The sequence below is a fragment of the Haliotis rubra genome, unplaced genomic scaffold, assembly GCF_003918875.1.
Source record: "Haliotis rubra isolate DU_JTF1 unplaced genomic scaffold, ASM391887v1 Scf855, whole genome shotgun sequence".
In the NCBI taxonomy this organism is placed as follows: Eukaryota; Metazoa; Mollusca; class Gastropoda; order Lepetellida; family Haliotidae; genus Haliotis; species Haliotis rubra.
The window spans coordinates 2,151-267,498 of NW_025767585.1; the positions used below are offsets into that span (position 1 = coordinate 2,151).

The 265,348-nt window shown below is 41.4% G+C and overlaps 8 protein-coding genes and 2 long non-coding RNA genes across 11 annotated transcripts; 4 read left to right on the plus strand and 6 right to left on the minus strand.

Annotated features, from left to right (window-relative positions):
- The first annotated feature begins 15,390 nt into the window (after positions 1–15,390).
- Positions 15,391–23,217, plus strand: LOC124262776 (putative polypeptide N-acetylgalactosaminyltransferase 9). The gene is made up of 10 exons (XM_046697317.1): positions 15,391–15,700; positions 17,089–17,242; positions 17,575–17,738; positions 18,759–18,923; positions 19,084–19,294; positions 19,405–19,522; positions 21,755–21,937; positions 22,466–22,594; positions 22,886–22,981; positions 23,158–23,217. Exons 1-10 carry the CDS (start codon positions 15,391–15,393, stop codon positions 23,215–23,217), a joined length of 1,590 nt encoding a protein of 529 aa, XP_046553273.1.
- A 1,283-nt stretch (positions 23,218–24,500) lies between these two features.
- LOC124262780 lies at positions 24,501–34,491 on the minus strand. Its single transcript, XM_046697321.1, has 7 exons — positions 34,339–34,491; positions 29,634–29,774; positions 29,358–29,458; positions 29,071–29,179; positions 27,740–27,905; positions 27,378–27,575; positions 24,501–25,571 (listed from the first exon to the last, which is right to left on the minus strand). The coding sequence occupies exons 1-7, from the start codon at positions 34,351–34,353 to the stop codon at positions 25,321–25,323; spliced, it is 981 nt and encodes a 326-aa protein (XP_046553277.1). The 5' UTR covers positions 34,354–34,491; the 3' UTR covers positions 24,501–25,320.
- Positions 26,650–27,236, minus strand: LOC124262782. The gene is made up of 3 exons (XR_006894696.1): positions 27,106–27,236; positions 26,861–26,913; positions 26,650–26,715 (listed from the first exon to the last, which is right to left on the minus strand). It is a non-coding gene; the product is annotated as an uncharacterized LOC124262782 (long non-coding RNA).
- A 38-nt stretch (positions 34,492–34,529) lies between the features above and the next one.
- On the plus strand, positions 34,530–93,323 carry LOC124262778 (integrator complex subunit 4-like). 2 transcript variants are annotated; one of them, XM_046697319.1, is made up of 19 exons: positions 34,530–34,876; positions 35,422–35,734; positions 38,845–38,954; positions 48,072–48,245; positions 49,931–50,070; positions 50,281–50,404; positions 50,661–50,732; positions 50,932–51,106; positions 67,761–67,966; positions 70,913–71,055; positions 72,010–72,125; positions 73,431–73,564; positions 73,759–73,913; positions 74,771–74,864; positions 83,788–83,859; positions 90,747–90,934; positions 92,172–92,472; positions 92,582–92,702; positions 93,099–93,323. In XM_046697319.1, the coding sequence occupies exons 1-19, from the start codon at positions 34,823–34,825 to the stop codon at positions 93,230–93,232; spliced, it is 2,826 nt and encodes a 941-aa protein (XP_046553275.1). In that variant the 5' UTR covers positions 34,530–34,822; the 3' UTR covers positions 93,233–93,323. The 2 variants fall into 2 exon arrangements, with proteins under 2 accessions (XP_046553275.1, XP_046553276.1); XM_046697320.1 differs by having other exon boundaries at positions 34,543–34,647.
- Positions 62,899–63,615, minus strand: LOC124262781. The gene is made up of 2 exons (XR_006894695.1): positions 63,320–63,615; positions 62,899–63,004 (listed from the first exon to the last, which is right to left on the minus strand). It is a non-coding gene; the product is annotated as an uncharacterized LOC124262781 (long non-coding RNA).
- Positions 93,324–102,650: 9,327 nt separating the features above from the next.
- On the plus strand, positions 102,651–118,403 carry LOC124262783. Its single transcript, XM_046697323.1, has 3 exons — positions 102,651–102,932; positions 115,745–115,836; positions 117,266–118,403. Exons 2-3 carry the CDS (start codon positions 115,770–115,772, stop codon positions 117,652–117,654), a joined length of 456 nt encoding a protein of 151 aa, XP_046553279.1. The 5' UTR covers positions 102,651–102,932; positions 115,745–115,769; the 3' UTR covers positions 117,655–118,403.
- A 48,432-nt stretch (positions 118,404–166,835) lies between these two features.
- Positions 166,836–190,204, minus strand: LOC124262789. The gene is made up of 11 exons (XM_046697333.1): positions 189,739–190,204; positions 187,415–188,129; positions 177,585–177,819; positions 177,095–177,183; positions 175,769–175,854; positions 174,028–174,111; positions 172,673–172,824; positions 172,193–172,276; positions 171,757–171,901; positions 167,526–167,614; positions 166,836–167,163 (listed from the first exon to the last, which is right to left on the minus strand). The coding sequence occupies exons 1-11, from the start codon at positions 189,769–189,771 to the stop codon at positions 166,962–166,964; spliced, it is 1,914 nt and encodes a 637-aa protein (XP_046553289.1). The 5' UTR covers positions 189,772–190,204; the 3' UTR covers positions 166,836–166,961.
- Positions 190,205–195,284: 5,080 nt separating this feature from the next.
- Positions 195,285–206,247, plus strand: LOC124262784 (agmatinase, mitochondrial-like). Its single transcript, XM_046697324.1, has 7 exons — positions 195,285–195,449; positions 196,978–197,119; positions 199,181–199,365; positions 202,548–202,748; positions 203,308–203,452; positions 204,493–204,587; positions 206,010–206,247. Exons 1-7 carry the CDS (start codon positions 195,285–195,287, stop codon positions 206,106–206,108), a joined length of 1,032 nt encoding a protein of 343 aa, XP_046553280.1. The 3' UTR covers positions 206,109–206,247.
- Positions 206,248–223,684: 17,437 nt separating this feature from the next.
- LOC124262785 (monocarboxylate transporter 12-like) lies at positions 223,685–244,015 on the minus strand. The gene is made up of 8 exons (XM_046697325.1): positions 243,868–244,015; positions 243,040–243,177; positions 230,937–231,031; positions 227,525–227,720; positions 227,251–227,394; positions 225,462–226,274; positions 225,097–225,147; positions 223,685–224,385 (listed from the first exon to the last, which is right to left on the minus strand). The coding sequence occupies exons 1-8, from the start codon at positions 244,013–244,015 to the stop codon at positions 224,321–224,323; spliced, it is 1,650 nt and encodes a 549-aa protein (XP_046553281.1). The 3' UTR covers positions 223,685–224,320.
- Positions 244,016–244,792: 777 nt separating this feature from the next.
- LOC124262787 (monocarboxylate transporter 9-like) lies at positions 244,793–255,741 on the minus strand. The gene is made up of 6 exons (XM_046697332.1): positions 255,695–255,741; positions 255,228–255,487; positions 254,875–255,018; positions 247,723–248,520; positions 245,634–245,684; positions 244,793–245,073 (listed from the first exon to the last, which is right to left on the minus strand). Exons 2-6 carry the CDS (start codon positions 255,430–255,432, stop codon positions 244,838–244,840), a joined length of 1,434 nt encoding a protein of 477 aa, XP_046553288.1. The 5' UTR covers positions 255,433–255,487; positions 255,695–255,741; the 3' UTR covers positions 244,793–244,837.
- Positions 255,742–265,348: the final 9,607 nt, after the last annotated feature.

The following is a 265,348-nucleotide window of genomic DNA, read 5'->3' on the forward strand; positions in this document are numbered from 1 at the left end:
CTCTCCATAATGCTGGCTCAACTCCGTACAGAGCTCTCCATAATGCTTGTTCAACTCCGTACAGAGCTCTCCATAATGCTTGTTCAACACCGTACAGAGCTCTCCATAATGCTTGTTCAACTCCGTACAGAGCTCTCCATAATGCTGGCTCAACTCCGTACAGAGCTCTCCATAATGCTTGTTCAACTCCGTACAGAGCTCTCCATAATGCTTGTTCAACTTACCGTACAGAGCTCTCCATAATGCTTGTTCAACTCCGTACAGAGCTCTCCATAATGCTGGCTCAACTCCGTACAGAGCTCTCCATAATGCTGGCTCAACTCCGTACAGAGCTCTCCATAATGCTGGCTCAACTCCGTACAGAGCTCTCCATAATGCTGGCTCAACTCCGTACAGAGCTCTCCATAATGCTTGTTCAACTCCGTACAGAGCTCTCCATAATGCTTGTTCAGCTCCGTACAGAGCTCTCCATAATGCTGGCTCAACTCCCGTACAGAGCTCTCCATAATGCTTGTTCAACTCCGTACAGAGCTCTCCATAATGCTTGTTCAACACCGTACAGAGCTCTCCATAATGCTTGTTCAACTCCGTACAGAGCTCTCCATAATGCTGGCTCAACTCCGTACAGAGCTCTCCATAATGCTTGGCTCAACTCCGTACAGAGCTCTCCATAATGCTTGGCTCAACTCCGTACAGAGCTCTCCATAATGCTGGCTCAACTCCGTACAGAGCTCTCCATAATGCTTGTTCAACTCGTACAGAGCTCTCCATAATGCTTGTTCAACTCCGTACCAGAGCTCTCCATAATGCTTGTTCAACTCCGTACAGAGCTCTCCATAATGCTTGTTCAACTCCCGTACAGAGCTCTCCATAATGCTTGTTCAACTCCGTACAGAGCTCTCCCATAATGCTTGCTTCAACACCGTACAGAGCTCTCCATAATGCTTGTTCAACTCCGTACAGAGCTCTCCATAATGCTTGTTCAGCTCCGCACAGAGCTCTCCATAATGCTTGTTCAACTCCGTACAGAGCTCTCCATAATGCTTGTTCAACTCCGTACAGAGCTCTCCATAATGCTTGTTCAACTCCGTACAGAGCTCTCCATAATGCTTGTTTCAACTCCGTACAGAGCTCTCCATAATGCTTGTTCAACTCCGTACAGAGCTCTCCATAATGCTTGTTCAACTCCGTACAGAGCTCTCCATAATGCTTGTTCAACTCCGTACAGAGCTCTCCATAATGCTTGTTCAACTCCGTACAGAGCTCTCCATAATGCTTGTTCAACTCCGTACAGAGCTCTCCATAATGCTTGTTCAACTCCGTACAGAGCTCTCCATAATGCTTGTTCAACTCCGTACAGAGCTCTCCATAATGCTGGCTCAACTCCGTACAGAGCTCTCCATAATGCTGGCTCAACACCGTACAGAGCTCTCCATAATGCTGGTTCAACTCCGTACAGAGCTCTCCATAATGCTTGTTCAACTCCGTACAGAGCTCTCCATAATGCTTGTTCAACTCCGTACAGAGCTCTCCATAATGCTTGTTCAACTCCGTACAGAGCTCTCCATAATGCTTGTTCAACTCCGTACAGAGCTGGTTCAACTCCATAATGCTTGTTCAACTCCGTACAGAGCTCTCCATAATGCTTGTTCAACTCCGTACAGAGCTCTCCATAATGCTTGTTCAACTCCGTACAGAGCTCTCCATAATGCTTGTTCAACTCCGTACAGAGCTCTCCATAATGCTTGTTCAACTCCGTACAGAGCTCTCCATAATGCTTGTTCAACTCCGTACAGAGCTCTCCATAATGCTTGTTCAACTCCGTACAGAGCTCTCCATAATGCTTGTTCAACTCCGTACAGAGCTCTCCATAATGCTTGTTCAACTCCGTACAGAGCTCTCCATAATGCTTGTTCAACTCCGTACAGAGCTCTCCATAATGCTTGTTCAACCTTCAACTCCGTACAGAGCTCTCCATAATGCTGGTTCAACTCCGTACAGAGCTCTCCATAATGCTTGCTTGTCTCCAATGCTTCGTACAGAGCTCTCCATAATGCTTGTTCAACTCCGTACAGAGCTCTCCATAATGCTTGTTCAACTCCGTACAGAGCTCTCCATAATGCTTGTTCAACTCCGTACAGAGCTCTCCATAATGCTTGTTCAACTCCGTACAGAGCTCTCCATAATGCTTGTTCAACTCCGTACAGAGCTCTCCATAATGCTTGTTCAACTCCGTACAGAGCTCTCCATAATGCTTGTTCAACTCCGTACAGAGCTCTCCATAATGCTTGTTCAACTCCGTACAGAGCTCTCCATAATGCTTGTTCAACTCCGTACAGAGCTCTCCATAATGCTTGTTCAACTCCGTACAGAGCTCTCCATAATGCTTGTTCAACACCGTACAGAGCTCTCCATAATGCTTGTTCAACTCCGTACAGAGCTCTCCATAATGCTTGCTCAACTCCGTACAGAGCTCTCCGCCAATGCTTGTTCATAACTCCGTACAGAGCTCTCCATAATGCTTGTTCAACTCCGTACAGAGCTCTCCATAATGCTTGTTCAACTCCGTACAGAGCTCTCCATAATGCTTGTTCAACTCCGTACTGAGAGCTCTCCATAATGCTTGTTCAACTCCGTACAGAGCTCTCCATAATGCTTGTTCAACTCCGTACAGAGCTCTCCATAATGCTTGTTCAACTCCGTACAGAGCTCTCCATAATGCTGGCTCAACTCCGTACAGACTCTCCATAATGCTTGTTCAACTCCGTACAGAGCTCTCCATAATGCTTGTTCAACTCCGTACAGAGCTTCCGCCAATGTTCTAACCTCCGTACAGCTCTCCATAATGCTGGCTCAACTCCGTACAGAGCTCCATAATGCTGGTTCAACTCCGTACAGAGCTCTCCATAATGCTTGTTCAACTCCGTACAGAGCTCTCCATAATGCTGGTTCAACTCCGTACAGAGCTCTCCATAATGCTTGTTCAACTCCGTACAGAGCTCTCCATAATGCTGGCTCAACTCCGTACAGAGCTCTCCATAATGCTGGTTCAACTCCGTACAGAGCTCTCCATAATGCTTGTTCAACACCGTACAGAGCTCTCCATAATGCTTGTTCAACTCCGTACAGAGCTCTCCATAATGCTTGTTCAACTCCGTACAGAGCTCTCCATAATGCTTGTTCAACTCCGTACAGAGCTCTCCATAAGCCTGCAGGTTGGCTCCATACAGAGCTCTCCATGTTCAACTCCGTACAGAGCTCTCCATAATGCTTGTTCAACTCCGTACAGAGCTCTCCATAATGCTGGTTCAACTCCGTACAGAGCTCTCCATAATGCTTGTTCAACTCCGTACAGAGCTCTCCATAATGCTTGTTCAACTCCGTACAGAGCTCTCCATAATGCTTGTTCAACTCCGTACAGAGCTCTCCATAATGCTTGTTCAACTCCGTACAGAGCTCTCCATAATGCTTGTTCAACTCCGTACAGAGCTCTCCATAATGCTGGCTCAACTCCGTACAGAGCTCTCCATAATGGCTCAACTCCGTCCAGAGCTCTCAACTAATGCTGGCTCAACTACAGAGAGCTCTCCATAATGCTTGTTCAACTCCGTACAGAGCTCTCCATAATGCTTGTTCAACTCCGTACAGAGCTCTCCATAATGCTTGTTCAACTCCGTACAGAGCTCTCCATAATAATGCTTCGTACAGAGCTCTCCAACTTGTTCAACTCCGTACAGAGCTCTCCATAATGCTTGTTCAACTTCGTACAGAGCTCTCCATAATGCTCAACTGTTCAACTCCGTACAGAGCTCTCCATAATGCTTGTTCAACTCAAGTGCCGTACAGAGCTCTCCATAATGCTTGTTCAACTCCGTACAGAGCTCTCCATAATGCTTGTTCAACTCCGTACAGAGCTCTCCATAATGCTTGTTCAACTCCGTACAGAGCTCTCCATAATGCTTGTTCAACTCCGTACAGAGCTCTCCATAATGCTTGTTCAACTCCGTACAGAGCTCTCCATAATGCTTGTTCAACTCCGTACAGAGCTCTCCATAATGCTTGTTCAACTCCGTACAGAGCTCTCCATAATGCTTGTTCAACTCCGTACAGAGCTCTCCATAATGCTTGTTCAACTCCGTACAGAGCTCTCCATAATGCTTGTTCAACTCCGTACAGAGCTCTCCATAATGCTTGTTCAACTCCGTACAGAGCTCTCCGCCAATGCTTGTTCAACTCCGTACAGAGCTCTCCATAATGCTTGTTCAACTCCGTACAGAGCTCTCCATAATGCTTGTTCAACTCCGTACAGAGCTCTCCATAATGCTTGTTCAACTCCGTACAGAGCTCTCCATAATGCTTGTTCAACTCCGTACAGAGCTCTCCATAATGCTTGTTCAACTCCGTACAGAGCTCTCCATAATGCTTGTTCAACTCCGTACAGAGCTCTCCATAATGCTTGTTCAACTCCGTACAGAGCTCTCCATAATGCTTGTTCAACTCCGTACAGAGCTCTCCATAATGCTTGTTCAACTCCGTACAGAGCTCTCCATAATGCTTGTTCAACTCCGTACAGAGCTCTCCATAATGCTTGTTCAACTCCGTACAGAGCTCTCCATAATGCTTTGTTCAACTCCGTACAGAGCTCTCCATAATGCTTGTTCAACTCCGTACAGAGCTCTCCATAATGCTTGTTCAACTCCGTACAGAGCTCTCCATAATGCTTGTTCAACTCCGTACAGAGCTCTCCATAATGCTTGTTCAACTCCGTACAGAGCTCTCCATAATGCTTGTTCAACTCCGTACAGAGCTCTCCATAATGCTTGTTCAACTCCGTACAGAGCTCTCCATAATGCTTGTTCAACTCCGTACAGAGCTCTCCATAATGCTTGTTCAACTCCGTACAGAGCTCTCCATAATGCTTGTTCAACTCCGTACAGAGCTCTCCATAATGCTTGTTCAACTCCGTACAGAGCTCTCCATAATGCTTGCTCAACTCCGTACAGAGCTCTCCATAATGCTTGTTCAACTCCGTACAGAGCTCTCCATAATGCTTGTTCAACTCCGTACAGAGCTCTCCATAATGCTTGTTCAACTTCCGTACAGAGCTCTCCATAATGCTTGTTCAACTCCGTACAGAGCTCTCCATAATGCTTGTTCAAGCTCTTCGTACAGAGCTCTCCATAATGCTTGTTCAACTCCGTACAGAGCTCTCCATAATGCTTGTTCAACTCCCGTACAGAGCTCTCCATAATGCTTGTTCAACTTCGTACAGAGCTCTCCATAATGCTTGTTCAACTCCGTACAGAGCTCTCCATAATGCTTGTTCAACTTCGTACAGAGCTCTCCATAATGCTTGTTCAACTTCGTACAGAGCTCTCCATAATGCTTGTTCAACACCGTACAGAGCTCTCCATAATGCTTGTTCAACACCGTACAGAGCTCTCCATAATGCTTGTTCAACTCCGTACAGAGCTCGCCATAATGCTTGTTCAACTCCGTACAGAGCTCGCCATAATGCTTGTTCAACTCCGTACAGAGCTCGCCATAATGCTTGTTCAACTCCGTACAGAGCTCTCCATAATGCTTGTTCAACTTCGCACATATACTAATTGCACAGAGATAGTGCTGATATGACAGACACAGCATATCTACTCAACATAAGTATGTTGTGTGTAGACCTGACTTGCATATCTACTCAACATAAGTATGTGGTGTGTAGACCTGACTTGCATATCTACTCAACATGAGTATGTATTGTGTAGACTTGACTTGCATATCTACTCAACATGAGTATGTGTGTAGAGCTGACTTGCATATCTACTCAACATAAGTATGTTGTGTGTAGACCTGACTTGCATATCTACTCAACATGAGTGTGTATTGTGTAGACCTGACTTGCATATCTACTCAACATGAGTATGTATTGTGTAAACCTGACTTGCATATCTACTCAACATGGATTATTGTGTATTGTGTAGACCTGACTTGCATATCTACTCAACATGAGTGTGTGGTGTGTAGACCTGACTTGCATATCTACTCAACATGAGTATATGGTGTGTAGACCTGACTTGCACATCTACTCAACATGAGTATATATTGTGTAGACCTGACATGCATATCTACTCAACATGAGTATGTGGTGTGTAGACCTGACTTGCACATCTACTCAACATGAGTATATATTGTGTAGACCTGACTTGCATATCTACTCAACATGAGTATGTGGTGTGTAGACCTGACTTGCACATCTACTCAACATGAGTATATATTGTGTAGACCTGACATGCATATCTACTCAACATGAGTATATATTGTGTAGACCTGACTTGCATATCTACTCAACATGAGTATGTATTGTGTAGACCTGACTTGCACATCTACTCAACATGAGTATATATTGTGTAGACCTGACTTGCATATCTACTCAACATGAGTATGTGGTGTGTAGACCTGACTTGCACATCTACTCAACATGAGTATATATTGTGTAGACCTGACTTGCATATCTACTCAACATGAGTATGTATTGTGTAGACCTGACTTGCATATCTACTCAACATGAGTATATATTGTGTAGACCTGACTTGCATATCTACTCAACATGAGTATATATTGTGTAGACCTGACTTGCATCTACTCAACATGAGTCAGACCTGACTTGCACATCTACTCAACATGAGTATTGTGTAGACCTGACTTGCATATCTACTCAACAACATGAGTATGTGGTGTGTAGACCTGACTTGCATATCTACTCAACATGAGTATGTATGTGTAGACCTGACTTGCATATCTACTCAACATGAGTATATATTGTGTAGACCTGACTTGCATATCTACTCAACATGATATATGTGTGTGTGTGACTCAACATGAGACTGTGCACATATCTACTCAACATGTATGTGTGTGGTGTAGACCTGACTTGCACATCTACTCAACATGAGTATGTGGTGTGTAGACCTGACTTGCATATCTACTCAACATGAGTATATATTGTGTAGACCTGACTTGCATATCTACTCAACATAAGTATGTGGTGTGTAGACCTGACTTGCACATCTACTCAACATGAGTATGTATTGTGTAGACCTGACTTGCATATCTACTCAACATGAGTATGTGGTGTGTAGACCTGACTTGCATATCTACTCAACATGAGTATGTGGTGTGTAGACCTGACTTGCATATCTACTCAACATAAGTATGTGGTGTGTAGACCTGACTTGCATATCTACTCAACATGAGTGTGTGGTGTGTAGACCTGACTTGCACATCTACTCAACATGAGTATGTATTGTGTAGACCTGACTTGCATATCTACTCAACATAAGTATGTGGTGTGTAGACCTGACATGCATATCTACTCAACATAAGTATGTGGTGTGTAGACCTGACTTGCATATCTACTCAACATGAGTATGTGGTGTGTAGACCTGACTTGCATCTACTCAACATAAGTATGTATGTGTGTGTAGACCTGACTTGCATATCTACTCAACATGAGTATATGTGTGTGTAGACCTGACTTGCACATCTACTCAACATGAGTATGTATTGTGTAGACCTGACATGCACATCTACTCAACATAAGTATGTATTGTGTAGACCTGACTTGCATATCTACTCAACATGAGTATATATTGTGTAGACCTGACTTGCATATCTACTCAACATGAGTATATATTGTGTAGACCTGACATGCATATCTACTCAACATGAGTATGTGGTGTGTAGACCTGACTTGCATATCTACTCAACATGAGTATGTATGTGTGTAGACCTGACTTGCACATCTACTCAACATGAGTATATATTGTGTAGACCTGACTTGCATATCTACTCAACATGAGTATATATTGTGTAGACCTGACATGCACATCTACTCAACATGGGTATGTATTGTGTAGACCTGACTTGCATATCTACTCAACATGAGTATATATTGTGTAGACCTGACTTGCATATCTACTCAACATGAGTATATATTGTGTAGACCCTGACTTGCATATCTACTCAACATGAGTATGTGGTGTGTAGACCTGACATGCATATCTACTCAACAAGAGTATATATTGTGTAGACCTGACTTGCATATCTACTCAACATGAGTATATATTTGTGTAGACCTGACTTGCATATCTACTCAACATGGGTATATATTGTGTAGACCTGACTTGCAAATCTACTCAACATGAGTATGTATTGTGTAGACCTGACTTGCATATCTACTCAACATGAGTATATATTGTGTAGACCTGACTTGCATATCTACTCAACATGAGTATATATTGTGTAGACCTGACTTGCATATCTACTCAACATAAGTATGTTTTGTGTAGACCTGACTTGCCTATCTACTAAGCATAAGCGTGTATTGTGTAGACCTGACTTGCATATCTACTCAACATGAGTATATATTGTGTAGACCTGACTTGCATATTCAGCGCTTCTTGAAGGTAAGGCATTTTGAGTTAACTTGCACAATTTGTATAACATATATGACATATATTATCTGTTGACGCCATAAGCATATCTTATCATCATTTTGCACTTGCATATTTCAAAGTTGAAAAAACCCTTAAATATGCAGTACGTAAAAATGTTTAATACAACAGACAAAAGGTATATAATTGACAATTGTATTGTTAAATTACCTTATTAAATCAGTACAAATTACAGAAAAATTAATGACAATCACAGTGCGAAAAAGACTGAAAGTACAAATTCAATGGTAGTACAATCACAATGACAGTATAAAATAGATAGAATTAGTAATAATATTATAATAGTGCATATTTATAACGCTCACATATCCACACTCGTAAGCATGCTCCTGGCACTACATCAAAATACATACATAATATATAGAAAACTACAATGAATAGGTACATGATGCATAAACAGTTAAGGCTATTGATGATACTATTGAGCAAAGAGGTAAGTTTTGAGATTTGATTAAAAAAAAATCCAGAGTGTTTGAGGTCAAAGAGTACAGGGGAAGAGTAGGAGAACGTTCTGTAGCCAAAGGTTTTAAGTCTGTAGTTAGACTGTGAGAATGTTTTGCTGCAGTGAGCGAAGTTCGTGGGCTGGACTGTAGGGGTTGGTCAGGTCTGCATTGTAAGATGGAGTCTGGCCATGAAGGGACTTGTATGTGAGGCACAGCGTCTTGAATTAAATCCTGGCTCTCACGGGTAATCAGTGGAGCTGCTTTAGAACTGGGGTAATGTGGCGGCTGACGATGCGGGCGGTTGTATTCTGGACTTTTTGTAGTCTGTCAAGTAGGGTGTCAGGCAGGCCAATATAGAGACTGTTGCAGTAATCTAGTCTGCTGAGAATGAGAGCACGGACAAGGGAATGAGCAGATTCTGTGGTGATAAGAGGATGGATACTGCCAATCACTCTATGATGAGAGTAGCATGTTCTGCACAGGTTATTTATCTTGGCTTCCATGGACAGGCTGGTGTCTAGGAGTATTCCCAGACCCTTCACTCAGTGTGATGTTGTAATTTCTGAGTTTGAAACAGAAATAGATTCATCAGCTGACTTTCTGAGCTGCTGTTTAGTTCCAACTAAGAGAGCCTCTGTTTTATCATCATTACATTTTAGTCTATTTACAGTCATCCATGACTTCAGAACACCTGTACAGTCTGAGAGTTTGACTAGCGCTTGACCAGAACCGGATGAAAAGAGGTGTAACTTTGTGTATCATCTGCATAAGAATGATGTAGACTGTGTTTGGAAATGATGTTAGGTATACTGCCAGTGTAGAGGACAAACAGCACAGGACCAAGTACAGACCCATGAGACACTCCATGCTCAAGTGTAATGTTACTTGATCCGGCATCGCCTATCAGTATGAACTCTATTCTGTTTTGGAGGTACGAGGAGATCCAACGTAAGGCTGAGTCCTTCATACCATAGTGATATTGAAGTCTCATCAGGAGGAGACCATGGTCTATGGAGTCGAAAGCAGAGGTGAGGTCAAGTAACAGCAAAGCTGCTACATTACCTTCGGCAGTTAAGTCAGTGGCAAAGCTACTGACCTAGCAGCAATACTTGTCAAGCTACCAAAACAAGCTAAAGCTGAGTAACGTAACCAGGGTGTAAATAATTATCTCCACAGATTGCTGTGCGTGCGTGCGCGCGCGTGTGTGTATGCTATGCAGTGAATTGTGGATAATAGAAAGGCTAAAGCAATAAACATATAAGCAGGCAGCAACAGGCCGAGAAACACTGTGCGAGCACCTGTAACTGACGAGTAGATACAGTTAAATTGTCAGTTATAATGCGCAGGTGATAACCAAAATATAATGTGTGTTTTTAACCAACTTTAATCTGAAACATTGTCATGTCTGTCATTCTAGATGGCACATCCACACTCTACACTTTTCAAGAAAGAAGCGCATATGTAACTTGAGAATGTTAGACTCGTGCAGTTGCGGCAACAACCAAACAAATATACATCTACTATTTCCTTCCAAAACGTCCTCATTGTGTGACTGTAAACAGCTTCAGAGACAAAACGCGGCAAACGTTGTGTTTAATTTTGTCATTCTTTTCTGCCTGGAAAATAGGAAATCATCATACCACGACTGAGTGCCGCCAATCGAAACATCGCCATAGGCCGCCTTGAAGCTGGAGAGTCGCAGTCTGCAGTTGCCCGATATTTCAACGTTCATCAGAGCACCATATCTCCCCTTTGGGATCGTTTCCTGCAGACCAATTCCGCCCAAGATCGCCCGAGAAGCGACCGTGCAAGAGTTACCACCCAAGCCCAGGAACGCTACATCCGGGTTGCTCACTTGAAGTCTTGACACAGCCGTGGAGACTGCAACGTTTGAAATTAATTTCCGACCAAACTGTCAGGAATCGATTTCGTGAAGTGGGGATTCGACCAAAAGGCCAGTTGTCGCCCCTGTTTTGAGAGGCTTCCATCGGCGCAATCGCTTGCGGTGGTGTCGTAGAGTCCGGAACTGGAACGTAAGAAACTGGAGGCGAGTCTGGTACAGTAATGAATCACGATTTCTTCTTCACCAGCAAGATGAAAGTCAGCATGTTTACCGTCGAAGAAACGAACGTTTGGCCCCTAACTGCATTCGACAGGTCGACGGATTCGGTGGATCCAGTGGCATGCTGTGGGGTGAGATATTCAGCACACAAAGATCTGATTTAGTGGTAATTCTGGGGAATTTGACAGCAAATGGGTACATCAACTACTGAAGTCCTTGCACCTCACATGCTTCCGATTATGGACCGACAGAGAGTTGTTCCAGCATGACAACGCTACTTCACATACATCACGCGTCACGATCCGCTGCCTTGCCAATTCTAACGTCAACGTCTTGCCATGGACTTCCCGATCAGCAGATCTAAACTTGATAGAACACCTATGGGAAGACCTCGATCGACGTTTACGTTAATGTCAAAACAAGTGACCATCGCATTGCAGGAAGAGTGGGAAAGAATTCCACAAGAGCGGCTCTGTCGACTTATCCAGTCTGTGCCGAGACGGTTCCGAGCAGTAATTGCTGCCAGTGGTGGCCATACAAAGTACTGACTTTGACGCCATCTTGTTGACTCAAGTAAACAGAAACACAACAACAAAGGCTGCTGTTGTGTTGGCGACCTATTTGTCTCTAGACGTGCCATAACATGAAATAATTGCTCTTAAACTAACGCAATAAATTCTTCTAAAATGGCTTATGCGTTCTTTTTTTAAACGAACACGAAATATTTTTTTAACAATGAGTCTGATAATTGTGGTGATGGCGAGAAGAGAAAACAGCCATCGATGTATCAAATCATTTTGAAATGTTTCAACCACTTTGTATGTGCCACAAATCCCTGTTAGGTCAAAACACGATATGCGTATGATGATTAGAGAGGTATGTCAGGCCAACACACAAAATGTTCATGATGATTAGACAGGTATGTCAGGCCAACACACAAAATGTTCATGATGATTAGACAGGTATGTCAGGCCAACACACAAAATGTTCATGATGATTAGACAGGTATGTCAGGCCAACACACAAAATGTTCATGATGATTAGACAGGTATGTCAGGCCAACACACAAAATGTTCATGATGATTAGACAGGTATGTCAGGCCAACACACAAAATGTTCATGATGATTAGACAGGCATGTCAGGCCAACACACAAAATGTTCATGATGATTAGACAGGCATGTCAGGCCAACCCACAAAATGTTCATGATGATTAGATAGGCATGTCAGGCCAACACACAAAATGTTCATGATGATTAGACAGGTATGTCAGGCCAACACACAAAATGCTCATGATGATTAGACAGGTATGTCAGGCCAACACACAAAATGTTCATGATGATAAGACAGGCATGTCAGGCCAACACACAAAATGTTCATGATGATTAGACAGGCATGTCAGGCCAACACACAAAATGTTCATGATGATAAGACAGGTATGTCAGGCCAACACACAAAATGTTCATGATGATTAGATAGGCATGCCAGGCCAACACACAAAATGTTCATGATGATTAGACAGGTATGTCAGGCCAACACACAAAATGTTCATGATGATTAGACAGGTATGTCAGGCCAACACACAAAATGCTCATGATGATCAGACAGGTATGTCAGGCCAACACACAAAATGTTCATGATGATTAGACAGGTATGTCAGGCCAACACACAAAATGTTCATGATGATTAGACAGGTACGTCAGGCCAACACACTATATAGACACATTATGATTAGATACGCAGGTTTAACTCACAATGTGTGTATGATGTACATTGTCTGTGTATGTCCAAATATGCATGTAAAGTGTCTATGCACAAGAAGTTCATCTGCGTTTCATTTTTCGAGCCCTTCTGGTCCAGCTGTTTGAATTTACTGGAGTTATGCCGACAACACATTAACCAGTGCTCGAATAATGTCTCTTCACGATTCGTACCCGATTCCTCGCTCTAGTAGAGAATAATCTAATCAAGATACGACGTTGATTGCGAGACATGGAGCGCTGTGATTGTATGGTGTAATAATGTCGTAACACGTGTAGACTGACGAAGGTCGACATTACAGTATGTACAACACAGGAGCCTGCCGCAGTAACTCCTTGGTGGACAGGTGTTGTGGGTCATCTAGGCTGCTGTCGACCCGTGAAGATCCGGGGTAGAATAGGTCTTCAGCAACCCTTGCTTGCCACAAAAGGCGACTATGCTTGTCGTAAGAGGCGACTAACGGGATCGGGTGGTCAGGCTCGCTGACTTGGTTGACACATGTCACCGGTTCCCAATTGTGCAGATCGATGTTCATGCTGTTGATCACTAGATTGTCTGGTCCAGACTCGATTATTTACAGACCGCGGCCATATAGCTGGAATATTGCTGAGCGCGGCGTAAAACTAAACTCACTCACTCACTCACTCTAGGCTGCAGTCACAAGTTGACAGTTCCCGGTCCACACACAGAACACACAGATTGGAGATGGTCTATGTTTTACTACTGCTTGCAAACACAGTCTCTCTCTGTTACGTCATTTTATCAGATTTGATACCAAATGGAATATGCAATTGAATAGATATGACGACAATAAAGATATAACGGGCACGTGTGTCGACATGTTCTGTGTGTCAGTAGGAACATAAACTGCTACCACACGCACAAACACCTCAGTTAAATGTTCTCATCAAACAAGCAAACACACTCTGCAGACCATGATATTACGTACACGTTATGACCACCACTGTCTTACCTGTGTGAGTGGACATTACACCGGGGCCAGCTGACCATAGACGGCCTACTCTAGGTTGGGCAGCAGTGGTCAACAGTGTGGTAAGGTAGTGTGGTAAGGTAGTGTGGTCAGGTAGTGTGGTGTGGTAGTGTGGTAAGTTAGTTTGGTGTGGTAGTGTGGTAAGGTAGTGTGATAAGGTAGTGTGGTCAGGTAGTATGGTGTGGTAGTGTGGTGTGGTAGTGTAGTAAGGTAGTGTGGTAAGGTAGTGTGATAAAGTAGTGTGGTAAGGTAGTGTGGTAAGGCAGTGTGGTAAGGCAGTGTGGTAAGGCAGTGTGGTAAGAAAGTGTGGTAAGGTAGTGTGGTGTGGTAGTGTAGTAAGGTAGTGTGGTAAGGTAGTGTGGTGTAGTAGTGTGGTAAGGTAGTGTGGTGTGGTAGTGTGGTAAGGTAGTGTGGTATGGTAGTGTGGTGTGGTAGTGTGGTAAGGTAGTGTGGTGTGGTAGTGTGGTAAGGTAGTGTGGTAGTGTGGTGTGGTGTGGTAGTGTAGTAAGGTAGTGTAATAAAGTAGTGTGGTAAGGTAGTGTGGTAAGGTAGTGTGCAAGTAGGGCGTAAGACGAGTGATGTGGACTATGAAGTCCCATTTTTCTCATTTATCAAACTGCTTTCATGAGTAACGGAAAAACGTTCCCTATGATCACATTGCCTAACTGCCATATGTCATAAACGAAACTGTTTAGTTTTAAGGTTTTCTTCGGGTCCAGATTTAACCATAGTCTCTGCGTGTACTTCAAAGTATATTCTGAACATGTAGTTGATCAAATATTTAATGCCATGTTAACCACATTAGATATCTAATGTGGCCCAATTCACAACTCTGAATGGTATAGTCTGTGCGTGTACTTCAAAGTTTATTTTTAACATGTAGTTGATAATATTTCATGCCATGTTAACCACAACAGATCTCTAAAGTGGCCCAAACGCTGTTGCTCTGTACTTTTAATTGTTCCTTACCGTAGCTGTTGTAGGATGCTAGGATAACCATTTCATTATTTACGTGTTCGCTTGCAGTTCAGTTTCAATTGCATATTGGGGTTGTAGATGAACTAGCTGCTCAACTAGAATGTAATGGCAGAATTGTACATAATTGTGTTTTAAGTGATTCTTTGAACTGCAAGTGATTCTTTGAACTGCGCTACCTGTATTTTAGATGTAACATAACTATATACGTTCCTGAGAAGACCAGGCTGTGGAGGTGTTTATGTTTAACATGCTTCAGAACATGAACACGAGGCGTCATTTCCGATTTTCAGTGGTGTGTTTACATGATTGTAAGCGTCATTCTTCCAGTAGAATCTGTGTCACCAGTTTCTCGAGACGCTTTCCGCTGACGTTACACGCTTTTCTCTCACGGATTTCCTGAGATATATGGTAAGATGCAAGAAACACATTGTAGAATGTCGACAACCATTTCGGGGTGATATTTTTATAACCAAACGAAGTGGAAGTGAAGTCATACTTCCAATATAATACATGGTACATGTATTTGTTAATATGTTGTATATTTCATCACAGATCAGCGCAACGGGTGGATCGTGTCATTAAGGAATACTCGGTCATCTGCGTCTTCCGTCCCAGTTGGCGTGCTTGCTGAACCGGCTGTTGCATGATGAAGATAAGGAAATGTGACAAGATGTTGCTGCAGTTCCTCCGACCACGTCGACTGATGCGACTGCTGATGTTCCTGTGTGGTCTGTTTGTCGGGATCATCTTCTTGACAGCGTACCCTGTCCAAAGGCACTACAAACGTCCAATTCAAGGGTCTGGCCTGAGGATGGGGGACAGTGTGAGATCGTCACAAAAAGGCGTGTTTGACCAAAACATTGGCGGCCTACAAGAATCCTTAAAGAACATTGGAAACTGGTCTAATGACGTCACGTATCCTCCATTTATGGCTGAAAGCCCACCTCATGGACGAGGTATGGTTATATTAGTCCGTTGATAGATATGACAGGTATGATTCCTTAAAATGCAAATCAGTCTTTCAAGTTCGGAAATAACAGCCGAAAAGATATCTTTACTGACGTTTACTTGACATGAAAACACCCACGAATGTATGTTGTCATGTTGAGTTAAAGATTCAATAAAAAGATTTGTAAACGAATCTTTTCACTTTGAACAAACCTATTCTCGTGTATATCGCATGTGTCGACTACGAAAACCAACCTTGTGTATACACATGGAAAATAGTATTGCATCACCCCATATTTTCATAGTAGCAATATGTTACCATTAACCATTGCAAAGGAACTTATTCAAACATCAATGAACTTACTATCTGGATATACTGATCCAAGGAACAATTTTATGCCAAATCAGTAAAAAAAGAAAACTAGTATATTCAGAAGCTTATTAGAAGCAAAGATGGCAAAAATTTAAGCATTTTGTAATGCCGATAGCTACGGTTGTATAGATATAACAAGTGCGGCCATTTGCGAGATTCTGGCAGATAATCCTCAAGAAATCACATAGGTATCAATAACCGAACCCAATATAATTACTTGGTCTAACTTTAGCCAACTGCTATAACATCCCCAACCTCCTCCTCATTAATTGCATCAGACGTTGGATTTGACATTGAGGCGTTGAGATCCATTCTTAATTAAGCGCTAGTTCCAATACATCACGAGTTTGTACTGGAGGATGTCTCTGGCGTTGGGTAACAAACATGCTCTATATGGTTGAAATCTGGACTCATCTCTCACCAAGATAGAGCTCCTACCGTCTTTTGGCATAAGAAATCACCAACGGCAGAGCACGATGTGGCCAGGCATTGTCATCCATGAAGACTGGCCTTGTGTTCAGAGGACGGTCATCGAAATGTGCTAGATCAACCCTATCTCATCATGACAGTTTTCAGCCATGTGAGAGACAGTGTTTCTGCAGCGCCAAACACATGCTCGACTATCAGTCGTGAACAAAACAAATCGACTTTCGTCCGACTAGCGGACCCTTCCCCATGACCTGAAATTCCAGGTAGTCGTGCTGCTCTGTGCTCTGGGCATAACAACGGACGTCTGGTGGGCGATTTCGAAGCGTTCTGTTGGACAAATGACGATATAGGAGCCCCTCTGTCTTCAAAACACCACTTGACATGAACCGATAAAGTCTTATGATTCCTCTCTACGAGTTGTCATTCGTGGTCGAAAGTATTGTGTCAAATTAAACATACAAACAGTCATACTATAATATGAATATAAATGGCTCTATGGTGGTTAAAATCATAGGTGTTGCTACACTTTATTCCATGTGTATACTGTCCGTTCCCGTCATGTTTTACTTATTGATATGCAAACCGATTTTCCAGGTGAGTATGGGAGCCCAGTGACCGTCTTCCCAAACCACCATTCAACTGAGACAAAGCAGACGTTTGATGAAGGCTTCAAGAAACATAGCTCTACCCAGAATGTTGGTGAAATCGTTTCCGTGACCCGCCGACTTCCGGATCCAGGCCCTCCAGAGTAAGTGTGGCAGGGTGTGTTCCCAGGAACCCAGGGACCAGAGAGTAAGTGTGGCAGGTTGTGTTCCCAGGAACCCAGGGACCAGAGAGTAAGTGTGGCAGGGTGTGTTCCCAGGAACCCAGGGACCAGAGAGTAAGTGTGGCAGGTTGTGTTCCCAGAAATCCAGGGACCAGAGAGGTGTGCGCGCCATGATATCAATAGTTGAAGAGAATTTATTTAAGAATTCACTTAGAGGTGTTGCTGTGGTTGGTTACCAAATGAACTGCCACGGACTCAATAGTGATACAGAAATTTAATGCAAAGACCTGCATTATTGTTAGCGTATGTTCCAGGTGTCAGTTACTGAGCCATCAGAGCAGGCACAAGGCGAGTGTCATCTTGTGTTTCCACAACGAGGCGTGGTCTACCCTGCTGCGCTCCGTGCACAGTATCATCAACCGTTCACCGCCACACCTCCTCCAGGAGATTATTCTCGTTGACGACGCCTCGAACCTAGGTACGTGTGACAATCACTGCAACTCAACTTAGGTATGTGTATCCTCGTCTACCATCACTAATAACAAGGCATGTGGAAATCATGGTGCCCCTGCCACTCACACCTGGATACGTGAAACCTCACCCTACACTACCAGTCACACCAGGTACGTGAAACATCATCCTACACTACCACTTACGCTTTGGTACGTGAAACCTCACCCTACACTACCATTCACACCTGGATACGTGAAACATCATCCTACACTACCAGTCACACCAGGTACGTGAAACATCATCCTACACTACCACTTACGCTTTGGTACGTGAAACCTCACCCTACACTACCATTCACACCTGGATACGTGAAACATCATCCCACACTACCATTCACACCTGGGTACGTCTGAAAACATTACATGAAACAGAAAACACTAAACGCAAACAGACTACCATTTCACTTTCTTCAAGATCAGCTTCAACCAATCTGTTGTCTGTTTGTAAAGATATGCAGAGCTGTCCTTCATCTGTATTTGTATGTGTGTTATTTGCTTCAAGAACTGAATCTGATAACTCCGATAATGTGTGGTGCTTGTGCTTTCTACTTATATGAGATGAGAATGTTTATTTATGTACAAGTTTGGTATTGCATGATCTAAATGGACAAACAATGGGATCCCTTCTGTCTAAATGCTGACGCAAATGTTTCAAGAGCTCCTCGATACGAGAGAATGTACTGTCACAAAAGCTTTGCCTACATACAAGATGCACATTCACATGTGACTGGCCATTTACTGACCTTGACTGACTCGTGTTTGTGTTGCGCCCATGATCACGCAGTACGTGTGCTCGAAACGCACTGTACGTGTGAAATTGTCTTACACAAAGCTCCTGACAACATGGAGTACGTGAAACAAACCTCAACCTACACTATTACTCACATTCGAGTACTTGAAAATTCGTCCTATGATGACTTTAAAACTATGATGACTTTGAGCAACTGATACAGACAGATTCTTATTGATCGTGTATCTTTGTCCAGAATATCTTGGTGCAGCCCTGGAGAAGTACATGTCAGCGCTGGGCATAGTGAAGATACTTCGGACAGGTCAGCGGGAGGGGCTGATAAGAGCAAGGTTGTTGGGCTACAAACACGCCACCGCCTCCGTTCTGGTCTTCCTCGACTCACACATTGAGTGTTTCCCAGGTAGGCATCGTGGTTGTACTTACACATGACCACATCATACATGGAAATTGTCCTTTGGTTTCTTCCATGGTTTGATCTGTCTCTGTATTTGAAAAGATGGGGAAGATACCGACCGGCAAGATACTATGACAATGCTGTATGGTAGAGTATATGTTGCTAGGTTGGCTTGAACCCCTGTTGGATCGGATTGCTGAGGACCCTTCTGCCGTCCCCTATCCAACAATTGAGTCTATCAAGTCCGACACATTGTCAGTCAAGCCCCGTGCTCCTCTCAGCGTTGGGACATTCTCCTGGTCAAATCTCATCTTCAGGTGGATTGGGATTCATGAACTCCGTACCAAACCGTCCCGTTCTCCGACAGCACCCATCAAGTAGGTGGACATCGCCACTGTTGGCAACGTCGCTAACATGGTGTCATGTGTCTTCATTACAGATGAGTCAGATGGTTCAAACCAAACCGTGTGTCCGTGTGTATTTTCAGATCTGCCACAATGCCTGGTGGGTTGTTTGCGATATCCCGGGACTATTTTACTCTACTGGGGGCCTACGACCCAGGACTGGACTACTGGGGCGGAGAGAACATCGAGCTGTCCTTCAAGGTTTGTCTGAAAGGGGAGCCACCGGTTATGTCTAACAGTTGTAGTAACGCTGACCTGAACACATATAGGTGTTTCGTTAAAGCCACAGGGTCCAACTCCAACATTAACCTGACACTTTATGTTACGCCTCCATAATGCTGTAACAGCGATCTCACACGAGAACACACAAACAGACAGATGGCAACTACTGGGTGGTAGATATGTAGGTGTTGCATGCTTGGTTTCAACCTTTAGAAGTTAACTTTGTGACATTATTTCTGTCCCTTGGCATCTGTGGATGTGTAACGGAAATACTAATAACTGTGTATATAGAGCTGGGTTAATTTGTTTTCGAAGATGCCTAGCGGTTAGAACAATCGAAAAAAAAATACATTATCAGACAATAAAGGTATAGTTTTTTGATGACGTAACAATTGAATGACGTTATACCGTCACTGCGCCATTCTAGTGTGCCCCCTCGTAATCGAACCATTTTACATTACGTCACAATGTAAGCGACGTCACGATGCATGTCAGTTGTCATCGCCTCGTACGGCCTCCTACAGTAAACTACTCCGTTGCATCCCGTTTCTTGGTTTGCTGTTGCTTCACGCAGCTAACATCACTGGTGGAAACATTACGTTTATGTTTTACGACGGTTAAAATGTGTCAATTCGACTCACAAGTTTTCAGCGACACGGTTACGTTCGCAATGTTTACATTCCCACAATGCAATCGTGGAATGTCGCTTGACTACTCAGCTTCATCTGGATGTACTGATCTAAACTTACGTTGGTAGTAGAAATGCGACGTTCATATTGCCCCATATGGTTTACATTAATGACAGATGTAATTAAAATAATTCAGAGAAGATATTTAATCCGAACGTAAACCGTCATCAAACTGTTATCATTTGTTTTTTTCTGGTAACGTTCGTCTTAACGTAGGGGGCAGCCACATCAATAGAACAGCGCACCAGTTAGCCCTGTGCGAGGATTCTTAATTTAGGTCGCCGACACCGTCATTTGTTTTCTGCCTTAAATTAATTGTAATTATCCTTAGAAAGTATTAAATTTAGCATCTTAGAAAAGATGTAAAGTTCGCTCTACCCCAATGTGTTTTGTAATAAAGTATAGTTTTGCCCTGAACTATTATAACATCAAAGCACTCGGACTACCGTCCTCGTGCTTTAATTATAATAGTTCAGGGCAAAACTATATTTATGACAAAACACATTGGGGTAGAGCGAACTTTATTTCTTAAACATTATATGTTACTAACCTTCGCTGGATGCTGCTTGCATTACGTCACCAATGTTCTCATCTCTGTCTGTGGAGCAGGTGTGGATGTATAACGGAAATACTAATAACTGTGTATATAGAGCTGGGGTAATTTGTTACATTATATGTTACTAACCTTCGCTGGATGCTGCTTGCATTACGTCACCAATGTTCTCATCTCTGTCTGTGGAGCAGGTGTGGATGTATAACGGAAATACTAATAACTGTGTATATAGAGCTGGGGTAATGTGTTACATTATATGTTACTAACCTTCGCTGGATGCTGCTTGCATTACGTCACCAATGTTCTCAATCGAGCTTGCGGGTTGGCCCTTCGCGGGGCCTTCTTCCGCGTCGTTTGGTAAGCAACGGCCAACTCAGAACTGGCACGGACCAGGGAATCCGACTGTCTAATTAAAAACACACACACACACACACACACACACACACACATACATACATACATGTATATAGAGCTGGGGTAATTTGTTACATTATATGTTACTAACCTTCGCTGGATGCTGCTTGCATTACGTCACCAATGTTCTCATCTCTGTCTGTGGAGCAGGTGTGGATGTGTAACGGAAATACTAATAACTGTGTATATAGAGCTTGGTTAATTTGTTACATTATATGTTACTAACCATCGCTGAATGCTGCTTGCATTACGTCACCAATGTTCTTATCTCTGTCTGTGGAGCAGGTGTGGATGTGTAACGGAAATACTAATAACTGTGTATATAGAGCTGGGGTAATTTGTTACATTATATGTTACTAACCTTCGCTGGATGCTGCTTGCATTACGTCACCAATGTTCTCATCTCTGTCTGTGGAGCAGGTGTGGATGTATAACGGAAATACTAATAACTGTGTATATAGAGCTGGGGTAATTTGTTACATTATATGTTACTAACCTTCGCTGAATGCTGCTTGCATTACGTCACCAATGTTCTCATCTCTGTCTGTGGAGCAGGTGTGGATGTGTAACGGCAGCGTGGAGCTGGTGCCCTGCTCACATGTAGGTCACATCTTCCACCACAACAACCGCATCCACTGGCCCATCCCTGGCACTGTGAGGAGGAACGCTGCACGAGTGGCCGAGGTGTGGATGGATGACTACAAGAAGTTCTTCTACGAGACTACTGGATCTGACAAGGTTAGTGACAGAAAGAAACATTGGATTCTGAGATAGGTACAAATAACGAGGTCAGGAGCAGGTAGAAATAACGAGAAAAGTTGGCGACAGAAATACTGAGGTCAGTGACAGGTATAAATACTGAGAATATTGGTGACATTTACAATACTGAGATGTTTGTTGAATGGTAGAAATTATGAGGTTATCAGCAGGCAGTAATGCTGAGGTCAGTAACAGACAGAAATACTGAGAATATTGGAGTTAGTTTGAAACAGTGATAATAGTGAAAACAGCAGTGTATATTCAGTGTTCCTGGTTCACAACATCACTATTACACCATTGAGGTCCTGTTCCAGGTGGTTTTCTAAGACGGTTATATACCCCATCTGTTACATGTGCAGACAAGACACATACACCCCGTCCCAAGGGCCTACAGACGTGTAGGATTCAAAGTAGGATTCATCAGTACCACGTAGGCTGCAAATATCTGTCGAGTAGAACCTGTCCAAGGTACTCGGGGTTTTCTTGTATGTAATCATTCGTCCCCAGGTTGTTGTTGGAGATATCTCGGAAAGACAAGAACTACGTCGGAGTCTACACTGCCACGACTTTGAATGGTACTTGAAGAACGTGCTCCCGGAGCTACTAGTGCCCACAGACTGTCTGACTGTAGGAGAGGTATGGCACCTGTATGTTCACAGTCAGTGTAAGTCTCAGTCCATTCTGTAGACCGAGGGACTACACAGGGGTTGGTAAATCTTGACGATGTAGTGGTAGGAGGCGCTCGCTTTCTGATGATCCAAGCGAACAAACGAAGAAACGTTGGAAGTTACTTTGCATCATAACTGTTTCATCAACGAACGTATTTACATCAAGCACCATGACAAACTCTGTACGTTCATGCTACTGTGATTGGTGTTCAGCTTTCTGTTAGAAGTCCTGTTATCGCAGGTTTATTTATATTTCTAGATTCGGAACGCTGCCTACAATAACTGTTTAGACTCGATGGGGCGACAGTCCCATGTGCCGAGCATGTACACGTGCGGAGGAAAGGGATACAACCAGGTAGGGTCACGTCGTCATATGTGCTAACATATCGTTAGTGACAACATATACCCTGATGCCAGTTTTTGGCGTTACAAGCCTCTGTATATGACGGTCCATTTCATTCCTTTGTGCTTGTGTTGGTCTTATCTTGGTGTACATTAAATAAGACTGAATAACCACATGTTTCTCCACAGTGTTGTATAATCCGTGAGGAGAACTGGCAGAATGTGTTCCCCGCACTCCACTTCTTGTAGAAATGGGTGACTAGCTTGTTAACCGTTGGGATTCCGGTTTTACATTGGTCCCTAGAAACCAAGAGATGGCAAAACAGGTCTGTCCAACGATCTCGTTGAAGGCGTGTTAACGAAATTGACCGCTGGTCTAAGCATAAACCATCTGTACAAAATTAACAATACACACACCTTAAACTTGCTGAAATAACCGTCTCTGCCAATTACATCTTTCTCAACCTACAGTTTTGGTGCATGCGTGACAATGGCCAGATCTGGAACTACCACCAACACCTGTACGTCAAGGACGGGAATGTCTCCCTGAACCTGCGGCACGGAACAAGCTGGACATACACTCAGGTAGACATTTGACACACCCATTGGCTCAGATGTAACTAGCACAACATGGGAATTGTGGAAAATACACTTGTCTATTAACCATACAACAGCTTCTAATTGCCATAGATTGAAACACTATAATCTTTTCACCACACACGGCACTTATTTCTTCTTCGACTTATTTCCACAGGATGGGTACTTACACGAAAAATACGATGGACTGTGTCTACAGGCAGGCAAGAAGACTCTCGCCGTACAACCCTGTTCTGGGGACAGGTCTCAGGTGTGGACACTCACGCCACGCCCTTCTTGACAGACGACAACTTGACCATTTCTCACTCATCCCTAGAGAATCATCGTTGTACTTCTCAACTGTAAATATTGAACCAGTGTTGTGACAGGCTGTTGACATACAGTGCATGTGGGACTTGCATTTAGGTTAGAGCTAATTAGTGCATGTCCGGCTCAAAAGTGATACAACGTGTTCACTGCCATCTGTGTCTTGGTGCATGATTGCTGGTAGGTTATGAGTCTTGGTAGAACAAGTCGGGGTTAAAATATTTATTATATTAAAATCAGCAATTCTTGGTAGTATGGCAGATGACATGACTAGGGAGTACAAATTCTGTACCCTGCATCCCATGTCCGTCTGCTCACACTACAAAGCAGACGAACAATTCCTTACCTCCCACAGGAGGCAATAAAGGGACAGATATATAGTATAGTGACAGATAAGATAGAGTTGGTGTACCACACAACATCGACAACAATGGCAGATTGGCTTGGATGACATGGGTGAGATGTTCATTCTCCAGTAGAGATGTCACGGACCAGTCTCAGTACCTTCACCACACACACTGCTGGTGCCACTGCCCCGGTATACAACTATGTGATATACCCTTCTCAAGGTCTTCTAAATGCATGTGTTTCTGTCTGTCACTTACCAGTTAAAGATTAAATGACAAATATGGGTTAAGATCAATTTATTCATTTTCAAAGTATGTACAACAAATAATATAGGTTTCATCCCAGAACATCAACAAAGGGAATGGAGCAAGTGTGTCATGGATATGCAGATCAGCAGAGAGGCCAGATGACCAGCCAGGTTGTGTCCAGCAAGCCACCTTACTACCGCCACTGGTGTAATTCTATGGCACAAGTTGTAGGCTGAGATCCCTTTGGGGCCAATGAGTTCTCTGTGTACATATACTGTAACTTGCCGCCATTACATACACACTGGTCATTGTAGTACATAAGGGACTCAGGTAAATATAGATGACGTCATAAGTTGTTTGTTTTCATACTCATGATATTTTGAAATGAAAAACAGAATAAACATTCATTAGCAACATGAAGGTATTTACCTTATTATCTCTCACCATCAAATACCTGCATGAAAAACGCCAAAACCTTTCACCATACATTATCCGTTACTGCTACATGATATCATTTGAGGGGCATTGTCTACCAACCCTCTCATCTTTATTACAGGTTTTATCATCAATAAACTGCATCAGTCACACTCATCTGTGTCTTGTGTTTCACATCTTCAACCATATATTCTTAACCAATGTACCCAAAGTCAAGGCAATCATGGCAGAGCAAAGCAGATCTGTTGCATAATGTCCAGGAAATGTCATCCTGTTTCTTATAATCTCTGCCTTGTATTCATCCAAAGGGCAACAGTGTCTTGAAACATTCACTGGAGCCTTGACCAATGTCTTCCTTCAAGGAGTTTCCCTTGGACACTGCTCCACCTCTTCAATCCCTCTGTTCTGTTTGTGTGTGTCAGTAGCTGGGAGCATTGTGACTGCTGTAGTTGTAGCCTGCTGCAGGCTGCTGGTACTGCCCATACTGGGCTGGGTACTGACTACCACTGCTGGGATACCGTTTCCGTGATGACAACTGGGACTGGCTGCCACTCATCTTCCTGTGCTGCTGCTGCTGTTGCTGCTGCAGAATGGGCAGTCCTCCCTCCTTAGCCAGTTTCTGAACAGCTGAGAAGTGACATTTTGTCACTAACTGGAGATCTTCAAATACTGCAAAGAAATCCACAACTATAAATTGGATCTAAGTGACAATGAGATTGAAATAGAAATCAATATTACCTCAGTGACATTGTTTTTCTTGTCATCACTTACTACAACATTTCCAAAATGCTACACTAAAAAGAAGTGACAAGGGTGGGGTGGGGTGGGAATATTATTATTTAATTAATATTAGAAATGTGATAGGTGTCATATATTCTGTTTTAATCAAGACAACATATGATTGAAATTCACTATTAATTTATGGAAACACATTTGCAGTGTTGTGTTCTTATTTAGATTTTGTTAAATGTTATGAGAAATGTTGATTTTGTTATTATTGTAATCCTGTGGACATTTTTACAATTAAATGCTTAGAAAATATTCACCTTTAGCAGCACAGGGTTTGTCATCAGCTGTGTGTATAATAAACACTTTCTCCTACCTTTAGCAGCATAGGGTTTGTCATCAGCTGTGTGTATCAACACTTTCTCCTCCCTCTAGCAGCATAGGGTTTATCATCAGCTGTGTGTATAATAAACACTTTCTCCTACCTTTAGCAGCACAGGGTTTGTCATCAGCTGTGTGTATAATAAACACTTTCTCCTACCTTTAGCAGCATAGGGTTTGTCATCAGCTGTGTGTATCAACACTTTCTCCTCCCTCTAGCAGCATAGGGTTTATCATCAGCTGTGTGTATAATAAACACTTTCTCCTACCTTTAGCAGCACAGGGTTTTGTCATCAGCAGCATGTGTGTGTCATAATAAACACTTTTCTCCTACCTTTAGCAGCATAGGGTTTGTCATCAGCTGTGTGTATCAACACTTTCTCCTCCCTCTAGCAGCATAGGGTTTATCATCAGCTGTGTGTATAATAAACACTTTCTCCTACCTTTAGCAGCACAGGGTTTGTCATCAGCTGTGTGTATAATAAACACTTTCTCCTACCTTTAGCAGCATAGGGTTTGTCATCAGCTGTGTGTATCAACACTTTCTCCTCCCTCTAGCAGCATAGGGTTTATCATCAGCTGTGTGTATCAACACTTTCTCCTCCCTCTAGCAGCATAGGGTTTATCATCAGCTGTGTGTATCAACACTTTCTCCTACCTTTAGCAGCACAGGGTTTGTCATCAGCCTATCAACACTTTCTCCTACCTTTAGCAGCACAGGGATTGTCATCAGCCTATCAACACTTGCTCCTACCTTTAGCAGCACAGGGTTTGTCATCAGTCTATCAACACTTTCTTCCTACCTTTAGCAGCACAGGTTTTGTCATCAGTCTATCAACACTTTCTTCTACCTTTAGCAGCACAGGTTTTGTCATCAGCTGTGTGTATCAACACTTTCTCCTACCTTTAGCAATACAGGGTTTGTCATCAGCCTATCAACACTTTCTCCTACCTTTAGCAATACAGGGTTTGTCATCAGCCTATCAACACTTTCTCCTACCTTTAGCAGCACAGGGTTTGTCATCAGCCTATCAACACATTCTCCTACCTTTAGCAGCACAGGGTTTGACATCAGCCTATCAACACTTTCTCCTACCTTTAGCAGCATAGAGTTTATCATCAGCTGTGTGCATCAACACTTTCTCCTACCTTTTGCAGCATAGGGTTTGTCACCAGCTGTGTTTATCAACACTTTCTCCTACCTTTAGCAGCATAGGGTTTGTCACCAGCTGTGTTTATCAACACTTTCTACCCACCTTTAGCAGCATAGCAGCATAGTTTATCATCAGCTGTGTGCATCAACACTTTCTCCTACCTTTAGCAGCATAGGGTTTGTCACCAGCTGTGTTTATCAACACTTTCTCCTACCTTTAGCAGCATAGGGTTTATCATCAGCTGTGTGTATCAACACTTTCTGCAGGAAGGACACCATGGCAGCAGTTGACAACACCTGCTCTGAGAGTGGCAGAGTTGAGAAGAATGGAATGTCCACAGCAAATGGGTTACGGGGAGCTGGATACGTGCTTAACTTGACCAGCTCTGCGATGATGTCCCATATAAACACATCTGTAACAGTAAGGAGGTGGGCTACCAAAAAATACCAAAAAAACATTGCTATAACTGTCTCAGGACATTTTCAGCAGCAGAAAATGCATACATGCCTCTTCTGAAAAAAAATGTGTGTTAGATGATGGCAGGAGTGGATCTACATGTCATATAAACATACTCACCATTATCCTTCCACTTGTACGTGGACTTGAGTCGGAGAGGGTTGTCTTTTTCCTGTGTGTCTCCTCCGGTCAGCCTCACTAGGCGTTCATGGTTGGAGCGCACCCACACGTAGGGACAAAGGTAGCGAGTGTAGCCAGCAATCAGGAAAACAGTGGACGACTCATCCTGCCAGGGGAATAACAACATTCTGGTCACTCAAACAGACATCCTGCCAGTGGAATAACAACATCCTGGTCACTCAAACAGACATTCTGCCAAGGGAATAACAACATCCTGGTCACTCAAACAGGCATTCTGCCAGGGGAATAACAACATCCTGGTCACTCAACGACATCCTGCCAGGGGAATAACAACATCCTGGTCACTCAAACAGACATTCTGCCAGGGGAATAACAACATATTGGTCACTCAAACAGACATTCTGCCAGGGGAATAACAACATATTGGTCTCTCAAACAGACATTCTGCCGTGACATTTTCTGTCAGCAGAACAAAATCTGGTGAGATATTACTTTCTTCATGAAAAAGCAATGACAGGCATTTCAAATATCACTTTAATTAAAAAAATAATTTTAATTCCAAAATCATATAATACCATGACTCAGGCTGGATATTCTTTAAGCAAGTGTGGCAACATATTTTGGCAAGATAACCTCAATTAACACAGTGATTAGTGTACTGCAGTATTCAGTGAGATCTACAGGGTGGGCAGCTGATGCTGCAAAGACTGCAATGTCATGTCCACCATGACACAGTGCTTGAATGCCCTGCTTGTGAAATAGTTTATTACAGATCGAAGTAGTGGACAGTCTATAGTGTGTGCCAGACAGATACTTCTATCTGTGCTGTATCCGTGAAGATCTGGGTTAGAATTGATCTTCTGTAACCCATGCTTGTCGTAAGAGGCGACTAACAGGATCGGGTGGTCAGGCTCACTGACTTGGTTGACACATGTCATTGTATCCCAAATGTGTAGATCGATGCTCATTATGTTGATCATTGGAGTGTCTTGTACAGACTGGATTATTTACAGACCGCCTTTCTATGTAAAACACAATCACCCACTGTGGAACTCTCATTTTCTTTCACACACTAGAGTCTGGACCCACTCTAGAAATTGCCATGAGACCCCGGGAAAGCTTCTATTTCATCATTTTGTTATCCAGCATTAGTTCTTTACGACTGTGAATGGTGACAGAAACTTCGCATATCACTCAACAGCATCTGCTGCATCTACAAATACCCACAGGCCAATTTCCTAGAAAGTGGATGGAAGATGTGAATTACATGCCTGGCAATAATTGTCAAATTATTCAACAGTTCCACATACCATAGCCTGTGTCTCATCATCACTTGGGGAGGCTGGGGGCAAGCCAACACCCTTTTCCCCAAGGCCACTCAGAGACATCTGTGTCCTCTGAGACAGCATCAGTGACCTCCTGAAGTAAACACACAATATATAAAGATAGATATGTCAGGTCAACACAAAATATGCACATTTTGATTAGACAAGCAATCTAATCAAATTATCATGTTGACTTTCGTGGTTGTCAACAACTGTAACAAAACCTTTGAGATCTACTCAGATACATTTTGGTCTGAATGCTAAAATCTTACTTGTCATAGGGTAGGTTGTTGGAGGTAAAGCTGGCGCCTGCTGCAAACTCTGTGTTGTGCAGGGGAGTGCCCGGTTCACTGCTGTAGCTGTTGTTGGGGGTCTGCAACAAGTGTAACATGCATACAACATATGCAATATCTGGGATTTGGACAATTGAACCTTTGAAACTCGTAAACTCACTCACACCATTTGATACCCTTTATCATGCAGTAATATGCTTCAAGTAGTTAGTTAACAGGTATGGAGTATGAAGCACCAAAGAAGGTGACTGCAACCTGTGGCTCATTGACGATGCTGATGACCATCTCCTCACGCCCTCTCATGTATGAAGCGAAGTACTTGAAGCCCTTCACTGTGCCCAGCTTCAGCATCTCCCCCAGAAACACCTGCAGTCTCTTTTTCAAGTGTGGATCTTCCTGCAAATGCAAGTACATACTTATGTATACCGTAGGTATATAGTTCCAGCGGAGGAACTTAAAAATGAGGATAAATTCTCTGTCACAATAACACCTCCCTCGCATAGCTAACTGAACTCACTCACGAGCCTACCTTAGATTCCTGCTGGCAACGCTGGCAAGGCGTGTGTGAAGCTACAACTTTAGTTTACAGTCTAATAGTTTACAATTAGCATGATTAGTGAATGAGTTAAATTCTCCATTTCAAGTTGCGCTAGCTCTTTGCAAGCTTAGCCTTAGGTTCCACCTCTTTTGCATTGGTGCAAAGGGTGCCAGTCAAATCGCCCCAGCTACAAAACGCCCCAGCCAATTTGGTCAAAATGCCCCAGAGTTTTGGTCAAATCGCCCCAGGTTTGGTCAAATAGCCCCAGGGGGTTAGTCAAAATGCCCCAATGTATTTAAATTGGTTAAATATATGCCACAGGGGCTTGTAACGCTATAAACTGCCTTTCCTTTTATATAGTGATAAGACCCTGTTAGTGACACTACATACCTTGATGGCAGTTTTTAGCGTTACAAGCCCCTGTGATATATGCCACAAATGCATAGTTTTTGTCAACTTCCATATTATATGCTATATATAATATTATATAGTGATATTTCTAATAAAAAATTTATTAGTAAACTGATAAGAGCAAAAGTAATATTCATGTATAGACAACACTATAATACCAATTATTTGGTAAAGAATTACAAGAGTAAAATGAAAGGTTTGTATAATATGTTTATTGGCTGTAAATAGTTTTTGGTCAACAAATGTAATCATAACAAGTATGGTATAATATTTATGATTTAAACATATTTATTTCCAAAGAAAGGAACCGGATTGGTAAACAAGCATAAGCTTATATGAATACCGCTCCGAGATACAATGGAAGGAAGGATAAACACATCATGATGAATGTACAATGTGAATGATATATAAATATTGCAAAAACGAGAAATAACGCCCATCATTGTTAAACAGTATATGTCATATAAACAAATTATTTTGGATCAAATCTGCCTGTTAAATTTATAAAAGAGTGCACTGAAATTACAAGTTCTTTGTTTACTATTGAGGAGCAGCTTTGGTTTCCAAACAAAATTGATTTTAGGTCAAATCCATTGGTATAAAAATACATAATTTGACGTATATCGTTGTAAAGAGAACATGAAAAGAACTAGTGAGCAGAGTCTTCATAGTTATGGCCACAAGAGCAAGATGATGTTGGAAATATAAATCTTTCATATTTGTGCGCATTATTGTCACTACATTCAAGTCAGAGACAAGAATGTATGATTTGACAAAATCTGCTACTGAAATTTAAGTCAAAATGACTGTAGATATTAGAATTGTTTAAACTTACATTTTAGAATCTCGATAGGTGATGGTCAGTTGATAGTCAATTAGTGAATATGTTTTAATAGCCTGAAATGCTCATACATTTGAGCCTCAACATTTCCTTCAACTAAACATAGCACTAAATGTCAATCAGTGTACATGTCCACACTTTTTGACAAGATTAATTAACAAAAGCTCTAGATTGTTTTGATAAGCATTATACCATACTTGTTGAAAAAACCTACGCATTTATGGCCTCACCTTTTGACAAGATTAATTAACAAAAGCTCTAGATTGTTTTGATAAGTATTATACCATACTTGCTGACAAAAACTATGCATTTATGGCCCATAAACATTCTATACAAACATTTCATTTTATTCTTGTAATTTTTTACAAAAGCATTAATAACATGCAAATAATTGGTATTACAGTGTTGTCTATACATGAATATTACTTTTGCTCTTATAAGTTTACTAATAGAAAATGCATCAGAAATATTACTATATAGAGCGGTGTCGGGTATTACCGAACAGCTAACACCACATCCCGCCTAATTCATACCGTGTTTCATCACATGTAACAATAAATAATATACACAAGGAACCTCTCAATGTGTATCATATTCATGTTTGAAGACGAGTTAATCCCGTCCAGTAAACCTGTTTCTGGCAAATATTTGACACGATCTAATTTTCAGATTTGGCACTCTTGTCGGCTCTGCCGAACACTCTCGTCGGGCATTTCCAAACAATGAGTCGGGCTTTTCCAAACACTCATGTGGGGCTATTCCGATCAACGGCGCCGGCTGACGACCTCTATGACATGTGTTTATGCTGAAAAGTGCGGTCATTTCGTACATATTATATACTCTGATCTCCAGCCCTTTAATGAAATTTGTATAATTTAGCCCGTTCCAATAAAGAGCTGGAATATTGTTGAGTGCGGCGTTGAAAATCAAACCACCTAACCAATATTTGAAACGTGCAGATAGGTCGTGCGTGAGTTTTTTCACTCGACGTTATGGATAAAAGGAATTCATGTAGAAGATTAATTACAATTTCAGGAACTGTTTGTTCCGAATAAGTAATAAACGTCACTATACTGAAATTTTACAAAGAATGAAAAATAACAAGACGACCATAACACATATATTAGAGCATACATGTCGTTCCTACCAAGGTCAGATATGTTATTGTTTGATATATTATCTCAACATCCAGATAATCATGATAACATTCTCCGGTAACCATGCAGGTAAAACAAGTCACATATGTACCATTCAAATACTGCCATGATCATGCATCATATGAAATAATGTTTACGCAATTTAGGCATATCAGGATGCGTCAAAAACACTTCATGTTTTATCTTGTTTGTCTTAAATTTACTTGTAAATCATATAGCTGCCAGGAATCAAACAGGTATTCCTGAACAGTGTCTGTACATTCGCATTACAAATGTGTTCCGGTGTGTTTCTATATATCAGGTTTTTCAAATATAGATCACTTATCTTTATTTAATAATCTTTATTTTTATTGATTTGATATATGTCTGGTCGCTTTTTTATTGAACCATTAATTCAGTAAATGTATATGATGGAGAAAACTGAACTGTTTGTGTGCAAAGAGACTTGATCATATCATGGCATTAATTCCCACAGTGTGCGTGACACTTACTATTATTTCATGTCTGAATACAAAATATGGGGCAAACGAAAGATGAGAATGCAGAAAAAAATTACTGGAAGCCTTACTTTAAATACATGATTAATGTGTATGTTATTTTGAGGTGAGGTGAGGTGAAATTGAGTTATACGTCGTGCTTGAGAAGATTTCACTCATATGACGACGTGCATGCGTGTGTATATGTTATTTTGATGATATGTGGACGTATTTTATGGAGGATAGAATTAACTGGCCACGAAAAGTAATGGAATTACATATTTCGACAGGGACAAGGGTGAAAATAATTAAACAATGCTGACGTTTAAGCAACTTGAAAGTCTTAAACACAGTTTGATGTTAGATGTTACTTGAATTATGGGTCGATCATAATTACTGGAACCAATAGAAATGAAAGCAGACGACGTGCAAGGTGCCCGTAGTCAATAATGGAGCATAGTCTAAAGGAAACCACTCTCAACTAAGTCGTGAAATTAGCTGCCCTTAACATTCCTATAGGTCACGGTCAAATATTTCAAATGTTTATCGACATGCCTCAACAAACATGTTCCTGGTGTAAAAGTAAGTTGTTCCCCGGACTAATGTTTGGAGTTGTCTCATTTTTTATTATTTGGCTTGCGAGAACGCAATAGCTTAGGCAATAAAACCCATTCCTTGATGAAACAATCATCGTGTTTTTCAGCAAGGCACGTTTCAAAAGTTAATGTTTACTTATTTACACAGGACAAGTTAAATTCTAACACCTATGAATAGTTTTATTATCAACAAATACACGATGCCATAGGCATACTGAAAATTGCTGAGGCCAATGACGTTTGTTGGGTAAAGGGCGACAGGGTTACACAGTTAAGGGGAAGTGTTGACCGAACGGTACAGTCCGTATATGACTAACAAAGCCTTACATTATAGTTTGGAATTGCGTAATATACTGAAATAGACATGGTGTTATATCTAGAATGGGGTATCCCAGTTTTAACCAAGACTTGTTGGCTTAGCCATCTCATCGCCGATATGCGCACCACGTTGAGGATGTAATGTCCGTTGCTTGTCTTTTTGTCAATTTTCTTCTCTGCGTCTTTTGAAGTATATTTAAGCAGCAGACGATCGTTCTTCCGGGAGAGGATTTTCCCTTTCATAGCATGCGTATAAAAGTTGCTGTCGCGATCGGCAACTTGAGAAAACAATGCGAAAATGGATTTTTGTTCGGTAATAGCCGCTTGTTCCGTAATACCCGACACCGCTCTATATGTGGTTAATATTATACGAAGTATATAATATGGAAGTTGACAAAAACTATGCATTTATGGCATATATTTAATCAATTTAAATACATTGGGGCATTTTGACTAACCCCCTGGGGCAATTTGACCAAACCCGGGGCGATTTGACCAAAAATCCGGGGCATTTTGACCAAATTGGCTGGGGCGATTTGGCTGGCACCCGGTGCAATGGCATTTGATAAAAGGCAAGCCCGCACAAATAGCGCAAAGGAACTTAATGCAATCACTACATTTACCGATGTCGCCTTCATCTTTAAGCCGTGTCAAATGGTCAATGGGACGGTACGACTACTTGACACAACAAAAACAGTCGTGCTGGCTGTCCTTTCAGGAAGTATACAAGAGTTATCTTCTCTTGGTATTAGTTCCTCTAAACGAGCCGACTGCATTCATTGCGCTTTCTGTGTTTAAATTGTGTAGAGTCGGAGCCAAGTTCAAAACATGTCGGTCTTTCGCGGAGTTGTTGAAGCAAAAATAAGATAATTTCTCGAATGAATTATATCTTGTCAGTTTATGATACATATTCATTTGAAACACACAACAAGGTGGTCGTCATCTGCCCACTGACCATGCAGCCATATCGTGCGCACAATCAGACACGACTTAATGCCTAACCAGTCAAGCCATAAGTTTGTGTTTGTCAAATCGGTTCCGGCTAGCTTATTACAAGATCCCTCATATGTTGTGTATGCTTGATTGAGACTTTTCTGTCTCTTGAAAATGGCTGCCCTCTTAAAGAAGAGAGCACTTGCGGAGTACAGTCAAGTGATTCAGGTACATAGACGACAGACTTGCTGACAGGAACAATTTACAAACAACATCACTTCTGTACCATCGAGTTTTAAATTGCAACTATGCATAAATTGAACAGTTTCACCAAAGGTTTTTCATTTTCATTTCATAGTCTTTTATGTCAATGCATGTTCTTATGATGAACCAAATAACAGCAATACAGACCACTTGTCCAGTTGTGAGTGGGAGAAGCTTAGTGGACCATTGTGTTGGTGTTCCATAAATGTAGCATCACCCTGATTGTGTTTATTAGTTGGTCAGTGCCATGCCATGGTCTTTGGTTTCACATATAAGTGGTAAACCTCAGAAACCAGTATAAGTTTGGGTTTTCCTCTCTCTTTTAGTTTACACACTGATCATGCTGATATAACTAGACAATTGTTGAAAGTAGCATTTAAACCAACTCATTCACTCTTTCATTGTCTGTTTATGTGGACCATGGTTAACAATAGACTTTGAAAGTTGAAGATGTCATTGGAGCAGCAAAAGCTTATATATGTCTTTAACCTAAATCTGTTGGTATCCAGGAAGAGCCAAAGCCTGTGAAGAAGCTCCGCCTCCAGCACAAGCCTCCTGCAACAGAACTTCATCTTGATCTGCAGAACACAAGCAGCTCCCATGATGCCCTGCAGGTGCTCCTTGACTTCCAGGCAGGCCTTGTGTCTGTGTCTGGTGAAGCTGCTATGGATGTAGTTGGGGAGCTGATGGAACACTACCATCGTGAGAAGGAGGCCGTTGTGAGGAGCAAGATAGCACAGGTGTTAGGGCATCTGTGTCGACTGCCTGGCTTCTCTCCAGACAACGTCATTGACCATCTCCTGTCCATACTCAGCACAGAAAGTAAGCCCTCATAGCCAGTTTATAGGTATCTAGTTACATTCCACAACCTGAAATAGGGGTGGTGGGGTAGCCTTGTGGTTAAAGCGTTCGCTCATCATGCCAAATGCCCGGGTTCGATTCCCCACATGGGTACAATGTGTGAAGCCCATTTCTGGTGTCCCCTACCGTAATATTGCTGGAATATTGCTAAAAGCGGCATAAAACCAACTCACTCACTCAGTCATCCTGAAATGTAGACTTACAGCATGTACAGACAATGTTTTTACAGTTTTGGCAATGAATTGCATATGTGTTTTCTTATAAGGTTAAAAGTTATTGTTTTTGGCCTTACAAAGTAGTGACTTTTCTAGATGCAAATGCCATGAGGACACATTCATGATTTTATAAAAAAAATCTTGGACATTTAACCTGCATGCATGTCCCATATTATTATCCTGATTACATGGAAAACAATGTAATGGTCAGTTTTCAAGAATTTGAAATACTGTGTTACCCAGTGAATGATACTGTTATGATAGAAACCTACTTTTCATTATATTCACATGTACCAACAGGGCTACAGATAAGGGGCGTACAGGCGTAATATACGCCTCAAAATCAATTAAGTACGACACAATATAAGATTTCAAGCGTATCATGTACGCACATAAATACCTTTGTACGTCTAACATTTAATTTACGTGCGTATCGTGCAAATGGAAATCTATTTCGGATAAATACTTGTTAAGTTTCTTTTGCGAAACACAATTTGACACATAAGGAAACCCCGACAGTAGGAATCCCTTGCGTTGCCATGCAACGATATGCATCACTATTTTTCGATTGGCTAAAAACTACACTGTTCCTATTTATATCCAGTCGGACCTGACTTTTCGCGCATCTCACAGTCGCTCTGTTATTTCTCATGGTCTTCAAATACAAATACATGGTTGGAAATAGTGATCAATGAATCGTCCAGACAAACCACATCAACTCGCTCACACAAAAACATGTCAGTACTCCTTCAAAATTCTCAGTACACCTCCACTTGCAATATGATGTGTAAGTACACTCGCACCCCCAAAAGTTATCTGGAGCCCTGACCAAGCTTCACTCAATATATACTACTCAAAACAAGTTAAGGGTCATGCGATATCTTCATGTAATGTTACTGATGAGGTTGGTTGCATTACATATGAATGAAAATTTTACAATCCGTGTATGGTACGTCATTGAAAACCATTGCAGAACCTGGATAAAGGCTGCAGATAACCGTGGAGCCAGTAGTCATCATGTGGTAGGGTGTTAGAAAATGAACAATTTGAAACATCGAGTACTTCACAAAAACGCCACCACTGTGCATGTTGAAGATGATGTTTCATCATGAACAGCATTTGCACATGATGTTCGTGGAATTAGTGCTGTGCATGCTTATTTTCCGTATAAAACTTGCAATTGTCACATTGCTATTGTCACTTGAAATTCAACAATGGCAAGAGGTCAACTGAGCATGACAGACAGAGGAAGAGCTCTCGCGTGGCTTCAAGATGGTGAAACTCAACGCAGTGTGGCTCGGAGGCTAAATGTGAGTCAGAGTGTCATTGGAAGGTTATGGCAACGGTTTTGTGCGACTGGAACGCTGAATAATCGACCACGTTCTGGCAGGTCTCCATCAACAACTCCTAGAGAAGACCGATACCTGACAAATATGGCCGTCCGACAACGCAGAGTAACTGCCAGACAACTCCGTGACCAACTGAGAGCTGTCACAGGTACCCTAGTATCTGATGAGACTGTCAGGAACCGACTGAGGAGGAACAATCTTCGGGCACGGCGACCAGCAGTACAACCATCACTCCATCAGTGACACAGGGCGGCATGACGTGACTGGTGTAGACGCCTTGTCCATTGGCAACATGCTCAGTGGGCGTCAGTTTTTCTCTCTAACGAGTCTAGGTATACTCTACAGTTCAATATGATGGTAGAACTTGTGTGTATCGGCGTCCAGAAGAGAGGTTTGCTGACGTCAACATCAACTAACGTTTGCCATTTGGTGGCGGGGGTATCATGGTTTGGGGTGCATTTTCCTTTCATCAAAGGACACCTCTGGCTCTCTATGTCATTAATGGTAGCCTGACAGGAAATCGCTATCTACGGGAGATTATAAGGCCCCTTGTTTTGCCATGTTTACAACGTATCGGTGTTGGATCCATATTCCGAGATGACAATGCCCGACCACACCGTGGCCGTGTCGTGACTGACTTACTTAGACAGAACAATGTTCAGCACATGGAATGCCCGGCATATTCAGAGGATTTAGCCCCTATTGAACATGCTTGGCACGAGTTAGGACATCGGCGTCGTAACAACCACGCCCCTTCAAACAACTGTGCAGAACTGGCCCAGTATCTCATTCCAGAATGGCAGGCAATACCCCAAGCCTTCTTGCAACGTCTGGTGAACAGTATGAGACAGAGGTGTACTGCTTGTCTCACTGCTCGAGGTGGTTACATCCGTTATTAGTCCAATGTTGGTGTTTGAATTTTCACTTCTGACAGTATGTCACTTTGGCCTTATTGATCAGCAATTACTGACATTCCTGCTGTTTTTGTCTCCCTTTATGGTTATCATGAAATGTTGGCTCGAGTTGTTATATGATCGCTACATTTTACTGTTATTTATATTTGTAGTTATGGCCATTAAAAGTTTTGACCCTGAACTTGTTTTGAGTAGTATACTTATATAAGCCATGTTGGACTTTATGTGTCAACAAGAAGAAGAAAAACACATTTGATCCATCTTCCAGCTTGATTAACATTTGTACTTTAGAGAGTTTGCACCTTTCTTCATCATTGAGATCTATATTTTCAACCTTATTTCCCTGTCCATGGTCAGGCAGTAACGCGAATAAATGATCCCCTCTCAGGTAGTCATTTGTACGTGTAACGGGGGAACCGCCTTGCATACACATTACGTCCTCTACTGCTTTTACTCTACATGTTTGTTTTCTATTAGGATTTATGCGTGTATCTGGGAGTAATAATCATACTATATCTCATACAGAAAGGAATGCATATCTTCTATATTTTTGTACTCTAAATCCTCCTATCTTTTACTCTGTCTTGTTCCAGAATCACACAAAGTATTGCGTGAGATCATCCAAGCTCTCTCATCAATCGGGAGACAGCTCCCCAGCAGCCTTGCTGGCTACAAAGTACAGATACTGCAGGCTGCCAAATCTGTAAGTTCAGTTTACACATTTCATATCTTCAACAACATGGATACGCTTTTGAAAGGTGGGGGAGATGGGGAGGTATCCATGAATAGAAAATGTTTAAACTTATCTTATCTCACGGCTTGCACCTCTCTCTCTTCCTTCGACACTGAGTGGAATGACTGTAAACCTTTTCCCCTGGCCTCTCTTGTTCACTCTTCCATTTATCTCGTGCCGTTCTCGTTAATGGACAACTTGCCACAATCCATGTGAGGCATGCATCACGCTCCTCAGCTACCCAGGTGACTACTGCTCACACATCTTTCTCTTTCTCGTCGCGTCCCTGGCTGGTCGTACTTGTAAATGTTGAATACTTCCCTTTTCCTGATTGTTTTTCCTCCACTATGGGGAAATTGGAAGATAAGCGTAAACGCAAGTTTTGTGCTTAGTTCAAGAAGAGATTTTCGAGTTTTGATCCGTGTGTTGACTGTGTGGGGTTATGTGAGGCTAATAATTGATGCAACAAGTGTTCCCTAAGATTTCAAGGCATACCAGCGAGTATATTCACGTCGTTTAGCTGACCAGGCTAGGAATGCTTCGTTAGAATGTAGTCCATCTGCTGCCAAGAAAATTCGCATTCAGCGACCATCTCTAACTCTGAAGCGATTACTATCGCCTCCCTGGGAGTGGAGGATTTCTTGGCCGCTTTATCTGAAGACTTGAGGAATTTGCTTGGCATGCATTCATATCCTCCGGAGTCTCTGTCCTCTAGGGTGGTGATGATTGATCGACCAAACTTTCCTGAAACTGTTGCCGACCCAACGGATCTGCGGATGACACTTTCTGCTTCTCTCTCGCCTACTGTTGCATTACCAACAGGGTAGGAAGGAACAGCGCAGGCGCTCACTGTTGAGCACTTGTTCCCCGCAACGAGTAGCATAAAGTCGGTTGTTATTCCTGCCACACCGAGTACTTCTTGTCGTTCAAAAGCATTCCTCACACAGTGTTTCACATTCAAGTTCATCTGACAATGCGGAACGGCCACACTCCAATCGATCTCATTCGTCTCAGAAGAATGGGAAGAAGAAACGTCGCCATGCCAACCCGTCTGATTGTGTTGACTCAAGTCATGCTTCACCGAATGGCTCAGTGTCTCATCGTCAAAGTGATTCGGCACAATGAGCCGGTTCACCGCAGTATGATCGCCGTATGGACTCACCTCAGGTTGCTGTCTCTCCCACGTCTGAGTCCTGTCAACTCACTAATTCACGGCAGCGATCTAGGTCACCTCCGCCACGAGTTCGTTAGGCCGAACTGGTTCGCCGACTCCTCGACGAACTAGTTTGTAGCCGATCTAGATCACCGCATCAACAACGAACTAGTTCATCTCGCCGAACTGATTCAACTCGCAAACGCTGATCCAGTTCAATAAACCGAACTGATTCACCTTTTGTGTACGGTTTCAACGCATCACTCTGTCAGCCAAACCGGTTCATCAGACCGAGCGAGTTCACCTCAGCGCCAGCGATCTGCTTCAACCAGGAGTGATTCACCCATACGTCATCCTGCTAGTTCATCAGGGCGTTTTGGTTTTGGTTGGTATTGCAGTACCTCGTTCTGATTCTCCTGGTTATCGTCATCGTTCCAGTTCTTCTGGTTGAGGCATTTCACCACATCCGATTGGCTCAACTTTGCGAACTGTTGTATCGCGAAATACCTCTTCAGTTCACACTGATTCACATTTCCGAACTAGTTCTTTTGATGCTCCTGGGACTCGGATCCCCTCAGGAATTCTACATCAGACTGGATTGTCTGGTCGAACTGTTTCTTATCCATCCACTACTGCGCCAAACCGCTCAGAGCGTTATGGGACTCCGTCGCCTCACCATGATAATTATCCTCCCCGCTCTTGCTCACCTCATACATTGGGTACTAGGGAGTGTATTGACTCTAGTACGTTGACTGGTTCTCGACCTTCAGTTCATCTTCACTCACCACCTGCGTCACCCACGAGACGTCGTTACAGTTCGTTAGATAGACGTTCCCCTTCTCACCGTCCGTCTGTTTCTGATTCATCGGTTGCTGCTCCAACTCAGATTTTACCGGAATCTTGGTCTCCATCCAAGGACACTGGATCTGTGCCAGACTTAGATATGATGCTAAAAGCTGTTACGGCAGCGTATCAACAGTATCATCATCCTCGTGCTGCCAGTCGTCATCCACTCCTGCCGGGTCTCGTTCGACTGATCATATAGTGCACCTTCCCGAAGATCCTTCCCCAGTTCATTCCGAGATGTCCACACAGTGTTGATTTGGTGGATGCTTCGCATGTGCTGGCTTGGATTACGGAATAAATTCAACTACAACTTAGTAGTAATTCCGACGGCCTTCTTGAGACATACACTCTTAAGGGTTGGGATCTCGCATCTATGATGCTTTCCCCTCGGCCGTGCATCCTTCAGATGGCTGATACCTTGGACCGTGCTTTTAAGACTTTGAAACGAACGAGGGACGGCCTCTCTACGCCTAGGTTTAATCCGTCGGCTTCGCATGTTCATGGGCTCACCTCCTTTGTTACGTCTCCAACAGTTGATGAGGATGTTTCCACCGAATTATCCCACATGGATACCGCCATTCGCCAGACTTTACCCTCCATTAGTTGTATTCTTTCGGTGGTTGATGCTGTGGCTGCTTCAGTAGAACATTCCTTCACTGACCAGGATGCCTACATTCGTGGAGCCATGTCGCTCATATTGGAACAGTTTCAAACTGTACTTGACCAACTCTCCCATTTTTTTAATACACTCTTGCAGTACGATGTCCTGGGACAAGAGGTTTAAAACGGAACTGTTTAACCCATTCAACACCGCAGGCTGAATAATCGGCCACAACGTTATGAGTCCCCAGACACCGGAGGCCGATTAATCGGCCAGGCAGTAGTCACGTCAAAATGAGACATAATTTTTGGAACCTACCTGACTTATGATTCATATATTAAATCTGTCACATTTCACAATGTCTGAAAACACTTATTAAATTTCAATTGAAATTTCAAATTTCGGCAGAATTAAAATTATAAACAATTTTTCGCAATGTTTTTGAAAACAACGATTCTCGGACACATGCTTCGGCAGCGGGTCCACAATAACATTGACAAAGAGCAAAGTAACGATGTTTTGAGGAAATCATTAAATAAATTGCTGACTGAGTTTAGTTTTACGCCGCTTTTAGCAATATTCCAGCAATATCACGGCGGTTAAATAAATTGAATTATCTAATGAATAAAATCAACAATAGCATTCATAAAAGTTGTCAAACGTACATATAAAATTACTATTTCCATCTTTTTGTGAGATCATGTAATATAAGTCAAGTCACTAACACGTGACATCTGACCGCCTCCGTGGTGTAGTGGTTAGAGCGTCCTCCCGGAGAGCGGAAGGTCGCTGGTTCGACCCCGAACGCGTCATACCAAAAGACGTTAAAATATGGTACTTGTTGGTCCCTGTCTGGCGTTCGGCATTAATGGGTACAACAAGGACTGGTCGGCTCGGAGTCAGTATAATGTGTCTGAGTGGGGTATTCATGCTTCACTGCGGCATGGTATCTCAGTGGGCTAGCACTATAAAACCAGCTTCAATCTGGGCTAGTACAAGCAGCCGCACATACACATACACACGCATGCACGTCGTCATATGAGAGAAATATTCTCAAGTACGACGTTAAACCCAATTTCACCTCACCTCACATGTGACATCTCGGCTTTCGCCGCCTCAATCTTCACGCTCGGACACGATGTTTAATGCAAAAATATATGCATGAAGCATTTTTGTCATAGGTCATAACCTAGCACGATACGTCCAATACGTTCCATAATTTACGTATAGGTAGCGATTTCTTGCTTAATATGTTCAGAATAGCATTATTTTACCAAAAACTTTCGTTTAATTTTAAAAGTTTTCGTTTACGAGGATGGTATCCATTGCCGTAATATGATTGGCTGCCTTAGGTCACGTGTCTAATTTTGACCAATCACGAGCCTTATAGCAGACTGTGGCAAAAAAGCGTCATTAGAAACCAATCTTTATCCCATAAAATCGCTTCTTACAACTGTGAAAATACTCTCGGCAAGGGTAACAGTGATATTGTTGATGTTCAGAGTTTTCTAACGATACCTGTCATCGAACGATTCGCCTCGCATGTTATTCATACGAAGCTTCGAAAACAGACGTATTTTCCGTTGTTGTGTCATGTTACCGTAATATTATGTAATAGGCGACCATACATATTATTTAAGAAATCTTTTTATAATAATTTTCTGATTACGTAAAAATGAAAATATAAGAGAAAAAGGCACGGGCATGTTACGACATGTCACAAATGGAAAAAAATCGCAATAGTTTTTGCTTCTTTCTTGGTTTATCTGGACATGTTAAATGTAAGCTTGCATTTTCATTAAAAATAAATGTATTTAAGTTGTAGTTGTATTATTTTAATAATATGATAAAAATCTTTTTTATATTTATCAACAGTAGGATTAGATCTTTTAAATGGTGTATGAGATGTAGTAGCAATAACGTTTACCAGATATATTTTCCTTCATAAACATAGGCTTCATCTATGACCTTAGAGTCTCTGGGAACTCAGTGTCATAGCAGTAAATGCCTCTGGTTGACTGGTGTTGAAACAGTTAAGCAACCTTGGTCTACTGATTCCCTTTTTGGCGGAGCTATTGGGGCCATGAAAGCAAAAGTGGCTCAGGAGGCCCACTTTCAAGTGTCGGTGGACCTTCTTCAACTGCAGAAGATTCAGTTGCAAGATTCCTTGAAGCAGCGCCGTGCTCCCCGTTTCCTACCCTCCAATCCTAATTTGAGGGAGTGTTTTCGTGGAGCCCACACCGCCAAAGGTAGAGCAAAGAAAACCTCACGAGGAGGACTTTCCCATCGTCCCACCAAACCGGACATTGGTTCTGGAGCAATCAGCACAAGTAAGCAGTGACTGGCCGAAATCTACACACAATTGGGAACTCCCGCCGTACCGATCTACGACTCCCCGGAGACTCCGCCTATTTGCCCCCAGTTGGTCGATTCTAGGCGACCCGTTTGTCACATCATTAGTAACTTCAGGTTATCAGCTACCGATCGTAGGCAACCTACCTCTGATGATTCGTCCCATTCAGCGGAATTACCCTCCAGTTCAACTGCAGACCTTAAGGTCAACCATCAACACGCTGTTGGGAAAACAAGCTATTGAAGCACTGGGTCCGTCACCGAGGAACCCCGGTTTCTACTCACCAATTTTCTTAGCTCCGAAGAAGAACTCGAAGAAACTCAGACTGATATTCAACATGAAACTGTTCAACCATCAGTTTCTAGACCGTCGGCCCCACTTCAGGATGGTGTCTGTCAATCTTCTATGCACCGTTCTGAAGAAAGGAGATTATCTAATCAGCCTGGATCTTCTAGAACCTTATCTCCACGTCCCCATATATCCAGAGCACCGGAAGTTTACCAATGGGAGGTGCTTCCATTTGGAATTTCCACGGCCCCATGGCTTTTTACCCGTCTCACCAAACCCATTACGAATTTCTTGCATCGTCAAGGGATAAGTTTCGAGAGTTACATTGGCGATTGCATCCAGTCTTATCAGGATCCAGTCATTCTTCTTCAACACCTACAGTTCACCAGCAACCTGCTGCGCCAGTTAGGGTGGCTGTTGAATCTAGAGAAGTCGGAGTTAACACCGACCGAGAGTCTTCAATTCATAGGGGCGGTGTTCGACACCCGTCATGGGATGCCCTTTGTTCCTCAGGACAGGTGGCTTGTGTTCCACTAGCTCTGTCCCAGACAAGGACACTTCGCCAGTGGCAGGAACTCTTAGGTCTTCTCACGTCAGTGCAAGCCCTGACTTACAAAGGCCAACTACAGCTCCGACCATTACAACGGTTTCTCCGACCATATCTACAAGTCGACAATCCCAAGGCAATGATTTGACTTCCAGAACCATTGCGACCAGTCCTGCAGTGGTGGCTCAACGAACAGAACATCTGCACCGGAGTTTCTATGACGCCCTTCGCACCGACACATCATCTGTTTGTGGACGCATCCCTCAGGGGCTGGGGAGCTCACTTTATCGACCATCAAGCGGCAGGGCTGTGGTCATCAGTTGGAATTTAAGGCCCGTGATACACGCAGTCGAACATTGGGCACTGGAGCTACGGTTATCCAGTCTGCTCATTCAGTCGGACAACTCGACAGTAGTGTGGTATATCAATCACCTTGGGTCGACAGGATCGGCGAATCTTCTCCAATGGGCAATGAGGTTTTTTCACCTCATAGACACTCTCAACATCATCGCTCGAGCAAGACACATTCCAGGAGCAAAGAATGTGATCGCCAATGCCCTGTCCCGCTCCAACCGGCTGTCGCCGACCGAGTGGAAATTACATCCCCAGGTCTTTCAGATTATGATCTACCCACTATCACGGCCCCTAGTAGACCTCTTCGCCACACGATTCAACAAGCAGCTCCCAAGGTTCGTGTCTCCGATTCCGGTGAGAATATTCACCCTTGTCACGTAGACTTGTTGACGCCTGGCAACTGATCCATTGTCACCAGCAGAGAGACCATGTTCCCCCCGTCTTACAAGATAAGTCAGCGCATGAGTGATTTAGACTCAGTTTTGGTAATAGTCCTTACCTTCACATATGGGTTGTTCAAGATAACCAAACAACGAGGCGTGCTAGTTTATCTAAATCCACGAAATCCGTAAGATTTACTTCTTTTACGGACGTAAGAGAAGGTGGTCCCCCAATGATCATCAGAGAGATTGACGCAGATCAAGCCGCAAAATGAATTCCCAAGGGGTATATGATTGAACGCTGATGTGATCAGAACAGTCACAGTGAATCCCTTAGGTGACTAACCCACCACCTATTCCGTCAGATTCTTTAGGCTATATAGCATGAGTCAGGATAAGGAAAAATATGTAATCATTATGATAAAATTGATATTTTATACTTATCCTGACTCATGATTTGAAGCCCTCCCAACCATCCCCTCTCAACCACTATAGGCTTCCTGTGAAGAATTAGTGAGGGCCAAATTCAGAGAGAGTGATGAGAGCATGACTTGAGTCACATGGGTACGCTGTGGCGGGAAAAGGGAGGCAACTCAAGGGTGATGCTTTTTCGCTGCCGTTCACTGTTTAGGTACCTGTTTGAAATCACAGCTTAAAATGAGAAGTGTTTTTACACTTGCTGAAATTGGTCGGGCTAAAGGCCTTTTGGAATCTGGTCAAACTCAGCGGCAGGTTGCTGTCTGCTTTAATGTGAGTCAGAGTGCTATTGGTAGACTGTGGCAGAGATTTCAAGCCAATGAGACCAGGGTCCGTGGTATATGCACATCCACCAGGTCGCCTCAGAGTCACAACAGTCCGAGATGATAGGCACATGATTAACACTGTGTTACATGACAAATTTCTTAATGTAGCAGATCTTCTGACAGAACACTTCAATGTAAACAATGTTTGGATATCCAGGAGCACTGTTCGTCATGGCCACTGGAATCAACGTCAATGGTCTAGTGTGCTCTTCACAGATGAAAGCAGATTCAATTTGTCCTTCTATGATGGTCGGCAGAGGATTTATCATCACAATGGAGAGTGAATCACAGATGCAACTGTGTCCACCCATAAAAGCCGATTTGGCAGGGGGTCGGTCATGGTGTGGGCAGGGATAACTCCTACTGGACGCAGAGCTCCAGATAAGATTTAGCTCATGTGGGTACTGTACCCACTGTATTTTTTTGGAGTGGGTATTATGAATTTTGAGTGGGTATTTCATTTTCTGTTACCCACCGCTTTCAAATATGTGCGTATTTCACATATTTCACGTATTTCAGTCATTTTACTCACCTAAATATTATGTCATTGCGTAAGTTTACTAAGCAGGTATGTTCTGCCTTATGTCATACCTAATCAAAACCAACTTAAATATAATGGAAATGATTTCATAAATAATCACTCATCCTATACTGACAGTACAACACTAGTCCTATACTAACAGTACAACTTGATAGCAATCGATGTCTTTTTTCATTACGCAAGCGGTTTTTATAAATATATTCCGTACGCATTCGTTTTAAACTTTTTGCGTATCTAACATTTTAAATGCGTAATTAGTACGCAACAATTATTTCTCAATGCGTAATTGGAAATTTTCTATGTGTATTTTACCCGGATACGCAGCTTATCTGGGCCTCTGTGGACGTACTCCACTGCACGTGTGGTTGACGGTAATCTTACCGGACAGCATTATCGGGACGAGATTCTGGCAGTGCCATTCCTGCTAGCTATGCATGGCTTTTATGGTCAACCCTCTCTACTGCAAGACGACAATGCTAGGCCTCATAGGACCAGAATTGTCATGGAATTCCTTAGGCTGCAGGGTGTAGAGCGGATGGAGTGGCCAGCATGCTTGCCAGGCCTCAACCAAATTGAGCATGCCTGGGATGAACTCGCTCAACACGTGTACACACGTCACCCAGCACCAGTGGACCTCCCAGGACTTCGCAGAGCTCTACTAAAGGAATTTTTTGCGATTTCCGCAAGCTTTCTTTATGAACTTGATACTGAGCATGAGAACAAGGTGCACCTGTGTCTTGGACGCGTTAGGAGGGTACACACGATATTGAATGACCGAGCGCTTCATGTTTGTCATTTTAATTTGGGGGGTTGGTCTATACAGCTGATGTTTGCTAGTTCTGTTTGAACTTTTTACTGTATGTCACGATGTGTCACTTTTGTCAACACATTAAACATTATGATGACACTCTTTATAGTCCATTATTTCTGATAAACTTTTCTTTACATGTGCTATATATCATTTGACCCATTATTGATAATGCCTAGTATATAAAAAGGGATAACTGCATTATTTCATTTTAGTTTTTCACTGACACCACTTGCTTCAAAATATTGGCTTGATATATTTCTTCTGTACACATTGTACATTGTGTTTTAATGTATTCAGCAGTTGTCAGCTTATTACCTGGAAGGGTATTTACATAAGCAAGTATTGCTTCATTACCAATCTGAATTTCTTCATAGACAGAAATATGTTTAAACGATACTTGTGTCCTACAGCACCTGTGTGACTCGGCCCATAGTGTGAGGAGCAGCTGTCTCGATACTATTGGAGTCTTGTGGTCAGCTGATTCAAAGGGTGACGGTGAAAACCAGACAGACATGCAGAAACTCATAACAAAATACTTCAGTGATCAGGACCCTCGTGTGAGAACAAGTGCTTTCCAAGCAATGGTATGTAACCTAAACAACCTTACCATTACTGATTAGTGAATCAAGTGTTCTCTTGCCTTTTACAAAGTTTACACCGGCATCATGTTTCCGTATCAATCACCTTGAGCCATATCATACAACTATGACTGGCAATTTATACTGTGTCTTTGTGATTTCAAAATATACAGTCAGCTCTCGTTAATCCGACACTTGTGGTTGCAGAGAAATATGTCGGATTAACGAAAATATCGGATTAATGAAAATGTCGATTAATGTATTTGTGTGAAAATATCAATGTTTACTAAATGTCATGATCGTCATACTGTTGCATGCATATCAGAAATGGTAGATATAGTTATCTTCATCGTATGTAAAAATATTCACAGAAATACAAAATACTAACAATACATACTTGTTTTCATTTATTAACATTCATAGATGGCATAACATACATATACAATCACATAAGCGAACAGTTTCATATCTATTTCATGACCACATTGGCACAAAACTCACGTTTGTTTTTACCGCATATCAGCTGCCATTATGACCCGGATGTTACAGTTTCCATACAACTAATTCCATAATAACATGTGGACGTCTAATGTACACTCAGGCGTGTATCATAACATATATAATTTATAACTTGAAAAAATCTTTGATGGTCATTAAAATCAAACACATCTAAGTGGTGTGTCAGAAATGTTTGCAAAGTGTTCAACGATGTTTTGGCCTCAGATAGCTTGAAGCATTGGAATCAGTCATAGAGACGCTCAACCACTAAGCAGACTGCTTCAGGATGTCAGATCACGGTTGATCGTCAATCTTCACATCAAACTTCTGCTCAGCAAAAGTGATGACTTCTTGTTGTGTTGTCTGGGGTTTGTCTTTCTTCAAAAGGAGATTTCTTTCTTGATCAATGGCGTAACTTCTACAAGGGGTCGCTTAGCAGGTGGTGTACTCGTGACCAATATCTTGTGATGAAAACTCATGTCGGTTGTATCATAAACATTTTATACAGCTCGCTCCACTGTTGTTTCTTGATTAAATCGTCTCAATTAATTATCCTGTGTTCCTAATTAACAAGTTTGATGTTCACTGACGTCGCTGTCAAGCAGCCAGTAAGGCACACGCTAATTATCACTCACGTGTGATTGTTTGTATACGGTCGGATCATCCGACCGGCTGTGTTGATTGTCGGATTAACGAATGTTTTTACACTGTATTTACAATAATCAGCTGCTAGATTGGTGTGTCGGAGTCGGAATGCGAGAATGTCTGATTAACGAGAGTAATTATCACTGTTTTAAATGGTTCCCTAATTTTTTGTCGGATTAACGCAAACACCGCATTATTTGCTCCAGTGTCCTATGTGAGTTTAGAGTATTGCGCAGGAGGGTACCCTCACAGACAGACACACTGCTCCAGTGTCCTATGTGAGTTTAGAGTATTGCGCAGGAGGGTACCCTCACAGACAGACACACTGCTCCAGTGTCCTATGTGAGTTTAGAGTATTGCGCAGGAGGGTACCCTCACAGACAGACACACTGCTCCAGTGTCCTATGTGAGTTTAGAGTATTGCGCAGGAGGGTACCCTCACAGACAGAAACACTGCTCCATGACTGCACAGTTCACAATGAGTCAGTCATGTGAAGACCGTGTGAGGTCATGTCCTCTGTTATTGCAGATGTCATGTGTTTTTGCAGGTGGGTTTCCACCAGCGTGGTCTACAACTTGACCTCAGCATTCACCAGCATGCATGCCAGGCATTCACAGATGACTATGAGGATGTGCCGAGGGCGGCAGTGAAAGTGGTGTGGGTTCTATGTCATCTATACCCGGAAAGGTGAGCACAGTCACTAAATTCGTGTTTGCTGTCTTGTCGTGTTTGTTTTTGGGTGAAAAGTAGTCGATTTTCAATAAATAAGAGGGTATTAAATCTTGACACTCCTTCTCTCCGTATATGTGTCCGAGTCTGATGCCAGTCTCAGTGTTTATGTCTGATACAGGTATCTGGTTTTCAGTCCAGTGCTACTGTGTATTTCCTGTGTTGCAGCCTGGTGCCTGTGTGTGAATCATCAGCAGAGGAGCTGCGCCTTGTTGATGATGGCTTTGCTAAGATCTGTAACATGATTAACGACATCTCAGTGAAGGTTCTGGTGGAGGCTGCCTCTCTACTGGTGAGATGTTACTTACTACAGTTGATACAACATAGGATGGTACAGCTGTGGAGGAATCTTGTGGATGTATAGCAAAACTGATCATTTATTCTTCAACGATCTTGGAACTGTGTACCAGGTCCAGTGCCATTTTGTTGAGTCAGTCCTGTGTGGGCCTCAGAAGTATTTTAATTGTTGAATGTGTTTTTCCATGTATGTTTTCTGACCTGACTCTGTCACTGTCATACACATTTTCCCATGTGTTTGTATTTTTAAGGGCTCCCTACATCAAGTCAGCCCTCGATTCCTGGAACAAACCCTGGACAAAAAACTGATGTCCAACATGAGAGTAAGTAAAGGGATTAGATCCTGGAAAATAAGCACATACTTTACTGCTTTGGCTCAGTAAGTTAGCTAGCATTATGACCGGGCATTATTTTAGAATTTTAATGAATGGTTATTGTCCAATAAGTCCTTGATTTTATCTATTCAAAAACCAGTATTTTGTGAGTGTAGATTCATAGTAGAATGCCATTTGTTGCTCTTAGAGAAAGCACAGTGCCCATGAACGTGCCAAAGAGCATTTCCAGTCTGGTGAATGGTCAACTGGCCAGAAGTGGGCTGACGATGCACCCAAGGAACAAATAGATCCAGAAAATATCAACCTCATGAACATCGGAGCATGTGGAGCGTTCATACATGGACTTGAAGATGAGTTTTATGGTAAGTTTTCTAAGTGTGCAAGCAGAGACCATATAATAGAGGGACGGCCCTCCCCAACAGTTTATCACTAACCATCAGCGCTACGGCCTGGCATGTAACTGATACACATCGACACCCTGTTGCTAACTTCCCTCTACCGGTACACATGCGCAACAGATGCGCAGACATTCGCAAATGAGCACTCTGGTAACCACGTAAACAATATTGCGTAATATCCGGGCCGAGAGTTAATTCCCTTAGTGGGATTTTACCGGCTGCATTTGACAGTTAAACATTACTTGGACGGCTCCAATAAACTGATTACAATAATCTTACTTTTTTATCTTATCTCTCATTTGCACATGTCAACTGACAACATCGAAGAACATGTATCATTTCGCGAAATGCATGTCGTCATAAGCCTGGAATATTTGTTTCAACATTTGGCATGGCCATGGATGACTTAATTCATTCACTGGGATGATTCCGACTTGGACCTCGATACTTACTTGGAGAATTTACAGACTACGACAGGACAGAGAATATAAACCAAAAATACAAAAATCAAACTAACCCAGTCAGGTAAAGGCAGTTTTAACATTACAGTTGCCAATATCCCCGATGCTCGCTAAACGTATCATCACATGGCTAATCTCAAGATTTACTTGCAAGTATTCGTTGGCACAAAACGAGGGTGTGGTCAAGCAGTCGATGAAAGTAAAAATTCCCGCGAATTTATAAAGAATGTGCAGATTTGCAAGCGTTGGCCAATCAGAGGACTTGCTTCGACCACACCCCTGTTGTGTGCGGACATGTCATCCATTTGTGTCAAGCTCGTTTAGTTGAGAGTCAAAATCGGTTTTCAATCGACTTGCAGAAATAACAATAAAGGATTGGTAGGTGTCATGAGTGTTGCTCGATAGGCCAATTATCCATGATTATGTTTACATAAAGTTTTAATCGATTGCATGCAATGGTAGCGTAGCGATCGGCAACGCAAGTCGAGTAGGGTGCACCCTAGAAGTGTCCGGCCTTGTGATTATGTATTGTACTGTGAAGCATTTCGAGTCGGGGTGTCATCTCAAAAACAATATTTTTAAAATCATGAATCCTCGGAAAGACACGAGGGCCTGTGACTGGCTGCATGGTGTTTCACTAAATGACGCTATTATAGTCTCTGATTCTAATTTTATATTAATTCGCATAATTTTATATTATAAAGTTTATAGTCCCAACGAAACACGATTTCACATTATCCAAGAGCGTTAATGTTTTTATAATGCCAGTTTGGGGCTAGCAGTGATTATGCTTTGACTGACTGACTGACTGAGTTTGGTTTTACGCCGCTTTTAGCAATATTCCAGCAACATCATGGCGGGGGACACCAGAAATGGGCTTCACACATTGTACCCATGTGGGGATTCGAACCCGGGTCTTCGGCGTGACGAGCTAACGCTTTAACCATTAGGCCACCCCACCGCCCCTTGATTATGCTTTGAGCCGTATGGAGACATTTGTTGTTTTTTTCAAAGGGAAGCCACTAAATACTGAAGTCACTTTCCTCCGATCCCATGAAATATACGTGTTAAATGGGCTGTACTACATTACCCTATCAATTAAAAAATTTCAGCAAAGTGTCAACTTTAACTTGGCAGGAAAATGCAACCAATAACATTAAAACACAACATCACACGTTCTTATATGTACAATGCATTTATTGTAGAATAGGACCATAGATCAATATGTACAATCATGTATTACTAAATTCAACCATTTAGATATTCTTTCATTAAAAACACAGTAAATGTGAATTTCAACTGTTGCAAATAAACTCTAAACTGAATTTGAAATTAAAATTATGCAATAGTTGGTTGCCAATGCTCTTTCAAACAAGGTATATCTACTTAATCAAGATGGGAATATTGTACTTAATAGTAGGCTCTTTGAGTAGCCCTTCCGATGAGTGCCGATGAAAACTTTCTTTTTCCTGGGCATCTACAAAACAAATGATAATTTTGTGATATAAATATAATGTTGAATAATGAGTTCATTTTTCATTTTTGTTGTTGCATAAGACAGGCTGTTGGTACTGTCTAAGCCCAGGCAAATCATAATCAAACTTCATTAGGAAGAATAATGATAACAGAAAAATATATTAATTGTAGTCGTGATAAAATATGGGAAGATGGTAACTTATAAACTTCTTGCAACACAACCTGCATAGTTATGTTGTCCATTTAGGACTGATTGTGAATGTAAAACATAAAATCATACAAATCTGTACACAATCTTAATATAACTTCATTAACAGATATTTTAGATATCCATGAAGTGAACTGTACATTGGATTTTAATTTCCATAATTTCTACTCATGTACTTTATTACATGTTAAATTATTAGGCAGATATTGTTGAAATAGCTCCTTCACTTATGCCTGCACCAACAGGAATCAAGTCTGCAAATCTGTCTTCATAATTGCCGACGCAAACATGGTATGTAGACAGTTTTGATAAAAGTTTCTTCATATCTCTTAGAGTGGAGAAAAATGCAGGTAAACCAATCCAGAATTCATGATTTGGTCCAAAGTCACATCGATGTGCATATATTGCTGCTGTAAAGGATGGCTTGATGACTACTGAAAGCTGGACTGAGCCTACGTCAGTCATAAAACTGCACAATAGTAATGTTTTCACGCTTGTTTCTTGCAATTGTAAAATTGCCTAGCTCATCTACATGCTGAAACAGTTCCTTTTTTAATGTTAAATATTGCTGGTATCGCAGGATGCCATCAACAAATTCATCTACATTGTTGTCCGGATGATATTGGTGAATTGTGTCCAAAATAACAAAGAATTCATCAGCCGAACAACCATCAGAATCTGTGGCTTCTTCCAGGCATGGGGTATCTGTGGGTTCATCGGTGAGGTCAATGAAGAATGACTTCCATGCTTTGTCCCACAGTGCATCTCTTGAACTGAAAATGGAGATACACAATATTAATATTAAAAAAAAAAAATTGAAGTGTTCTAAATAGTTGTTAAAATTATGCAATAGTTGGTTGCCAATGCTCTTTCAAACAAGGTCTAGTTACTTACTCAAGATGGGAATATTGTACTTAATAATTTACACTATACCTTTGTTTTTACATAAGAAAAGAAACAATATTAATATTTGATTATACAATTGCTTTGATATTTTAAACTTATTTCTGCAGGTACCAGATATACAAATACCAATAAAATAAATAAATACCAATAACTACAAAATATCAACACAAAATTACTCATTTTCTTTCAAAGACATCATTTGTGAATTTCTTACTTCCATTATTACTTACCTGCAATCGTCAAGAACAGTTGATTGAACTGATGAATAAGAATGTCAGAGAGAGAGGAAAAACTGACACCTTGTTGTCTCGAACCCCTCTTTGAGTAGCCCTTCCGGCAACTGCTGATGAAAACTTTCTTATTTTTCCTTATCCTGACTCATGCTTATTGCTTGTCTTCTTCTTCTTGCGAACATAGTGGAACACATGTATCTCCCAATTGAAGTTCCCTTCAATTAAAAAATCACTAATTAGTACTCACCACGAGTTACCTCCCTTCCACAAGCGCGGGAACGAGGGCGCCACCTGAACCCATGTGCCTCACTCTCTCCTTCTTCGCCCAGTGAGCTGGACGTGAGAGCGCCTGTGTCTCCCAACACACTATATCCTTTATTTATATTTAGTTTAGTACCTCTTATATTCAGTTATAGAGGTGTAACTATTATCCTTATTCAACTTGCATTGATTATTAGTCGTGTTTCTGCTGTTTTATTCACGGTTCGCCGTGTTTGTTCAGCAGTTTACGTTAATGAGAATCTGCACAGGTTGTAAACTACGTTATTCCGCTACCGATCCACATTTAAAATGCCCTAGTTGCATTACTCCATGTTCTATTGTTTCTCGTTGTAAATTATGTATTAATTTACCAATTTCTGCCTTTGATAAATATTTATGTTCCGTTTTGAGACGGAAGGCAGATAAATCTCGCAAACATGGCTAATAGATCCGAAGCTATTATACCCTGTCAACTGTTGACTGACGACCCGCCACCGGCTGGTGGCATGCCGGAGTTTCCCTCGGGGGATAAGCGTGGGACGCAGTCCGCTATGTCCAAGAAGCGACCTGCATCTCAAGACATTCCGTCTTCTTAGTCTAAGACTAGGAAAGCGTCCACATCATCTCAACGTACGCTTCGAACCCCCAGGTCCACAGCTTCGTCAAAAGGGAAATCTACGAAAACTACAAATAATTTTGACTCCGATATTCTACCTGTCTCAGAATTATGTTTATATGATGATGACATTCCGATTATCATTCCAGATGTACGTCATAAGAAACGTCCAGTATCTGCTACCGTCACTACAGCGCAGATAAACACGCAACCAGAGATGCCTACGCTGACGCCTGAGTTTACGATTGAGGGTCCCGTCACTTTCACAGAGAGGCCACCCTCAACGCCAGCGCAGACTGTCCCAGACGACCTGGTTAACCAAATCATGAGACTGATGGAGGACCGTTACGGTTTACAGAGGCCCCAGAGCCCAACACTTAATAAGTCATACAGGGCCCCAGAGCCCGCCTTGGCTTCGCGTAGGGCCCCAGAGCCCACAAACGCGCCTCCGCGAAGGGCAACCCAGCCCGTAGCGATCACTTCGCAAAGGAAGTCCCAGGCCGCCTCCGCGAAGGAGCTAGAGCCTATCCAGTTGCGAGGGACATCGCGGAGAAGGAGCGCTTCGCCGAGCCCACACCCTGTAGAACACAGAGGTCGTTCGCGAAGCAAGCGCTCATATGTCGATTCGGACACTGACTCGATACATTCGCGAAGGTCGCGAAGGCTAAGTGGCTCCATATCTACCTCGCCCAGAAGATTTAGAAGAGCTTCGCGAAGTCCCCAGCGTTCGCCGAGGATGTCTCCTCCAAGGTCTCCTTACACTAGCCACTCGTCAGTCCGTTCACCACAGTCCTCTCATAGATCTTCCTACAGATCTAGGACTCCGACATGTGACCCTACATCAGAGGAAGAAGGTATCATTTTCTCAGATGCTGAGATCAGATACTGGATGGTGAATGAGTTACAACTTGCTTCCCCATCGAAGAACGAGAATTCAACTCAGACTTACCTGATGAAGGATGATGATGTAGACAATATCACCTTACCTCCTATTGATCCGATTGCAGCGGTACCAGCTAATTTGGATACAGCCTGTTCCAAATCTTCAAAAGTCCAATCTACACATTTTCGGTCTTCAATGCCAAGAAATTTGCTGGACACAATATGGACCCCTTTTTTCAAGGCCCAGGATATTGATGACAACTTTAAATTAATCAGCGATGCCAAGTCCAGAAGTTACAAAGTAGACGATCGCAAATTCGCTCAACTAGATACCATCGCCAGGATGATGTTCTTTGGATTGAATAGATCTAGAACGATTAATGAAACTCTCATCACCAAGTTCAAGAATTCTACAGAGGAGGAAGATAGAATGATCTACTCAGCTCTACTCATGCAGAAAAGAGACCACCAATTTCTTACAGAGCACCTATCAGCGCTTACTGAAACTACTACCATGGCTCGTCGGCAAGGCTTACTAGCCTCCTGCTCTTGGGATAAGCAATTTACAGAATCTCTATACACAGCTCCATGGTCATCGCCATTACTGTTTGGTGGCAACATAGACAAGGTCTCCAAAGAAGTATCTAAAGACTCAAGAGAGGTTCTTATGATCAGATCCATGGATACCTTAGCGAACGTCATTAAACAGTCAACACAGAGATACTCAGGCAAGTCTAAGTTTTCGGGGCTACAGAAAGCACGGGACAAGAAATTAGCTGCAGCTAAAGATCCCAAGGATTCTTTTAAATTAAGCCCATACAACAAATTTAGGGGAGGATCAGCTAGAGGCAGATCATCCAGAGGTGCCCGTGGATTTAGACGATGAAATTCAGGTTCGGAACGACTGGAGTCTTCCACCCCCAGCCGTTCCAGTACAACCGTCTCAAGTGGGTGGACGCCTTCAGCTACACTGGGAAAACTGGGGAATACTACAAGATCCATATGTATCCAACATCCTACAGCACGGATATCTAATACAACTCAAGGCCAAACCTCCGTTAACAGTCAACCCCCCAGGGTTCAACGTTCAACCGGCACAACTACCTATGTTAAGAGAAACAGTACTTACTCTACTAAACAAACAGGCCTTAGAAGTTTTGGATCAACGAAACATCGTACCAGGTTTCTACTCCCCAGTTTTCCTAGTGCCGAAGAAAAATTCCAAGGAGAAGTTTCGTCTCATATACAACATGAGCATCTTCAACAGAGAATATCTATGCAAACCTCCAACGTTTCGCATGATACACTTACCGCAACTTCGGCATTTAATTCATCCCAAAGATTACATGGCCAGCATAGATTTGCAAGATGCATATCTACACATTCCGATTCATCCCAACTCAAGGAAATATCTAAGATTTATCCTAGACGGGAAACATTACCAATGGAAGGTTCTTCCCTTCGGAATCACATCGGCCCCTTGGGTATTCACAAGAGTGACCAAGCCTATTGTCTCATACCTACATCGTCAAGGTCTTCGCAGCGCTTTTTACCTAGACGACGGTATACAAGTGGATCCAGATCCACAGCTTCTCAGACTACAGCTGAAATTTATCATCAAGCTACTAACACAATTAGGATGGTTAGTAAATCTACTCAAGTCGGACCTAGAACCAACGCAAGATCTGCAATTTCTAGGTATACGATTTCTAACAGCTCAGAATCGTATTGTAGTCCCGGAGGACAGATGGATCAAGATCCAACAACTTATTCCTCAAGCCCTACTCTCTCCGTTACCACTACGACAGTGGCAGAGCCTATTGGGACTACTCACATCAGCTCAAGACTTGACAGTCAGAGGCAGGCTTCAATTACGTCCGTTACAAGTCCTCATCAATGCTCATCTCGAGGACCCTCTACTATTCAGTCTACCAGATTATGTCAAACCACATCTACTCTGGTGGACCAAGAGATTGAATGTTTGTGCAGGCGTCGCCTTAGTAGAGCCAGAATCGAACTCACATCTCTACGTAGACGTGTCACTACAAGGTTGGGGAGCCCACCTTGCTGGCAGGACAGCGTCAGGCCTATGGAGCAATCAAGACAGCAAATGTCACTTAAATCTGCTAGAGATGCAAGCAGTCATAAACGCCATAAGTCACTGGAGCAACATACTACTGAACGCTCAGTTGATGGTTCACACAGACAATTCAACAGTGGCGTTTTATGTGAATAAACAAGGTTCAACAAGGTCAGAGAACCTACTGACTCGATGTTTCAGACTGTTCGATTTAATCGACAATCTAAACATACACGTCAGAGCTTGCCACATTCCAGGAGCAAAGAATGTATTAGCAGACGCTCTCTCTCGGCCACACCAACCGTCGCCGACAGAATGGATGCTCCACACAGAGATATTCAATCAAATAATCATGGAAATAGGATCTCCACTGATAGACCTATTCGCCACTCGATTCAACAAGCAACTGACAACATTCGTGTCGCCAGTGCCAGACCCACTAGCATGGGCAACGGACGCTCTAAGCATATCGTGGGAGAGACTCAACGCGTACGCTTTCCCGCCTCCAGCGTTGATCCCACAAGTCTTACAGAAAATCAGTCAAACGCAGAGCCTCCATCTGATTTTAGTCGCGCCCTACTGGCCAGCAAGAACTTGGTTTCCAGATCTCATTCAAGTAATGGGAAAACCAATTCTTCAGCTCCCACAACGCGCCAATCTATTGATACATCCGCACACAAAACAAGTGCACGAAACACCAGAAGCATTCCAACTTCGCATTATGGATTGTATCAAGGCATGTCTGAATAAGAGAGGTTATTCTGCCAGAGCGGCTAAAGCGGTCACGCTTGCACTACGTAACTCAACTCGTAACTTGTACGATGACAAATGGCACAGTTTTGTCAATTAAGCTGCTAAGAAAGGATTTACAGCCAGATATGCTACACATCCTCAAGTGGCAGATTTCTTATGTTATCTACGGCAAACTAAGAATCTAAAAGGCTCAATCTTGTCCACTTATCTTGCAGCCATAAGTTCTGTCATAACTATGCGAACGGGCGTCAAGTTAACAAAAACACCAGAGTTACTCGCTTTGTTACGAGCGTTCCGATTGGAGGATCAGAAACGGAAGTTTCACGCTCCAGCCTGGGATCTAAATATAGTGCTCCAACACCTCACTAGTGAGGCTTATGAACCATTGCTATCTACATCGTTTGAATCACTGACCCACAAAACCTTATTCCTGTTAGCACTAGCTACGGCTGCCAGGATGTCAGAGATTCACGCTTTGGATTACGAGAGAATACGCTTTGATGATATTCATAACATCGCTCATCTGGGACTTCGCTGGGATTTTATAGCGAAAAGGTATAGCCAGGTCAACCAGACAGATTATTCCACGTCCCAGCTCTCTCATCCATACTTGGACCGCATGATACGATGGATCTATCACTATGCCCAGTGAGGGCACTGAAAATATATCTCCAGCGATCCAAACAGAGCAGAGGGAAATTCAAGAGATTATTTATCCCTATATCTACAGCCACGCAGACGGAAGTCTCATGTACTACGATCTCTATCTGGATCAGAACTGTCATACTACGTGCCTACAAGGCTGCAGGACTCGACCCTCCAAGAGCTTCTAATCCTCACGAAATTAGAGCGCTAGCCTCAACTCTCGCTCTACATGGGAATTGCTCGTTGAATACCATAATGGAGGGATGTTTCTGGAGATCCGATATGGTGTTTGCCAACCACTATCTGAGAGATATCACCACCGAGGACGTCTCAGGTATCCACCATTTCGGCCCCATGGTCCTCGCTCAACAGTTGACAGTTCCACGGAGAAGATAAGTCTATCTTACAGATTTTATACTTATCTGATAACAGTACTAATAGCTACATGCTATCTATATATTTTGCTTAAGTTTAATTTATTATCTTAAGCTCAGTACTATGGTTTTTATATCATACTATATATAAGCTTACAACTCCTAGGAGTTTTGCTACTATATATATGTGTTCAGCTTAAGTTTCATCAATCCTTAAGCTCAGTCATATGGTCATATGCATAAATGTATTAGCTAACAAACTCTAAGGAGTTGGTTGCTATTATACAGCTTAAGTTATAATTATATCTTAAGCACAATACTATACTATTATAGCTTAAATATATGCATATCTTAAGCTTAATACTTTGGTTAATTTATAAAAGTATCCACTATAAACTCACAGAAGTTTATATTATCACATTAATAGCTTCAGCTTACATTAATGTTGTATATACTTTTATCATATTCTATAAATTGTAATAACCTTTATATGGCAGCTGATAAGTTAAACAGCAGGAATTCATCAGTTCAGTGCCTTTATGAAGTTCCCATAGGGTTATTACAATCATCACAGTTCAAATCACTAATTATTAAAATCCAAAGTATATATATTCCCACCTCCTTTTCCGCCGGATTCTACAGCAATAAGCATGAGTCAGGATAAGGAAAAATATGAAATTTTTAGAGTAAAATTAATATTTTATACTTATCCTGACTCATGAGGTAAGCCCTCCCGTCCTCCCCACTTAACACTTTGGATTTCTTCGGAAAAATAAAGTGTCGGGCTCGAAACAAAAGGAGAGAGTGAGGCACATGGGTTCAGGTGGCGTCCTCGTTCCCGCGCTTGTGGAAGGGAGGTAACTCGTGGTGAGTACTAATTAGTGATTTTTTAATTGAAGGGAACTTCAATTGGGAGATACACGTGTTCCACTATGTTCGCAAGAAGAAGAAGACAAGCAATAAGCATGAGTCAGGATAAGTATAAAATATTAATTTTACTCTAAAAATTTCATTTTCCTGGGCATCTGCCAAACAAATGATAATTTATTATATAAATAGTGTAATGATATAAATAAAATGTTGATTCATTGTTGCATAAAGTCAGGCTGCTGGTACTATATAATAATATAATAATATATAGCAATATAACTCATAACTTCAGTAGGAAGAATAATGATAACAGAATAATATATGAATTGTTACATGATAAATAAGGACCTTTTCCACAAATATAATCATCAAAATGAACAATAATGGAAATATGTACTTTTTTTTCAAACGATTAGGTGAATGAGACTTTTGTAGAATGATTTAAATATATATTCGCGTTATATTAACGAACAAAATGAATGTTATGTCATCTGCTACATGATAATTGAAATGTTCAGTATACGACGCAAATATGGGTTTACGCCAAAAATCATAAAAAATAAAATACCGATCGTAGACATATAAAAAGTGTACCAGGCAAAAGAGGAAATCGCCGTGAATGTTCACATGTTTATTTCAAACATGCTAGTAATAAGCTGTTCTTGTGAAAGCGTGCGAAAATCAAGTGTTATGGAGTAAATATTTCGGAAAACATCATATTTTTCGTCGCATTGCAAGAGCCAAAATAAGCAATGCAAGACCGCCACAGACTTATAAATGCCCCTATACCAATCTTTATCTTATTTTCTTTCATTACACCCCGGTAACTAAGGATTTGTATTGAGAATTAGTATCCGTTATTGAAAATCAAAATCGGGACTTTCGACGATTTTACACCTCCGCCATTGTTCTCACAGAACGACAAGCACACATGACAGTATTCATCAAATACAAAGACAAATATATGCTTTAGCACCCCTAATACACCTCTAATGCACTGTTGCAAATGTAAGTATATACATGAAAAAAATCAAATCTTACCTTTGCAATGAAAATACGCGAAATCGATGACTGAAGTTAACACACATTTTGCCAGCTTCCGGATAGGCTGCGCAGTACAAGCCGTAGCGCTGATGGTTTTGCGCACTGGCTAGAGGGCCGTCCCTCTATTATATGGTCTCTGGTGCAAGGAATGAATACTATGAAGATTTGTGGCAACATTTAGCCGAAGAAGAGTACTTTGTTCATTTGTGACATGTTGCTATGAGAACTTCCAGCTTGCTGGTTAATGTCATCTGGTTAGGTTTGTTGTGGTACCTGGTGTAGGACACTTGATGTTGAAACATGCTTGTGTCATTTCATAGGAAGGATTATACTGATGCATGTGAAAACTTGAAAACAACAATACTGGCCTTGTCACCATGATGGTAGGATTTTTAACAGTGTTTTATCACATATGCCGTAATTCTTTACTTGCTGCAATATAGAAGTAGAAAATGTATAATGTTTCCTTATCCTGACTCATGCTTATTTGCTTTCTCATCCTCTCTTCCGAACGGTCAAGTGGACACTTGAATCCCTTCAATTCCCTTGAAGCGAACGTGCAATCACTCACCCTGAATTACCTCCCTTTTCCCGCCAAAACTGGCACGTGACCTGCCATGCCTTGCTCCTCACTCTCTCCTCTATCGCCCAATTGGACGGTTGGGTGGTCACTTCAGGGTCCCTTCACGGCTTATAACTTCAAATATTTTGGATATATAGCACAAATTCTGCCGTGATTGTGTTTCTAAATATGTTGTTTATCATATTTTTAACGAAATTTGTACATTGGATGTCAAATTAATTCACAATTTCACTTCGTTCCAGGTGACTGTTTGTTCACATGTTTTCAATGTAAACAACAGTCCATCACGTCTCAACGCTTGATTTACACCCTGGTTGTTCTTCTTAGCTAGTTTACAGGTTGAATATGACTTGATGTTTGATTATTGTGTATAATCATGTGTATATATTGAATTTATGACTTCATATATCTGTTGAATTGTGAAATATCTGACTTATAAAAATTTTCACATGTGATTGAAAAATTTGAGCCTAAAGTTATAGAACCTGTTGTCAGATTCAACCAGCCTTCGTGAGAAGGTGATACAGTCTTGAGTGCTGTGAGTTGCTGCGACTATGTCTTGAGAGCTGTGCTGATCTACGATGTCATCCCAGTTGAAGTCTGCGACGTCACCTGTAGGGGAGAAGTCTAAGTAAAAGGAAGTCCCCACAGGCAGAGACGGCGCAACATAAGAAACACCAGATGGCCTCTTCAGGGAAGCAGTCCACATCATCCAGGCATTCATCTAGATCTTCCCACTCAACAAGATTCTTCAAGGTCATCGTTGCATAACCCTATGCAACGACCTTCAACAGATGTTGGGGCGCCTGGTGATGAAGTAGATGGTTCCAGTCCTTTGGGACCTCCAGTGTTGCAGCCTGAGGTCTTCCTTGCAGCGTCGCAGAGAGTATCCAGTGCTGAGAACTTGTCAGCGCAGATTAGAAGTATGATGTCGCCTATGTTATCATCGCAGTCTTTCCCTGGCAGTGATGCTGTGAGATCGTCAAAGATGTTACATCTTCCTGTTGGCAGTCTACCGCAGCAGTTGCAGCAGAAGCAGACGTCAGCTGAGAACCCTTTGGCGTTTGAAAACGCAACGTCATCAGCGGTCGACAGACGAGTCAGTTGCAGTCATCCCGCAGCAGCGTCCCATTACGAATGCAGAGGTCCTCAACGTCCTCACATGCTATTAACCCGTCTTACGACGGAATTGGGTACGAACCCCCTACGGGTCACTGTTTGGTATGCCTCTCTTTGAGCCGCATGTCACATGACCAGGTTAGTGTAATAGTGAGCCAACACATGTTCGGCTACGCTTTTCGCTATTCAGGGGATTTTTGTAAGCTAACAGTTTTTTCCCTCTTCCCGGAGACTTCAGTAATTGGGAGTCTGTGTTAATCAGTACTTTGGGTGATTGTGGTTTACACTTACCCTCCTCACGCCGAGAGCGTTTGGTTGGGGTGTTTTATCCTGCTTTTCACTCGTACCATGCATGGCGTTTTTCTCAGAACGTTTTTAGCGAGGCTAATAATTTGTCTGGGTTTTATTGAGGTCCCGGCAAGCCCTCTTCCAAACAGGAGGGGTGCATTCGAGCATTAGTTTACAGTACTTATTAGCTTGACTCCTGGGTTATTGGCTTTCAAGCATTTTTTACGCTTTCCCTACCCTTATACCTCTCGCCACACTTTGCTGGTTTGGGCTATATTAGAGTTGGGAGTTGTTTTGGCATGTCCCCATACATTCCTTTCCATTGTAATGGTTGGGGTGGGGTTTAATGTCATAATTCATTTGAGCCAATTGACGTATAAGCTTGGGCTCTCTATTTCCCGCCCTAGCCACGGCCCCGCCTGATTGACATCAGCGGTCAGGTGGCTTGGTAAGTGTGTTTTTTCTATTTCCGTATCAGTTGTAGATTTCACTCCACCACGAGTTTAGTTGTTGCCAGACAGAATGCCACTCCTGTCATAAATATCTTTGGGAGTCTGTCTTATGCTTATATGTACCCCAAGGAGGACTTCTTCTGAAAAAGAATTATACAAACCTGTAGAGGTTATGAATTCTTTGAAGAAAGTCCTCCTTGGGGTACATTTAAGCATTAAAATGTCCATTTTAAATCATTAAATAAATTTCCTCGGCCCTGTGGTTATTTACACGAATAACCAAACCGATTGTCACTTATCTCCATCAGAAGGGGCTACACAGTGCCTTCTACCTCCTCCTACCTTCTGCATCCAGGCACATCAAGATGCAGATCAATTCAGACTACAGCTGCAGTTTACGATCAACCTGCTGACACAGTTGGGCTGGCTGGTGAATCATTAGAAGTCGGAGCTGGAGCCGACCCAAGATCTACAGTTCCTGGGCATCAGATTCCTGACATTAGAGAACCGCATCCTGGTACCAGACGACCGATGGCAGAGCATCCAGTCGTGCATATCAGACGCCCTCAACTCTCCACTAGACTTAAGAACGTGGCAGCGACTCTTGGGTCTACTGACGTCAGCGCAGGGTCTCACACGTAGAGGAAGATTGCAACTTCGACCGCTACAGAGGTTCCTGATAGCTCCTCTAGACAATGTCTAAAGCAGTACCTGCTTTGGTGGACAGTAAGATCGAATATTTGTGGCGGAACCTATTTGAGAGAGCCATATTACGATCTTCATCTCTACGTGGATGCGTCCCTCCAAGGCTGGGGGGCACATCTCAACGACGAGGTTGCAGCAGGGCAGTGGTCACAAACAGAGAAGAGTCTGTACATCAACCAGCTAGAACTGAAAGCAGTAGTAGAAGCAGTTCTATATTGGGCGGCGCAGTTAGAAGATCAGGTCCTGATGATACACACGGACAACTCCGCGGTGGCCTTTTACATAAATCTGCAAGGGTCCATGAGATCAGCGCGCCGTTGCTTCAACTGACGTTCCAGCTGTTCAACATCGCAGACAAAATCAAAAGGAGGAGGTGAGGGCTTGCCACATCCCAGGGGCAAAGAACGTCCTAGCCGACGCCCTATCCAGACCAGTACGGCCATCTTCCCACAGAGTGGAAGTTACATCCAGGAGCGTTCCAGTGGGTGACAACTCAACTAGGCCGTCCCCTCATCGACCTGTTTGCAACCCGTTTCAACCAGACATTCGTCTCGCCAGTGCCAGACCCACTGGCATGGGCTGTCGACACCTTAGCCATATCCTTGTATCCTTGCTTACGCCTTCCCTCCACCGATCCAGCTACCTCAAGTATTACGCAAGGTCAACCAGATGAGGGTGCTACAACTGATTTTGGTAGCGCCTTATTGGCCAGCGAGACTATGGTTCCCAGACCTCATAGATCTATACGGCTAACCAGTTCTATGATTACCAGATTTGCCGAACCTACTCGTCCATCCTCACACCAAGCAGTGTCACGGCAACCCAAAAGCGTTCCAGTTACACGTATGGAGCAGATTACGTACTGCTTGAAGAATCGAGGTTACTCCACTAGAGCAGCCAAGGCTGTGACCTTGGCTCTACGAAGATCTACACGTAACCTGTATGATGACAAGTGGAGAAGTTTTGACCAGTATGCTGTTCAACAGGGGTTCACGGCCAGAAAGGCGACACATCCACAAGTAGGAGACTACTTGTGTCATCTGAGGTTCAGTAGACATCTGAAGGGCTCTACGCTGTCTACATACCTTGCGGCAATCAGCTCGGTCATCACCATGAAGACAGGGGTGAAGTTGACCAAGGTGCCTGAACTAGTGGCCCTGCTGAGATCTTTCAAGTTGGAAAGTGTTGCAGCACTTCATCAGTGATGTATACAAATGGCTAACGCAGAAGACATTTGAGTTATTAACTCAAAAGACGATATTTCGCCTTGGCTACTGCTGCTCGGATGTCAGAAATACACGCCCTTGACTTCAGCCGTTCGAGATTCGACATGGGAAGAAGGGAAGCAGTCCATCTAGGCCTTAGATAGCCTTTATAGCCAAGAACCAGCTACCAGGACAACCAGATCATCAGTTCTACGTTCCGGCATTATCAACAATCCTGGGTCCAGAAGTCACTCAAGATTTGTCTTTATGCCCGGTCAGAGCGCTGAGAATCTACTTGCAGAAATCTGCCACGAGAAGAAGGAAGTTCAAGCGTCTATTCATCCCGCTATCAACCGCTACGACTGTAGGAGTATCCCGTACAACAATCTCCTTCTGGATCAGAGCAGTGATCCTAAGAGCCTATAAAGCAGCAGGGTTAGAGCCTCCAAGAGCATCAAACCCACATGAAGTTAGAGCTTTGGCCTCGACACTCGCCCTACATGGAAACTGCTCTATATCATCTGTAATGGAAGGCTGCTTTTGGAAGTCAGACACTGTCTTCGCTAATCACTACCTGAGAGACATCTCCACAGAAGACGTATCAGGGATACACCAGTTCGGCCCTCTAGTCATAGCGCAACAACTCACTATACCGGCCAGATGTTGAAGAAACTCACCCTTGTCACGCAGATTCGTTGACGCCAGGCAACTGTCCATTGCCACCGGCTGAGAGTCCATGTTCCCCTGACTTTCGAGATAAGTCAGCGCCTGAGTGCTACATAGACTCAGTTATAGTAATGTTCTTGCCTTAACAGATGGGTCGCGATTCCAGTTTCGGTAAAATTCTTACCGTAACATATTGGGTCGTTGCAGATATCTAAACAACCAGGTTTCTAGTATACTAAATCCACAAAACTTAAGAAGTTTACTTCTAATACGAATGTATAAGAAGGTGGTCCCCCGACAAGCATCAAGCAATATTGAAGTTAGCCACAGAAGAAGAAAATTCCCAGGGGGTATATATATCAAGCGAACGCTGACGTGAATACAATCATACAGGGAATCCCGTTAGGTGGTTGACCCACCACCGATTCCGTCGGATTCAGTAAGCAAATAATTTTATACATATCCTGACTCATGAGATGAAGCCCTCCCAACCGTCCCCTCTCACCACATGGGTTTCCCTGTAAACCTGCGTAGGGCTTATATCGGAGAGAGTGAGGAGCAAGGCATGGCAGGTCACGTGCCAGTTTTGGCGGGAAAAGGGAGGTAATTCAGGGTGAGTGATTGTATGTTCGCTCTAAGGGAATTGAAGGGATTCAAGTTTCTACTTGACTGTTCAAAAGAGAGGATGAGAAAGCAAATAAGCAGGAGTCAGGATAAGTATAAAATATTAATTTTATCATAAAAATTTCATTATCACGACGTGGAAATAGTTTCAACCATATGTGTTGTAGAGGTGCGTAATGCAGCTCTAGACTCGCTGTGTGAACTGGCAGCTCAGTCCAGAGTGTTTGCCAACCTATCGCAGGATAGCATCATCGACATGTTCAACGATGAGATCGAGAGTGTGCGTCTGAATGCCATTAACAGTTTGAGGAAAATCTCACACCACATTGTGCTCCGACAAGACCAGTTGGAGATCATCCTTGGTGTATTGCAGGTAGGTTCAAAGAGCTGTCATGTGGTTTGGTTCACAGATCTGTGATGTAGTTGAGTTCATAGATCTATCATGTAGGTGGGTTCACAGATCTGTCATGTGGGTGGGTTCCTAAATCTGTCATGTAGGTGGGTTCACAGATGTGTCAAGTAGGTAGGTTCACACATTTGCATGTAGTTTGATTCACACATATGTCATGTAGTTAAGTTCACAGATCTGTCATGTAGGTGGGTTCACAGATTTGTCATGTAGGTGGGTTCACAGATCTGTCATGGAGGTGGGTTCACAGATCTGTCATGTAGGTGGGTTCACACATATGTCATGTAGTTAGTTCACATATCTGTCATGTAGGTGGGTTCACACATGTGTAATGTAGGTAGGTTCACAGATCTGTCAAGTAGGTAGGTTCACAGATCTATCATGTAGGTGGGTTCACAGATCTCTCATGTAGTTTAGTTCGTAGATCTGTCATGTAGGTAGGTTCACAGATCTGTCATGTAGGTGGGTTCACAGATCTGTCATGTAGGTGGGTTCACAGATCTATCATGTAGGTGGGTTCACAGATCTGTCATGAAGGTGGGTTCACAGATCTATCATGTAGGTGTTCACAGAGGTGGGTTCTGAATCTGTCATGTAGGTGGGTTCACAGATCTATCATGTAGGTGGGTTCACAGATCTGTCATGTAGGTGGGTTCACACATATGTCATGTAAGTGGGTTCACAGATCTGTCATGTAGGTGGTTCACAGATCTATCATGTAGGTGGGTTCACACATGTGTAATGTAGGTGGGTTCACAGATCTATCATGTAGGTAGGTTCACAGATGTGTCATGTAGTTTAGTTCACAGATCTGTCATGTAGGTGGGTTCACAGATGTATCATGTAGGTGGGTTCACACGTGTAATGTAGGTGGGTTCACAGATCTATCATGTAGGTGGGTTCACAGATCTGTCATGTAAGTGGGTTCACACATATGTCGTGTAGATAGTTCACATATCTGTCATGTAGGTAGGTTCACAGATGTGTCATGTAGTTTAGTTCACAGATCTGTCATGTAGGTAGGTTCACAGATCTATCATGTAGGTGGGTTCACAGATCTGTCATGTTGGTGGGTTCAAGGATCTATCATGTAGGTAGGTTCACAGATCTGTCATGTAGGTGGGTTCACAGATCTGCCATGTTGGTTGGTTCACAGATCTATCATGTAGGTGGGTTCACAGATGTGTCATGTAGGTAGGTTCACAGATCTATCATGTAGGTACCGTATATGACCGACTATAAGTCGGATCTCACTGTAAGTCGGGCCCCTTTCTCAACCCTCTAAATTCTTGCCAAAACCATGTAACTCAAATATAAGTCGACCCCTTTCCCCGTATGTATTGGTATTGGGTAGATCAACGTCGTGACTTTTCAACACTGTAACATGACAAACGTAAACACATGTTTATCTTTTGTAAAAGGCATGTTCAAGCATGTTCAATACCTGAAACTTGTATATTTTGAGAGCTTATTTCTGATTCGCTAATGATAAAATGAAAAGCCAATCAACAGAAGCCTTACAAAACCAAGAAAGGTTGCGTTTGTGTGAAATGTTTTTCAACTTTGTTTAAAAAGTCAGCGTATGTGTAAAGACTAACTATCATTGAAAACACATAATATAAATGTTACTAGATTCAAATATGTTTGATGCGGAAATTATGATGTGTAAATATTTGTGTAAATGTGCTTCAAAATGATATTCCTGTATCAAAAACTGTTCAGTTGGGAACACGCATTGTGTGGGATGCATTGAGCGAACGCTACTGTACAACCGAGACTGATCAAATGACACAGATATTTGACTTCGATGTAATTTCTTGATTAATATCATCTGTAGTATTTATTAAATTATTAACAGTATTTTTGAAAACCATCACACAAAACTGCCACAGAATACAAAGTTTACTTTACGTGAAACTTTCTTTCAAGTCGTGTCACGTGGCCCAAATTTATCGATCGATAACAAAGTAAGTTAATAGTTGTGATCAAAATATCTGATTAAATTTAATTTAACGTTTATATTATGAAATATATTTTACAAAAGACAAACAACAAAATTTTATATTTTATGTTTTATTTGTCCCATGATGTCATTTACCTTTGGAAACGTTGTCAGTATGTATATGCATCCTGCTTCCTGCTTCCTGCTGGGTTCACAGATGTGTCATGTAGGTGGGTTCACAGATGTGTCATGTAGGTGGGTTCACAGATGTGTCATGTAGGTGGGTTCACAGATGTGTCATGTAGGTGGGTTCACACATATGTCATGTAGTTTAGTACACAGATCTGTCATGTATGTGGGTTCACCATTCTATCATGTAGGTGGGTTCACAGATCTGTCATGTAGGTGGGTACACAGATCTGTCATGTAGGTGGGTTCACTGATCTGTCATATAGGTAGGTTCACACATATGTCATGTAGTTTGGTTTACACATATGTCATGTAGGTTGGTTTGCACATGTCATGTAGTTTGGTTTACACATATGTCATGTAGGTTGGTTTACACATATGTCATGTAGGTTGGTTTACACATGTCATGTAGTTTGGTTTATACATATGTCATGTAGGTTGGTTTACACATGTCATGTAGTTTGGTTTACACATATGTCATGTAGTTGAGTTCACAGATCTGTCATGTAGTGTGGTTCACAGATCTGTCATGTAGGTGGGTTCACAGATGTGTCATGTAGGTGGGTTCCCAGATGTGTCATGTAGTTTAGTTCCCAGATCTATCATGTAGATGGGTTCACAGGTCTGTCGTGTAGGTCGGTTCACAGATTCAGGTGGTCAAGTTTGGTAGCATGGTTGGTGCATGTCATCGTATCCAATTTGCATGGAATATTGCTGAGTGCTGCATAAACAAACAAACGAACTTAACTGGTAAGTGCTACTGAACTTTCTATTCTCAGGATTTTTCTGGAGCAACTCGTACAGACCTGCGAGATATGCTGTGTGACATGCGTCTGTCTAACAAAGAGTGTCTGAATGACACGGTGCTGGCTCTGTTAGACAACCTTCGCAGATACCCGCAGGACAGGACCTCAGTCTGGAAGTAAGTACAACAAACCAAATCATATTGTTCATGTAGTACACTAAACCTTTGTACTGTACTGACATTGTACACTGAAGTAATGTGCTGTAGAAGTTGTACACTGAAGCATTGTGCTGTACAGATAGTACACTAAACCAATGTGCTGTACAGATAGTACACTGACCCAATGTGCTGTACAGATAGTACACTGAACCAATGTGCTGTACAGATAGTACACTGAACCAATGTGCTGTACAGATAGTACACTGACCCAATGTGCTGTACAGATAGTACACTGAACCAATGTGCTGTACAGGTAGTACACTGAACCAATGTGCTGTACACATTGTATACTGAACCAATGTGCTGTACACATTGTATACTGAACCAATGTGCTGTACAGATAGTACACTGAACCAATGTGCTGTACAGATAGTACACTGAACCAATGTGCTGTACACATTGTATACTGAACCAATGTGCTGTACAGATAGTACACTGAACCAATGTGCTGTACACATTGTATACTGAACCAATGTGCTGTACAGATAGTACACTGAACCAATGTGCTGTACAGATAGTACACTGAACTAATGTGCTGTACACATAGTACACTGAACCAATGTCCTGTACAGATAGTACACTGAACCAATGTGCTGTACAGATAGTACACTGAACCAATGTGCTGTACAGATAGTACACTGAACCAATGTGCTGTACAGATAGTACACGGAACCAATGTGCTGTACAGATAGTACACTGAACCAATGTGCTGTACAGATAGTACACGGAACCAATGTGCTGTACAGATAGTACACTGAACCAATGTGCTGTACAGATAGTACACGGAACCAATGTGCTGTACAGATAGTACACTGACCCAATGTGCTGTACACATTGTGCAATGAATTGTATGTTGAGTAATACTTCATCCTTCTGGAGAATTGCGGTATATGTGTCTTGGGTATGTTACAGGTGCTCCATGTTTCTGGGGAAAAACCACCCCCAGCTGTGCCTGACCCAGGCTCGGGAACTGCTGTGTATTCACCCCTACTTCAACACCCCGGTTCCTGACATGGATGACCCAGCTTGTATCCTTCATCTGACATGTCAGCTTTCTTAACACAATGAATACTCCATATGTGATACATGTACAAGTGTACCCAGATTTGCATTTCACTAGCTTAAAAATATGAAAAGGTGCCTCTCAGGAAATGGAATTTGGAAAAATAGTTCATGCCATTTTTTTCTGGTGTGTCAAATATAGTATGTAACAGCTAGATGTGGACAGTCAACCTGAGAAATTGTTGCTCGACATACATGTGGTCCGTGAATAAAATGCTGATAAATTAGTTTCCTTTAACCCAATTAAAATCAGCTTGGTAACTCTTCAACCAGGAATACCAAGACTTTGTACTGAATCTAACGCCTTTGCATATTATTGTTTGGTCGGCATTCTAGTAGTTGGAGAGTCAATAATGAAGCATACAACTTTATACTGCATAGAACGTTTCGGTGTAGATTCTTACACCGTTTTCAAGCAAATAGCTGAAAGCTTCAATACGGTGTAAGAATCTACATCAAAGCGCTGCTGTTTGCAATAAACAAGAAATTGTTATCTGTAAAGTTGTATGCTTTATTCATTGAATCTTTGTGTTATCCAATATATACTATCAGGATACACGGAAATATTACATATATTGCTTTGCAGCCATTTCTTTTGCTGTCAATCTTATTTGATACAATAAAAATTAAAGGGTACTGTGGAATAATTTTCTGCCACATTGTTTTATGTATGGTGCACACTTCTTCCACATATATACTGAAAGGCAAAAGAAACGTATTATTGGAAATGACATTTAAGTATCAATGGAGTATTTGAACCTTTTTTTTTTTTTAAATATACACTGGTGTTCAAGTTTGAGAAGAACATGAATAGTGGTCGTATAGCCCTTTTTGCCAAATAAAGTATTGTTTGAGACTGAGGTTAGAAATGTTTTTGTTTGTGGAAAGGAAAGATTTTGCACATGCACATGCATCATGCATGCATTCAGGCATAATTTGAGGGCTTGAATGGCAATCGTTCACTTGTTTTCTGAACACAGTAGCTATGGCTAGGTTAACGAGAGGTGTTGATGGACGTTCCTGGCGATGTGTTGTTACACGGGGTCGACCACTACATGGACAGTCATCAGTGCTGTTTTTGGCGTTGTACGCTGTATAAGACGTTCTATCGTTCGTACGCTGAAATTGAAGTCATTAGCAATGACTCAAGCACGTTGACCAGCGTCTAGACGTCTAATGGCTTGTTGACATTGATACTCTCTTGAGTATATTGTGACACCCTATGCTTGGCCTGGAGGCTTTCATGAACACATTCTCCTTGATGCCAGTAGATATTGCTATCCTGGTGCTGATGTTCAATGCCTGTGTGGACTGTCCCACACTGATTCCCCTGCTGCAAGGCCACACACTGAGACACTACACCTACCTGCGTGACAGCCAGCCCCACCTGGTGCCCATCCTGGCGGTATGTTACATTCACAATAATACTTGTTGTTGAGGAGAGTTGGTAGTTACATTGGTAAACTCCTTGCAGCGCTGCTGGTTCAGTGCCGGATTATGTTCAATAATGGTGCTGAATTTGTCCAACATGATGGAGGATGTTACAAGTTGTTACGTTGGTGTTTTATGGCTACTGACAGCAGATTGATATATTTGCAGGGTATAGAAAGACTTGAAACTGGTGATGTGACAGCTAGAATAGTGGAGACTGATGTGAGCACTGCTCCCTTCCGTACAGAGTGTTTGGGAAGACTGTCCAGCCTGGCTGCACTGGACAATGACACAGCCTCACAGCTTCTCTCAACAACAGTCAGGTACACAAAGTCAGATGCACGTGGTCAGTTTTAACACAAGTCCTCGTCACCTGTCAGGTACACACAACTCACCATCACTGATGTCAGGTACACACAAGTCACCATCACCTCTGTCAGGTACACACAAGTCACCATCACCTCTGTCAGGTACTCACAAGTCACCATCACCTCTGTCAGGTACACACAAGCCACCATCACCTCTGTCAGATTCTCAGAAGCCACCATCACCTCTGTCAGGTACACAAAGTCAGATGCACTTGGTCAGTTTTAACACAAGTCCTCGTCACCTGTCAGGTACACACAAGGCACCATCACCTCTGTCAGGTCCATTCATGTCACCGTCAGTGCTGTCAGGTACACAGAAGTCACTATCACTGCTGTCAGGTACACACAAGTCACCATCACCTCTGTCAGGTACACACAAGGCACCATCACCTCTGTCAGGTCCATTCATGTCACCGTCAGTGCTGTCAGGTACACAGAAGTCACTATCACTGCTGTCAGGTACACACAAGCCACCATCACCTCTGTCAGGTACACACAAGCCACCATCACCTCTGTCAGATACACACAAGCCACCATCATCTCTGTCAGGTACACACAAGCCACCATCACCTCTGTCAGGTACACACAAGCAATCATCACCTCTGTCAGGTACACACAAGTCACCATCACCTCTGTCAGGTACACACAAGCAATCATCACCTCTGTCAGGTACACACAAGCAATCATCACCTCTGTCAGGTACACATAAGCCTTCATTTTCTGCAAAACAATTGGTGTACCTGATATGTAAAATTAGATGTGACAAGGTGCATGTTTCCATATAAGTTAATGTGTCTGCTTTATATCCTTAGAGATCTGAAGAGGATGAAAGATCTTGACGGGCGAGTTTCAGCATCAGCTGAGTGTACATGCACCTTCCTACAGAGTCAGCTCATCATAACTCAGGTAACGCCTCATGCAATATTTGTCATGGCCCAGGTAACACCCCATACAACATTTGTCATGATCCAGGTAACACCCCATACATCATTTGTCATGACCCAGCTAACACCACATATGACATTTGTCATGATCCAGGTAACACCCCATATGACATTTGTCATGATCCAGGTAACACCCCATACGACATTTGTCATGATCCAGGTAACGCTCCATATGACATTTGACATGACCCAGGTAACGCTCCATATGACATTTGTCATGACCCAGGTAACACCCCATACAACATTTGTCATGACCCAGGTAACACCCCATACGACATTTGTCATGACCCAGGTTATGCTCCATACGACATTTGTCATGACCCAGGTAATGCTCCATATGACATTTGTCATGACCCAGGTAACACCCCATACAACATATGTCATGACCCAGGTAATGCTCCATACGACATTTGTCTTGATCCAGGTAACACTCCATATGACATTTGTCATGATCCAGGTAACACCCCATACAACATTTGTCATGACCCAGGTAATGCTCCATACGACATTTGTCATGATCCAGGTAACAGTCCATATGACATTTGTCATGATCCAGGTAACACCCCATACAACATTTGTCATGATCCAGGTAACACTCCATATGACATTTGTCATGACCCAGGTAACGCTCCATATGACATTTGTCATGACCCAGGTAACACCCCATACAACATTTGTCATGACCCAGGTAACACCCCATACAACATTTGTCATGACCCAGGTAACACCCCATGCAACATTTGTCATGACCCAGGTAACCCCCCCTACAACATTTGTCATGACCCAGGTAACACCCCATACAACATTTGTCATGACCCAGGTAACGCCCCATACAACATTTGTCATGACTCAGGTAACACCCCATACAACATTTGTCATGACCCAGGTAACACCCCATACAACATTTGTCATGATCCAGGTAACGCCCCATACAACATTTGTCATGACCCAGGTAACCCCCTACAACATTTGTCATGACCCAGGTAACACCCCATACAACATTTGTCATGACCCAGGTAACTTCCATACAACATTTGTCATGACCCAGGTTATGCTCCATACGACATTTGTCATGACCCAGGTAATGCTCCATATGACATTTGTCATGACCCAGGTAACACCCCATACAACATTTGTCATGACCCAGGTAACGCCCCATGCAACATTTGTCATGACCCAGGTAACACTCTATATGACATTTGTCATGACCCAGGTAACACCCCATACAACATTTGTCATGACCCAGGTAACACCCATACAACATTTGTCATGACCCAGGTAACGCCCATACAACATTTGTCATGACCCAGGTAACACCCATACAACATTTGTCATGACCCAGGTAACACCCCATACAACATTTGTCATGACCCAGGTAACACCCCATGCAACATTTGTCATGACCCAGGTAACCCCCCCTACAACATTTGTCATGACCCAGGTAACACCCCATACAACATTTGTCATGACCCAGGTAGCGCCCCATCACGACATTTGTCATGACCCAGGTTATGCTCCATAACGACATTTGTCATGACCCAGGTAATGCTCCATATGACATTTGTCATGACCCAGGTAACACCCATACAACATTTGTCATGACCCAGGTAATGCTTCATACAACATTTGTCATGATCCAGGTAACACTCCATATGACATTTGTCATGATCCAGGTAACACTCCATATGACATTTGTCATGATCCAGGTAACACTCCATATGACATTTGTCATGACCCAGGTAACGCTCCATATGACATTTGTCATGACCCAGGTAACACCCCATACAACATTTGTCATGACCCAGGTAACACCCCATACAACATTTGTCATGACCCAGGTAACGCCCCATGCAACATTTGTCATGACCCAGGTAACCCCCCCTACAACATTTGTCATGACCCAGGTAACACCCCATACAACATTTGTCATGACCCAGGTAACGCCCATACAACATTTGTCATGACTCAGGTAACACCCCATACAACATTTGTCATGACCCAGGTAACACCCCATACAACATTTGTCATGACCCAGGTAACACCCCATACAACATTTGTCATGACCCAGGTAACACCCCATACAACATTTGTCATGACCCAGGTAAACCCATACAACATTTGTCATGACCCAGGTAACGCTCCATACAACATTTGTCATGACCCAGGTAACACCCCATACAACATTTGTCATGACCCAGGTAACACCCCATACAACATTTGTCATGACCCAGGTAATGCTCCATATGACATTTGTCATGACCCAGGTAACACCCCATACAACATTTGTCATGACCCAGGTAACACCCCATACAACATTTGTCATGACCCAGGTAACACTCCATATGACATTTGTCATGACCCAGGTAACACCTCCATACAACATTTGTCATGACCCAGGTAACACCCCATACAACATTTGTCATGACCCAGGTAACACCCATACAACATTTGTCATGACCCAGGTAACACCCCATGCAACATTTGTCATGACCCAGGTAACGCCCCATACGACATTTGTCATGACCCAGGTTATGCTCCATACGACATTTGTCATGACCCAGGTAATGCTCCATATGACATTTGTCATGACCCAGGTAACACCCCATACAACATTTGTCATGACCCAGGTAATGCTTCATACAACATTTGTCATGATCCAGGTAACACTCCATATGACATTTGTCATGATCCAGGTAACACTCCATATGACATTTGTCATGATCCAGGTAACACTCCATATGACATTTGTCATGACCCAGGTAACGCTCCATATGACATTTGTCATGACCCAGGTAACACCCCATACAACATTTGTCATGACCCAGGTAACACCCCATACAACATTTGTCATGACCCAGGTAACGCCCCATGCAACATTTGTCATGACCCAGGTAACCCCCCCTACAACATTTGTCATGACCCAGGTAACACCCCATACAACATTTGTCATGACCCAGGTAACACCCCATACAACATTTGTCATGACCCAGGTAACACCCCATACAACATTTGTCATGACCCAGGTAACACCCCATACAACATTTGTCATGACCCAGGTAACACCCCATACAACATTTGTCATGACCCAGGTAACGCTCCATACAACATTTGTCATGACCCAGGTAACACCCCATACAACATTTGTCATGACCCAAGTAATGCCCCATACAACATTTGTCATGACCCAGGTAACACCCCATACAACATTTGTCATGACCCAGGTAACACCCATACAACATTTGTCATGACCCAGGTAACACCCCATACAACATTTGTCATGACCCAGGTAACACCCCATACAACATTTGTCATGACCCAGGTAGCGCTCCATACAACATTTGTCATGACCCAGGTAACACCCCATACAACATTTGTCATGACCCAAGTAATGCCCCATACAACATTTGTCATGACCCAGGTAACGCCCCATACAACATTTGTCATGATCCAGGTTATGCTCCATACGACATTTGTCATGACCCAGGTTATGCTCCATATGACATTTGTCATGACCCAGGTAATGCTCCATATGACATTTGTCATGACCCAGGTAACACCCCATATGACATTTGTCATGACCCAGGTAACACCCCATACGACATTTGTCAAGACCCAGGTAACGCCCCATACGACATTTGTCATGATCCAGGTAACACCCCATACAACATTTGTCATGACCCAGGTAACACCCCATACGACATTTGTCATGACCCAGGTTATGCTCCATACGACATTTGTCATGACCCAGGTAATGCTCCATATGACATTTGTCATGACCCAGGTAACACCCCATACAACATATGTCATGACCCAGGTAATGCTCCATACGACATTTGTCTTGATCCAGGTAACACTCCATATGACATTTGTCATGATCCAGGTAACACCCCATACAACATTTGTCATGACCCAGGTAATGCTCCATACGACATTTGTCATGATCCAGGTAACAGTCCATATGACATTTGTCATGATCCAGGTAACACCCCATACAACATTTGTCATGATCCAGGTAACACTCCATATGACATTTGTCATGACCCAGGTAACGCTCCATATGACATTTGTCATGACCCAGGTAACACCCCATACAACATTTGTCATGACCCAGGTAACACCCCATACAACATTTGTCATGACCCAGGTAAGCGCCCATGCAACATTTGTCATGACCCAGGTAACTCCCCTACAACATTTGTCATGACCCAGGTAACACCCCATACAACATTTGTCATGACCCAGGTAACGCCCCATACAACATTTGTCATGACTCAGGTAACACCCCATACAACATTTGTCATGACCCAGGTAACACCCCATACAACATTTGTCATGATCCAGGTAACGCCCCATACAACATTTGTCATGACCCAGGTAACACCCCCTACAACATTTGTCATGACCCAGGTAACACCCCATACAACATTTGTCATGACCCAGGTAACGCCCCATACAACATTTGTCATGACCCAGGTTATGCTCCATACGACATTTGTCATGACCCAGGTAATGCTCCATATGACATTTGTCATGACCCAGGTAACACCCCATACAACATTTGTCATGACCCAGGTAATGCTCCATACGACATTTGTCATGATCCAGGTAACACTCCATATGACATTTGTCATGATCCAGGTAACACCCCATACAACGTTTGTCATGATCCAGGTAACACTCCATATGACATTTGTCATGACCCAGGTAACGCTCCATATGACATTTGTCATGACCCAGGTAACACCCCATACAACATTTGTCATGACCCAGGTAACACCCCATACAACATTTGTCATGACCCAGGTAACACCCCATGCAACATTTGTCATGACCCAGGTAACCCCCTACAACATTTGTCATGACCCAGGTAACACCCCATACAACATTTGTCATGACCCAGGTAACGCCCCATACGACATTTGTCATGACCCAGGTTATGCTCCATACGACATTTGTCATGACCCAGGTAATGCTCCATATGACATTTGTCATGACCCAGGTAACACCCCATACAACATTTGTCATGACCCAGGTAATGCTTCATACAACATTTGTCATGATCCAGGTAACACTCCATATGACATTTGTCATGATCCAGGTAACACTCCATATGACATTTGTCATGATCCAGGTAACACTCCATATGACATTTGTCATGACCAGGTAAGCGCTCCATATGACATTTGTCATGACCCAGGTAACACCCCATACAACATTTGTCATGACCCAGGTAACACCCCATACAACATTTGTCATGACCCAGGTAACTGCCCCATGCAACATTTGTCATGACCCAGGTAACCCCTACAACATTTGTCATGACCCAGGTAACACCCCATACAACATTTGTCATGACCCAGGTAACGCCCCATACAACATTTGTCATGACTCAGGTAACACCCCATACAACATTTGTCATGACCCAGGTAACACCCCATACAACATTTGTCATGACCCAGGTAACCCCCATACAACATTTGTCATGACCCAGGTAACACCCCATACAACATTTGTCATGACCCAGGTAACGCCCCATACGACATTTGTCATGACCCAGGTTATGCTCCATACGACATTTGTCATGACCCAGGTAATGCTCCATATGACATTTGTCATCACCCAGGTAACACCCCATACAACATTTGTCATGACCCAGGTAATGCTCCATACGACATTTGTCATGATCCAGGTAACACTCCATATGACATTTGTCATGATCCAGGTAACACCCCATACAACATTTGTCATGATCCAGGTAACACTCCATATGACATTTGTCATGACCCAGGTAACGCTCCATATGACATTTGTCATGACCCAGGTAACACCCCATACAACATTTGTCATGACCCAGGTAACACCCCATACAACATTTGTCATGACCCAGGTAACACCCCATGCAACATTTGTCATGACCCAGGTAACCCCCCCTACAACATTTGTCATGACCCAGGTAACACCCCATACAACATTTGTCATGACCCAGGTAAGCGCCCCATCGACATTTGTCATGACCCAGGTTATGCTCCATACGACATTTGTCATGACCCAGGTAATGCTCCATATGACATTTGTCATGACCCAGGTAACACCCCATACAACATTTGTCATGACCCAGGTAATGCTTCATACAACATTTGTCATGATCCAGGTAACACTCCATATGACATTTGTCATGATCCAGGTAACACTCCATATGACATTTGTCATGATCCAGGTAACACTCCATATGACATTTGTCATGACCCAGGTAACGCTCCATATGACATTTGTCATGACCCAGGTAACACCCCATACAACATTTGTCATGACCCAGGTAACACCCCCATACAACATTTGTCATGACTCCAGGTAACTCCCCCATGCAACATTTGTCATGACCCAGGTAACCCCTACAACATTTGTCATGACCCAGGTAACACCCCATACAACATTTGTCATGACCCAGGTAACACCCATACAACATTTGTCATGACCCAGGTAACACACCCATACAACATTTGTCATGACCCAGGTAACACCCCATACAACATTTGTCATGACCCAGGTAACACCCCATACAACATTTGTCATGACCCAGGTAACGGCTCCATACAACATTTGTCATGACCCAGGTAACACCCCATACAACATTTGTCATGACCAAGTAATAACCCCATACAACATTTGTCATGACCCAGGTAACACCCCATACAACATTTGTCATGACCCAGGTAACACCCCATACAACATTTGTCATGACCCAGGTAACACCCCATACAACATTTGTCATGACCCAGGTAACACCCCATACAACATTTGTCATGACCCAGGTAACACCCCATACAACATTTGTCATGACCCAGGTAACATGCCCCATACAACATTTGTCATGACCCAGGTAATGCCCATATGCTCCACATTTGTCATGACCCAGGTTATGCTCCATACAACATTTGTCATGATCCAGGTTATGCTCCATATGACATTTGTCATGACCAGGTAATGCTCCATACGACATTTGTCATGACCCAGGTACAACATATGCTCCATACGACATTTGTCATGACATTTGTCATGGCCCAGGTAACACCCCCATATGACATTTGTCATGACCAAGGTAACACCCCATACGACATTTGTCAAGACCCAGGTAACGCCCCATACGACATTTGTCATGATCCAGGTAACACCCCATACAACATTTGTCATGACCCAGGTAACACCCCATACGACATTTGTCATGACCCAGGTAACACCCCTACGACATTCACACATCCTCTGCCAAGGGTCCATCTTTTGTCGTGACCCAGGCAACGCCCCATTTGACATTTGTCATGACCCAGGTACTGCCCCATACGACATTCACGCATCCTGAGCCACTGTCCATCCATCCTTGGATATATATTCAGAAATGTTTGTATGTAAGGCTTGGTCATGTTCTGACCAGTTCGAAGGCTGTGTATTATGTTTCACTCAGCAGGCCGAGTTACTAGATCTCAGAGTATTGCAGTGTCATATCGTAATATATTTTATATATATACTTTTCTTTCTTATGCTCTGAAAAAGAATCCTGGGTATTTCCAAATACAAGATGTGTAGATTGTTAACCAGTTAAATTCTTGCAGCCTTGAGTTTCACTAACTTGTCACTCTACACTTGGTATGACCATTCTTTACCTCTCCTGCATGTTCAGTTGGTGGTCTAATAAACAGTGCATATTTACAAGTCAGCATAAACTCCCTCTTGGAACAAATCATCATTGATGTAGTTTTAATGATTGATGCTCTTTCAGAGGAAGTCCTCCTTGGGGTACAAATAAGCATTAAATGTCCATTTTAAAATTCTAAGACAGTTGTAACTATACTTTTAATCTAATATTTACAAAACAAAAAACTTGTGTTTGTGTTGTTCGGCCACCCCTACAGGGCCCTAAAGGGACCCCAACAGCCAAGAGCAGGTAACTCTAGCCGTCTACCTCGCACCTCACTTTTCATGCTGTCGTTCTACCAGTAGGAACCCGTGAAGGTCCGAGTGAGAATGAACCTTCAGAAACCCATGCTTGTCGTAAGAGGCCACTAACAGGATCAGGTGGTCAAGCTTGCTGGCTTGGTTGACCCATGTCATCGGTTCCCAATTGCACATATCGATGCTCATGCTGTTGATCCCAGTGGTCTGGTCCAGACTCGATTATTTACAGACTGCTGCCATATAGCTGTAGTATTGCTGAGTGTGGTGTAAAACTAAACTCACTCACTCACTCACTCTACCAGTAGGACGTGTTTTGGGGTGGTTCATTTCTGCAGTTAGAATTCTACAGGAATGAGTAAAAATAAGCAATTACTTGAGGATGGGTTTAGTTTGTCAGACAGAATGCCGCCCCCGACACACTATCTATGGGAGTCTGTCTTATGCTTATATGCACTCCAAAGAGGACTTCTTCTGAAAAAGAACCTGTAGAGGTTACTGATTCTTTGAAGAAAGTCCATTAAAACGTCATTTTAAAATTCTACGACAGTAGTACTTTGGGTACAGCCATCCACCTCCCCACATTCTATCTGATTACATTCAGCATGAAAAGTGAGGTGCGAGATAGACGTCTAGAGTTAACTGCTCTTGATTGTTGGGGCCCCTGGGGGCACTGTAGGGGTGGCCGAACAAGACAAAAACAAGTTTTTTGTTCTTTAAATATTTTATTAAAAATATTGTTACAACTGTCGTAGGATTTTGAAATGGAATTTTTAATGCTTATATGTATAGGACTTTCTTCAAAGAATCAGTAACCTCTACAGGTTTGTAAGAATTAATTACATGACCACTTGCCTGATGACAAACTGACAATAACAAGGTTATGTGTGTGTTGTGTGGTATATGCTGACCCTGATTGCTGACTATCCCTCTTCCAGATAATGTCACAGATGCAGTCCTGTGTGGGGAGTCTGACAGCATCTGATAACATCTTGGCTCCTATAGATAAGGTGAGCTACTCTAAAACAACCCCAATGTAGTACATTATGTGAAATATTAAGTACATGTGAGTATGAGGGAGTTGTGTTGTGCTGCAGGTGCCCTGTAGTCATGGTTTATATGTTGAGTATGAGGAGAGTGACGTTGTGTAGTCATGGTTTATATGTTGAGTATGAGGAGAGTGACGTTGTGTAGTCATGGTTTATATGTTGAGTATGAGGAGAGTGACGGTGTAGTCATGGTTTATATGTTGAGTATGAGGAGAGTGACGTGTAGTCATGGTTTATATGTTGAGAATGAGGAGAGTGACGTGTAGTCATGGTTTATATGTTGAGTATGAGGAGAGTGACGTTGTGTAGTCATGGTTTATATGTTGAGTATGAGGAGAGTGACGCGTGTAGTCATGGTTTATATGTTGAGTATGAGGAGAGTGACGTATAGTCATGGTTTATATGTGTAGTCATGGTTTATATGTTGAGTATGAGGAGAGTGGCGTGTAGTCATGGTTTATATGTTGAGTATGAGGAGAGTGGCGATGTAGTCATGGTTTATATGTTGAGTATGAGAGAGAGTGGCGTTGTAGTCATGGTTTATATGTTGAGTATGAGGAGAGTGACGTGTAGTCATGGTTTATATGTTGAGTATGAGGAGAGTGACGTTGTGTAGTCATGGTTTATATGTTGAGAATGAGGAGAGTGACGTTGTGTAGTCATGGTTTATATGTTGAGTATGAGAGAGAGAGTGGTTGTGTAGTCATGGTTTATATATGTTGAGTATGAGGAGAGTGTGTAGTCATGGTTTATATGTTGAGTATGAGGAGAGTGGCGTGTAGTCATGGTTTATATGTTGAGTATGAGGAGAGAGTGGCGTGTAGTCATGGTTTATATGTTGAGTATGAGGAGAGTATGTAGTCATGGTTTATATGTTGAGTATGAGGAGAGTGGCGATGTAGTCATGGTTTATATGTTGATAATGAGGAGAGTGACGCTGTGTAGTCATGGTTTATATGTTGAGTATGAGGAGAGTGGCGTTGTGTAGTCATGGTTTATATGTTGAGTATGAGGAGAGTGGACGTGTAGTCATGGTTTATATGTTGAGAATGAGGAGAGTGCGTTGTGTAGTCATGGTTTATATGTTGAGTATGAGTTTATATGTTGAGAGAGGAGAGCGCGTGTAGTCATGGTTTATATGTTGAGTAATGAGGAGAGTGGCGTGTAGTCATGGTTTATATGTTGAGTATGAGAGGAGAGTGGCGTGTAGTCATGGTTTATATGTTGAGTATGAGGAGAGTGTTGTGTAGTCATGGTTTATATGTTGAGAATGAGGAGAGTCATGACGTGTAGTCATGGTTTATATGTTGAGAATGAGAGATAGTCATGGTTTATATGTTGAGTATGAGAGAGAGCGTGTAGTCATGGTTTATATGTTGATAATGAGGAGAGTGGCGTTGATGTAGTCATGGTTTTATATGTTGAGTATGAGGAGAGTGATGCGTGTAGTCATGGTTTATATGTTGATAATGAGGAGTGGCGTTGTGTAGTCATGGTTTATATGTTGAGTATGAGGAGAGTGGCGTGTAGTCATGGTTTATATGTTGAGTATGAGGAGAGTGGCGATGTAGTCATGGTTTATATGTTGAGAATGAGGAGAGTGGCGTGTAGTCATGGTTTATATGTTGAGTATGAGGAGAGTGGCGTTGTGTAGTCATGGTTTATATGTTGAGTATGAGGAGAGTGAGTTTATATGTGAGAGTGTGTAGTCATGGTTTATATGTTGATAATGAGGAGAGTGTGCGTGTAGTCATGGTTTATATGTTGAGTATGAGAGGAGAGTGGCGTGTAGTCATGGTTTATATGTTGAGAATGAGGAGAGTGGTTGTGTAGTCATGGTTTATATGTTGTTAATGAGGAGAGTGGCGTGTAGTCATGGTTTATATGTTGAGTATGAGGAGAGTGGCGTGTAGTCATGGTTTATATGTTGAGTATGAGGAGAGTGGCGTGTAGTGTATGGTTTATATGTTGAGAATGAGGAGAGTGACGTGTAGTCATGGTTTATATGTTGAGTATGAGGAGAGTGACGTGTAGTCATGGTTTATATGTTGAGAATGAGGAGAGTGACGTGTAGTCATGGTTTATATGTTGAGTATGATGAGAAGTGATAGTTTGTGTAGTCATGTGTAGTCATGGTTTTATATGTTGAGAATGAGGAGAGTGATGTGTAGTCATGGTTTATATGTTGAGAATGAGGAGAGTGATGTTGTGTAGTCATGGTTTATATGTTGAGTATGAGGAGAGTGACGTGTAGTCATGGTTTATATGTTGAGTATGAAGAGAGTGATGTTGTGTAGTCATGGTTTATATGTTGAGAATGAGGAGAGTGACGTGTAGTCATGGTTTATATGTTGAGAATGAGGAGAGTGACGTGTAGTCATGGTTTATATGTTGAGAATGAGGAGAGTGACGTTGTGTAGTCATGGTTTATATGTTGAGTATGAGGAGAGTGACGTGTAGTCATGGTTTATATGTTGAGTATGAGGAGAGTGACGTGTAGTCATGGTTTATATGTTGAGTATGAGGAGAGTGACGTGTAGTCATGGTTTATATGTTGAGAATGAGGAGAGTGACGTGTAGTCATGGTTTATATGTTGAGTATGAGGAGAGTGACGTGTAGTCATGGTTTATATGTTGAGTATGAGGAGAGTGACGTTGTGTAGTCATGGTTTATATGTTGAGAATGAGGAGAGTGGCGTGTAGTCATGGTTTTATATGTTGAGTATGAGAGTGGCGTTGTGTAGTCATGGTTTTATATGTTGAGTATGAGGAGAGTGGCGTGTAGTCATGGTTTTTATATGTTGAGTATGATGAGAGTGGCGTGTAGTCATGGTTTTATATGTTGAGTATGAGGAGAGTGGCGATGTAGTCATGGTTTATATGTTGAGTATGAGGAGAGTGGCGTGTAGTCATGGTTTATATGTTGAGTATGAGGAGAGTGACGTTGTGTAGTCATGGTTTATATGTTGAGAATGAGGAGAGTGACGTGTAGTCATGGTTTATATGTTGAGTATGAGGAGAGTGACGTTGTGTAGTCATGGTTTATATGTTGAGAATGAGGAGAGTGGCGACGTGTAGTCATGGTTTTATATGTTGAGTATGAGGAGAGTGGCGTGTAGTCATGGTTTATATGTTGAGAATGAGGGAGAGTGATGTGTAGTCATGGTTTATATGTTGAGTATATGAGGAGAGTGGCGTGTAGTCATGGTTTATATGTTGAGTATGAGGAGAGTGGCGTTGTGTAGTCATGGTTTATATGTTGAGAATGAGAGTGGCGTTGTGTAGTCATGGTTTATATGTTGAGTATGAGGAGAGTGACGTTGTGTAGTCATGGTTTATATGTTGAGAATGAGGAGAGTGACGTTGTAGTCATGGTTTATATGTTGAGTATGAGGAGAGTGACGTTGTGTAGTCATGGTTTATATGTTGAGTATGAGGAGAGTGACGTTGTGTAGTCATGGTTTATATGTTGAGTATATGAGAGAGTGAGCGTTGTGTAGTCATGGTTTATATGTTGAGTATGAGGAGAGAGTGGCGTTGTGTAGTCATGGTTTATATGTTGAGAATGAGGGAGAGTGGCGTTGTGTAGTCATGGTTTATATGTTGAGTATGAGGAGAGTGACGTTGTGTAGTCATGGTTTATATGTTGAGTATGAGGAGAGTGACGTTGTGTAGTCATGGTTTTATATGTTGAGTATGAGGAGAGTGACGTTGTGTAGTCATGGTTTATATGTTGAGTATGAGGAGAGTGACGTTGTGTAGTCATGGTTTATATGTTGAGTATGAGGAGAGTGACGTTGTGTAGTCATGGTTTATATGTTGAGTATGAGGAGAGTAGGCGTTGTGTAGTCATGGTTTATATGTTGAGTATGAGGAGAGTGACGTTGTGTAGTCATGGTTTATATGTTGAGTATGAGGAGAGTGACGTTGTGTAGTCATGGTTTATATGTTGAGTATGAGGAGAGTGACGTTGTGTAGTCATGGTTTATATGTTGAGATATGAGGAGAGTGACGTTGTGTAGTCATGGTTTATATGTTGAGTATGAGGAGAGTGACGTTGTGTAGTCATGGTTTATATGTTGAGTATGAGGAGAGTGACGTTGTAGTCATGGTTTATATGTTGAGAATGAGGAGAGAGTGATGTTGTGTAGTCATGGTTTATATGTTGATAATGAGGAGAGTGACGTGTAGTCATGGTTTATATGTTGAGTATGAGGAGAGTGACGTTGTGTAGTCATGGTTTATATGTTGAGAATGAGGAGAGTGATGTTGTGTAGTCATGGTTTATATGTTGATAATGAGGAGAGTGACGTGTAGTCATGGTTTATATGTTGAGTATGAGGAGAGTGACGTGTAGTCATGGTTTATATGTTGAGAATGAGGAGAGTGATGTTGTGTAGTCATGGTTTATATGTTGATAATGAGGAGAGTGACGGTGTAGTCATGGTTTATATGTTGAGTATGAGGAGAGAGTGTTGTGTAGTCATGGTTTATATGTTGAGAATGAGGAGAGTGATGTTGTGTAGTCATGGTTTATATGTTGATAATGAGGAGAGTGACGTTGTGTAGTCATGGTTTATATGTTGAGTATGAGGAGAGTGACGTGTAGTCATGGTTTATATGTTGAGAATGAGGAGAGTGATGTTGTGTAGTCATGGTTTATATGTTGAGTATGAGGAGAGTGACGATGTAGTCATGGTTTATATGTTGAGTATGAGGAGAGTGATGTTGTGTAGTCATGGTTTATATGTTGATAATGAGGAGAGTGACGTGTAGTCATGGTTTATATGTTGAGTATGAGGAGAGTGACGTTGTGTAGTCATGGTTTATATGTTGAGTATGAGGAGAGTGACGTTGTGTAGTCATGGTTTATATGTTGAGTATGAGGAGAGTGACGTGTAGTCATGGTTTATATGTTGAGAATGAGGAGAGTGATGTTGTGTAGTCATGGTTTATATGTTGAGTATGAGGAGAGTGACGTTGTGTAGTCATGGTTTATATGTTGAGTATGAGGAGAGTGACGTTGTGTAGTCATGGTTTATATGTTGAGTAGGAGAGGAGAGTGGCGTTGTGTAGTCATGGTTTATATGTTGAGTATGAGAGAGAGTGACGTGTAGTCATGGTTTATATATGTTGAGAATGAGGGAGAGTGATGTTGTGTAGTCATGGTTTATATGTTGAGTATGAGGAGAGTGGAGCGTTGTGTAGTCATGGTTTATATGTTGAGTATGAGGAGAGTGACGTTGTGTAGTCATGGTTTATATGTTGAGTATGAGGAGAGTGACGTGTAGTCATGGTTTATATGTTGAGAATGAGGAGAGTGATGTTGTGTAGTCATGGTTTATATGTTGAGTATATGAGGAGAGTGATGTGTGTGTAGTCATGGTTTTATATGTTGAGTATGAGGAGAGTGGCGTGTAGTCATGGTTTATATGTTGAGAATGAGGAGAGTGGCGTGTAGTCATGGTTTATATGTTGAGTATGAGGAGAGTGGCGTTGTAGTCATGGTTTATATGTTGAGTATGAGGAGAGTGGCGTTGTGTAGTCATGGTTTATATGTTGAGAGTATGAGGGAGAGTGATGCGTGTAGTCATGGTTTATATGTTGAGATATGAGGAGAGTGGCGATGTAGTCATGGTTTATATGTTGAGTATGAGAGAGAGTGGCGTGTAGTCATGGTTTATATGTTGATATGAGAGAGTGGCGTGTAGTCATGGTTTATATGTTGAGAATGAGGAGAGTGACGTTGTGTAGTCATGGTTTATATGTTGAGTATGAGGAGAGTGACGTGTAGTCATGGTTTATATGTTGAGTATGAGAGAGTGGATGCGTGTAGTCATGGTTTATATGTTGAGAATGAGAGAGAGTAGGCGTGTAGTCATGGTTTATATGTTGAGTATGAGAATGAGAGAGTGACGTGTAGTCATGGTTTATATGTTGAGTATGAGGAGATGAGAGTGTGTGTAGTCATGGTTTATATGTTGAGAATGAGGAGAGTGATGTTGTGTAGTCATGGTTTATATGTTGAGTATGAGGAGAGTGACGTGTAGTCATGGTTTATATGTTGAGAATGAGGAGAGTGATGTTGTGTAGTCATGGTTTATATGTTGAGTATGAGGAGAGTGATGTGTAGTGTATAGTCATGGTTTATGTTGTTGAGTGAGTTTATATGTTGATAATGAGTGACGTGTAGTCATGGTTTATATGTTGAGTATGAGGAGAGTGACGCGTGTAGTCATGGTTTATATGTTGAGAATGAGGAGAGTGATGGCGTGTAGTCATGGTTTATATGTTGATAATGAGGAGAGTGACGTGTAGTCATGGTTTATATGTTGAGTATGAGGAGAGTGACGTGTAGTCATGGTTTATATGTTGAGTATGAGGAGAGTGATGTTGTGTAGTCATGGTTTATATGTTGAGTATGAAGAGAGTGATGTTGTGTAGTCATGGTTTATATGTTGAATGAGGAGAGTGACGTGTAGTCATGGTTTATATGTTGAGTATGAGGAGAGTGACGTGTAGTCATGGTTTATATGTTGAGTATGAGAGAGAGTGGCGTGTAGACGACGTGTAGTCATGGTTTATATGTTGAGAATGAAGAGAGTGGCGATGTAGTCATGGTGTAGTCATGAAGAGAGTTGTAGTATGGTTTATATGTTGAGTATGAGGAGAGTGACGTGTAGTCATGGTTTATATGTTGAGTATGAGGAGAGTGACGTGTAGTCATGGTTTATATGTTGAGTATGAAGAGAGTGACGTGTAGTCATGGTTTATATGTTGATAATGAGGAGAGTGACGTGTAGTCATGGTTTATATGTTGAGTATGAGGAGAGTCATGTTGGCTGCAGGTGCTGGAACTGACGACATGCCTGCAGACCTTGTTCTTAGGTCTGAGCAACATGGAGATTGGGCTCATCAAGCAGACTGAACTCAAGGCTATCACACTGCAGCTGAGGGTGATCCTCAGCAAGTCCTCGCTGGTGGAACAGTTCAGGGCAACAGAAGCCTACAAGCAATATCTTAAACTCATACACATGTAAGTTGCTTCACTACTGGTAGTGAGGTCTACTCGTAACACACTGATGTAACACAATACATTCTAATTAGGAAATCAGTTAGTTGTCATAAGTGGATATGAATGCATCAATATCTGCATCTGCAGATCCATTCCCCAAACTGTAAATATGAATCATTTGTTGAAAGACAAAATGATGATGTATATATTCTTCTTAGTAAAAGTGTATGATCTGGCTGAATTTTATCACACACATCTGTATCCTATTTGTCACACTTGAGCCACAATATATGAATATTTTCTATGCCAAAATCCTGGCCCCAATTTCTTGAAACAAACTTAAGCCTGAGTTTTGACTTAGGTGAGTTTTTACTCAAATTTGAGAAAACGCAGGAAAATGCATTTCAAAGAATAAACTGAAATCGATATTACACTGAAACAATATTAGACAATTTGAGTTTGGTGGATAGATTACTTAAGTTCTTTTGGCATTTTTATCTTAAAAATGCAGTTGAGTTAAAAATTCAGCCGTTTCAAATTGTCAAACTCAGTTTGAAATTTGAGTAAAAAGTTTGTTTCGAGAAATCTGGGCCTGGTCTTTTGCAACAACATCATGTTTCCATGCTATTTTACCAAATTCACCAAGAGTGCAAAGGAAAAGAATACTTGTATGAAAAAATCTTTTAATTGACAGCACTATGGTTATCACAATGTAAGAGTTACACTTTCTGGTCCCTGGGTGTCAATCTCTACCTGCATCACAGTGTGAAGTTCAGCACTGTTAATTGTAACCCACAACTCTGCTGGGGGGGTGGGGTAGCCTAGTGGTTAAAGCGTTCGCTCATCACGCTGAAGACCAAGGTTCGATTCCCCACATGGGTACAATGTGTGAAGCCCATTTCTTGTGTCCCCAAGCCATGATATTGCTGGAATATTGCTAAATGTGGCATAAAACCAAACACACATACACATACACACACACACACACACACACACACACACACTCACACACTCACTCACTCACTCACTCACTCACTCACTCACACTCACTCACTCACTCACTCACACTCACTCTCCTCACACTCACTCACTCACTCACACACTCACTCACTCACTCACTCACTCACTCACTCACTCACTCACTCACTCACTCACTCACTCACTCACTCACTCACTCACTCACTCACTCACTCACTCACTCACTCACTCACTCACTCACTCACTCACTCACTCACTCACTCCTCTGCTTCTCTCCAAGGTTCCTGGAATCCAACGGCCTTGCTGGGGACAACTTCACAAAGCAGATTCTGTCTAGCCTCAACACTTTAGACCCAACCAAGCTGAACTCAGTCCGCCACCTCATTCAGTCAGCTATTCCATTGATTCGCCCAGTGGCGTTCCCCACCACCCAACAAGTGCGCAAAGCCAAGGTTGTCATACATGAGCCAGGGCCTAATGTATCAGACACCCCGGTCAAGTTTGCAGCAGGCCTCACAGCAGCCATTCCCCTGGATGTGACTGTTGAAAATTTACCTGATGTTCACAGACTTAAGATACAGGTAACACAGAACTTGGGTACTTCATGGTAACAGTATCTCTGCAGCTGACCGTTTGTAGTTCTGTTACTGTATCACTGAGTAGACTATGCAATGTGGATGACTGTTGCAGGTACGTTACCCAGACCAGCAGGTCCAGCTGCTGACACCATGTGCCTCAGACTGGAAGAAGTTGAGTCCACTCCGACACAGGCTCCAGACACAGGTGGTCATTTCACATGCCTTGTGGTCAGGTAAATATATCCTGTACTCTTCAGGGACACATATGTATTAATCTGTTGAGGGCTGGGAACATTGAGAAAAAATATTGTTCTAGAAACTGAAAAAAAAGGTTATATAAAACAAAAATATATATATTCACTGAACGTGCTAGATGATCTGTAAGATGTGTTTCAGTTCCAGTTCTAGTTCAGACTGTTTGGTAACTCCACTCAGAGAAGAAAAATTGTAATTCTTGAAGCACTGACAGATAAAATATTTTGTCTATAATATAAATCCAAGGATCATCATCATCATCATCATCATCATCATCATCATCATCATCATCATCATCAAATAGGAGATCATCTGTTTTTACATGGCATCGCATAATAAACAGTCTCAGTAAAGTTTTCATCTTCTGTTATCAGAGTCATGTTGTGTTGAGCTGAACCTTGTGTTGGAGCCAAATCTTCAGGGGAAACGTTTTTCAAAGAAGCAGGACCTTGTAGACTTGTGTTCTCCAGTCCAAGTGTTGGTTTCTACCAAACCAGCCAAAAGATGACCCTGAAGAAACGTTCCATTACCAACATGTCCTGAAGGCTTGTCACTCTCCATTTTATGTAAAAGATGAAAAATAAAACCTTGCAACTGAATATGAGGATTTTTTATCCTGTATAGTTTCTTTCTGATGAACCTGCAGGTAACATTTGGGCAGAATTAACTGTTTGCAAGATATTAAGTGCACCACCACAGAAAAACTAGCATGCTTCAAGTAATCAGCCTTGTAATATAAACTGAATATAACGAATTGCATACTTATAGCTGGTGTGCTCTTCCATCAGGACCAGGTGCACGAATCGATCACTGCCAGTTACCATCCAAATCTATAGCTTTCAAATCCTTCAGCATCCACCTTATTCCTTACACACATCAGGATTCGAGGTTACAGACTGACATGTTGACAACAGCGCCTGACAAAGGCTTTCATTGTCAGGTGTATATGGATATGTTTCCACCTTAATACAATGGGATATACCATATTCCACAGAGGCACTTCCATATAGTGAGATGGTACTTGCTGTATAAACCCGCATACAGTTCCCTGTAGCGGGATGGGTACTTGCTGTATAGACACATGTACAGTTGCATATAGCACAATTTTACTTGCTACATAAACATAAACTAACATACCGTTGCATATAGCTACAGACATATACAGTTGCATATATCACAATATTACTTCCTGTATCTATAGACATATACAGTTGCATATATCACAATGGTACTTGCTGTATCTATAGACATATACAGTTGCATATATCACAATGGTACTTGCTGTATCTATAGACATACAGTTGCATATATCACAATAGTACTTGCTGTATCTATAGACATATACAGTTGCATATATCACAATGGTACTTGCTGTATCTATAGACACATACAGTTGCATATATCACAATAGTACTTGCTGTATCTATAGACATATACAGTTGCATATATCACAATGGTACTTGCTGTATCTATAGACATATACAGTTGCATATATCACAATAGTACTTGCTGTATCTATAGACACATACAGTTGCATATATCACAATTTGCTGTATCTCTAGACATGGTACTTGCTGTATCTATAGACATATACAGTTGCATATATCACAATGGTACTTGCTGTATCTATAGACATATACAGTTGCATATATCACAATGGTACTTGCTGTATCTATAGACATATACAGTTGCATATATCACAATGGTATGTTTGCTGTATCTATAGATATATACAGTTGCATATATCACGGATGGTACTTGCTGTATAGACATAGACATATACAGTTCCCTATATCGCGGGATGGTACTTTGCTGTATAGACATACGTACAGTTCCCTGTAGCGGGATGGTACTTGCTGTATAGATGGTACTTGCTGTATAGATCATATACAGTTCCCTATAGCGGGATGGTACTTGCTGTATAGTACACGTATGCGTACAGTTCCTGTAGTGGGATGGTACTTGCTGTATAGACATACATATACAGTTCCCTGTAGCGGGATGGTACTTGCTGTATAGACATACGTACAGTTCCCTAGCGGATGGTACTTGCTGTATAGGGATGGTACTTGCGTGATGTATTGGACTGTATACACCATACTTACAGTTCCTGTAGCGGGATGGTACTTGCTGTATAGGCGACGCGTACAGTTCCCTGTAGCGGGATGGTACTTGCTGTATAGACATAACGCATTACAGTTCCCTGTAGTGGGATGGTACTTGCTGTATAGACGCATACTTGCTGTATACAGTTCCTGTAGTGGGATGGTACTTGCTGTATAGGCGTGCGTACAGTTCCCTATAGCGTGATGGTACTGGCTGTATAGACATACGCACAGTTCCTGTTGTGGGATGGTACTGGCTGTATAGACATATCGTACAGTTCCCTGTAGCGGGATGGTACTTGCTGTATAGGCGCACGCATACAGTTCCCTATAGCGATGATGGTACTTGCTGTATAGATATCGCGTACAGTTCCCTGTAGTGGGATGGTACTTGCTGTATAGACATACGTACAGTTCCCTGTAGTGGGATGGTACTTGCTGTATAGACACGCATACAGTTCCCTGTAGGGATGGTATTACGCAGTTTGCTGTATAGACGATAGGCATACAGTTCCTGTAGTGGGATGGTACTTGCTGTATAGACGCATGCGCATTACAGTTCCCTGTAGCGGGATGGTACTTGCTTGCTGTATAGACATGCACGCAGTTCCCTGTAGTGGGATGGTACTTGCTGTATAGACGCATCGCATACAGTTCCCTGTAGTGGGATGGTACTTGCTGTATAGACGCTGTATCGCGATACAGTTCCCTGTAGCGGGATGGTAATTGGCTGTATACGACAGTTCCCCGTTGGCGGGATGGTACTGGCTGTATAGACATGCGTATTGCAGCCCCCTGTAGCGGGATGGTACTTGCTGTATAGACATATGTACAGTTCCCCTGTAGCGGGATGGTACTTGCTGTATAGCGTCACGTACAGTTCCCTGTAGTGGGATGGTACTTTGCTGTATAGACGACGCATACAGTTCCTAACAGTTCCCTGTAGCGGGATGGTACTTGCTGTATAGACATGCGTACAGTTCCCTGTAGCGGGATGGTACTTGCTGTATAGACGCACGCGTACAGTTCCCCTGTGTAGTGGGATGGTACTTGCTGTATAGACATAACGCGTACAGTTCCCTGTAGTGGGATGGTAACTTGCTGTATAGACGTTACGTACAGTTCCCTGTAGTGGGATGGTACTTGCTGTATAGACGTACATATACAGTTCCCTGTAGTGGGATGGTACTTGCTGTATAGACGTCACGTACAGTTCCCCTGTAGTGGGATGGTACTTGCTGTATAGACGCATACAGTTCCCCTATAGCGGGATGGTACTTGCTGTATAGACGCATCGCACAGTTCCCTGTAGCTGTAGCGGATGGTACTTTGCTGTATAGACGCATGACGTACAGTTCCCTGTAGTGGGATGGTGCTTGCTGTATAGACATACATACAGTTCCCTGTAGTGGGATGGTACTTGCTGTATAGACGTCGCACGACAGTCCCCCTGTATGGGGATGGTATTACAGTTTGCGGATGTATTGACATGACACGCATTACAGTTCCTGTTCCCTGGTACTTGCAGGATGGGATGGTACTGGCTGTATAGACGTACGCACAGTTCCCCTGTAGCGGGATGGTACTTGCTGTATAGCGGGATACGCTGTATACAGTTCCTATATAGCGGTGATGGTACTTGCTGTATAGACGTACATTACAGTTCCCTGTAGTGGGATGGTACTTGCTGTATAGACATACGTACAGTTCCCTGTAGTGGGATGGTACTTGCTGTATAGACATCGCATTACAGTTCCCTGTAGTGGGATGGTACTTGCTGTATAGACGTACATACAGTTCCCTGTAGTGGGATGGTACTTGCTGTATAGACATACGTACAGTTCCCTGTAGCGGGATGGTACTTGCTGTATAGACGTACGTACAGTTCCCTATAGTGGGATGGTGCTTGCTGTATAGACGCATACATACAGTTCCCTGTAGTGGGATGGTACTTGCTGTATAGACGTACGTACAGTTCCCTGTAGCGGGATGGTACTGGCTGTATAGACATACGTACAGTTCCCTGTTGCGGGATGGTACTGGCTGTATAGACATACGTACAGTTCCCTGTAGCGGGATGGTACTTGCTGTATAGACATACGTACAGTTCCCTATAGCGTGATGGTACTTGCTGTATAGACGTACGTACAGTTCCCTGTAGTGGGATGGTACTTGCTGTATAGACATACGTACAGTTCCCTGTAGTGGGATGGTACTTGCTGTATAGACGTACATACAGTTCCCTGTAGCGGGATGGATGGTACTTGCTGTATAGACGATGGTACTTGCGTATACAGTTCCCTAGTAGATGGGATGGTACTTGCTGTATAGGTGCTTGCTGTATAGACGCATACAGTTCCCCTGTAGTGGGATGGTACTTGCTGTATAGACGTATGCGTACAGTTCCCCTGTAGTGGGATGGTACTTGCTGTATAGACGCACATACAGTTCCCCTGTAGTGGATGGTACTTGCTGTATAGACGTACGTACAGTTCCCCTAGTGGGATGGTACTTTGCTGATGGTATACAGTTCCCTGTAGCGGGATGGACTTGCTGTATAGACGCATTACAGTTCCCTGTAGCGGGATGGTACTTGCTGTATAGACGTACGTACAGTTCCCTATAGCCGGATGGATGGTACTTGCTGTATACGTACGACACGCGATGGTTTGCTGTATAGACGTACCCCTGTGATAGACATACGTACAGTTTGTAGCGGGATGGTACTTGCTGTATAGACGTACGTACAGTTCCCCTGTAGTGGGATGGTACTTGCTGTATAGACATACGCATACAGTTCCCCTGTAGCGGGATGGTACTGTTGCTGTATAGACATACGTACAGTTCCCTGTAGCGGGATGGTACTTGCTGTATAGACGTACGTACAGTTCCCTATAGCGTGATGGTACTGGCTGTATAGACATACGTACAGTTCCCTGTTGCGGGATGGTACTGGCTGTATAGACATACGTACAGTTCCCTGTAGCGGGATGGTACTTGCTGTATAGACGTACGTACAGTTCCCTATAGCGTGATGGTACTTGCTGTATAGACATACGTACAGTTCCCTGTAGTGGGATGGTACTTGCTGTATAGACATACGTACAGTTCCCTGTAGTGGGATGGTGCTTGCTGTATAGACGTACATACAGTTCCCTGTAGTGGGATGGTACTTGCTGTATAGACGTACGTACAGTTCCCTATAGCGTGATGGTACTTGCTGTATAGACGTACGTACAGTTCCCTGTAGCGGGATGGTACTTGCTGTATAGACGTACGTACAGTTCCCTATAGTGGGATGGTGCTTGCTGTATAGACGTACATACAGTTCCCTGTAGGGGATGGTACTTGCTGTATAGACGTACGTACAGTTCCCTGTAGCGGGATGGTACTGGCTGTATAGACATACGTACAGTTCCCTGTTGCGGGATGGTACTGGCTGTATAGACATACGTACAGTTCCCTGTAGCGGGATGGTACTTGCTGTATAGACGTACGTACAGTTCCCTGTAGTGGGATGGTACTTGCTGTATAGACATACGTACAGTTCCCTGTAGTGGGATGGTACTTGCTGTATTGACGTACGTACAGTTCCCTGTTGCGGGATGGTACTTGCTGTATAGACGTACGTACAGTTCCCTGTAGTGGGATGGTACTTGCTGTATAGACGTACGTACAGTTCCCTATAGCGGGATGGTACTGGCTGTATAGACATACGTACAGTTCCCTATAGCGGGATGGTACTTGCTGTATAGACGTACGTACAGTTCCCTGTAGTGGGATGGTACTTGCTGTATAGACGTACGTACAGTTCCCTGTAGTGGGATGGTACTTGCTGTATAGACATACGTACAGTTCCCTGTAGTGGGATGGTACTTGCTGTATAGACATACGTACAGTTCCCTGTAGCGGGATGGTACTTGCTGTATAGACGTACAGTACAGTTCCCTGTTGCGGGATGGTACTGGCTCTTTAGACGTAGTACATTTCCCTGTAGTGGGATGGTGCTTGCTGTATAGACGTACGTACAATTCCCTGTAGCGGGTTACTTGCTGCATGTAAGCTAAATTGATTCAATCTGTATTTAGGATAATGATAGTGCGTCGTTTATAGCGGAACGCCTGAAGCAGAAACTAAGGTAATTCGACACATTTAGAACTGTCCACTACTTCACTTGACCGGCTTATAATGACCAACTGCGGATCCCCCTTTGTTTTATCATCAGCGACTGTCTTTTGTGTCCAGAGAACACCCCTACCTTTCTCCCATTGTGTTAAACTGGTCAGCTTCTCCTGTGAGCTATTTGGCTTACGGGTCATTGAAAGTGTGTCGGACTTTCCCCATATCCTTGCAGTGTTTTCATTTCACTTGGAACGAGTATGTCAAGTACTGGAAGGTAGGTCAGTCTGTTGTAAACTTTCTAGTAGATTAATCATGCCTGTATACTATATATATGAAACAATAATCATTTACTGGTTACGTTACAATTTGGGATGAAAGAGTGTAACACATAGTGTATGGTCGGTGTTTAAAATTAGTTTAACTACAAAGAAACAACCCAAATATAACTGATGTACTGAGACAGTTTAAAAACGCAAAAAACTATTTTTTGTTGGACTCAAGGCCTCTAGTATACGCTGATATTGGTGTAATGGTTTATATTAATATGTAATGTAGATGTTTCCTACACGTGGTTATATCAAAGTTTACCTGCCATACCAGCTTGTAGCAATTATTAGTGAAACATCATCGCGAGTTACTACTTTAACCATGCACATTAAAGCAGTGAATCTATTGTCGCCGTTGTACCCGGTGAATCTGACTGTACCTTCACAAGAAGTAGAAGAATCAAGCAGGCTACACCGACTAGCGATTACTCTTCAATTTCATAGTAATTGCCATTCTTTGATTTGACTATTCGTTCATTCAACAATGATTACTTATGCATAGTTTAACGCCGCTTTGACCATGATTCCTGTTACATCACGGTGTGTCAGCTTGATGTGGGAGGAAGCCTGGAGGGATGTCGACCTCTAGCACCCGTATGGTGCTGTTAGACCAAGGAGAGAACTGGGATTACAATCAACGATCACGGGTTACAGGGGTACCCAGCACAGCGAACTGCGGCGGCACGGAAGACAAGTAGCGGTATATTCAGTGGCTCACCAATTCTCAGAGAGAATGCCCAATTGGCCATTTCTTATGTCGTTTTGATATGTACTTGTTAAGCAGACGAATACACACGAATAAAAGTCAAATACGCATCCAGTACTACCAAGTAAACATGGTATAATTCGTAGACATCAACTGGTAATCGCTATTTTATTTGTAACAACCAAAATATGTGTCACAATTTATTCTTTCTTGGTGTCGCCAAAGCTGTAGTGTTTAAACAAATGGATACACTTAGTATGTTTACCATCATAGGCGTTTAAAATCACGTCCCATAGGTTGTACGTACATGAATGTAAAACCTATGAAAATATGAAGGGATTATCATAATAAACAAAACAAATGTGACACTACGAAATATGTCGCCACAATAGCGGTAATCTACGTTACCGAACGTAAAATGCAGTGTAAAATGCATATATATTGGCAAACATTTGTTTTGAATGCTCGCAAGTGTTTTCTGGATATAGTATATGTACAAACAGTGTCATCTTGGAACACATCATACCATATATAACCGTACACAAAGACGAACCCGGTCTATAAACAGAGTTGTGTTAAGCATGAAAGCTACGTTACCACTACTGTACGGAAACATGAATAACAGTTACCTATAAAAGTGATTAGGATGAATGCTTGGTGTTTTCATAGAGTAATAAATCCGAAAAGGGAGTGCAATATGCTTCCAGTCAAGATCATGGTAGTTTGCAAACGGTGAAAGTAATCTACGTTATGAAATCTATGTTACCACCTGATATGGAATCTCACAAAATATAATTGGAAATAGAACATTTCGCTTCGTAGCATAGTCAGAGAACCCAGGCAAATAATTTGATAACCTACAACAGTTACCACCGGTTGCTGTCACATGGTCGCAGCACTTCAGTGACATTTCACGAAATTCAAAATTGGAAGGGAAACTTCATCTTTATTCTTTATGCTTTAGAAGCATTCGGAAATGATCACTATATTTGGGTGTCGGTAGCCATCATTTCAAAAGATTGACAGAAGTTGTATTTCGTGAAGCATGTATCAATTGTTTTAATATCACATAGATTTTTTAGATATATTGATCTTAACCCTAAACATATGATATTTCGACCTCTTAAGAAATCTGCAACATATTTTTCCCCTCAATTTTGTACACTTTCCTCAAAGCATGGTAACGTAGATTGCAATGAATGAAGTAATACCTTCATAGCTATCACATGTTCCGGTAACTGTTATGAATATTTTATTTATTGCTCATCAAGTAGCAATAATGACTTTCGCATATGGTAAATTGATGTAAAATCGGTCTATATGAGGACGAGTATTACGTCAAATGAATTAGTTTGTAAGGTAACGTAGATTACAGTTTGGTAACGTAGATTACAAAACTATCATTCTGACAGAATGGGCAAGACTCGTGCAGAGATTCAGCGGGATTACGGACAAGGGAATAAAAAAAAGAAGGAATGAATGTTATTCATCTGAACAAGTGTTTTTTGTGCAAATCTGTAATCTACGTTACAAAGGCATTCATTGGCAACCTGATCAATAATATTACCTTACGTAAATGTTGTTGTATTCTCAGTGAAGTTCATTATATTACCTCTCAGATGTCGATTCATTTTGTCGTTTTTTTGTGTGTAAAGAACTGCATTTAACAGTATAACATAAAATGATATTTTCAAGAGCTTTGCCTTGATAAAGTTTATTGTTATAATGCTAACAAACTCAACTGTTTGTGGAAAGGATGTTACATGTAATGTTGTTTTCTTAACGAACCACAAGGGGCGGTGGGGTAGCCTAGTGGTTAAAGCGTTGGCTCGTCACGCCGAAGACCCGGGTTCGATTCCCCACATGGGCACAATGTGTTAAGCCCATTTCTGGTGTCCCCCGCCGTGATATTGCTGGAATATTGCTAAAAGCGGCGTAAAACTAAACTCAGTCAGTCAGTCAGTTAACGAACCACAACTTTGGGAATAACGACTGGATTTTGTGAATGATATCTCCCTACAATGTGTTATGCAGACACCATAAAGAAAAGTCACGTAGATTACAACGATCGTGTAGGGTAGCATTGCATGAGATGTGATGGAATTTTTACAAGCTCCCCTTGAGTGCTACAATTTCTGATTTTCGTTCGTGACACTTTCTTCAATAAAACAGCAACAACAGGTGACAGAAATATTGTCTTTATTTTTTTACGAGTTGTGTCTTTCAAATTGGGCATTCTCTGTGAGAACTTGTGGGCTATTCTTCACATCTGGACACTCATAGTGTTAAATATTAATTTTGAAACTTGACCCCGGGGTAATACTTATACATAGTTTGGGCCCGGGAATACAACAAAACACATGTGACCACCGCCAGCCATTATCTGCGGGTGTCCACTCGTCGAGGAAAATCCATGTTCACGTTATCTTTAACTATTCTTATTAAAATTCCAATTTTTCACCGACTTGTGTGAAAACTGTTAAACACGTTTCGGCTTTATTAAAGAAATTGAACCTTGAGATAACGATACATAATACTCATGTGACAAGAGAACAGGTCTGTACCGTGGGGCGACTGAGGCGTGTAGGAACGCTGAGTGTAAGGTCAGCGCAATCAAACCAATCAGCAATCCAATACAGCAGTTAGGTCACCATGGCGTGGACAACGGCCTATTCTCCACCGGTTCCCATGCCAGTGAAGCTGAATGCTATTTGAATATATCAGTGAAGGCTGCATCGATCGATGGTGGGCTCAACTTGACTCCCTGGTTGTAGGCACCAGACTGCAGTCGGTGGCGGGAAACATCTCGCGGCACTCGTGTCCTCCGTTCGCCCTTGATTCATTCATCCTCCTGAAGTCGCCGTCCCTGGTCCTGCTGCTGCGCCCGATCCACAACCATCTACACACCATGGATTTACACGGCCAGAGGGACTAAACTGTCACACTGAGGTATGGGCTCTTGGCTTTTCTCACGAGTTGTTGACACTGGAAATGTGACGATTTGATGTGACCTGATGCCATGTTCTGTGAGTGTCTACAATAGTCGGTCCTCAAATAACTCCATGATTGGTCAAATATAAACCCAACATCCTGTTTTCGATTGTTTAAACACAAGATTGATACTATTGACCGGTAACACGATCACTTTTTTCTAATTTGAGCTAAGGCGGTGTTTATTTCACAATCAAATATGTCTCATTTCTTCGAATGTTTGGAATGCCGTCAGAAGCCGATCAATGCCGTAATCGGTCTATGTGGAAACGTCCTCTGCTGCTACATGGAAGCCCTTACAACTGGGTATTCCCGTATGTGACTTTGTGACTGTGGTCGGTGTGTTTGGGAATCACTTGTGGCTACGTCTGTAAGATACGTGCTGCACCGGCCGTACATCACAGTATCAGGTCTACACCCAGTAGGACCCGTAAACCGTATTGTCCAAACTGTATTGTACAAATCGTATTGTCAGTTCCATCGTTCTAAATTCGACTGTGTGTCTCTATTGGAGCTAAATAGAGAAACACTATCTACCCCATCATGTATGCGGGATTAGCCTGTCTCCCAGTCCCTGAACCACATTATTTCCCCTACTGCCACGCCCTCTCTGCAGTGCTAAAGCCCTAAATAAAGCAAGTCTAGATTTCCTCAGGTTTATCTGAATCTGTGGTCTCCCTTGGTCTCCTTTTCAATTTAAACGGGCTTGTTTGTTACTATCAAAAAAATATATATAAATATATATATTCAGAGACTAAGCATTAGTATAGCTACCTGGAGAGTAATTAATTGCCAGTATGCGACAGCTGGGAATACCTACCTGCGTCGTGCATCCCATACGTATCACACACAGCAGGGAGTCTATGAACTGGATGACTAATAAGCCAGGTATAGATGACATGATACTTGATCGGTCCCCGGAACAGAACACCAGTTGACTTGGACTGCACGTGATGGCCGTACTGCAGCTGTGTAGCTCACCTTACCCAGCCAAGTGGCAACATGGGCACCTGGGGGAGCTGTGTGTAGCTCACCTCACCTAGCCAAGTGACAGCATGGGCAGCTGGAGGAGCTGTGTGTGTAGCTCACCTTACCCAGCCAAGTGGCAGCATGGGCAGCTGGAGGAGCTGTGTGTGTAGCTCACCTTGCCTAGCCAAGTGGCAGCATGGGCAGCTGGGGGAGCTGTGTGTGTAGCTCACTTTACCCAGCCAAGTGGCAACATGGGCATGGGCAGCTGGAGGAGCTGTGTGTGTAGCTCACCTTGCCCAGCCAAGTGGCAGCATGGGCAGCTGGAGGAGCTGTGTGTGTAGCTCACCTTGCCTAGCCAAGTGGCAGCATTGGCAGCTGGGGGAGCTGTGTGTAGCTGTGTGTGGCTCACCTTACCTAGCCAAGCTGGCAGCAGTGGGCAGCTGAAGGAGCTGTGTGTGCAGCTCACCTTGCCTAGCCAAGTGGCAACATGGGCAGCTGGGTGAGCTGTGTGTAGCTCACCTTACCTAGCCAAGTGACAGCATGGGCAGCTGAAGGAGCTGTGTGTGCAGCTCACCTTACCTAGCCAAGTGGCAGCATGGGCAGCTGGAAGGAGCTGTGTGTGCAGCTCACCTTACCTAGCCAAGTGGCAGCATGGGCAGCTGGAGGAGCTGTGTGTGTAGCTCACCTTGCCTAGCCAAGTGGCAGCATGGGCAGCTGGAGGAGCTGTGTGTGTAGCTCACCTTACCTAGCCAAGTGGCTGGAGGAGCTGTGTGTGTAGCTCACCTTACCTAGCCAAGTGGCAGCATGGGCAGCTGGAGGAGCTGTGTGTATAGCTCACCTTACCTAGCCAAGTGGCTGGAGGAGCTGTGTGTGTAGCTCACCTTACCTAGCCAAGTGGCAGTGGGCAGCTGGAGGAGCTGTGTGTGTAGCTCACCACCTAGCCAAGTGGAGGAGCTGTGTGTGTAGCTCACTTTACCTAGCCAAGTGGCTGGAGGAGCTGTGTGTGTAGCTCACCTTACCTAGCCAAGTGGCAGCATGGGCAGCTGGAGGAGCTGTGTGTGTAGCTCACCTTACCTAGCCAAGTGGCAGCATGTGGCTGGAGGAGCTGTGTGTGTAGCTCACCTTACCTCAGCCAAGTGGCATGGGGCTGGAGGAGCTGTGTGTGTAGCTCACCTTACCTAGCCAAGTGGCAGCATGGGCAGCTGGATGGGCAGCTGGAGGAGCTGTGTGTGTAGCTCACCTTACCTAGCCAAGTGGATGGAGGAGCTGTGTGTGTAGCTCACTTTACCTAGCCAAGTGGCAGCATGGGCAGCTGGAGGAGCTGTGTGTGTAGCTCACCTAGCCAAGTGGCTGGAGGACCTAGCCAAGTGGCAGCATGGGCAGCTGGAGGAGCTGTGTGTGTAGCTCACCCTGCCTAGCCAAGTGGCTTGAGGAGCTGTGTGTGTAGCTCACCTTACCTAGCCAAGTGGCTGGAGGAGCTGTGTGTGTAGCTCACCTTACCTAGCCAAGTGGCTGGAGGAGCTGTGTGTGTAGCTCACCTTACCTAGCCAAGTGGCTGGAGGAGCTGTGTGTGTAGCTCACTTTACCCAGCCAAGTGGCAGCATGGGCAGCTGGAGGAGCTGTGTGTGTAGCTCACCCTGCCTAGCCAAGTGGCTGGAGGAGCTGTGTGTGTAGCTCACCCTGCCTAGCCAAGTGGCGGCTGATTTTGTGTGCGGAACAATACATTACAGACTATGTTACTGTCAGCACTTGGACACCTACTGTCAGTGCAGTACCTCAGAGTTCAGTCAGATTCCGTGAGGTTATGTCCTTTACGTGTTCCTGAGTCTAACTTCAGAACTGTGTTTGATCTATTTTAATTTTTATTTAATCTTTATTTTTTTAGTTGAAATTATAAATACAGCTATAATAATTTCGCTGTAAACCTCGCTGTAACACAGTATGTTATCTTCTAATTGGAAGTGTGTGCATTCCGCATACAAGGGCCGCTTTTTCATAACTGGAGACTTCATTAAATCCACAATGCAACACAACCACGCCCCGTTGGAATGCCATCAATGACTATATGGACTATGAGGCACGCTTTCCTGTAGGAATCTGGACACAGTTCGGCAATATTGGGCCCAGGACGAATAACCATTTTGAGGGGTGGCATCAGCAGTTGAAGAATTATATTCCATGACATTTTGTCAGTTTCAATGAATGAAATGCATTCACCAAGGATAACGATACCTTATATCTAGAAACCCTATTTTAGTCAATGTTTCCCGTATTGCCAAAAGTTGACTTTTGGTCAAGTTGATTTTAGTGAAGGTAGAATAGGTCAGCACATTAACCTTACATCCTGATCACTGGACCGTATCATGTTGTTTTAACGTGTAGGCAGAATGGGAAGACACCGATAGCAGCAGTACCATGGACATATGGAGGCTGTAATGACGAAGTTGTCAATCAGTAGGATTTTACAGGTTTAATACTCTCGAGTTGTTGATACGTGGTCAGGAAAGATCATGTATTTGTATGATCAGTTCCAAGAGAACGTCTCAGAGCTACTTTTACTGTTGAGAAATGTGGCGTACCAAAGTCTGGAGGTGCATAGAGAGTATTTTCTATTGCTTGTAAAGGTTTCATGAATATAAGTACAAATACAAATACAAATGGTATGCTGTGGTTAGAATGTGGGAAGTACACTTGTGGGAAGTGCTTCATATAAAGTACAAAACATAGGTTCTGAAATTGACGAAAGCATTTTAATTCATATTTAGGAAGACATCTCCACGACTTTAACATCGTTACTCACAATTTGAACGTGCATGTTCATGCACGGCGAACAATTTAGATGTTTAAGGGTTTGTTTGGAGCCTGATACTCACGCACTTGGTTTTGGTATCTGAACACCATTATCTTTTTGCTAATAGATGCTCATAAAACACTTTCGTTTAACCATAAATAACGCTTTCAAAGACTATGTCGCAACAACGGCGACGCTCTATAGTTTTGCTTCGAAAAGGAATGGCACAAAACGAATTTGCCAGATACTCATGACTTATCAAGGGCCGGTTGTCCACGTGCCTGTACCCCGTAGAACATGAGGTCGGACCATACCTAGGATAGGACCAGAGGCAGCCAGTAACGCCAGCTAAATTTGCCTAATGTTAGGTTGATATTTGGAACAACATTCCCCAAGCTATTTTCAATCATCTGGTATATTAAAAGCACGATGCTGCTTCGCCAGTTTCAATGCAGATGTTGGTTACACCCGATATCCTTCATCGAGTTGTTATATCACCTCTCTTTAGGACATGTCACTCTGTCTCCTCCTCCTCCTCCCTGTTGTGGGCTTTCACAATGAATTTGTTATAATGCAACAACTGACTAAACATTATGGCTGTATTCAGTAACACAGCATTTACATTTAGCTTCTTGGGAAGCACAGTTACGTTTTCCTTTAGTACTATATTTTGGACAAGGACAATATATACGACCAGCAACAGATATACACGTGAGGCATATCAACCCGTTTATGTCTTGGTATGTGTTCTAAACGTCACGTGGAAGAAACTTCGGTCATGAAGTTTTGGTTTTCATTGGATTGTCCAGGAAAATGGACAGTGATCGATAAAGAAGACTTACATGCATGTGTGCTGTAAAGAGGTGATCGATTAGGTAGACTTACATGCATGTGTACCGTAAAGAGATGATCGATTAAGAAGACTTACATGCATGTGTGCTGTAAAGAGATGATCGATGTGTACTAAGTAGCCTTACATGCATGTGTACTGTAAAAAGATGATCGATTAAGTAGCCTTACATGCATGTGTACTGTAAAAAGATGATCGAATAAATAGACTTACATGCATGTGTACTGTAAAGAGATGATCGATTAAGTAGCCTTACATGCATGTGTACTGTAAAGAGATGATCGATGAAGTAGACTTACATGCATGTGTACCGTAAAGAGATGATCGAGTAAGTAGACTTACATGCATGTGTATCGTAAAGAGATGATCGATGAAGTAGACTTACATGCATGTGTACCGTAAAGAGATGATCGATTAAGTAGACTTACATGCATGTGTACCGTAAAGAGATGATCGATTAAGTAGACTTACATGCATGTGTACCGTAAAGAGATGATCGATTAAGTAGACTTACTTGCATGTGTACTGTAAAGAGATGATCGATTAAGTAGACTCACATGCACGTGTACCGTAAAGAGATGATCGATTAAGTAGACTTTCATGCATGTGTACCGTAAAGAGATGATCGATTAAGAAGGTTTACATGCATGTGTGCTGGCAATAAGGTGTTGATTAAAGACATGCTTAGTTCACATTAGCGTATGTACTAAGACGTATATGCCACAAAGAGGTTGACGTGTATGTTGAAATTAAGATGCAATACCAATGTATATACTGTCGATAGATTCTCCTTACAAACACGTTTGTGAAGCGCTAGTCGTATAAAAATGTAACAGTCGTCTTTAGCGCACCTGCATTTAGACAAAGTGACAGATAGCTGAATACATTAATGTTTAAAGGAAGCTATTCTACTAATTACTTTTCAACAGAGGACCAACAACAATGGTATTGAACAGAGTATGTCGCTGGACAGGTGTAGGTTAGTCATTGGCGGCAAAAACGGTTTTATACACAAATGAACAACAACAACAACAACAAACAAACAAACTTCGTGATATAATGAGGAAATCGTGCAGCTGACATCCTGTGAGTACTTGAAGCTATAACTTCTGCACTTAATTGATCAGTGGGTTGGGCACAGCTTCGCTACAGTCTCGAGGTCACTGCCTACACTTCTCAAGGCAGGCTTTCTACTGTTTTAAGTGCATGTTTGGCCAACATTGGTGCTTTTCATGTAGTCTTTCATCAAGGTGCATTTACCCATATAGCCACTTATTCTATTTACGGTGTGAAAGTCAGATCGAACCTTCAATAATGTCCCGAGCATTGTTCAATGAGGAAGTGTCAGAGCAGCACCTGGCCTCCAGCAACTGGTTATCGAGTTAACGGTGCATGGGATTTATAGGCTGTGTGGCGTGACATCTGACATCTGACATCTGAGATAAAGTAATCTTGTCTCCCCCGTGTTGTTGGTGAGAGTCGACGCCGCCACGACCATCATGTGTACGTGGTAGCTCTTATTGGCAGGTCCAGGACTTGTCAGTGACTGCTGACGCTAGCACATCAAACTGCCAGGCTCGTACATAGTGACAGTAGGCAGACAACCTTAGCCAGAACAGGTTAACATCTCATCAGGCCCACAAGCATCAGTGAGCAGGGTACTGTAGTCATTTGATAAAATCATTCACCACGCCAATCCTGTCAATCTGACAGCTTGGAAACTAAAATTCTCGTCATAAACAACCAAAGCTACATCAGGTTGTTTTACGGGCCTTATACACGCCATGTGTCATCTGGCTGTTGTACGGGCCTTATTTACTCCAGGCTACATCAGGTTGTTGTACGGGCCTCATATATTCCAGAATACTCCAGGTTGTTGTATGGGCCTCACATATTCCAGGCTACATCATGTTGTTGTACGGGATTTACACAGTCCAGGCTACATCATATTGTTGTACGGGCCTTATACACTCCAGGCCACATCTGGCTGTTGTACGGGCCTTATATATTCCCGCCTAGATCAGGATACTGTACGGGCCTTATATACTACAGCTACATGAGGATACTGTACGGGCCTTATATACTCCAGGCTACATAAGGATACTGTACGGGTCTTATATGCTACAGCTACATCAGGATACTGTACGGGCCTTATATACTCCAGGCTACATCAGGATACTGTACGGGCCTTATATACTCCAGGCTACATAAGGATACTGTACGAGCCTTATATACTACAGCTACATCAGGATACTGTACGGGCCTTATATACTCCAGGCTACATCAGGATACTGTACGGGCCTTATATACTCCAGGCTACATAAGGATACTGTACGGGTCTTATATGCTACAGCTACATCAGGATACTGTACGGGCCTTATATACTCCAGGCTACATCAGGATACTGTACGGGCCTTATATACTCCAGGCTACATCAGGATACTGTACGGGCCTTATATACTCCAGGCTACATAAGGATACTGTACGGGCCTTATATACTACAGCTACATCAGGATACTGTACGGGCCTTGTATACTACAGCTACATCAGAAGGTTGTACGGGCCTTGTATGCCGCAGGCTACACCAGGTTGTTGTACGGGCCATATATACTCCAGGCCACATCAAGATGTTGTACGGGTACCTGTTACCAGTAACCAGTTGCCATCATCCTAACGTACATTGTTTAAGACAATGATGTAGACATGCAGGCAAGACGCCATGTTCACTGGCTTTCTACATGTCGGTATTATGTATGAAGCTATGTCAGGAAACAAAATCTGCGACTAGGTCGGGGTGGATGGAGGCTCAGCCCTCAGGGAGCCCTGACAATCGGTCACTGAATAGTGACTTAAACGTAACTTCCATTCAGTCATGCCGCCGCCAACAGTTTATTCCAGGCCGTGTGGCGGACCAGAAGGTTCTTCAATGACTTGGACATAATCCTGTGTAGCCAGTGCTTGGTCCCTACTGCAGCATATGGATATTGATTGAGTGCTATACTTGTTTGATTCTCTACAGCTTCTGTCAAGTCGCTACACCATCACCATCTATCTCTGCTGCCAGTCTTTGTGGGAAACCCATTCCATCAGGAACTCCCAAGTTGTCAATATGTTGTCACGATAACCCTAGCCGATAATGACGACGACCTCGACAAGGGTGTTCTAGTTTCCAACGTGGTGGATAAACCCTCGGATGTTCATATCCACAAAACATCCCCACGTCACAATCGACCCACTGCTGAAGCTGCAGTCAACGATGTGAGACACAGCGCTGCTTCAATTATATCTTTACTTGTTCATCACTGTGGAATGTGATGCCATTATCGACCAATTTTCTCACTGACAATCACCTTCATCATCGTCTTGCATATGCATGTGTGGCTTCAGCTCATGGTGTAATCTAGATATGTCCTACATTAATGCTGTATTGGGACTCCTACTGTATACGTTCGGGTGAAAAACGGCCGTATGTCATGCTATTGCCGCTGAAAGTAATTAATCCCCATACACAGGGAAACACGCCATTATCGCTGACACGACTGTACAGCATCTCTCAGTTTTGTTCCATATGTATAATTACATCGGTACGTTGAATATCACAGATTAGCTATATATGTAGCACAGTAAATACACCAGTGCATTGCATATCCAACGTATGGTATACATGAAGCCAATATGTACACCAGTACGCTGCAGTGTGTTGTATGTATGATACATGTCTATGGAATGCACGGTAGTAACACAAAGATATACCTTAAAACTTCTTTCTTTACAAATAATGGAACATATGTCTGGAAATAATCTTTCTACGTGGCCAGTGGGTTATGCAATGGCTGTAGTACGCTAATGTTGCCACGCTGGGAGATGCAGACCAACATGCAGCAACATCCGCAAATAACATCAAAGGATTCGACGTGAAAATTCAATTTCCCTCTTGTCATGTATTAGCGATAGGTGTCCAAACATAAAAGAACCATTCTTTTGTTCTTATATACTGGCCCATGCCTTTCTCGTTGATGCTCAACATTGGCTTTGGTTGTCTTGGTTACTGGACTGTTAGTGGTCACTGTCCACACCGCTGATGAGCAGGCCCAGTCTGACATGGTATTGTACTTCGTTGTTTATTGTTCTGCGGTGTCATCTGTTATCCCGTTACAACTTTATAGTGTGTTACCACCAATGAGTTACAGCCACGCAGAGTATGATATAAGGTACCGAGTATTGGCTTGCTACATATGTTTAATGTGCCATCTACTGGCTTGGTACATATATGGAATGTGTCAACTATTGGCTTGTTTCGGATATATACTAAGCAGCAAAAGAAACGTCATTTTGGATTTTTCCTTCGCAGAAACAGATAACTGCAAACTCATTTAATGTTTTGATTGATTATTTGGACAACATCTCCAACTTTACCCGAGCAAAGACATTCCTTCCCAAACTCAGAATGGAACCCAGGAAATGGTCTCAAAAACGCAACCTGATCTCGGAGATGGTACGGTGTTCTCCATGTGTTTCATGCAACTCATGCTGCACGTGCTGTTCACAAGGACCAGCCCTATAAAATGCACACCCAAACCTTGTTGAAACATTCACCTTACAACGTCAGCAAGATGCCCCTTCTCACGACAGCTCAGAGGAACCAGGCGCTAGGAAGACTTGAAGCTGGCCACACTGCACAAAGCCGTTGCCCATCACTTCTAGGTCAACGTTCGGACCATCTACAGGCTGCAGCAACGTTTCCGGGCCACCAACACCACAAATGATCGCCCCGTACTGGCAGACCAAGGGTGACCACAAGACGACAAGACCGCCATGTTGTGCGACAGCATGTACAGAATCCCTTCATGCAGGCATCCGAAACAGCACGCCAGACAGTAGGAACACACGGAAGACCAATCAGTACTGATACAGTACGCCGACGTCTTAACAGCGGGAACCTCCATTGTCGTAGACCTTACCGTGGACCTATCCTCACCCCTCGTCATCGGCGTGAACGTCTATAGTTTGCCCTACAACACCAAAACTGGCGATACAGACAATGGAGAAATGAGAGTAGGTACTGCGTATCAACTGCAGATGGCAGAACAAGAATATGGCGACGACGTGGCCAGCGTTACTCAGACCAATGTGTGGAAAGAGACCTTAGTCCTGATTTAAACCCAACTGAACATCTTTGGGATGAACTTCAGAGGAGACTGAATAATGTCATACCAAGGCCGAACATAGTCGATTTATTGCGCCAGGCCGTTCTCAGAGTGTGGTTCCAGGTTCCAATGGCCTTCATCAATCGATTGGTGCACTCCATGCATAGACGATGTGCTGCAGTTATTGCCGCTCGTGGTGGTCACACTGGATACTGAAGACAAGAGTCTGAATGGACTGTAAACGTCCACGTAATGTCTTGAAATTGTGCTGAGTTATTCATTGATGTGTCAAGATATTGTACACAAGAAATGTTTTTGATCCGCTTATTATGTCAATTTCTGTAATGATTTGATTACAGTGCCTATCTAATTCTGAATTCGTACTGTCGTTTTTTTTGGCTGCTGAGTATAATATGTGTCATCCACTGACTTGGTTCAGATATATGATAAGTCATTCACTGGCTTGGTTTGATATACAATGTGTTAACTATCGGCCTGTTTCGAATATGGAATGTGTCATCCACCAGCTAAGTGCTACTATAAAATATTGGCTTAGTGCAGATATAGAGTGTGTCAACTATTAGTTTAGTTCAGATATAGAATGTGTCAAGTATTCCCTTAGGGCAGATATAGAATGTTTCAAGTATTCCCTTAGGGCAGATATAGAATGTGTCAACTATTCCCTTAGGGCAGATATAGAATGTGTCAACTATTGGCTTAGTGCAGATATAGAATGTGTCAACTATTGGCTTAGTGCAGATATAGAATGTGTCAACTATTGGCTTAGTGCAGATATAGAATGTGTCAACTATTGGCTTAGTGCAGATATAGAATAGTCAATGTGTCAACTATTGGCTTAGTGCAGATATAGAATGTGTCAACTATTGGCTTAGTGCAGATATAGAATGTGTCAACTATTGGCTTAGTGCAGATATAGAATGTGTCAACTATTGGCTTAGTGCAGATATAGAATGTGTCAACTATTGGCTTAGTGCAGATATAGAATGTGTCAACTCTTGGCTTAGGGCAGATATAGAATGTGTCAACTATTGGCTTAGTGCAGATATAGAATGTGTCAACTATTGGCTTAGTGCAGATATAGAATGTGTCAACTATTGGCTTAGTGCAGATATAGAATGTGTCAACTATTGGCTTAGTGCAGATATAGAATGTGTAAGCTATTGACTTGGTACAAACATGTATTAAGTGGAATCTTATGACAACTGATTAAAGTATCGAAGATGGTCTTGTTACAATCGTGTGTGTTTAACATAGTTACAGCTATGTGACGTCTTTAACATTGCTATGTGACGTCTTTAACATTGTTACAGCTATGTGACGTCTTTAACATTGTTACATATCTGTAATGGGTTTAATACAGTTCAGTTTTGGTAAAGGTGTTCAATAGTGAGTTTGATAGTGTTGTAGTTACGTAATGTAACAAATGTTGTTCAACAATGCAATGTGTTACAACTGAGTAATGTTTTAAATACAGCGGTGTAATGCTGTTACAACAATGCAATGTGTTACAACTGAGTAATGTTGTAAATACAGCGGTGTAATGTTGTTACAACAAAGCAATGTGTTACAACTGAGTAGTGTTGTAATTACAGCGGTGTAATGTTGTTACAACAATGCAATGTGTTACAACTGAGTAGTGTGGTAATTACAGCGGTGTAATGTTGTTGCAGCTCTGTTATGGATTTAACAGTGTTATAGCTGTGATGAATATGTTAAATGTCTTACAGCTGTCTGATATGTTCAGTTTTGTTACAGCTGTGTAGTGTTAAACATTTGTTACAGCTGTGTGGTGTGTTAAACACGTGTTACAGCTGCGTAGTGTTAAGCAGTTGTTACAGCTGTGTAGTGTTAAACAATTGTTACAGCTCTGTAGTGTTTAACATTTGACCCGTAAAGATCCAGGTTAGAATAGGTCTTCAGCAACCCATGCTTGCCATAAAAGGCGACTATGCTTGTCATAAGAGGCGACTAACGGGATCGGGTGGTCAGGCTTGCTGACTTGGTTGACACATGTCATCATATCCCCATTGCGTAGATCGATGCTCATACTGTTGATTACTGGATTGTCTCGTCCAGACCGCCGCCATATAGCTGGAATATTGCTGAGTGCGGGGTAAAATTAAACTCACTCACTTTAACATTTGTTACAGCTGTGTAGTGTTTAGCAGTTGTTACAGCTGTGTAGTTTTTCACATTTGTTACAGCTGTGTGGTGTTTAACATTTGTTACAGCTGTGTAGTGTTTCACATTTGTTACAGCTGTGTAGTGTTTCACATTTGTTACAGCTGTGTCGAGTTTCACATTTGTTACAGCTGTGTAGTGTTAAACAGTTGTTACAGCTGTGTAGTGTTTAACATGTGTTACAGCTGTGTAGTGTTTAACCTTTTACAGCTAGTGTAGTGTTTACAGCTGTGTAGTGTTTAACAATTTTACAGCTGTGCAGTGTATTTGACATTTGTTACAGCTGTGTAGTGTTTAACATTTTACAGCTGTGTAGTGTTTAACATTTGTTACAGCTGTGTAGTGTTTAACCTTTGTTACAACTGTGTAGTGTTTCACATTTGTTACAGCTGTGTAGTGTTTCACATTTGTTACAGCTGTGTAGTGTTTCACATTTGTTACAGCTGTATCGTGTTTCACATTTGTTACAGCTGTGTAGTGTTAAACAGTTATTACAGCTGTGTAGTGTTTAACATGTGTTACAGCTGTGTAGTGTTTAACCTTTTACAGCTGTGTAGTGTTTAACATTTTACAGCTGTGCAGTGTATTTGACATTTGTTACAGCTGTGTAGTGTTTAACATTTTACAGCTGTGTAGTGTTTAACATTTGTTATAGGTGCAGGAGTTGTTTAATGTTGCTTGTTATATGGATATGTTTGTTAATGTGTTCTTGATTTAGCTAAATGATGTGTTTAATGGTGTATTGTCTCAGCGAAGACAATGTGATTTAGATTGATAAATGTTATAATGTGCTAATACTGTCCTGTTACAGCTATGCTGGAGGCCAGATTGCCAGGATGCGACTGTCGACGGTGCTATTGCAGGTGACAGCGTTTCTGGGCTTCACCATCTTGCCAGTAGAAGGTAACTAACCCACCATAGTATTAACACACATGTGAACCAACTGTGACACCAGCATGGCGAAGTAAGGTAGGTTACATCGTGGCACTATGTGACAGTACAACGGAAGTTGCAAAGATTGTAGGAAAAAAGGAATCAGGAAAAATTGAATCAGGAAAAACAAAAACGGAAAAAATGAATCAGGAAAAAAAGAAGCAGCTTATAAAAAAGCCTACAGTAAGTGTATTGTTAAGGGATTAACTGGCTTCCAATCATGTATAATTGGTATAAAGAATCAGCTTATAAAAAAACTAACAGTAAGTGTATTGTTAAGGGATTAACTGGCTTCCAATCATGTATAATTGGTATAAAGAATCAGCTTATAAAAAAACTAACAGTCAGTATATTGTTAAGGGATTAACTGGCTTCCAATCATGTATAATTGGTATATGGTTACATTAGCTTTGATAGTGTATGTGTATCATCCCCTGAAAAATTCAACAGCAGAGTGGAAGAGATATTGTTAAGGGATTAACTGGCTTCCAATCATGTATAATTGGTATATGGTTACATTAGTTTTGATAGTGGTACCAATAGATCTATATAAGAGTAAAGCATGTCAGTATGAGGTAAGACATTATGGAGGTGATAGAGAGCAACAAGGGTGGCAAGAAGCTTTGCTGGAATGCGTACATGTACACCAGAAACTGTACAAGAAAGAACAAGGTATGGTGGAAGTGCTCAAAGAAGTCTAGTCTTAACTGCTGTGAACTGATTCTTTTTTTCCTGTTTCTATTTTTCCTAGCAAAAATTGATTCTTTTTTTTCCGATTCTTTTTTTCCTGATGTTTTTTCCCGATTACCGTTGCAAACACCTAGTTGCGGGTACAGCAACGTGCAGTAAAACTTGGACAAAGTACGGTGACTATGTGTCCCAGTCTACCAAGCTGTGAATGGGCACCTCGCAAGGATGGGAAAGCCACATTAAGTCGATTGCAAGAGTTGTACGATCCCCAGACAGTTGAGATTGATAATACGATGTGCCGTTCGAGTTTGACATCCAATGATCGAGGGAAAATCAAAACGCCTTTGAGCAGATGAGCTGGAACTCGGTGCTATGCAAATGTTAGTATAATAATAATTTTAAAAAGTCGGCTAGTTGTGGTAGGCACCTTTGGCGGTGACGCAGTTTTACAGTGTAAACATGTCAAACCGAGAGACTTGATTCATATGTCTAATGCTTCGCGTGGTGTATTGTACAAAATTACAAGTGCTTTTCGATCAAGAAAACTATGTCCTTTTCCACTCTCTCCCTCCTGAGTGAAACCGTCAGTTATCTCTACCAATCTAATGTTCGTCCAGCCTGCTTCAGTGAGATATGACTATGAGTCTCCACGTGACTTGGAAACAGAACATTTTGTGATACATACTCCGTGATGATGTGTCTGTTCCAGGCTTTCTGTGCAAATGGTCTAACGAAGGCTGCAGTTCTGACCGGGAGTGTTGCAGTGAGAGATGCGAACAGGGTCACCCGGGCACCGACGCCCGTTGCACCAAGAGCGTGCTCCACCAGCGGTGTCTGTACACCTACCAGTGCGAGGACAGACTCAAGTGTGGCTCACACAACAAGTGCTGCTCCAACTACTGGGGGACGTGTCGCAGACCCTCTGACTGTTGTAATAAGATGCACTATTGTTTGGAGGTGGACGGCTTCTACTACAAACGCTGCCTCTCCGGCACAAATGTTAACATCAACGCCGCATCACAGCCACTTGTGTTTTCCCAATATGTCTTCACAACTTTTTTCATAATTCTTGCACGTTTTACATCTTCATGTTTTTGATTAAATTTTAATACCTTTCTTACCGCCTCTGTTACTGCAGAACATGGTAATCAAAGTTGTTTGAGTATTTCACAAGACGTCAGATCGTCTTTGGAAGTTGCGGATACAGCGATGTCTGTGGCCTCAACCCGTGTGGTCTTATCCATGAAATATGTCATGCAACACAAGGCAAACTAACACGTCCAAAGCCTCATGCTTACATAGAAAACGGGTGTCCACGTTCACTTGGGGTGTGTAAAGCTACTGTTAGACCCAACCTTGGTTTGGTTCTGTAGCGCTACGACAGTCTACCTTTGACTCTAGAAATTAAGATATTGATACCATACGCTTCCCATTATCACATATCGCTCCAGTTGCCATAACAGACGGCATTAAAACCCTTTGACTCACACTCACTTGACGGAGTCCGCGCTGTGTGAGCCCCACCACAGCCTTGTGGCCACACACAGAAGTCATGGGCAAGTCCTACACACATACTGACACCAAGACACTTAGGTGGGATATTGAGGTATCTACGCATGTACTTGACTTCTTCCCATTACAACAGTTAGCTCTTCACTTGCAGAGATATGCAGTCAGATTATGACAAAAACGGTAAACCTGTTATGAGTTATTGAAAAGGGTTAGATGTGTGTGTGATTTCTCGAAGTTTTCAACCTTTTTTATCTTTGAGCACTTTTTGCATTTTCTTATTACATAAATATATAGATGATTTCATATTAAATAAATAATAAATGAATGAATTCATATTCTTTTTATGCATTTCTCATTTATCGTTACCGACTTAGTGGATTTGCATGTGTTGATTTAACCTGTACCATAAGATAAGGTGAATATTGAACAACAATGGTGAATTGGTGAACGCGAATAGTCGATAGACAGTTCTGTCAACCGACAGCACGGGACAACATCCCGGCACAACCAGGCTGTTAGGTTAGGTGTACACACACACCACAGGAAACCACATTAAATACAGCTTGTATTTTCGGATAAATTCGTTAAAGGTTTCATCTTTTGGGGATCAAGAAAATCTCACCCATTCACTTAACCCTGGAATGTCGAAATTCAACCAACAACGTCTAGTCCCTTTAACAATGATGCATATGCAATGTCGTGTGCATGGTCGTTCAGTGCGTACAAATTGCCATTACATGTTTTGTCATGGTTTAAGCGTGGGCAGTACATACGTACATTGGTCTTTCATGACAAATCGTATACCATCAACATCAGCAAATATATCCCAGGATATCATGCCGTTATCACACCTACAACGATGACTCAACCTCCCCACTACTTGCCTGATGAGTTGGACATGGGTACTGGAGTGAATTCCTCACCAGGGCTCACCAGTGGGTGGAGTCTCTTCCTCAGGTCTATTCCCACACCAGGAGCCACACCAAGGACATTAACCTGGCCCCGATTTCTCGAAACAAACTTAAGTTTTTACTCAAGTTTCAAACTGAGTTTGATAATTTGAAACAACTGAATTTGTAACTCAACTCCATGTTTGCAGTAAAAAAGCCCCAACAACTTAAGAAATCTATCCACCAAACTCAAATTGTCTACTAAATTTGAGTTTAATGTCGATTTCAGTTCATTTTGGGAAATGCATTTACCTGCGCTTTCTCAAATTTGAGTAAAAACTCTAACTTAAGTCAAAACTCAGACTTAAGTTTGTTTCGAGAAATCGGAGCCAGGTTTCACATGCACCAGTATGGCAAGCCGTTTTCACATTTATTAACAAATACTGATATCTTCAATTGTTTTACAGATATCTTGAATGAAATTGAATTGAAGGTATCTCGAATAGAGATAATTATAGATATCTCCAATAAAATTCATGATATCACGAAAAGAATTAAGGATATGTTAAAGCATATTAATGATATCTTGAAAGGCATTGCTGATATCTTGTAATGAATTATGGATATCTCAAACAGAGATAATGTTTTGAGAAACTACTTTGATCGTAATTTGTTGTAAAGATATCTTGAAATGAATTGGAGATATCATGAATAGAGATATTGAAAACGATTTCAAGATATCTTCAAATACTTCCGGCGACATATCCGTAAATACTGCCGGCCCTGTAAAGTATACTGTGGGTGATGTTTAGAATCATGGCGGGCGGTGCTGACGATTCCCAACAGGTACTTGGTCGTATTCATTCCGCAATGGGTGGCATACAGCGTTTGGTGACTGAAAATGCCAATGTTTTGTCAGCTAAACAACTCCTCCAGACTACTCTATCCAATTTACAGACAGCCAACCAGCAGCTTTTGAAATTAGAAGTTGAGAGTCCATACATATCATAGCCATCAAAGTGTATGAATAGATTGGATATTATTTTTCGATTTTGTGTAAGAATTCATTAATATTCAGTAAGGTTCATGCCCTTCTTGTAGAGACATTTAGAAGGGGGAACAGTGAGGAAGGATAACAATGTATGGATAAACAACTTGTTGTTTTATCGTGAGAGCAATGTTTCTGTGTAGGTTCTCACACCGTCAGCAAGCAACTTGCACCGAAATGTCGCGCTCACTATAATAAAGAAGTTGTTTATCAATATATTGTTATCCTTCCTTAGATTCATACCACTTTAAGCCGAAAACAAATACATAGTCAGTCCTTGTAATTAAATTCCACAGCCAAAACGTGGTCTCTACAGTAGCAGAGTAACATAAATCAAAGCGAAAATGGCGAGGATGATAACAGTTCCAGGCAGAGGAATACATGCTGTGGCATGACGTGGATCAGGTGACCGGATAACTTATGTACATCACTTGATAAGCTCACACCATTAGCAGCCAATCAATGGGGAGCAGCATCAAAACAACGTTCATGTCACCCATCAATCAAGACACGATGCGATAAGAAACAGTCAGACTGTAACAAACCGGAACCAAATGTTAATGTGTAAGGGATTCAAACATAGGTTTCCTGAGACCCTGTACAGTTGGAAAAACTTGAAACACAGGCGGGCGAGCCTGCAAAGGCCCTGCACAAGTCTTATACCTAGTCCCTGAATGTATACAATGAGTGAAAAGGAATCCCAGTGAGAAGGGAGCTTTAGAGACTAATAACATTTGCTTTGGGACTATTCGTGCTCTGGTCATTATCAGTTCAACATTATATTCCACAACTATCAAATAAAAGATTAAATAACAGGTTTATTTATTGGCCCCTTGTCAAGCTCTTTCCTCTATCCATGGCGTCTAAATAGCGTTTTTCTCATCAAATCACCAATGAACTTTGAGAAACGTGGTTTGATGACCCTAGACTGGCTGAGAACGCACCCCGAAGTGAACTTTCCGCCATATGATACTGTTTATTAAATCACTTATGTTACGCCTATTACACCATGTATACTTCAAACTCAGCTTCATTACATGAAACCCTGAATTCCGTAAACATTTTACAAGAAAATGTCAAATAGTATTTGTCATCAATGTCTCGGTGAAATCAATGTAAATAATTACATCAGGTCTGAAAACGAATGCCGTGCACAAAACAGCACTTGTTTCAACTATGAACAAAGATATTCTGGCCACTCGCAGCTCGCAAAACTACACTGTTTCATCTCGTGGAGTCGTGCAATTTGTTTGAGGGTTTGTTCAGCATGCATGCCTAAATGCCTAAGAACGTTAATTCGGTCATCTCTACAGTCAGAAATACTTGTAAAAGTGTTCTACCTTTACCAACAGTAAACATTAAATCCCATCTACTGAAATATCGTACAAAGGTATATGAAACTGTTTCCTTGTATAATTTACAGCTCTCATTTACACCATAAAGGCCTTTATTATGCGATTTGTTCGCCGGGGTAGGACTAATATGTACATACATATATAGTCTGACCAGAAATTATTTATAATTTTAGGAATATGTTTAATTAGATTTCTAGTATAAACAACCATGACGAGCTATCAAGTGCTTGGTTTCATTCAAGAGAGACAACTGCGTTAATCCTTTTTCATTAGTTTGTGAAGAGTTATCCCCCTTTGTTTACTTGCTTGCAGACGACATTTTCAGTGATCCTCAGTATGGATGATTTAGAGAAGAGGAAGTTGATTTTAGAGTATTATAACAAGGACATCAGATCAGCTAAAGTGATTTCAATTAGAACAGGCATCACTTTATCGTGTTTTGAAAAATATTGCAAATGGATATGGCATTGAGCACCAGGGAGGAGCAGGTAGGCCCAGACAGGAGGAGGCTTGGTGTTCTTGTTTCTAAAAGCAAAGGAAGGAGTTTAAGGCTGGATATGATTGATAGAGGAACTGTGGCTGTCTGTAAGCAGACAATTAGAACTGAGCTGCATGCAATGGGTTGGCAGAAAAGTCGAGGAATTACATCACCGATCATGAAACCTGAACAAAAGGAGCGAAGGTTGAACTGGTGCTTACATTATAGAAATTTTAACTGGGACAATGTGATTTTCTCAGATGAAAGTTCTGCGTGGCTGTTCCCTAATACACTGAAATTCGGGACCAAACAAACTGAAAAACCTTTGTATCAGCGCCCAAAGTACAGTCCGAAATTTAACGTGTGGGGTGGAATATGCATGTAAGGGGCAACGCCCCTCTGTGTATTTGAAGGGAATATGAACAGTGAGCGGTACACAGATATTCTCGAGGGACATTTACTTCCATCTGCTCACGCGTTCTATGGAAATTTTGGGATTTTCCAGCAGGACAACAACCCAAAACATCGTTCAAAGCATTCACAGGCCTGGTTTCGGACCCAAAATATGATATTATTAGATTGGCCAAGCTATAGCCCTGACATAAATCCAATAGAAAATGTTTGGGGACTTCTGAAGGAAAGTGTGACAAATATTGCTGAAATGAAAGAAGAGGGGTCCGATATTGGGACAGCATGGACCACGACTTTCTAACTTCTTTGATCAGTAGCATGCCCCGCCGCATTGAACCCTGCATTGCTGTCCATGGTGACTTGACAAAATACTAACTGTTCACCTGTCTTTGAATCTGGAGTAATGTTCTGCGAATACTCACATTTAATACGTGAGTAATGAGTGAAAACAAATTAAAAATTAGAATCTTAAATTCTCAATAATTTCTGGTTGTACTGTACTATAAACTATACCGTTTTATGTTGGCCTTGGCATATTACTCATAAAATCATGGAATGATACGGTGCATATGTGAAAGTGTTGATACATTCTTGCAGGGATGCGCGGTTCCAATCGCATGTCTTCTGAAGAAGGTTACACAGCTGCCAAAATAGCAAACCACTTTACTTGTTCAGCAAGCACCGTATGCTACAAGATGTATTCCAACGGCATGTCGTTGAAAAACAAATACACGGATGTTACCGATGAGGAACTTCGAATCAAAATGGTCCCGATATATGCAGAACAGTTACCCAAATTCATGAAGTGAGGTGTGTTTAATATACAAAGCCTAAATAGAATAGTAATAATGAGTTCATGCTAATAATTTTCTTCCGAAAACATCATCTGTGAATGGCCACATTGTGTACGTTCCTAACACAAATATTATTGATGCCTTACATAAACAGCATACCAACATCTGTTTCACATAAATACGAATGGTGCACTCAGGAATATTCCAGCTATATGGCGGCGGTCTGTAACTAGACCAGACCAGACCAGTCTGGACCAGACAGTTCAGTGATCAACAGCAAGAGCGTCGATCTACGCTGTTGGGAACAGATGGCATGTGTCAACCAAGTCAGCGAGCCTGACCACCCGATCATTTTACTCGCCTCTTACGACAAGCATGGGTTATTGCAAATCAATTCTAACCCGGATCTTCACGGATCAAACACGGATAGGGTAAAGTCCATGATGCAGTTACATATCTCGGATAAACTTCTGCTTTTTTACCTTGTCTACTGATACTGTATTATTCTACTGTTTCGTATTGAAGAGGTTAAATAAGACATATTCTGTAACTACCCGAGCCCCCCGTCTTGCAAGTCCATAATTTTTCCTGGGTCTTCCCTTGGGTCGCATTGTCAAATATATTAAGATAAGAGATAAGATAAGACTTTAGAATCCGAAGGAAAATATCTTTTTCATATTCCGGTAACACTGATACTTACATATTTAAAAAAAAATATTTTAAAACCGTATTTGTAAGGTAAATCACTTCAGTTGCTGGAGCTGCTGCGGGCATGGGAAGTAAAATTTTTAACATAATCGTAGTTCATCGCGCCCTTTTTTAACTACTTTTTGAGTTTTAATTAGAGGAAGGATTAAAACGCGAGTGTTGGGGAATAAGCTTGCTTGGCAGGAGGTATGACAATGCCAACCCACACACAGCATAACACCGTCCTGAGTAAATGGACGAGTTTATTACACAGCAGTCATCGGATCATATATATAATCAGTCAATGATTATTAGAACATGTTAACACTGCAATCATCTATCAAAGTACATAAACATCACATGTAGATTCGTTACACACGACACATACTACATTCATCACGATACATATTCCAATGTACACAATAGTTCAATTCTCTTCACAGCATTGTGTTCATAACGAAATACAATAGTCAAGATACCCGCCACACTGTGTACATTCTATAACAGTCCAAAACAGCATTGTGTTCATAACGAAATACAATAGTCAAGATACCCGTCACACTGTGTACATTCTATAAAAGTCCAAAACAGCATTGTGTTCATAACGAAATACAATAGTCAAGATACCCGCCACACTGTGTACATTCTATAACAGTCCAAAACAGCATTGTGTTCATAACGAAATACAATAGTCAAGATACCCGTTACACTGTGTACATTCTATAAAAGTCCAAAACAGCATTGTGTTCATAACGAAATACAATAGTCAAGATACCCGTTACACTGTGTACATTCTATAAAAGTCCAAAACAGCATTGTGTTCATAACGAAATACAATAGTCAAGATACCCGTTACACTGTGTACATTCTATAAAAGTCCAAAACAGCATTGTGTTCATAACGAAATACAATAGTCAAGATACCCGTCACACTGTGTACATTCTATAACAGTCCAAAACAGCATTGTGTTCATAACGAAATACAATAGTCAAGATACCCGTTACACTGTGTACATTCTATAACAGTCCAAAACAGCATTGTGTTCATAACGAAATACAATAGTCAAGATACCCGCCACACTGTGTACATTCTATAACAGTCCAAAACAGCATTGTGTTCATAACGAAATACAATAGTCAAGATACCCGTCACACTCTGTACGTTCTATGATAGTCACAAAACAGCTAGTGTCAATCAGTATTAAATATACAATCCTAAACAGTAACAAAGAAATATCCGAAAAGATGCCACCTTCCATATAAAACTGATGGAAGTGTCAAGGGCGGTAACACATAGTTAAGGTATTTAAATAGATAAAAGTCAACACAGAAATAGCAATGGTAACGATTTGCTAAAGTAGAAGAAAGTAAAGTTTCTTGCCTGAGTAAATTTACTAGACAGCCACCCCGTGATTTGTGACTATCATCCTTATTATACACACCTTCTAGGTATCGCAGATAATCGTGTTTACAGATAATACTTACGATAAGGTTGTTATTTTGAACTGGGGCGGTGGGGTGGCCTTGTGGTTAAAGCGTTCGCTCGTCACTCTGAAGACCCGGGTTCGATTCCCCACATGGGTGCAATGTGTGAAGCCCATTTCTGGTGTCCCCCGCCGTGATATTGCTGGAATATTGCTAAAAGCGGCGTAAAATCAAACTCACTCACTCACTATTTTGAACTTGAGATTATGTCATTTAGTTGGACCGAAGCATTGATGGCCAGCCGTGAGTATGCCACGAAGGTATATGTGGCACAAGCGTGATTTAACCACGGGGCAAAAACACAGGCCCTCATGTCATTGCGAGGATTAAAGATGAAAAAAAATTGTTTTTGAGAAAACCCAGTACTCGAAATGTTTCACAGTACAATACATTATGACAAGGCCGGACACTTCCTTGCACCCTACCCGACTGCTTTGCCGATCGCTACGCTATCATCGCATGCAATCGATTAAAACTTAATGCAAACATAATCATGGATGATTGGCCTATCGACCACCACTCATGGCTGTTACCAATTCTTTGTTGTTATTTCTGCAAGTCGATTGAAACCCGATTTTGACTCTCAACTAAACGATCTTGACACAAATGGATGACGAAATATCCGCACAAACGGGGTGTAGTCGAAGCAAGCCCTCTGGTTGGTTGATGTTTGTTAAGGAGACAAAAACACGAGGGCCTGTGCCTTGGTTCCATTAGCTTTAGAGATACTAGTCCCGATGCTCGTTATCAGTGTGACCCTTGGCAGTTTTAAAATACTAGAACGCGATCATTGAGTCTGTAATATTTCCAATTTTCAATAACATATGTCATGAAATATTGGTAAAACTTCGTCCAGTTTCCTGTGCTAATAGCAGTATGAATGTAGCGCCATTAGCAAGCACTCTATGCCTGGAGTTGGGCGCAGTATAAGTGCACATATTATCATTTTGTATTAAGTTTTGTTTGATGTGATGAGAGACTTTAATAATGTTTTTTTAATGAATGACGAACACAATACTTCATATATTTCACAGATTATGAATGGGTATCTCCATTCTGATGGCGTCTCCGTCCAACGCACCAGAGTCCTGGCAATGCTGACGACAGTCGACCCAGTTGGTACGGCTAAACGATGGGTGAGGACAGTAGCTGGGGGTACTGATTCTGTTCCATCCCCAAACAGTTTATGACTCATGGATGCTCATATGAAACTCATCAGGTGTGTGTGGTTTGCGTAAAGATTGAACATTTTAGATCAGACTGTTTCAAGTCACTAATTATATTCCAAAGCATGAAACTCGCTATTACCAATACGGAATCTTTGAATTATTACATTACACTTATGATAGGAACTGACCTTTTAATATACAATTCAGATGGGGTCACTTGTAACCCATGGATGCATTGACGGTTTCCCCCGGTATATAACAGCACTGTAATGCACTGATAATAATAAGACTGATGATGTGTTGAGAATATTTGTTCAAGCCTCGGATAAGTATGGTCTTCCATCGAGGGTTAAGAGCGATCATGGAATGGAAAACATCAAAGTCGCATATGCCATGAATTTGATCAGAGGCCACCAAAGAGCTAGTCACATTACTGGGAGATCGATTCACAATCAGAGAATAGAGCAACTCTGGCGTGACGATCACAAAGAGGTGACTGAAACATTTTACGCCTTTGAGGATGACGGTATCCTTATGTGATGTAATGAATAGCAGCATAGTTATGCTTTGCACCTCGTTTATGTTCCGGAAATAATCCGTCCTCTGACATCTTGTGGATGTGGTTGGAACTGTCACAGAATGAGAACAGAAGGAAACCGTTTTACGCCGCTTTTAGCAATGTTACAGCAACATCACGGCGGGGCACACCAGAAATGGGCTTCACACATTGTACCCATGTGGGGATTCGAACCCGGGTCTTCGGCGTGACGAGCCAACGCTTTAACCACTAGACCTCCCACCGCCCCTCAGACCTAATGAGTTCTTATGGTTATTGGGATGAGATGGTGGTGCACTAGGTCGTTGAAAAGTTTGTGGGTCAAAATCCAAATTTGCATTTTTCAGCCAACGTCGCTATTATCGGATGAAATCACCAGTTTGCCCCGCATGCATGCATTCTACTATGTATACTTCTGATGATTCGACGAAGGGTAGCTTCCCACTGACGGTGTACTACGCATTACACCATGCATGACTTGGTAAATTCTCGATTCTGATCGTAATTGACAAAATTTTACTGTCAGGGGTGCAAACTATTGTTTTGTTCCCAACACTGCTCATGTAGTATACTTGCCACAACCACTCTTTCCAACATGGTATTGGTGGCACAATTGTAACACATTTTTATAAAAATGCATCTTGAACATTGAAGTATGATATAACATATAATTCAACTTGAACTCGACCCCCACCCCCACCCCACCCCTCCAACTGTATCTACTTAGCAGCAGACGTTGATTCAGCTTAACATTCATATTTCCTGAACTGAACATGACATATGGGAAAGTCAACTCGATCCTCAAAAATACTGTGTCATTTCATGACGGAACCCCTGAAAATAATACAGCACACTTATTTCGATGAGATTCGAGCACGTGCGTACAATGGGTCGCCTTAACTCCCCTGCCAGTTTTTTAAATGATACCTTAATTCCCCCAAATGGCACGTGGATTGACCCTGTAACAAACTGCAGAAAGGACACGAGGTCTTCCTGATCCAGTCCTCTCACAAACTGTTTCAACATGTACAGGACTTCCTCCTCCTCAGTTCTGATGTATTCCCGATCACCCGATTATCCAGCGAAAGCAACATGGAGTCGTTATTGGAGAATGGAAGGATAGTCTTTGAAATGCTACAATATCGGCTCGACCACATTGGAACGTGAAACTGTCATCTGCCTCTCTCCTTCCAGGTCGAGAAAGCTTTCCAGAGTCGACAAATCTGAAATACATTAAGGGAAAGTTCATTAATACGACTGGAGCATAGATAGCAATGGGCCATTTTTGTCGCAAAGGATATAACACCGATAAGTTATGAAAAGTGAGTGAGTGAGTTTAGTTTTACGCCGCTTTTAGCAATATTCCAGCAATATCAGGGCGGGGGACACCAGAAATAGTTTTCAAATGAAGCACCATTAATGAACATTACTTTTTAAAAGCTAAATCCTATTTTTTGTGCGTCTTTTGTATAGCGGCATAACTATACATATATGGCAGAGTGATACATCCAGTGAATGCCTAAACCATACCTATATGACAGGGTGATACTTCTAGTGAGTGCTATAACTATACATATATGGCAGAGTGATACTCCTAGTGAATGCTATAACTATACATATATGGCAGAGTGATACTTCTAGTGAATGCTATAACTATACATATATGGCAGAGTGATACTTCTAGTGAATGCAATAACTATAGACATATGGCAGAGTGATACTTCTAGTGAATGCAATAACTATAGACATATGGCAGAGTGATACTTCTAGTGAATGCTATAACTATACACAAATGGCAGAGTGAAACTTCTTGTGAATTCTATAACTATACATATATGACAAGATGATACTTCTAGTGAATGCTATAACTATACATGTACGACAGGGTGATACATCTAGTGAATGCTACAACTATACATATATGACAGAGTGATACTTCTAGTGAATGCTATAACTATACATATATTGCAGAGGGCTACTCCTAGTGAATGTTCTAGCTATACATGTACATATGGAAGGGTGATACTTCTAGTGAATGTTATAACTATACATATATCTCAAGATGATACTTCTAGTGAATGCTATAACTATACACATATGGGAGAGTGATACATCTAGTGAATGCTATAACTATACATATATTGCAGAGTAATACTTCTAGTAAATGCTATAACTATACATATATGGCAGAGTAATACTTCTAGTCAATGCTATAACTATGCATACAGTGCAGAGTGATACTTTTAGTAAATACTATAACTATACATATATGGCAGAGTGATACTTCTAGTGATTGCTATAACTATACATATATGACAGGGTGATACTTCTAGTCAATGCTATAACTATGCATACATTGCAGAGTGATACTTCTAGTGAATGCTATAACTATACATATATTGCAGAGTGATACTTCTAGTGAATGCTATAACTATATACACATATGTCATGAAGATACTTCTAGTGAATGCTATAAGTATATACACATACGACAGGGTGATACTTCTAGTGAATGCTATAACTATACATATATTGCAGAGTGATACTTCTAGTGAATGCTATAACTATACATATATGTCATGATGATACTTCAAGTGAATGCTATAACTATATACATGTGACAGGGTGATACTTCTAGAGAATGCTATAACTATACATATATGGCAGGGTGATACTTCTAGTGAATGCTATAACTATACATATATGACAGGGTGATACTTCTAGTGAATGCTCTAACTATATACATATGACATGATGATATTTCTAGTGAATGCTATAACTATTTACATGTGACAGGGTGATACTTCTAGTGAATGCTATAACTATACATATATGGCAGAGTGATACTTCTAGTGAATGGGGCGGTGGGGTGGCCTAGTGGTTAAAGCGTTGGCTCGTCACGCCGAAGACCCGGGTTCGATTCCCCACATGGGCACAATGTGTTAAGCCCATTTCTGGTGTCCCCCGCAGTGATATTGCTGGAATATTGCTAAAAGCGGCGTAAAACTAAACTCAGGCAGTCTAGTGAATGCTATAACTATACGTATATGTGATGATGATACTTCTAGTGAATGCCATAACTATATACATATGACAGGGTGATACTTCTAGTGAATGCTATAACTGTACATATATGTCAGAGTGATACTTCTAGTGAATGCTATACCTATATACACATATGGCAGGGTGATACTTCTAGTGAATGCTATAACTATACATATATGACAGGGTGATACTTCTAGTGAATGCTATAACTGTACATATATGCCAGAGTGATACTCCTAGTGAATGCTATAACTATACATATATGGCGGAGTGATACTTCTAGTGAATGCAATAACCATAGACATATGGCAGAGTGATACTTCTTGTGAATTCTATAACTATACATATATGACAAGATGATACTTTTAGTGAACGCAACAATTATACATGTACGACAGGGTTATACATCTAGTGAATGCTATAACTATACATATATGGCAGAGTGATACTTCTAGTGAATGCTATAACTATATACATGTGACAGGGTGATACTTCTAGTGAATGCTATAACTATACATATATGGCAGGGTGATATTTCTAGTGAATGCTATAACTATACATATATGACAGGGTGATACTTCTAGTGAATGCTATAACTATATACACATGACATGATGATACTTCTAGTGAATGCTATAACTATTTACATGTGACAGGGTGATACTTCTAGTGAATGCTATAACTATACATATATGTGATGATGATACTTCAAGTGAATGCTATAACTGTACATATATGTCAGAGTGATACTTCTAGTGAATGCTATACCTATATACACATATCACAGGGTGATACTTCTAGTGAATGCTATAACTATACATATATGACAGGGTGATACTTCTAGTGAATGCTATAACTGTACATATATGTCAGAGTGATACTTCTAGTGAATGCTATACCTATATACACATATCACAGGGTGATACTTCTAGTGAATGCTATAACTATACATATATGACAGGGTGATACTTCTAGTGAATGCTATAACTGTACATATATGGCAGAGCGATACTTCTAGTGAAGGCTATAACTATACATACATGACAGGGTAATTCATCTAGTGAATGCAATAACTATACATATATTGCAGAGGGCTGCTTCAAGTGAATGCTATAACTATATACATGTGACAGGGTGATATTTCTAATGAATGCTATAACTATACATGTATAACAGGGTGATACATCTAGTGAATGCTATAACTATACATACATGACAGGGTGATACATCTAGTGAATGCAATCACTATATATATATTGCAGAGGGCTACTTTTAGTGAATGCTATAACTGTACATCTATGTCAGAGTGAAACTTCTCGTGAATGCTATAACTATATACATGTGACAAGGTCAAACTTCTAGTGAATGCTATAACTATACATATATGGCAGGGTAATACTTCTAGTGAATGCTATAACTATATACATATGACAGGGTGCTACTTCTAGGGAATGATATAACTGTACATATATGGCAGAGTGATACTTCTGGTAAATTCTATAACTATACATATATTGCAGAGTGATACTTCTAGTGAATGCTATAACTATATATATATATATATATATATATGACAAGATGATACTTCTAGTGAATGCTATAACTATATACATATGACAGGATGTTACTTCAAGTGAATGCTATAACAATACACATATGACAGAGTGATACTTCTAGTGAATGCTATAAGTATATACACATATGGCAGGGTGATACTTCTAGTGAATGCTATAACTATACATATATTGCAGAGTGATACTTCTAGTGAATGCTATAACTATATACACATATGTCATGAAGATACTTCTAGTGAATGCTATAAGTATATACACATATGACAATGATACTTCTACTGAATGCTATAACTATACATATATGGCTGAGTGATACTTCTAGTGAATGTAATAACTATACATATATGGCAGAGTGATACATCCAGTGAATGCTATAACTATACATGTATGACGGTGATACTTCTAGTGAATGCGTTAACTATGCATATATGGCAGAGTGATACATCTGGTGAATGCTATAACTATACATGAATGACAGTGATACTTCTAGTGAATACTTTAACTATACATATATGACAGAGTGATACATCTAGTGAATGTTATAGGTATACATATATGGCAGAGTGATACATCTAGTGAATTTTATAGCTATACATATATGACAGAGTGATACATCTAATGAATGTTATAGCTATACATATATTGCAGAGTGATACTTCTAGTGAATGCTATAACTATACAGACATGACAGTGACACTTCTAGTGAATGCTATAACTGTACACATATTGCAGAGTGATACATCTGGTGAATGTTATAACTATACATGTACGACAGGGTGATACATCTAGTGAATGCTATAACTATACATATATGACAGAGTGATACTTCTAGTGAATGCTATAACTATACATATATTGCAGAGGGCTACTTCTAGTGAATGTTCTAGCTATACATGTACATATGGAAGGGTGATACTTCTAATGAATGTTATAGCTATACATATATCACAAGATGATACTTCTAGTGAATGATATAACTATACACATATAGGAGAGTGATACATCTAATGAATGCTATAACTATACCTATATTGCAGAGTAATTTTTCTAGTAAATGCTTCAACTATACATATTTGGCAGAGTAATACTTCTAGTGAATGCTATAACTATACATATATTGCAGAGTATGTAATTTTTTGAGTAAAATTGATATTTTATACTTATCCTGACTCATGCTCTTTTGCTTGTCCCCCTTCCTCTTGCGAACATAGTGGAACACTTGTATCTCCTTAATTGAAGCTCCCTTCAATGTAAAATCACTAATTGGTACTCACCGAAGAGTTACCTCCCCTGCCGTAAGCGCGGGAACAGGTGTCGCCACCCTCTGGCCTCATGCTTCACTCTCTCCTGATTTTGCGAGCCCAACGCTTGAATTTACAGGGAAATCCAAAGTGTTATGTGGGGAGGATGGGAGGGCTTACCTCATGAATCAGGATAAGTATAAAATATCAATTTTACTCAAAAAATTACATATTTTTCCTTATCCTGACTCATGCTCTTTTGCTTGTAGAATCCACTGGAGAGGTGGTGGGTAAAACAGAATACTTTGGATTATAATTAGTGATTTAAATAAGTGATATTGTAATAACCCCTGCGGGAACTTCATAAGGCATTGAGACTTAGGATATTTCCTTTATAATAAGCCATCAGATATATACACTATAAGTGGGGTATTACATTACTAATATACTGATATACCAATATATATATAAACTGCTACTCTAAAAAGTAGCTGTACACTGAATATAAACTCAGTATGAGCTTAAGGTTGAATAACCTAAGCTAAATATATACATAGCCCTAGAACTCCGTGGAGTTATAAGCTAATGAATATATGCATAATATATATAATAATCTCGTGGGGGGTGAATATTAACGCCTACGAGGGACTGTCAATTGCTGAGCGAGGACCAAAGGACCGAAATGGTGAATGCCAGAGACGTCCTCGGTGGTGATATCTCTGAGATAGTGATTAGCAAACACCATGTTAGATTTCCAGAAGCATCCTTCCATAATTGTATTCAATGAACAGTTACCGTGAAGGGCGAGGGTGGAGGCCAATGCCCTGATTTCATGGGGATTTGATGCTGTTGGAGGGTCCAGTCCTGCTGCCTTATAGGCGCGTAAAATGACAGTTCTTATCCATATAGATATGGTGGTACGAGAGACTTCTGTCTGATTTGTAGGCGATAACGGGATGAACAATCTTCTGAGCGATCTTCGCCTTGTTTTGGAACGACGTAAATAGATTATGAGAGCTCGTACTGGGCATAGAGATAAGTCCAATGTATCTTGAGATCCGAGAATCGAGGATAGCGCAGGGACGTGAAATAACCTGTCTGGTTGTCCTGGTAGTTGATTTTTGGCGATGAAATCCCATCTTAATCCCAGGTGCGCTGTGTTTTGATTGTCATCAAACTGTATCCTCTCATAATCTAGAGCATGAATTTCAGATATTCTGGCTGCCGTGGCTAGCGATAACAGGAAAACTGTTTTCTGTGAGAGAAATTCAAAAGTTGTCGATTCCAATGGTTCATAATCCTCACTTGTGAGGTGTTGTAATACTACATTCAGATCCCAAGCTGGGGCGTGGAACTTCCGCTTTTGGTCCTCCAATCGGAAAGCACGTAGTAAGGCCAGTAACTCTGGTGTTCTTGTCAATTTAACACCCGTTCTCATAGAAATCACAGAACTAAGCGCGGCAAGATATGTTGACAATGTCGAGCCTTTTAAATGTTTGTTTTGCCGTAAGTAACACAAATAGTCTGCCACTTGAGGATGCGTAGCATCTCTCTCTCGCTGTAAAACCCTTGTTTGCTGCATAATTTTCGAAACTTTGCCACTTGTCATCGTACAAGTTACGCGTTGAGTATCGTAAGGCAAGCGTGACCGCTTTTGCCGCCCTGGTAGAATATCCTCTCTTGTTTAAACACATTTTAATACAGTCCATACGTGAAGTTTGAATACTTCTGGGTTTCTGTGCACCTGTTTGGTGTGTGGATGTATTAACAGCTTTGAGCGCTTGGGTAGCTCTAGTGCCGGTTGACCGATTTCTTGTATTAGAGCGGGAAACCACGTTCTGGCCGGCCAGTAGGGCGCGACCAAAGTGAGTTGTAGGCTCTGCGTTTGGCTGATTTTCTGTAATACTAGAGGTATTATTGCTGGGGGCGGAAACGCGTACGCATTGAGGCCTTCCCATGATATGCTTAGAGCGTCCGTTGCCCATGCTTGTGGGTCTGGCACTGGTGACACGAATGTCGGTAGTTGATTGTTGAACCTTGTGGCGAATAGATCTACTAGCGGCGCGCTCCTATTTGCTTGATTATCTGTGCAAATATCTCTGTATTGAGCATCCATTCTGTCGGCGACGGTAGATGTGGCCGAGAGAGTGCGTCTGCTAGTATATTCCTGGCTCCGGGAATGTGGCATGCTTTGACATGTAGATTTAGATCTTGGATTAATTCGAACAGTTGAAAGGTTAAATTCAAAAGGTTCGGCGATCTCGTTGAGCCTTGTCTGTTCACATAAAACGCCACTGTCGAGTTGTCGGTATGTATCATCAGGTGCGCATTCTGTAGAATGTTGCTCCAATGTCTTATGGCGTTGATTACAGCTTTCATCTCTAATGCGTTTATGTGGAGTTTGATTTCTAGCTGAGTCCATAACCCTGATGCCGTCCGGTTGGTGAGATGAGCTCCCCAACCTTGGAGCGACGCGTCTACATATAGATGGGTTTTGAATTCCTGCTCTGCTAAACAAATCCCTTCGCAGACATTCGATTTCTTTGTCCACCATAGTAGATGAGGTCTGAGATGTTTCGGTAGACTGAATGGTTGTAGGTCGTCGAGATGTGTGTTGACGAAGACCTGTAATGGACGTAACTGTAATCTGCCTATGACTGTCAAGTCTTGGGCTGATGTTAGAAGACCTAGTAAGCTCTGCCATTGTCGAAGTGGTAGCGGCGAGAGTAGAGCTGGTGGAATGATCTGTTGGATCTTGAGCCAACGGTCTTCTGGTACGACTATACGGTTGAGATTGGTGATAAATCGAATGCCTAGGAATTGCAGATCTTGCGATGGTACTAGGTCCGACTTGTGTAAGTTTACTAACCATCCCAGCTGTGTTAGTAGCTTTATGATGTAGTTTAACTGTAGTTTGAGATGCTGTGGATCTTGATCTACTTGTATCCCGTCGTCGAGGAAGAACGCACTGCGTAGCCCTTGACGATGTAGATAGGTGACAATCGGTTTCGTTATCCTCGTGAATAACCATGGGGCTGATGCTATTCCGAATGGGAGTACTTTCCACTGGTAATGTAACCCGTCTAGCGTAAACCGAAGGTATTTCCTGGATTCGGGATGTATAGGGATGTGCAGATAAGCATCTTGTAGATCTATACTGCCCATGTAGTCCATGGGGCGAATCATGTGCCGTAGCTGCGGTAGATGTATCATTCTGAACCTGGGTGGTCTGCTTTAAATAAGTCTTGTTGAAGAAGCTCATGTTGTAAATGAGTCTGTATTTCTCCTTGGAGTTTTTCTTGGGTACTAGGAAAACTGGGGAGTAGAAACCTGGTTCGATGTTTCCTTGCTCTATTACTTCTATGGCCTGCTTGGTTAGGAGTAATGTAACAGCCTCTCTTAACTTTAGTAGTTGCTGTGTCTGTACCTCGAACTTGTGAGGGTTGACTGTTAGTGGAGGCTTGGCCTGTAGTGGGATACGAAATCCGCGTTGAAGAATGTTGGAGACATAGGTGTCTTGAAGTATTCCCCAGTTTTCCCAGTGTAGTTGAAGACGTCCACCCACTTGTGACGGTTGTACTGGAACGGCTGGGGGTGGAAGACTCCAGTCGTTCCGAACCTGTCTTTCAGCGTTTATAGTTGCGGGAACCTCTGGGTGTCCTGCCTCTTCCTGACCCTCCTCTATAGTTGCCATATGGGCGACGAAAAGAATCTCTTCCCCTGGAACTGGCAATCTTCCTGTCTCTAGCTCTTTGTAGGCCCGTGAATTTAGATCTCCCTGAGTATCTTTGTGAAGTCTGTCGAATGACACTGGCTAGCGTGTCCATCGATTTAATCATCAGGACTTCTCTGGAATCCTTGGTGACTTCTTTGGAGACTCTGTCTATTCCTCCGTCAAATATGGATGGGGAAGACCACGGGGGCTGTATATAGTGGAGCTGTAAAGTTCTCACCCCAGTTGCAGGAAGCTAGGAGGCCTTGACGACGAGCTAAGGTCAGTGCTGCTGAGACAGACGTGAGATGATCTGTTAAAAACTGCTGGTCCTTCTTTTGCATCAGTAGGGCCGAGTAAATCATTCTATCATCTTCAGAGGTCGTGTTCCGAAATCTGGAGATAAGTGTCTCATTTATTGTTCTAGATCTATTTAGACCAAAGAACATACGCCTCGTCATGGTTTCTATCTGAACCAATTTCCGATCATCAATCTTGTAGTACTTGTTCTTGGCATCGGAGATCAGCTTATAGTTCTCATCGATGTCTTGTGCTTTGAAGAAGGGGTCCATATTATGCGTGGAGAACTTCTTGGCGCTGAAATTTGGCAGATGTGGCGTCTGAACCTTCGTGGCTTTGTTAAATGCTGTATCTAGGTTCTGAGGCACCGCCGTAATCGGGTCGATTGGGGGTAGTGTAATAGCATCTGCATCGTCTTCTTTCATCAGATAAGTCTGCGCCGCATTGCCACTCTTGGAAGGTGATGAGAGATCTAGATTATTGACCATCCAATATCTTATCTCTGCATCTGAGAAAATAATTCCTCCATCATCTTCCATTCCATCATCATAATTAAGAGGTTGTTGCTCTTCTGATGTAGGGCTGTGTGGCTCTATCTCTATATCGTTTGACGCTTGTGGAGATCTAGTTGTAGGCTTATGTGCAGACCTGTGAGTTGATCGACGTGGTGATGCACGTGGAGATCGGGTGGTGATCGGCGAGCGCGATCGCCTTGGTGATCTATATCGATAGGTTGACCTTCTTGGCGACCTATGAGGGGACTGATGGTAGCTTGGCTGAAGCTCTTGTGTAGTCCCTCGATGTCCCTTTTAGATGAAGACGATCTGGGTTCAGGTGTCCTTCGCGAACGCTTCCGCGAAGCTTCGCTCTGCGTCCGGTCCTGGGGAACGGTGATATGACCTTCGCGAAGGCTTGCATGTGGTCTGATGATCAGATTCCGTGATCTGAGTATGACGCCGAAGAAGGTGATGATCTTTCCCGCCGCCGAAGGCCTTCGCCGAAGGCTGTACATCTGGGTCCTTCGTCGAGGTGGTCTGTGACTTCCTTCGAAGGCTGCATCAGTCGTGGCTGCTACGCTGACAGGGGGTGCCTCTGGGGTGCTCACGTTGGAGCCTTCGCCGGGCTCGGACCCTGGGATGGCTGCTTCTCCAGTCTATAGTGGCCTTCCATCATAATCATGATCTGTTTCATAAGATCGTGTGGGATGATCTGCGACGTAGTAGATGGTGCCCTCTCTGCTGTGCTAGCGGTGGGGCCCTCAGCGATCTCGTCTGACATCAGTGTAGAGGCATCAGGCTGCATGGTGATCTCTGCTGACGCCACTGTCGCTGTCACTGGTCGCTTCTTGTGGCGTATGTCGGGTATGATGATAGGCTGGTCATCGTAGAGGCCCAATTCTGCTGCAGGAACGATCTCGGCTGAGAAAGTTCTCGATGACTTCGTGAGATTTCCCTTTGGAGGATGACGCTGCCCTGGGGTACGAAGTCTGCGTTGAGAAGACGCTGAGGCCCTCTTGGACTTTGTCTGCGATGACTGGATGTCTGGAGAGGCCGGTCGCTTCTTAGAGGTGACGGACTGCATTCCACGTCCCTCTTCCGATGGGGTCTCAAGCAGAACACCAGACGGAGGGGATCGCTCGACAGCAGTTGACTGGATGGGCAATCCGGCGCATCGCCATGTCTACACCTAGTTTGCGTGACTCTATCTGCAACACGCCTCAAGACGCAAAGATGGTATTTATCAAAGGCAGAATTGGTTAAATTTATGCAGTAACTGCAACGTGAATCAAACGCACAAGGCGTAGTACAACTAGGGCATACCACATGCGGATCCGCAGCGGAAAACGTAATCTACAAATAGTACAGTTTTTCATCAATGTAAAACTAGCTGAACAATCACGAACTCACGTGAATAAACAGTAGAAATACGATTAATTATCAATGCAAATAACTGAAGGATACTAGCTATACCTTTATAGTAAACTATAATAGGTAACTAACTAAGAAAAACCAAAGGATATAGTGTGTAAGGAGACACAGGCGCTCTCACATCCTGCTCACTGGGCGAAGAAGGAGAGAGTGAAGCATGAGGCCAGAGGGTGGCGACACCTGTTCCCGCGCTTACGGCAGGGGAGGTAACTCTTGGGTGAGTACCAATTAGTGATTTTACATTGAAGGGAGCTTCAATTAAGGAGATACAAGTGTTCCACTATGTTCGCAAGAGGAAGGGGACAAGCAAAAGAGCATGAGTCAGGATAAGGAAAAATAATACTTCTAGTGATTGCTATAACTATACATATATGGCAGAGTGATACTACTCGTGAATGCTATAACTATGCATACAGTGCAGAGTGATACTTCTAGTAAATGCTATAACTATACATATATGGCAGAGTGATACTTCTAGTGAATGCTATAACTATACATATATGGCAGGGTGATACTTCTAGTGAATGCTATAACTATGCATATATGACAGAGTGATACTTCTAGTGAATGCTATAACTATACATACATTGCAGAGTGATACTTCTAGTGAATGCTATAACTATACATATATTGCAGAGTGATACTTCTAGTGAATGCTATAACTATACATATATGGCAGAGTGATACTTCTAGTGAATGCTATAACTATACATATATGACAGGGTGATACTTCTAGTGAATGCTATAACTATACATACATTGCAGAGTGATACTTCTAGTGAATGCTATAACTATACATATATTGCAGAGTGATACTTCTAGTGAATGCTATAACTATGCATATATGACAGGGTGATACTTCTAGTGAATGCTATAACTATGCATACATTGCAGAGTGATACTTCTAGTGAATGCTATAACTATACATATATTGCAGAGTGATACTTCTAGTGAATGCTATAACTATACATATATGTCATGATGATACTTCTAGTGAATGCTATAACAATACACATATGACAGAGTGATACTTTTAGTGAATGCTATAAGTATATTCACATATGACAGTGATACTTCTAGTGAATGCTATAACTATACATATATGACAGAGTGATACTTCTAGTGAATGCTATAACTATACATATATGGCAGGGTGATACTTCTAGTGAATGCTATAACTATATACATGTGACAGGGTGATACTTCTAGTGAATGCTATAACTATACATATATGGCAGGCTATAATGATACTTCTAGTGAATGCTATAACTATACATATATGTGATGATGAAACTTCTAGTGAATGCTATAACTATATACATATGACAGGGTGATACTTCTAGTGAAAGCTTTAACTGTACATATATGTCAGAGTGATACTTCTAGTGAATGCTATACCTATATACACATATGACAGGGTGATACTTCTAGTGAATGCTATAACTATACATATATGGCAGGGTGATACTTCTAGTGAATGACATAACTATATACTATACATATGACAGGGTGATACTTCTAGTGAATGCTATAACTATACATATATGGCAGAGTGATAACTTCTAGTAAATGCTATAACTATATATATATGACAAGATGATACTTCAAGTGAATGCTATAACAATACACATATGACAGAGTGATACTTCTAGTGAATGCTATAAGTACATAGAAATATAACAGTGATACTTCTAGTGAATGCTATAACTATATACATATATTGCAGAGTGGTACTTCTAGTGAATGCTATAAGTATACATATATTGCAGAGTGATACTTCTAGTGAATGCTAAAACTATACATATATGGCAGGGTGATACTTCTAGTGAATGCTATAACTATACATATATTGCAGAGTGATACTTCTAGTGAATGCTATAAGTATATGTATATATGACAAGATGATACTTCTAGTGAATGCTATAACTATATATATATGACAGGATGTTACTTTAAGTGAATGCTATAACAATACACATATGACAGAGTGATACTTCTAGTGAATGCTATAAGTATATACACATATGGCAGGGTGATAGTTCTAGTGAATGCTATAACTATACATATATTGCAGAGTGATAAATCTAGTGAATGTTATAGCTATACATACATGGCAGAGTGATACATCTAGTGAATGATATAACTATACATGAATGACAGTGATACTTCTAGTGAATACTTTAACTATAAATATATGGCAGAGTGATACATCTAGTGAATGTTATAGCTATACATATATGGACAGAATGATATATCTAGTGAATGCTATATATGGCAGAGTGATACATTCATGACAGAGTGATACATCTAGTGAATTCTATGAATGTTATAACTATACATATATGGCAGAGTGATACTTCTAGTGAATGCTATAACTATACAGACATGACAGTGATGCTTCTAGTGAATGCTATAACTATACATATATTGCAGAGTGATACTCTAGTGAATGCTATAACTATACATATATGACTAGTGAATGGTGATACATATATCTAGTGAATGCTATAACTATACATATATTGCAGAGTGATACATCTAGTGAATGTTATAGCTATACATATATGGCTGAGTGATACATCTAGTGAATGATATAACTATACATGAATGACAGTGATACTTCTAGTGAATACTATAACTATACATATATGGCAGAGTGATACTTCTAGTGAATGCTATAACTATACATATATTGCAGAGTGATACTTCTAGTGAATGCTATAACTATACATATATGACAGGGTGATACTTCTAGTGAATGCTATAACTATACATATGTGACAGAGTGATACTTCTAGTGAATGCTATAACTATACATATATCTATGGCAGAGTGATACATCTAGTGAATGCTATAACACATATACATATATGACAGCAGGTGATACTTCTAGTGAATGCTATAACTATACATATATGGCAGAGTGATACTTCTAGTGAATGCTATAACTATACATATATGACAGAGATGATACCTTCTAGTGAATGCTATAACTATATACATATGACAGGATGATACTTCTAGTGAATGCTATAAGTGATATACACATATGACAGAGTGATACTATCTTTAGTGAATGCTATAACTATACACACATATGACACAGTGATACTTCTAGTGAATGCTATAAGTATACATATATTGCATATATTGCAGAGCGATACTTCTAGTGAATGCTAAAAATATACATATATGGCAGGGTGATACTTCTAGTGAATGCTATAACTATATACATGTGACAGGGTGATACTTCTAGTGAATGCTATAGCTGTAAATATATGGCAGAGTGATACTTCTAGAGAAAGCTATAACTATATATATATATGACAAGATGATACTTCTAGTGAATGCTATAACTATACATATATTGCAGAGTGATACTTCTAGTGAATGCTATAACTATATACACATATGTCATGAAGATACTTCTAGTGAATGCTATAAGTATATACACATATGACAATGATACTTCTACTGAATGCTATAACTATACATATATGGCAGAGTGATACATGTAGTGAATGCTATAACTATACATATATGGCAGAGTGATACTTCTAGTGAATGTAATAACTATACATATATGGCAGAGTGATACATCTAGTGAATGCTATAACTATACATGTATGGCAGTGATACCTCTAGTGAATGCTATAACTATACATATATGAGAGAGTGATACTTCTAGTGAATGCTATAACTATACATATATTGCAGAGTGATACCTCTAGTGAATGTTATAACTATATATATATATATATATATATGACAAGATGATACTTCTAGTGAATGCTATACCTATATACATATGACAGGATGATACTTCAAGTGAATGCTATAACAATACACATATGACAGAGTGATACTTCTAGTGAATGCTATAACTATACATATATTGCAGAGTGATACTTCTAGTGAATGCTATAACTATACATATATGGCAGGGTGATACTTCTAGTGAATGCTATAACTATATACATGTGACAGGGTGATACTTCTAGTGAATGCTATAACTATACATATATTGCAGAGTGATACCTCTAGTGAATGTTATAACTATATATATATATATATATATATGACAAGATGATACTTCTAGTGAATGCTATAACTATATACATATGACAGGATGATACTTCAAGTGAATGCTATAACAATACACATATGACAGAGTGATACTTCTAGTGAATGCTATAACTATACATATATTGCAGAGTGATACTTCTAGTGAATGCTATAACTATACATATATGGCAGGGTGATACTTCTAGTGAATGCTATAACTATATACATGTGACAGGGTGATACTTCTAGTGAATGCTATAACTATACATATATTGCAGAGTGATACCTCTAGTGAATGTTATAACTATATATATATATATATATATATATGACAAGATGATACTTCTAGTGAATGCTATAACTATATACATATGACAGGATGTTACTTTAAGTGAATGCTATAACAATACACATATGACAGAGTGATACTTCTAGTGAATGCTATAAGTATACATATATTGCAGAGTGATACTTCTAGTGAATGCTATAACTATATACATATATGTCATGAAGATACTTCTAGTGAATGCTATAAGTATATGCACAAATGACAATTATACTTCTACCTCAATGCTATAACTATACATATATGGCAGAGTGATACATCTAGTGAATGCTATAACTATACATGAATGACAGTGATACTTCTAGTGAATGCTGTAGCTATACATATATGGGAGAATGATATATCTAGTGAATGTTACAGCCATACATATATGACAACTCAGTGATACATCTAGTGAATGTTATAGCTACACATATATGGCAGAGTGATACATCTAGTGAATGGTATAGCTATACATATATGGGAGAATGATATATCTAGTGAATGTTATAGCCATACATATATGACAGAGTGATACATCTAATGAATGTTATAGCTATACATATATGGCAGAGTGATACTTCTAGTGAATGCTATAACTATACATATATGACAGTGATACTTCTAGTGAATGCTATAACTATACATATATTGCAGAGTGATACTTCTAGTGAATGCTATAACTATACATATATGACAGGGTGATACTTCTAGTGAATGCTATAACTATATACATATGACAGGATGATACTTCTAGTGAATGCTATAACTATATACACATATGACAGGGTGATACTTCTAGTGAATGCTATAACTATACATATATGGCAGATTGACACATCTAGTGAATGCTATAACTATACATATATGACAGGTGATACTTTCTAGTGAATGCTTTAACTATACATATATGGCATAGTGATAATTCTAGTGAATGTTATAGCTATACATATATGGCAGAGTGATACATCTAGTGAATGTTATAGCTACACATATATGGCAGAGTGATACATCTAGTGAATGGTATAGCTATATACATATATGGGAGAATGATATATCTAGTGAATGTTATAGCCATACATATATGACAGAGTGACACATCTAATGAATGTTATAGCTATACTATATATATGGCAGAGTGATACTTCTTGTGAATGCTATAACTGTACAGATATGACAGTGATACTTCTAGTGAATGCTATAACTATACATATATTGCAGAGTGATACTTCTAGTGAATGCTATAACTGTACATATGTGACAGGGTGATACTTCTCATGAATGCTATAACTATATACATATGACATGATGATACTTCTAGTGAATGCTATAACTATATACATGTGACAGGGTGATACTTCTAGTGAATGCTATAACTATACATATATGGCAGATTGACACATCTAGTGAATGCTATAACTATACATGTATGACAGTGATACTTCTAGTGAATGCTTTAACTATACATATATGGCATAGTGATACATATAGTGAATGTTATAGCTATACACATATGTCATGAAGATACTTCTAGTGAATGCTATAAGTATATACACATATGACAATGATACTTCTAGTGAATGTTATAACTATACATATATGGCAGAGTGATACATCTAGTGAATGCTATAACTATGCATATATGATAGAGTGATACTTCTAGTGAATGTTATAGCTTTACATACATGACAGAGTGACATATCTAGTGAATGTTATAACTATACATATATGGCAGAGTGATACATCTAGTGAATGTTATAGCTTTACATATATGGCAGAGCGATACATCTAGTGAATTTTATAGCTTTACATACATGTCAGAGTGGATACATCTAGTGAATGGTATAGCTATACATATATGGCAGGATGATACTTAAAGTGAATGCTACAACTATACATATATTACAGAGTGATACTTCTAATGAATGCTACAACTATACATATATTGCAGAGTGATACTTCTAGTGAATGCTGTAACTATGCATATATGGCAGAGTGATACCGTAGTGAATGCTGTAACTATACATATATGGCAGAGTGATACTTCTAGTGAATGCTATAACTATAGATAAATGACAGAGTGATACCGTAGTGATTGCTATAACTATACATATATGACAGAGTGATACTTCTAGTGAATGCTATAACTATACAGATGGCAGAGAGTGATACTTCTAGTGAATGCTATAACTATACATATATGGCAGAATGATACTTCTAGTGAATGCTATAACTATACATATATGGCAGAGTGATACTTCTAGTGTTTGTTATGACTATATATATATGGTAGGGTGATACATCTAGTGAATGTTATAGCTATACATATATGACAGAGTGATACATCCAGTGAATGTTATAGCTTTACATACATAACAGAGTGATACATCTAGTGAATGTTATAGCTTTACATATATGGCAGAGTGATACATCTAGTGAGTGTTATAACTATACATATATGACAGGGTGATTGTTGTAGTGAATGCTATAACTATACATTATGGCAGAGTGATACATCTAGTGAATGCTTTATGACTATACATATATGGCAGGGTAATACTTCTAGTGAATGTTATAACTATACATATATGGCAGAGTGATACATCTAGTGAATGCTATAACTATACATATATTGCAGAGTGATACTTCTAGTGAATGCTATAACTATACATATATGGCAGGGTGATTGTTGTTGTGAATGCTATAACTTTACACATATTGCAGAGTAATAATTCTACTGAAACTATACATATGTGACGTGATGTTTCTTGATATATGAAAATTAACGTGCTGTTGTTTCCGTTCTATAATCAGATATAATATAAGGTGCCCATTAAAAGAAATACTGTATTATCTAGGAGTCTTGTGTTGTCAGATGTCTGCAATTGTTAAGTCGTTCATGTAAGCACAACCGATCATAAGACCCGTTAACACCAGTTTTAATGATACCTTCGTAACCTAATTGATAACTTAGTCATATGGTTCGTGTTGGTAATAATATTGTATATTTCTTCAGATTTTGGATTACCTGATTTCCGTGGAAGTGCCCGCCATAGTCCATCCATTTTCCAAGTACTTGCTGTAGGCTTGTTGGCGCTTGGTGTATACTTTCTGGGCTTGATGGCTCTTTTGGTTCTATTTCTGGCTATGTTGGCGCTTGCTGGTCCGTCTCGTTCTGTCAACAGTATATGAAACAACATTGGTAATATAATATTCAGGACGTGATTTAAGTGGATTACAGACTTGAATGAACTGAGTCTCTCAGTTTCTTACCAGAGGAATGTCTCTGTTGGGGACGATGATTAGTTTGGCCGTCCCCATTTCTCTCTCGAGATCTTGGAGGGACTTCGGGACTATTGTCCTCACCCTCCTTCACCTGTCACATCGTGAAGCTAACAAGGGTGAGAGGGTAACAATGACATGATGTGGGTCACCAGTGTTCACAGAGTCCAGGACCTCAGCAGTCTTATTACGTTGGATTCTTGAAACAAACGTATTCTCAGTGTCTAATCCAAACGTCTCTGCTCAAATACCGAAATTATTCAGCTTAATATCCTAAATGAAGGTTTCAGAACACGTACGGTTAAAACATATAAACATGAAAAGGAAACCAGAATGAAAAACGACAACTTATCGTAATTAGTGCTGTTTTCTGCCATTAATCAATTGGTACTTACCTGATATATTTTATTTATTTCACAAAATGCAAACACTTTTCGTCGATTTTCATTATCATTGAGGTTGAACTTTTCCCATTTTAATAACGTCTACGAATCCACCGCTCAATCCGTCTACGAATCCACCGGATTTCCACGTCTACGAACCAGTCTGGTCTACGAATTCACCTACAGCCATAAAATGAAATCCTTATCGTCTTGCAGCGAATTCCAACTCGGAAAAGCTATGGTGTCCTATTACCCGCATTATAAATATAACTGTTTAAAACCTTTTCAATTGAACACTGGCGAAAGATCTGTGATGTCATAAACCTTACCAATCTATTCCTGATGAGAAAGCTACATTCTGCTGGTGAAGAAAAGAAGTCAGGGTTGCTCCTTCTTAGCAGAAAGATTTTCGTCTTCCACTCAATCTTCTTGCTCCTTCCTCTGTGCCTCCCTTCTGTAACAGTTTATTTGGTTACCAGTATAATAGGTTCAAGTTGTATTCACAAATCACGGTATATATCCTGCGTGATACGTTACGTTTCGCTTTGGTTTTACAGACTTTGTAAAAATACTAAATGAGAAAGCAATTATGTGATATGTGGCAGTAACCTTGCGTTTCACACCTTGAATTTGTTCACGAGTATCAAAATAATATATCACCCCTAATGCACAAAGTTCTTCTGGCAAAAGCAGGCGGCATACTGTAAATATGGAGTGGAGTCTTGGAGCGGAGACGTGAGATCAGCTCCTGAATTTACAATGCTTTTGGCAACAAATACTCAGCTTAAAAAATGAGGAAGTTTTGTACACATAACAAAAACTTTTGTCTCCTTGGTGTGGACACAGCATTCAACACTGGACAATATCATATATCTCATGCAAGAAACAAGTAAAGGTACTGAACCTGCAATGTAAGGGCCCAATATTATTACATCCGGAAAACACCAAGTTTTGACAGTTATTTCACATTACCCAGTGGACTAATGCAGGAGTGTCCTGAACTGATGTTTTGGGACAGATGGTGATGAACATTTATCATCAACATTTCAGGCAAACTTCACAGATGCAAAACATCTTGATAATAAATAACATGCTTGATAATATATATAGGACATTAGGTTATTTGGCAATTGAATGGAACATAGCAATGTTGTTATATAAAGGACATATTTGGTGAGTTGGCTGATACATCAAAGTTTAGAGGCTTGTTTGACTGTCCGATTTGAAGGGTCCATGGATGAAACGCCATAGATCAGGTGTTACATATTACCATTATTTCATGGACTACAGAAGTAAGCACTATCGGCTGATTTACGCAGCATGTGTTGGCCTGGGATATCATCCAAAACCATACTCAGAATCCAAATGGGTGCCGATATTCTGTGATGAAGAAAGAATGACTCAAACAAAGACAAAAGCTTGACCCGTATGACTTTGTTCGTGAAATTGAAAAAAATGTCAAGATACATGAAAACGAAATTAAATTATCTCTCATTGGAAAAGCTCAATATCGGGTGAAACCAGAATATTCACATGTCTGTGTACATGAAACTTCCTATTGGAGAAAATCAAGTAATCCACGGCAGGCTGTTTACAAATCGTAAGTGTTTTCTCCTATTACTACTAATAAATGTTATGCGCAGATGACTAAAGTCTCAAAAGTTACCACAATATCTCCTAATGCTGCTGAAAACTTGTTTGAATGTTCTGTTGTTGAAGCTTAGCATACATAACTTATTTATAGGTGCTGAAAGATACAAACATCTTTTCAGATTTTGCGATGGGCCTATGGCCGCGGGTATCATCTGATATACACTCACAAGAAACCAGTGATTTTTAAAGCTGAGTGAGTGAGTGAGTGAGTTTAGTTTTACGCCGCACTCAGCAATATTCCAGATATATGGCGGCGGTCTGTAAGTAATCGAGTCTGGACCAGACAATCCAGTGATCAACAGCATGAGCATCGATCTGCGTAATTGGGAACGGATGACATGTGTCAACCAAGTCAGCGAGCCTGACCACCCGATCCCGTTAGTCGCCTCTTACGACAAGCATAGTCGCCTTTTGTGGCAAGCATGGGTTGCTGAAGACCGATTCTACCCCGGATCTTCACCGGTCTTTTTAAAGCTGAAAATAATGGAGTTGAACAGCTAACTGATGAATATGAAGCATTGCAAGGGGAAGGAGCTGTTTGTATGAGGGTTCAATTGTTTGTTGATACTGACCAAAGTGGTAATACTACAGTGCCTTATTGCCTACTACGTGATGTATTCAACAGTGCTAAGGCTCTGCTGGAAGACGTCAGCAATACCATCTCTGTTCCTGGATGTTCCGACAAAAGGTTATAGTGTGTTGTTAATTCTAAACGTCCCGAAAAGCCGATCAAACGGGAATATGCACCCTCCTCTGGTCACATGATTTGCGGTAACCGGTGCATCACATATGCAAATCTTGAACTCTCTCAACATACTTATTGCCCTTGCCCAAAACTTCAGTTTTTAGAACAGTTAATAAATGTATTCAGGAGACATTCAAATGGAAGCAATCTTACTAAGGCTTCTACTGGAAATCTACCAAGCATCTGGGGTTAAAAAGCAACACATGCCACATCAAGAAGAAAAGGTAAATCCATATCGTCTGAAGTACCTCAATACAGTGGTCACATTATCTTCCTCCTTCATCTACCTCAATACAGTGGTCAAATTATCTTCCTCCTTCATCTACCTCAATACAGTGGTCACAATATCCTACTCCTTCATCTACCTCAATACAGTGGTCACATTATCCTACTCCTTCATCTACCTCAATACAGTGGTCACATTATCTTCCTCCTTCATCTTCCTCCTTCATCTACCTCCTTCATCTACCTCCTTCATCTACTTCAATACAGTGGTCACATTATCCTACTCCTTCATCTACCTCCTTCATCTACCTCAATACAGTGGTCACATTATCCTACTCCTTCATCTACCTCAATTCAGTGGTTACATTATCCTACCCCTTCATCTACCTCAATACAGTGGTCACATTATCCTACTCCTTCATCTACCTCAATACAGTGGTCACATTATCTTCCTCCTTCTACCTCAATACAGTGGTCACATTATCCTACTCCTTCATCTACCTCAATACAGTGGTCACATTATCCTACTCGTTCATCTACCTCAATACAGTGGTCACATTATCTTCCTCCTTCTACCTCAATACAGTGGTCACATTATCCTACTCCTCCATCTACCTCAATACAGTGGTCACATTATCCTACTCGTTCATCTACCTCAATACAGTGGTCACATTATCCTACTCCTTCATCTACCTCCTTCATCTACCTCCATCTACCTCAATACAGTGGTCACATTATCCTACTCCTTCATCTACCTCAATACAGTGGTCACATTATCCTACTCCTTCATCTACCTCCTTCATCTACCTCCATCTACCTCAATACAGTGGTCACATTATCCTACTCCTTCATCTACCTCCACTCAGGCTCAGCCATCTCATCTCGTGGCTAGCCTTATTAGGAAATGTTATGTGTGTGGACAGCCGTTCAATATAATACATGAGTTCCCACCTCAGATTTGCTTGTGAGGAGATATGATCATCGCATTTACTCCAGCCCCGGGAATAAACAACAGAAAACAACAACTAACATGCAAAACACATATTTCCATGTCAGTGTTTCACTGTGCAAGGCGATTGGATCCAGGGTTTGAGACGAAGAATAGTACAATACTTGATGAAATAAGGGAACAACTGACTCTTGTTTACGAACTGAAATAAAGAGACTGAACATGTTTACAATGTAATGTCCATTGTCATCGAGGACACTGAATAACAAGTCATGTTTACAAAAACTATACTGTTAAACATGTCTGATATGGAGAAGGGCAAAAGGTAGGCAGGACTGAAGTGTATTGGTTGAAGATGTCCCTGAAGTTCATGTACTTATCTTCGGGATGCAGTGCATGGTCAACTAGTAATGTTTGACTTGGTTTTACAAACACGTTGAATGTCTGTTATGTGCCAAATATGTATTTTATTTGATCAAGAGATATCTATAGCTCTCGTAGAAAGGTTTGTTAATGCTTGTTAGCTTTCTCCAAACTTAATAATAAATCGTCACAAATTCAAACACTGTGCAATTATACTTTGTTGTATACAGCGACGTAATCGAGAGTGTGAAATATTTACATGACTATCCTCAGTAGCACTGGTTTAGCTTCCTGGCATTGGGTCTTCTGATGGCAGATCGTATCAGTGATGTGTTTCCTCTAATCTGTCACATTCCAGTGGACTACCCATAACCTGACAGAAAGTCAAGATTTCCGAAGGCATAGAGAGCTGATGAAACTTACTAACAATCAGCTTGCAACATATTCTGCTGCATTTATGTATGCCTTTTGTTTGTAAGTTCAAGGATGTAGGGAGATAGCTATTTTTATATAAAAAAACAATTATGACTTTGCAACAGTTGCGTTTGCCATCACTGATAAAGATCCCGTTCATGAATAATACAGTGCTATGTATTTTAATGTAATCAATTTCCTTGCTAAGTAAGAAATAAATAATTCATGTAATAATGAGTGTAATATTTCCTGACGACTAGGCTGTCTTAGCATAGACCTCATGTATATTCTCTTTCCCTTACGGCTTCCTTTACACAAACTTTCATAGGTTGAACATCGTGTACATGCTTCTACATCTATCCATTCATTCATCGTTCCATCTATTCATATGTATTTGTTTTCTTGATGGCAGCAAATCCCCAGAACAGGACCGACAGTTACAGAATGACATATCTGGAGTTGACAAGGCTAATTGATACATGTATACAAAATGCCTCCTGGCTTCTGATAAAACTGAAGTAACACCAACTAGCTACAGATGTTGAAAAGTTGGAAAGTGCTAGTTTAGCTACCTTTATGATCAAAGCACAGTGGTGTAACTCGATCACCTAAATATCTACATTTCGACTCCATTCCAAGACTCCACTACAAGACGCCACTCCAAGATCCCACGCCATGTTTTACAGTATGCCGTGGCAAAAGCCTGTCCCACAGTCCCTGGCCTTCGTGTTTCCATTCAGACCACCCAAACACCAACCCCAGGTATCACAAACACAATATGTAAACCACTATTTATTTTACTTAAATAATCAGTAAGCCCTGCCTTCGTTTCCCCATTACCTCTAGGGATCCGCTATTCTAGTAATTAACGAAATGAAGTCTGTAGAGTTAATTTTTGGTAATGTCAAACTCAATCTGAATGTATATGTTTGTTCTTCTCATAGTGTTCTGTTGTGCATTATAATATTATCATGTGACCTTTGTTTTGAACGATCCTAAACCCTAAACCCTCGGAATAATCCTAATAAAATTTTACTCATACATTTCAAGCGGGGGTTACGGGCGGACCTCTTACCGTTTATTCATGGAACAGCCTGAAAGAACATAAGGAAAAATACAAAATGGAATCTAATAAATATGTACATGTTTGAATTACTGATTAAGTCTATAAAATACACCTAGTTGAATACTTCTGAACTATATCACAAGTTTTAGTGTTACACAATATTAATACAATTATACAAAGAGCAAAAAGACATACTGTACGTATCTACCTACCTTAAATCACCCTAAAAGTCCCTTGGCTATAAATATATCCTTCCTTCAGAAGTACTACACAGCATGTGAGTTTAAACTCTCTACATTGAAGTGTGGCCAGCTTGGCCTATCAGTGAAACAATAGAAATGACAGAGCTGGACAAAGGAGTGTTGTAAGCATGCAGTGTGACAATTAGGGGAAGTTAGACGGAGAGTTACTAGGCTTACTATGCAGAGCTATGGGGGTGAGGTGAGGTGAAATTGGGTTTAACGTCGTGCTTGAAAATATTTCGCTCATATGACGACGTGCATGCGTGTGTAGGTGTATGTACGGCTGCTTATACTAGCCCAGACATAAGCTGGTTTTATAGTGCTAGCCCACTGAGATACCATGCCGCAGTGAAGCATGAATACCCCATTCAGACACATTATACCGACTCCGAGCCGACCAGTCCTTGATGTACCCATTAATGCCGAGCGCCAGGCAGGGACCAACAAGTACCATATTTTAACGTCTTTCGGTATGACGCGGTCGGGGATGCAGAGCTATGGAATGAGAATAAAATAAAGAATAATACATAACTAATATTCTATAATTCTACCAAATAAAACATACCTAAGGTTCTGACAGATATTCTTATTGTTAAAGATATAGAAAGTGAGTGAGTGAGTTTAGTTTTACGCCGCACTCAGCAATATTCCAGATATATGGCGGCGGTCTGTAAATAATCGAGTCTGGACCAGACAATCCAGTGATCAACAGCATGAGCATCGATCTGCGTAATTGGGAACGGATGACATGTGTCAACCAAGTCAGCGAGCCTGACCACCTGATCCCGTTAGTCGCCTCTTACGACAAGCATAGTCGCCTTTTGTGACACGCATGGGTTGTTGAAGACCTATTCTACCCCGGATCTTCACGGGTCTAAATAAAGAGAGCAATTAAATGGAAATAATGTCATCCACCTTACTACTCAATATAATCACCTAACTTTATTTTTTTTTAAAGCATGTAGTGAGTGAGTGAGTATGGTTTTACGCCGCTTTTAGCAATATTCCAGCAATACCACGGCGGGGTACACCAGAAATGGGCTTCACACATTGTATCATGTGGGGAATCGAACCCGAGTCTTCGGCGTGACGAGCGAACGCTTTAACCACTAGGCTAAACGTTGACGTTGACTGACGTTGACTGACGATAACTGTCCAGATCACTGGTTGCTCCAGTCACAAACATGGACGTTGACTGACGATAACTGGCTCAGATCACTGGTTGCTCCAGTTCCCGATGAAGGGTTGACATTCAAATATTGACCAACAAATCACAACATGAATGTGACATCTAACAACCAATAACACTGTCATACCCACCCGTTAAATCTTAATGACAGGTTTGCTGGATCTACTTTACAATACGTTTACACTGGGGGATTAAATCCATCGGTAGATATTAGTCTTTCTTAACTCAACTGATATTTTCCCACTTGGTGCGTAAAGGATACACTTTCCAGCTTGCTGCCTTTTACAGACGGTATGTATTATGCAAACAGTCAATAGTATCACTCATCAAACAATGAACGGGTTTCTCTGAAGGACAGAGCTAACAGGTAAATGTGTTTTTTCTCTCAAAACCTTGAGACGTTGTTCGAAATATGATAATGAACTATAAAACACACTCATTGTTTTCTTATGTGTTAAACTAAACATGTAGCCAGGCGGTATTGAATGAATTCGGCACCAAACAACAAATTATCGCTTCAGTGAAAATGTGATAGTGACGGTTTCAAGAAAAGTCAACTTAGCGATATTGATTTTAAGCTTAAATATTTCTGTGATAATAAAACTGCTACAATAAGAGCACCTTCATTTCTTAAACATCGAATGCGTACAGAACTTTTGTTCATCATCTGGTCATTAGAATGGAAGCGTCGGCAACACACTGTACTTGTACACACTATTTATACCACAGCTTACTCTGCTCCTTCTTATCAACCGAAGCAGGCGTGTGTGGTGAACGTTCAATTTATTTCAGAACATATAAACCACCTGCTTGTAGTAAACAGTTAATTAGCCATACTGACAGGACTGACTGACGCCGGACTGACTCGGCGAGCCCATCGTCCCTTGGCGCCCATCGCCTGTGCTCAATTCAATTGAATTCGACTTTGAATGCAAAAGATTCTAATTGGTAATGCTTGTAGTTATATTATTGTTAACGTGGGCATTTGCAAACCATTTTCGACCAAACGAGGTCACGGACAAATGTAAAGTGGAAACCATATGTGCACAACTGTTGTAGGGTTCTAGTTTTCTTTTTCAAAAATCCAGTTGAAAACAAATGTCAATTCCTCAAATTTTATTCCTCATGATTATATGTTGAATATGAAGATTTGTAGATTGAAAATACTGAAGTTTGAAGATTGACTGAAATAACAAAACAAGGGATCTCAAGTTTCAGTCCACAGTGAACATACAGAAAATTGCTGTCATTCATTCACTGACAAAGTTACCTTCAAAAAGCAAAATACAAAAACTCAAAATTACCAAATTAACACAATGCTACCCAAATAAATAGATATAAGAATAAGTTGGCGTACATACCGTTTTGTTTTACCTTTTAAATCCATCCAGTCATTCAATCTCGTGTGTGAGACACTCTCATTGCACAGCTGTCTCACCCATGTGCTTTTCAGTCACCCATCCAGAGTTACCCGACTTGCCTTAGCCTAGGTAACTGAATCACCTCATAAATCTCTCTCTCTCTGATAGTTTCACACTGTCATAACCAAAAATTCTCATTCTTACTTATAAACTCATACATGCACTTTTTTATACACATATTAACTAACACATTCACAATTTGACATTAAATAATCAAAAAATTACACACTTTGCACACAAACTTATATTACACGTATTTTCTGCACTTAATACTTATACACTCACTCTTGCTACCTAAATGCAAACACTCTATTCATTCATACCAATTTACATACAAACAAAATTAACCTGTTACCTGAACACTACAACAACAATAAAAATAATAATAATAATAATAATAAGATTCCTTTAGTCCTTTGCTTTTTTGTCTGTCTTTAAATCCTTTGAGCTTTCTGCTCAATAAAGAGGAGGGTTACCATCCCGGACCTCCTCAGCACAGATCCCCAACACCTCTTACTCATCTCCTTTACATGGATGACATCGAGCTCCTTGCCAAAGGAGATTCCAATTTGAAAGAGCAGGTTCTCCTTGTCGAGTCCTTTTCTAATGTTATTGGCATGACATTTGGACTCGACAAATGTAATACTCTTCATTTGAAACGTGGCAAGGTAACTAATGATGGATCGGTCAAGTTACAAGGGAGAGGAGTTATTGAGCAGCCTGTGGAAGATCAGGCCTACACCTATCTTGGAATGCAAGTTCGAGACAAGCTCCAGAATGCCCAGATTCAAGACAAACTTCGGGCCGAGTATAAATCTCGCTTAAAGAAAGTCTGGAGCTCAGAGCTAAATGCTCGAAACAAAGTCAAAGCCACCAATACTTTTGCGGTGCCAGTCCTCTCCTATTCCTTTGGAGTAGTAGATTGGACAAAACAAGATATCCAGAGTCTTGACCGCCTGACCAGAAGGATCATGTCTGATAACAGAGCACACCACCCGCGTTCCTCTCTTAATCGTTTATATATGCTAATCAATTCTGGAGGTCGGGGTTTGATTAATGTGGAGGCTCTTCATGATAGAATTGTATTGTGTACTTTTGCACATGTTTATTTATCGGATGATCCTCTGGTGATGCATGTGAAGACTCATGAAGAAAGAAAGGAATTCCACAGCTATTTTAAGTGTGCCAAGGTTGTTGGACACACTCTGAAATTTGAGGTTGATTTTGTTAATGGCAATGTACTGCTGGACGGTACAGCGATGGGAGTAAACCAGGTGAAGTTATTCACCAAATCTTCCCAGAGTCGGTCTTTTGTGGAGAAGCTTTCTGAGAAGCCATTGCATCGTGTGTACATGCAGTGTGTGGAAAAGAATAGCAATCCAACCGACTCCTTCGCCTGGATGAAGTCGGCTAGTCTCAAATGTGAAACAGGGCTTCCTTTTTGCTGCTCAGGACCAGTCCTTTCCCACTCGCAATCGCCTAAATGTGATTCTTAAAGAGAATATTAACGTGAAATGTCGACTTTGCAATGAATTTACAGAGACTGTCCAACACCTTGTCAGTGGATGCCCTTCCTTGGCACAAACACCACAGTTTACTAATTGGTATCTCTGATGAACAATTACAGCGCCTCCAGAAAATACAGAATCAGGCTGCTCGCATCGTCACAAGGACAAAGCTATGTTCTCATATTACGCCAGCTCTCAATTCTCTTCACTGGCTCCGGATCCGCGAGAGGATTGAATTTAAACTGCTCTCCCCTTGTTTATCAGTCTGTTTATAGCATTGGTCCAGCATACCTCCATGATTTGATAACACTGTACAAACCTGACAGATCTCTCCGCTCCAGCGATCAACTCTTGCTAGTTGTTCCTGTGTGCAAACTTAAAACCTTTGGTGCAAATTCATTTTCTCATGCTGCTGCCACTCTCTGGAACTCTCTACCATCGGATCTTAAAACCTCTCCATCACTCCGAGTCTTTAAGTCCAAGCTCAAAACTCACCTCTTCAAGAAATATCTATGACGTCAACTTTCCTGTACATAGAACCTGTATATATGTTATGCGCTTAGAGCATGTCCCTGGGTGATGTGGATGAGGCGCTATAAAAGTACTCTTATTATTTATTATTATATCTTAAAAGACATGATGGCATGGCTCGTTGCTTTTACTACCGTCTTCGTCATGCCTGTGGCTTTGACACCGAGGTCCATCCATGGTACGACCCTGAACATGTCCAGGGCATCATGGAAAATGATGCTTTCAAACTTCTTTGGAATAGGCCCATATACAGCCTCAGAAGAATTCCAGCCAACAAACCTGATCTTGTCCTTTTTGATAAAGCCAATGAATTTATTTATATCATTGAATTTTCTGTCCCTTTTGACAGCAATGTGATTGGCAAGATTCAGGAAAAGCATGATAAATATGCGGACCTCGCCTTTGAAATGTCTCGCTTGCATCCCAAGTACACTGTCGTTTGGCTCCCCATTGTTCTCGGTGCCCTTGGTTTGGTACCTCCTGATCTCTTGGCGCAGATCAGGAGAGTGCCCGGATTCTCCACCGGGAGCACAACCCTTCTGACACTCTGGGTAATGCAGAAGGCTGCAGTGTTGGGGAGCCTTCATATTCTCCGGAAAGTTCTTCGTGGGCTCGATTAGGCAGTGTTTCCTGGGAGAAGTCCCATTCGCTGTCTGGGCTGTGTGTAGATGGGGCGAGGGCCCTGAGCTGATGATGAGCCTTACCAGCCTGACTGTGCCAGGATCACCCGAATCCTGTCTGCTGCATTTTCATCTTTAATCTGTAAAACATAATAATAGGCAACTTATATTGCTCATTACTCCATGCTTGATGCATGCTCGAAGCGCACAGTCACATAAAAAGAGTTCAGAGCTGTTGAAAGAGATAAGTCTTGAGATGACGTCTGAAAGACATTAGATTTAGCCTATACAACTGGGTTTTTTTACTATATGGTCCTGAGGTGACTGTTTATAATATGTGGTACTTCGGTGTTCTATGATCAAGAGGTTATCCGGCTTCGTTTTAAGATGGTAAATTAAGTAAGTCAATAAGAACATGTTCCCTCAACGGATGCATTCTATGAAAAGACACTTATATAAGAAAACGACTTCTCAGTTGGTTCACATGAACAGACCACACAACAGAAATATACCTGCATAAAAGGGTCCATACCAATAGCATACTTAAAACAAATATGCCCCAATAATAGCTATTATGGCTCCATACCAACAGACTGGTTAATAGGAATATGTCCCCACTATAGCTCCATAGGAACATCCTTACTAATAAGGATATGCCCCCTCCATAGCTCCATATGCATAACCTACCTAATATGAATATGTCCCCACTATAGCTCCATAGGAATAACCTACCTAATATGAATATGTCCCCACTATAGCTCCATAGCAATAACCTACCTAATATGAATATGTCCCCACTAAAGCTCCATAGCAATAACCTACCTAATATGAATATGTCCCCACTATAGCTCCATAGCAATAACCTACCTAATATGAATATGTCCCCACTAAAGCTCCATAGCAATAACCTACCTAATATGAATATGTCCCCACTAAAGCTCCATAGCAATAACCTACCTAATATGAATATGTCCCCACTATAGCTCCATAGGAACATCCTTACTAATAAGGATATGCCCCCTCTATAGCTCCATATGCATAACCTACCTAATATGAATATGTCCCCACTACAGCCCAACAGGCATATCCTACCTAATACAGATATGCCCCCTCTATAGCTCCATAGGAATAACCTCCCTAATATGAATATGTCCCCACTATAGCTCCATAGACATATCCTACCTAATAAGGATATGCCCCCTCCATAGCTCCATAGGAATAACCTACCTAATATGAATATGTCCCCACTATAGCTCCATAGGAATAACCTACCTAATATGAATATGTCCCCACTAAAGCTCCATAGCAATAACCTACCTAATATGAATATGTCCCCACTAAAGCTCCATAGCAATAACCTACCTAATATGAATATGTCCCCACTATAGCTCCATAGGAACATCCTTACTAATAAGGATATGCCCCCTCTATAGCTCCATATGCAATAACCTACCTAATATGAATATGTCCCCACTATAGCTCCATAGGAATAACCTCCCTAATATGAATATGTCCCCACTATAGCTCCATAGACATATCCTACCTAATAAGGATATGCCCCCTCCATAGCTCCATAGGAATAACCTACCTAATATGAATATGTCCCCACTATAGCTCCATAGGAATAACCTCCCTAATATGAATATGTCCCCACTATAGCTCCATAGACATATCCTACCTAATAAGGATATGCCCCCTCCATAGCTCCATAGGAATAACCTACCTAATAGGAATATGTTCCCAGTATAGCTCCATAGGAATAACCTACCTAACAGGAATATGTCCCCACTATAGCTCCATAGAAATATTCTTACTAATAAGGATATGCCCCCTCTATAGCTCCATAGGAATAACCTACCTAATATCAATATGTCCCCACTATAGCTCCATAGGAATAACCTACCTAATATGAATATGTTCCCAGTATAGCTCCATAAGAATAATCTACCTAACAGGAATATGTTCCCACTATAGCTCCATAGGAATATCCTTACTAATAAGGATATGCCCCCTCTATAGCTCCATAGGAATAACCTACCTAATATGAATATGTCCCCACTATAGCTCAATAGGTATATCCTACCTAATATGAATATGTCCCCACTATAGCTCCATAGGAATAACCTACCTAATATGAATATGTCCCCACTATAGCTCCATAGGAATAACCTACCTAATATGAATATGTCCCCACTATAGCTCCATAGGAATAACCTACCTAATATGAATATGTCCCCACTATAGCTCCATAGGCATATCCTACCTAATAAGGATTTGCCTCTTCCCAATATGAATATGTCCCCACTATAGCTACATAGGAATAACCTACCTAATATGAATATGTCCCCACTATAACTCCATAGGAATAACCTTACTAATAAGGATGTGCCCCCTCTATAGCTCCATAGCAATATCCTACCTAATATGAATATGTCCCCACTATAGCTCCATAGGAATAACCTACATAATATGAATATGTCCCCACTATAGCTCCATAGGAATATTCTACCTAATATGAGTATGTCCCCACTATAGCTCCATAGGAATAACCTACATAATATGAATATGTCCCCACTATAGCTCCATAGGAATAACCTACCTAATAGGAATATATCCCCACTATAGCTCCATAGGAATATCCCACCTAATATGAGTATGTCCCCACTATAGCTCAATAGGAATAACCTACCTAATAAGGATATGTCCCCACTATAGCTCCATAGGAATATCAAGATTAATATGAATATGTCCCCACTATAGCTCCATAGGAATAACCTACATAATAGGAATATGTCCCCACTATAGCTCCATAGGAATAACCTACCTAATATGAATATGTCCCCACTATAGCTCCATAGGAATACCCTACCTAATATGAATATGTCCCCACTATAGCTCCATAGGAATAACCTACCTAATATGAATATGTCCCCACTATAGCTCCATAGGAATATCCTATCTAATATGAATATGCCCCCTCTATAGCTCAATAGGAATAACCTACCTTATATGGATATGTCCCCACTATAGCTCCATAGGAATATCAAACCTAATATGAATATGTCCCCACTACAACTCAACAGGCATATCCTACCTTATACGGATATGCCCCCACTATAGCTCCATAGGAATAACCTACCTAATAAGGATATGTCCCTACTATAGCTCCATAGGAATAACCTACCTAATATGAATATGTCCCCACTATAGCTCCATAGGAATAACCTACCTAATATGAATATGTCCCCACTATAGTTCCATAAGAATAACCTACCTAATAGGAATATGTCCCCACTATAGCTCCATAGGAATAACCTACCTAATGTGAATATGTCCCCACTATAGCTCCATAGGAATAGCCTACCTAATATCAGTATGTCCCCACTATAGCTCCATAGGCATATCCTACCTAATAAGGATATGCCCCTTCCCAATATGAATATGTCCACACTATAGCTCCAGAGGAATATCCTTACTAATAAGGATATGCCCCCTCTATAGCTCCATAGGAATATCAAACCTAATATGAATATGTCCCCACTACAACTCAACAGGCATATCCTACCTAATACGAATATGTCCCCCACTAATACAGGATATGTCCCCACTATAGCTCCATAGGAATAACCTACCTAATATGAATATGTCCCCTAATTATAGTTCCATAAGAATAACCCACCTAATATGAATATGTCCCCACTATAGCTCCATAGGGATATGTCACTATAGCTCCATAGGGATATCCTACCTAATAAGGATATGCCCACTCTATAGCTCCATAGGAATAACCTACATAATATGAATATGTCCCCACTATAGCTCCATAGGAATAACCTACCTAATAGGAATATGTCCCCACTATAGCTCCATAGGAATAACCTATCTAATATCAATATGTCCCCACTATAGCTTCATAGGAATAACCTACCTAATATGAATATGTCCCGACTATAACTCCATAGGAATAACCTTACTAATAAGTATATGCCCCCTCTATAGCTCCATAGGAATATCCTACCTAATATGAATATGTCCCCACTGCAGATCCATAGGAATAACCTACCTAATAAGTATATGCCCCCTCTATAGCTCCATAGGAATAACCTACCTAATATGAATATGTCCCCACTGCAGATCCATAGGAATATCAAACCTAATATGAATATGTCCCCACTACAGCTCAATAGGAATAACCTACCTAATAGGAATATGTCCCCACTTTAGCTCCATAGGAATAACCTACCTAATAAGGATATGTCCCTACTATAGCTCCATAGGAATATCCTATCTAATATGAATATGTCCCGACTATAGCTCCATAGGAATAACCTACATAATAGGAATATGTCCCCACTTTAGCTCCATAGGAATAACCTACCTAATAAGGATATGTCCCCACTATAGCTCCATAGGAATATCCTATCTAATATGAATATGTCCCCACTATAGCTCCATAGGAATAACCTACCTAATATGGATATGTCCCCACTATAGCTCCATAGGAATAACCTACCTAATATGAATATGTCCCCACTATAGCTCCATAGGAATAACCTACCTAATATGAATATGTCCCCACTATAGCTCCATAGGAATAACCTACCTAATATGAATATGTCCCCACTATAGCTCCATAGGAATAACCTACCTAATATGAATATGTCCCCACTATAGCTCCATAGGAATAACCTACCTAATATGAATATGTCCCCACTATAGCTCCATAGGAATAACCTACCTAATATGAGTATGTCCCCACTACAGCTCAATAGGAATAACCTACCTAATAAGGATATGTCCCCACTATAGCTCCATAGGAATATCAAGATTAATATGAATATGTCCCCACTATAGCTCCATAGGAATAACCTACATAATAGGAATATGTCCCCACTATAGCTCCATAGGAATAACCTACCTAATATGAATATGTCCCCACTATAGCTCCATAGGAATAATTCCTACCTAATATGAATATGTCCCCACTATAGCTCCATAGGAATAACCTACCTAATATGAATATGTCCCCACTATAGCTCCATAGGAATATCCTATCAAATATGAATATGCCCCCTCTATAGCTCAATAGGAATAACCTACCTTATATGGATATGTCCCCACTATAGCTCCATAAGAATAACCTACCTAATGTGAATATGTCCCCACTATAGCTCCATAGGAATAGCCTACCTAATATCAGTATGTCCCCACTATAGCTCCATAGGCATATCCTACCTAATAAGGATATGCCCCTTCCCAATATGAATATGTCCACACTATAGCTCCATAGGAATACCCTTACTAATAAGGATATGCCCCCTCTATAGCTCCATAGGAATATCAAACCTAATATGAATATGTCCCCACTACAACTCAACAGGCATATCCTACCTAATACGGATATGCCCCCACTATAGCTCCATAGGAATAACCTCCTAATATGAATATGTCCCCACTAATAGGGATATAAGGTGCCCACTCTATAGCTCCATAGGAATAACCTACCTAATATGAATATGTCCCCACTATAGCTCCATATAGAATAACCTACCTAATATGAATATGTCCCCACTGTCCCCACTAATATAGCTGGCCATAGGAATAACCTACCTAATATGAATATGTCCCCACTATATGGCTCCATAGGAATAACCTACCTAATATGGATATGTCCCCACTATAGCTCCATAGGGATATCCTACCTAATATGGATATGTCCCCTCTATAGCTCCATAGGAATAACCTACCTAATATGAATATGTCCCCACTATAGCTCCATAGGAATAACCTACCTAATGGAATATGTCCCCACTATGTCCCCACTATAATATGTCCCCACTATGGCTTCATAGGAATAACCTACCTAATATGAATATGTCCCAACTATAACTCCATAGGAATAACCTTACTAATAAGGATATGCCCCCTCTATAGCTCCATAGGAATATCCTACCTAATATGAATATGTCCCCACTGCAGATCCATAGGAATAACCTACCTAATAAGAATATGCCCCCACTATAGCTCCATAGGAATATCAAACCTAATATGAATATGTCCCCACTATAGCTCCATAGGAATATCCCACCTAATATGAATATGTCCCCACTACAGCTCAATAGGAATAACCTACCTAATAAGGATATGTCCCCACTATAGCTCCATAGGAATATCAAACCTAATATGAATATGTCCCCACTATAGCTCCATAGGAATAACCTACCTAATAGGAATATGTCCCCACTTTAGCTCCATAGGAATAACCTTTACTAATAAGGATATGCCCCACTATAGCTCCATAGGAATATCCTACCTAATATGAATATGTCCCAACTATAGCTCCATAGGAATAACCTACCTAATATGAATAAGTCCCCACCATAGCTCCATGGGAATAACCTACCTAATATGAATATGTACCCACTATGGCTCCATATGCATAACCTACCTAATATGAATATGTCCCCACTATAGCTCCATAGGAATAACCTACCTAATATGAATATGTCCCCACTATAGCTCCATAGGAATAACCTTACTAATAAGGATATGCCCCCTCTATAGCTCCATAGGAATATCCTACCTAATATGAATATGTCCCCACTATAGCTCCATAGGAATAGCCTACCTAATATGAATATGTCCCAACTATAGCTCTAGGTGTGGCCTAGTGGTTAAGACGATCGCTCGTCATGCCAAAACTAAAACTAAACTCACTCACCCATACGAATGGCCTATTTAAAAATAATATGCTACCTCCATTGCTTCTTACTAGTAGCAAACTTAATACCATTTTTGGCCAACTGTTGCTCCAAACAAATAGCCAAGTTGCCCAGAATAGACCCCTACCAGGCACGTAGCAAGCCAGTCTGTTTGTGTAAGCCCGATAGGTTGCAAAGCCATCATATATAGATAGTATTGAGGGCTTGCCGACCCTTTTCAGGAACAATCATGTGTATGCCTGGGCTTTTTATTATAATGGCAGCTACGCCCTTGCCTGCTATGGCTCAATACTAAAAGAGTGAATACTAAGAATAGGCCCCAAATAAAGCACCATGTTAATAACCTGTTTAATAAGAATATGGCCCCACTATGGCTCCATACTCAGACCTTACTTCCAAGGAATATGCCCCATCACTGGCTTTTTGCTGATTGTGAAAAAGGAATCTCCTCACTGAGACTGTAGTTATTGAGAAACCAGGTAACAGAGCAGTGAGTAGCATGTGTTCCCCCAGGCAAAGACAACCATTGGCACCTGATGGCTACAAGAATAGGGATTCTTATTTAGACTTTTAACACAATTAACGAAAGTATTTTTTGAATATTCAACATTGGTTAATGAATTCTGTGAACAATATGGCATATGACATGTGTAGGTAAAATGATATAAACAAGTATGCCAGGCCCATCACTTAAGTTTGTCTACATTGTACATCCCTAAGGGTTTCACTTGCCAGGATCCTTGTTGAGGACTGGTCTGCCAGATGACAACAAGAACACATTTTGCTTATAATAATTATTTATTCACAACATTCAAGGGTCAAATGTCCTCAAGTCGACTTCCAACACTTCTGACAAGTTTAATATGTTACATATTCATCAAATGGTTATCCTTTTTTTGCAAAAAGTATCATGCTCAATCTAACATAGACATAAATACTGCCATGATTTATATCATCTCAAACATCATTCTGACAGTTGATCTTTTCTGTGTGACTACCACATTGATATGTGACATGCATTTTCCATGTATATATATAACATTATATGTGTATGTCCTGTATGTGAAGTGGTGTCCTGTATGTATGTGTAGTTGTGTCCTGTATGTGTAGTGATGTCCTGTATGTGTAGTGATGTCCTGTATGTGTAGTGATGTCCTGTATGTGTAGTGGTGTCCTGTATGTGTAGTGGTGTCCTGTATGTGTAGTGGTGTCCTGTATGTGTAGTGATGTCCTGTATGTGTAGTGATGTCCTGTATGTGTAGTGATGTCCTGTATGTGTAGTGATGTCCTGTATGTGTAGTGGTGTCCTGTATGTGTAGTGGTGTCCTGTATGTGTGTAGTGGTAGTGTATGTGTAGTGATGTCCTGTATGTGTAGTGGTGTCCTGTATGTGTAGTGGTGTCCTGTATGTGTAGTGGTGTCCTGTATGTGTAGTGGTGTCCTGTATGTGTAGTGATGTCCTGTATGTGTAGTGATGTGTCCTGTATGTGTAGTGGTGTCCTGTATGTGTAGTGGTGTCCTGTATGTGTAGTGGTGTCCTGTATGTGTAGTGGTGTCCTGTATGTGTAGTGGTGTCCTGTGTCCTGTATGTGTAGTGATGTCCTGTATGTGTAGTGATGTCCTGTATGTGTAGTGGTGTCCTGTATGTGTAGTGGTGTCCTGTATGTATGTGTAGTGGTGTCCTGTATGTGTAGTGATGTCCTGTATGTGTAGTGATGTCCTGTATGTGTAGTTAGTGTCCTGTATGTGTAGTGGTGTCCTGTGTGTAGTGGTGTCCTGTATGTGTAGTGGTGTCCTGTATGTGTAGTGGTGTGTGTATTTGTGGTGTCTGTATGTGTAGTGGTGTCCTGTATGTGTAGTGTGTGTCCTGTATGTGTAGTGTGGTGTCCTGTATGTGTAGTGGTGTCTGTATGTGTAGTGGTGTCCTGTATGTGTAGTGGTGTCCTGTATGTGTAGTGGTGTCCTGTATGTGTAGTGGTGTCCTGTATGTGTAGTGGTGTCCTGTATGTGTAGTGTCCTGTCCTGTATGATGTAGTGAGTTGTGTCCTGTATGTGTAGTGGTGTCCTGTATGTGTAGTGGTGTCCTGTATGTGTGGTGGTGTCCTGTATGTGTAGTGGTGTCCTGTATGTGTAGTGGTGTCCTGTATTAGTGGTGTCCTGTATGTGTAGTGGTGTCCTGTATGTGTAGTGGTGTCCTGTATGTGTAGTGGTGTCCTGTATTTGTAGTAGTGGTGTCCTGTATGTGTAGTGGTGTCTGTATGTGTAATGGTGTCATGTATGTGTAGTGGTGTCTGTATGTGTAGTGGTGTCCTGTATGTGTAGTGGTGTCTGTATGTGTAGTGGTGTCTGTATGTGTAGTGGTGTCCTGTATGTGTATTGGTGTCCTGTATGTGTAGTGGTGTCCTGTATGTGTTGTGGTGTCCTGTATGTGTAGTGATATCCTGTATTAGTGGTGTCCTGTATGTGTAGTGGTGTCCTGTATGTGTGGTGTCCTGTATGTGTAGTGGTGTCCTGAATGTTCACAGTCCCTCAATGGCATCACCACCATACAGCATCTGGGCAAGTGTGTCTGTGCTGTGTCTAAACACATACAAACACGTTGTAGAACATGATCGGAACAAAAATGGCAAGTTTTTCACCCCAAATATGTTGGTGACTGGTCGAATGATCCTAAGGCCAGGGCCAAAAAGTGCCCCTCTACAGCAGTCACAGGTATCTTTGCTGAAAAAAGAGAGAAGTAAATGCCTTTAAATAAGAACATTCTCCTCTATCAGACAAAAAAATCGTTCTGGGAGTTCTTTTTTCCAAAACAACCTGAGCCTCAGTTTTGCCAATATGAAGAGTAATCTTAGCTGTGTAATTATGCGTCATGTGGTGCCAAGTTACTGATCACCTTCATAATGGTAGCATATGTCCTGAAATGATACCCTGACAGAATAAAGATATTGAAGTCCATAAGTCATCTCTGTATTCCTCATAATGATGCTTCAGACATTCTCTAACAGTATGCTACAGTTATACCAAACTGAAAGGGACCACTGACATTAGTTCAGTATAAAGGTAGTTCATTATACATAGTTCACCTCAGTAATATGGAGCACACAGCCTGCGGCAAGTCAGTCTCAACCAGCTCAGAGTTGTGGATGGCAAGAGCAGCAAGATCAATCAGTCTCTGCAAGCACCATCAACATTCTATCTAAAGTTCTATCACTGCTACCATGTGTATGTCTGTCTATCACATTCAGTCTTATCATCTTCAGTTTAGATTCTTATTTGCTATACGCATTAGGGCTTCAACGAGTCCAGTTTCTTGGATTCGAGTACTCAAGGGGTGAAACTCAACTCGGACCCGAGTACTCGAAATTCATACCTTTCAAGCAGACGATAGCATAACCACATGACATGTGATCCGATCACACAAGTGAACACTTACTTCATTCCGACTTCATATCGTCGTGTGACTAACATTTCCTTATTTGGTTATTTTTCTCTTTTCACTATCCACAGATCAAGATAGGTCAATACATTTGATTTTTTTATCGTTCTCCATGTCTATTAAGATAGTTACCTAATCATTTTAAGAAGAAAAATCTCAAACGATGTATAATATTTACTCTCATCTGCAGACAACTAATACCTTACAGCCACACCTTATGAGGAGTAAACTATTTAATCTAGGTGTTAATAAAAACATTATCAGATGGGTTAAAGAATTCTGGGTAGATAGAACTCAGTATGTCAGTGTCAATGCCTATCAATCTTCTTTTCTCTCAACCTCTACTGGCGCTACACAGGGCTGTGTTCTTTCATCTGTACTCTTCGTTATGTATACCAATGACTTTTACTTGTCATTAAATGACCACTATAGTCTATATCTCCCTCATGTTGCCCCACTATAGTCTATATCTCCCTCATGTTGCCCCTCCTATAGTCTATATCTCCCTCATGTTGCCCCACTATAGTCTATATCTCCCTCATGTTGCCCCACTATAGTCTACATCTCTCTCATGTTGCCCACTATAGTCTATATCTCCCTCATGTTGCCCCACTATAGTCTATATCTCCCTCATGTTGCCCCACTATAGTCTATATCTCCCTCATGTTGCCCCACTATAGTCTATATATCTCTCATGTTGCCCACTATAGTCTATATCTCTCATATGTTGGCCCACTATAGTCTATATCTCCCGCATGTTGCCCACTATAGTCTGTATCTCCCTCATGTTGCCAACTATAGTCTATATCTCCCTCATGTTGCCCCACTATAGTCTATATCTCCCTCATGTTGCCCCACTAGTCTTTATCTCCCTCATGTTGCCCCACTATAGTCTAAATCTCCCTCATGTTGCCCCACTGTAGTCTATATCTCTCTCATGTTGCCCACTATAGTCTATATCTCCCTCATGTTGCCCACTATAGTCCATATCTCCCTCATGTTGCCCACTATAGTCTATATCTCCCTCATGTTGCCAAGTATAGTCTATATCTCCCTCATGTTGCCCTACTATAGTCTATATCTCACTCATGTTGCCCGATATAGTCTATATCTCCCTCATGTTGCCAACTATAGTCTATATCTCCCTCATGTTGCCCCACTATAGTCTATATCTCCCTCATGTTGCCACACTATAGTCTACATCTCCCTTGTATGTTGCCAAACTAGTCTATATCTCCCTCATGTTGCCAACTATAGTCTATATCTCCCTCATGTTGCCCCACTATAGTCTATATCTCCCTCATGTTGCCCGACTATAGTCTATATATCTCTCATGTTGCCCACTATAGTCTATATCTCCCTCATGTTGCCCCACTATAGTCTATATCTCCCTCATGTTGCCCACTATAGTCTATATCTCTATCATGTTGCCAAGTATAGTCTATATCTCCCTCATGTTGCCCACTATAGTCTATATCTCTCTCATGTTGCCAACTATAGTCTATATCTCCCTCATGTTGCCCCACTATAGTCTATATCCCTCATGTTGCCACCTATAGTCTACATCTCCCTTGCATGTTCTATAGTCTATATCTCCCTCATGTTGCCCACTATAGTCTATATCTCCTAGCATGTTGCCCCACTATAGTCTATATCTCCCCTCATGTTGCCAAACTATAGTCTATATCTCCTCATGTTGCCAACTATAGTCTATATCTCCCTCATGTTGCCCACTATAGTCTATATCTCCCTCATGTTGCCCCACTATAGTCTATATCTCCCTCATGTTGCCCCACTATAGTCTATATCTCCCTCATGTTGCCCACTATAGTCTATATCTCCCTCATGTTGCCCCACTATAGTCTATATCTCCCTCATGTTGCCCCACTATAGTCTATATCTCCCTCATGTTGCCAACTATAGTCTATATCTCCCTCATGTTGCCCCACTATAGTCTATATCTCCCTCATGTTGCCCCACTATAGTCTATATCTCCCTCATGTTGCCCACTATAGTCTATATCTCCCTCATGTTGCCCACTATAGTCTATATCTCCCTCATGTTGCCCCACTATAGTCTATATCTTCCTCATGTTGCTCCACTATAGTCTATATCTCCCTCATGTTGCCCACTATAGTCTATATCTCCCTCATGTTGCCCACTATAGTCTATATCTCCCTCATGTTGCCCACTATAGTCTATATCTCCCTCATGTTGCCCCACTATAGTCTACATCTCCCTTGCATGTTGCCAAACTAGTCTATATCTCCCTCATGTTGCCAACTATAGTCTATATCTCCCTTGCATGTTGCCAAACTAGTCTATATCTCCCTCATGTTGCCAACTATAGTCTATATCTCCCTCATGTTGCCCCACTATAGTCTATATCTCCCTAGCATGTTGCCCAACTATAGTCTATATCTCCCTCATGTTGCCCACTATAGTCTATATCTTCCTCATGTTGCCCCACTATAGTCTATATCTCCCTCATGTTGCCCACTATACTCGTAGTCTATATCTCCCTCATGTTGCCCCACTATAGTCTATATCTCTCTCATGTTGCCCACTATAGTCTATATCTCCCTCATGTTACCCCACTATAGTCTATATCTCCCTCATGTTGCCCACTATAGTCTATATCTCTCTCATGTTGCCTACTACAGTCTATATCTCCCTCATGTTACCCCACTATAGTCTATATCTCCCTCATGTTGCCGACTATAGTCTATATCTCTCTCATGTTGCCTACTACAGTCTATATCACCCTCATGTTGCCCCACTTTAGTCTATATCTCTCTCATCTTGCCCACTATAGTCTATATCTCCCTCATGTTGCCCCACTATAGTCTATATCTCTCTCATGTTGCCCACTATAGTCTATTTCTCCCTCATGTTGACAAGTATAGTCTATATCTCCCTCATGTTGCCCTACTATAGTCTATATCTCTCTCATGTTGCCAACTATAGTCTATATCTCCCTCATGTTGCCCCACTATAGTCTATATCTCCCTCATGTTGCCCCACTATAGTCTATATCTCCCTAGCATGTTGCCAACTATAGTCTATATCTCCCTCATGTTGCCCACTATAGTCTATATCTTCCTCATGTTGCCCCACTATAGTCTATATCTCCCTCATGTTGCCCACTATAGTCTATATCTCCCTCATGTTGCCCCACTATAGTCTATATCTCTCTCATGTTGCCCACTATAGTCTATATCTCCTTCATGTTGCCCCACTATAGTCTATATCTCTCTCATGTTGCCCCACTATAGTCTATATCTCCCTAATATTGCCCAACTTTTGTCTATATCTCCCTCATCTTGCCCCACTATAGTCTATATCTCCCTCATGTTGCCCCACTATAGTCTACATCTCCTTCATGTTGCCCCACTATAGTCTATATCTCTCTCATGTTGCCCCACTATAGTCTATATCTCCTTCATGTTGCCCCACTATAGTCTATATCTCCCTCATGTTGCCCCACTATAGTCTATATATCCCTCATGTTGCCCCACTATAGTCTATTCTAGTATCTCCCTGATGTTGCCCCACTTTTGTCTATATCTCCCTCATGTTGCCCACTATAGTCTATATCTCCCTTATGTTGCCAAGTATAGTCTACATCTCCCTCATGTTGCCCCACTATAGTCTATATCTCCCTCATGTTGCCCCACTATAGTCTGTATCTCCCTCATGTTGCCCCACTATAGTCTATATCTCCCTCATGTTGCCCCACTATACTCGTAGTCTATATCTCCCTCATGTTGCCCCTCTATAGTCTATATCTCCCTGTTGCCCACTATATACAGTGCTTATATACATGTTTATAAGCTGCCAGGCACTATGTCCAGAATTGCAGTGTGTAGTTGAAATACCTGTGGCTGGTTCTTGGTGCTTTCCCTCCAGAAGAGTGGGTGCATGAGATTGTTCCTGACATTGACAGAGCGTAGACTAAGACGGCAGGCGGATCCTGGCAGTGCTGGAAGCTGGTTCCCCTCCACGTTCAACTCCAGTAGATTCCTGTTCAGAGAAACATGTAGGACATGTCAAACAGTTATTCAAGTCAGAGATATTGCACAACTAAAACTGTTAAAGCAAAATAAGCTTTACACTTTGCTTTATAAGTATAAATACAAATCTACCATAATAATATTTTCATCTCATATTAAAGTATGTAGGTGTTTAAAACTTCATCCAAAAAAGATATTACGTACAAGGGGACAAGAAACTACAGAACTAGTTCGCCATGCTTTATCAAGGAGAAACTAACTGCAGTGTTTCATGAGAAGTGAAAATAGAAAATATTGTTACCCCAGTTTGCAGATTTCATTTGGAATGAAGGTGAGTCTGTTGTAGGAGATATCAAGATGTTCTAGGGATGTCATGTCAAATAGGCTGGATGCAAACACAAAAGCATAAAAAACTATAGTATCCTGCCTAATTATCTATCACCTGTTTCGTCCTTCTGACTACTCTGAACATATTATCTCTGATGGAAATGGTCATACCTAAACTGAAAAAAGTAGTGCAAAACTGAAGTTTATTTCATAATTACAGTTGCACATAACGCATTTATACATACCGGTAAATAGGTTCAACAATGTAAAATAAGTACCGTTGTTACACTTGTCATCACCATAACAAGAGCTGTTGACACAACTTATTTCTAATAACTTATTAGGAATGTTCGATTTGCTCGTAGATAAAAGATTAAATCAGATACAATTTCTTGTAGATCTGTACAAGAAACTTGCTGACTTATCCTGAAGACCAGTGAGGTGCAGGATATACCTGATGGGCAGGGAAGACAGGAGACAAAAGGACACCACCAATGTCCTCAATTTGCTGAGCTTGTTCATGTCTGGGGGGAGCTCTATGAGTGGGTTATTCCTCAGTTTCAGCACTTCTAACTGGCCCATCTCCAGAACTTCCAGGGGCAAACCCTTCAACAGAAACCACCTAATTACAGTGGAACCCCTAAAAACCGGCAGCCCTCCAATCCGGTATGCTCTCAATATCGGCACTAGAATTTGGTCCCAGCAGAAGCTAGTTAATTTATGATCATATACACGCTCTCTAATCCGGCGTCAGTCTATTCCATATTTCGGGCACAACAAAGACCGCCCAATTGACTGTTTGTACATTAATTAACGCTCTCTAAACCGACATCCGGTATCTCTGCTCTCCTGTTGATTGGCTGATTGGCTGAACGTGTATTAACAACACAGTGGATTACCATCAGCATTAAGCTCATCAATGATGCCTGATAAAACGAGTTTGGATAAGGATTAGGCCTAAGTAGGTAAGGTAAATTGGTGAGTGGCACATGTCACTTGTTTTATAAATTAATTGTCGTGTCACAATTTGTCAGTCGCTCATCGTGTCAAGATAGCTAGACCAGTCAAGCGGGCTAGATTGAAATTAACTCTTGAACAGAAAATTCAGCTGATAAAAGATTTTGATGCGCAATTCCTCGGCCTGCTCAAAAAGATCTTGCACGTAAGTACCAAACTGGCAGGCAAACAGTTTCAGACGTTTTGAAAAAGCATCAAGTGTATGAAAGTAAATTCGAACAAAACATCAATTCAAAAAACAAAACTTGTGAATGAAAACAGTAAATTTGACAAAATTAACACACTAACGCACATTCAGTTTGCTTCAGAATTAAATGTCAATGAGTCTTAAGTCACACAGAAAATCATTCTCAGGTTGAAAAGGGAAAAGTTCTCTAAACCGGCACACCCTCTATACCGGCCGGTCCCAACGAATGCCGGTTAAGAGGGCTTCCACTGTACATACACAGCATCTCAGAACATCCTGTAGGGTATAAACAACATAGATTCCACATTTGTAGAGCAACTATTTTCAAAACCACCCAAAAGAGGACAACTTTTAGTTATATGTTACAACTACATAGAGATGACATGCACACACTTCTACCACGATCAGTGTGTAAGTCACTAGACAGGGGTGGATACAGCTTTTTGAGAAAGGAGGGGCGCACACTTCATTTTCACCCGTTTTCATGGGTTATTTAATAAACTTTCAGGACAAAAAGGGGTGTGTGCACACCCCTGCATCCCCCTCTGGATCCGCCTATGCTAGATCATCATACATATCAAACAATGCTGCAGCAGGACACCCACTCTGAAGTCATTGAAGGACAGGTTGAGGTAGGTGACCGTCTTCACTAGCGGTGTCACGTCCGGCACTTCTGATATGAAGTGGGCCTACAACATACAAGCTTCACATAAACATCTCCATGTGTTCCACTTGTATCAGGTGCTGTACTACACACGGTTAAGAAACAGTTTTGTTTTTCTTGCATTACAGTTGGCAATGAAAGATCCGTTTCCTCTTACACTTTGTCAGGCCATATTTAACTGGGGAGCAACTATTCAGAAGTTATCCATTAAGTCAACTTCTCAAAGAGAACAAATTGTGATTAACAGCTTACAAACACTGGAATTTGTTGGGGGGGTTTCAACATAAACAGGGTCAGGCCTACCATACAAACGGTGAACAAATCATCAAAACTGAACTCATACACAACAAAACAGAACAAACATCACCAAAACTGCAACAATATCCTCTAAAACCGAAACAATACATCTGTAATGGAAGACTAATCGTTTGAAATGGAAACAAAACTCGTGTATCAGCTACAAGAGTTTGTTTGTATGCCACTGTTTCACACTGCACGTATGGTCATGTTCTCAGACGAAAATCTTCTAGTTTCATCTTACTTTTATGAAGTCATTCAGTGAATATATTTCTTTCAGATATCTCTGTGATACCGAACCTTCTGAAAATTCCAACGTTTGAGTGTATGCCATATAAAGAGTTGTTCATAAATCGGGTAACATTGCGTTCTCATCAGAGAAGGAAACATGAACTTGCTTATAATTTCAACTGTGAATTGTGTATCAGGGAGATTTTATCATTCTGCAATTTTATCTTTTCCATGTACTTCAAAGTATTCCCAAACATTTTACATCATTTAACAAAAAATAAAGTTTAACTTGAGGTACAAAAATGCGTCCGTCTGTGGACTTGAAACAGAAATCCCTGCCCTAATCAGTGGATTGAGTTCGCACTCGTACACTTTAAAAATGATCACTTATATATGCAATTCACAGAGAATGAACAAAGTTTTTGTAAACTTTTTAAATCACTAAAATATAGTAATGTTGCATGTGATGCTATGAATACTTTATTTACAAAACTGAAAAGAAACTGTAGCACGGCATGTTGACAAGAAATCCTATTCGGTCGAACGAGGGACCACATTGTGCAGAATTGCAAGCCTGACACTTTGAAGTATGGACATAGGTTTGAAGCTTACTACAATAGGGGGTTTATGCACTACATCCCGATATCAAATTTTCAAGATTAGACTCATAGTGACGAAAAACAATTATGTACCAAAGCCTATTCGTCTCCCCTTGCCGCCATCTTTGACGATTTGTATGCCGTTTCGGGATGCTATGACTGCCGTGTTGGGATGCTATGAATGCCGTTTTGTACGTTCAGCGACCCTTCTCGAGCACACTTGTAGCTGATACGCGAGTTTTGTTTCCATTTCAAACGATTAGTCTTCCATTACAGATGTATTGTTTCGGTTTTAGAGGATGTTGTTGCAGTTTTGGGGATTTTTGTTCTGTTTTGGTGTATATGAGTTCAGTTTTGATGATTTGTTCACCGTTTGTATGGTAGGCCTGAGGGTAAGCACAATGTTGAGGACTTAAAACTGTAACAAATGTTATCTCATTCCTACGTTTGCAAAATTAACTGTTTGGCTCATCAGTAAAACTAATTAATTTCAGTGAAGTAAAAGATGTAATGATGAAAATGTATGTAATGACAGAAGCACAGTTAAGCTCACACCTTTAGACTGAGTGCTGTCCCTCCACTGATCAGGGAGTCCAGAATGGCTAGTTCTGAAGGGGAGATAACTCCATCCTCTGGCACAGCTAAAACAAAGCATTTAAGAACATTAAATGGCTAAATAAAACATAGAAACATGTGTTTTACAGATAATTTTGACCCTGAAAATGTACAGATAGGTACTAAGTTAATTGGAGCTAAGTTATTATACTCAGACTAGAATATGTGGTATTAAAGAAGCACTTATATATGGCTTCAACCCGGCACTAGTACGTCTAACACTGCTACCAAGTATTCATAAGCTGCCGTATGATGATTTGACAGGTGCAACTGAGCATGACAAATACTTTGAGACAATGTTTTCTGCATATAAGCTAAACCACGCTAAGGGCGAGTGTAATTAGATTTCTTCAACCTTTACCAGGCGACAAAGGGAACAGAGGATGCCCATCTGAAATATCCCTGATTGATCTAGTCTGACTTTAAGAAAGTATCCCAGCAGAGCAAACATTTTCAGATTTCTGATGCATGGATGGTGCGATGACAGGGATTATGTACCTTGATGTGTAATCACGTTATGTCTTTTGTGTGGATATTGATGGATACATTATTCTTCAAGGAAGGTAACTGCCTGATATAACTGACATAGCTGTTATCGGCTGTATTTTTCTTCATTCATTTGTTGTAGCACAGAACAGAATCCTTCCACTTCATTTACATTATTGTCAGGAACCGTTCATAATTTATGGCTTAGGAGGGGTGATGATGATTTTTATGGAGAAGCATGTACAATGTTCATCTAGTGGTCAATAACTACCGTAGTCAATAACTAATGGGACTAGAGGGAGCTAATCGCGTTTGAGATCCATCACTTTTCATCCCAACCAAATGTATAAAACCATGCAAAATAATCTATACTGAAATTAAGATGTTTAACATCCTCTAATTTGTAATTCATAAGATTCTTTTGCCATTTGAAGTTTACATTATTTTACTGCAAACACTTGGTAAATGTTGTTTAGAAATCAGTTTGTCAGAGAAAAGTCTAGAACCATTGCATGGTTTCAGTAAATCCATTTGACATGAAGTAATGTGTAAACTCTACTCACAAATGTCACCAATACCTTTTAATGTACATTTAGATGATTCAGGTAAGATATTCAAAACCCGCAAATAACCTACATATTTACCTTTTATATCATTGTTTCCTTCAAATTGTCAAATGTCATTAAACCAGTTTCATGATCATTAATTGTCAAAATTCACCCTTTCACCACAGTTTCTGTTGTATGTGTTGGATTTTTACAATCCTGCAGTCAGACTTACTGAAAGGCGAGCGACTCCTCCCTGAGCCCTGGAAGTATTGGGTCTGTGCCGAATGGAAGACTGCATCCGAGGTTGGCAGCTCTGAATCTCTGGAAAATTCATAATCATATTTCACACATACTAAAAAATAGGTTCAATCAGAACAAACTGACAAATACACTTCAGAATTATATTACCAGTTGATAAATGATCACATACCCTGTCTAAGCTTAGTTGTAAGTTGCATTACTGCTGCTCACAGGTGAATATTACCATCAATGTCTTATGAGTCACTGCACTTCATATTACCTCTGAATTTATACTGCCTCATGATATTGTACTGACATAGAGATACCTTTGCAGAGACTTGCCCTGATTTGGGAATGCAATTGTGAACTACAGCACATGTATATTGTTTGTTGGCTTCACGCCAAGTTCTTTCAGAGACTGATTCCTAATTCAACGTTTTAGTGTCAACTTGGGAATCAACACGTAGCAACACATTACTCACACTTTCTTCTTGGATATGAAACTCAGTCTTTCAGCAGTGTCATCTTCATATAGAATAATTTCTGTGTGAGGCATCTTCTCACTCTGGTAGGAAGGGCTGTACTTTGGCATTTGTTTGATGACTGTTTTAACCTCCGTGTTGATGAGTTCTCGTACATGAGACTTGATCATTGCTGCCATCTCGTACAACAGCTGGCGCTGAGGGATGCGCGGCTCACATGCAGGCACATTCTGACCTGAAGACATCCAGGTGCATACACTTATTCACTCCACTAAGTTCCACTACGTACAGAACTGTTCACCAGTATAAGTTTTAACCCTGTAAAATAGTCACTCATAACATCTGTAAGGCAAACCACATGACTGGATGTAGAGCTCCATTAACATTTTGTTACTCTTCTTGCATTTCTTGCCTTCTTTTATGGTTATTATGATCAGTTTTAATACTATAACTGTTATGAGTTATATGTAGGAATGCACGGTATTACTGGTAAACTGGTATATCACAATACGCTTTTAAACGATACGTATTGCAATATTTTTTTCTGAGAAACGGTATATTGGGTAAAGAACTTATATAAAGTTTATTTGATTATCTTTATGGTTTAAGTCAAAATCTACACATACTGTCATTCACAACAAATGTTTTCCTTCGTTATTCAATGATAAAACAACATAGTCTGTAATACTATAAATTGTATAAAAAAGAAAATCCATGACTATGCAACCTAATTTTGAGATTGCTTTTATCAGAACCTTATCACATATATTAGTCTGGTAGGATGGGTACAGCATTCAAGTCCCATGGAAGTTTTGTGATGAAAGCAAGACATTGTGTTTTTTGCTACATAAATAAATAAAAAGTTTGGTTCCAAGTTGAAATATGGTGCAGATAGTACTTTTGAGCACTGTACAAAATGGTTGTGGAAAAGGTTGCTAAAAGGTCAGAAGGTCATAATGTGAGAGTTGAATATTTAAAGTTTGAGATTATTAACTTTATCCAAGTGTGTTTCTCTATTTCATGAAACATTTTATTAAAAGTAAACCCCAAATTATATTTTTATAAAAATTAAAAAAATATATATAATGAACACTCCCTCTCTCAAAATGGCAGCTAGCAGACGAAGTTAAGCAGCTGTAGGTTTTGTGCATTTTGTAAGTATATGATTGCTTCATTTCATCAACTCAATGTAAATCAAGTTATTAAAGAACAATTATGTATGAAACAAAAACAGAGATGTTTATTTTTGTTTGGTGAGACCGTCAGTAAGGGAGCAGTCCTTATTTCAAAATGTAGTTGGTCAATATCAGATTATGATTTATCAATTTCTTATTATTACGCTTGAAGTTTCTCTTCTAAAAGCAGAGTTCTGTGAAAATAGATAAGAATATAATGAAATGATGGGGGAGAAAACACTATTTTCTGCTTCACACTCTCTCAATTAAATCCCTTGAAATAATTTTCAAGTCATCAGATCGGATCATTCTAAAATGGTTATAATCTTTGAAAAAAAGATATACAAATACATGTGGGGAGAAATGTTTTTTATCAGCAGGATAGGAGAAGACACGGTGTCCATATTTAGCTTGGTTGACTTTGGGGATAACAAGAAGGTGTTGATTCCCTGATCTGAGATATCTAGATGGTGCATAAGCCTGAAGAAGATCTGAGAGTTAGACTGGAGCCGTGTTAGTCATGCACTGGTATGCGAGACAGAATAGTTTGAAGGAGATTCTGTGTTTCACGGCCAGCCAATGAGATCACGAGATGTGACTAGGCTGAGGCAGAGAGTTTTTGAGGCATCTTTGGTAAGAACGGTCCGGCCTTTGACATTGTGGAGATGGAAGTAGCAAGTTTTAGTAACATACTTGACGTGTACTGTCATACTTAGATCTTGATCGATGACAACATCCAGATCATTGACAGTGGAAGAAAGAGGAATGGTTGCTCCACAGACACACACAGTAGTAATGTCACACTGCTTGCGTTTTCCAGCCTGTCCCAGAAGAATGGTCTTTGTTTTCTCTTAATTTAATTTCAAGGCAATTGATGACATCCACGAATATCTTCTGGCAACAGTCTGATGTCTGACAGGAAGACGCTCTAGCTGATTCTGTGTTTGGTTGAAATAACTTCCACAGCTGCGTGTCATCTGCATAGAAGTGGTCAAGATTAAGGTTTGCTACAACAGAGCCAAGTGGAACAGTGCAGAGGGTGAAGAGGATCGGACCAAGCACGGATCCTTGAGGGACTCCGCACTCTAGCCTAAATGCGATTGACACAGACTCACCAACAACAACGGTTTGAGTCCTGTCCTGTAGATAAGATGCCAGCCAGGATAAAGCTGACTTGTCCTGTGTCAGTACCACATCGTAGGTCATTCGGGATCTTCAGCAGAGCCGTCTCTGTGCTGTGGTGTGCTGATATGAACACCTCATAGAGGTTATGCCAGGAAAAGTGGCCCATGAGACGACTGGAGACTGCACGTTCAATGAGTTTGGATATAAATGCTAAGTTTGAAACAGGCCTGGATCCTCCTAATCAAGGCTTGATTTCTTCAGATGGGCCTAATGAGAGCTGACTTGAGTACACTTGGGACATAACCAGATGAAGTAGAAGAGTTAATAATCAGCACTAATGTTGGTAAATATCAGTGAAACTATCAACATGAGTAAGAGAGGCGTGCCATCAAACATATTTGGAGGAAAATCAGCTTCATCCACAGCCGCAGAAGACGAAATCTTGTCATGAATGTTCTTGGATCTTTTTGTAGAAATAATCCGAAAATGTCTGTGCTATTACTTCATTGTCATCAGATGTCGGAAGTGTCGATTCAAAGTGTTTACTAAAGATACTGAACAAAGGTTTGAACAGCAACTTTGGACTTGACTCGTTGGCTTCAATCTTAGAATTGAGATGTTGATTTGTCTGATGACCGTTGTTGAGTGGTTTTGGCTGAAATATACATTTGGCGATGAATCTCCAGGAAAGACTGTTCTCCATCTGCGTTCTGCCTTCCTCTTGTCTTTTTTCGCTTGTCGAACTTCAGGTGTGAAGTCCCAAGCAGATGTTTTAGTGACTGGTATGACTCTGTCCTTCACTGGTGCATGTTTGTCTATATAACAGCTCAGATAGAACTCTATTGTATAGCAGAACGAGACTCTCAGCATCAGATGGTGGCTCAAGTATAAGGTCTGAGTTTAGCAAATTGTCTTTAAAAGTATCCATATCCAGGGAGCGCATGTTCCTACAGAGAGTAATCTTCACATTTGGACTTGGTATTGAGAGGTCCAAGCTCACAAAGATATTGAAATGGTCAGATAGCTATAGATCCTATACAGGTACACAACTGACACACGCGTCTGAAGCACGGGTAACTATCCAGTCCAGAGTGTGTCCACCTCTGTGGCTTGCCTCTGACAGGAGTTGTACACAGTTGTGGACTTCAAGGAGATTTAGTATTCGTTTAGTGTCATGGTTATCCTTGTTGTCAAAATGGAAATTGAAGTCACCTACAATGATAAGAGCTACTTCGTCAACTTATCCAGTCTGTGCCGAGATGGTGCCGAGAAGTAATTGCTGCCAATGGTGGCCATACAAAGAACTGACTTTGACGCCATCTTGAGGACTCAAGCAAACAGAAACACAACAGTAAAGGCTTTGTCTATAGACGTTTGAATTTTCACCTTTTTACTATTGGGATTACATGACATAATAGCTCTTAAACTAATGCAAGAAATGCTTCTAAAACATTGCTTGGGCGTTTCTTTTTTTGAGCAGTATATTTCTGGGTCTTAGTTTCATGTAAAGACCTCTTCTATAGTTGATAAACAGGGTAAAAAGTATATTCCTTTTTCATATTGTACTAGTTCTATACAAAATATATGCCTCGTGAAGAAATGGGATTTTCATTCATCATTATAACTTTTAGATAAAAAAATGACTCTTTAATGTAAATTTAAGACTAAAATCAAACTAAAAAGATCTGGTGACTTACAACATATGAGAAATATATTCCGTAACCAAATAAATATGCATGGTATTTGATATTAAAACCATTGTTTTGTTCCCATTTTTTGCAACTTTTTCAGTTCCCGGTTAAATTTTGGCGGCCATCTTGGATTTTGAGCTAAAAATAGCTTTCGCATCAATATTCAGATTGGAACCAAACATTTTTTAACTCCTTTAACATATAAACACAAAAGAATATATGATTTGCTTTCATCAAAAAACTTTCACGGAATCCCATAAGCTCCTTGACTATATGTTAGTTGACTTATAATGTAGAATGTAATTTTTTAAGTAAAATTGATATTTTTATACTTATCCGGACTCATGATCTTTTGCTTATCTCCCTTTCCTTTTCGAATGGTAGTGGAACACTTGAATCCCTTGAAGTTCCCGAAGCGGATGTAAAAATACACTCACCCATGAGTTACCTCCCTTTTGCCCTTTTCCCGCGCAAACAGTCATCTCTGCATTTCTGCCCATGCACTTATATCTGCTGTGAAATCCAAAGTGTCTTCAGCGGGGAGGTTGGGAGGGCTCCTCGTCATGAGTCAGGATAAGTATAAAAATATCAATTTTACTTAACAAATTAGTCTGCCGAAATGCCAGCAGGTGAAGGCGACCTCCAAAGCATATAACCGAAGAAGAGAGTAACAAATTACATATTTTTACTTATCCTGACTCATGATCTTTTGCTTATAGAATCCGATGGATTGGTGGTGGGTCAAGCCACCTCGTGGCTTCATCAGCTGTCCTTGGATATGTCCTGTATCCCCCCCCATGGGAACTGCGAAACGGCATTTCATTGATCCTATTCTTCCAACTTCCGTTATAACTCGTGGGGACCACTTTCTTGTCTTACTTCAGTCTCAGACAAGTTGAATCATGTTGATTCATGTGGCTACAGATAAACTAGTATCTTCTTATTACTAGATATCTCATAACAACCCATAGATTATGATAAGATCTTTATCATAAATGAGTTATGACCCCTTCACGTACAGGTAAGATCTTTACCCATACAGGATCTTTAGTCACTCATGCTAGCCTGTGCTAGAGTCAACGTGATAAAGGGTGAGATTTTCCAACTCAGAGCCTTTGAGGAACCGTTAGTTGCTGTGCTACAAAGGGGAGGCCCAAACTGGTGAATGCCTGAGACGTCTTCAGTGGCTATGTCTCCGAGGTAGTGGTTGGCAAACACTGTGTCCGACTTCCAAAAGCAGCCCTCCATAATTGTTGGTATAGAGCAATTTCTGTGCAGAGCCAGTGTTGCGCCAGTGCTCTGACTTCGTGTGGGTTGGAAGCTCTAGGAGGTTCTAGTCCTGCTGCTTGATAGGCTCTCAATATGACGGCTCTCATCCAGAATGATATGGTCGTTCTTGAGACTTCTGCTGATGTCTCTATTGATAATGGGATGAACAGGCGCTTGAATTTTTGTCTCCTTGTCTCAGTCTTTTGAAGATATATCTTCAAGGTTCTGACTGGACACAAGGATAGGTCTTCTATATCCTGTGGGCCGAGGATTGTAGATAGCACTGGTACGTGGAACAGTCAATCTGGCTGACCAGGTAGTTGGCTCTTGGCAATGAAGTCCCATCTAAGTCCTAGATGAACTGCAGCATGTTGCCCCCTGTTGAATCTGGTTTGACCAAAGTCCAGCGCATGTATCTCTGATATTCGAGCTGCCGTGGCTAGCGAAAGCAGGAACAGAGTCTTCTGTGTAAGCAGCTCGAGGGTAGTCTGGTCTAGTGGTTCGTAGGCATCACTCGTAAGATGACGCAGAATTACATTCAGATCCCAGGATGGAGCTCTGAATTTCTTTTGCTGGTCCTCCAGCTTAAAAGATCTCAGCAAAGCAAGTAACTCTGGTACTTTCATCAACTTGATGCCTGTTTTCATGGTAATCACTGTACTGATGGCGGCGAGGTATGTAGATAGTGTCGAACCCTTCAGATGTCTGGTCTGTCTAAGATGACACAGATATTCCGCCACTTGAGGATGAGTGGCTATCATCGCAGTGAAGCCTTTCCGCCTTGCATAAGTGTCAAAATTTAGCCATTTGTCGTCATATAGGTTACGAGTCGATCTGCGTAATGCCAGCATTACTGCTTTGGCTGCCCTGGCGGAGTATCCTCATTTCTTCAAGCATGTTTAGATACTGTCCACACGTGTTACTGGAACACTGTTGGGTTTCCATGGACTTGCTTGGTGTGCGGATGTATTAGTAGGTTCGGACAATCTGGTAATTTGATTACTGGGTTTCCGAGATCTATTAGGTCTGGGAACCACGCTCTCGCTGGCCAGTAAGGCGCGACCAAAGTCAGTTGTAGCGTCTGAGTCTGCTTGATCTTGAACAGTACTTTTGGCAGTAATATCTGGGGTGGAAAAGCGTAGCCGTTTAATCCTTCCCACGACATGCTCAGTGCATCTGTTGCCCAGGCTTGAGGATCTGGAACTGGTGAGACAAACGTCTCTAGTTGTTTGTTGAACCTCGTGGCAAACAGGTCTATGCAAGGGGATGCTATCTCCCTTATGTTCCGAAACACTTCTGGATGGAGCATCGATTCCGTAGGTGACGGGTGTAATGGTCTTGAGAGAGCGTCTGCCAGTACGTTCTTGGCTCCGGGTATGTGACACGGCTTTATCCAGGTGTTTGTTTCCTGTGTGATCTGGAACAACTGGAATGTGAGCTGCAATAGGCTTGGAGACCTTGTGGTTCCTTGCCGGTTTATGGAGAACGCTACTGTAGAGTTGTCCGTATGCATCATCAACATCTTGTTGTTCAGCAAACTCGATCATAGTTGTAAGGCGTTGATCACTGCTTTCATCTCTAGCAGATTGATGTGCAGTTTTTGTTCTATTTTGGACCACTTTCCCAAGGCCACTTGATCGTTGAGATGCGCACCCCATCCTTGCATCAAGGCATCTGTGTAGAGATGCGTGTCGAAGGCCGGCTCTTGTAAATAGGTCCCTTCGCAAATGTTAGACCTGTGTGTCCACCACAGTAGATATCTCCTGAGGTTTTCCGGCAGCAAGATAGGGTCGACGCTGTCTAAATGTTTTATCAGGAACCGTTGCAGCGGTCTTAGTTGTAACCTTCCTGTGCGAGCCAAGTCCTGTGCCGAGGAGCACAGACCGAGTAGCACTTGTCATGATCGTAGTGTTAGCGGAGAGATGACTGCTGGCAGAATCATGGCTTGTATCTTGACCCAGCGGCTCTCTGGGACGGCAATCCGATTCTGTGTGGTGATAAACCTTATCCCCAGGAATTACAGGTCTTGTTTTGGTTCCAACTCTGACTTCCTCAGGTTCACCAACCATCCTAGTTGAGTGAGCAACTTGATTGTGAAGTTCAGTTGTCGTTTGAGTATACTGGCATCTTGGTGAACCTGAATTCCGTCATCCAAGTAGAAGGCATTGCGTAGACCTCGATGATGTAGGTATGCAACTATAGGCTTGGTTATTCGTGTGAATAGCCACGGAGCCGAAGATATCGAAGGCTTCAAAGGATCAGAGTCAGCAACTACCATCATTTAATAAGAGAAGATTCCCCTTACACCATATGGATCCATTTGTGAAGGCGCCGGATTGGGATGATAACATCAAACTGGTGAATGATGCCCGGAATAAGATGTATAAAGTGGAAGACAAAAAGCTATCGCAGTTCGATACTGCCACAAAGAGATCCTTCTTTGGGCTGGCCAGATCCAGAGCTATCAATGAAGCATTGATAAATAAATTCCAGAATTCAACTCCGGAAGAGGATAAGATGATATACTCAGCCCTCGTTACACAAAAGAAGGATCAATTCTTTTTGTCGGACCACCTCACATCAATATCTGCGGGACTCACCTTGATACGCAGACAGGGACAACTGTCGTCCTGCTCTTGGAGCGATAGATTCACCCAACCTCTACTAAGAGCTTTATGGGAGGCCTAACATATTTGGAGATCTAATAGAGTCTTCTCCTCTCATGAACCGATGCAGCTAAAGGAAGCTACGATTCTCCTGGATGATAACAGAGAGGTGACGATGATTAGAACCATAGATACTCTGGCCAACGTCATCCGCAATACCTCTCAGAAGTATAACAACAAGTAGTAGTAGAGGTTGATTGCGTCACTGATCTCATTGATACTTCTGGTAGAAGTAATGAGGGTTCGTTAAAGACGTCTATCTCGTGAGGCGGTACAATCTCTTCGTTGAAGGACTTCTGGTGCGTAGCTGAGCTAACACATGTAGCTTTGCCTTCAGGTCTGGTAACCGTAGACTTCTTCTGCGTTGAAGAAGAGGATGACGTCTTTTTCTTAGTCTGTGACGGCGTTGATAGAGATGTAGACGATCTCTTTCTGGCCCCCTCACCAGCAGACTGCGCCTGCAATGCACTCGACACAGCATCAGCATTATGAACATTGACATTAGCAAGCAGTTTGTAGGCTGATCTGCAGTATTATCAGGTATGACTTGAGATGCCTTTCTCGACCGATCCATGGCACGTCTATAAATATAAGACAAATATTGATTAAACTGAAGGTTTGATAAATCAATACAATAGCTACGCGCAAGCTGGAGGAACATGGAATGATGGATTTATGTACGAGAGCATTGGGGGTGAGGATCAGCCACGGATAACCTGTGCCTGCAAACAATACAGGATTTCATGAAACGTTACATGATGATGAAATTACGACTCAAATTCAATGAAATTTTTACAAAACTTTACAAATACTACATAGTAGTTATAACCAAAACCATATACAGCGTAATTTGGAAGACTAGATCTAAATAAAAAGGTATATGATGCCGTATACGCAACTCCAGTGCTCGCCCAACCATCCGCTTGAAAAGGGAGAGAGTGAAAAGTATGGACACGTCATGATATGGTTTGCACGGGAAAGGGCAAGGGAGGTAACTAGTGGGTGAGTGTATTTATACGTCCGCTTCGCGAACTTCAAGGGATTCAAGTGTTCCACTACCATTCGAAAGGGAAAGGGAGATAAGCAAAAGATAATGAGTCAGGGTAAGGAAAAATAAATCTGATTGATGTACATAAATAGCGTCACGTCAAGTTCCAAATATATCGCAATCGCAATACGGGTACCTGAATCGCAATATATTGCAATACAATTTTTTTTTGCCAACACACCCGCCCTAGTTACATGTGCACCAGATATTAGCAGAGGAAAATCCTTGTCTATCCTTGATAATAGTAGCAACATGGCTACTTCAGGGTATGGTTAACTTAATCATATAATATGATTCATATATCCATAACCCAATGCTTCAGCAAGGGTGCAGATTATGTTTATTTATGAATCTTCTATAGTTTCATCACTTGAGTCGAAACATTCCACAAGTGAACTATTCTGTGCCACTGGTTATTGTTGACATGTTTTCCTACACAAATGCTGAAACTTTATTTGGAGCAGACTACAGATAGCTACAAGCAATAAAAACAGTGCTTACTGACACACTATATATGATATTGTAGTGAGTGAGTGAGTTTAGTTTTACACAGCACTCAACAATATTCCAGCTATATGGCGCGGCGGATATCATACTGTAACTGATGTGAATCAACACATATGGGGGAAGAGTTGTGTAATTTGCAGTATTTAACTAAATGTGTGTGTGTGTGTACGTGTGCTAGTCTTGTACTAACAGTTGCAGACCTTGTTGTGTCTCCTGGATGCTGAGTGAAATGCAGGGTAACAACAAGTACCACCTTGTTTTTCATAAACTATGACATTCCACTCTCCAGCATCCACTGGTCTCGCATTACTTAGATGTATAATTGGCTGCAGGTAATGTGTGTACTAACCTTCTGGGGTGAACGTCACCTCATGCACAGATTGCTGAACTGGTGGGTATATATGTGTTTCTGCCAGCAGTTTAGTGAGTTTTTTATAATTGTGCCTTGAACACACAGCGTCTTTAACTCTTCTCATTGGCACATGGTTCATCCTTGCAACATGTCTCAAAAAGTTATCCAGAGTAAATGCAGGTGGCTGATAGTATCGCATCTCATCAGGCTCACAGTCAAACCACACCTCATTAACTGTTCTTGGTTCTCTGGGTGGGAACGGATCAGGCCCTCGGGGTTTAAAAGGTTTTGTTAATCTCTTTCCATCAATGTATGTCCCCACTGTGCTTCGACCTCGAAAAAGTGGGTCCAAAACATACTTCAAATCATCTCTACTGATGAAGGATGTGCCATGACTTTCAGGAGAAGTGTATGTGTTCATCCTGAATGTTCTCCTAGTGGGAACAGACTCTGATGGGGGTGGAGACACCAGACTCGGTGCCCCACTTGGAATTGGTGACATAGACTGGTAATAGTCAATCTCTTGCGAGTCACAGCGCATGGATTCCACGTCATTGTATGCTTCAAAGGTTTTGCTTGGACTGAAGCAGCTGTCTGTTTTAGGGGAGGGACATGGAGACAGTGGTGGCAGAGGTTTGGGGACCTGGGGGCGTCGCAACAGCTTCCCTCCTGTCTTCCCTGTTGATTTTAGCCCTGGAACGATGGTCACCAACTGCAATAGAATGATGAAGTACGTTGTTTGGTCCACATGAAGCAGAGTTGAGGTACTGAAGTACAGATAAACAGGGATAACTGGTCCATAATAACTCAAAAGTTCACTCATATAGCCTGACTGAATAATTCAATTCAGCTTCCCGGCCATGTCATAACAAACCTCTATAAACATTAATTCCCGCAAGAATTTTGAGAATAATGGATTCTAATTGGGTGAGAAGGGTGGTATACTATATTAATTTAAGTGTCCACCACTCTACATACTCTCATAGAAATCTGAACATCATACATCAAATCTGAACATCACACATAACTGATGAATGTCTGATTATACAGATTACTATGGCCAGATATCCCAAGGTATTTTTTCTTCCTGCAAATCATAATAAAATTGTGTTCATTTATATCACCCTATATATGGATGTGATGCAAAAAATTGCTTAAATCATAGACATAAATGTTCATGACCTTTTCCTTTCATACACTATCCCTTTCAAAGTGTAGACATATTGAAAATCATCTTCTTTTTGATGATCATAACATGCTAACCTAAGATAAAATTTGTTCTGTATTCTTGACCAGGTATACTAGGTCCAATTCATTATTTTAACTGCTGAAATATCAGGATTTGCAACAGGGTTTTATTTTATGGTTTCTTCACTTTTGTTTCATGGCTATCTTCTACACTGAAAACACAGGTATAAGATTTATGCCAGGGTTTGTAATAATGAAAACATGTTACCACCTAAAATCAAGATTGTTTCATTCTTCTGAAAAATAAGGGAGCACTTCACAATCTATTGTCTTGACACTCTCTGACGTAAATGTGTCACAATAACTATCATAAACTATGCTGTTGCCAATTTTGTGCATCATAGGTGATGTAAGTGCTTTGGAATTTACAAAACTTGGTTTTGTGACATACAAATTCATTAAATGAGCAGCTTTTCTCTTTGTGAAGCAATGTACTGATGGATAAGTCTATGTATGCATTTGTGGTTTTATAAAATTTGTAGGTACACATGCATTACACCTAACCCTTACCCTAAACCCCTCAAAATAATCCTGATAAATGAAACATATGGTACCCACTGTAATGCATTCTTATCCATTCAGAGTTCAACATTTGAGATAAGGAAGAGTGGCATGTTTTTGTAACAGCAGTGAAATGTGGACATTTCACGCAGAAGATGATAGGTGACTTGTTATGTAAGATTTTGGAAGTTTGTCGCAATGCTGGTGAATTGACAAATCTTGGAAAAATAGTTATAAAAACCCAAACCTTTAATTTAAGACTGTTGTGAACATGCTATTTGTTGGCACGAACATCACACATTACTATGATAAGGAACTTGTAATACACAAACATACACTATCTGACGGGTATCTTACGCCTATATTTAGTTGTCAACTCGAGAGCGTATCACGGATGTATACAACCAGGGGGATAGGATATAACTTTAATCACTACTTTTCTTTCTATTTGGCACTGACAGTTTCGTTTCTTTACAGTTCATTTCCCTCCATATTGTGAGATCGTGTGTGTAGCAATGGCACACAGTCAATTTCAACATTTTCATGGAAAACCAAACGAAAAAGCTTCTCACCGACGGTTTTGTGTTCCGCACACCTGTCGCCATTTTGACGCCGTTGGCATAACTACTGATCTCGTTGGCGCGTTCAACGAGACTTGACTAGCGTGTAAGCTCCCCACAGCGAACATGTGAGGAGCTTCCGAACTAGTGCATCGCTGACGCTCGGGTTCGAAGTACGCGCTGTACACATTCGTGACCAACTCGTGGTTATTCCGGGACGAGCCGAATAGCGAGGTTACGGAAAGAGGCAAGTGGTGACGAATAGTCTATACACAGTGTCATGTCGGACACGCGATGTTAACAAAGGAAACCAGGGAAACTTCATTAAATTTCCGGCGCTGTGGTGATTTAGCATTGTACATCATAAGCATAGGCACCCGACTCTGATATATTTATAAGCATGACCTATATATAAGATATATAGGTCATGCTTATAAATATATCAGAGTCGGGCGCCTATGTCTCGTACGTCACACGAGTGTCGTATCGCGTTGACCTGTATCGTAACGACTTGACCTGAGATTCTAACGATTTGATTGGATAACTATTGACCTCTCATTTAGGTCACATTCTGACGTAACAATTTTTCCATTCATAACAAACACGTGAATTCATTCATTCTACAACTTAAATGCATTGTGGGAATGTAAACATTGCGAACGTTTGCCGTGTCGCTGTTTAATTGTGAGTCGAACTTAGACATTATATCCGTCGAAAAACATAAACGCAATGTTTCCACCAGTGATGTTAGTCGAAAGAAGCAACTGCAAACCAAGACACCGGGTGCTACATAGTAGTTTACTGTAGGAGGCTGTACGAGGCGATGACAACTGACATGCATCGTGACATCGGTTACCAAGGCAGTGACGTCATTACAGTGTGACGTTATGCAAATATTGTACTACAGTACAAAACTCTTCCGCAACCTCTTTATGAAACCGGTTTCGGTTTGAAACCATAAAAATAACAAAAATACGCTATTTTGTCAATTTAATGCATGTAAGATATGCCGCTAAATATTAGCAACGAGAAACACATTCAAAACATGTAAAATGTTCATAGTAGCTGTGATGAGAACCACGTCAATTCAGCATAGAATGAAATCACAGTTTATTTAAAACTTAAGCACATTGGCGTGAAGTTGCATTGCGTTGAAAATTGAGGTTTGTTGTAAAAGTTTGAGTCTCATGCAAAGTTCCTAAGAATGTGTATATAGCATTAAAAAAAAGTTGGGGATATTCCATTTTGCGAGCATACCAGTAGCCAATGCCAATGCATATGAGAAAAAGTAATATATATCCATACAGATGAAAGAAACATTTCCAAATTTCCCTTAATTTCTCTTCATCATCTGTTTCCTCCTTGGCTTTATCAATCTTGTAAATCCAATATCTCCTACTTTTTAATAATGGTATCTATATGTCACTTCTTCAGCTTCTTGAGTGGCTGTTTGCACATGGCATGGTGGCAGCGATGATACCGGGAGGGTAACGAAAGTGTAACGCGCAGGAAAGAAGCTGGGTACTGCACGTCCGAGATGCTTCGGAATTACACACACATTCAGTCCACGGCCCCTGCTTCATACCCGTGAAGATTCGGGTTAGAATTTATCTTCAGCAGCCCATGGATGTTTGTCGTTAGAGGCAACTAACAGGATCGGGTGGTCAGGCTTGCTGAGCACGGCGTTAAACAACAAACAAACACAAATTGAGATACTTTACTTAAAAAACAAAGGCACCGACTGTACATTATCCTGGGATCGATAAACTAAACGTTTTGAGTTACATGGCTGCCTGGGTACAGCGTGGCACACTGTTTGTTATGAGAGGACATCATGGCTGCCTGGGTACAGCATGGCACACTGTTTGTTGTGAGAGGACATCCTGGCTGCCTGGGTACAGCATGGCACACTGTTTGTTGTGAGAGGACATCCTGGCTGCCTGGGTACAGCATGGCACACTGTTTGTTGTGAGAGGACATCCTGGCTGCCTGGGTACAGCATGGCACACTGTTTGTTGTGAGAGGACAGCATGGCACATTGTTTGTTGTGAGAGGACATCCTGGCTGCCTGGGTACAGCATGGCACATGGCTGTTTGTTGTGAGAGGACATCATGGCTGCCTGGGTACAGCATGGCACACTGTTTGTTGTGAGATCCTGGCTGCCTGGGACATCATGGCTGCATCTGGGTACTGGGTACAGCATGGCACACTGTTTGTTGTGAGAGGACATCATGGCTGCCTGGGTACAGCATGGCACACTGTTTGTTGTGAGAGGACATCATGGCTGCCTGGGTACAGCATGGCACACTGTTTGTTGTGAGAGGACATCATGGCTGCCTGGGTACAGCATGGCACACTGTTTGTTGTGAGAGGACATCATGGCTGCCTGGGTACAGCATGGCACACTGTTTGTTGTGAGAGGACATGGCACCTGGCTGCCTGGGGTACAGCATGGCACACTGTTTGTTGTGAGAGGACATCCTGGCTGCCTGGGTACAGCATGGCACACTGTTTGTTGTGAGGAGGACATCATGGCTGTTTGCCTGGGTATCATGGCAGCATGGCACACTGTTTGTTTGTTGTGAGAGGACATCCTGGCTGCCTGGGTACAGCATGGCACACTGTTTGTTGTGAGAGGACATCATGGCTGCCTGGGTACAGCGTGGCACACTGTTTGTTGTGAGAGGACATCATGGCTGCCTGGGTACAGCATGGCACACTGTTTGTTGTGAGAGGACATCATGGCTGCCTGGGTACAGCATGGCACACTGTTTGTTGTGAGAGGACATCCTGGCTGCCTGGGTACAGCATGGCACACTGTTTGTTGTGAGAGGACATCCTGGCTGCCTGGGTACAGCATGGCACACTGTTTGTTGTGAGGACATCCTGGCTGCCTGGGTTTGCATTGTTGTGTTGTGAGGACATCATGGCTGCCTGGGTACAGCATGGCACACTGTTTGTTGTGAGAGGACATCATGGCTGCCTGGGTACAGCGTGGCACACTGTTTGTTGAGGACACCATGGCTGCCTGGGGAGGACATCATGGCTGCCTGGGTACAGCATGGCACACTGTTTGTTGTGAGAGGACATCATGGCTGCCTGGGTACAGCATGGCACACTGTTTGTTGTGAGAGGACATCATGGCTGCCTGCATGGCACACTGTTTGTTGTAAGAGGACACATGGCGCCTGGGGCACACTGTTTGTTGTGAGAGGACATCATGGCTGCCTGGGTACAGCATGGCACACTGTTTGTTGTGAGAGGACATCCTGGCTGCCTGGGTACAGCATGGCACACTGTTTGTTGTGAGGACATCCTGGCTGCCTGGGTACAGCATGGCACACTGTTTGTTGTGAGAGGACATCCTGGCTGCCTGGGTACAGCATGGCACACTGTTTGTTGTGAGAGGACATCCTGGCTGCCTGGGTACAGCGTGGCACACTGTTTGTTGTGAGAGGACATCCTGGCTGCCTGGGTACAGCATGGCACACTGTTTGTTGTGAGAGGACATCCTGGCTGCTGCCTGGGTACAGCATGGCACACTGTTTGTTGTGAGAGGACATCCTGGCTGCCTGGGTACAGCATGGCACACTGTTTGTTGTGAGAGGACACCCATGGCTGCCTGGGTGACTACGACGGACAGCGTGGCACACTGTTTGTTGTGAGAGGACATCATGGCTGCCTGGGTACAGCATGGCACACTGTTTGTTGTGAGGACATCATGGCTGCCTGGGTACAGCGATTAACAACCACAATGGCACAGCATGTTTGATATTTGTGAGAGGACATCATGGCTGCCTGGGTACAGCATGGCACATTGTTTGTTGTGAGAGGACACCATGGCTGCCTGGGTACAGCGTGGCACTCCAGGGGAGCAAAGAGGCAAAAATAATTGATTGTCTGTATTATATTTACCACGTGTTGGTCTCCCGTTCACTGGCTTGGCCATGGAGGATGCCCCTTCTTGGTTTTGCGTAGCTGATTGCCCGAACTTTGTCCAGTTCAACAAAAGGGAGCAAAGAGGCAAAAATAATTGATTGTCTCTCCAGTCTTGGTCACTGCTTAGGCATCTAGGCTGTTTTCATTGATGTGAAATGTTGTCATGTACATTCTAAACAATAGCATTAAAGTAGCATTGTTATGGTTGCCAAAAACACAAACATTATTTGAAAGAACATATTTCCTTGATTTCCCATTTTTGAAAGTGGTTTAATAAATTACCTTTAAATATAACTAGCTGCCATGATGTTTATACAAGGGGTTCATAAATACCTCAGTTATATGCCAGTGTTGAGCATTCATTTTCATTTTTTTTATTGTACATTGCTTTTAAGAGAGAAAGAGACAGAGGGAGAGTCAACATTTTAATCATGCCCTAAACGACATACCCCTCCAAACCGACCAGTTTGTTTTGCACCCATCCAAAGGTCGGACTTCGGGACCTAACCCCCCATCCCACAGACCATTTTAACATGGTAGGGGACCAGTCCCTGGATAATTATCTGTTATGACTCATTTTAATTGTTTTTAATAATTATGTGCTCTCTCTCACCACCTCACCCATATGTTGCAAGTTCACACTTGTCCATGTCCACCCCTCGCAATCCTTCCACACACACCCGTCTAGGGAAATAAATGACTTGGCCCTTACAGTAACAGTGGCTGTGGAAATATCTCTAATCGAAAATAGAACATGAGCGCAAATTATGACATCAACTATTGCTTTATATAGATAGCTACTGGAGTGTTATGTTGCTCCAAAACAACTACGTCATAAAACTCACCTGCAACCAACGTCGCGTCCAGAATGCAACTCTCTCTGTCTCAGTCCCAAGTTGACATTTTGGCCTCTGTGTTTGTTTGGAATGTCAAAAGGAATGCCCGATAAATAGCATCCTCATAAAGTTTAAGTTTTGCCTATTCGTATCTATATTTCGCCTGAGGTTCCAGATCTCTTTCATAGCACTTCTTTGAAAAGTATGTTTTATGTCCGCCATGATACGAGTCACCAGATTACCCGGGTCAGCATGTGCCTGTCAAAATGAACTATGAAGATTAAACCTTATGAATTGGAAGCCTCTCATGTAATAACAGTCTCCACGGCAACAGTAAACAATCCATGCCCTTCTTCTTGTCAAATAGAATTTCTCAGGAAATGTACATCGGTGTTGTTTCCACAATTGGATAATCATCAAAACTCGGAAGTGCAGTTGTCAGTTTCCAATACGTAATCACAACAAAAGCTTCATCCAAAATATTGAGGGGTGTTGATGTATCACCTACGTAGGTCTGTCCACAATCGCAAGGACGTGGTAAACTGCTCCCTGTGGTTGTTGTATCTGGGTGGTAGGTGGCTTGCCAGTCGCTTTGATGGTGTTGAGGATACTGTTGCTTCTTTTGAAAACCACATCTATAGTGGCCTGTTTTTTACGAAGACCTTTCTGGACTTTGTGGCTGACAATTCCGTAGTAGGGAAGGCCGAAGACAAGGGGTGTCAGAGAAGGTATCAGAAATAGACTACATGTGGAGCGACTAAGGAAATCAACGATTCGTCACGATGAACCAGATGACCATGAACCTCCTGGTAACTCAGATCAGTTACCACCTGCTATCTTGTCTGGTGACGAGATTCCGCCCCATGATCTCCAACCTGACGAGGATAGACAAACTGTGTGTGACACTCCACAAACAACCAAGAGTGCCCAGGACACTTCGGACAATCGTAAGTACTATGAGATAGAAAAAATCATCTCCAAGGAATATCAAGATGGACAATGGTATCATCGCTTCAGATGGTTATTATTTGACCAATCCTACAACTCTTGGATTTCATACAGTGGTCTTTTTCCTGGTGGATTCCATACATTCTCAATTGAGAACAGATAAAAGAAGCCCGCGTAAACAGTTATGCTGAACTAAGTAATCATTTGTGAAATTATTTCAGTAATGTGAACATACATGTGTATGAAGTAGCGAATTCATCATTAACTGTTAACCCGAAAGGTCATTTGTAGTGTTACTTTAATAGTTCATTCAAACTAGTAACTAGTGTTAGTTCAATTATTGTGCTTTGTTATTCAATTGTTGTTGTTTTTCATGGTAGTTCCAATGTTGTCATTGTGACATTAGGTTGTTGTTTATTGTGACACTCACTCAGATTAAACAAGAATGTAATTAACTCCCCAAGACAGGTTGAGGTTTATTTGTTCACAACTGATACAGCAACACAGCTGTCACAGATGTTAGGAAAATCCGAGCACAGGAATTAAGGATACGTGTTAAATGTGTAACGACATTTGTAGTGATCGAGGCCATCATGTGACATCCAAGTACACCAGTCTGGAGCGCCCATATCCCACTTTGCTTATTCAAAATATCATTTTTCTCAAATTTATTCTGAGAAGTAATAAAACTCTGTGTGATATATCGCCATGATCCAGTATTCCAGGAACATATTAGATACCAGGAGTATTCCGATCTGAAAATTCGCACTATACTCTGTGGAACGTGATTACAAACCCGCTTCGGTGATGGTAATTCAGCCACTTCACACAAGGGGTTGATTATATGATTATATATGCTGCAACAGGAAGATACAACAATCAGTTTCCTCGGGAGACCTTGGTTTTACACCGGTATTTTTGCAATATTCCAGTGGACACAAGAAATGGGCTCCACCCATAGTACCTTTGTTGAGCGTCGAATACGGACGTTTAGTGAAACGAGCAAACACTTTAACCACAGTGCTCCCCTATCACTCCTATGAGCATATGAGAGTCGTGGGTACCACCTGATGACAACCAACGCTGAATCCCAGGCGCCCTTATCACTTACAATAGTATAATGTGCATATCATTATTGACGGGGTCTCGGCACTATATAAATAGATTTGTTTAATGTAGTGCTAAGACCCGATCGACAAAATATACATTGATACGTTTTCCTTGCGTTGTATAAAAACCCGTGCGCGCTTACAAGACTATAAACTTCGTTTATCTCAGCCAAAGTCAATGAGGTCTTGCTTCTTATGTGTATCTGGGGCGTGTAATATGTTTCACTGTCAGTTTTATTTTACTGCACAGTTTTAACTTCTTTCTGTTAGGTGTTCGTTGTCATTTCCGTTCACAGAAATACCTGAGGGCTGCAGACCCTACCATGGTTCGTAACATCATGTGTTGACACAGTTGCTAATGTGCAACTCAGTGTTGTACTGAGTACAGCGACCATTTAGGCCTCCTCAGAAATGAAAGTTCTTTCTCTTTGTAGACCTTGATGCCTGCTTTGTTGGCATTCCCCTTGATTCCGGTGCCTCCAACAGGTCTGGTACACGGTTTGGGCCAAGACAGATACGTGTTGAATCTGCACTAATCCGCAAGACGAGTATGGGGACAGGTGAGTCATTCTCCGTAAGGCTTCTTGTCCTTCGTGTTGACACTTCATCAAGCTTACACCGACAACGCTGACATCTTAGCCTACGCAGGGGAAATGTGTAATAAATTAATCATGATATTCGTCAATATGTACCGTGAATTGTCCAGTCCTAGAAATGCTATATGCACTGACAACTATTATATAGATACACCCGTAGAGTGAGACTTGGCCTGTAGCAACGCATGCTTGTCGTACCAGGCTCGCTACTTGGTTGATGGATGTCATCGTATCCCAACTGCGTAGATCGATGCTCATGCTGTTGATCACTGGGTTGTCGTGACTCAATTATTTACAGTCCACCGTCATGTACCTGGAATATTGCCCAGTGCGGCAATAAACAAAATACAAAAAAAGCTGTATGAAGAAATTGACGTGACATTTTCGCAATCGTGATAGTATAGTGTAATTAAATACGAAGTACATATTCGCCATCATTATAATAGATTCTGAGTAAGAGAATGTTCTGTTGAGGTTGGAGGAGTGGGTAGGGATATTGCCACTATAATTCATGTTTGTATGTTTCAGATGTGGAAATGAGGAACCAATCCTCCTGTTTTTTTCAGATTGTTTATGATCTGAGGTGCCACCAAATCATCTTATTCTGATTTAAGATTTGGGATTGATTTTTTTAGATGTGGTTTTCGTCATATCAGCAGTTACACCCTCTTCAGAAGTATGATTTGATGTCCATATTTTCTTATATCTTTGGGACTACATTTTATTAACTATTAATGACAAGTGGGATAAACTGCTAAACCCACATAACTTAGAACAAGGAGTTGAAAACTATGTTTGAAAAAAGGGTTGTTTTACGAACCGCACAGGTACATTTTCTGACTTCGTTTCTATGGTATATGGTCTACGATACCATTGAAATATCAGCTGACATATCAAGGATGTCAACTTTTCAAAATAGTTAGTGAACTAGGCTATTCAGTCTGCACTGACAACCAATTGGTGAACTAGGCTATTCAGTTTGCACTGACAACCAATTGGGTGAACTAGGCCATACAATTAGTACTGACAACCATTTGGGTGAACCAGACCATTCACTTTGCACTGACTACCAGTTGGGTGAACTAGGCCATACAATTAGTACTGACAACCATTTGGGTGAACCAAGTCATTCAGTCTGCACTGACAACCAATTGGGTGAACTAGGCCATTCAGTCAGTACTGACAACCAATTGGGTGAACTAGGTCATTCAGTCTGCACTGACAACCATTTGTGTGAAATAGGTCATTCAGTCTGCACTGACAACCATTTGGGTGAACTAGGCCATACAATTAGTACTGACAACCATTTGTGTGAACTAGGCCATTCAGTCTGCACTGACAACCAATTGGGTGAACTAGGCCATTCAGTTTGCACTGACAACCAATTGGGTGAACTAGGCCATTCAGTCAGTACTGATAACAATTTGGGTGAACTAGGCCGTTCAGTCTGCACTGACAACCAATTGGGTGAACTAGGCCATTCAGTCAGTACTGATAACCATTTGGGTGAACTAGTCCACTCAGTCTGCACTGACAACCAATTGGGTGAACTAGGCCATTCAGTCAGTACTGATAACCATTTGGGTGAACTAGTCCATTCAGTCTTCACTGACAACCAATTGGGTGAACTAGTCCATTCAGTCTGCACTGACAACCAATTTGGTGAACTAGGCCGTTCAGTCTGCACTGACAACCAATTGGGTGAACTAGGCCATTCAGTCAGTACTGATAACCATTTGGGTGAACTAGGCCATTCAGTCTGCACTGACAACCAATTGGGTGAACTAGGCCATTCAGTCAGTACTGACGACCAGTTTTGTGAACTTGTACTGACAACCAGTTGAGAGAATTAGTCCATTCATTCTGCACTGACAACCCGTTAGGTGAGCTAGACCATATAACCTGTATTGACAGCAAGTTGTGTTAACTGGACCATTGTCTTTAATACAGTCTTGAAATGGGACAAACTAAGACAAGACAAAACATCGCGTTGAGCCTTAATTGTTATTACGTTTTGAATTGTAGGTGTGGATCCTTATAGCTATCTCAGGGTGGCGGATGTTGGAGACATAAGCTTAAACATGTTCAACCTGAAGAAGGCCTGTGACAATATCAGGGACGGCATTAGCTCCATCATAGCGTCTGGCTGCCGACCTCTTACTATGGGAGGAGATCACACACTGACATATCCTGTACTCCAGGCGATGAAGGTAACATGTCGTCAGTGATATATCTTGTATTCCAGGTATTAAGGTAACATGTCGTCAGTGATATATCTTGTATTCCAGGTATTAAGGTAACATGTCGTCAGTGATATATCTTCTATTCCAAGTATTAAGGTAACATGTCGTGAGCGATATATCTTGTATTCCGGGCATTAAGGTAACATGTCGTCAGTGATATATCTTGTATTCCAGGTATCAAAGGGAGCATGTCGTCAGTGACATATCTTGTCTTCCAGGTATTAAGGTAACATGTCGTCAGTGATATAACTTGTATTCCAGGTAGTAAAGGTAACATGTCGTCAGTGATATATTTGTATTCCAGGTATTAATGTAACATGTCGTCAGTGACATATCTTGTATTCCAGGTAGTAAAGGGAGCATGTCGTCAGTGATATATCTTGTATTCCAGGTATTAATGTAACATGTCGTCAGTGATATATCTTGTATTCCAGGTATTAAAGATAACATGTCGTCAGTGATATAACTTGTATTCCGGGTATTAAGGTAACATGTCGTCAGTGACATATCTTGTATTCCAGGTATTAATGTAACATGTCGTCAGTGACATATCTTCTATTCCAGGTATTAAAGGTAGCATGTCGTCAGTGATATATCTTGTATTTCAGGTATTAAAGGTAGCATGTCGTCAGTGATATATCTTGTATTTCAGGTATTAAAGGTAGCATGTCGTCAGTGATATATCTTGTATTTCAGGTATTAAAGGTAGCATGTCGTCAGTGATATAACTTGTATTCCAGGTATTAAGGTAACATGTCGTCAGTGATATATCTTGTATTCCAGGTATTAAGGTAACATGTCGTCAGTGATATATCTTCTATTCCAAGTATTAAGGTAACATGTCGTGAGCGATATATCTTGTATTCCGGGCATTAAGGTAACATGTCGTCAGTGATATATCTTGTATTCCAGGTATCAAAGGTAGCATGTCGTCAGTGATATATCTTGTATTTCAGGTATTAAAGGTAGCATGTCGTCAGTGATATATCTTGTATTTCAGGTATTAAAGGTAGCATGTCGTCAGTGATATATCTTGTATTTCAGGTATTAAAGGTAGCATGTCGTCAGTGATATATCTTGTATTTCAGGTATTAAAGGTAGCATGTCGTCAGTGATATAACTTGTATTCCAGGTATTAAGGTAACATGTCGTCAGTGATATATCTTGTATTCCAGGTATTAAGGTAACATGTCGTCAGTGATATATCTTCTATTCCAGGTATTAAGGTAACATGTCGTGAGCGATATATCTTGTATTCCGGGCATTAAGGTAACATGTCGTCAGTGATATATCTTGTATTCCAGGTATCAAAGGGAGCATGTCGTCAGTGATATAACTTGTATTCCAGGTAGTAAAGGTAACATGTCGTCAGTGATATATTTGTATTCCAGGTATTAATGTAACATGTCGTCAGTGACATATCTTGTATTCCAGGTATTAAGGTAACATGTCGTCAGTGACATATCTTGTATTCCAGGTAGTAAAGGGAGCATGTCGTCAGTGACATATCTTGTATTCCAGGTATTAAGGTAACATGTCGTCAGTGATATATCTTGTATTCCAGGTATTAAAGATAACATGTCGTCAGTGATATAACTTGTATTCCAGGTATTAAGGTAACATGTCGTCAGTGACATATCTTGTATTCCAGGTATTAAGGTAACATGTCGTCAGTGACATATCTTCTATTCCAGGTATTAAAGGTAGCATGTCGTCAGTGATATATCTTGTATTTCAGGTATTAAAGGTAGCATGTCGTCAGTGATATATCTTGTATTTCAGGTATTAAAGGTAGCATGTCGTCAGTGATATATCTTGTATTTCAGGTATTAAAGGTAGCATGTCGTCAGTGATATATCTTGTATTTCAGGTATTAAAGGTAGCATGTCGTCAGTGATATAACTTGTATTCCAGGTATTAAGGTAACATGTCGTCAGTGATATATCTTGTATTCCAGGTATTAAAGGTAACATGTCGTCAGTGATATAACTTCTATTCCAGTATTATTAAGGTAACATGTCGTCAGTGATATATCTTCTATTCCAGGTATTAAGGTAACATGTCGTCAGTGACATATCTTCTATTCCAGGTATTAAGGTAACATGTCGTCAGTGACATATCTTCTATTCCAGGTATTAAAGGGAGCATGTCGTCAGTGACATATCTTGTATTCCAGGTATTAAGGTAACATGTCGTCAGTGATATATCTTGTATTCCAGGTATTAAAGGTAGCATGTCGTCAGTGATATATCTTCTATTCCAGGTATTAAAGGTAGCATGTCGTCAGTGATATATCTTCTATTATTTCAGGTATTAAAGTAGCATGTCGTCAGTGATATATCTTGTATTTCAGGTATTAAAGGTAGCATGTCGTCAGTGATATAACTTGTATTCCAGGTATTAAGGTAACATGTCGTCAGTGACATATCTTGTATTCCAGGTATTAAGGTATCATGTCGTCAGTGACATATCTTCTATTCCAGGTATTAAGGTATCATGTCGTCAGTGACATATCTTCTATTCCAGGTATTAAGGTATCATGTCGTCAGTGACATATCTTCTATTCCAGGTATTAAGGTATCATGTCGTCAGTGACATATCTTCTATTCCAGGTATTAAAGGTAACTATTAAAGGTAGCATGTGTTAAGTGCCTAATGCTGTACACAAGGCGTCGAAGGTATCACGTGTTAACTGATATATCCTGTTATTCTGGCGATGAAGGTAACACGTCGTCAGTGGCATACCCTGCTCCCCAAGTATAAACATACCTTGCTCCCCAAGTATAGACATATCCTGCTCCCCAAGTATAGACATACCCTGCTCCCCAAGTATAGACATACCCTGCTCCCCAAGTATAGACATACCCTGCTCTGTAATACACTTTATATAACTGTATACTTGAACTCAAGACATGGCAAGGAAATGCGAAAAAAAACCCTCCCCAAAATACCCTATCCAGTACATCACGTCAACAGTATTCCACATGAGAATTGTGAAAAGACAAACAGTGTCCCTTTGGCCTGCAAGGATCCTATGATCGTGGGTACAAATGCAAGATTGGCCAAAGGTAAGTTCCTTGGTTTGACAGCACCAAGATAATGCTTGTGGACAACTACCCAGATTTAAGCAATGCTGTTTATACTTGCAGGCTAAATATGGCGCTGTTGGTCTGATCCACGTGGATGCTCACTCGGACACCAGCGACAGTATGTACGGCGAGAAGATCACGCACGCTACACCGTTCAGGAGAGCAGTCGAGGAAGGTTGTCTGGACTGCAGCCGAGTGATTCAGATCGGGCTGCGGGGATCTGGCTACAGTGTCAGTGACTACGACTGGGCCAGGAATCAGGTGTGCAGTAGGAATATAGTAGGAACATATGTACGTCCTTTCCCTCTTGAAACTTGGGTCCACCATAGCGTCTGGCTGCCGGCCTCCTGTAACTACTGTCACACGCACGCACTCGCAAACGCACATAATAATTAATTGAACTACAAATAGTTTTCAGTCATTGATGTCAGGAGCCATTGAATTTGCTCATCTTGTAGCCATGATATAGTTTTATTGTTTATTGTTGCGTAAATTAGATAATGTTGATGTAAATGGAAGTCCGATTATAGCGCTTCATTCACTGTACATCATGGTTTGCGGTTAACCGAGGCTCAACGCAAGGTTGTTTACTGTACTGCCATTTACTCACATCACTGCTGGTACTCCGCTCAAGGTGATAATAACACACGACTACTCGGAACGCTTGACTGTGTGTGCTGGCCATTAGGTGTCTTACTACTTTTGTATTGACATTTTCCAGGTTGTATAATACACCTGCCTCGAGGAATAGCTCTTGCAATAAGATTTTACGTTTTAAAAATATGACGGATGACTTATAACACCAAATTGCCTGAGTCAGGGATTCCGTATTGTGACTGGTGAAGAGTGCTGGAGCAAGTCGATGGTGGAGCTGATGGGTGAAGTTCGTGGGATGATGGGAGATGCCCCGGTGTACCTTTCGTTCGACATCGATGCTTTAGATCCCGCCTATGCCCCCGGGACAGGTAATTGAAGTATACACATACTGGGTTATGACATTCTCACGCACTTCTACTCTGATACACGGGTCGTATTAAGTATCAAAATTAATATATATATGAATATACACCGCTAGAGTTAGAGAGGAACATCAATATCTGGTGTAAACTCCATTAGCTGCAGCAACCCGTCTTTTCTCTGACTGAATAAGGCTCTGGATTTGCCTTTGACGCAATTGTTTCTTTTCCTAATGAACAGCAACGCCAAGCTGACCTAGGTTTTGAACATGAGGTTGTCTCTGTCGAATAGAATGTGAAAAAATGTCCGGACCATGTTTAACTGGGTTCATGCCGGCTATCTCAATGTTGTAGTGACTTCCTGGCGAACATAACCACGAACCACGCGAGCTCTGTCGGGTCTGGCATTCTCATCAATAAAAAATGGGCCTTATGTGGATGGGATGCCTTGACGCACTATGGGTCGCTTGACTGACAGACAGGCAATCTGATAGTTCACATACAGGTTTTATTTCCAGGTTATGTATATATAAAAGATGATTCCAAAACTCCTTTATCTACACACGATCTTTCGCAGTTCAACGGTTCTTCAGGCGTACAATGAAATCTAAGAGCAGTCATCTTTTAGACATTTATATAAGGTTGATACCTGTGTGATAGGCACATCAACAACAAATGAAGTTCAGACTACATTTCAGTATTTATTGTCGTTTTATACTATTGTCGGGTTTCGATAGGAAATTTATGGATTGTTGTTTTTTCAAGCCAAGTACGAAATACACAGCCATTGAGCAACAAGGAAATCTTCAAACAAAGCAGCTGCAAACCATAAGTTTGGGATTGTATGTCAAGTGGAGCCAAACATTGTTGTCGGAGACGGAGACACTATGAAGGCAACAGTTGAACATTGCTTTCAACAACCTTCTGAAGCTGGTTTAGGAGGTGACTTTTGAAATGACACAAGCTGCTAGAAAAGCAGGACTTTCGTGTCAGTTTGTTGTTAAGTCAAATCTTTCCCATTACTTGTTACATCGGTGATTATCGTGCAGGTACACCAGAGATAGCTGGCCTCACCCCATCTCAAGCCCTGCAGATCATCAGAGGAAGTCAGGGCCTCCAGATAGTAGGGGCTGATCTTGTTGAGGTATGAACAACACGCAATTATACAGGCAAACAAAAACACAGTCCTTTGCTCTTCTCATCTTTAGACCCGTGAAGGTCCGAGTTAGAATTGGCCTTCAGTAACCCATGCTTGTCGTACGAGGCGACTAATTGCGCAGATCGATGCTCATGTTGTTGATCACTGGATACTCTGGCTCGATTAATTACAGACCGCCGCCATATAGCTGGAATATTGCTGGGAGCGGCGTAAAACTAAACTCACTCACTCTCTCTCATCTGTAGTGTTTTCCTAACAATATATCTGGTCCATCCTCATTACAAACTGATACTGTGCGGGCTGTGAGAGTACGTGGATCAGGACACCAATCCAGTTAACATATGATCAGCGTAGTTAGGACGTGCTGTGAGTGTACGTGGATCAGGACACCAATCTAGTTAACATATGATCTGCGTAGTTAGGACGTGCTGTGAGTGTACGTGGATCAGGACACCAATCTAGTTAACATATGATCAGCGTAGTTTGGACATGCTGTGAGTGTACGTGGATCAGGACACTAATCTAGTTAACATATGATCAGCGTAGTTAGGACGTGCTGTGATTGTACATGTATCAGGACACCAATCTAGTTAACATATGATCAGCGTAGTTAGGACGTGCTGTGAGTGTACGTGGATCAGGACACCAATCCAGTTAACATATGATCAGCGTAGTTAGGACGTGCTGTGAGTGTACGTGGATCAGGACACCAATCTAGTTAAAGTAAGGTCAGCATAGTTAGGACGTGCTGTGAGTGTACGTGGATCAGGACACCAATCTAGTTAACATATGATCAGCGTAGTGAGAACGTGCTGTGAGTGTACGTGGATCAGGACACCAATCTAGTTAACATATGATCAGCGTAGTTAGGACGTGCTGTGAGTGTACGTGGATCAGGACACCAATCTAGTTAACATATGATCTGCGTAGTTAGGACGTGCTGTGAGTGTACGTGGATCAGGACACCAATCTAATTAACTATGATCTGCGTAGTTAGGACGTGCTGTGAGTGTACGTGGATCAGGACACCAATCTAGTTAACATTTGATCAGCGTAGTTAGGACGGGCTGTGAGTGTACGTGGATCAGGACACCAATCTAGTTAACATATGATCAACGTAGTTAGGACGTGCTGTGAGTGTACGTGGATCAGGACACCAATCTAATTAACTATGATCTGCGTAGTTAGGACGTGCTGTGAGTGTACGTGGATCAGGACACCAATCTAGTTAACATATGATCTGCGTAGTTAGGACATGCTGTGAGTGTACGTGGATCAGGACACCAATCTAGTTAACATATGATCAGCGTAGTTAGGACGTGCTGTGAGTGTACGTGGATCAGGACACCAATCTAGTTAACTATGATCATCGTAGTTAGGACGTGATATCAGGGTTTACTATTGCAGGTATCTCCTCCATATGATATGGCTGGGACAACAGCGCTAACAGCAGCAAACCTTCTCTTTGAGATGTTGTGCATCTTGCCTAGGCCTAAACGCAGTTGATCCCATCGGATCAAAATACAAATGCATAATGCTGTCGGATCAAAATCAAAGTGTACAGCGTTTCCGGACGCCAATAAAAGAGTGTAAGGTTTTTGAACCATGTATTCTATGACAGAAAAATAAAGTTTTGCAAAATGAACGCGTGTATGATGTCAGTATTCCATATTATGGTTCCGGTTTCTGAGCAAATACTCCACCTAGGCGCATTTATGGTCCTGAAAATCGAGTGAGTAAGGTTATGTCTTGAAAGAAACTCGCCGACAGATGTTTTTGTGTCGGAAAGATTAATGAAAAAAGTGGCCACGGTAGAACAGATAGTTAACCAATGAAACACGAATAATTGTAACTGGACATTACTGAAGCACATCCTTTGAAGAGAAATACAGCCCTGAGAAGACTGGCATGTAAGTCAATGACAAATAGGAATATTGGGTTCGAGGCAAGATGTGAGGCTGATCAGTGCATTGGTATCGTGACAAGTTAAAAGAAACGTTGTCATAACGTTGTGAGGATCCAAGAGCATAATGTTTCCTCAACGTAAATTTGCAACGTTGTTATTACGTTGGGACATAACGTTATAGAATGACGTAATACTAACGTTGCGTCATGACGTTACCAATCTAGAACCTTCCCACAACGTTGGAAAACGTTGTGTGTTAGCTGTTTAGTTGCACATGCCAGTATCATTTTCCATAGGCTATTCCGCCTGTGGGCATATAGAATCGAACAATTCCAAACCTTATTCCAAACATAGAGAACATATCTCACACTTTCAAGCAGTGACTATTTGCGTCGTCGTGGATCTTACCAAGTAATTACACTCTACATTTTAACAATATGCACTTATGAAATATCAACACAAATATTTCAGGCTTTTAAAAACGATTTTGTTGTCAGTTTAAACACACATCCATATTTCAGTGAACGAATCTGTGGTTTTCAATCAACTAATTGACCGAAAAGCGCTGGCCAAACCCGGTGATATTACATCTAGCGGTACTCGTGAGTTTCAACAAAGTGATACAATGAAGGTGTGACTGAACGTTATTGGAAAAACAGTTTCAACAAAGTGATACAATGTAGGTGTGACTGAACGTTATTGGAAAAACAGTTTCAACAAAGTGATACAATGTAGGTGTGACTGAACGTTATTGGAAAAACAGTTTCAACAAAGCGATACAATGTAGGTGTGAGTGAACGTTATTGGAAAAACAGTTTTAACAAAGTGATACAATGAAGGTGTGAGTGAACGTTATTGGAAAAACAGTTTCAACAAAGTGATACAATGTAGGTGTGAGTGAACGTTATTGGAAAAACAGTTTCAACAAAGTGATACAATGTAGGTGTGAGTGAACGTTATTGGAAAAACAGTTTCAACAAAGCGATACAATGTAGGTGTGAGTGAACGTTATTGGAAAACAGTTTCAACAAAACGTGATACAATGTAGGTGTGAGTGAACGTTATTGGAAAAACAGTTTCAACAAAGTGATACAATGTAGGTGTGAGTGAACGTTATTGGAAAAACAGTTTCAACAAAGTGATACAATGTAGGTGTGATTGAACGTTATTGGAAAAACAGTTTCAACAAAAGTGATACAATGTAGGTGTGAGTGAACGTTATTGGAAAAACAGTTTCAACAAAGTGATACAATGTAGGTGTGAGTGAACGTTATTGGAAAAACAGTTTCAACAAAGTGATACAATGTAGGTGTGAGTGAACGTTATTGGGAAAACAGTTTCAACAAAGTGATACAATGTAGGTGTGACTGAACGTTATTGGGACAACAGTTTCAACAAAGTGATACAATGTAGGTGTGAGTGAACGTTATTGGAAAAACAGTTTCAACAAAGTGATACAATGTAGGTGTGAGTGAACGTTATTGGAAAAACAGTTTCAACAAAGCGATACAATGTAGGTGTGAGTGAACGTTATTGGAAAAACAGTTTCAACAAAGTGATACAATGTAGGTGTGAGTGAACGTTATTGGAAAAACAGTTTCAACAAAGTGATACAATGTAGGTGTGAGTGAACGTTATTGGAAAAACAGTTTCAACAAAGCGATACAATGTAGGTGTGAGTGAACGTTATTGGAAAAACAGTTTCAACAAAGTGATACAATGTAGGTGTGACTGAACGTTATTGGGACAACAGTTTCAACAAAGTGATACAATCCAGGTGTGACTGAACGTTGTTGACCCCAGTGAAACAAACAGGAACTTGTTTCATATGTACGTCTTTCGTTATGCAGTGTCAGCATTTGTCCTCCACGATAGAATCCTATCGAGGGGTTAGTAGGGGTTCTAGTTTGTCGCTATATTCATCTTTATCGCCCTCGCTAGATACAGGCTTCACTTTCATCTCAATGTCCTTCTTCGTCTGGTGCTTCATTTGAGTGGTCTTCTTGAATGCAGTAATTGGAACAGACAACAGACTAGCCACAACAAAGGTAGCACCTACAACAGAAGAACACAGGTCGATACATTTTATAGATATTTTAAAAAGGCGGCAATGCTCAACGAAGTCGGAACAAGCTTCATAGCTCACCGAGACTGCCAAGCATACAGATAGCCAGCATCATAGCTGTTTGAGACTCACCTGTACACAAGTAGCCAACAACATAGCTATTTGAGACTCGCCTGTACACAAGTAGCCAACAACATAGCTATTTGAAACTCACCGGTACACAAGTAGCCAACAACATAGCTATTTGAGATTCACCTGTACACAAGTACCCAACAACATAGCTATTTGAGACTCACCTGTACACAAGTAGCCAACAACATAGCTATTTGAGACTCACCTGTACACAAGTAGCCAACAACATAGCTATTTGAGACTCACCTGTACACAAGTAGCCAACAACATAGCTATTTGAGACTCACCTGTACACAAGTAGCCAACAACATAGCTATTTGAGACTCACCTGTACACAAGTAGCCAACAACATAGCTATTTGACACTCGCCTAACACAAGTAGCCAGCAACATAGCTATTTGAGACTCACCTGTACACAAGTACCCAACAACATAGCTATTGAGACTCGCCTGTACACAAGTAGCCAACAACATAGCTATTTGAGACTCACCTGTACACAAGTAGCCAACAACATAGCTATTTGAGACTCACCTGTACACAAGTAGCCAACAACATAGCTATTTGGGACTCACCTGTACACAAGTAGCCAACAACATAGCTATTTGAGACTCACCTGTACACAAGTAGCCAACAACATAGCTATTTGAGACTCACCTGTACACAAGTAGCCAACAACATAGCTATTTGAGACTCGCCTTACACAAGTAGCCAACAACATAGCTATTTGAGACTCACCTGTACACAAGTACCCAACAACATAGCTATTGAGACTCGCCTGTACACAAGTAGCCAACAACATAGCTATTTGAGACTCACCTGTACACAAGTAGCCAACAACATAGCTATTTGAGATTCACCTGTACACAAGTAGCCAACAACATAGCTATTGAGACTCACCTGTACACAAGTAGCCAACAACATAGCTATTTGAGACTCACCTGTACACAAGTAGCCAACAACATAGCTATTTGAGACTCTCCTGTACACAAGTAGCCAACAACATAGCTATTTGAGACTCGCCTTACACAAGTAGCCAACAACATAGCTATTTGAGACTCACCTGTACACAAGTAGCCAACAACATAGCTATTTGAGACTCGCCTTACACAAGTAGCCAACAACATAGCTATTTGAGACTCACCTGTACACAAGTAGCCAACAACATAGCTATTGAGACTCGCCTGTACACAAGTAGCCAACAACATAGCTATTTGAGACTCGCCTTACACAAGTAGCCAACAACATAGCTATTTAAGACTCGCCTGTACACAAGTAGTAGTATATACAGTAGGGGTACGGGACCAGGTGCCCCCAAGAGCTCAAATTATAAATCTGAGCCCTTGAGATGGACCTAATCCGTACCGCTATTGCATAATGCCACTGTTTGATGTGCATGTGTCGTGAGGTACGATCATCAACTCCTCTCCCCTCTGACGAATGCGGCCGGTCTTTCAAGTAGTACAAGTTCGGTTCACCATCTTTGATGTCGACCAGGTCTACGTTGTACGCTTTCATGGACCATCTCGGATCGGTGGCGTTTTCTGCCATCTCCCTCGTATTCTCCCGGCTGTCGAAATGTCAAATTTTCTTCTCGGGATGTACCGAGGCGCCGGCAGGTAGACTTGCCAGATGGCTTGTTTTTTTAGCCAGGCTTTGGCTTTCTCTTCCGAGACTCGAGCGGCTTTGGGGAGTTTCGGGATGGCATCCACGCCTTTCAAGTACCCGAGCGGGCTGTAGTATATTTTCTCCATTGGGTATGTATTACCTGCGCGTTATTTATTCATTGCACGTGCGTGTGTCCGTGAGCGTAGGTGGTGATTCCGTCGTTGGCGATCCATCGTTTCGTGTCCATGGGAGACAGCAACGTCTTGTTGATCGTCAGGTGTTCACATGTTCATCTGGTGTTTGAACGTTTTGTTTTCGAACATGGCTTCCTTGAATCTGGCGTGCTTGAGTTGTTTTTTCACTACGTGTTTTTTCAGCTTTTAGCCTTCTTGATTTCACTGTCATCAGTATGTATTCTTGATGGAATACATCTTGGGTGTCAAGCCGACGTATTCGGTGATCGGCGTGCCCGCGCACTCATCCTTCATCTTGCCGAGCACTTTTTTGTTGACTTGGCTGTGCATGGGGTGATCTTTGGGGTAGTCGCTGGTGTCGTACAGGTGCATGTGTTTCTTCATGTCCTCGTACACATCCTCGGTGTGGATTTCCATGAGCAGGGAATCCGTGTCCGTGTACAGCACTTCGCACTTATCGTCGCCGTACTGTTTCTTCAGTTCGTTGTAGTAGAAATCGTACATCAGGTGTTTGGACAGGTCAAGGACACTCATCCCCACGTAAACGTGTCGGTTGAACATGATGTTGGTTTTGTTCATGTGCAGCGCAGCCAAGTCGTCGTCGAATATCTTGCTCCGGTTGAACGCCGGGCTGGCGATGAGCTTCCTGAGCTTTTCTTCTTCGCTGGATCTGACCGGCTTCACGTTGACTCGTTTTCTCAAGTTCTCCATCGTTTTGCCGAATACCGAGTTGTTCATGAGCTTGTACAGGTTTTTCTCGAAGTCGCTCGTGGCTTGTTTTCGCAGCTGCGTGTTCAACCGAATGTAAGGTTCCATCCACGGGCTTTGATGGAATCCGAGCACGATGTACATTTTTAGCTTCATTCCAAGCGACAGGTACAGCTGCAGGTTGCGGTAGTGGACGACGTATTTTGACTTGTTCATCAAATTCGGCACGAGTTTTTCGATGTTGGTCAGCTTGTTGCCTCCGAGCAAGCTTCGCTGGTAGTCGGACAACCACTCCGGGTTCACCCTCAATCCTTCGGGAGCCAGCGGATAGCTGTTGTGTGATTCGTGCAGTTCCGCGGGGTACTCCAAGTCCACTTCGTATATGTAACCTCTCTCAGAGTCTTCGAGGATGCTATTCACGTCGAAATCGAACGGGCAGACGACCCATTCGAATTTCCCGGTGGGGAGATATTGGCTCATGGCCCAGCCATACAGGTTGTTGGCGTCGAGATAGAGAATGTGGCTGGTCGGTTTGCTCGAGTCATGACCGGGAACATACTGAATGTTGGCTTTGGCGTATCGTTTGGATGCCATGGAAATCCCGCCTCGCAAGCCTTTCTCCATGAACAGGTGCATGTCGTAATCCGTTAACAATTCCAATTCAATCTTCGTCTTTTTCAACAAGGCATCCCAAGAGAGGCCAGGGGATGAGAAGTACCACACGGGGTCCAGGCCGTACTGTTTCGCGCACGTTTTCCTGAATATCTCGAACACGTCGACCAGCAGCAACAGGTCCGTTTTCAGGTACAGGTCGTGGTAGTCGCCCAGAGTCTTGCAGTCCAGTTTGTCCCACACATTGAGGGCGTGCGCGTAATCGTTGGGGGTGATGGCCAAGTCGGTCAAGTTGCTGTGAAATCGGTCGATGGGAGGTAATCGCGTCTCGTCGAACCTAGACCAATCGTTCATGTATTCGTAGGGGTAGACGCCCTTCCGGAGCAGCAGAGGTCGAGTCTCAGCGTCGGTGTATCGATTGGTGATGTCGAAGTCGTTCACCAGGCTATCCAGAGACGACAGCAGGAACTGAACTGAGTCGATGAATTTCAGACCGTTCAAGGAGAACGAGATGTATTTTTCCATGTTGTTGGGGATGCACGTCAGGTTGCCGTCGACCTTCGAGATGGCCTGCATGATCAAGTGAGCATCGTACCCGCGAAGATTGTGAAACACGACGGGAATTTTGATGGTTTTGGGATTGATTTTGAGTTTCAGGTTGCAGGCGTTGTGAGCGGCGCCTCGGTATTTGCCGGTGACGTGGCAATGATCTCTCACAACATCCCCATTCAGGGGTTCTTCGCACACGTGGCAATTCTTAGCCTTCTCATGAGTTCGCCAGTCGTCTTGGTTCATGTGAATGGGGCGATGGTGTACAACTGTTTCCTGATGAATTTCTCTTCGTTTTGCAAGCATGTGAGAAATTGTTCGGCCGCGTCGGGATCTCTGTAGACCAAGGGAGTGTTCGTTTGTCCGTCGCATCGAACGACCACGTAACAGAATCCGCAGGCTTCGTGCTCTTGCGTTTTGTGCGTGAAACTTTTGTCCGGGAACGATGGAGCGATGGTGTCGACGTTTTTGATGAGGGCTTCGAAGTCGGCGTAGATGACGTAAGGCACGGGCATTTGATGCTTATGGTTGATGAATTTCAAGACGTTGTCGCTTTCGTCGGGCATGTCGATTCGGACGGCCGTCTGTCCAACACTCCGGCAATCCTCTCGGTGCAATTCCAGCAGGTCATATAACGAAAGAAGGATGGACAAACGTGTATTCATCTGGGCTAAAAACATGAACAGACAGTGCTGGACTCTGCGTGTTAGGGAATATCTTGGACAATGGAATGGTCACGTAACAGCCTGTGAAACGTTAGAAAGCAGTCTTTTATCTAAGACATTTGCAAGAATATCTTTTGAAAACTATATGTCTAACTGGAGTGAGAAACTAAATGCTAATCCTGACCACAACTGTTCATCAACCGGTCTCAGCAAACTTCGACATTATAGGCAGTTCAAGGGGCAATATCAAGCTGAGAGCTACCTCACTCACCCTCTACCGAGATCACATAGAGCCGCCCTTATTATAGAAGATGAAATGCACGTTTTCCTTTTCTGTCCTTTATACGACACCGTCGTATAAATATACGTCGTGATATTTTATACAAATAACCTGTACATGTATATATATTTTTAGTATCTTTTATATTATATGTGTCTATAGTTTTTATGCAGAAGTGTCTCTCATAAATCGTTGAGCGATTGGTTTTTACAAACAAGTTGGACAAAAATAAAAATATGTCTGTCTGTCTGTATTCACCAATGAAGGAGCAAGACTTTACGTTAAAACGCCGTATAAGGAATAAAAAGAAGTTGTTATCAATAAAATGTGTCATGTATTCATGTTCGTCCAAATTCTAAATGCCTTTGAAGAACTTCAATGGAGCAGTATATAAAAGCACATCTCCAAAATCATGCCACATAGGCACTTGAAAACACATAACTGTTCAAAATGTGACATCATGTGTTGTGAAATGTGACACAATTATCTTTTCGGATGTGTGTTCGGAAGTATGTCGGGCAAGGATGGCTATTTCCTACTTATTCGATACTGATGATCCGATTTATTAACTGTTAAAAAAGGTCTGTGGTAGTTACTGTATATAGATTACAATCCCAGCTGTTTCACCCGCAGGTCTACAAGCAGCTCTTCACACTGACACACATTCCTCATCTGACTGAAGCTAGACTTACATCAGCAAATGTTTTAGAAAGGGAGTGTTCAACTGCACGTACCAAAGTCATTCAAGGACCGGAATCATCAACTGAAGCAACCATAGGTAATCTATCTACCTCAGTGGAAGCACGACCCTTACCCGTATACTTATCTTATAAGATTGTATGCTCATATATCATGTATAATTAATGTACCTGGAACGTCATTGCTCTGAGAATTATCACAATACATATAAAAGGACTTAATTTCGTAAGTAAATTTAACAAATGTGTCGAAAATAGGAAATGTGATGACTTGTGTTCAATTAATCACATATACTATATTTTCCAGGACAGTAGGAAGGGTGCTAGCCCTCCACAGTGTTTAGCTATGATAACTGCTGATACTCGAGAGAGGGAATTGACAAACTGAAAGAATGAACTGCGCGCAAATACTATATGTCTTACTGTACTCCAGGTGATCCCGAACTGTCAGCGGGCAGCATGTAGCAAACCAACAGACGCGACCTCTGTCGTTGTGAATCCCTGCTGTGCGAGAAGAGTGTGTTTTACCTACAAACAGCTCCGCGTCAAGAATCGCCTCTCTCCCCAGCCAAACATAAGGGATCCGAATTACTATTCACAGAGCAGTTTATTGTTTTCCAAACCACTGGCTTTATGAATACGTTATGTTCATCAAGTCTCACAGTTTCACAGTATAAATACAGTTGAAAACTGTCTTCATAGCGTTATAACAATATGTAAATATGTGACCCATAATCACTCCCAAAGTATAGTAGTCATATTCCAATAATAAGTGTCGCATTTACATCAATATTATATGTAACAATTAGCGAAACATTTATACAAATCTTAAGATAAAGTTAGTCGCATGCTGTCCACATAGCTGACTGCCACAAGGCAGTAACAGGGTTGTGCAATCCGTTAATCTATGAGAGTTATTTGATGTCAGTCTGTATGTCGTTCATCTGTTAGTCGATATGATTTTGTCTTAGTGCTGAGTGTATCGGTTTGGTACCAACTCTTATGTGTCAACACAAATCAGATTTGCTGATACAAAATGACAGTTGGTGATATTTCTTAATTGCGTGATGCTACAGCTTAAGTGATCTTTGTTAAAAACATATACTCTCTAAAAAAAGAAACGCATCATGAAAATAGCAATTTCAGGTAGCAGTGAATTAAAACGTGATTCATTTGACAAAAGCTTTTGCTCTGTTTATGAGTCCTATGGTATTTATGTTTTGAAACACCACAACAAAAGGCACCATCCGTAAAATACCCGTATTAAACAGTATGATTTTCAATTTCGGCGTGTAGTGTCACAGAATACACAATGCACATGCAATGCACGTGAAATTTGGGGATCAGATAGTCTCAATGATGGGTATAAAAGGTTGATCGCTGTCTGTCGATTATTCACTGTATTTGGAATATTGTTGACGAACGCAAAATGCCACGTCTAAGTGAAGCCAACTGTCATATCGCCATTGGTTTGCTTGAAGCTGGCCTCAACGCGCAGTTGCCCGAAGCATGAATGTTCACCAAAGCACCATTTCACGGCTCTGGGAGAGATATCGCCTGCAGAATGCGGTAGCAGATGCCCCTCGTAGTAGGCGATCCCGAGCGACCACTGCGGCGCAAGATTGCTACATCCGGGTACATCACCTGCGTCATCGAACAGCTACGGCGGCCAGTACCGCTCGACAAATACCCGGATTGAAAAGGCTTTCTGCACAATTCGTCAGGAACAGGTTGAGAAAAACTGGTTTACGTGCCAGAAGACCTTATTTTGGCCCTGTGCTTCGACAGCAACATCGTCGACATCGAGTTCAATGGTGCACCAACGTACAGGCCTGGAACCTACCGAATTGGCGTAGAGTCTGGTTCAGTGATGAATCACGATTTCTATTGGAACGACGCGATGGAAGAATGCGGGTGTACAGACGTCGACGTGAACGTTTCGCCGACGCTTGCGTTCCCCAGGTGGACAGATTCGGCATGGGAAGTGTTATGATGTGGTGAACGATCACCTACCGTAGGAGAAGTGATTTGGTGATGATCAAGGGCAATCTGACAGCTCAACGGTACTGTGACGAAATCCTACGCCCACACCTCCTTCCAATCATTGATCGCCAGAGGGAGTTGTTTCAACAGCACAATGCCAGGCCCCACACAGCACGTCACACTAGAGACTTCCTCCAGAACCACAACATCAATGTGCTCCCTTGGACCTCAAGATCACCGGACTTAAACCCGATCGAACATCTGGGGGTGCCCTGGACAGACGGGTGCGACGCCGTAACCCTCAGCCCCAGACACTTCAGCAACTCGCACAGGCACTACAGGCCGAGTGGGCTGCGATTGGGCAACACGAGATTCTGAGACTTATTCGTTCGATGCCGAGGCGATGCCGTGCAGTTCTGGATGCCCACGGTGGTCACACGAGGTATTGACGTCAGCGCCACCACACGTCTCCATGTGACACTCAAACTGACTTTCCTCGAGTTGGTGCCAAAGACGGATAAGTCTGCATTCCCAGGGTGCAATTTCGCTATATTTCATTGACTCATAAAGCCTACAAGATGTTTCAAAATAAACATAAAAATACAGTTAAAATTCCTATATGCGTTTCTTTTTTGGGAGAGTATATAATTTGCCAGATACTTTGTCAGTGAAAAGTAATTTCTACAAGAAATGTCTTGTGGAAACACAAATTCATTGCAGAAAATTCTGTAGTCAAACATAAATCAGACAGAAATTTTCGGACCCTTTTTGTGAGCCAAGAGCTATGACCACATATTGGGACATAAGTCAGATCAGTTCATCTCAAGGAGAAAATGTACAAATTGTGCATGTAGCTAGCTCTCATATTTGTGGTCTGTTGGCCTGAGTGTCCCCCGCCCTGCCTTTGTTAAGCAATTCATTTTGATAATGATTTTAAACATCAATAATTGTGAAACCATTTTAAGGTATGCCCTACTAGATCTTAAGCAGCACAAAAAACTGATGTTTCCTTCTGTGTATCGAGTAACTGTCAAAACATTATTTTGTCCCTCTAGAATTTGGTTTGATCTGAGTACTATGTGGACCTAGAATCTCGTGCAGCAACATGTATACGTATATCCATATCACAAATCAGAAACAAAGCAAAGTATAGTATGACCAGAAATTATTGAGAATTTTAGGAATATGTTTAATTGGATTTCTAGTATAAAGAACCGTGACCAGCTATCAAGTGCTTGGTTTCATTCAAGAGAGACAACTCCGTTAATCCTTTTTCATTAGTTTGTGAAGAGTTATCCCCCTTTGTTTACTTGCTAGCAGACGACATTTTCAGTGATGGATGATTTAGAGAAGAGGAAGTTGATTTTAGAGTATTATAATAAGGACATCAGATCAGCTAAAGTAATTTCAAGTAGAACAGGCATCCCTTTGTCCACTGTTTATCGTGTTTTGAAAATTATTGCAAATGGATATGACATTGAGCACCAGGGAGGCGCAGGTAGGCCCAGAGAATTGACTGTCGGTGACAGGAGGCGGCTTGGTATTCTTGTTTCTAAAAACAAACGAAGGAGTTTAGAAAAACTTAAGGCTTGATATCATTGATAGAGGAACTGTGGCTGTCTGTAAGGAGAAAATTAGAACTGAGCTGCATGCAATGGGTTGGTAGAAAAGTCGAGGAATTCCATTACCGATCATGAAACCTGAACAAAAGGGGCGAAGGTGGAACTGGTGCTTACAGCACAGAAATTTTAACTGGGACAATGTGATTTTCTCAGATGAAAGTTCTGTGTGGCTGTTTCCTAATACACTGAAATTCTGGAACAAACAAACTGAAAAACCTTTGTATCAGCACAGTCCGAAATTTAACGTGTGGGGTGACATATCTGTGTTAGGGCCCCTCTGTGTATTTGAAGGGAATATGAACAGTGAGCGGTACACAGATATTCTTGAGGGACATTTACTTCCATCTGCTCACGTGTTCTATGGAAATATTTGGATTTTCCAGCAGGACAACGACCCAAAACATCGTTCAAAGCATTCACAGGCCTGGCTTCGGACCCAAAATATGACATTATTAGATTGGCCAAGCTATAGCCCTGACCTAAATCCAATAGAAAATGTTTGGGGACTTAAGAAGGAAAGTGTCAATAAGAAAAATCTGACAAATATTGCTGAAATGAAAGAAGAGGTGGTCTGATATTGGGACAGCATGGACCACGACTTTCTAACTTCTTTGATCAGTAGTATGCCACGCCGCATTGAAGCCTGCATTGCTGCCCATGGTGACTTGACAAAATACTAACTGTTCACCTGTCTTTGAATCTGGAGTTATCTTCTGCTAATATTCACATTTAATATGTGAGTAATGAGTGAAAAAAATATAAAAAATTACAATCTTAAATTCTCAATAATTTCTGGTTGTACTGTACATATGTATGATGAGTTAAACAGTTTACTGATCACAAATATCAGCTCGGACTTGAGAAAACAACACAATGTATAATGTGTACAACTTTCAGACGAAAATAACTGTATAGTGAAAATATATGTTATGCTCAGTTATGCTGGATATTTGATTTCCACCCACGTTGTATAGTGGCGGAACAAGATGTTCTCTAACCATATGTGACAGCCATATAACATCAGCAAACATACTCCAGCAACATGTACTTCCGTGTGTCGACAAAAGTAACCACGGTAATTCCCGTGATATCTTGTAAATTCAGTATCGTACTTTTCATGCGGTACTTTCTTTGTACACACAATGGCACGCTTACTGACCACAATGTTCCGAATCGTTGCATTGTAATTCATTAAAACTGAATGTCTAACATTGAAAATAGCCGTAGATCTCTCATAAGAAAGATCATGTTCACAAAATGTCAAATGCAAATGACCAACCTTCTCGTGTCCCGTCGTCTGCATGCCTGGTGTCAACAAGTATACATCACGTAAGGTAAGGGTAAAACCGTCGGTTGACATTTAAAAAACTATAGAAATATTTTCGGGCCAGCTTATAGTAGCTAACCTCGCGCTTCAATTATTATAGTTCAGGTTCATGCGGCCCTGCTATGGTAATTATTGAATACATTAGCCCGAATCTAACCTACTTTTATTCTCATGATTTTGGATAATCTCTTTTCGATTCTTAACTTATTCTTTGCTATTTCTTTATCTATTTTTTCTATAATACACCCCTATCAATATGTAAGTTTTACATTTTACATGTGTTTTATGGTGTAGCGTTTTGTTCCCCTATTAATAACTTTATTACGCTTTGGTTAAACACACCTACCACATCGATGACACAGGCACTCTCTGAAGTCGGTAGTTGGGATATGGGAACAGACAGACAGGGACAGTATATTGAAGTCTCACCGTATGTAGGCCTACAGCAATATTATATACAAGTAAAACATATGCATTCTTGTAGATTTATGGGAGACTATAGTACATACATTTAAAACAATGCCTCTTTTCACATAAAAGTAGAAATAAATATGTGTGAAATATGCTCTGATAATAACACCAGATAAAAGGCAAAGGGTGAATTCTTTCACTGATACAATAAGCCCAACGTCGAAAGAGAATATAACATAGTTTTGGGGCAACGTTAAAACACATGGGGAGTAGGGGGGTACTGGTTGTTAGAGCTTTGTGGGGTATTATCTCTTTTCCTGATACTCATCGTTATGGCGTCACGGCAAATGTGTAAAATACGAACAATGACAAAAAGAACCTAAAGACGTTTAAGAGAATTTATGGATGTCAGCTTCTGTAGTTTTAGAAAAAGCAAACGACACTACAAGGAAATACGGGATTGTAAAAGATTAATATGACTTTGAATTGCGAGGCCGTTTTTCCATCTATCCACCACCAAGGACTATGCCTTGGATGTTCTCCAATTTCTCCTGTTGGTAGCCTTTACGTCGAGACCGATGAGCCATTATTAAAACATTACCGTATCGAATTATCTATATTCTCATGAATTCAACCCTGCATATAACTATGTTTGTAATCCTCTTTTTGAGGATCTGCATTATAAGAAATATTTTCTTTTTCTGCCCCTAGGAAGAAGAATTATACCTGTATCGTGGGCACTTTGGCGGCATATGAGTTTTAACGGAGTATGGACATGTTTGTTATGTTAAAGTTATGTTATCTACATCGTCGCAGTGCTGTCAATATAAATGTAATAACAGCAGCTTATTACCAAGGCCAACAGTACGGCCAGGTGCAGGTCAGGTGCGTGTAATTAACTTGAAAGTATAGCCGGTTGGCTACAGACGTTTAACATTGTGGATGAGGTGCTGGATACTGCAGGTTGGCCATACATGTGCCGTGATAAGAGACAGGGCTGCCTGACAGTCCGTATATGCGTTGAATTCTTGTTGTAACGGAACTTGACCCTCGGACAGCGGCTAGGCAGGTGGGCTGACGATCGCTTCTTTAATGGTGCAAGGCCGTTGCTGCACTATCATGTAATTGCATAGTTAGACGTCTAAAAATGTGTTGTGGACCCACTGCTGGACTTCTGTGCTTGAAGTGGATGGTGAGACGACAGGTGGAACTTACATAAACAAAACACAAGAAATCTGAAACTAACAAACTAATCTGCAAACAAGAATGTAATCATTTATGGTATATTTATCTTCACATATGGGTCCAAGGATGGTGAGCAGTTGCTTGGGCCACTATCATTGGATCCAGGGGCGGTGGGGTAGTCCGCTCATCACGCCGAAGGTCCGGGTTCGATTCCCCACATGGGTACAATGTGTGAAGCCCATTTCTGGTGTCCCCCGCCGTAATACTGCTGGAATATTGCTAACAGCGGCGTAAAACCACTCTCACTCACTCATTGGATCCAGAACAATGTTTTCATGATTACCAGACAACAGTTCGATTTTCACAGTCGAAGCAAAAGCCATTTTATCTACTCAATATATCAATAAACAGTCTAGATATCAACAACACATAATATTTTCAGATTCTCTTTATTGCTTTTCAGGCCAGTAAAAATTTGTCATGTAACACTAGCTTTTAATCGAAATTCTCGAATTATAAAATGATCTTGCTACTGACCAATATGACATCGTCTTCAGTTGGTTACCCAGCCATGTTGGAATTTCGGGTCACACAATGGCTGATTCTGCTGCCCCGGCAGCACTCACCAAATCTGCGAGACCACTTCTGATACCATACACTGACTATAAACATGCTATAAGACGTTGTTGCATCCAAATACGAATGCAAAAAAGGTGGGACACCCAAGTATGTATAAATAAATAATATGAAATAATACCACCGATCGACTACACCTACTCTGGCTGTCAGTCCAGATTTGAAGAGGCCAGTTTAAGACGATGCGGTATTGCAATTGGCCACTACAGATACACTCATGACTATGTATTAAGGATCCTCCATTGGGTATCCCTTGTGATAACAGAATTATGGTCAAGCATACATTGATTGCCGGTGTTATTTTTTCAATCAGAAGGGAACAATATTTTGAATCATTATCATCTATGAAGGATCTTTTTCCTGATATTAGTTATTGGACTTTTAACGGAAATTGTTTTAATTAAATTTTAAATAAAATACTGTGATTATCATTGGCTGTGCCTGCAAAGGTTGTTTCCACGTGGGTACAATGTCTGAAGCCCATTTCTGGTGTCCCCCGCCACGATGTTGCTAAAATATTGCTAAAGGAGGCGTAAAACATACTTACTCACTCACTCACATGTTGTTGAAGTAGCGTAAAATAATTGTCCCCCTGGAAGGGTACGTAAGTCCCATTTCATTCAAAGTAGTTTTCATTTTCGGCGATTTTAATTGGGGAATATATGTTCCTTTAATGTATGGGTAATTTGCCAGCACCTGGAGGAATGATGTAATTCCAGCTAGGGAAGCACATGCAGGTAGGAAAAGTACTGTAAGTCCCCATGGTGCCTGGTATGGTGATCTACCTTTAGCTGCTGGTGATCTATAGTCCGTTTTTATATCGTGTTGTTCTCTAGAGTGATATGTTTATGATAACAAGCTAGTTGTAAGTTAAGCTCTGTGATAATCTAATAGTTCTACTATCCATTGACTGTTACACGTCGTCTTGCAGCTGGGTGGTTAGGTTATATTTGAGATTACAGATTCTAGTACTTTGGTATTCAAGGCTGACGCAGTTGTATTTCTATGCATCTTGTAGTTTGTCCCGTCAGACAGCTATTTTCTAGAATTTGGAGATAAACATATGACTTGGGAAAATCAGAGGTATGTAACGAAATTATAATAGCTCTAAATTTGATTTAAACCGAACGCGTACGGTTATAAATCAAATTTAGAGCTATATAATTTCGTTATATACCTCTGATTTTCCAACACAATACGTTTATCTCCATTCTACCATACCCGCGTTATTAAGATTAAAAAAAATACATGCTGTGTTGGAAAATCAGGGGTATATAACGTAATTATACACCTTTGAATGACTTTGATTAACCAAACATAATCCAGTATTTACTGAAGTCATGGTAGAATAGCAGTTATACGTTGTTTAGTTAATGAGTTTGTGTATTTGCTCATGGTTTATTGATCAGGGAACCTGGTCAGTGTTGGTTGGGGCTTTGGCTAATAAGAAACTGCCTCGTTTTCTTGCAGTACTGCATTGTTGTTTGATGACGCTCTGATGTCAGCAGCACAGCTACATGACAACTATTCCCATCTTCTCCCTCCCACGCTGTATAAAATCAGATCAGTATATGCCCTGTTGATGTTAAGACACAAGAAACATGCTCATTAACCGAGATACTTAACAGTTTTTCCACATATACACATACATATTGTCAGTTGCGTCTACTCACTGTGTTGATCTAATTTACAGGTGAGTCTACACTACATGCCCACTCTGTTATAATGTTCGGTCTTAACCTGACTCAAACAGCAAACAGTTGAAGAAGGAACAGTCATTTACCATCTAATGAAGGTTGTTATCGGTGCAATAAAGCAATCTGATAAACTTGGTATCCAAATCTGATAACTATGCAAATCCACGAACTACTTTCACAAAACTCCATACACGCTATGCGAATCCTAAAACGTTTTAACATTTCATCGATGACGTCGTCACGAGTTTACACTGTTTGTAAACAAACATGGCTGCCCCCATTCTCAAAATTGGGGATTCTGTAAGAATTGATGACAGAGGTTCTGGAGTCTTTACTGCAGTAATTGATTTTGGAAATCTTGAAACGGAGTACTGCGTTCAAATTGAAGGTACGGATTTTGAGGCACGACTGAAAGGCAATCGTATAAGAAAGGTACCAACCAAGGATTTTGATCTATCGATCACAATACAGACGACGAATCGATTCCGTCAGGTATCAGAAACTGATATTGATGGGGTGATTACCCGCAATGAAAATAGAAACACTGCCAGGAAAACCCTGCCCGGTTTTGTTGTCCCTTTTAAACAGAAAGATCTTATTTTAGGCATGAGTTATGTTCGCACTGTATTAGCGACTAGTCACAACCATATGTCGCCGTCATGAACGACCTTTACCTTGGTGTACCGCTAAGTATTCTTACGCGAATGCTCGATTCTCTTCATATAAATTCACGTACGATTTGCTTCTTTTTAGAGTAATTTTAAGAATGACATTATATGATAAAGAGATTATTAACCTCGTGTGTTTACGTATCATTACTATCATATATTAGGAATGAAAATTATGTATTATGCTCGCATAAAAAAATATGTACATGTATTATGCTTGCCAAAGGCTCGCATGATACAATTTTTATTCCTAATATATTATATTAATGATACGGAAACACACGAGGTTTATAATCTCCATGTAGGAGTTGCTATCGGCTTATAACGTGCCAGGGTTTGTGGATATACTGTCACAGCTCAGCCTCATCTATCCTTTACACCAAATGGAATTTGTTTCTGAGTACAGTCAAGACTGGCTATTCTTTTGCACTGGAATTCTCTATGTAACACCCGTCATGTGAGTCATGTTACATACCTAGTCGTCGTCAGGTTCCACAGTGACAAGGTGTCTCGGATATGTGATTTCGGGACTGCATCTCACATGAAGCTGATACGTCAGCTGGTGCAGCTAAACATTGTTGAACAAGTTGAACAAACAAATTTGTGTGGTATTTACATCTGTCCTCATGCGTTATCCACACATTTTTCCTCCTCCACAGAATCCCATCGAGGGGTTAGTAGGGGTTCTAGTTTGTCGCTGGTTTCATCTTTATCGCCCTCGCTAGAAACAGGCTTCACTGTCATCTCAATGTCAGTGTCCGTCTGATGCTGGCTGTTACTGTTCTTTTTTCAATGCTGCTATTGGAATTGTCATGAGACTGGCCAACACAAGGGCAGCACCTGTAACAGGAGGGCTGATATTTATAGTCACTGATAATGCGTTTTGCATACACAGCTCGATATGACTTGTACATCTTAAAAGAGGCCAGACAGATCAGCAAATTCAGAAAGAGCCTCATGTTTGACACAATGTTCTAACAGAGCTGCCCGAGAACCACCTGAACACACGTACCTGACATCATAACTTAAAGAGAGACTCACCTGAACACATTCAGCCTACATCACGACTCCTCGAGACCCACCTGAACACATGTAGCTAGCAACATACCTCAAGAAGCCAAACACATATTTCCGCGAGACCCACCTGAACAAGAAATTAGGATCATAGTTCGCCGAGACCCACCTGAACAATAAATTAGGATCATAGTTCGCCGAAAATCATATTTCCGCGAGACCCACCAGAACAAGAAATTAGGATCATAGTTCGCCGAGACCCACCTGAACAAGAAATTAGGATCATAGTTCGCCGAGACCCACCTGAACAAGAAATTAGGATCATAGTTCGCCGAGACCCACCTGAACAAGAAATTAGGATCATAGTTCGCCAAGACCCACCTGAACAAGAAATTAGGATCATAGTTCGCCAAGACTCACCTGAACGAGAAATTAGGATCATAGTTCGCCAAGACTCACCTGAACGAGAAATTAGGATCATAGTTCGCCAAGACCCACCTGAACAAGAAATTAGGATCATAGTTCGCCGAGACTCACCTGCACACAAGTAGCTCGCATCATAGCTTCCCGAGACTTCCAGTACCATACCTACAGAGTAAAAATCATTTAAAGATGAAAATTGGCAGGCCGATCAGTTTATCAAAGATCCTTCGTTTTTCAGTTACATTATGTTCTTAATAATATTTATTAACGCGCATACATATGTACACTTGTAGATAAGTATTTGCAATTTCTATCAGCAAATTTAAAGTGTCTACATGTAATTGAAATAAACAATATGTACATTATGTTCAGAAGTATTACCTTTATACGGACACATGCATTTGAATATCAGACAGTGAACCCATGCAACATTTACTGTGTACACAAGTTCGGCTACCCGGCACCAAGAAACAACACACCTGCAAACGGAGGTCCTAGCAGCAGCGATACTCCTACAAATAGATTCTTAGCTCCATATCCAGTTGCCAACCGTTTCACTCCGACTAGATCCGCGGTGATTGGGTTGAACAGAGCTATTGGCCCTCCGGTATATATTCCATACAGACAAGAAAATATCACCTGTTGTAGATAGGAGCCGGAAAACAATGTGAACACCATAATGGTCACACCAGCTACACCGACTGTGCCCATGTGAAGAATCAGGGAGTCAATTGCAGGGTCGTTAGCAGCAAACCCGCCCAATACTCGAGCGATCATGCTTGATATTCCCATGGCTGTAAATAACATGGCCGACCTCTGTGGGCTCGTTCCTTTTGATTCCGCATAATTGGGGAGATGTATTTGGAAAGCAGATTCTCCCAAACCCCATGTAGCGAAGGATATCGCATACAAAAGGAAACTCACATTGGATAATATTTGTCTGAATTCATACATTATCTCCTTAAGTCGGTAGACAACGTAGCTGACTAGGTGCCGATTTGTGTTGTCTCCCTGCTCTAAATGGTTTTCACTTGTTGGTGATCTCTGATTCTCGAATGGAGATGGTCTCATGAGCATTGCCCACACACATGAGTTGGCGCCAACTCCACCCAGTATAAGAAACATTCCACTTAAACCGAACGTGTCCAGCAGAAATCGCACTAGTGGTGCGCCAATCAGCATTCCCCATCCTGCACCGGAAGTCTGAATCCCGGCTGCTAGAGGGCGATACTTGTCGAAATAATGGCCGGTGATTACAATGGCTGCTGTCTCCATGAAACTCATCCCAAGACCTGAAATGAAATTGATAGATCAAGGTACCACACCGGTAAAAACCTGCCCGGTTATTGTGTATGCTGAGAAAATAAATGCATATTATTACTGTTACAAGGCCCGGGTATATTCCATGATAGTGAAAATGAAATTTTCATTCACTGCGTGCATGTTTCATGATGTGCTCCTGAATATAGTCGGAGTAAACTTCTAAATTTGCAGTGAAATAACATTGGTGACAGAGGCCGACACTGGCGAACAAGACCGTTTCATCAGAACGACTGTGTTACGAAACCGTAGTCAAAGTAAATCCCAAATAGGAGATGAGCTTCACAGAGCTCCAGGCGTCTGAGTGACTGGACCGACGTCCCGCAATCGACAACACAGATGGAAGCATTGCAGCAAGAGTCAAGAGCGGCAGTGCTGGACCACCCGTATGTAGGAAAACGTTATGTTTTCTAATGGATCAAGGTTCACTTTGGTCTTGCTTGACAGGTGCAACAGGATGAATGTTTTTATGCCGTTGACTCAGTAATTCAGTAGGCTCAGTAATTGTGTTGGGTGGGATTACTGTCGCAGAACACCTTTACAGGTTATTCACGAGCATGTCACTGGGCAGTACTACCGTTACAACATCTTGGAGGCACACGTGGTGACATTTGCGAGCCGACATGGAAGTTTTTTTGTGAAGATGACACCAGAAGAGCACACAGAGTTCGTATTGTCAGTGAGAACCTCCATCTGGAGTGCCGCCATATAGCTGGAATATAGCTGTGTGCGGAGTAAAACTAAACTCACTCACTCCATCTGGAGCACATAACCACCTTACCATGACCAGCACTCAGTCCTAACCCACTGAACACGTCGCGGATATCCTTGGACGTCACCGTCAACATTCACAGGTCACTCTCAACGAACCGCAGCAGGAACAATCGGACGGAATGAACAAAGAACAAAGTTTTTTAAAATGATTTACGTTTAGTACCAGTATCTCACCAACAACGACGCCATAAGATGCAATGAGAATGTTGATAGAGTCGGCGAAAGAAGCGATTACCATGCCGACCAGTATCAATATTCCTCCGATGATGGACGAGAGGCGACAACCCAGCAAATTTACAAGCGAGCTTGTGATTGGTCCTGAAAAGATAAGAGCATGTCGTGGAAGAAGGTGGTGGCTGCTAGAGCAAGTATACCACGTTAGTCATTGTGTGTGAAGATCGCTGAGGCAATCAAGTTGGAATTCTTCTACAAGCACGAACTTATTTACCCGTCAACATCACTGTTCCCAACAACGTCGATCCCACCCACGACGACTTTACGACACCCTCCTCCATTTCCTCCAAAACAGCCGTAGTGATGACGCCGGTTGAGTAGTACAACATGCCAGCGATGACCACCTGTAGCCAGCTGACTGTCAGAATCACCCAGGCATATCCACGGTCAATATTCCTGCTAGTGGACATCTAAAACCAGGAATAGAAGAGTGTGACAGAAAACTGAGATACAAGTATAGAAACTTATCATACACAGTTACAGATACACAAGATTTACACAATACCATCTGTGGAGCACCTTTGTCTCATCTACCCAATTGGGACACGAAGACATGCTTAAGCAAGCTTGAACACACTTCTCACATTTATGTCTGTTGCAGACAAAACATGCGCGTGTAGGTGTTGTGTTTGGCTTTAAGTGGTGTTGGGTGAGGGTGAATATTTTCCAAAAAATTGACTTCTCCAGTTGTTTGCTCTTGGTGAAGACACAGAGATGCAGCAAGTGGAGTGGTGGAGATATCGTGGGACGCTAGGAAACATGTGCTACGGGTCGAACACCTTCCACATCATACACTGGCTCACAAGCCACATAGGCAAAAAGTAACTGGTAAATGTGTCTTTATGTGGTGAAATATCACATACCTTTCATATGTGTTGCACAGTGTGTCGTGCAAAGATATATCCATATATCTGCTCTATAAACTGATATCACAGGACTGTAAGGTATAATAGGGTTCAAGTCAGCCAAGTTCTAGATCAGTACCATCCACTGATTCCACCATAACTAATCTAGATATGTGGACGTACCCAATATACATGGACACCGATAAAGGTGCCATATGGCTGTAACAAATATATCGATGCACAATTACAACAGTGCATATTGTCGACGTTCTATGTCTTCTCCAGGATTTCCTTTCGAAGATTTCTAGCTCCTGTGAAACACCTGATTGGTACATTATTGTGGCACGTTATTTAAGTATGAAATCACCGTCACTGTGTACATGTACAGGTATGTCGAAAAGTGAGATGTTACTAGGTGTTACTTATCTTCATATTTTACATAGACTACGAATTTAATAGAGATAAAAGTGATTTGATGAGATTGGTTATAAAAGCATGTAAACTATACTTGACGAGATGCCCACACTGGATACTCATATACTACAAATCTGATGTACAAAAGAAAATTGACACCTACATAATGGGACTACTCTATAGTAAAACGTAACACCATGCTGAGTTTTAGCAAAGAAGATATATTCTGAGTACTATTTGATTTTTCTATGTGGGCTTGCTATGAAAAATGACACACATTTCAGGTTGTGGTGGTGCAAAGAAGAATGCTGTTTCGAATGATTTTACAGCACTTCCAGTTTGTTATAACATTATCCTCAATAAATGGGCATGTAAGAACCCCTATAACCTTTGGTATTATCGTGTACGTTCACATGAAGTTTGGAGTAAGCTGCTCACAGATAAAGTCTTTTTCAGTGGACACTGTGTATCCTCTGATGAAGTTCGGCGATTCCTCATCTCGCCATTGATCAAGAAGATCAAATTGTGTTTGTGCCTGGATGTCTTCAGTTTTCAAGTGATGATAACCTGCAACATGATGGCGCAAGATACCTTTGGTCAACACGATCACATCCCTGATATCACGTCAACCATCCGTGTCATCGCGGCTGTTGTGTTTCAGAGGAAACTGTACCATACCAGCAACTGTCAGTCAAAAGGCAATCAAAATACATGACAGTGAACATGATTTGGTAAGGTATGCTTTAGCTGATGAAATGTACAGATTCACTATCACTTTACATTTAGATCATGATATGAAATATCTGCAGATGGAAACCTAAATGAGACAATGACTTTAGTCATATACATCGAAAAGTGACACTTACCACGGTTTGACTTTATAGCTGTCATAAATGATTAAAAAGAAACTACATTGTTTTAGATAATATTGTTAGCTACATATACATGTACTGGTTCGTGAAATTTGGGTCAATTTTAAGTGGGACTGAAGTAAACTATTAGAACCTTTTCATCGACAAAGACTTATATGATGGACCCGTTGTTGATATACTGCAGTGACGAACATACATGACCAGCAAGATCTAAGTTTGATGAAGATGTATTACTTTGTTTCAGGTGTACCAAATAGCGTCTGACACGTCTGTTACTGAGACGTATACCAGTGCTGAAAACAAGGAGTTGCTATGGAAGCTCGTTCGTGTGTGTAAAGATAAAGGAGCATTCTGTGTCCAATTCTTTTAAATCAAAGGAATGTTTACCTACAGTGTCTGGGAGACATCTTCTCTTAGAGTTGGAGGCATGCATGGTTTTTATTGGTCGTCTTGCTCGTCTCTGTTGTGACGGAGGGCTCCTACCTTTGCATGGGCAAGATGTGAAGGGAAAGGAACATGCAAGATGACTCCGAGGCCAGAGGTTATTACACGAAACTCTTTCCCGTATGTTACTTATGGCTTCAAGAACAAGGGCCAACAAGATGAATTAACTGGAAGATGAATTTGCTACAAAAGATCTTGGATCAGGCATCAGGATATCAAGTGATACAGTAATCAAGGCTGTTGATAAAATCAGACAGGTTGGACGAATTTCAAACGTTTGGGTGAAGATACACTACTGCGTTTACTTAGAGCAGAGCGTGAAGCAAACTCCCTGAAGACAGGCATACATATGCAAATTGTGTCCAATCCATGTAGCAGGTATGAAAACCTGAGAGAAGAGGATTTGCACAAAGCAGGTATGTTATGGTATGGAATTTACGATCACCTTAGCGCTAAGATCGCCATGTACAACGGCACCCGATACTCCGCAAGGGTGTTCTTACTCGGTGGTGAAGGACCAGCATATCACTGCAGAATACACTGCATCTTAATTAGGTCTCTTTGCAGTCAGGCTGAACTTGGACATGCAAGGCAACGATGAACATGATGTTGCCATGACCATGTAGGCAGCTTCTCGGCATCAAAATCCAGTTGACCTAAGACTGTACCTTCTGAGTTGACAGACATTATTACTGGACATGTAGCCACGTGACGCACCCAAGCCAAGCCTGGTGAGCACAGGTTTGGTCTGGTTTGTTGTTTTACGCCGCGCTGAGTCTGGCCCTGATCATCCAGTGATCAACAGCATGAGCAACGTCCTACGCAACTGGGATACAATGACACGTGTCAACCAAGTCAGCAAGTCTCAACACCCGATCCCGTTAGTCGCCTCTTACCACAAGCATGGTTTACTGAAGACCAATTCTAACCCGGATCTTCACAGGTCGGTGAGCCGAGGGATAAATTGAAGGGTGGTATAAGTTGAAGGTTCATTGGGACCAGTGATCTTAACAAAATGAGGTAGCTCCAACTGAACTGAGATCTCACACACTTGTAATGCACAGGCAAAAACTGTAGTGTTGATAGGAATTGCCAGACTCTCCAATCCGGCCTCAAATATACTAAAGAGTGTGGAGGACAGGATTGCTAGAACACAGACATGGAGATGACAACAACTTAAGTCACAGTAAACAGCTCCTGTGTTGTTGCATATTGCAAGTCTGAATCTTACCCACGATGTATGCTTACTAACCTCCTGTCATGATGCGAACAACTAAATAGATTAGTAAATGACAAATTTTGTAGAAACTATTACACATTATACCATTAGTGATACTTTGATAGTAACATACAATTAAAAATGAAATTCGTGCGCAGTATATCATAAAAAAAAGACACTTGATGGATTACAACGTCTTCATTCTGTTATGTTGTTTCGGTGGAGATCTTATACCATTGTCGAAAGTAACTCTTGCTCCACAAGGATCTATACCGAAACATTGCATACAAATAAAATAATGGAGTTGCTATCGATTACTCATAAACTTCTAAAATGCAGGTTTAGCTGATCACAGAATGATATGCCCAACAATGTATACGGGGGGTATTATTTCACCAAAATTGAAGTGCCATAAAATATTCGTGTATCTTTTTCTGTAATAATTCTCCATTAAGACGGATAAATGAACAGGTTTATTTCAACCACTTTTCTCACTGTCACTGATACCATTGTGAAGCTAATAGTTTTAACAATGTCATGGACATAGCTTTATCATTCTTTAAGTAAAGTTCTTCTTTCGGTGGGTTTTGAAAACACTTGAATCTGTTATTTTTGCCATAATATCATGATTGATGCAAAATTCAAAAATACTTTGAAAATAGCATGTCTGTGCTGAAAACAAACCATGGCCTTATATTTCCACTCAATTGTGTTGATATATATAAACTATTTCAGAACAGATAGCACATTCCATTAAAATGCGTGTTCGTGTACATTTTTTTTTCACGCGTTACTTTGCTTTTCGTAACGGATAGATATATTCCATCAAAAGAAATGTAGGCTGTGCCACAGCTGTGGTGTCTTTGGTCTACCAACTGCTCCGGGTCACGCCGCGCCTCTCTTTGGCCTACCAACTGCTCCGGGTCACGCCACGCACCCTCGCCAGTCACACATAAGTGATCCAAATTATTAGTCACAGAGAAGTGTGTTTCTCTTCAAACCACTGATTTTGTGTCAGTAACAGAGTTTGCACATTCATAGTTTGATGTATATTAAGTAGAATTTATGTGTACATCAATAACTGAAATCTCATGTCACAGTTTAAGTCATCTTGTTTTATGGTATTGCTCAGCATGCCTAAAACTATCCTTCACAACCAGTTCACTGAGCATGTTTACTGCATGCTCACAACATGTGCACTGCTATACACACTACCAATAGCCCTTCCCCAACCGGGCCCTATTGTCTCTGAGCTGGGGCACTATCAGCTAGCTGTATGCCGGACACCTCGTAAGGACTCTGGTCACTCCACTTTTGTTCATCACAAGGAAAACATATCTGATCGAATGTATCAAAGAGGAATGTTCTCTTTGGATATTCTTGGAAATAGCTTTGGACTATCTCCCCAGGTATGGAATAAAGCCAGGCCCACACACCTGTCAGGTTCAGATGTCGCTGTATGTCGTTTACTTGTCTTGTGTCGTCTTTGTGCTGAATGTGTTTGCTCATATTATATAGCAAATGAAAGACATTTATCAGTCACAAATCCTTAGTCGAGATGTTGCTTTACTGATGAAAACTGACTAACTCAAAGACCAAGAGAGCAAATATGACTTACTATATATATGGCTGTCTCGAAGTGACATCTAGTTACATCAAGCCGTGTCTGTCACACCTGTGGTATTTGTGGATATCTACTCCATGTACAAGACAGTGATCCCATCTCTCAACAAATCAGCGGGCTGTGTGTGGCAAAACGACAGACGCGGCCTCTGTGTGAATCCCAGCTGTTGTGTCTTTGACCTACCTGCAGCTGCGCGCCTCTCTCACCAGTCACACATAAGTGATCCAACTTATTAGTCACAGAGCAGTGTGTTTCCTTTCATACCAGTGGCTTTATAAAACATGCTATGTTGATGATCACCTACGGTCGCACAGTATAATACAGATGAAAACACTGCCGCCATAGCGTTATAACAATGTCTTAAAATAGCACAAGCGTCCCCACGGCGTTTCAACTTCATTCTTCTCTCGTGTACATATTTAGCTACATTAAGTGAATAGCGCGTCTGACTTCAGAAGTAATAATCAAAGAATAAAAATATTCATTTCACTTGTAAGACTGAGAGTATAACGTTCACTCGAAAAACGAAAACCTTTGTCAACCCGAACTTATGAATGAATGTCGAAACTATTGAAGAAGTTGATAACCAGTCACGATAAAATATACAGGGAAACCAATTATAGCACACTGACTCGCTCTAAACTTTCTATAAAATGTATCATCGTCTGACTCCTGATTATCTGAACGATAATCCAACTAATAGTAACCTTCTCAACTCATTACACCAGTTCATTTCTAACAGTAACCGCTCCCAGTGATTATCACCACTACATATATATTCAATGTACCTCAAGTTAAATAACTGGATTTTCTGCTGCAGCTCTTTTCGTTGCTTGACGATGTTCTCTCAATATTCTTTCTCAGTTTTATTCATTTTTGTTAAATTAATTTATCTGAAATGTTTCTTTTGCTTTACTATTACAAACACACACACACATACACACGCACGCACGCACACACACACGCACACACACTTGCATACATCTTAGATCGTGTCGCATTGTAGATACAGACTATAGCACTTGAACAAAGGCTCACGCTTCAGTGGCTAATGCTAATTACCTGGCTCAAATCTCTTACCTAGCCATAATGAAATGTTGTCTTACAATGCCTTTTTATGGGTAGACTCTGGCTAAGTGAGAGTGAACCACTTGTGCTTTAATATTGCAAAAACACACACACACACACTTGCATACATCTTAAATCGTGTCGCAGTGTAGATACAGACTATATGTAGACCTTGAACCCAGGCTCACGCTTCAGTGGCTAATGTTAATTACCTGGCTCAAATCTCTTACCTAGCCATAGTGCAATGTTGTCTTAACACTAGTCTGTCTCACAGTCCCTGAACCACATTAATTTCCCTACTGCCAAGCCCTCTCTGCAGTGCTAAAGCCCTAAATAAAGCAAGTCTAGATTTCCTCAGGTTCAGAATCTCTGGTCTCCCTAGGGCTCCTTTTTAATATAAATGGGCTTGTTTGTTACTATCAAAATTATATATATTCAGAGACTAAGCCTTAGTCTATCTTAACACCTATTTGCCTTTTTATGGGTAGACGCTAGTATGTGAGAGTGAGCCACTTGTGCAGCGGGTCATAGTGAGCATGTCGTGCTGCCTGGCCCTCCCCAGACGTGAAAGTGAGTTTAGCTTGACCTGTACCTATAATTCACATATAATGCAAAATCATAATCTTGGTCAAACATTCATTAAACATTACATTAGTGACAACTTGTACCGTATGTCTCTGAGTAAAATATTGCATCCCTCAAATATTAACTCGTACAATATAACCGTACATACTCTCATAAAAAATACATTTCTGTTATTCCGAGTCCTGCTTGTTTCAAAGCTGGCTCCCAACACAACTAATCCTCCAAATCGACGCCTGATTGCATTTTTACTTTACTCTTCAAATTTGGCATACAGACGCACTGGAGATAAGCATGTACATGCTATAGGCGTCTACATGAAACACGTTCACACTGGAGATAAGCATGTACATGCTATAGGCGTCTACATGAAACACGTTCACATTGGAGATAAGCATGTACATGATATAGGCGTCTACATGAAACACGGTCTCACTGGAGATAAGCATGTACATGCTATAGGCGTCTACATGAAACACGTTCACGTTCATTAATTGGAGATAAGCATGTACATGCTATAGGCGTCTACATCCAATGCTGGAGATAAGCATGTACATGCTATAGGCGTCTACATGAAACATGAAAACACGTTCAATATTGGAGGGTTCATGAAACACGGTCTCACTGGAGATAAGCATGTACATGCTATAGGCGTCTACATGAAACACGGTCTCACTGGAGATAAGCATGTACATGCTATAGGCGTCTACATGAAACACGTTCACACTGGAGATAAGCATGTACATGCTATAGGCGTCTACATGAAACACGGTCTGAAACACTGGAGATAAGCATGTACATGCTATAGGCGTCTACATGAAACACGTTCACACTGGAGCATAAGCATGTACATGCTCATGGAGATAAGCGTCTACATGCTATAAACACGGTCTCACTGGAGATAAGCATGTACATGCTATAGGCGTCTACATGAAACACGTTCACACTGGAGATAAGCATGTACATGCTATAGGCGTCTACATGAAACACGTTCACACTGGAGATAAGCATGTACATGCTATAGGCGTCTACATGAAACACGTTCACACTGGAGATAAGCATGTACATGCTATAGGCGTCTACATGAAACACGTTCACACTGGAGATAAGCATGTACATGCTATAGGCGTCTACATGAAACACGGTCTCACTGGAGATAAGCATGTACATGCTATAGGCGTCTACATGAAACACGTTCACACTGGAGATAAGCATGTACATGCTATAGGCGTCTACATGAAACACGTTCACACTGGAGATAAGCATGTACATGCTATAGGCGTCTACATAAAACACGTTCACACTGGAGATAAGTACATGCTATAGGCGTACATGAAACACGTTCACATGGAGATAAGCGTACATGCTATAGGCGTCTACATGAAACACGTTCACATTTGAGATCATGCATGGAGATAATAGGCGTCTACATAAGCATGTACATGATACATGTACAAGCTATAGGCGTCTACATGAAACACGGTCTCACTGGAGATAAGCATGTACATGCTATAGGCGTCTACATGAAACACGTTCTATCATGAACCCCCTCCTTTCAAAATTCCTGGATCCACCCATGCTATCACAGGGAAGGGTCATGTGTGTAACATGTATAGGTGGTGACTGACTGACGTGACATGAACAAAATGAAATACAACTCGTGTCATTTATTTGGCAATAATACATTGAATTTACCTTTACCAATCGTGAAATGTTTTTGTTTAAGCTCCAGGTATGTGTAGCTCTGTATTCTACCATGACTTCAGTAAATACTGGATTGTGATTGGTTAATTAAAGTCATTCAGAGGTATATAATCACGTTATACAGGTCTCTGATTTTCCGTGCGCAATTATACATGGTTTACGGTAATGCACTATTTTATGTCTGTCCTCCACCATGGCTGAAATACAGTTACCAACTGTATGCTAATGACTAAATGCACCAACTATTTTGCATCATATCAGCATGTGTACATCGGGATAAGTGATATCCACTTGAAATACAGCCCCCATCAGTGTAGGCTGTGTTATGTCCCTGGTGCATTTACTCAGTAACACTGCCCTACTCACTGTTCACTAGCTGGGTCATATCGTACTGGCCCAGTCCTACCGTCAGCATGGCCTTGTGACCTACATGCAGATAAGAATGAGAAGTAAACTGTTTGTGGTTTAACAACAGGCACATGAGAATACACATGGAGAAACGTTAAGTTGACCGCTAATAGAACTATGTTCAAGTTCAGTGTGTATGATGAAACGTATGATAATAATGTGTAATCTAGCAATTATTACAAGTGTACGTGGTGGAAAATGCAGTTTGTGCACGTGCCACATGTCGGTATTAAATCTGCATGGTTACAATGTTAAATAATGTTTATGTCACTAGGGTACGAAGAAGATTATCGGACGTCCAGATATGTCAAATTATCGGTATGCATAACTTCGGTACGTCCTTTAAAGCAACTGGTGGGGAAATGGACTTGCACTACACAGTTGTCAGATATTTGGTCAGAAAATAACGGGAAGCGAATGAGGTGAAGGATCGCCCACGTTCTGAACGACCGAAGGTGACGTCAGATCGTGAAGGCTGGGCACTGTTGAGGCTCACTCGACAAAAACCAACCGCCACAAGCAAAGCTCTGAAGCATCACTCGTTAACATTTCGCCAGGTCTCTACGATAAACTGTCAGGAATCGCCGAAGAAGAGCCGGGTACAACTCTTGAATGGCCATCAAACGTTCTCTCCCGATCGATCATCACCAGTAAGCATGTTCCTGGTTGTTTGGGTGGATGGTTTGTTGTTTAACGACACACTCAGCAATATTACAACTATACTAGGCACATAAAGAAAGTGTGCATACAAAAATTTAAAATCTAAATTTATCAAACCTGTGTAGACACATAAGGATTTAAACTCAGAGATTAGTGACATGTATCCAACATGCATGCACGTGCCACGTTCCATGACGTCAGTGGGTTCGTCCTTGAGACGTGCAATACGTTGTTGCACGTGCATTCCGGGAAAGAGAAACAGAGCAAATGAATGCCACACAATACTGTCACTTTGGAAAGCTCAACCCCTGCCCTTGCGATCTTTCAAAAAATTAAACGGCTATTGAAAGGCATAGCATGCCAAGGCTCACGTCTGCACAACGTCATGAGGCCATTGGGATGGTCCGTGGGGGAATGTCTCAACGACAAGTGGCTGCACATTTCCACTGCCACCGGAACACCATTTCTGCACTACCAGAACACAAATGACGTCATCGATCGGCCACGTTCCGGACGTCCACGTGTAACAACGCCAAGACAGGACAGATGAATAAGGGTGACCCATCTTCGCTATAGGTTTCAGACTGCAGTGATGACTGCCCGAACCATCCCAGGACTTCGCCGTATCCACCCCAACACAGTTTGACAACGTTTACGTCATCACGGGATCAGACCACGACGTCCCGCCATACGGCCTATCCTGACACAACGTCATCGACAAGCTCGCCGAATGTGGTGCCGAAAACAAGTCCGCAGACCCTTGTTTTGGTGGAGAAATGTTGTTTTTATAGATGAGTCCAGGTTTAACATTTCCCATAGTGATGGACGTCAACGTGCCTATAGACGCGTGGGAGAACGGGGTTATGCACAGGCCTGTGTCTTGGAGAGGAATCGCTTTGGTGGTGATTCCGAGATGATTTGGGGTGGAATAACAGCACGCCAAAGAACTCCTTTGGTGATTGTTCAGGGCAACTTAACTGGTGTGGGCTACAGGGATCAGATTCTTCGACCTGTGGCAATTCCTTTTCTGCAACGTCATGGCCCTGGGTTAACAGTCCAACAGGACAATGCCCGCCCTCATACGGCAAGGGTTGCTATGGATTTCTTGCAACTACACAACGTTGACTTACTGCCTTGGCCTGCAAATTCACCGGATCTCTCCCCGATAGAGCATGTTTGGGACGAGATGGATCGACGTCTGCGCCATCTTCATCATCCGACAGATAACGTCCTTGGCCTTGCAACAGAACTTGAGAATCTGGCGTGACATCCAACAAGCCTTCCTTGCACGTGTGATAGGCTCTATGCGTCGTCGATGCACTGCTGTTCTCAATGCCGATGGTGGACATACCCGTAATTGAGCTTGTGACATGGTCGTTTGACCCCCTGTCCCGCTTGTGGACTCGTGACGTCATTGTGAATGACGTTTCAATTGAAATTCTCCCGACTTGTTATGGTCTCATGATCCCTCCATTAAAGTTTATATGTGCCTTTGACATTGTTATCGTACTTATCAACTGGGATAATATTTTGACAATGCACAGTTTCTTTATGTGGATAGTATATATGGCGGCGGTCCGTAAATAATTGATTCTGGACTAGACAGTCCAGTGATCAACAGCATGAGCATCGATCTGCGCAGTTGGGACCTGATGACATGTGTCAGCCAAACCAGCGAGCCTGACCACCCTTTCCCGTTAGTCGCCTCTTACGACAAGCATGGGTTACTGAAGGTTCATTCTAACCCGGACCTTCACGGGTATATACAATCAACAAATGCACAGTAGATGGTCTTGTTTGCAAGATTAGGCAATTCCATTCCGTGATTGTGGCCAGCACAAAAATGAGCGTGTTGACTCAACGATGTCATCAATCCACACATGTACCACATCCAGGGAATGGAAGGCGAATAATGCCCCGTTCGTGAGCTACTAACCACGCGTATGATTTTATTTATGTATGCCTAGTTGCACAGGTGTGTAAAGCGAGCGCATTTATGTGAATACATAAATGGCCAGATTAGCAGTGTTGATGCAGAAACAAATGTTCACTCCAATTAGTTTATAATTTCATGCACTAAAGATATTTGTTGTCAAAAGGTTATATTTTTATGTTGCAAAGTACAAAGTTCTAAAATAGTGTAGTAATTTTCATTGTAAAATTTAGTTCAGATGAGGTTCAGAAAGTCTAGCTTGGCTATAACTGTTATTAGTTTTCCAAAAAGTATTATCATGATTGTCATAACAGATTACTTCCCCTTATTGTGAGTGTTGCTCCTCATCAGAGCACATGGCTTGTCACTGCCTCCATGTTGGAGACATTCAGCTGTTTTAGTTGGCATGAACACAAATGTGAGTAGCATTGTTTGCTATTGTAATATATTTCAAGGCATAATAAGGTAATATTATTTGAAGGTTTTGTTAATTGTACATATTATTCATTTATCTTGTAACTGTTAATTTGAAGTAATTTACTTAGACTTGTCATGTAGTTTGACTGTTAGGAATAATTGAGTGTTAGGAATAATTTACTTAGCAAGTCTGTATTTCTGCTTTGTAGTTTTCTGAACCTCACCAAGCCAAAGAAAGAAGTCAAAGTGAAATTGAACATTGAACGTATACCAGAATAAATTATTGGTGCGAGTAAAGAATTTTTGTGTCTTGCATCCACAAGCAGTATAAGCAAACTTACATCCAGTGTATGGAAGGTGCACACATGTGCACGTGTATTTTGTCAATGTTAGTTGATTTTGTCACGTTTACAGCAACAGGAATTGTGTCATGTCTGTTTCCAAGTTTACGGTTTGTGGCTGTTATATCAGTTTGCGCTCAGTTGGAAGCTTACTGGGGTATAATGCACGTACATCAATGCCGATGAGAAGCAAACGACTAAGGGACTGTTCATAATGTATGGATAGGGGAGTGATGAGGATGTTTATGGAGAAGCATGTACAATGTGAATGGAACCACCCACCCACACACACCACCACCACCCCATCCCCCCACCACCCCCTCACACATACACACACCACCACCACCTCATCCCCCTCTCAGGCAGTATTTACAACCTCTGGCAAGGACAGTAATGTTTGTCGCTACTTGACCAGTTGAATTAAATATCACATTCGACACCAAAGGGTCGGAGAGGTAGGCTAGTTGGTACAATGTCGGAAGCCTATATCTGGAATCTCCAGCTGTGATATTAGTGGTATATTGTTAAACATTGCGGCATACAAAACCAACACACTCACTCGCTATTTGAAAGTGGCGATGAAATAGATGATCTAGATCATGCAGATAGTGCAGATAATGCATATGATCCTTTGAATAATGACGATGTATATGGCGAGATAAAACTGCCTATACCGAGCCTGTTGATAACAAACACCCTGTGAGACGAGCACTGGTACATGAAAGAGCCACAGAGAGGAATGGAAAGAAGGAGACTAGGACAGAGGAGAAAGCAACAAAACTCAACATTGAGTCTGAACTTATTGCTGTGATGAAGGGAATTGTAGTAAACAAGGGATGGAGCATGTTGAAGAAAACGGATAGGATGAAAGCAAAATTGAAAACAGAAACAGAAATTGCAACAGAAAGGGGATAATAAGGGGATAATATGTTTTATGAACTGTGTATGCAAACTCCCAAAAAAAAAAAAAACCCCCAAAAACAAAAAAACAAAACAAAAAACAACAAAAAACAACAATAAAAAAACACACACACAACCACCCCACCCTACCCCCTGATTACCAGACTTGGACTAGCCACAAATCTCTTATTAAAACTCTGGGTAGTCCCCATATATGCCATAACACCTACTCAAGGTTAGGACTTTTTATTCACCCATTCTGTTACAGAGTTGGTTTGAATTGAACAATTCTTGTGAGATATAATTAGACGCAAAATGTCCCATTCTCCTTAACTAACGTGACGGTTTTGTTGTGATATTAAAGCAGAAGTCCATAAATCCAGAAATACATTTTGAAAACTTTATGTAAAACCTTAATAAGGCGACCGTTCAATGAGCTTTACACCTGGTAAGAAGTTTGTAGTTACTTTTGCTATCTATATATCAGCTTGGGTTTTGCATTCTATGTGAGATGAGTGAGTGAGTTTAGTTGTACTCCGCACACAGCAATATTCCAGCTATATGGCGGCAGTCTGTAAATAATCGAGTCTGGACCAGTCAATCCAGTGATCAACAGCATGAGCATCGATCTGCGCAATTGGAAACCGATGACATGTGTCAACCAAGCCAGCGAGCCTGACCACTCGATCCCGTTAGTCGCTTCATACGACAAGCATGAGTTACTGAAGGCACATTCTAACCCGGACCTTCACGGGTGCTGTGTGAGATTAGATTGACCGAATGCCCTGCAATGAAATCGACTGTATAAAGGATGTAATACTGTACGCACACATGGTACATGGGTCAGGTTATAGATGTGCATGTTTACATTTTAAAATACAACACATACAGCAAATGACATTGTAATGATAACATTTCATCATCATCATCAGTTCAGACAGCAAACTGACATGAGTGTATTTCATATAAAAAGGCCTCATGGCCCACAGTACAAAAAATACATAATTGTTTGTTTGTGCGCATACAATACATATACATAAATATAATGCATCAATATATAGCAGTCCAACAGGTAGATTTCTCTTCGGGTAGATTGCTAGGCTTTTAATAACGTTGGTGCATAGCAACTGCTTGAACTAAAATACAGATGGATTTATATGATAATAGCTAGGAATAAACTGCATCCACTTGCATGGTAGTAAGGACATACAAATAGAAAGTGGTATTCGTCTTCTACGACACTTGATACATATTGCTATAGTATTATCTTCTCTGTCTTTATTGAAACGCAACTGTTGGACACCCAATTTTGCGATAAGCAACGAAATTTACATAAAATACGCCTCAAGTCTTTAATAGTGTTCAACGCAGTTATATACATTTCTGTTTCTAAGAGTGACTTGTACGATGAATAAACTTTAAGAAAGGAACTACTACCGATATCACTGTACCAATATCACTGCTCCAAGTTGGGAAACAGATATCCTTGCAGCGTTGCTTAAAAGTTGCAATAAATACATCTACGTCGCCAAAGTCCACACAAAAGAGATTCCAAATTTACACAATAGTTGAAGAACATGAGAGACCCAGCTGACATTTACATTCTCATCAAAGACTTTAAGCATTTCATAACAAGTCCGAGGATACCTATGGCTACTCATCCTTACGCGTCTACTCCAGTACCTGTATATGAACCATGAACATCACCAGATTGCCTGCCATTTACAATATGTATGCCCCAGAAAGTGTTGAGTGCATTTAGGATGTGAGAAGGTGTCAACAAGGTTTATGCCATGCAAAGGAAGAACGTCAATATCTTGGCTTTACTCCAGAATATAATCATCTCCATTACCAACCCTGACATTTCGGTCACCTACTATACAGAGTTCCAAGTCCATGCCATACTCCTGCTTAAGACAGGCTAGCTTAAAGGCCCAGTTCCTCAATACTGTCTGCCGCTGGGTCAACATATAGAGGGGACTCCGGCTGGATATAAACAAAACCAAGAACAAAGGGATTGATATTATAGTTCACAACACACTGTTCTCCAATTCTGCGTGAATTGTCAAGGCAGAGGCATTGTCAAACTGTATGTATGCAGCAACACCACCTCCTGAGTATCTACCGGAGCGTTTTACCCTTCGTGATGGAAAGCATATTTAATTGTCAAATAAGTGGTTTCAATGAAAGCAAACACTTCAAACTGTTTACAGAACAATAAAACATCAAGGTAATTTAGGTGCAAGTGAATCCCTTGGATGTTTCACGAACATATGTTTAGAACTAGACATTGCTTACTCGCGTCCTGCTCAATGAGTCCCTTGTACTCAAAAACCCGCATATCGTCTTCAAAACCATGGCTGCGTCTCTTTGGCGAGTTCCTCTTGTTCTGATTCTTTTTCGGATCTTGCGTGATGGCACCGGGAACCGCCACCACTGCAACCGGAAGGATTTCCACTAACACCTGCCGAACGTGTCACAACTGCTTCGGACACTCACCGTCTGGCACATACGCCCGGTTTCCTATAAGAAGCTTATCAAAGGACAAGCAGGCTGTTTTACCCTCTTCACAAGCCCGGGTCACATGAGGAATGAGTGCAGCTCTAACTTCTTGTCCTAAAGCTCTGAAATTTCACGATAATTGGTTTGCTCTATTTATTGCCGAAATGGTAAGCTCGATCGATTTGCATTTCTGATTGATTGTCAGTTTTTTAGTGTATCGCTCAGAAAAGATCTCACCACACTTTCTGTTTCCGCCCTGGACTCAGATGATGTCAAACTAAGACTGTTTGTTACAATGTTTTTTCTTCTACTCTGGTATATCATTGTATCAACTATTTCTTCTATTAATTCTATGCTTACTATTTTACCTTTTCAGACCATCATGTTCTATTTGAACTCATCTCTCAAACAGTCGAATTTATCATTTAGTTGTTTCATTGCTAACAGATGCCTTTCAAAAGGCCAACGGTGTTCTCATCGTAATATGTGTCCAGTTCACAGTTATCGGAGACCGCATAATCTCTGCATGTTAAGGTAGACTGACGGGTCGTTTTACCGGATTGTGAGGCTCCTCCTCTAGCCCGGGATCCCAGGTTCGACTCCACGTCTGAGCACAGCTCTAACCATCTTGGCAGAAAGGGGGTCTAACGATAGTCACCATTTCCCGCAAAGCCACAAATGCACTAGCGCTGACCACTACAGTTACTGACTGTGTTATGCCGAACGGGTAGGCTACCACCCTGTCCCGCAGCCAAGGTTGAGGTACAGCCATATTTTAAATTGGCGATTAAAGAGTTTCCCAGTTGTGATTAAATTAATCACCTTAAATGACAGTTTGCGACTTCGGGGTAGAAAGCTGCCAATACGACACCACCACGAGTCGATCTCATGTTCTAAACAAAACATGATTTTCTCTCTTTGAAAACACAGTCCTCCACAATGTCTACGAAACACACATGATAAGAACATCAGATAGGAAAAATATACGTTTTGGTCCCAACTTTGCTATCCCACGTATCCCTGGCATAACTGTTAGTAATTCATAAAAATATAAAATAGAATTAGTTCATGCCCATCATACAAACTTATTCTCTGGCATGCAAAGATTATTCCACTCGGAATGTCAACGGAAGGTTCTGTTATTCGCCTGGAAGTCAAAATATCCCGTTAGAACAGTTGACCTTAAGCTCCTAACGACCCCTTGACATCATTGGCGAGTACCATTACTCGGGCATGTTTTGCAAATTATGGAAAAATTATAATCTACTTGATATTTCCCATGTCTCATCAAAGACCAGACATACTGGGCACCACAGGTCATTATGAACAGTTCCAATTATACCACTTCCTAGAACCAGGCAGATGGTCACTTACAACACTTCAAATGTAGTGAACGCACTTCCATCCCAGAATAACCAATGGCTCGTCGATATAATATATAATTCTCAGTAGGACCGGACAAAGTCTCATTTAGATTAGACAGTCAAAATAATGAGACAATATTGTTGTGGACAAATATAAGATTAATGACACAATTCGCATCCCATCATTCAGTCCCATAGGCTTCTCACGAACCTTTGTCGTTGCCATAATTTTATTGTTTAGTCCCAGACAACAAACGATTGCTGATCTCTGCATTGCTGTCTTCTTTTAAAATGTTAGTGTTCTGTTCTGGTAACAAATGGTGCTCATTTTCAGTTCTGTGATCAGAGTCGACACATCCGTCACTGCCTACATGCATACTGGTAGCGGCGTTGATAGGGAGGCCAGCCCGGCTTTTGAATACTGGGATAGCGAAGGATAGAGCGCTAGCAAGCACAAGTGTACCACCTGCAAACAGTGTCAACAATTGAGGGCTTAGACAGAGCAAGTATCTCTGCTACAGGCTCACGTAAACATAATTGTTTTATATCCAATTGCATACAATACTTTTCGTTGTTTACCATTATGCATATTATCAAGAAGTGAGATGAGGTTGTCTGTCCCACCAATCCATTATTAAAGCTCAGCAGCTAGCACCAACACTTAAAAGCCCTCGTTAAACATATTGGACTGACGTAGGTACCCTTCTACTCTGGTATCCCCAGTCACTATATGGACGCTCCATTAGGTATATTATCAACCCCATTTAGCAAACTCAGCGTGACATATATATATATGAGCTACTGTACGCTCGGTATTCTCATCACTTTCTCGGTATTCTCATCATTTTCTATATATATATATACATATATTATCAACCCCATTTAGCAAACTCAGCGTGACATATATATATATATATATATATATATATATATATAATATATATATATATATATATATATATATATATATATATGTGGCATGGTGCACAAGACATGATAGGTTTCACTGTATAATATCGTACAAACCTGCGAGAAAATAGCATAAATCATAGTCTCCAGTTGCCTCCAGCAACAATCCTACAAAAGAAGAAAAATTACATTTGAGAGGGCCATGCTGATGTATATTACTCAAAGTTTGCTACGGTTGACGTTTTGATGAATAATTATCCAACAAATATAAGTATCTCAGTATACAATGATTAACCCCTATAAGACCTCAAGGACAAAATAACATTTGTTATTCACGATTGCACAAGTGAATGTACTTATGTACCTTCAACGTCAAACTTGATTACCAGATAATGTGGAGATACACAGGCATGCTTGAAACTTAACGTTGCAAATCGTTAGAGTTTCATAAAATGTGCTACCTGAAGGGCTCGGTGTCATATTAGACGTTTGGATCATCTACCCTGTGACATGCAGGTGGACGACAGCGTTCCACCACTCAGCCCGTTGACAGTTTCTCATGATTGCAGCAAGACGTCATCAAATTCATGTTCACGCATCTTGTCATTTATGGTATTTGTTAATTTGTTGTTAACTCAGCGATATTCAGTCACATGACGGCATTCGGTGAACATTCGAGTGTTGGCCATACAATCCTGTGACTGACTTCATGAACATTTATCTACGAAACGGGCCTGTTATGACATGCATCAACCAAGACAGTGTGTCGGTAAGTGCCTCTTCTTACGACAAACATTGTTTGCTGAAGACGTCTAACCCGGGTCGTCATAGGTGTATATAATTTTAAAGAATCTCAACATTATTTTATGGAATGTTCTTTGTATTCTGTTATCAGACAGGAAATGTTTCAAAATATTTGCAGAATTTGTAACATGAAAGCACCAACAAACCTAGACGTACTATTAAATGGCAGTGCAGATCTTCCGTATAGTGACAATATTCACATTTTTAAAGAAGTTCAAAAATATATATCAAATTCCAAAAGGTTCAGTGATCAGATATAATGTGTATGATCTAAATAATTCATGTATTCATTGTATTGTATATATCATTTTGTATATATCTTTCTATCCCTGTACATATAGTTTGTTTCACTTTTGCATGTAAGCACTGTAAATAGGAGAGGGTTTCACTAAGTTGGCATAACTTGTACCCAATCCATTCTCTTGAATAAATATGTTTAAATCAAATCAAAGAATCTTTCTTCATCACTTGAATGTGTGGTATACTTCCATGGGGCAGATCACACATTTTTGTGTTTCTCATCGCCCGACCGACCCTTCTAATGTTATTGCCGACCCCCGAAAAAAACCCTTTGTTTCATTCCAACACCACCGACACCAACGAACCGTCATGTAAAGAAGTCCAAAGAATGCGAGAAATTGTAATACGAATTACAATATATGAGAATCAAGAACATTATTCAGATAATTTTACCATAATCAAGTTTTTTTGGTTTTTGTTGTAGTTTTTTCGACTGATCAACCCATGTTCAGAAATTGGTGGCTCCATGAAACACATAAAACAAATCTTGCCCATATTGACGTCAGTCGTATTATTTCCGTCACATATCTAAAAACTACTACTAATTTCACACAGTTCATTTCAGTGACTGAAGGATTGATGTAAATCCAGCTAGGGTCCATGCAGGTAGCAAAGGTACTATAGGTCCCCGTGGTCCCTCGTATGGTGTTCTGGGGCGGTGGAGTAGCCTAGTGGTTCAAACGTTCGCTCGTCACGCCGAAGACCAGGGTTCGATTCCCCACATGGGCATAATACGTGAAGCCCATTTTTGGTATCCCCCGCCGTGATATTGCTGGAATATTGCTAAAAGCGGTGTAAAACTAAACTCAATCAGTCAGTCGTATGGTGATCTACCTTCATTGCTGGTAACCTATAGCCCGGTTTCTATATTGAATTGTCCTGCATTGTAACAAATGTTTTAATGCTTACATGCTAGTTTTAAAATTTCTATCTGTAATAACCTAGTTGTTTTACTGTCCATTGTTGACATATTTTACTAAAATAACTTATTTGTTATTTAAATATATACAGTATATATTGTTATAGTCACGATATGGCTGCAATATTGCCGATGTGACTTTAAGTCTTCACTCACTCACTCACACAATTCATTTCTACTTGCCTGCAAATGGAGGTCCTAAAAGGAGTCCAACTCCAGCAAACATGTTATTCAGCCCATACCCGGCCGCTAGACGTTTTACACCAAGAAGATCTACTAAAATGGGATTGAGCAGAGCCATTGGACCTCCTGAATACAGTCCGTAAAGTAGACACGCTATGATCTGTAGTTTGAATGTACTGGAAAATACAGGAATCAGAATCACATTGACACCAGCTAAACCCAACATCCCCGTATGTAGAAGCATGGTTCCAATGTTAGGGTCATTTCCGGCTAGCCCTGTCAGTATCCGGGCTATGGTGCTGCTTACGCCCATCGCAGTAAATAACATGGCGGCATTTTGTGGCGATGTTCCCTTAGACTGAACATAATTTGGCAGGTGAACTTGGAATGCTGATTCTCCAAAAGACCATAGGGTATATGATAACACATAAAACATAAATCCAAAGTGGGACAATAGATCACAGAATTCGCTTAGAATATTTCTCAGCCTTTTCAAAGCCTTGCATTTCGGTCCTCTCTCAGGAGTAATTTGGATGGATATATCGGTCCTCGTAGTCTGGTGCTTCGGAGGTCTCATGAGCATTCCACCAGCACAAGCGTGAGATCCTATAGCACCCAGCAGGAGGAACATGCCACTCAACCCATAGGTATCAAAGAGGAATCGCACGAGAGGAGCTCCAACCAGCATGCCAAACCCAGCCCCTGACACCAGAATCCCAGCAGCCAGTGGTCGAAGCTTTTCAAAATAATACCCCACAGCTACAGATGCTGCTGTTGATATGCATCCGATCCCAAAACCTGAAACAAATTACAAAATTACCAGGTTTTTCCCCAAGTCTCAATATCATCGTACGGTATTAAATGAGAAAAACTACCTCCGAGCTCGCCAAGGTGACTATTATTGTACAATACCGTACATTGCGATCTTTATGAGAATGTTTTCCTACGGGGGATCTATAAATCATTGCAAATGTTACAAAAACAACAACTGAACACTTAGGGTATATCCTGGATCACATCGTTCTTAATCATTTAATTCAATATGGAAGAGGCAATGACTTGCCAACTTTCCCGTATTATAAAACACAACACTCCACATGCTACATTGTGCAACGGTTTCAAGGTGTATTTAAATCGAAACTTAGGATGCGGAAATTGTTCATTGAAATAATTCAAACATGTACCGTGCATTAAGTATATACTGACATGGGAGCGAGACGTCAAGCGATACGCTCTGTTCTGCTTACACGCCACCGTCAGGCATGCTCATTCAGCCTTGTAGTCAGCATCTGAGATTCAGAAGACAAGACTGGGCCAGTATACTGTTCTGCTTACACGCCACCGTCAGGCATGCTCATTCAGCCTCGTGCAGTCAGCATCTGAGATTCAGAAGACAAGACTGGGCCAGTATACTGTTCTGCTTACACGCCACCGTCAGGCATGCTCATTCAGCCCCGTGCAGTCAGCATCTGAGATTCAGAAGACAAGACTGGGTCAGTATACTGTTCTGCTCTGACTGCCGTGCAAGAGTCAGCAGGTGTCCACGGGACCGCTTTTGCGACGCTTGCACTATTCAACGCTGTCCGTTTTGAGGTGGATGTAAGAACGCCAGCGGGAAGATATTGATTCGAGATCGCATTATATCCTAGGCCTCTGTGCAAATGCAGGTGTGTAACGGCACATTGCAGCGGGATAATACCCATCCACACATTGCACTTGTTGACGTTTGGGGACAGCTGTACATTGCTAATGGTCGGTTGTTCCTCTTGACCTTTCGCCTACTAAACATGGGATGAGATGGGTAGAGGTCTACGACAGGACCAGAAACAGGCGGTAACGCGTTCTTAGTTGAGCCAACCTGTTAAAACATTTTTAAAGGTCACATGCAACCAAAAAAGCAAACATAATGAAAACACAATTATCACTTATTCATGACATATAATATACATTGCTGGTTATGAAAAAACACATAAACAAAATTATAAGCGTACAATCGGAAATCAAAAGTGCAATATTGTGTACTTGGGTTTACTTCCCAAGAAACGAAGCAGCCGGGATACCGAACCCAGTCAGAGCGGGTGGGTGTGCACTCAAGTGTAACGGCTGGTTCATTTGCAGACGCCCTCACGGCTCATGTGTGTGTATATATAGAGTTTTGTAAATACTAGTACATGCTCATTTTTTGTGTATAACATTTTGCAATCAACAGACATCATAACATGTCATGTGTTTAAGTATCACACCTGCCTGTCTGTGTAATTACATAATGTGACAGAGACCGAACTCGGGCCATAAATCAATGTGTTTTGTTTATGGTGTATAGCCTGATTGGTGTTAAGTTCAAATTGCATGTGGTCAGTGATCGCAGTTGTGTATTGAATATTGTCATTAGCAGACAGGCAGGCAGACACACAGGTGTCAATAAAACAAGACATTGAGTTTTGTCTGTGACAACGACATATCTATATCACAGTTAGAAATTCTGTCAACGCTAAATAATGACATTGCTTTTAAGTATCGAACTGAGAAAGTGACTCGGTAAGAAGAACGTGTGGTGAAATAGACAAATGAAATTATATACACAGCCCGCTACCAAGTTGCGCGAACCTATTTCACTGCGCACGTGCTATGAGCGAAGCCCAGCTGTTGAAACCAGTTTTCCCCCCGAAAATTTCCGGGGGGAAAATTAGTGAATCGTTTGAACTCCGATTTCGCGCGGTTTTTTTCATCGCGTTATTTTTCAACTTTATAAGTTGAATTTGCATTTTTCATGATTTGTTTCGGTAAGGCCATACCGAAAGGTATCAGAATCTGCAAAGTTGTGTTTTACGTTGCATGTGACCTTTAACATAATTGTTAACATTTGTATCAATATCACCCAGGCTGTTTTCAACTTTCTTGTGTCTCAATTCGCTGCTTCAGGGCAAATGGTAGTCACACCCGATATTGACTGATTTGTTAGAGGGCGTGGCTTTTCGTCTCCTGTATGCGATTTGTAAATGAATTCTTATGACAAATTCATAGATATGACGAAAGACCAAATATTTTGTTATTTTGAAAAACATAACATTTACATCACTGTATTTCAAGCAGAGTTGCTCTTTCAGATTAGAATAGATTACCGCTAAAGGGAATTGACAGTATACTCACGTACATCTGAGTGCTATTTTTCAACTCCTGCAATAACTCTGAGCAGGAGCATTACGAATGTACTGGCAAAACGACTCAAATTGAACGACATTCTGATGACACTTATTACGAAATGAAATCATATTTGTGTTGTTTTCAGTTTCGCCTTCTACTTTGGGGTTGTACTTCAGCCCATTACCCAGTATTTTGAAACTGAGTGTATTCTCCTGAGTGTATTTCAAATATAAATTTACTACTATCGGCGAAACGTGTACAGTCGCTTATGGTGTTTACCATAATATGACCAGCCCATGTTAGTGAGATAACCTACATTTGAAGTGGTTTACCCTCAGTTTCAATATTCAGGCGTCGCGCGGATACCTTTATGCAAATCACTGGATTTGAATATGGAATAAACCATTTTATACCCACAGTGACATTTACTTGTCATGTAACGCACGTGCATGGCATAAATCAAATGTTGTGGGTAGCATATCCACCGATGACCTTCATTGGTACACTGTTTTCAGGAGTATGGCGTGGGTAGCATATCTCGTCACCTTCAGTGTTACACTGTTTTCAGGAGTATGTCGTGGATGGCATATCTCGTCACCTCCACTGTTACACTGTTTTCAGGAGTGTGTCGTGGGTAGCATATCTCGTCACCTTCAGTGTTACACTGTTTTCAGGAGTGTGTCGTGGGTAGCATATCTCGTCACCTTCAGTGTTACACTGTTTTCAGGAGTGTGTCGTGGGTAGCATATCTCGTCACCTCCAGTGTTACACTGTTTTCAGAAGTGCGGCGTGGATAGCATATCTCATCTCCTCCAGTGTTACACTGTTTTCAGGAGTGTGTCGTGGGTAGCATATCTCGTCACCTTCAGTGTTACACTGTTTTCAGGAGTGTGTCGTGGATGGCATATCTCGTCACCTTCAGTGTTACACTGTTTTCAGGAGTATGTCGTGGATAGCATATCTCGTCACCTTCATTGTTACACTGTTTTCAGGAGTGTGTCGTGGGTAGCATATCTCGTCACCTCCAGTGTTACACTGTTTTCAGGAGTGTGTCGTGGATGGCATATCTCGTCACCTTCAGTGTTACACTGTTTTCAGGAGTGTGTCGTGGGTAGCATATCTCGTCACCTTCAGTGTTACACTGTTTTCAGGAGTGTGTCGTGGGTAGCATATCTCGTCACCTCCAGTGTTACACTGTTTTCAGGAGTGTGTCGTGGATGGCATATGTCGTCACCTTCAGTGTTACACTGTTTTCAGGAGTGTGTCGTGGGTAGCATATCTCGTCACCTTCAGTGTTACACTGTTTTCAGGAGTGTGTCGTGGATGGCATATCTCGTCACCTTTAGTGTTACACTGTTTTCAGGAGTGTGTCGTGGATGGCATATCTCGTCTCCTCCAGTGTAACACTGTTTTCAGGAGTCTGTCGTGGGTAGCATATCTCGTCACCTTCAGTGTTACACTGTTTTCAGGAGCGTGTCGTGGATGGCATATCTCGTCACCTTCAGTATAACACTGTTTTCAGGAGTATGTCGTGGATGGCATATCTCGTCACCTTCAGTGTTACACTGTTTTCAGGAGTGTGGCGTCGATAGCATTTCTCGTCACCTTCAGTGTTACACTGTTTTCAGGAGTATGTCGTGGATGGCATATCTCGTCACCTTTAGTGTTACACTGTTTTCAGGAGTATGTCGTGGATAGCATATCTCGTCACCTTCAGTGTTACACTGTTTTCAGGAGTGTGTCGTGGATGGCATATCTCGTCTCCTCCAGTGTAACACTGTTTTCAGGAGTCTGTCGTGGGTAGCATATCTCGTCACCTTCAGTGTTACACTGTTTTCAGGAGCGTGTCGTGGATGGCATATCTCGTCACCTTCAGTATAACACTGTTTTCAGGAGTATGTCGTGGATGGCATATCTCGTCACCTTCAGTGTTACACTGTTTTCAGGAGTGTGGCGTCGATAGCATTTCTCGTCACCTTCAGTGTTACACTGTTTTCAGGAGTATGTTGTGGATGGCATATCTCGTCACCTTTAGTGTTACACTGTTTTCAGGAGTGTGTCGTGGATGGCATATCTCGTCACCTCCAGTGTTACACTGTTTTCAGGAGTGTGTCGTGGGTAGCATATCTCGCCACCTTCAGTGGAACACTGTTTTCAGGAGTGTGTCGTGGGTAGCATATCTCATCACCTTCAGTGTTACACTGTTTTCAGGAGTGTGTCGTGGGTAGCATATCTCGCCACCTTCAGTGGAACACTGTTTTCAGGAGTGTGTCGTGGGTAGCATATCTCATCACCTTCAGTGTTACACTGTTTTCAGGAGTGTGTCGTGGGTAGCATATGTCGCCACCTTCAGTGGAACACTGTTTTCAGGAGTGTGTCGTGGGTAGCATATCTCGTCACCTTCAGTGTTACACTGTTTTCAGGAGTGTGTCGTGGATGGCATATCTCGTCACCTTCAGTGTTACACTGTTTTCAGGAGTATGTCGTGGATGGCATATCTCGTCACCTTCAGTGTTACACTGTTTTCAGGAGTGTGTCGTGGATGGCATATCTCGTCACCTCCAGTGTTACACTGTTTTCAGGAGTATGTTGTGGGTAGCATATCTCGTCACCTTCAGTGTTACACTGTTTTCAGGAGTGTGTCGTGGGTAGCATATCTCGTCGACTTCAGTGGAACACTGTTTTCAGGAGTGTGTCGTGGGTAGCATATCTCGTCACCTTCAGTGGAACACTGTTTTCAGGAGTGTGTCATGGATAGCATATCTCGTCACCTTCAGTGTTACACTGTTTTCAGGAGTGTGGCGTCGATAGCATTTCTCGTCACTTTCAGTGTTACACTGTTTTCAGGAGTATGTTGTGGATGGCATATCTCCTCACCTTTAGTGTTACACTGTTTTCAGGAGTATGTCGTGGATGGCATATCTCGTCACCTTCAGTGTTACACTGTTTTCAGGAGTGTGTCGTGGATGGCATATCTCGTCACCTCCAGTGTTACACTGTTTTCAGGAGTATGTTGTGGGTAGCATATCTCGTCACCTTCAGTGTTACACTGTTTTCAGGAGTGTGTCGTGGGTAGCATATCTCGTCGACTTCAGTGGAACACTGTTTTCAGGAGTGTGTCGTGGGTAGCATATCTCGTCACCTTCAGTGGAACACTGTTTTCAGGAGTGTGTCATGGATAGCATATCTCGTCACCTTCAGTGTTACACTGTTTTCAGGAGTGTGGCGTCGATAGCATTTCTCGTCACTTTCAGTGTTACACTGTTTTCAGGAGTATGTTGTGGATGGCATATCTCCTCACCTTTAGTGTTACACTGTTTTCAGGAGTGTGTCGTGGATGGGATATCTCGTCACCTCCAGTGTTACACTGTTTTCAGGAGTGTGTCGTGAGTAGCATATCTCGCCACCTTCAGTGGAACACTGTTTTCAGGAGTATGTCGTCGGTAGCATATCTCGTCACCTTCAGTGTTACACTGTTTTCAGGAGTGTGTCGTGGGTAGCATATCTCGTCACCTTCAGTGGAACACTGTTTTCAGGAGTGTGTCGTGAGTAGCATATCTCGTCACCTTCAGTGGAACACTGTTTTCAGGAGTGTGGCGACGATGGCATATCTCGTCACCTTCAGTGTTACACGTTCCACAGTTTTTGCAATGTCGTCCAGCTTTTCAGTTTGATAAATGCAACCAATCAATAATTAATTTCCTCTTCAACTGCTGATGACATTGTTGACATTCTCTGACCTAATGCTAACGTTTGACAGCGTCAACGATGACACTGTGTGTAAGAAAACAACAACAACAAACGGCACACAACAGAGATAACCGTCCCGCGTCATACAACATTTAAAAAACACATATCCAACTTTCTCTACCGCATTAAGGTCATATTGAAATTGTGAAAAGATTTTATAAACAGAACAGAAGCTGTTGGGAAAATCATATCATTAAAACAACACTTGATCACATGTACATCAATGTTTGATAGCATGTCCATAAAAGTATCACATACCTACGCAGATTCCGTATGATGATATAAGAGAATCAACATTCCTTGAAAAATACGCAGCCGTCAGACCAACAAATATAAAGAGTCCACCAATGACCGTTGTCTTCCGGCATCCGATGGCCTTCGTGATGCCCCCCGACACTGGACCTGGAAGAAGAATCCAGCTACAACTACATACATTATTATAACACAAGTAATGCAAACTTTGTGAGCGTTATCTGGTATCACTGAATTCCCTTTTAGAACGTATTAGTTTAACGATGACCATGACGATCGGTTATGCTACCTGGGGTGAGATAAATACTGACAGACCAGAAGCAAACATTGCCTAATGAGCTAAAGCTGCGTTGCCACACCTGTCAGTGTAAGCGTCCCAAGCAGAATGGATCCCACCCATGACGTCTTGACGACGCCCTCCTGCATCTGATCGAGTACGGCGGTATTGACCACTCCAGTGGAATAGTACAACATTCCACAAACCACATTAGATAGATATCCACAGCCCAGAATCACCCAGGCATACCCACGATCAGGGGATCGGGTAGACGATGACTCGGCCATGGTATACTTCCAGGATCACAATATTAAGCCTCATGTGTGTCCGGACGTGTCGGATCTGTCAGAACGAAAACATGAAACGTCAGTGAACTTTGAATGTACAAGTGCACACCTGATGATCATGCGCGCATACAGTATGGCATCAAGTGAGGTAAAGTCTAAAGTGCTCTACCACTAAGCAGTAACACCTGCTGAACTAACATACATATTCAACTCTTCATCGATAAGGTTAACCTGTCAGAGCAGGGACTGCCACAAGTCAAACTTTTGAAAGGCACCTCTGTACAGGTCGTGAAGAAGTTCGCATATACCCTACTTACATGCAGATAGTAGATGACATAAAGATATGCCGTATTATCTATAAAGGACGGAGAGATATGCCACTTTATCTTGAAAACGGTGGACAATGCTCTACTGACTACAACGAAATATCACTGGAGTAAGACGTGTGGAGGACACAACATCTGAATGTACAGAGGAAACAGCATAGGCATGTATAGAGGACACAACATAGACATGTACAGAGGACACAACACAGACGAGTACAGAGGACACAACATAAACATGTATAGAGGACACAACACAGACGAGTACAGAGGACACAACATAAACATGCATAGAGGACACAACATAGACGAGTACAGAGGACACAACATAGACATGTACAGAGCACACAACATAGGCAGGTACAGAGGACACAACATAGACATGAATAGGAACACAGCATAGGCATGAACCGAGGACACAAACATAGACATGTATAGAGGACACAACATAAACATGTATAGAGCACACAACACAGACGAGTACAGAGGACACAACATAGACATGTATAGAGGACACAAAATAGACATGTACAGAGAACACAACATAGGCATGTATAGAGGGCACAACATAGCCATGGATGAGGATGCAACATAGGCATGTACAGAGGACAAAACATAGACATGTACAGAGGACACAACATAAACATTACAGAGGATACAACATAGGCATGTACCGAGGACACAACATAGGCATGTATAGAGGACACAACATAGACATGTATAGAGGACACAACATAGGCATGTACCGAGGGTACAACATAGGCATGTATAGAGACCCCCAAAATGGTGAAAATGTGGTGCAGTTCTGGCGACCGAATGCATATGGATGCGATTTTTCACAATCAGGAATGATTAAGCTTTGATTTTAAGCCGGTTGTCATCAACTACCATGCGTGACTACCGCGCAGGGGGCCCTTTAAGGTGCAACATTTCATTTTTCAGTTACGGTAATATTTTAACCGATAACTGGATCCTTTAATTCACTAACTTTGGTTTGGTATGACCGATTTCCATCAAATAAGTAGTTTTGGAATGCCCAGATCATGATTTATAATTGTGGACAATAACAATTATATATTCGTGGTTGCAAAATTTCTTTGGTAAGGTCAAAGGTCAGTTTTATAGAAAATGCATTTGATGAGAATAATATGAGAAAAACTTGACAAATTATAGGTAATTCTGCTAAAATATGTTTTTTCTGGATTCATCATATATCATTTGAAGATCATATAAACGTTTGGTTGGCAATGTATGCATGATAAACCATTACAAGGAAACAAAAGTTGGTACTTTCTATTTAGACCAGCAAAATATTACACAATGCCTGTTCAACAGTAACAGCTCCATGCTTTACAAATTTTCAACAATACCAAATATGTCGAAGATACTGTTGAACTATCATTAAAATCACACAATATAACAGAAAGCTCTCAAATGTATAATTCTGAAGAAAAACCAAGAACAAAGCCAAATCATATATTGAGTATGATAAAAAAGAATAAAGAAAAAGAACAATGAATTTGTCCATGTAGTTCCAGATACCTTTCATGCTCATCAAAGAAAGATGAGTAAGTCATGTCGTCATAATGCAAGCAGCATTTCCTTCATACCATTTATTACCTCCTGATCTTATTTGTCAAAGTGCATTCCCAGCTGACGTGTTAGTCAATGTCGCAAAGTTCAAGATCACGGGAACATGTTTCAGGTCCACATCCGCATGCAGAAGTACACAATAGGTTCAGCCTCTTACAGCTACATCTTCGTGTACATTGACTCTTACAGGCGCAGATATGAAGCTGAAGAAGACCTTCAGGTGCTGGAGGTCCATCAGTAAGGACAGGATTGCATACATTGTCCCACCCATGCTCATCTGGATCTGGAACAGTCGGGTTCCCCTGAAGAGACCGCTTCCAAATACCTGTTTGATAGTTTGCTCTCTTAATATGGAGCTTCAAAGTCGACTGGCATGGTGGCATATTCATACTATTCTTCTGATTCTTTAAGAACTGTAGGTATCGAAAAGTATTGACAGAACTGCTACTGCTTGATGAAGAATAACAAGATATAATGTATTGTTCACAGTTCTGCATTACCTCATCAGAAACCTCAAACGATTCTCCCAGACTTGTCAAGAGATGTTGATTCTGCTTTAAAGCCATCAAGGCTGTTCTCTTACCAATACCATAGAAGCTTGAAGTTGTATCGCAACCTGTTATTGCGTGCATTCCTGCCAGTGAGGATGCCACTGGCTGACCAAGCAGATCCACACACTTTTTGATGTCAATATATCGCTTTTTGTTGTCCGATCCAATTTCACAGAAAAACTGTCCACCAAAGTTTTTGGCAAAGACAATGCAAAGAACTAGTACTGTATCTGGACTATTAATGACCACTGTTGAGAAACCTTTATGAAAGGCGTCAGCGGCATGAAATAACATCCTGGTTTCCGCCTCTTCATGTGAACAGAACATGTGCGTTACTACCTCAGGTTCCCCAGAAACACTCAAGACCATTATCTGAGTTGCATCCAGCAACAAGAAGATCTTGTGATTCTTCTAGCTTGGGACCAAAGCATTTCCATGTCTCTGCAAGAAAGTGTGCTCGGGCAGATTTATTTTCATGGTGGGAAATGAACTTGTCCCATTGTTTGGGTACCGGAACCAAGGGTCTGATTGCTAGTTTGATACCAGTATTGTCAGTCCGCCTCTTTCGCTCATTTACTTTGATTGACTTTTCCTTGTCGTATCTGTCACATACTATGTCAATTCTTTTAGCACCAGCAGCTCTGGAAAGGAGTGCATGAAACAACTTTAATGCATATTCTTCAAAATGTTTACATGACAGTGCGATAGAGCGTGAGGCCTGGATAACAGCCATCAAGTCAAAGATTCTGCAAATTGTACCACTGATAGAGATCATCGTCGCTGATTCAACATTTTCCTCAATGACTTGCATGAGACCAGACTTTTGTGTTTTCGCATGGATCCATCTGTAAGAGCTATAGACAAGGGAATATTTGTTAACTCATATGTGAATAGTTCGGACAGAGAAAACTGTCTCATCTGTGCAACAATGACAAGCCTGCTGAAGAGTTCTCGATCACTGGTGAGTACACTGTTTCTTGAAGCTGATTTCACATGTTTCTTCCGAACATGGTCAAATGTTCTCAAATTGTTCTTCTTTATTGGATCAAAAATCCATTACCTGCAAGTAACCTTGCAACAAAGTTATCTCTCTTGGCGCTTCCAAGTTCAACAGCACGATGCAGATCGTCCTCAACCTCTGAAGGAGCTACTTCTCCAGACATCAAATTGATGAGTGTTTCACTTTCATTACTCGCAAATGGATTCACTGACTTCAGAATACAGTTTGTCACATTTCTAACATCCTCTTCATCTCTGCTCAATCGCTTTGACCCAATTTCTTTTGGTTTGCATACAGATGTGTTATTCAAGCCTGCCATAGTAGATGTCTTGGAAGAAACACTGGCTCTGTAGTTAGCTGTTTGAATCCATCGATGAACAGTTTCCTCTGACTGTGAAAATCCAATAACTCCACCTGCAGTTTTGGAATCTTTGTTCATTGTCTGTTCTAGAGCGAGATCAGTAGAAACTTGGGAAAATGGCATATCTGATCGAGCAACAACAAACTCTCCTGCCATGAACTTGTCATGCACCTCTGGTGCTTTTGTAGGCAATTCATCCATGCAAGCAAGATAGAAAGTTCCATATCTCGAATAGTTATGTCTGTCATATGCAAAGAAGTATGTCAGCATAGCTGCAAATGAAGATTTATGAAGATTCCAATTGCCTGATCTTTCAGCTCGTATGAATTGCAACAATACTTCAACCATGCAAAGGTATTCATTCCAGAAACGGAACATGCTCGATTTCTGACATTCATTTTCTCTGAACAAATCCACTGCGTTGACATATGATGGCAACCACTCACGCATTGTCTGCACAGACTGTGCAATCTTTTGACGATCATCAGATTCAAAGGCATCTCTTACGTTCTGACCATGAACCTTCCTTTCTTGCAGAAAGCCATCATCTACTAGCACTTGGTCAAGAAGGATTCTCATCATAGCTTCATACATTATTTTGTGCGCTCGCACGCTTCTGTTGTAAGCTTTCCCACTCATAATAGAGGAGATAGAACCCTCAGCAAATGAACCACTTTCAATAAGGATATCCTCAAATCCAGATGACTGAACACGCTTTCCAATAACAGCCAGAAAAGCTAGCAGAATATGAAATCCCCCGAGCCTGAGAATCAAATTTGGATATTCATTCTTGTTACTTGCACTGATTTCAACAGCCTTGGAATAAATAGCTTCATCAAGGACAAGAACTGTGTGTTTTTGTCCTATTTTCTCAGTAATTCTGCATGCCAAGTCCAGTACAGTATTAACTGCATTGAAATCTGTTGGTGAGGCATTTATTACTGGACAGTAACCAATCACAGATATCAAAGGCTTTATGTTAGAAGTAATTTGGTTAAAACCTGTCCACCCAGGAAGAACCTGCTGGTCTTCTGGAACATACAAATGCAGTTTCTTTTCTGGTAGCATTCTTGCAGTAATCCACATAAGGTCAGTTGAATCTACGTTTCCTCGTTTGTGAAGGTCTAAGACAGATCTTAAATTTGTCAATATTTGAATACAAGGTTTGTGTTTCTGTCTAAAGTATGATTTTATTGGTCTTGCTGAAATATTCTGAAGACTTCTTTCACGTCGAGATGTTTTGGACACATCATACCCAAAGCTATATGTACTTTCTGGTAGTCCTTCTCGTTGGATCACAATCATGTTTGTACAATGAGTTGTGTTTTTTCCATCAAGGATTTCTTCGGAGAGGTCATTGTTGTCCGCAGCAATTTGTGTGAATGTGCTCTTTCTTACACATGACGGTACAACAACATCATCTCTGTCAGGTTCCTGAGCAGTACCAACAGCTGTTAAAATCCTCCGAACAAACTCGTATGAGATGCAGTGTCCAAACCGATTGAGCATGTTGATTATCTGTTTATTCCTAGTAAGATGATGAACAGTCACAGCAAGTCCAACGTGTTTTGGCATCAACTTCTTACCATTTGAGACACAGAACAAAATATCTTGTGCGACTGACATAATGTGACGCAACTTCTCTCCGGTTTCCTGATATTGTCCATAGAGCAGTTGACCAAGAAAATCCTTAACATTTTTATCTATTTCAACCTGTTCATCTGATATATTCTCTATGGGTGGAGGCCATGCAACAATTCCCTGTGTATTTAACAGCTTCTCTCTAAGAAGACTGGCAGCTTTTGTGAGGATAATGTCATCAGACATTCCACTTTGAATTCTCTGGTCCTCCTTTACAGAATCTGTCAAGCTATGTTCTGCAATTAAGCCTGATGCTGACTCAGCAAAGACAAGTTCACTCTTTGTTGGATCCTTTCGTGTGTGAAATGATATTTTGTTCCCATAGTGATGTAGTAGGCGCTGTTTTAATCGACTAGATTGGTAGCCTTGACAATCAACGTTCATGTCTCGAAGGATAGATCTAAACTTGTCCCTCAAATCAGTAAGTTGTACAATCTTATTGTGAAAGAAAAGTTCATTGTCCAGAAAGTCGGTCAATGTTTGGAAAGCCTGTACTATGGCACTATCGGCATCTTCTTTTTTGTCTAAACGAGCGATGTGCTCTGCGGATGTGTATGTTTTTCGACAGGATTTATGAAATATTAATGCATTCCTCAAAATTTGACATTCTTGTAAATTCCTTAACACATGGTTATCATTTCGAAGTGAGGCCACACGCTTTAGTGTTTCAGAAGCTTGAAGTGATGAACTTTCTTCCAAGTTGCCAACAGCAGAGGAGCATATAATACATTCTCTTGGTTTTGATGAAGAATGAATTGACCGAGTCATGGGAATGAAGGAACCACATGATTCTTCGTATGTCGTTTGAGATTGTGTTTACTAGTGAAACTTGCATAGCATGATTTATGCCATTTGGGATTGAGCTGAATCAAGTTTTCAATGTTTTTGCTGATTCGTACGCTGATGTCATCCCTCAGGTCAAGTTGCAGCACACCAGCAATTTTTGATATACCTGCTTCGCTCCCAGTGCATAAAGGTACACTCTTCTTGGTTTGGCAAAATAAACATTTGGTGTAATCTGTGCATAGTTTGGGGATTTTGGATGGACTGACATCCGAACAATTATGTTCTGCCATTGTTGCGACGACAACAAAAAGACAATAGGTACTACACTCTTTCAAAATCTCCAATAATTGAGTTTACGTCACACAGACAAACAGTACCCCAGTCTCCTGAGGCTTAGACTTATGCTCTAATAAATCAAGAAAACCAAAGTCGTAATATTTCACACTGTAAACATTAAGAAATTGGAGCACCATAATAAAATAATGTCAGCTATAAACCTTCTAAATGGATATAATATTGTTACCCACCACTTTTAAGGGTTTTACAGCATGTCAGTGCAGTGCAGGTGGACCGTGAAGTGACACAAGTATAAACAATCTTGACACTTATCAAAACATCTCCCTCTGACATCAGCTGAATTGTATTTTTCTGCCAGACTGTCAATAAACGGACAATTTTAGATAGTCCAACAGTATCTTCGACATATTTGATATTGTTAATGCTTTGTAAAGCATGGAGCTGTTACTGTTGAACACAGGTATTATGTAAGACTTTGCTGGTCTGAATAGAAAGTACCAACTTTTGTTTCCTTGTAATGATTTATCATGCATACATTGCCAACCAAACGTTTATATGATCTTCAAATGATATATGATGAATCTAGAAAACCATATTTGTAGTAAAATTACCTATAATTTGTCAAGTTTATCTCATATTATTCTCATCAAATGCATTTTCTATAAAACTGACCTTTGACCTTACCAAAAAATTTTGCAACCACGAATATATAATTATTATTGTCCACAATTATAAATCATGATCTGGGCATTCCAAAACTACTTATTTGATGGAAATCGGTCATACCAAACCAAAGTTATTGAATTAAAGGATCCAGTTATCGGTTAAAATATTACCGTAACTGAAATGAAATGTTGCACCTTAAAAGGGCCCCTGCGCGGTAGTCACGCATGGTAGTTGATGACAACCGGCTTCAAATCAAAGCTTAATCATTCCTGATTGTGAAAAATCGCATCCCCTTCGGTCGCCAGAACTGCACCACATTTTCACCATTTTGGGGGTCTGGCTTCTAGACCAATAGGCATGTACAGAGGACACAATATAGGCATGTATAGAGGACACAACATAAGCATGTATAGAGGCACAACATAGGCATGTATAGAGGCACAACATAGACATGTATAGAGGATACAGCATAGGCATTACAGAGGATACAACATAGGCATGTACCGAGGATACAACATAGACATGTATAGAGGACACAACATAGGCATGTATAGAGGACACGACATACACATGTATACATGGCATAACATAGGCATGTACAGAGGACACAATATAGGCATGTATAGAGGACACAACCTAGGCATGTATAGAGGACACATGCTTAGGCATGTACAGAGGACAAAGCATAGACATGTACAGAGGACACAACATAGGCATGTATAGAGGACAAAGCATAGACATGTACAGAGGACACAACATAGACATGTATAGAGGACACAATATAGGCATGTACAGAGGACAAAACATAGACATGTACAGAGAACACAACATAGGCATGTATAGAGGACAAAACATAGACATGTACAGAGAGGACACAACATAGGCATGTACAGAGGACACATCATAGGCATGTATAGAGGACACAACATAGGCATGTATAGAGGACACAACATAGGCATGTATAGAGAACACAACATAGGCCTGTACAGAGGAAACAACATAGGCATGTATAGAGGACAAAGCATAGACATGTACAGAGGACACATCATAGATATGTATAGAAGGCACAACATAGGCATGTACAGAGGACACAATATAGGCATGTACAGAGGACACAATATAGGCATGTATAGAGGACACAACATACACATGTATAAAGGGCACAACATAGGCATGTACAGAGGACAAAACATAGACATGTATAGAGGACACAATATAGGCATGTATAGAGGACACAACATAGGCATGTACAGAGGACAAAACATAGACATGTACAGAGGACAAAACATAGACATGTACAGAGGACAAAACATAGGCATGTATAGAGGACACAATATAGGTATGTATAGGGGACACAATATAGGCATGTACAGAGGACAAAACATAGACATGTACAGAGGACAAAACATAGACATGTATAGAGGACAAACATAGACATGTATAGAGGACACAATATAGGCATGTATAGAGGACAAAACATAGACATGTACAGAGGACAAAACATAGACATGCATATGGACAAAAAAACATAGACATGTATAGAGGACACAATATAGGCATGTATAGAGGACATAGGCATAGGCATGTATAGGGGACACAAGGCATGTACAGAGGACATGTACAGAGGACAAACATAGGGAGGCATGAGGCATGTACAGAGGACAAAACATAGACATGTACAGAGGACACAATATAGGTACATAGGAAACATACATAGTATGTATAGAGGGACAGGCACAACATAGGACACATCATAGACAGAGGAGAAAAACATAGACATGTATAGAGGACAAAAAACATAAAACATAGACTTGAACAGAGGACACAACATAGGCATGTACAGAGGAAACAACATAGGCATGTATAGAGGACAAAGCATAGACATGTACAGAGGACACATCATAGATATGTATAGAAGGCACAACATAGGCATGTACAGAGGACAAAACATAGACATGTATAGAGGACAAAACATAGACATGTACAGAGAACACAACATAGGCATGTATAGAGGACACAACATAGGCATGTACAGAGGACAAAACATAGACATGTACAGAGGACAAAACATAGACATGCATAGCGGACAAAACATAGGCATGTACAGAGGAAACAACATAGGCATGTATAGAGGACAAAGCATAGACATGTACAGAGGACACATCATAGATATGTATAGAAGGCACAACATAGGCATGTACAGAGGACAAAACATAGACATGTATAGAGGACAAAACATAGACTTGAACAGAGGACACAACATACACATGTATAGAGGGCACAACATAGGCATGTACAGAGGACACAATATAGGCATGTACAGAGGACACAATATAGGCATGTATAGAGGACACAACATAGACATGTATAGAGGGCACAACACACAGGTTCACTCATGGCGGTTCCACAGACACAACGTGGAACAATGATTAAGATCCAATCCAAACAAATACTTTATGCCTCAGTTGCGTACGTACTTTAATTTTAAAGTCACACTGAATAGCACGTAAACGTTATACAGATAATTCAGTCTGATTAATAAGCACATAATAATGAATCTACAGCAGTGGAAATACATATCATGTCGCAGCAGGACCCGCACATCCCAAAAACAATCCTAATGGGGCCTTTCCCATTAGCATGTAGCATGTTCAATGGTAAAGGCCCCATTGAGTCCACCTCAAATCCTAGAGGATGT

Excerpts from the sequence above, each read along its gene's own strand:
- LOC124262784 (XM_046697324.1), top strand. The coding sequence starts at position 195,285 with ATGAACCAGATGACCATGAACCTCCTGGTAACTCAGATCAGTTACCAC. Across the intron at positions 195,450-196,977 it reads CCAGGACACTTCGGACAATC|TTCTTTCTCTTTGTAGACCT; the intron begins GTAAGTACTATG and ends CAGAAATGAAAG. Across the intron at positions 199,366-202,547 it reads CTGTACTCCAGGCGATGAAG|GCTAAATATGGCGCTGTTGG; the intron begins GTAACATGTCGT and ends TTATACTTGCAG.
- LOC124262789 (XM_046697333.1), bottom strand. The coding sequence starts at position 189,771 with ATGGCGACAGGTGTGCGGAACACAAAACCGTCG. Across the intron at positions 177,820-187,414 it reads GGTGACGTTCACCCCAGAAG|GTCAGAATGTGCCTGCATGT; the intron begins GTTAGTACACAC and ends GGATGTCTTCAG. Across the intron at positions 172,277-172,672 it reads CTGTCTTCCCTGCCCATCAG|CCTATTTGACATGACATCCC; the intron begins GTATATCCTGCA and ends GTTTGCATCCAG.
- LOC124262785 (XM_046697325.1), bottom strand. The coding sequence starts at position 244,015 with ATGGCTGTACCTCAACCTTGGCTGCGGGACAGGGTGGTAGCCTACCCG. Across the intron at positions 231,032-243,039 it reads ACTCATTGAGCAGGACGCGA|CAATCCTGTCCTCCACACTC; the intron begins GTAAGCAATGTC and ends TCTGTGTTCTAG. Across the intron at positions 226,275-227,250 it reads ATCTTATGGCGTCGTTGTTG|GTCTTGGGATGAGTTTCATG; the intron begins GTGAGATACTGG and ends ATTTCATTTCAG.
- LOC124262778 (XM_046697319.1), top strand. The coding sequence starts at position 34,823 with ATGGCTGCCCTCTTAAAGAAGAGAGCACTTGCGGAGTACAGTCAAGTG. Across the intron at positions 71,056-72,009 it reads GACAGGACCTCAGTCTGGAA|GTGCTCCATGTTTCTGGGGA; the intron begins GTAAGTACAACA and ends GGTATGTTACAG. Across the intron at positions 74,865-83,787 it reads GTCAGCTCATCATAACTCAG|ATAATGTCACAGATGCAGTC; the intron begins GTAACGCCTCAT and ends TCCCTCTTCCAG.
- LOC124262780 (XM_046697321.1), bottom strand. Across the intron at positions 29,459-29,633 it reads GCATCGTCAATGAGCCACAG|ACCCCCAACAACAGCTACAG; the intron begins GTTGCAGTCACC and ends CACTTGTTGCAG. Across the intron at positions 25,572-27,377 it reads TAAACCCTATGCTGCTAAAG|TATTTGAAGATCTCCAGTTA; the intron begins GTAGGAGAAAGT and ends ATTTCTTTGCAG.
- LOC124262787 (XM_046697332.1), bottom strand. The coding sequence starts at position 255,432 with ATGGCCGAGTCATCGTCTACCCGATCCCCTGATCGTGGGTATGCCTGG. Across the intron at positions 248,521-254,874 it reads ATCATACGGAATCTGCGTAG|GTTTTGGGATCGGATGCATA; the intron begins GTATGTGATACT and ends AATTTGTTTCAG. Across the intron at positions 245,685-247,722 it reads TTTAGGACCTCCATTTGCAG|GATTGTTGCTGGAGGCAACT; the intron begins GCAAGTAGAAAT and ends CTTCTTTTGTAG.
- LOC124262783 (XM_046697323.1), top strand. The coding sequence starts at position 115,770 with ATGCGACTGTCGACGGTGCTATTGCAGGTGACAGCGTTTCTGGGCTTC. Across the intron at positions 115,837-117,265 it reads CACCATCTTGCCAGTAGAAG|GCTTTCTGTGCAAATGGTCT; the intron begins GTAACTAACCCA and ends TGTCTGTTCCAG.
- LOC124262776 (XM_046697317.1), top strand. The coding sequence starts at position 15,391 with ATGAAGATAAGGAAATGTGACAAGATGTTGCTGCAGTTCCTCCGACCA. Across the intron at positions 15,701-17,088 it reads AAGCCCACCTCATGGACGAG|GTGAGTATGGGAGCCCAGTG; the intron begins GTATGGTTATAT and ends CCGATTTTCCAG. Across the intron at positions 22,595-22,885 it reads ACTGTCTGACTGTAGGAGAG|ATTCGGAACGCTGCCTACAA; the intron begins GTATGGCACCTG and ends TTATATTTCTAG.